This window comes from Rhinopithecus roxellana, chromosome 8, assembly GCF_007565055.1.
Source record: "Rhinopithecus roxellana isolate Shanxi Qingling chromosome 8, ASM756505v1, whole genome shotgun sequence".
Taxonomy (NCBI): Eukaryota; Metazoa; Chordata; class Mammalia; order Primates; family Cercopithecidae; genus Rhinopithecus; species Rhinopithecus roxellana.
This window is the reverse complement of record NC_044556.1, coordinates 18,691,834-18,974,728: the sequence shown is the minus strand read 5'-3', so window position 1 is coordinate 18,974,728 and position 282,895 is coordinate 18,691,834. Positions and strand designations below refer to the sequence as shown.

General features: G+C 51.3%; 6 protein-coding genes and 1 non-coding gene across 20 annotated transcripts in view; 3 read left to right on the top strand and 4 right to left on the bottom strand.

Moving 5' to 3' along the window:
• GATAD2A (GATA zinc finger domain containing 2A) overlaps positions 1 to 106,889 on the bottom strand; it is a 130,978-nt gene extending 24,089 nt beyond the window's left edge. The window contains exons 1-3 of one of the 10 annotated variants that reach the window (XM_030935482.1): positions 106,548 to 106,889; positions 54,014 to 54,102; positions 22,076 to 22,350 (exon numbers count right to left, since the gene is read on the bottom strand). In XM_030935482.1, coding sequence (XP_030791342.1) covers positions 22,076 to 22,344 — 269 coding nt within the window. In that variant the 5' untranslated portion in view covers positions 22,345 to 22,350; positions 54,014 to 54,102; positions 106,548 to 106,889. Of the gene's footprint in view, positions 1 to 22,075; positions 22,351 to 54,013; positions 54,103 to 86,014; positions 86,318 to 106,547 lie in introns of those variants that run through there. The other 9 variants (XM_030935476.1, XM_030935474.1, XM_030935475.1 and 6 more) reach the window with 9 other exon arrangements.
• Positions 106,890 to 134,164: 27,275 nt separating this feature from the next.
• Positions 134,165 to 171,280, bottom strand: MAU2 (MAU2 sister chromatid cohesion factor). 3 transcript variants are annotated; one of them, XM_010386712.2, is made up of 19 exons: positions 170,956 to 171,280; positions 155,966 to 155,983; positions 155,512 to 155,577; positions 154,471 to 154,566; positions 152,788 to 152,882; positions 152,050 to 152,077; positions 151,524 to 151,679; positions 150,224 to 150,370; positions 150,039 to 150,129; positions 148,984 to 149,087; positions 147,998 to 148,075; positions 147,553 to 147,618; positions 145,583 to 145,666; positions 143,458 to 143,507; positions 143,162 to 143,239; positions 142,958 to 143,069; positions 138,464 to 138,554; positions 137,550 to 137,677; positions 134,165 to 137,233 (listed from the first exon to the last, which is right to left on the bottom strand). In XM_010386712.2, exons 1-19 carry the CDS (start codon positions 171,229 to 171,231, stop codon positions 137,159 to 137,161), a joined length of 1,839 nt encoding a protein of 612 aa, XP_010385014.1. In that variant the 5' UTR covers positions 171,232 to 171,280; the 3' UTR covers positions 134,165 to 137,158. The 3 variants fall into 3 exon arrangements, with proteins under 3 accessions (XP_010385014.1, XP_010385013.1, XP_030790856.1); XM_010386711.2 differs by having other exon boundaries at positions 134,839 to 137,233; positions 145,580 to 145,666; XM_030934996.1 differs by lacking the exon at positions 170,956 to 171,280 and adding an exon at positions 157,858 to 158,266 and having other exon boundaries at positions 134,839 to 137,233; positions 145,580 to 145,666.
• Positions 171,281 to 171,556: 276 nt separating this feature from the next.
• SUGP1 (SURP and G-patch domain containing 1) lies at positions 171,557 to 216,580 on the top strand. The gene is made up of 14 exons (XM_010386710.2): positions 171,557 to 171,620; positions 176,038 to 176,209; positions 183,061 to 183,164; positions 186,577 to 186,804; positions 188,802 to 188,925; positions 189,201 to 189,301; positions 190,285 to 190,408; positions 195,898 to 196,253; positions 212,827 to 212,933; positions 213,725 to 213,902; positions 214,297 to 214,403; positions 215,214 to 215,359; positions 216,023 to 216,152; positions 216,417 to 216,580. Exons 1-14 carry the CDS (start codon positions 171,587 to 171,589, stop codon positions 216,441 to 216,443), a joined length of 1,938 nt encoding a protein of 645 aa, XP_010385012.1. The 5' UTR covers positions 171,557 to 171,586; the 3' UTR covers positions 216,444 to 216,580.
• A 3,269-nt stretch (positions 216,581 to 219,849) lies between these two features.
• On the top strand, positions 219,850 to 229,477 carry TM6SF2 (transmembrane 6 superfamily member 2). 3 transcript variants are annotated; one of them, XM_010386708.2, is made up of 10 exons: positions 219,850 to 220,032; positions 222,313 to 222,416; positions 222,995 to 223,062; positions 223,161 to 223,264; positions 223,669 to 223,751; positions 224,971 to 225,095; positions 225,676 to 225,777; positions 226,045 to 226,137; positions 227,239 to 227,358; positions 228,970 to 229,477. In XM_010386708.2, the coding sequence occupies exons 1-10, from the start codon at positions 219,938 to 219,940 to the stop codon at positions 229,177 to 229,179; spliced, it is 1,104 nt and encodes a 367-aa protein (XP_010385010.1). In that variant the 5' UTR covers positions 219,850 to 219,937; the 3' UTR covers positions 229,180 to 229,477. The 3 variants fall into 3 exon arrangements, with proteins under 3 accessions (XP_010385010.1, XP_010385009.1, XP_010385011.1); XM_010386707.2 differs by having other exon boundaries at positions 222,995 to 223,092; XM_010386709.2 differs by lacking the exon at positions 226,045 to 226,137 and having other exon boundaries at positions 222,995 to 223,092.
• Positions 229,478 to 232,138: 2,661 nt separating this feature from the next.
• Positions 232,139 to 236,091, top strand: HAPLN4 (hyaluronan and proteoglycan link protein 4). Its single transcript, XM_030936975.1, is given in 6 exon segments — positions 232,139 to 232,261; positions 232,381 to 232,498; positions 232,769 to 233,010; positions 233,012 to 233,132; positions 235,056 to 235,388; positions 235,700 to 236,091. Coding segments are annotated over 6 exon segments (1,329 nt in total).
• Positions 236,092 to 241,682: 5,591 nt separating this feature from the next.
• On the bottom strand, positions 241,683 to 282,671 carry NCAN (neurocan). The gene is made up of 15 exons (XM_010386705.2): positions 282,571 to 282,671; positions 277,936 to 278,015; positions 275,186 to 275,587; positions 270,671 to 270,845; positions 270,433 to 270,560; positions 269,599 to 269,892; positions 267,784 to 268,371; positions 266,221 to 267,576; positions 260,069 to 260,185; positions 258,880 to 258,993; positions 255,400 to 255,558; positions 253,139 to 253,221; positions 248,479 to 248,623; positions 245,053 to 245,235; positions 241,683 to 244,150 (listed from the first exon to the last, which is right to left on the bottom strand). The coding sequence occupies exons 2-15, from the start codon at positions 278,006 to 278,008 to the stop codon at positions 244,005 to 244,007; spliced, it is 3,963 nt and encodes a 1,320-aa protein (XP_010385007.1). The 5' UTR covers positions 278,009 to 278,015; positions 282,571 to 282,671; the 3' UTR covers positions 241,683 to 244,004.
• Positions 261,035 to 261,136, bottom strand: LOC115899377. Its single transcript, XR_004059100.1, has one exon. It is a non-coding gene; the product is annotated as a U6 spliceosomal RNA (small nuclear RNA).
• Positions 282,672 to 282,895: the final 224 nt, after the last annotated feature.

The following is a 282,895-nucleotide window of genomic DNA, read 5'->3' as shown; positions in this document are numbered from 1 at the left end:
GACCTGGGCTGGTTTTATGGCTCAATTCCCGAACTACAGAATGCAGAGGAAGTGACGTGGCAGCCTTTTGAGGTGAAGTCACAGAAGCCTTGCAGCTTCTGCCTGAGCCCTCGGAATGCTTGCTCTAGGAGAGCTGAGGTCTGACTGCCCCAAACCACCAGGGGGTCAGAGGCCCACGCTAGCCTCCGCTACATGGGGGAGATGGAGACAGGCAGAGACTGGTCCAGCCAGTCCCAGCTGTTTTGGCCATCACATGTGAGCGATGAAACCACTGGGGACACCCAGCCCAGCTGACGTGCAACTGCAAAGACCAGAGCGCCCCACTAGCAGTGCCCAGCTGGGCGGGACCAGCCAACCAGCAGAACCGACAGACTGAAAAACGTCAATACCTCGCTGCTTTAAACCACTAAGCTAATGGAGTCTATGGCCCAGCCTGGCCCCTGGGGAGCTAACCCATATCACTGTAACTCCACTTCCTCCCTCAGATGCTACCCTGGGACAAAGCAGGGAAAGAGAAGGGGTAAAGAAAGGGTCTACCCGGCCGGGCGCGGTGGCTCAAGCCTGTAATCCCAGCACTTTGGGAGGCCGAGAGAAGCGGATCACGAGGTCAGGAGATCGAGACCATCCTGGCTAACACGGTGAAACCCCGTCTCTACTAAAAAATACAAAAAAAAAACTAGCCGGGCGAGGTAGCGGGCGCCTGTAGTCTCAGCTACTCGGGAGGCTGAGGCAGGAGAATGGCGGGAACCCGGGAGGCGGAGCTTGCAGTGAGCTGAGATCCGGCCACTGCACTCCAGCCGGGGCGAAAGAGCGAGACTCCGTCTCCAAAAAAAAAAAAAAAAAGAAAGGGTTTACCCAAGTAACTACCCGCGGAGCCTTAAAGCTCCCCCTGACAGAGGGACCAGCAGCAGCTACACAGAGGCCCCCCGGACAGCTGCAGACTCAAGATGAGAACAGCTCTAGGAAGGTCAGGTGGGAGACCAGAGCTGCCCAACAATGAAAGCGCGTGTAGAGGGTCCCATGGAAAAGAAGGAGAAAGTCTGCAGGCCGAGAGGCACCTGAGCTTCAGGCTGCACCTGGAGTGAAGTGAGTTAAGCCAGAAAGCAATTCCTCATGCTTCATTCAGTCTCTCTACCTGCCTTCAAGAAACACTCCCAGAAAAATCCTATGACAGAGAATAAGGACAGTTATCATCAGTTCCCCAAGTTAGTTCTACCACTGAGCAACTTTTTTTTTTAGAGACAGGGTCTCACTCTGTCAGGCCGGAGTGCAGGGGTGCAACCATAGTTCACTGTTGCCTGGAACTCCTGGGCTCCAGTGATCCTCCCACCTCAGCCTCCCAAGCTGCCGGGACCATAGGCACGCACCACCACACCTGGCTAACTTTTTTCCATTTTCCATTTTTGGTATTGAGACAGGGACTCTCACTCTGTTGCCTAGGCTGGCGCACAGTGGCATGATCGTGGCTTGCTGCATTTTTAAAGTTTTTGTACATGTGGAATCTCGCTATGTTGCCCAGGCCAGTCCCGGCAATATCTTGTGTGGCAGGCCCCTGTGTAGTGGGTGTGCTGACATACAATTCTGGCAGCATTCACTGCAACCTGGGGGTGGGCGCTGCTCACTGGGACCCCACACAGTTCTCCTTCCTTTCCCAAGGGGTGGTGTTCACTCACTCAATTGATAGAAAGGGAACTCTGTTGTCCAGACACAGGCAGTGCCCCAAAACTGAAGAACTAGGCCAGGCGCGGTGGCTCACGCCTGTAATCCCAGCACTTTGGGAAGCCAAGACGGGCGGATCACGAGGTCAGGAGATCGAGACCATCCTGGCTAACACGGTGAAACTCTGTCTCTACTAAAAATACAAAAAAAAAAAAAAAAAAAAAATAGCTGGGCATGGTGGCGGGCACCTGCAGTCCCAGCTACTCGGGAGGCTGAGGCAGGAGAATGGCATGAACCTGGGAGGCGGAGCTTGCAGTGAGCTGAGATCACACCACTGCACTCCATGCTAGGCGACCTGGTGACCTAGCGAAACTCCTCCTAGCAACTCCTCCTAGAGAAACTCCTCCATCTCAAACAAACAAACAAATAAAAACAAACAAAAAAAAAAACTGAAGAACTCCTGGGGGTTGTCTGGTATCCTCCCAAGCCACCCCACCCCCACCCGCAGCCCCTCTGCGGATCCCTCAACTCCCTTCTTAGCATCCATCACACTCCTCCCGCCCCAGTAACTTGAGCTCCTCTTGGCTGGGATGTTAGAGAAAAGCCCGGAGCCTGCTTTGTGGGGCCCAGGAAGACAGAACACATTCTGCTTCTCTGCCACAGAGGCCGTGGAGGTGAGCGGCTAAGATGGGATTTTTGAAACCCAGCCATCATTCTTCCTGGAGACGTTAGGTTCAACGACCGCTCTGGGACTCCATTATGGTGAGCCCTGCCACAGCGCTGGCTAAAGAGCTCAGGAAAAAGAGAGAAAGAGTCTGTGTGGCTGGCCAAGACCTGTGAGCCCATCCCTGCCCACTCTCCTTTCCTCAGTACAGAAGGGAGCAGTCCCAGGTCCCCAGCCAGAGCAGAGGAGCCCCATGCAGTGCTCGCCCCCAGCATCAAGCACAGCCAGGAGGCGGCCAGCCCACGCTGCCAGAACGCCTTCTAGGAATGCAACAGCCCCTAAAGTCAAAGGGCCCAGCCAGGGAGGCCCAGAGGACCTCACTGTGACAGGGGCCAGTCTTGGGGGCATGCAGAATGGCTTGGCTGAGGGTGGTAGAGACAAGCCCAGGAGACCCTAATACCATGCTCATGTGGGCCAGCAGCCTCTACCCGCCCACGGAGGCCAATGCAGCCCGACCTTGCTAGCAGCTGACACCACGAGGGAGGCCACATCAAATTCAGCATGCTCTGCTTAGAAATACAGGAAGACACATGCACTGGAAATGACTACAATCGAAGAACTGAAAGGCTAACTTTTCAGGTTTGGAAAACCAAGCAAACACCTGCTGGGCCTTTATGATGGCCACTCCTAGGCCAACCACCAAAATTCGCCCTTCCACATAATCCTCTCCACAGCTCCATCATCACCCCCAGTTCCCAGTCCAGGGGACAATCTTAAGGGAGGGCCACATGACTTCCGAAGGTCACACAGCAGGACCTGCAGACAACCTGGGCTCCTACGGCACCTGAGCTCCTGTGTGGACCCCTCACTGTGCCAGGACCCTGGGGGAACCCAAAAGAGGAGATGTGGGGTTGGAGAGTATAGGCCCCATGTAACTGGCAGCTACTAATTCAGGTCATCAAATACCTTTATTTTGAGACAAGAGTCTCCCTCTATTGCCCAGGCTGGAGTGCAGTGACATGATCTTGGCTCACTGCAAACTCTGCCTCCCGGGTTCAAGTGATTCTCCTGCCTCAGCCTCCCAAGTAACTGGGACTACAGGTGCCTGCCACCACACCTGGCTAATTTTTCTATTTTTAGTAGAGACAGGGTTTCACCATGTTGGCCAGGCTGGTCTCAAACTACTGGGCTCAAGGGATCTGCCCATCTCGGCCTCCCAAAGTGCTGAGATACAGGCATGAGCCACCGCGCTCGGTCATATTTTATTTTTTTTGAGACAGGGTCTCACTCTATAACCCAGGCTGGAGTGCAGTGGTACAATCACGGCTCACTATAGCCTCGACCTCCTGGGCTCAAGTGATCCTCCCACCTCAGCCTCCTGAGTTGCTGGGACTATAGGCATGAACCCCCACACCAAGCGAATTAATCTGTTTATTTATTGGTAGACATGGGAACCACTACGTATTGCCCAGGCTTGGTCTTGAACTTTTGGGATCAGGTGATCCTTCCACCTCAGCCTCCCAAAGTGCTGTAACTACAGGCGTGAGCCACTGAGCCCCACTATGTCGTTTTTGGAATAGTGAACCCTTATTTATGGCTGAAGGATCCTGGACAGCCAGTAGCATCCACAAGCTAAGTTCCTGAGGTGCAAAGGAGGGGGCAGTGTGAGGACACAGATGTGGCCCTCAGACTCTATCAAGAAATGATAACTTACCCAAATCACAAGACGAGTCAGGGGATGGTCAGAAACAAAACATGGCCAGGTGCGATGGTTCATACCTGCAATCCCAGTGCTTTGGGAGGCTGAGTGAGAGGATGACCTGAGCCTTGGAATTCAAGAGCAGCCTGGGCAACACAGTGAGACCCTATCTCTGAAAAATAAAAAAGCTGGGCATGGTGGCAAGCACCTGTAGTCCCAGCTACTCAAGAGGCTGAGGCAGGAGGATCACTTGAGCCCAGGAGCCGGAGGCTACAGTGAGCTATGATTGTACCACTGCATTCCAGCCTGGGAGCCAGAGCAAGACCCCGTCTTTTAAAAAAGAAAAGAAACAAAACTCAGTGGTGGCAGACACTCACACTGTAAGTGGGCCAACGCCGGCTGGAAGGGGTGGGATGGGGTTGTGGTGCTCAGGAATTCAGGCTCCCTAGGGCCTGGTGTGGGGATAGTAAAGGACAAAGAGGAGGGGAAACCCTGGCCACTGACCGCAGCACCCCTCCTGACGCTGGTCCCTGCACCCATGCCAGGCCCACCTTCCTCCAGGGAGGAAACATGGTGAGAACTCCTCAAGCAGGGTGGAGGAAGGACTCCCTACAGCAAATGAACTGAAAGGCATCTCCTGGGAGAGATGCCAGCTTCCTCACCAATACACAGGGAGAGAGAAGTCACCTGTGTGCATGAAAGCCACAAAGATGAAACACACACTGCTTCTGAAACGACCACAAACTTTCTCAATGAATGGAAAGTGCTCGCTGTGTCTGGAAACCTCCTGCCCCTCTTTTAAACATCTGCATCACAAGTGGCTTGCTCACCATCACTTGCACCCATCCTCCTAGCCAGCTAGGTACACCTACACCCCAATCAGACCTGCTCCAGTTGCTCTGCGCAGAGTGGCCGCTGGTGACCCACGAGGACCACTGAGGGGCTGGGTGTACCTCTGCAGGTACTGGGGGGACTGGCCCATTCACCAAACCTCAATGAGGCCAAGTTTCTTCATCTGCAGAAGGGGACGCCACTCACCTCAGGGGGCAGTCATGAAATGTGATTAAACCTCACCTCTGACTAGTGCCTCTGTGGTATCCCATGACAAAGTACAACAGGATGAAGCCCTGCTGCTGCATACTCCAGTGGAATGGCACCATGAAGAGAAGCACACACCTGAGCGTTCATGCAAAGCCTGGTGCTTCAGGAAAAACACCCGAGGGTATCTGGTACCAGTGATAAAGTACGAGCTTCCAATAATCAAAACTCAGAACTTTGGAAAACCTGTATTTGCTACCTGCTGTGAGCTCAACAACTTCCCAACGGATAGGTGGTGACATTGACAAATCTGATTTTGTGACACTAAATGATGATACGTGTATCTGAAATGTCTCTATAACTCAGTAAACTACTATTTTCCAACGTTCAATGGTATTACAAACTCATAGGTGAGTAAAATGTCATTCAGGGAAAGAAAAGATAATACTGTCAGGCAGAAGAGTCCCAAATAACTTATGCAGACAGTTCACCTTTGAAGAGGTGAGCGTGAGTCCCCATCCCTCAAGAGTGGGCTGTGTGGCCAGGCATGGTGGCTCACACCTGGAATCCCAGCACTTTGGGAGCTGAGGCCGGTGGATCACGGGAGGCCAGGAGTTTGAGACCACAGTCTAGCCAACTTAGTGAACAACCCTGTCTCTAAAGTTCCTGTAGTCCCAGCCACTCACAAGGCTGAGGCAGGATAATCACTGGAACCCGGGAGGTAGAGGTTGCAGTGAGCTGAGATCATGCCATTGCACTCCAGCCTAGGTGACACAGTGACACTCCATCTCAAAAAAAAAAAAAAAAGAGTGGGCCACACATAGTAACTTCCTTCCAAAGAGGACAGTATGGAAAGGGTGGAGCTGGGGGAGGGCGGGGAGAGTAACTTTACAGTAGGAAAGCCTGACAAATGGCACCTCACCCAGATGATCGTTCAGTCAAGTCCAGCAGTACCTTTGATACGAAGTGACGAGAAGAGCACTTCACCCTCTGTGGTCTTCCTCCCCCAAATCAACCACCTGCCTGTGAGAAAAGCATCTGACAAATCCCAATGCAGGGACGTTCTACAGAACACTTGACCTCTGCTCCTCAAAACTGACAAGGTCACCCAAAACAAAGAAAGTCCGAGAAACTGTCATAGTCCAGGAATCTAAGGAGACGCAAGGACTAAATATAACCTAAGGGAAAAAGGACAACTGGAAAAAACTGAGGAAATCAGAATAAAGTATGAACTTGGTTAAAATAATATACAGACCCTGGCTCACTACTTGTGACACATGTTCTGTTGTCTGTTAACAATGTGGAGACCAGGGTGGGGTTTGCAGGACTGATCTTTGCAACTTTTCTGTGAATCTAAGACTATTCTAAAATTAAAAGCTAATTTTAAAAATAGGTTTTTCTATTAAAAGTGCAAGAGTCCCATGGATTTTAACGTAACCACGTACAAAAAGCTCAATGATGAGGTTTCAGAGTCTAAGGGCCAACTCACCGGTAGCGACTTGCCACTCTGGATTTTGGTTTCTCACTACAGGAGGAAATGCACAACGATCCGAAAAGCTTACGGAAACACCCCTCCACTCTCTAACCTCTTCTCCATGCTAGTTATATTTTCTTCACCATGTTTCAAACCCTCACAATGAATGCAAGAGGATGGACACAGACACAGCCATGGGAACCTAGCAGCTGCCTTCTTATTCTTAGTAAGCTGAGTGTTAAAGAGATTTGCAAAATAGATTTTTAATAAAAAGTTATTTATGTTAATATGTCACAAGTCTATTATAGTCATCTTTAAATGAGTTAATAAATAGGTTTTTTTCTTTTTTTTTTTTTGAGACAGGGTCTCAACTCAGGTTGTTCAGCCTGGAGTATAGTGGTGCCATCTCAGCTGACTGCAGCCTCTGCCTCCCAGGCCCAGGTGATTCTCCCACCTTAACCTCCCGAATAGCTGGGACTACAAGTGTGCACCACCACTCTCTGCAATTTTTTTGGATTTTTAGTAGAGACAGTTTTGCTATGTTGCCTAGGCTGAAATTTTTTTTCTTTATTCTGAGACAGAGTCTTGCTCTGTCGCCCAGGCTGGAGTGCAGTGGCACGATCTGGCGTGATCTCAGCTCACTGCAACTTCTGTCTCCTGGGTTCAAGTGATGCTTGTGCCTCAGCTTCCCGAGTAGCTGGGATTACAGAAGTGCGCCACCCCAGCCAGCTACTTTTTTTGTAGCAATGGGGTTTTGCCATTGTTGCTCAGGCTGGTCTCGAACTCCTGGCCTCATGTGATCTGCCCACCTTGGCCTCCTAAAGTGCTGGGATTATAGGTGTGAGTCACTGCACCTGGCCAAAATTTTCAAATTTTCTAACACAGTAAATGTCAACAGACATATCCCACAAAAACAACCGCTGTCTGGGGCCCAGAGATGGAAAACGGGAGGTGCCAGTGCTTCAGGAAAAGGATTTCCCTTCTCTGGCAGCCCCGACAGTAGTGCAGAGGCTGGGATCCTGGGTCCTGTCCTGCTGATATATCATGGCCCATGTAACTTTCTTTTTGCTGCCAAAGTTGTATTTTGGAAAGTGAGAAGTACTAAAAATTTAATAGGATTCACCCCACAGATATTTAATCATCAGCCAACAAAACTTGGTCACCTTAAGGTTCTCACGGCCTTATGTGGCAACTGTACAGCCTCTATGTTTACCTAAGTCACAGAAAGCATGCGTCGCCCTATGGCTATGGATCAAACACAGGAACATGGCTGGCCAGGTCACCCAGGACCTCAGTGTGAGGACACTATCCTGAATCTTGTGCCCCACTGCCCCTAGACTGCTGGTCTCCGGGACTAGGAATCTCCTTCCTTCTCTAGCAAGTGGGCCGCCTCTCTCCCGTCTGAGTGCCTGAGAGATCCTGGGCTCCACCCAGGCTCAGAGTATCAACTCTCCCTTCTCCAGAAGGGGGTCCCGAACCCAAGGCCCAGTCCCAACTCTATGTTCCACCCTTCCTGCACCCAACAATCTATCCCAGCCCACTTTTCCGGCCTCTGCTCCTACCACCGTGTACCTTCAGACTCTGACCCCTGTGCCCAGTGCACCGTGATTTCTGGGTCGCAGTCCCCTAGAGAGTGCCCTCAGACCATTCTTCCCATACTGCCTGCAGATACGCCAAGTCTCCTGGAGGCCTGGACTGATGGCTCTCTTTAGAATGCTCTTTGTATGAAAGCTATCAGGGCCCTGCCTTGAGGAATTCTGCATGGCATCAAGTCTCAGCCCCATGAACCCCCAAAGCTTTTCAATTTGATTACATCACAACAATTTTAAAGATATAAGCTCTAAAAATCTGCAGTCCTATGGCATGGGTCCCAAGCAAAGGGGGCACATGGCAACATCCGGTATGTCTCCCATCTTTCCACCCATCAGATGTCCCCTCCCTCGTCTCCCACCCTCCAGGGAAAACAGTGGCATGCGCCCGAGCCTCAGTCACAGGGAACTCAGCGTTTCCAAAGACAGCTGATTCAGCCTGGCTTCAGGCGTTACCCTGCCTTCCTCTCTTGAGGGTTCTTCCCATCAGCACTGTGACTTTACACTATGGTGGAGCCTCAATTCACAGAGGAGACAAGAGGCATTCACAAAGTGGGGGCAGACTGTCCCAGGCCACACAGAGATTCAGTACATGGACGATCCAAGCTGTCAGACACCCACGTTCTTTTTTTCTACCACCAGCTGCCCCCTCAGGCTCACAAATTATAATTCACATGCTCATCTTGAGAGAGAGAAGAAAAACCTCAGAAAGATCTCTCTAACCAGGTAGCCTTTTCTTTTCTTCCAGGGGCACATTATGCTAACTGGGAAAACACCAACCCCCGGGTGTGATGTCTGCCTGTCCCACCCGGGATCCCACATGCCCCTGCAGGTTCTCAGGTATCCACTCCTCTGTTTCTACTTGTTCTGCACAGAGACCACCAAGGCCCGGCGCCCACTGCCCTTCGCTCCACTCCTTCACCAGGTTAGGGGACCATGAGGAACAGGACTGGCTCTCGGCCTAAGGAGCACTCAGAAGCCGCCCCGTAGCCTCCAGGTTGGTTTCAGTGCAACAGCTCGCAGCATGGCAGGGAAACTGGCTGCAGGCTGAAAAGCAACAAAGCTAAACCCAGTTTCAGTGGGCACAGCGGAGTGCTGATCAGACACCCTCCCTGTCTTGTCCCTGTGGATGGGACATTCAAATAACCCGCTGCAGCAGCTGGGGCATCAGTTACAGAAGAGCAGCCTGTCAGTGAGTGACAAATAGGACAACAGCAGGAATACACGCTGGGAGGAGATATCAGAAGCCGCAGCACCAAAACAGAAAGCAAGTCATTTAAAAAGAAGGAAGAGGTCTGCTTAATCTGCAAATCTGCTCAACTTACAGATGTGTGAGAGGAGTTCAGACAGAGAAGGTCAAGCATTTACTGGTGATTACCTCGATGTCCATATAAAGTGTGGCCTCTGGTTTTCTGTCAGAACCACCAAAGGATAATATCCCCAGAGAGCCTGCACTGTCCAAAAGAGAAGCCCCATTTCAAAGTCAGGGATCCCGAGGTCCCCTCCATGACCAGAGGAGGGCGTCTAAAGGCAACAAAGAGCTGGCAACACCTTGGAGAAGCCGGAAGTTAAGGAGGACCAGGAGCGATGCTCTTTTACCTGGCACCAGGCTGGCTCGTGCTACGGCCCTCATGTGAGCTGAGGACTTGGGGAGTTAGAAACAGTGCAGTCTATTATCCTGGTGCCCCTAAATAATCTAACGATTCTTAGAAGTACAGGCGGACCCCTCACATTTCGGCATTTCTGGGATTAGATAGAGTCCCAAATAAAGGGAAATGGGACGAGGAACCTGCAGGAAAGGGGTGACACAGAGAACAAGGAGGAGACAGACGGTGGCCACTGAGGTTTGGAGGGGCAGCAGCTAAGGCAGGGAATGGAGCACACAAACAGATTCCCAAGGGAACATACCTCTCAGTTCCCAAGAGCAGCTAAGAAATGCCCGTAGGCTGTGGATTTCTAGTCGGAGCTGGTGAAGGCGCTCCCTGGGGCCACCCAGCCTCTCCTGGAAGTTGCCCAGCAGCAGACAGAGAATTAGCAAGTGAAAGGCAGCAGCCAGCCCTCAACAGGTGCTGGGGAGGGGCTGGAGCAGCGGAGGAGGGGGCTCCAGAGAGCCGCCCACAGAGTAACCCACCCTGGAGCCCCTTGTCTGGATCCTGACTCTGGGACGGGCCGGTGGTCACATGAAGCGAAAAAGCCTTCTTGTTGCGGGACTTCCAGAGCTCTGGCACCCCGATGAGGGATTTAGGGGTTCAATCCCTGACAAGAGGGCTGCAGGAGGCAGTCAGTGTGAGGCCCACAAACCATGGCCCTGGGCTGTGAGAACCCAGCCCTTTCCCAAGCCCTCATGTCGACAGCTGTGCCACATTAGTCCATCGTCCATCTCATTCAAGGAGTGCATTCCTGCAGACAGCCGGCCGGCGGGCCGGGCGCAGCTGTGGGGAGGCATAGTCCTGAGAGCAGGGGGTAGAAGCTCAGCTCTGCACATCGTTGTGAAGACACCCCCTCCACCCATACACAGGCAGCCAACACAATGATGATAGGGGTTCTGTGGCACCAATGACTGTCCAAGCATCTGCTATGTGACTGACTAGCACAAGGGGCAGTGGGATCTTCTGCCTGGCCTCGTGCTTCCCTCAGAGGGGCAAGGGTGATGGGCTTAAGACACAGCCACACATGTATGCCACAGTCTGGACCCCGACCTCTCTGTAGACCCAGTGGCTAAAACTATAAAGACTGAGAACAAGTGAAAATGGTGTGCTGGACTGCCACGCCTGTGAGTGTGAAGAGCACAGACCGTTTTGGGGGAAAAGCCTAGTCATTTCTTTAAAACGACTAACCACACACACAATTTGTAACCCTGTAGTTCAACCCAAGTGTTTACCAAGAGAAATGCTGACCCGTGCCTACAAAGAGACATCTGCAGGGACCTACATAGCAGTGGGTGCTCACACCAGCCCCAAACTGGAGGCTGCACAGATGTCTACTGACAGGTGAGAAGTGTCCTGTGCACACCACTCAGAGGCACACCAATACACATCAGAGGCAAATCCCAAAACACTCAGAAGAAAGCCGGACCCCAAAGAGCACTGACTCTGTGAGTGCATCCCCAGAAAACCGGAAAAGAGGCAAGATCAGTCTCATGAGGGGAAGCACCAAAACAGGAAGGGCTGGGGGTGCGTGAGGGTCCTTCTGGAGTGGGATGGTAAGGTTTCTGGGCAGTGATAAAGTTTGTGACCTAAATCAGGGTTTGACTCACAGGTGCATGCGTGAGTCAGAACTCATCGACTCGGGCATACCAGGGGAGCCCCATGCTCATGTGGCGGGGGAGGGGAAGCAATTCTGGTGTCGACTTCACCCTCCTCCCCCTTCCCTGTAAAAAGTATCTGCCCAAACAGCAAGGACTCTATCCACAATCCTCAGAGTCATCTTGGAAAAATTAGGCAACCAATGCACACTTTTGCAGCTGGCCCCATTTTGGCACAGAACAAAACAAAGCTGTCCACACTCCCACGTTCTGGACAACTGGGTGGCTGGATGTACAGGAGGAAGCAGTATCACATTACTTTCTGATTTGTTTTTTGTTTTTGCTTTTGGAAGGCTTGACAGTGTTAGTTTTTATGTTAGTTAGTTTGTTTGTTTGTTTGTTTGAGATGGAGTCTTGCTCTGTTGCCCAGGCTGGAGTGCAGTAGCAAGATTTGGGCTCACTGCAAGCTCCGCCTCCCGAGTTCTCGCCATTCTCCTGCCTCAGCCTCCCAAGTACCTGGGACTACAGGGGCTCGCCACTACGCCGGGTTAATTTTTGTGTGTGTGTTTTAAGTAGAGACTGGGTTTCACTGTGTTAGCCAGGATGGTCTCGATCTCCTGACCTCGTGATCTGCCCGCCTCAGCCTCCCAAAGTGCTGGGATTACAGGCGTGAGCCACCGCGCCCGGCCTAACATACATTTTAATGATGGGCACGCATGCTCACCGTGGTAGGCGGCCTGACCTGTCTTCACATCAAATGATCACCCAGTGCATTCTCTGGGCAGGGAAGTGACACCGATGCGCCACCCCACCGCCCGCTTGGTGACTGCCAAATTCTAAAAAGAAATACAACAGCAATGATTCTAATTGTCATCAAGGACACCAGTGTCAACAACTGTGACTGGCTTTGTAGGCCTAGTAAACAGACTGCATTTCCAGTGCGTTTTACGGTCACTGGCCACAAGTGCTTGACCAGGGAGCTGACGACCAAAAAGAACTAAAGCCAAGATCAGATCTAACAGCACAGATGCTACTTTGAGCCCCAAAGTGGCCAAGGAACACACATCCCAGCCTGCTCTGTCCACACCATGGGCCAGGCCTTTGGTCCATGTGCTGCTTCCCACAGCAGACAAGTCTCATGGTACAAGAGGAGGTGGGGAGCGAAGAGGAAGACACAAGAGCTGCCTGAACGCCACATGCCACTAACAGGAGGACACTTGCAGACATCCACCTAGGCTGTGTTGAAGTCTGCCCAATCCATGGACCACGGAAGCCACAGCCCAGTCTCCTCCCAGGTGAAATAAGGAAATGGAGACGGTGAGCCACACCGCCAATGGCAAGTCCTTCTTTCCAAGACCTCTGCACTTTCCTTCACGACATGGTCTTCCAAAAAATAGATGCATAAATCAGATCCTGTCTTGATTACCTCTCCACCACTCCAGCACAGTACCTGACACACAGCAGGTCTCATCCTGGACCACTGACAATCCAGAAAGAGTTGACACCTCAGAAAAGGCACACATAAACACATCCTCAGTGAGGTGTGGCCATTCACAGAGTTCTCATTCCCTCACCCCATGCAGGCCCGAGGTGACTGAGGGACCCTCAGTCCTTACCTTTCAGTTGCAGGACCCCTGGAGAAGAGCCGCACTTTTACTGAGCAACATGCTCTTCCATCCAAACAACAAAAAAAAATCAAGGCCAGGTGCAGTTGCTCACACCTGTAATCCCAGCACTTTGGGAGGTTGAGGCGGGCAGATCACCTGAGGTCAGGAGTTTAAGACCAGCCTGGCCTACATGGTGAAACCCTGTCTCTACTAAAAATACAAAAATTAGCCAGGCGTGGTGACAGGTGCCTGTAATCCCAGCCACTCGAGAGGCTGAGGCAGGAGAAACGCTTGAACCTGAGAGGCAGAGGTTGCAGTGAGGTGAGACCACGCCACTGCACTCCAGTCTGGGCAACAAGAATGAAACTCCATCTCAAAAAAAGAAAAAGAAAAGAAAACAAATCAAGCTATTTACGTCTGGGTGTGGCCAGTTACTTCTGAAGATCAATCATTTGACAGAAAGAGACTCTCCTCCATAGCAAAGTGCAGGACTGGATCTGCTACTTATCACAGAAACAAAACAGACAGAACCAGCCAGGTGCCGTGGCTCACCTATAATCCCAGCACTTTGGGGGGCTGAGGCAGGAGGATCACTTGAGATCAGGAGTTCAGGACCAGTCTGGGGAACATAATAAACCCCATCTCTACAGAAAAAAAAATTTTAAAAAGAACCAAAAAAAAACCTATCCAGGTGTGGTAGCATGCATCTATGGTCCCAGCTACTTGGGTGGCTTGAGCCAAGGAGTTCAAGGCTGCAGTGAGCTATGACCGCACCACTGCACTCCTGTCTGGCCAACGGTCCAAGACCAACTCCAAAAAAACAGAGAACCAAAAGCAGCTTCCTCTGCCTGCCAGCTCCAGACTCATCTGACAGTCCGGGCTCAGCATGGGGGCAGCACATGCCCATGACCTTTGGATTGGCCTCACAAAACCAACAGACTCACAACTTCTACCTCTGAGGGTTTTGTTTTTCTGTGTGCACATTTATGGATGCCAGAACAGAAACCAAACTGTTTTAACCTTCATTTAATTATTTATTTTTAACATCCATATTGAGGTATACTTTACATACCGCAAAATTCAGCCACCGTAAGAGTACAATTCAATGATTTCAGTAAATTCGTGCCATCATCGCCACAATACAATTTTAAAACATTTCCATCTTCCCAAAATGTGCCCATGTGCTGTTAATCACTGCTACCACCCACCCCCAGCCCTGTCCTAGTCAACCACTGGTCACTTTCCATCTCTCAAATAAATTTGTTTTTTGGGGGGACATGCCCTGTAAGTGAAATTATACAACGAGTAGTTCCTGGGTCTACTGTTTCCCCTTAGTGTGGTAAGTCTGAGATTCAGCCATGTTATGGCACACATGAGTAGTTTATTCCTTACAAAGCTGAACAGGAATCTGGCGTATAGAGGTAGCAGGTTTGTTTTATCCATGGGACACTGGGTTGCTTCCATGTTTTTTTGTTTTTTTGGGACGGAGTCTTGTTCTGTTGCCAGGCTGGAGTGCAGCGGCACAATCTGGGCACAATGCAAGCTCCGCCTCCCAGGTTCAAGCAATTCTCCTGCCTCAGCCTCCCATGTAGCTGGGACTACAGGTGCACACCACCACACCCGGCTAATTTCTGTATTTTTAGTAAAGACGGGGTTTCACCATGTTGGCCAGGCTGGTCTCAAACTCTTGACCTCAGGTGATCTGCCTGCCTCAGTCTCCCAACGTGCTGGGATTACAGGCGTGAGCCACTGCACCTGGCCCTGCTCCCACTTTTCGACCAGTATGAATCATGCTGCTGCAGATGTACCTGTCTGTGTGGGCACATTTTCATTTCTCTTGGATAAATTGCTAAATCATATGGTAAGTTTACATCTAACTCTGCAAGAAACTATCTGGGCTATTTTACATTCCTACCAGCAATGTATGAGGAATTCCAGTTTCTACACATCCTTGTCAACACTTGTTACTTCCTTTTTGTTTTTTTTTTAACAGCTATACTAGAGCCTTGTTTTATGGTCCAGTGTATGCTCAATGGAGAATGTTCACCTACACTTGAGAGGATGTATTCTGCATTCACCAGGTACTCTATATATGTCAGTCAGGCTAAGTAAGTTAATAATGTTCTTCAAGTCCTCCATACCTTGCCGATTTTGTCTAGATGTTCTACCAATTATCAAGAGTGGGATATTGAAATCTCTTAACTATAACTGATTAATTTCCATCAATCCTATCAAGTTTATGTTTCAGGTATTTTGGGGCTCTGCTGACTGTTAAGTCTTCCTGAAATATTATATGAAATGTCGCAGCTGGGCACAGTGGCTCATGCCTATAATCCCAGGAATTTGGGAGGCTGAGGCAGGCAGATCACGAGGTCAGGAGTTTGAGATCAGCCTGGCCAACATGGTGAAACCCTGTCTCTACTAAAAATACAAAAAATTAGCCAGGCGTGGTGGCGGGCACCTGTAGTCCCAGCTACTCGAGAGGCTGAGGCGGGAGAATCACTGAAACCCAGGAGGCAGAGGATGCAGTGAGCTGAGATCGTGCCACCGCACTCTAGCCTGGGTGACAGTGAGACTCTGTCTCAACAACAACAAAAAAAAGGTTGCAGTTTGGCTCTAGTAATATTTTTTGTCTTAAAGTGTCTTTAATCTCTTATTAATACAGTTACTCCAGCTCTCAAACTGTCACTTATGGTATCTCTTTTCCCATCCTTTTGCATTATTCCTTGAATCTAAGGGGTGTCACTCATAAACAACATATAATGAAGCTGAATCTTGTTTTTTTTGTTTTGTTTTGTTTTGTTTTGTTTTTGAGACAGAGTCTCACTCTGTCGCCCAGGCTGGAGTACAGTGGCATGATCTCAGTTCACTGCAACCTCCACTTCGCGGGTTCAAATGAGTCTCCTGCCTCATCCTCCCAACCAAATAGCTGGGACTACAAGTGCATACCACCATGCCCGGCTAATTTTTGTATTTTTAGCAGAGACAGGATTTCACCATGTTGGCCAGGCTACTATCAAACTCCTGACCTTGTGACCTGCCCACTTTGGCCTCCCAAAGTGCTGGCATTACAGGTGTGAGCCACTGTGCCTGGCCTTAATCTTGTTTCTTTACACTATCTGAGTCTTTGCCTTTTGATTGGGGTATTTAGGTCCTTTACAGTTACTGCATTGTTGACATGGCTGGATTGACATTTGCCATTTTGCTGTTTGTTTTCCACGTGTCCTCTTTTTTGTTTATTTCTCAGTGAATAAAGAAACTACCTTCTTTCATGTTAAATATTTCCTACTGTACAACTTTAATTCTTCTGATGATCTGTCTTTTTAAAAACTATATTTTAAAGATATTTTGTTCATAGCTGCTCTAGGCATTACAGTAAGCATCTTAACCACAATCTATGTGAGATTGATGCTAACTTGATTCCAGTAAGATACAGAAATTTTGCTCCAATACTGCTCCATTTCATTCCCCATCTTTTGTACTAATATCACATATATTTTATCTGTGGATATTATAAACCCAACAGATCATTCTAAGCCTTTGGTTGGCTTCCAGACTGCAGAACTAGTTAAGTCTTTCCAGTTAATCCATGCATTTACCATTTCCAGTGTCCTTTATTTCTTCTCATAGACTCAAGTTGCCAACGTGTCATTTCCTTTCACGCTGAAGGACTGGCAGGTCTACCAGCAATGGATTCCTTCCGTCTTGTTTACCTGACAATGTCTTTTTTGCTTTCATTTTTGAAGGACTGTTTTTACTGGCTATAGAATTTTGGGTTGGCAGTTTTCTTCTTTGGATACTTTTTTTTTTTTTTTTTTTGAGACGGAGTCTTGCTCTGTCGCCCAGGCTGGAGTGCAGTGGCCAGAACTCAGCTCACTGCAAGCTCCGCCTCCCGGGTTTACGCCATTCTCCTGCCTCAGCCTCCCGAGTAGCTGGGACTACAGGTGCCCGCCACCTCGCCCGGCTAGTTTTTTTTTTTTAGTAGAAACGGGGTTTCACCGTGTTAGCCAGGATGGTCTCGATCTCCTGACCTCGTGATCCGCCCGTCTCGGCCTCCCAAAGTGCTGGGATTACAGGCTTGAGCCACCGCGCCTGGCCTTTGGATACTTTTAATATTATTCAATTCCTTGTTTCCACTGTCTCAACTCAGAAGTCAGCTGTTCATCTTATTAATGCTCCCCAGACTTGTTGAGCTGTTTTTCTCGTTACTTTCAAGATTTTCTTTCTTTTTTTTTTTTTTTGGCTTTCTACAGTTTGACTATGATGCATCTAGGTCAAGATCTCTTTGTACTTACGCTATTGAGGGTTTGTTGGGCTTCCTGGATGAGGTTCTCCTCAAGTATGTTTTTGTCCATTATTTCTTCAAATAGTTTTTCTATCTTACCCCAGTCTTGGGCTAAAACAGAGCCGCTGTCCATCCTTACCTGCCTCTCTCCAAGACCACAGGCAGGGTTGTTACCACTCTAAACAGAGAAGCTGTTGGTCCTCACAGCTGACAGTGACTGGACAGAACCTCTTTACCAAACAGAAGGGAGAGGGCATGGGAATAGCTCCAGGACAAATGCCATAGTCTCACTGTTCTCACCTGAAGTTCAGCAGTTATAGGCACAAATACTTCTCAGATTGTTGTATGCCCCTGCTCAATTTTTCCAGAATGCTGATATTGCTTCATTTTGCTTTTGTCAATTCTGCCAATCTCTCAACACAACCAGAAGTTGCCCTCCACCCTCAATTTATGTGGAATATAAAACACCCACACAAGTTGGGAAACTAAGAAAAACTGCTGAGTTAAAGAGAGAGAGGGAGGGGAGTAAAAGAGGGAGGGAGAAAGCTGATTCTACCACTCTATCTGCCTCTGCATGCTCCAAATCATCCCACCATAGTAATATGTATACTACACACACACATGCACACATATATATTTTTTTATGATTCCAATTCACCAGCCACTAAAGAAAAAGGAAATTCTCTCTCCTATAAGCCATTAGAAACTGCCTGCAGCTTTCAATATGCCCAAATTGGGTCATAAGACGGTAATAAGATAGCATGAAAGAAAAAAATGGTAGTTTTGAAAAACACCCAAATAGAAACCCTATAAACAGAATACTATACAGCAGTGAAAATGGATTAACTACTGGTATGCTCAACAATATGGGTAAATCTCACAATGTTGAGTGAAAGCAGGAAGATAAAAGGTACACAATATATAATCCCACTTATTTAAAGTACCAAACAGGAAAATCTAATCGACATTGTCAAGAACGTGATTACCCTTGGAGGACAGTGACAGCAAGCGAGCATGAGGGGGCTTCAGAAGTGCTAATAACTTTTTTTTTTTTGAGACAGAGTCTCACTCTGTCCCCAGGCTGGAGTGCAGTGGCATGATCTCGGCTCACTGCAAGCTCCGCCTCCCAGGTTCACACCATTCTCCTGCCTCAGCCTCCCGAGTAATTGGGACTACAGGTACCCACCACCATGCCCGGCTAATTTTTTTGTATTTTTAGTAGAGACAGGGTTTCACCAAGTTAGCCAGGATGGTGTCGATCTCCTGACATTGTGATCTGCCTGCCTCGGCCTTCCAAAGTGCTGGGATTACAGGCATGGGCCACTGCACCCAGCCTCGTTTCTTTCTTTGTTTCTTTTTTTAAGTGAGAGGGAGTCTCACTCTGTCACCCAGGCTGGAGTGCAGTGGTGCAATCTTGGCTCACTGCAACCTCTGTCTCCCAGGTTCAAGCGATTCTCATGCCTCAGCTTCCCGAGTAGCTGGGATTACAAGGGCAGTCCCCTATGCCTAGCTAATTTTTGTATTTTTAGTACAGACGGCGTTTTGCTATTGCTATGTTGGCCAGGCTGGTCTCGAACTCCTGTCCTCAAGCAATCTGCCTACTTCAGCCTCCCAAAGGGCTGAGATTATAGGCATGAGCCACTGTGCCCGGTCTATAACATTTTGTTCCTTGATTAGGGTTATGAGGTTGTGTTCAGTTTGTCAAAGTGTATCTAGTGGCTCACATGTGCACTTTTCATTACATATGCTATACTTCAATTGAGAAGTTAAAGAACGAAAATTAAATTCTATTGGCATGACAGTTTAAAATCGGCATGTCAGTCTTATAAGACACTGAATCTGAAGCCAAAGAGCTTCAGCTAACTTAAACTGTGGATTGATACAGATGTGCCCTATGAAGGACTGAAAACCAACCTGGGAATTGAGAAAACCACCACACTGTGCACTAAAGGGAGGCTCCCAAGGGGTGCTCCAAGCTGGACACTCCCAGAAGAATCCAAAGACTTCTTTAATACCTTCATTTGAAGGTATTAGAAGAAATCAGAGCCATGTGCTCCACAATGGATTAGTTTTAGAATGGCTCTGGGCTGGACATGATGCTGTGATTCTGTCAAAACTCACATCTGTACTTTTCCAAAGAACGACACAAAACAGTGTGAGAATTTGGGGAGACACTAAGGCATACACGTGACATCTCTTTTTGAGTAAAGCTAAAGACTGAAGGGAAGTTGTCACCAACACAGTCAGTCACCTTCCTCACTAGACACCAAACATGGAGGCTGATTCTTGGTACACGTTACCTGGCATACAATCAACCTGCAAGGCAGAGATGATTGCTCATCTTACAAATGAAGAAACACAGGCTACGATCTCTGCTCAGGATCAGGCAGTGTGCGTGATGTGACCCCAACTCTGCCTGCTGGCCTGTGAGCTGGGTTCTTTGCTCGCTCTCACACTGCTTCACAAATGCCCTGGGTGTCTCAGTGCTCCAGGAGGGCCCTGACACCAGCACCACCAGCACTTGCGTTCATCTCTGTCCCCTGCTTCCTTCCTTTACTGTCATAAGGAAAGCAACACAATCGACTGCAGGAAACAATGCTGCATCTTCTCAGTTTGGAAGGCAATGACCCAGTGAGGAAAGACACCAAGAGGCCCAGTGTAGCCCCTGGCTTTGACAACAGAAAGTATTTGGGTTTGGGCCTGAACTCTGAGTTTCTTTTTTTTGAGACGGAGTCTCACTGTGTCGCCCAGGCTGGAGTGCAGTGGCGTGATCTCAGCTCACTGCAAGCTCTGCCTCCTGGGCTCATGCAGTTCTCTTGCCTCAGCCTCCCGAGTAGCTGGGACTACAAGTGTACAAGTGCCCGCCACCATGCCCGGCTAATTTCTTGTATTTTGTTTAGTAGAGACGGGGTTTCATCGTGTTAGCCAGGATGGTCTCTATCTTCTGACCTCGTGATCCACCCGCCTTGGCCCCACAAACTGCTGGGATTACAGGTGTGAGCCACCGCGCCCGGCCAACTCTGAGTTTCTTTCTTTCTTTTTTTTTTTTTTTTTTTTGAGACGGAGTCTTGTTCTGTCGCCTAGGCTGGAGTGCAGTGGCGCGATCTTGGCTCACTGCAAGCTCCGCCTCCCAGGTTCACGCCATTCTGCCTCAGTCTCCCGAGTAGCTGGGACTACAGGCGCCCGCCACCACCATGCCTGGCTAATTTTTTGTATTTTTAGTACAGACGAGGTTTCACCGTGTTAGCCAGGATGGTCTCAACCTCCTGACCTCGTGATCCACCCGCCTCAGCCTCCCAAAGTGCTGGGATTACAGGCGTGAGCCACCGTGCCCAGCCAACTCTGAGTTTCTTTAACACTTAACCCCTCCCTCACAATCCACTGGCCTACCCTGCAGGGGGGAACATGTTGATTACAGGAGAAAATGCATGCCAGGAGCCCAGGAATGCACGAGGGACCCCATGCACATGGACTGCACCATGAGCATGGACTCCTCCTCTTTCTGCCCTGACTCCACACCAGCCCCTCACTGCTCACCCCTGCTGAGCTGTCATGGACTGGTCTCCGGCTGAAAACATAGTCAGAGAAAGGGAAAGGAGACTTGGACCTATAGTTTTATTTCTGGAACTTCAGAAGAGGACCTTGGTTTTAGAATGGGGACTGCAAACAGCAGAGTCAGACAGAAAAGCCCTCTTTGGACAGCAGGACCACAAAGTGTGTTTCCTCACACTAGGAGGCTTTGTCAACAGGAGTGGGCTTGGGTTTTCCCATTTATCTTCCCATTTTAAATGCTATGAACATCGGATGATCTCTGAAGTTCTCAGGATCCCAACAGTTTGGGTTCCAAAAACGAATCTGACATAAGACTGGAGGCTGGGGTCACCCTGTGGGGTTAGTTGACACGGAAAGGTGAGGAGCCACCAGCTGTCACTTACGAACAGGCATAGAGAGACAGACCCTCCACAGGGAGAAGACTCCAGTGGGCGGTGAGAGAGAGAGAGCAATGGGCCACAGAGGAGTCTGTAACAGGGCCAGCCAGGGAGCTGTGGCCACACCACAGCCCTCAGTGGGTGTCTGGGCGTGAACATTCTGCAGAGCTCCAAGGAAGTTGATGTAAGAGCAGGTGCTGGGTCTGAATTTCTCTTTACAGAGAAAAACGAAGGTTTTGAAGTCAAGAAATGGGTGGTAGATTGGGTCTTATTTTTATTTCAAGCTTTTACCTTAAGAGACTCACAGAAGATGAATATGAGGAAAGTCACTCTTGAAGTAATCAGTGTTGACTAAGGACAAACCAACAGAGCAAGCTGAAGACCAGAACCAAGTGAACGTGGAGTCAAGTGAGTACCCCGTACCCGCTCTGAGGAGGGTACCCTGGGCTGGGCTCCCGACTCTATCCCTAGCCAAGTGACCAAGGCAGGTGTAGCATCCCTGGCCCTCTGATCCCCAGATCTGAAAAGCAGGGAAGCATAACCAAATGAAAACCTCAAGTGTCCTTACAAATCAAAAGCACCAAGTTAGACAGACAGCGGGCGCATGGGTGGCAAAGGCCTACTGATGGCAGGGGAGCTGATGGAATGTGCCACTCCTCCTCCTGTGAGACCCACACCCAGTGTTACTTGCAGCTGGGACCTGGGGCCCTGGAATGGCCACAACAGCACAGCTGCCGGGGGGGGGGTGATGCCCAAGCTGAGCCTACAGCCATCTCCACAACCCCACCAAGCTATTACCAACAGGCCTGGAGTGTGGCCGGCCCCAGTCTGGGCACACTGGGCCTGTCTCCAGGTTCCAGCCCCTCCCGCTGGCTCCTCCCACTCACCTGTGTGAGGTGCGCATGTCCACGGGTCCATCGCCCACCAGCCCTTCGCCTCTGCCCATGGCCACGGCCGTGACCTCTGTTGCCCTCAGCAATCCTTGGGCTGGACCCGCTCCCGGCTCAGGTGTCACCCTCATGTCTCCGTCAGTGTTTAAATCTGAAGCCAACAATCCTCTCTCCATTTTTATTTTCTTGCTCTCCACATCGTCCTCTGTTGGGTCCCGTTCAAGTGCTCGTTTCTGACTCCGTGTTCGGCATGCTTCTTCGGTCATTCTGAACTTGGGAGGGAGGAGAAGACACAACATTTTAACTGGGTGCTACGAAGGTGCCACCTTCTTGGAAACTTTTCACTGTTGCTTTCAGTGTTTTCCTCCCTATGGGAGGATGGCAAAAGAACGTACAACAAACGCAGGGCCCAGAAAAGCATCCCCAGTACATTTCATCACTGCCTTGAGGAAGGCGAGGCAGGATGGGGATGTCCCCAGCCTCCACCGTGTGGCTGAACATTGGTGGAGCCAAGCTACACCCTGCCCGGTTGGGGGCGAGAGGCAGCAGGGAGCTGGACAGGAGCAGTGGAAGGCAGCTGCTTATCAGCAAGGAAAGGCTCAACAGCAAACAGACGAAAAGTTGTTCTAGATCTGAACTACCTGCCTTTGGGATTTTGAGCACCTGCAATGTCTGGAATCCAGGAGGGCGGTGACTGTACTGTTCCAGGAACAGGGTCAGGGCCTGGGACTAGCCCTACACTGTGGTGACTCAAGTTAACCCCAGCTTCTCCCGTTCAGTGAAGGGAGGTCTCCTCACTCCCTGCTCACCTCTGGGAAGTGGGGACTGGGGGTCACATTTAACCCTTTGGTTGCCAGCAAGGTACACTTTGAGTAGGGTGAGGCCTGGCCCATCAACATGCCACCGCCCTGTACCTGCAGCACACACATATCTTGATTTAAAGAAAGAAAAAGAAGAAAAAAACAGCTGAGTCAGTTTTTGATCCCATGACATCACTGGGCTCCACATGACCCTTCCCAGGATTCAGTGGGAGAGACAAAGCACTTTCCAGAAAACCAGTCTGAACCGGTTCCAGACAACAGGCTGAAGTGTTGTTAACCCTCACGGAGACAGGACGACAGCACAGCGATGTCTGTCTGCAGGGAGGCAGCTGGCATTCCATAGCAGGGTCTGGGACACTGGCACTCTTAAAGGGGCCGCTCCAATCCCTGGCCTCGACGCCCCAACAGGACAGGTCACAGGAACTGAGACAGGGAGAGTCAGGTTCTTAAAAAAGCATCCCAATGTTTACCAGGGAACAAAAGAGAAATTTAGCAGCTGAGCTCTAGTAGAATTCCCGAAGTGTCACAGTTTTCCATGGGATGGTTGGCGCCCACTTGGGCCCCACAGAGAACCCTGATTCACACCTGTGGCATGCTTCATGCTGAGGCCCTCTGGTCCTATCTGTGTCCTCACAGGTAGGGTACTCATCTTGCCAGAGTCTTTGTTTCCTCACTGGCAAACACCCTAGGGAGGCATTCCCAGGTAGAGCCAGGCAGACCCAGTCTGGAGGCTGGGGACAGCACAAGGCAACACAGGGGTCCTGTCACCATCCATGGGACATGCTCCAGAGCTGACTCATGTGCAGCTTCCTTAAAGGAGCCGATTTCACAAATGAGCAATAGCACAAGGCCCTGCCCAAATGTGCCCCCTCATGCACTCAGACTGAAAGGAAAGAAAGAAACAGCTGCTTCATGCTCCTGGAGCCAGAGGGAAAGCAGGTCGTCCACACATGTGTCATGCCAGTGTGGTCCAGCCAGGGCACCTGGGCACTGGCTCAAAACACTGGGGTCTCCTCAAGGCCAGGAAACCACTGGTGTGCTTTGCACAAGCCCAGAGCAGCTCTGTGCTTCCTCCCTACCCCGTCTCTCTCTCACCACCACCCAGGTGCCATGGTTGACCCCTAACGACCAGGCTGAGGCAGGGAGATCCGAAATCTCAAGGGCACAGGCTTTCAGACTCGCCCCCACCTGTCTCCAGCCCCTCCGGCATCCCAGCCTGCACCTACCACCTATCCCACACCAACTGTGCAGCCTCTGCTGCCCCCCCGGCCAGCCTGTACACCCCCGCCCCCGCTCCTGCCCAGCTGCCCCTCAGCTCCTCCATGGAATGGAGCCCAGGAAGACTACGGTTGAATGTGGAGGTCAAGGCCTCACTTCTCTGGGGGAGGTGAGGAATGCTACGGTGTCCCTCTTAGCCCTCAAGTTCTATGGTCTCTGTCCTTCCTTCCTCCGATGTGCCTTGCCCACAAACCCCATCTGAACTGCTCACTCATTAACAGGTTGCCTGTCCCACCTCCTGTGAGACCACAGATAAGTCACTGCCCTCAGAGTGTGGGTCCCCTCCTCTCCTTTCATTTCCCTCACTGTGGGAGGGGTGGGACATTTCTCCTTCAAGCATTGCCTTAGACAGCAGGTATGTGCACTCCCAGGCCCAGGGCAGGGAGGAGCCTGTCTAGGTGAGAGATGAGGGGAGACCAGGACCTCAGACAAGAAGGGCCCCCACCCTATGGGTGAAGCTTCCCAGTCTGGCCTGATAACTACTGTTGGGGATGACGTCCCCGGGTGGACAGGGAAAATGCACTTCTACCTCCAGGACATAGCACCCTTCCCTGTGACTCAAAGACATCCACATGCTCCCCACTCTGTCCCTGTTCCAGCCAGGCAGGGCCCCTCCCAGCACAGCCTCCTGCCCTGTAAGCCCTGGGCTCAGTTCCATGAAGCCCATCTGAACCCAAGACCCTGAATGAGTTCTCACGGCTGCTCCGGCCCACATGGACAAGGTGGAACTGACAGCCATATCAGGGGGGCTGTGCCTGTATGGCCTCACTTTGTGGTCACTGGTATAGGACCAGAGGCCACCCAAAGGTTCTGAGAGATGCAGTGCAGAGCAGGGCCTCAGATGCCCAGCAGGGCTGCTCCCTCCAGTCCCAGAGACTTCTCCTCTTGGGCCCCCCATTGTGATAGCGGGTCAGAGTCCTCAGCATAGGGCTGGCCGGCATGTACTCAGGGTGCACAGCCGCTCACTATGAAGCCTAAGGCCTGGAACTCTGCCAATCCCAGGCCCAGCACTGACGGTTGGCCTCACAGTGCCCGCCTGCCCTGTGCCTGTGCCTCCCAGAGGCAGGCCACTGCGGGGCTGGGCCCTGCGGCACCCCTCCCCCACCTCAGGAAGGACAGGCACAGCTGGAGGGGGCGGGGCCAGCCCCGCGAGTGCAGGGGGCTCCTTTGGCAGGAGGCTCCTCCACTGCCAAGACCAATGACGCAGGGCCTGCTACTGGCCAATCCTTGGCCACCACAGGACACTTGCTTCTGGGGAGGGCAGGTGCCGGTAAGGAGTGGTTCCTCCCTCCTGGAAGCAAGTAAGACCAGTGCCCCCAGTACAACAGGGCTGGCAGCCACCACACAGACCCAGGAGCAAAGCTGTCAGGAAGAAGAAACGCGACAGACGACTCCTGCAAAGAGCAGTGGGGGGTGCATTAGAACACTTCCTAAAAGTAGGTGAAGAGGCTAGGTCACCCTGACTGGCAAATGAGGATTCATTTCAAAATTCCCAGTGAGAGGGGAGAGTGAGGGGAAGGCAGCTCCGGTGGCAGAAGTTCCAGGGCAGGCCTGTGCCGGAGCTGCCAGTGCACAGAGAGCATCCCCGTCCTGGAGGCCGAGATCCTCTGCCGGCTACTGCCCACACAGATGGATCCCAACAGCAGTGTGCCCATTTGAAAGAGGAGAGCACTGAGGCTGCCAGGGCTGCCTGAGACACAAGGTTGAAGGTCAGCCTCACCCTCCGCCTCATTCTCTCCAAACACCCCAGGCCGGGCTGCAGGCCAGCACAGATGAGCAGCACCAGCAAGGCTGAGTGGGCATCAGTCTCCTCATCCCCACACACTGGGCTGGCAGGTGGTGGGGGCGTAGCCCAGCTCCTCCTCAACTAGGGGCCAAAAAGGGCAGGTTTCAGCCACACTAGAGACCCCACACAGACACAGCGCAGCTCTGACAGGGAGCACCTCCATGGGCTTTAGGGCAGATACAAATGCTGCTTTATTTTCGTAAAATGCCACCATCCAACTGGCCTGAGAGCCTCAGGCAGAAAACATGTTCTAGAACAATTCCAAAAGGCTGACTGATGCTGTGGCAGGAACCGGAACTCTTAAAGAGGACTCGGGGAACAAAGAGAAGGCACCCAGCACACTTCTGGCACACCAGGCCAGTAAGCATCTCCTGATAATTAAAAGAGAAATTAAGTACATAGACACAAATCATAAAGCCAAACCCCTGAGGTCGCACTGCTAATACTAACTCTACCATAAAATGCCATCTATGGCACCCATCACTAACATACCCATAGTAACTCTTATTTCAGACAGGAAGAAAGTGAGGCTTCGCAGAGGATTAAAGCACTGGCGGGAGCGGCAGGGCTGATGCTCTGAACAGTGGATTTAAGGCGTCTTCCTGCCTCCTCACCCGACAGCAGCTCACCGAGCCTCCACTGTGGGCTGGGGACTCAGTGATGAACAAGACAGAGGGAACACCATCCGCCCCCCCCATGCTGGAAAAGGAGCGAAATGACAGAGGGTGTTGGTGACGGTGCTGTGGGGACACGAGGCAGAGCACGGGGCAGTCAGAGCACGCAGAGGGACGGGGGCTGGGCAAAACGGGCGGCTCCGGAAGTCAGCCCTGAAGAAGACAGGGCCGGAGCGGAGACATGAACTGGGGGAAGCGCTGGCCCAGACCGGAGGGGAGGAATCTGGCTTGCTCTAAAGGATCACCTGGCTGGAAGACCACAGGACAGGGGAGCGGTTCCTACGGTACAGCTACACTGGGGAAGGGGACAGAGCAGAGTTCCGGGAGACACGGGCTCGCCAGAGGGGGTTGCTTTCTTTCACTTGTTTTTGCCTGAGCAACTGGACCAGTGGGACTGGCTTTATCTGAGATGGGGAGGAGCAGATTTGAGGAAAGAAGGTTGGGCTAGAATTTGGATGTGCTGAGTGCAAGGCCCATGATGAGTCCCATGGAGATGTTGAGGAGCAGAGCCCTGAACCTGGGGGCAGCCACTGTCCTCAGGAGGCACAGGGCACCTTGGGGCACCTCCTACTATCAGGAAGAAGGGCCCATGAAGCAACCAGTGCTGAGTCAGACGACGATGACGGGGTCGAGGTGCTAGCCTCGCTAGCTGTGAGCTGCGCCCAACACTCAAGATACAAGGGCCCTACAGGCATGCAGCTGCAGCAAGCCTGCGCCCAGGTGCCCACCTCCAGAGCGCCCCTGTGGCCCTGCCCTTCACAGAGATAGATGCACAGCACAGATGGCCCTCTGGACCCAGAACTCCTGTCTACTCTCCTCCCGGCAACATAGCCTGAGGAAGCTCCCCAAGTCACATCCTGGATCTGCACCCCCTTCAGTGGCTCCCCCACTTCCTAAGAGTCAAACCAAGGTACCTCGCTGTGGCCCAGAAGGACCTGTGGAGGGGGTAAGGAGAGAACAGGTGGGCCAAGTTTTGGCATTGGCAGCGCCTGTCTGACAAGCTTACATCTTCCTATGCAGAACAGACACCTCCATCTGCTCAGAACTGTGGCCCGAGCCACTTCCTGACGCACATCTCTGAGTAACAGTGACTGGGACTCATTCCGGAAGGAAGACACACCAGAAACAGCAGCTCTGGACTTCTCAACATCAAACTTTGTTAAGGCCAAGCACAAAAGATACAACTTAACTTGGGAGACAGGTGTTCCAAGCAGTCAGCTTCTACAACTAGACACAGCAGGGAACAAAGACTTGGTCTCAGCTCCATCACACACCCGCTGGCTGGCGAGGGACCAGGGGAGAGGCCTGTCAATCAATCACAGGACCAAGGACACAAGATGGACACAGAAGCTTCAGTGGGCCGAGAGAGGACGCCACTGTCCCTTCTTCCACAGTATTTATCAAAGATGTCCATGCAGCTTAAATCATCTACCTTCTGTGCCACATGCTAGAGACTCTCAAATTCTAAATGGTCAACCCAAACTTTTTTCTTTAAGAAACAAGTTCTGAGTCTCAGTTTCCCCATCCCTACTTCACAGCCAAATACTATGTGAAGAAAAATGGAAAGAACTGTGAGAGAAAAGTTGCAGAATAGCATAGTACCATCTGCATGGTTTTTTTAAAAACAGGTGTATACAGGGGGAAAAAACTGAAAGCAACTTCACTAAGATCAAAACTGAACGGAACTGGACCAAAATCAGTAGTAGTAATCTCTGAAGAGTAGATTAAGAAACTTTCACTTACTATAGTAAACATTTCTGTATTGCTTGAATTCTTTCTGTTAACAGTGACTATGAATCAGTCCTGTACTCAAAGAAAGCAACGATTAAAAAAGAAAACCAGATAAAACAACAGCCCCATCTGCTAAGGATAAGAATCAAAAGCACGAGTGAGAAGCCAGGCAAAGTGGCACATGCCTGTAGTCCCCGCTACTCAGGAGACCAAGGCAGGAGCATCACTTGAGCCTAGGTGTATGAGTCCAGCCTGGGCAACACAGTGACGCCTTGTTTCTTCAAGAAAAAAGGAAAGAAAGAAACTAACAAAGAAGACAGTACCGCATCCAGGTGCGGAGGAAGGAGGCTCCCCAGGGTGAGAAGCTCTGAAGAGACGGGGGAGGCGGCCAGCTCCTCCAACACTCCAACACACAGGACCAAGGACACAAGATGGACACAGAAGCTTCAGTGGGCCGAGAGAGGGTACCATTGCCCCTTCTTCCACAGTGTTTATTGAAGATGTTCATGCAACTTAAATCATCTATCTTCTGTGCCACATGCTAGAGACTCTCAAAATCTAAACAGTCAACCTAAACCCCTCAGCTCATCCCCACAGCTCGCCTTCTATATGGGCCACAAGCCTCCCTGAGTGGCTACCACAGTGACCACCAGGCCACAGCGTACCTCACCAGGACTATGATGAGGGCCCTGGCAACAATCTCCGTGCCACTCAGGAGTTTCACTCTCTCCCCGCAACTCAATGTTAAGCTCTTCAATAGAATAAACTTTTTTTCCCCATTCATCTTCACTTTCAGTGTAGAGCAAACAGTATGGGCTTGGTATGCACTGCTGAGTTACGCCTACGTTTCTGTAAATTAGCCTCATGAAGCATGTGATTCCCGGGGTTGCCCTACAGGGCAAAGAGGAGCAAACAAGTAAAGTGTTTTCATTAAAAACTCCAAGAGCCAGGCTCAAGCCTGTAATCCCAGCACTTTGGGAGGCCGAGACGGGTGGATCACGAGGTCAGGAGATCGAGACCATCTTGGCTAACACGGTGAAATCCCGTCTCTACTAAAAAATAAAAAAACTAGCCGGGCGAGGTGGCGGGCGCCTGTAGTCCCAGCTACTCAGGAGGCTGAGGCAGGAGAATGGCGTGAACCCGGGAGGTGGAGCTTGCAGTGAGCTGAGATCCGGCCACTGCACTCCAGCCTGGGCGACAGAGCGAGACTCCGTCTCAAAAACAAACAAAAAACTCCAAGACATGGGGACTGAGATGGCATCTCCCAGACTGAGGCCAGGGGAGGAAAAGGAATCAGGTGAGACGTTCCAGGCAGGGGAACAGCATGCGCCAAGCAGCTGTGCCGGGACGGTCTCAAGCCAAGAAACGGAAGGCCGTGGTGAGTCCTGAACTAAAGGCTTTCTCAAAAGGAGAACAGACGTCTACTACTCACTGGCTGAAGCTGGGTTCATAACGCTTGGTGGCCTGAAAATAAAGACACACCAGAGATACAGGCATCTTCTCTCTCACATGTTATCAGGATGGACCCCAGCCCAGCCAGCTGGCTAGGAGCCCCCTGAGCCTTCAAAGACCCCAGACTAAGAGATCGTCTCCCTGCTGTGGTCCTAGGACAAGACCAGCAGTGGGGAGGTGCACGCTGGCTGGAGCCAAGTGCCTCTCACTGAAAGCCTGCATGAGTTGGAGACAGGCATGTGTCACCCCACAAGGTACAGGCAACTGAAGTCTGGCTGGGTGAAGGTCCAGGCTAGGTCTGAACTCAGGCTACCACACCTCTGTCTAGGTGGCCACTCTGATGAGCCTTCCACGGTATGCTACAAAGGGCCTTTTGTTATTATCTTTTTTTATTTTTTTGTGACAAGGAGTTTAGCTCTGTTGCCCAGGCTGAAGTGCAGTGGCATGATCTCGGCTCACTGCAAGCTCCGCCTCCCGGGTTCATGCCATTCTTCTGCCTCAGTCTCCCAGTAGCTGGGACTACAGGCTCCCGCCACCACGCCTGGTTAATTTTTTGTATTTTTTAGTAGACACAGGGTTTCACCATGTTAGCCAGGATGGTCTCAATCTCCTGACCTCGTGATCCACCCACCTCAGCCTCCCAAAGTGCTGGGATTACAGGCGTGAGCCACCACGCCTGCCCTTGTTAATCATGTTTAAACTGCATTCACCTGGAGTGACAGGCACAGGTGGGGCTCAAAGGAGAGCTGCATACATGTGAGGAGGAGGATGGAACAGCCATTCTCAGATGTCTCCAGGCAAGACTGAATCTAGAGTTGCCCTTCCTGGGGCAATGGAAGCGGCCCTGGGAGGCCCCTGGGAAGAACCCGCAGCCAGAAGGTATGAGCCCTCAGAATGTCCCAACCACTTACCAGATAACAGACTCTGTGACAGCAGGTACAACATCTTGTCCGTGTCCCTGGGGTGGCCCCACTTCTGGAAGAGGGTCAGTCACAGAGTAGGTGTGCTGTATATACCGGGTGCGTGAACAGAGGTGTCACAGATAGGAGTGCTCTGAGTTGGGGGACTGGATCGGACACTTCAAACTCACTTTCAGCACAAGGATCCTCAGGGTCTGATCCAAATCTATTGCTCCTTTGTAATTAATAGAAGCATAGGGATCTTCTAATTTTTAAAGGCAAATCACCTAACAATGATTGAGCATTTAACCCACAACCACCTGTAAGGTAAATACTCTCATCAGCCGCCTTTTTGCAGGTGGGGAAACCGAGGCACAAAAACATCCGGTCAGCCATCAGAAGGCCCCATCAACCACTCAAAGTCAGACCTGAAGACTCCAAAGGACAAGGGGAACACTGCACCTGTGGCAATTTGGGCTTGACCTTGCCCTGTCACACCAAGGGGTCCAGATGAGATATTAAATGATTACGACTTTATTGTCATGAATGACAGCAAACCTTCTGGTGTTTGCCTTTACCTTCAAAGTATGGTTAAGTTTTGCTGTAGCACAACAGAGGCAGCACTCCTAAAAACCACTGCAGGATGCAAACCCATGTGATAAAAACACAGGGCTTATGGACATAAGGGGGTTAGGGACACAGTACTTCAAAACTTCACCTTTGACATAAAAAAGGAGCCCAAGCAATGACACATGTGGATATATGGGCAGCACAGCTGCATACATGCTCAGTGGCTGAGAAATACACAAACGGTGCATGTCTGACCCTCACCTCGGGGAAGACCTGCTGCTTGCTGTGGGCATGGGTGGGTTGCCATTTCTGCTGGACGAAGGCTGTCTGACCCCAGAAAGGGATGGGGTGTGGCCCGTAAAGTGTGGGACCTCGTGGCGGCTTGGTGCATGTCTGAGGTGTGGGCAGTTTTATTTCATGTACTCACAGGTGCTCTATTAAACTGGGAACAGTTTTCTAGATTCACCTAATGCAAGAGTTGGCAAACTTTTTCTTAAAATACTACACAGTAAATAATTTTGGCTCTGCGGGCCATTTAGTCTCTGTCAGGAGTTCTCAGCTCTGTGGTTCTGACAGGATGGCTCTCCCTTGAGACCCTTGGAGGATTATTTCCAGGAACCCCTTGGATGCCAAAATTCCCAGATGCTCAATCCCAGATATACAATGGTGTAGTATTAGCATACAACCTGGCCGGGTGCGGTGGCTCAAGCCTGTAATCCCAGCACTTTGGGAGGCCGAGACAAGCGGATCACGAGGTCAGGAGATCGAGACCATCCTGGCTAACACGGTGAAACCCCCGTCTCTACTAAAAAATACAGAAAACTAGCCAGGAGAGGTGGCAGGCGCCTGTAGTCCCAGCTACTCGGGAGGCTGAGGCAGGAGAATGGCGTGAACCCGGGAGGCGGAGCTTGCAGTGAGCTGAGATCCGGCCACTGCACTCCAGCCTGGGCGACAGAGCGAAACTCCGTCTCAAAAAAAAAAGCATACAACCTATGTACATCCTTCCATATGCTTTAGTAAGTCACCTCTAGATTACTTATAATACTCCATAAAATGTAAATGCTATGTAAACAGCTGTTATACTATAGTTTTATTTGTATTATTTTATTTGTATTATTTTATGTTGTACTGTTTTTTCCATTTTTTTTCTTCCAAAAAAAAAAAATTTTTTTAAGAGCCAGAGTCTTGCTCTGTCACCCAGGCTGGAGTGGAGTGGCATGATCTCGGCTCACTGCAACCTCCGTCTCCCGGGTTCAAGCAATTCTCCTGCCTCAGCCTCCCGAGTAGCTGGGACTACAGGCACACGCCACCATGCCTGGCTAATTTTTTGTATTTTAGTAGAGACGGGGTTTCACTGTGTTGCCCAGGCTGGTCTCGAACTCCTTAACTCAGGCAATCCACCCGCCTCGGCCTCCCAAAATGCTAGGATTACAGGTGTGAGTCACCATGCCCGGCCCCCCAAAAAAATTTCTTCAAGAGATAGGGTCCCAATGCGTTTCCCAGGCTGGTCTCAAGCTCCTGGACTCAAGAGATCCCCCTGCCTCAGCCTCCCAAGTAGCTACAATTACAAGCACATACCACCATGCCTGGCTTACCCCAAATATTTTCAATCCACGGTTGGTAGAACTCAAAGACACAAAACACAAGGATATGGCGGCCCAACTGTACATACCTGAATGGGCGGGTCTGTGAATTAAACTTTATTTACCAAAACAGGCCACCACTTGGTGGGCCATAGTTTTCCAACCCCTAGCCTAGTGTTTCTTCTGAACAAAACCAGATGCAACCATTGCAACATTTGTGTTACACCTCAACGGTCCTCTTAACACATCAATCGTGTTGGAACAAATCTACTTTTCCAAAATCAGCCTTATAGCAGAATGGACTACAGAGAAAAGTAGGTTTCAAAACCAGAACTCTAAGGGGGTGGGGGGGCAGGTGCAGTAGCTCACACCTGTAATCCCAACTCTTTGGGAGGCCGAGGAGGGAGGATCACTAGAGCCTAGGAATTCAAGATAAGCCTGGGCAATAAAGAGAGACTTCGTCTCCAATAAATGTTTTTCCTTTTTTCTTTTTTTATTTTTTGAGACAGGGTCTCACTCTCACCCAGGATGGGGGCAATGTCTTGATCTCAGCTCACTGCAACCTCCGTCTCCCAGGTTCAAGCGATCTTCCCCTAGCTGGGACCAAAGGTGGGTGCCAACACACCCAGCTAATTTTCTGTATTTTTGGAACAGATGGGATTTAACCATGTTGCCCAGGCTAGTCTCAAACTCCTGAGCTCAGGTGATCCACCACCCACCTCAGCCTCCCAAAGTGCTGGGATTACAGGCGTGAGCCACTGCACCTGGCCTCCTGATAAAACTTTTTAAGCTGGGTGCAGTGGCTCATGCCTGTAATCCCAGCACTTTGGAAGGCTGAGGTGGGTGGATCACCTGAGGTTGGGAGTTCAAGACCAGCCTGACCAACATGGACAAACCCCATCTCTACTAAAAATACAAAGTTAGCCGGGCATGGTGGCGCATACCGGTACTCCCAGCTACTCCAGGGGCTGAGGCAGGAGAATCGCTTAACCCAGGAGGTGGAGGTTGCAGTGGGCCGAGATCACACCATTGCACTCCGGCCTGGGCAACAAGAACGAAACTTCGTCTCAAAAGCAAAACAAAAACAAAAAACAAACAAAAAAACAAAACATATGGCGGGCGCGGTGGCTCATGCCTGTAATCCCAGCACTTTGGGAGGCCAAGGCGGGCGGATCACAAGGTCAGGAGATCAAAACCATCCTGGCTAACACCGTGAAACCCCATCTCTCCTAAACAAAACACAAAGAATTAGCCAGGCGTGGTGGTGGCGGGCACCTGTAGTCCCAGCTACTTGGGAGGCTGAGCCAGGAGAATGGCGTGAACCCGGGAGGCGGTGCTTGCAGTGAGCCAAGATCACGCCACTGCATTCCAGCCTGGGTGACAGAGGAAGACTGTTTCAAAAAAAAAAAAAAAAAAAAAAAAAAAACACCACACACACACAAAATTTGACCAGGCGTGGTGATTCATGCCTGTAGTCCTAGCACTTTGGGAGGCCAAGGCAGGTGGATCACGAAGCCAGGAGTTTGAGACCAGCCTAGCCAAGATGGTGAAACCCCATCTCTACTAAAAACACAAAAATGAGCCAGTCGTGGTGGCAGGCACCTGTAATCCCAGCTACTCGGGAGGCTGAGGCAGAGAACTGCTTGAACCCAGGAGGCAGAGGTTGCAGTGAGCTGAGATCGCACCACTGCACTCCAGCCTGGGCGACAGAGCAAGACTCCATCTCAAAAAAAATAGCCAGTTGTGGTGGTGCATGCCTGTGGTCTCAGCTACGCAGGAGGCTGAGGTGGAAGGACTGCTTGAGTCCAGGAAGTCAAGGCTGCAGTGAGCTGTGACTGTGCCACTGCACTCCAGCCTGGGCAATGGAGCAAGACCTTGTATGTTGGGGGGACAGCAGACGGACTCGAATGTGTAAATTCAATCCAGGGCAAGGACTCAAGGTTAACTCTTTTGACAAGTCAGAAGGAAATTTAGTTTCAAAAAGTGCTATGTGCAGACAAGACAGCTTGCTACAGGGTCAATTTTATAGTGTCCTAAAAGCCCACACTTAGAACACTCAAGATAAATAGGTCCCCGGTAGAAGGAAATTATGTGCTATAAACTCAATTGCTGCAGTGGATGAAACTTTAACCCAGTTACAGAAACAAGCACTCCCTAAGCACAGGTGCCTGAGAATCACACCAAAGCCCTAAGGAAAAGCACGGAGCTGAGAATGACCTGAGGGGCACAAGCCCAGCCTGGGGGCCCAGGAGAAGCCTCAGTGAGGAGGGGAGGTTTCAGTCATAGTGCAAGCGCAAAGTGTGAACCAAACACATCACTGAGGCTGATTGCTGGAGGAATGGGGGCTCAGGGATGCCCAGTGGCAGGAAGGGAGTCACAGGGCATGGGCTTCCTGGGTAACAAGGATTGGCCATCACCTTTGAGGACTGAGGGAAAGCGAGGTCATTTGTGCCAGGGAAACCCTGAGGACGCATTACCTGGTTTTGGGGGGACGCACAGGAGGACAAGGTCCACACTCAGCTACTGTGATCTCTCCCAACTAATGCTCTGCCCTACACATGACAGTCCCACTCCGAGGCAGGATCTGGACAGGCAGGTAACCTACACCATGTCCTGTCCCACAGAATGAGTCAAGATCCCAAAACAAAGTTACTGTGGGTGGCTAAAGGCCTGCATGTGGTACATTTTGCCTGTGGCTTCAGCTCCTCAGCCCAGCCCCAGCCCAGGGGTTGAGTAGAACCACCAGGACCTGTCCTGCCCACTGCCACTCCCTGCCTTGATCCTTCAATTCTGCACGTCACTTCACCCCCCAACCTGGGGGCGATCTATGTCCTGTCCAGCTCACACTGGGGCTCCCTGGACTTGGGGGCTGACATGGATTCTCTAAATCTTCTGCCTGGTTGAGAGGCTGATGCAGTTCAACAGGTAGACAACCACTTTACAAAAACAGGAGATGGAGGAGCCAAGTCACTGTTGCAAAAGCTTCCCACAAGATGGGCATTCTCCCCGTCAGCCTCTGACAGCCACAGCAAGGCTCTCAGTGCCTGAGCAGGGACTCCTCGGCCCCACCGGGGATGTGGGCTCCAGGGAAGCCAAGGGCAACAAGACTGGGAAGGGGACAAGGAACACATGGTGCCCAAGAAGTAAGAGCATCTGACCCTGTAAGAAAGGCAGATGACAGGCCGGGCGCGGTGGCTCAAGCCTGTAATCCCAGCACTTTGGGAGGCCGAGACAAGCGGATCACGAGGTCAGGAGATCGAGACCATCCTGGCTAATACGGTGAAACCCCGTCTCTACTAAAAAATACAAAAAACCAGCCGGGCGACGAGGCGGGCGCCTGTAGTCCCAGCTACTCGGGAGGCTGAGACAGGAGAATGGCGTCAACCCGGGAGGCGGAGCTTGCAGTGAGCTGAGAGCCGGCCACTGCACTCCAGCCTGGGCAGCAGAGCAAGACTCCGTCTCAAAAAAAAAAAAAAAAAAAAAAAAAAAAAAAAAAAAAAAAGAAAGGCAGATGACAAACAAAGGAAACACTGGGACAGCAGACAGACACCTCCCTGCCCTGCAAAGCATACACTAGTTACACACAGAGCAATCTTGCACAACACACACGTGTATACTGACACTCATACGCATGCACGGTTTTTCATCCCCTCCTCCCACTTCTGAGTCTTGCTCAATTGTCTCAGAAAACATCTTTCTGGCCAGGAGCAATGGCTCATGCCTATAATCCCAGCACTTTGGGAGGCCAAGAAGGGAGGCTTGCTTGAGTCCAGGGGTTCAAGGCTGCAATGATCGCACCACTGCACTGCAGCCTGGGCAACAGAGCAAGACCCTGTCTCTAAAAAAAAGAAGAAAAAAAGTCTTTCTTCTGTGTTTAATTCTGAGCAAAAGAACAGTAGTTCTCAAGAGCAATCAGCATCCACACAGCTACGGATCTACTTGTCTTAAGAATATGGAAAACCACAAAGTACGGTTTTCAGACACAAGGGCCGGAATCACCAAGTTGTAGAGCATGTGAAGGAGCCCAGAGCCCTGCTGAGTCTCACACACATTCCCACCCGCCTTCTTCACTTCAACCCACACTACTTCGTTGGCGCCGCAATTTCTCATCAAGCTGGATAGAGCCACAGAATGTCCCCAACTCACTGGCACTACAACCTTGTTCATTGCTTCTACTTCATGCCAAAAACATGGTAATGTCAGCTTCCAGAGAAGCCACAAGAACTGACTTGTTGGCTGTTGCACATCTGGACGATGCATGAACTCAGAAGGAAACTTCTGCAGCATGAGGAGCCTGATGAGTGTCTGCGACACCCCTTCTAATTCACAGCCCACCTGGCCCCATGGGATAGGGACCAATGATGGGCTCCTCAACTCGACCATACCTGATGACAAAGATTCACCCTCCGCCAGACACTGACCTCCCTGAGGCACCTCCTCAGTGGAGGACAGGCAGAGGAGCAGCTCAGGTCTCAGCCCTCACAGGAACACAGACCCAGCAAGGCCTGGGAGATGTGTGCAAACCACTATTTTGTTACAAGGCAACACTGGAAAAGGTATCCAGCATGCTGGTCCAAAGGAAGAGAGAAAAATCTAGAAATGCTTCATTTGAGCTGGGCCCCAAAGTGTAGAGTCTAGATTTGTAGAGACAGAAGAAAGAGGAAACGGTAGCAGAAATGGTGACGTGACAGAAATATACAGCACTGTGAAAATTAGTCTCCAAGAAAAGCAGATGAAGCCAAAACAAAAGGAGATTCAAACTTTTTTGGTTTTATTTTCTTTTTTTCTTATACCCAGAAAAGGTAGAAGAGATTCAAACTTTTTTTCTTTTTGAGACGGAGTCTCGTTCTGTCGTCAGGCTGGAGTGCAGTGGCGTGATCTTGGCTCACTGCAATCTCCGCCTCCCTAGTTCAAGCAATTCCCCTGCCTCAGCCTCCCAAGTAGCTGTGATTACAGGCACGCACCACCACACACAGCTAATTTTATTTTTTTTGTATTTTAGTACAGACGGGGTTTCACCATGTTGGCCAGGATGGTCTCAATCTCCTGACCTCATGATCCAGCTGTAATCCCAAGGTGCTGAGATTACAGGAGTAAGCCACCACGCCCACCCCACTTTTTAAAAGTCTGAATCTCAGCCGGGTGTGGTGGCTCACTCCTGTAATATCAGCATTTTGGGAGGCTGAGGCAGTCGGATCACAAGGTCAGGAGTTCAAGACCAGCCTGGCCACCATGGTGAAACCCCATCTCTACTAAAAATACAAAAAATTAGCTGGGCATAGTGGTGGGCCCCTGTAATCCCAGCTGCTCGGGAGGCTGAGGCAGGGGAATTGTTTGAAACCAGGAGGCAGAGGCTGCAGTGAGCTGAGATCATGCCACTGTACTCCAGCCTGGGAGACAAGAGCGAAACTCCGTCTCAAACAAAACGAACAAAAAAAAGAATGTTTTTTTAAAAGTAACGAGGTTGCTTGGTGAAAGAAAGCAGCCCGGTACAGAGGCCATACTTGTATTCAGCTGAATACGATGAACAAAAAGCCCCCACATAACCCCCAGCACCTTTGTGGTGGGGGGATCTCGACCGCCCCCTAGCCTGTGAGAGGAGGCCTAAAATCTTTAACAGGTCCTGAAGAAGAGAAACCTGAAAGCTGTCAAAAGGCACAGAACACACTCCAAAAAGACAGGACCAGCACACATCCAATTCAAGTGAAGTATCTCCCCTCAGGCCACCAAATACATAAATCTGAGCACAAGCGTTCCCTGGAGGGGGTGAGCAACAGCCCCCACAGGTGTTCCCTACCCAGCACTTCCAGGAAGACGCTATTTACAAGTGCCATGCTCAGCTCTGACAGAGGGAGAGGGGCATCTACTGCCTCCTCCAAACAAGGCACATGTGACAACCGAGGTGTGCCCAGTGCTGTGCTGCTGAATGGCAGGGTCCCTTCCTAGCACTTCATCTGAAATGCTAAGACCCATGAATATAAGCTGGTTCCCATCACCAAACAGTGGGCAGAGTCTGAGGCAACAACCAGGACATCCATCCCATCATCTCTAGTCCTTGGTTCTAGAGCTACTCAGAAATGCAGGTAATTAAGAATGAAAGGGACCAGGTGCAGTGGATCATGCCTGTTAATCCCAGCACTTTGGAAGGTCAACGCAAGAGGATCCCTTGAGGACAGGAGCTCAAGATCAGCCTGGGCAACATAGCAAGACCCTGTCTCTACCAAAAAAAAAAAAAATTTTAATATAAGATAAATAAATAAAGAATGAAGGAAGTAAAAAGAAAAGGCACCTCCGGCTTTCCCACTTACAAATAAATGCACACTTAAAATCTCATGTGTTTCAGGTAGAGGACTTGTAAATAATGCCTCCAAAATATTTTTTAAAATCAATTTATTAAGTTTTTTAGACAGCAACTCGCTCTCTTGCTCAGGATGGAGTGCAGTGGCGTGACTACAGCTTACTGTAGCTTCAACCTCCCGGGCTGAAGCGATCCTCCCACCTTAGCCTCCTGAGATCACAGGTGGGCACCACCATACTGGGCTAATTTTTGTAGAGACAGAGTTTCAACCATGTTGCCCAGGCTGGATTTTTTTTTTTTTTTTTTTGGATACATTTAACAAAGCAAACCTGGAGAGCAAAACATCACGGAAACATACCCAGGTATATTATATATACACTCAAGTGACCATCTATGTTTTAAAAATAAAACCTTTCAGGTCTGGTTGCAGGTGTGCATGTAGTTCCAGCTACTATGGAGGCCAAAGCAGGTGGAATGCTTGAGCCTAGGAGTTTGAAACCGCCTGGACTCTGTCTCTAAAAATAAATAACATCTAGATGGTCTGCAAATTCCTAAATGTAACTCACACTAAGCCTGCACAGTGGAGAGCCACTCTGGTAGCCTCTCAATCCAGTACCCTGTGCAGAGCAAAGCTGTTTTGGGCATAAGTTGTCTCTAGAAAATAGATCACTGCTCCCCATAACCAACAGCCCTCCCATGGTGTGCCTCACCACTCAGACTCACCACAGAATTATGCAGGGCCAGCCTGGGATAGACAGGTCCCCAGACCCCAACCTCCCTCTCTGGTGTCATCTGGGGAAAAAAAAAACTGGAGAAGCATAGTTCTTAACCAGGGAAGATGGTGTAGAGATTATGCCATCTTCCAGAGACACAGATGATTGCCTGAAAACTCCCAAAACCAGGGACAATAGTGTCCACACACGGGCCACGAAAGAGCCCCACAAGGATCACAATTAGCTGCTTCTGTACATTGGCCCTGTGTCTCAGCTTGAGGGCCCTTCCGGGTAACATGAGATGAAAGCCTGTCTTCACCCCCAAGTTGTACCAGACAATAGGAAAAAGCATACCTAAACTGATCACAGGTTTTATGAGGAAAAAGAAAGGTAGCAAATAAGCGTCTTTAAAACTACTGCTAGGCCCCAGGAGTGGTGGCTCACGCTTATAATCCCAGCACTTTGGGAGGCTGAGGCTGGCGGATCATTTGAGATCAGGACTTCGAGACCAGCCTGGCTAACATGGTGAAAACCCATCTCTACAAAAATATTTAAAAATGAGCCAGCATGGTAGTGGGCGCCTTTAATCCCAGCTACCCAGAAAGCTGAAGCAGAATTGCTTGAACCCGGGAGGCGGAGGTTGCAGTGCGCCGAGATTGTGCCACTGCACTCCAGCCTGAGAGACAGAGACTCCGTCTCAAAAACACAACACAACACAACCATCAATAGCTTCCTGTGCTCACACTGAAGATTAGGACTTGGTTTCTGTGTGTGACATCTTAGAACTGCTCAGTGCCCAACACTGCCCTCACTTGAGGCCGTGCTTCAAGTGGACCCACACCTGCGCCGCTGTTGGCCAGGGCCTGTGCCCAAGCCCAACCCTGCGGCCCCAGAGAAACAGATGCTGCCCAAGGAACACACGACATACAAACAAGGTGCCACCTGTGATGGGGAATCCAAGCAGTCTTAAAAACCTCCACAGGTAAGCAGGGACCAGAGTCCCAGCTGTAGAATGTCACTGTGAGGGCTGGCCATGCTCCCCTTCTGTGGGAAGGGCCTAGCTCTCTGTCCCCTCCCAGATGCCTCCTGGGCTGTGAGCCTACGTGGCCTACGAAGGGTTACGCCTGCCATTTCCATGCCATCTGCTACGTGGCCATCGGGCGTCACATCACAAAATGGGAGGCCTTAACCCTTCCAGGGCTGCAGTCTCTCAGGGCTGAGCCAGGCCGAGCTGTGGCCCTGACCACCACCAGCTCAATCAAGGCCTGAGACTGGTAATGGCAGGGAGATCTGGCACAGAAAATTCCAAGGGCCAGAAAAGCCTTCTCAGTTCCTGGAAGGAAATGTCAAGTGGAAAGTGAGGGAACCAAAGATTCATCTCTTGCCATTTTCATCAGGGCACCCAGCAACGTGGTGACGCTGTGGGCTGGAGGCTCTGCCCACGCGCCCTTCCTCAAGCTCCTCCCTACAAGCATCCTGCAGCATCACAGAGCCACAGGGAGGATCACAGCCAGTGGGAAAACCTACTTCTACGATGAAACAAACTTTCTGCTCTCAAAGCAGCCCCATGGATCTACCCACAAACAATCCTTGCAGCACGTTCCTGCACAGCTATAAGGGCTGGGACAGAAATCCTACTTTGCAAATGGAACTCTACCTTGCAAATGGAACTCTTCCCCTCAGGGGTGGGAGGAGTCTGGGTATAGACACCTACACCAACCTCTGGGCAACAGCTAAGCCATGAAGTATGTACATGGTGGGGGAGTGGAGGGTCTGTCTGTATCAGTGCTTCTTTAGTAAAACATGATAATAACACAGAAGCAAAGCCCTGGCCAAAAGGTCCTGCTGGCCTCTCTGACCATATCCAGCCACCCCTGAGCCCGTCCCCCAAGTACAACCAACCCCTCTCCTGTTCTCTCAGCTGGAGTCACACTGACATCCTGACTCACTCCCACCTCAGGGCCTTTGCATCTCCACTCCCCCAGGTCTCAGCTGATAATGCAAAGTGAGAAATGCCTCCCCTCCACAGATGCTCCCCAGGGGGTCTCTATCCCCTTTCCTGCCTCATCACCACTTGACATGCTATTTACTCACCTCTCTGTTTGTGGGCTTCAACCCCCAGGATATCAAGGAACACCTATTTCTCTAGCACTACCATCCAAGGGCCCATGCAGGCACAATGCTTTGCACGGAAGAGGCAATGGATACACATTTATTAAACAGATTTGAAAAAGTACTTTCAGAACTCCCAACTACCACTGCCCTTCAACCTCCTTCCTGGTTAGTAAGCCAAAATGTCTTCATGCCGACAGAAAAGATAATGATCAAAACCAAACAAAACCTGGCCAGGCACCGTGCAGTGGCTCACGCCTGTAACCCCAACACTTTGGAAGGCTGAGGCAGGAGGATCGCTTAAGGCCAAGAGTTTGAGACCGGCCTGGGCAACATAGTGAGACTGTCTCTACAGAAAAAATAAAAACAAAACAAAATCTTTACCTCACCCCATATATGAAAATTAACTCAAAATGGATGAAAGATCCAAGTATTAGGAGCTAAATCTATAAAACTCTTAGAAGAAAACACAGGAGAAAAATGTCATGACTTTGTGTTTGGCAAACAGTCTTACATATGACACCAAAGCACAATATCAAAAAAAGAAAAAAGATAATTTGGACTGCATCAAAATTAAAATCTTTTATGCAAAGGGCATTATAGAGTGGGGAAACAAACAAACAAAAAAAACCCATAGAATGGGAAAAAATTATAGCAAATCATACACCTGATAAGGGTCTAGTGTCCAGAACATATGAAGGATCCTTACAACTCAGCAACAAAAAGACAAGCAATCCAATTAAAAAATGGTCAAAAGACTTGAACAGACATTTCTCCAAAAAAGAGAGACAAATCACTAAAAAGCATGTGAAAAAGGCTCTCAGTGTCATTAGTCGTAAGGGAAATGCAAATCAAAACCACCATGAGAAACCGCTTCACACCCACTAGGAGCTTCACACCCACTAGGACGGCTACAATCAAAAAAGCCAAATAAGTACTGGTAAGGATGTGGAGAAATTGGGACCCTCATACACGGCATGGTGGAAAGTAAAATGGTAGAGCGATGTGGAAAACAGTGGAAAGTAAAACAGTAGAGTGATGTGGAAAACAGTCTGCCAGTTCCTCAAAAAGTTAAATGCAGAGTTCCCACATAAGCCTGGGCAGGGCCTCCAGCCCACAGAGTCACCATGCTACTGGGTGTCCTGCAAGTCCACTTCTAGGTATACCCAAGACAGGTGAATATAGGTAGTCAAACAAAAATGTGCAGGTGAATGTTAAAAGCAACATTATCTACAACAGCCAAAAACTAGAAAACAACCCAAATGTCCATCAATGGATGAATGGATAAACAAAATGTGGTCCATCTATACAATGGAATATTATTTGGCCACAAAAAGGAATGAAGCGGCCAGGCGCGGTGGCTCAAGCCTGTAATCCCAGCACTTTGGGAGGCCGAGATGGGTGGATCACGAGGTCAGGAGATCGAGACCATCCTGGCAAACACGGTGAAACCCCGTCTCTACTAAAAAATACAAAAAACTAGCCGGGCGAGGTGGCGGGCGCCTGTAGTCCCAGCTACTCGGGAGGCTGAGGCGGGAGAATGGCGTAAACCCGGGAGGCAGAGCTTGCAGTGAGCTGATATCTGGCCACTGCACTCCAGCCTGGGCGACAGAGCGAGACTCCGTCCCAAAAAAAAGGGAATGAAGCTCTGATACAATGTGACTGAACATCATGCTAAGCGAAAAAAAGACAAAATGGTCACATATTGCATGATCCCATTTATATGAAATGCCAGAAGAGGCAAACGCAGAGACAAAAAGTAGAATCAGTGGCTGCCGGGAGGGTGGAGAGCAGAGTCAAGGAAAAGGGAGTGACTGCTAATGGGGGACAAGGTTTCTTTTCACAGGAGGGGGAAAGGTAATGAAAATGTTCTAGAATTACAGGTGATGGTTGCACGATATTGTGAATGGGTTAAATGCCACTAAACAGCACACTTTAAAATGTCAAAACTGGTGAATTTTCTACCATGTGAATTTTACATGCTTTCTTAAAGAGGTGAGAAAAGAAAATAAAAACAAAAATACTAATTTCAATAGCTATGAACCCCTCTAGAGCTACTAAAATACTAACAGGCAAAAGCAGGTTTGCTGTGACCCCAACAGCACAGAACTGGGCCCTCCAGTAAACACGCTCCTTTTGTACAAGAAGACCCCAAACAACCACACAGCCATCAGCCATCAGGGCAGGCAGCCTCTATGTCACCACCAACCATGAGCCCCACAGAAAAACTGCAGGAGGCTGCAGCAAGCCCACTGTACATATGGGAATTCAGGACCATCTCCCAGCGAAAGATCCAATGCCTGGGAGTATAAGAATGTGGGACACGTAAGGGAGAATTCACCAAGGAGGAGCCAAGGCAGAAAGAGGAAGTGGCCTCAGAGGGCTGGAATCACAAGAGCTACTACCAGCAGAGCCCCACCTCCGCCAGGCCTTATCACAGGCCCCACACTGCCTAAAATCCCAAAACAAAACCGCCGTGGTGGCTTGCTTTTTTTTTTTTTTTTTTTTTTTTTAAGGATGAGGTCTCACTCTGTTGTCCAGGCTGGAATGCAGAGTCATGATCATGGCTCACTGCAGCCTCGACCTCCAGGGCTCAAGCAATCCTCCCACCTCAACTTCCTGAGTAGCTGGGACTAAAGGCACGTACCACCACACCTGGCAAATTTTTGTACTTTTTTTTTTTTGAGACGGAGTCTCGCTCTGTCGCCCAGGCTGGAGTGCAGTGGCTGGATCTCAGCTCACTGCAAGCTCCGCCTCCCGGGTCCACGCCATTCTCCTGCCTCAGCCTCCCGAGTAGCTGGGACTACAGGCGCCGCCATCTCGCCCGGCTAATTTTTTGTATTTTTTAAGTGGAGACGGGGTTTCACTGTGTTAGCCAGGATGGTCTCGACCTCCTGACCTTGTGATCCGCCCGCCTCGGTCTCCCAAAGTGCTGGGATTACAGGCTTGAGCCACCGCGCCCGGCCAAACTTTTGTACTTTTTGTAGAGACTAGATCTCACCATGTTGCCCAGGGTGGTCTCAAACTCCTGGGCTCAAGAGATCCACCCGCCTTGACCTCCCAAAGCGCCAGGACCAACAGGCGTGACACAGTGGTTTCACACTAACACACTATTGGGGAAGTGCCACAGGCCTCAACGTCACAAAGCGTTTCACTCGTTTATTCGTCCCAACACCTGCTTAAGTTTCTACTTAGGGATCAGGAACACCCTTGGGGTGCCAACGATAGGCCTCCTACTGGGAGCTGCCTCAGGAGCCCCAAGGAGAACACTGGAGTGGGGGGCACAGCAAGCACAGCACAGACCTGACAGAGGCAGAGTTGAAGTCCCTCACACACTGTTCGCTGGATCCCTAGATCACAGCTCTAAGCACTACTGTTCATGAAACAGTCATGTGCAAGTCCAGCTAACCACCTACTTTGTTCACTCGTGACGGGCAACGACTGCTGTGGATGGACAATATCAATGGGGAGGGGAGAATGGTTTTTATCACAGAGTCAGGGTACCGGAGTGGTGGTCAGATGTGCCCCAGGTACTGAGCAGGAAGGGGACAGGAAGGAGGCCCAGAAGCTCATGGTGCGGAAGCTGCCCTCAGCTGTCAGTACAAAGCCAGAAAGCCTGATTCACCCCCAAGGGCCTCAGCTTCCTCACCTGTAAAATGGAAACAGTATCCACTTTATTGCTAACATTTCCTGAGGGCTCCAGGAAGGGTAGCAGTGAGTGCTGTTATTACTGAAAATAAAAGTGTGTAAGAGAGGCTGTCTGGTGGGCTGACAGGCCACAGTTCCTTCTGGCAATTCCAGTCTCTGCTCATGGTTTTCTGCTTGAATTTAAACTACCCCCAGGTGGCCTCCTAAACTACCCCCAACTGGCCTCCACCTCAGCTTTTATAAATGGCCATTTCCCCTCTTCTAGATGATCCAGTCATGAAGCTCCCTGAGGGAAGACCTGGGCCAAATCCAATTTTCACACTTTTCATTAAGGAAAATTTCAAATCCACCCACAGAGTAGAGAATGGTGTGATTAACTGCAGGTGCTTACCACCCAGATCCACGCCCACCGGGGACCACCCTCGTGTCTTCCACATGCCACTCCTTTCTCCCTCTCTCCCCTACTAGATTCCAGGAAGCAAATCCTATGAAACATGCATTTGTGCTAAAGGGTTCAGTATTTATCCTTACACAACAAGCACGACCACAACACTGTGATCCCACCTTTGAGAATTTCACAATCAACCTTCCGTCTTTCTCGGAGTCACATCTGGTTGAAATCCCTAGGTCCCCTTACTGACACAATCATATGTTCAGACAGTTAGGATGCTTGTTCTGTTTCCCACTGTTGGTTTGGCAAATGGCGTCCCTGTGGCATAAGTCCACATGCCCCCAATTTCTCGTAAACTAGATCTTGAGGCGTGGTGAGTGCACGTCCCTGTGGAAGCACAGGACACCCTCCTTGGGGGCCAGTGGCTAGGGAGAATCACTGTCTGGACCTCACAGTCTGGACCCCCCAATTCACTAGGTGCCTGCAATAAACTTAAAATTCTGTCATTTCATATTAATTTGCAAAAATACATCAATAGCTGTGCTGCCCATTAGCCATATGTGGCTATTTAAATAGACAAAATTAAACTCAGCGTCCTCAGTCATGCTATGTTAAGTGCCACGTAGGGCAGACGGTGTAGAGCATCCCTGTCACCCTAGGCAGTTCTGTGGGCCAGCACTGCCCTGCGAGGGAACCTTGCCCTCACCCACAGTCTCGTTCTTAAGAATGTGCAGCTTGGGAGGCCGAGACGGGAGGATCACGAGGTCAGGAGATCGAGATCATCCTGGCTAACATGGTGAAACCCTGTCTCTACTAAAAAATACAAAAAACTAGCCGGGCGAGGTGGCGGGCGCCTGTAGTCCCAGCTACTCGGGAGGCTGAGGCGGGAGAATGGCATATAAACCCGGGAGGCGGAGCTTGCGATGAGCTGAGATCCGGCCACACTGCACTCCAGCCCGGGCAACAGAGCGAGACTCCGTCTCCAAAAAAATAAAAATAAACAAAAATAAAAATAAAAATAAAATAAAATAAAAAAAAGAACGTGCAGCCCACAGAGAAGACGCAGGAAAAATGCCAGTTGCTTTCCTTCTACCGATTTTCAAAACGAGCTAGCTCCGTAACTCCTACCAAAGGAGACCAGTGAGTTTCTTCCTTGTCCGTTAAGCATCAAAAAGAAACTGTGGGTCTTTTTTTTTTTTTTTCTTTTTAAAGCTCAGGGGGTCCCACTACATTGCCCAGGCTAGACTCAAACTCCTGAGCTCAGGCGACCCTATGGCCTCGGCCTCCAGAACAGCTTGGATGGCAGCTGCGTATAAACACAGCCAGCTTAAAACACTTGGGTTCCTTTTTTTTTCTTTTTTTGAGACAGAGTCTTACTCTGTCACCCAGACTGGAGTGCAGTGGCGCAATCTCGGCTCACTGCAACCTCCACCTCCCAGGCCTCCCAGGCTCAAGCAATTCTCCTGCCTCAGCCTCTCGAAAAGCTGGCATTACTATCGCCCAGCTAATTTTTATATTTTCAGTAGAGACAGGGTTTCACCATATTGGCCAGGCTAGTCTTGAACTCCTGACCTCAAATGATCCACCTGCCTCAGCCTCCCAAAGTGCTAGGATTATAGGTGTGAGCCATGGCATCCAGCCAGCCTTGGATTTTTAACACATCTAACTCAAGGGCTCCTTGTTCTTGTTCACTCTCACTTGTCCCATCCGTGCCAGTGGGGGCTCTGTGGGTCCTTTCGATACAACCCCAGAAGTGTCTTACACAATTACCATGTTCCCCAGGCAGAATTAGAATTAAGCGTTTTATTTAAAGTACTTCAGGTCTTAGCCAGGTGCAGTGGTTCACACCTGTAATCCCAGCACTTTGGGAGGCTGAGGTGGGTGGATCACCTGAGGTCGGAGTTCGAGACCAGCTTGACCAACATGGAGAAACCCCGTCTCTACTAAAAATACAAAATTAGCCAGGCGTGGTGGTGCATGCCTGTAATCCCAGCTACTCAGGAGGCTGAGGCAGGAGAATCGCTTGAAACCAGGAGACGAAGGTTGCAGTGAGCCTGGATCGTGCCACTGCACTTCAGCACGGGCAACAAGAGTGAAACTCTGTCTCAAAAAACAAAAAACAAACAAACAAACAAAAAACCCCAAATTTAAAAATTAGCTGAACATGGTGGTGCACCTGTTGTCCCAGCCACTTGGGAGGCAGAGGTGGAAGGACTGCCAGAGGGCACAGTGAGTTATGATCACACCACTGCACTCCAGCCTAAGTGACAGAGCAAGACTCTGCCAAAAAAAAAAAAAAAGCTAGAGCTTTGGGTTTTATATTTGCATTTTTCTTTTGTGTGGTAAATTTTGGTTCTTAATGACATTAATTACCTGTTTTTTCCTACAATATATAACAGGAATAATGCTAAACCCTGAAACCAAAACCAGGATTCCAAAAACAGCTGAAGATTTTAAGAAAGTTGTGATGGTGGCAGGCGTCTGTGATCCAACTACTTGGGAGGCTGAGGCAAGAGAACCACTTGAAACCTGAAGGCAGAGGGTGCAGTGAGCCGAGATCGCACCACTGCACTCCAGCCTGGGTGACAGAGCGAGGGGAGGGAGGTGAGAGAAGGAAGAGAAGGAAGAGAAAGAAGGGAAGGAAGGGAAAGATGGGAAGGAAGGAAGGAAAGAAATTTGGCCGGGTGCAGTGGCTCACACCGTTAATCCCAGCACTTTGGGAGGCCGAGGTGGGCGGATCACGAGGTGAGGAGATTGAGACCATCCTGGCTAACACGGTGAAACCTCATCTCTACTAAAAATACAAAAAATTGGGCCGGGCGCGGTGGCTCAAGCCTGTAATCCCAGCACTTTGGGAGGCCGAGACGGGCGGATCACGAGGTCAGGAGTTCGAGACCATCCTGGCTAACATGGTGAAACCCCGTCTCTACTAAAAAATACAAAAAACTAGCCGGGCGAGGTGGCGGGCACCTGTAGTCCCAGCTACTCAGGAGGCTGAGGCAGGAGAATGGGTAAACCCGGGAGGCGGAGCTTGTAGTGAGCTGAGATCCGGCCACTGCACTCCAGCCTGGGCGACAGAGCGAGACTCCGTCTCAAAAAAAAAAATAAAATAAAATAAACAAAAATACAAAAAATTAGCCAGGCGTGGTGGCGGATGCCTGTAGTCCCAGCTACTCAGGAGGCTGAGGCAGGAGAATGGTGTGAACTCAGGAGGCAGAGCTTGCAGTGAGCCAAGACCGCACCACTGCACTCCAGCCTGGGTGACAGAGCGAGACTCTGTCTCAAAAAAAGAAAGAAAGAAAGAAATTTGTTTGCCCCTATTGGATATCTCACTAAAACATTTACAGTCAAACTACTATGTTTTAAAGTTATCAGAAATAAGTCCTGAGAGGTTAAGTCACCAATGTGTGTCACAACTGACATGCACCTAGATTCATTCATTTTTGTCTTTGGTTTTTTTTTTTTTTTTTTTTTTTCTGAGACGGAGTCTCGCTCTGTCGCCCAGGCTGGAGTGCAGTGGCCGGATCTCAGCTCACTGCAAGCTCCGCCTCCCGGGTTCACGCCATTCTCCTGCCTCAGCCTCCCGAGTAGCTGGGACTACAGGCGCCCGCCACCTCGCCCGGCTAATTTTTTGTATTTTTAGTAGAGATGGGGTTTCACCGTGTTAGCCAGGATGGTCTCGATCTCCTGACCTCATGATCCGCCCGTCTAGGCCTCCCAAAGTGCTGGGATTACAGGCTTGAGCCACCGCGCCTGGCCTGTCTTTGGTTCTTAAGGGATTGCTTCCCCCTCCACTGCCACCACTTGGCTTTTGTTTTATAATTGTGTAAAGCCTGTACATGATGCTACAAAGAGAGGACACGTGAAGAAGTCTCCCAGTGCTCCAGTGCCCTCTCCATCCCTTCTCCTGAAGGTGACCATGCGGTTTCTTTATGGTTTGTAAAAATAAAAGATAAGCAAATCCCCCTACCTTTCCTTAGGTAAGGGACAAGCACACTCCATCTCTTCTTCCTTTACATTGTTCTTTTTTCTGCTTGTCATTTCAACTAGATATCCTGTCACCACCACAAATGAAGACATCACCTACTCCTCCCTTCACTCAAGGGCTCAGGCACCACCCTGTAGGCAGAGCCAACACCACGAGTTGCCCAGTCCAGCCACTGACACATCTAAGTCATTCCCACAGCTTTGTTTGTTTCTGGAGTGTTGTAATGAACGCAATCCTTGTCACAATCCTTCCTTATTTCTAACCATGTTTGGGACACATTTCCAGAAGTGGATTTGCTGGAGCAAAGAGTAAACACATGCCTTTGTTTTTTTGTTTTTTTGAGATAGGATCTCACTTTGTCACCCATGCTGGAGTGCAGTGGCATGATCTAGGCTCACTGCAACCTCCGCCTCCCGGGCTCAAGGGATTCTCCTGCCTCAGACTTCCGGATAACTGGGATTACAAGTGTGCACCACCACACCCAGCTAATTTTGTACTTTTAGTAAAGATGGGGTTTCACCTAGTTGGCCAGGCTGGTCTCGAACTCCTAACCTCAAATGATCCACCTGCCTCAGCCTCCCAAAGTGCTGGGATTACAGGTGTGAGCCACGGTGCCTGGCCACTTGTCCTTGCGCTAGATGTTGCAAATACCCGAGAGGAGGTGTGAATTCCAGAAGCAACTACCATGGCACTACCTGACTCACACCACTAGAACAGTCTCCACTCCAGGTGCTTGCCAATTGAAAGGTCAGAAATGTCTTGATGGTGCTCCAACGTGCAGGATTCTTATATCAGAAAGACTGCGCATCATTCACATCTTGGTCAAGGCCCATGTGCATTACCTGTCCTGTGATGCAATCTGATTTTCCATGGTCACATCCATTTTTGATCCTTAACACCCAGCACTAGGCAGTGTGTGCCTGTTTAACAAAGAAGACCTGACAGGCCAAATTCAAGGGCAGACACCAAGTCCACGAGCAGGCAAGACTGCCCCTCTGCCCGCAAGAATAAATGTACACACAAGTGGGTGTTGTGTGTAGACTGTGTGCCTCAGGGACGGAAAGGAGCTGCTGGGCACACCGAGGGCCAGCCCTCCTCCAGCCCTGCTCCCTCCACCATGCCCACGTGGTCCTGGGTGACAGGAATGGGGACAGTCCAGCCGATCACAGTCCATAATTTCCAATGAAAGCAAGTGTGGGCTGGTGCTGAGTGAGACACACCCAAGAGTAGGTGAAACTTGCATTTTGTGGAGAAAACCTAAAATCAATCAATATGCTGGGCTGTCTTACACATCCACAACAAAAAGTGCATACAAGCTGACACATTTATAAATCCTGAAGAAATAATTACTCAAGGGTGGCTTCTGCCTGTTTGACCACTAGGCATTGTGTGCCACGACTGTTTATAGACTGTGCTTTTCTATCTTCTATCAAGTCCCTTCAAGCACAGGTCAAAGGAAAACCTGGGGCAACCTCTGGAAATTCCCTTGTGAACTCCCAAACTGACTGCCTGAATGCTACAGCTAGGTCTTCCCTGCTGGCTGGCAACAGAGAAGAAGGAGGTCTCCTCCATTCATTTATTCACTAAACAAGTACCTACTGCTCAGACCATGTGCTTCTGAGTTAAGAAAGGACCAGGCAGAGGGGTGGGTACCCCGCCTGGGGTCTGGGAGAAACCAAAGCCAGCCCTGCTGCCCTCAGACAATGCCCTGGGCTGCAGGACAAGAGGCAGTCGCTTGCTTCCCTGGGCTGGCTGTGGGTGCTTACCCCTCAACAAAGGAGATGAGCTCAAGCTGGGCACAGTGGCCCGCACCCAGTAGTCCCAGCTACTTGGGAGGCTGAGGTGGGAAGATCGCTTGAGCCCAGGATGTTGAGGCTTCAGTGAGCCATGAACACACCACTGCACTCCAGTCTGGGTGACACAGCAAGACCCTTTCTCCAAAAAGGAGGTGAGCAAACATGATGACAGCTATGTGGCTTTGCGACTCTGGGTCCCTAGTCCTCCTCTCTGTCTCCGTTAATGCCTGACATCTCCCAAATAGTAGTTACAGCATAACAGCACCAAGTAATAGGCTCTGACAAGTCTCAACTCTCTGTAGGAAATTGGCAAAGACTTAGAGTCCGAACTTGTCTCCAAAGAGCTTTGAGAGCCCTGTGTTAAGTGTGAGGGAACATAAAATAGTGCAGACACCATGGATAACAGTCTGGTAATTCCTGAAAAACAGAAAGTTATCATATGATACAGTAACTGCACCCTTAGGTATATACTAAGAAGAACGCAACACAGGTATTCAAACAAAAGCTTGTACACGAATGTTAAAAGTAGCACTATTCACAGTAACTAAAAAAGTAGAAACAACTCAAATGTCCATCAATGAATGAATGGATAAACAAAATGTGGTTCATCCATATAATGGAGTATCATTCAGCCATAAAAAAGAAGGAAGCACTGATTCATGCTTACAATGTGGATGAACCTCAAAAACATGCTGACTAACAGAAGGCAGACCCAAAAGGCCATTTACACAAGTGTAAGAGTCCACTTACAATAAATGTCCACAACAGGCAAATCAACAAAGACAGAAAGTGGATTAGAGGTCATCAGGAGAAAGGGGAGGGGGGAAGATGAGGAATGACCGCAAATGACCATGCTGTTTCCTTTTGAGGTAAAGAAAATGTTCTGGAATTAAATAAATGTGGTAGTTGTAGAACTCTTGAATATATTTAAAAAACTGAATTGCAAACTTTAAATGAGTGACTCGTATGGTATGCAAATTACACCCCCAAAAATTTGTATGCCCAATACTTTGGGAGGCCAAAGCGGGAGACTTGCTTGAGGCCAGGAGTTCAAGACCAGCTTGGGCAACACAGCAAACTCCGTCTCTACAAAAAATACAAAAATTAGCTGGTTGTGGTTGCACACGCCTGTATTCCCAGCTATTCAGGAGCCTGAGGCGGGGAGGATAGCTTGAGCCCAGGAGTTCGAGGCTGCAGTGAGCTATGATTATGCCATTATACTCCAGCCTGGGTGACAGAGTGAGACCCTGTCTCAAAACATAAAAAACAAAAATGTAGGCATCAGGAAAGTTTTGTTTTGTTTGGAGGACGTTCTGGAAATGTTTTCCTGACAATCGAATCACCTGCCCATGCCCAGATTTTCTTGCCATATGAAGAAAAGAGCTGAAACCTCACAAAACTGATTGCAACACTTGTTCTATGCCATGGTCAGCACAGCGGCCATATCTCACATTGCGTGGCCGGCAAGATCCTGTTCAATGGGGCATGAACCCCTAGGCAAGTCACCTGTCAACTCTGGCTCATGTGTGTCCCTGTCTATCAAATGGAGCAGCTGACCCAGGGACTGCCTCCAAGTTCTAAGACATCTTTCAGTTTTGCATTCTTCTCCAGGTAGGTAGCCCTGGGCCAAAATATCACTGACCAGGCTTGATGGTAACAGAGAAAATCCAAGGTACCCAGCAATGCCCTGGTAGGTCTGGACAGCTCTTGACAGTCTCCGTGTAAGAGCTCCACGCAGCAGGAAAAGCTCAGCTTTGCCATGAGGCATGAGGCAAGGTAAGCGCAACCAGCTCCAAGAACCAGTACGGGCCCCTGGGCTTCGCAGTGATGAAGGAAAAAATCTAACGGCATCTATCAGTGTTGGGAAATCATGGGAATGGCCAGAGGGCAAAGGCCACTGGCCAGGATTATCCTCTGCCCCTGCCCCTCAGAGAGGACAGGCTCATCTTATTTAGAGCTAGGGTTTTCAAATGAATGACCAATTAGAATGGTTTCTTTTTCCCTGAGACCTGAAGGGAAGGGCCAGGCAGCCCCATACAGATGGCGCAGTGTGCAATCCCAGAGGGCCTGCCTCCCTCCATCTTCTCCAGCAGGTGGCTGAAGCAGCACTCAGTTTAAAGTGTCCAAGAAGCTGACCGAAGCCTGCTAAATGCGTGGAACCTTCACTCCACAGACACTATACCCCAAGCACTCACCTGGCTTCGGGGTATGGGGTGCTGGTCCTACCAGTTGGCCATGGCCACAGCGACGTCAAAAGGCTACTTGAGACAACGTGCTGACCAACCTAAAGCGAAGGACAGAGAAAGAAACACTGTGTTTCCAAGGAAGGTTTCTGGAACATACTGGCATTTCTAAAATGTCTCTAACCGCTGGAATTACATAGCAAAATTTCAGATTTCCAGAGTTTTGCCTCAGCTACCTTCCACAACGGGGACAGGAGGAGACAAATTTCTGCTGATCTCTGAGGTATGAAACAATACAGTGCTAACCAATAAACACCAACATCCCAGACACTGTCTTCACCAATACAGATGGTGACATAAAAAGCAACTACATGATGAAATACAATTATTTTTGTCTTTCAACTACTGAATACAGATAAATGGCTCAAGTTTCCCGCCCCTGCCCCACCCAGATGGAGTTTCACTCTTATGCCCAGGCTTGAATGAAGTGGCACAATTTCGGCTCACTGCAACCTCTGCCCCCTACGTTCACACGCTTCTCCCGCCTCAGCCTCTAGAGTAGCTGGGTCTACAGGTGCCCACCACTATGCCCGGCTAATTTTTGTATTTTTAGTAGAGATGGGGTTTCACCATGTTGGCCAGGCTGGTCTCAAACCCCTGACCTCAGGCGATATATCCACCTCAGCCTCCCAAAGGGCTAGGATTACAGGCACGAACCACTGTGCCTGGCCCAAGGTTTTATTATAACAGTAATGACATTAAAAACAGAAATAGGCCAGGTACGGTGGCTCACGCCTGTAGTCCCAACACATTGAGAGGCCAAGGCATGATTGCTTGAGCCTAGCAGTTTGAGACCAGCCCAGGCAACACGGTGAAACTCTGTCTCTACAAAAAAATACAAAACTTAGCCAGGTGTGGTGGTGTGTGCCTATGGTCCCAGCTACTTGGGAGGCTGAGGTGGGAGAATCACCTAAGCCCGGGAGGTTGAGGCTGCAGTGAACCAAGATCCCACCACTGCACTCCAACCTGGACAACAAAGTGAGACCCTGTCTCAAAAAACAACCCAGAAACAGTAACACCTAACATTTAATAGGTACTTAGTTCCAGGTACTGTGCTCCCATAGCATCTCTGAATCTCCAAGGCAACCATAGAGGCAGGTTCCTGGATCATGCCCATTTTACAGATAAGGGATCTGATATGTTTGATCTTCAGGAACTTGCCCAGGGTCACAGAGCACACAGGCAGCACCCAGGGTTCACCCAGGTCTCATTCTCCAAATGTAACCTCCCCACCATCATGTTCTCTGTCATGGACCCCAGGGAAACCAGCCACCATTCCTGGTGGAGGCAGTACTACGTTTATCCTCAAGATGAGGGCATGATGTGCCTGGGAATGGGCAGACTTCACCCTCCAGACTGAGAGGGCTTCACCTCCAAAACCAAAGGTCATGGTCATCCCCATGGGATGCTGTCCAGAGAGGAAGAGGCTGCCTATCTTACAGACAGGAAAACTAAGGCTCAACAATGTTCAGGAACTTCTCTTCCAAGGTCATAGAGAGAATACCTCGGACTTCCACTTCCGTTTTGTGACGTCAGACGTCCAGGGCTGTGGGCCAGAGGCTGAACCTTAGGAACCAGCCAAATCCTAGACTCCCAAGCAGTTCTCCCAGTTGTACTTGCCAAATAGTGTCAACATCACTTCTGTTGTCATTCTTTGCACCCACATGACTACCAGGAGCTTGCTCTGATACGAAACCTTTATTTTTAAACTGGGTTCACAGCAATTCACAGCTGATGGATGGCGAGAAACACTCCCACAGGAGAACTTGCAAAAATGACGGGACAACACCGGTGAACTCCATGGAAAGACCTCTGGGCACCTCCTAAATGAGGCACAGGGCTAGCTCCTCAGGAAGAACCCTTTCTGCCACTCTTTTTAGCCCCACTCAGGCTGAGAAACCCAATGAGCAGCGTTAGTCCTAATTATTTTGTATCTGCCAATCCGAGGCCTCTCTGCCCCAAGGGTGGAAAGCCTCAGAAGCAGGTATCCTGTGCTGTTGGAGGATCTGTTGCAGGATCAAGGTCTATATATATAAAATCAGCTGTGTTTCTACACACAGGCACCAATCAATCAGAACTCAAAACCTGAAAAAAGTCATTTACACTAGCACAAAAAAGGTGAAATACTTAAGGATAAAGAACCTACAATGAAACAATGAGAAAAATGAAAGAAGGCCAGGCACAGGCCGGGCGCGGTGGCTCAAGCCTGTAATCCCAGCACTTTGGGAGGCTGAGACGGGCGGATCACAAGGTCAGGAGATCAAGACCATCCTGGCTAACATGGTGAAACCCCGTCTCTACTAAAAAATACAAAAAACTAGCCGGGCAAGGTGGCAGGTGCCTGTAGTCCCAGCTACTCGGGAGGCTGAGGCAGGAGAATGGCGTGAACCCGGGAGGCGGAGCTTGCAGTGAGCTGAGATCCGGCCACTGCACTCCAGCCTGGCGGACAGAGCGAGACTCCATCTCAAAAAAAAAAAAAAAGAAAGCAAGCCAGGCACAGTGGCTCACACCTGTAATTCCAGCACTTTGGGAGGTCAAGGCAGGCAGACCAATTGAGCTCAGGAGTTCAAGACCAGTCTGGCTAATATGGCAAAACCCCATCTCTACAAAAAAATTTTAAAAATTAGCTGGGTGTGGTGGCGTGCACCTGTGGTCCCAGCTACTTTCGAAGTTGAGGTGGGAGGATCACCTGAGCCCATATTGGCTCTGTTGTCCAGGCTAGAGTGTACTGGCGCGATCACAGTTCACTGCAACCTCTGCCTCCTGGGTTCAATCAATTCTCCTGCCTCAGCCTCCCAAGCAGCTGGGACTACAGGCACGTACCACCACACCCAGCTAATTTTTGTATTTTTAGTAGAGACAGGGTTTCACCATATTGGCCACACTGGTCTCAAACTCCTGACCGTGTGATCCACCCGCCTCAGCCTCCCAAAGTGCTGGGATTACAGGTGTGAGCCACCGCACCAGGCCACTTAATAAATATTTATTGAATGGACAAGCAGGGGTAGTTTAATCCTGAAGGAGAAGGGGCCGATCTGAGGAGCCCACTGCAGCAGCCCCGCAATACAATCAGTGCAAGATCCACAAAGGAGGAGACCAAGCAGAAGACCACTCAGCATGATCACAACTAGCGGCATTTCTTGAAAGTACACTGTAATCACCTTCCACTAATCTATCATTTGGACTGTTTTGCCATCCATCCTGCACTGGCTGGGTTCAGAGAGCTTTTACTGTTTTTATTTCCAACCCATACATTTAAAGCAGTATCAAGTAATCCTTAAGTGCACAATTACCAGTTCATAAGTGACTCTTCCACTCCCTTGATAAATCATTATGGTTTGGCTTTGACCTTGCACCTGGGTACTACACACACACACAACCCTACCCTACAACCCACCCAAAGGCAAGGACTTCTCAAACTGAGGGAAGATCAGCCTTGGTGAGAAGGTAGCTATGGCAATTTACATGAAATCAAGTCACTACACTTTGGGCAACAGAAGTCCTTTCTTGCCATTTTATCCTCTCAAGCTCAGGCAAGCGAGGTCCTTTTAATTTGAGGGAAGGACACATGGCCTGACACTGGCCACTACCTGGGGAACTCCGGTTCTACGGGGATGCTGGGGTTGTGGCACCCATGGCTGCTACAGTGATGATGTCTCTGTACCAGCCATAGGTACAGAGGTTGTCAGTACAGGGCTGTCAGCACCTGATCGGGAAGCCTAGGCTTTACCAGGTGCCCCCAGGAAGCCCCGTTGTCCCTTCCCTGGGCCCAGACCCACTGACCTATCACCATCTGTAGTCACCAAACACTTATGCTGTCTCTAGAATTTTTCAACTAGTTCTGCACCCAAAGACTTACAGCTTGGCTCCAGTCCAATCCTGGGAACATGACATGACCAACAACATCTAAGGTGAAACCCAACACCATCATTCACCTTCTCCCGCCCCCTCCTAAGTCCCACACAAACTGAATGCCCCCTTCACAGCGTCACCCAGACCCTTTCTGCTAATGGTCCCACCAAACTATCAATGTGGGGAAGTCCCCAGCTCAATCAGAAAAGAAAAAACTGAAGCAAGGCAACAGCAGATCATCCTGAGGAAGCCCAGAAATCAGGCTGTTATACTACGTGCTGGCTGGCTGGAGAAGAATTAGCAGGGGCCACAGATCCAGTTTTCCAGTCTGGGGTCAGCACACTACTGCCTGCCACCTGTCCTAGTAAATAAAGTATTTCTGGGAAACAGCCATGTCAGTACTTGAGAACACACTTGTCTATGGCTGTTTCCACCTACAACAACAGAGACAGTAAGGCCCAAATCCCAATACTGAGATCTGAAGGCAGATCAGGAGGAAACTGTGCCTGATGAGCTACTCAGTAAAAAGACAGAGGTAGCCCTGGCCACAGCAGCAAGCTGCCGCCAAGAAGTCAGGGGAGAGGTACACTGAAGTGTTCAGGTAGGTCCCTGAGCAGTCCCCGCTCTCCCCAAGGCACAGGGCCCCATCAACCCTCTGCGGGGAAGAGTATGGCTTGGCAGACTAGAGATGCGGAGAATCAGCCCCGGGAGAACCAAGAGCCAATCGTGAGGTTGGTCACACAAGCCCATCCCTGGCAACCAGAGCTGGCACTGGAGGCTGGAGTTCCCACCTCTGCTCTCAAATTGAGATTCCCATTAGGGTGACAGCCAGTACATGTTGTAGGCCCCTGGTCTGCCCCTGCCTGTCTCCTCCTTCAGCTACGGGAACCACAGCCTCCTCGAGGGAGGAGACAGGCAGGGGCAGGCCAGCAGCCTAAGGCATGTACTGGCTGTCTTCCACTTCCACCATCTTCTGCCCATAATGAACCAGCACAGCCCTTCTTAATTTTCCCAGGTCCCCCCAGCGTCACAGCATCTCACCACGTCCTTCAAGGCTCGGCGCACTTCAGCTGCGAATGAGCTACATGCACGTGAAGAAGAATACGCGTTCCATGCTCCCACTCCAACCACCTGGCCTACTTCTTGATTCCTCAGACCCAGCACGCCTGCCTACTCCCTGTGCCAGGTCTTTCCCACGGCCAGGAGAGCCCCTCCTAGCTCCCACCCATTCTTTGAGTTCAAACACCTGTTACTCAGGCAAGCTCTCCCCACCAGCCCCTCACCATGGACCACTATGCTGGAACTTTTTGCTGAAACTTGCTACTTGAAATCGAGCATGCCACTTCCCAAAGGCTCCACGCTCCATGGACACAGGGCGCTTGCGCATCACCGCATCCAACACCCAAATAGGTATGGAGGAGGAGACTACAAAATGGGGACCTCCGCAAGTTGTCAGGACCCAACAAAGAAGTTTCTACCACTGGCGAGAGGCAAAAAAAAAAGTACAAATGCTGTCTTTAACTAAAATAGTGAATCAGTGCCAGGAAGAAGCCACATGGAGATAGGCAAGACCACAGCCACGTGCACAGCCCCTGGGGTGAGTCCAGGGCTTCGGGGTGGGACCAATATCCCCTCCTGCCCCACCCCTGGCATGCTATTTGGGGAGCTTTGGGGACCCTGTGTCTGAAGGGCTTCCCTCGGGCCACCACTGAGAATTGAGAGCTGCCCCAGTGTCAGTGGCGCCCACACTCTGCACTCCCCATCTCCTTTCTTATGGCAGAGGCTGGGTCCCACCCTAAAACCCCCACTCACAGTTCTCATGCGGGTCCAGAGTCCTGCCCTCTGGAAAGTTCCGACTCCACCACCACACCTGCCTCCCTCCTTGGCACTCCAGGTCTCCCTCCAAACCATCCCAAATGCTCACGAGCTTCCTCCTAGCACATTCTGCCCAGTCTGGCTCTCCGGCAGTTCAACAGTGGGCCCAATGCCCTCCCAGGGAGCCTGCCTGGCTGCCTGGAACTCCCCTCAGGTCTCCAGACCATCCTGAGAACCCAGCGACAGGCCCTGGTACCAGGCAGCTTCTCAAACAGAAGCAACTACTTCTTTCTTTTATTACTATGATTAATGTCGTTCCTCAAAATATTCCCACCTCTATCTGGATGCTCCTCTTACTGTTTCCACCCAGGCTCCCAGCAGCCGCCTGCGCAGTGCACACAGCAGTCCTAAACTACCTATTGACCGTAGATCTTAAATGCCCAGACACTAAATGTCTACGTGTAGATGATGCTGAGGCCTTAGGAAGTGTTTGATACATTTAAGTGTTTAGTATTTCAGATGCCTGATGTGTTGCAGTATTAAAGGACACCAGAAGAAAACGTCACAAGAACAAAAGAGGAAATGATTTATCCGCTAATACTGAAGATCTAGAAACTGATCTCAAAATAAAAATAAAAATACCAACACACTACTGTATTAAAGGAAACTCACTGACAAACAGATACAGGAAAACAAGAAATACCTTCAAGGCTGGGCACAGTGGCTCACACCTGTAATCCCAGCACTTTGAGAGGCCGAGGTAGGTGGATCACGAAGTCAGGAGATCGAGTCCATCCTGGCCAACATGGTGAAACCCTAAAAATACTAAAAATACTAAAAATGTCTCTACAAAAATACAAAAATTAGCTGGGTGTTGTGACACATGCCTGTAGTCGCAGCTACTCAGTAGCCTGAGGCAAGAGAATCGCTTGAACCCGGGAGGCAAAGATTGCAGTGAGCCAAGATCACGCCACTGCACTCCAGCCTGGCCACAGAATGAGACTCCATCTCAAAAAAAGAAAAGAAAAGAAAAAGGAAAAGAAAAAGAAAAGAAAGACCTCAGATGTTCCTGGACACTGTTTCTCCCTAAATCCCCTAAAGATTTCAGGGGTCCTAGGATCACCCCACCTGTCCAGGGACTGAAGAAAACCTATAGAATATCCGCATTCCAACATTGTGATCCCAAATGATGTCATTAAGAGACTTCTAGAACCACGTGCAATTTTTTTTTTTTTTTTTTGAGACGGAGTCTCGCTCTTTCGCCCAGGCTGGAGTGCAGTGGCCGGATCTCAGCTCACTGCAAGCTCCGCCTCCCGGGTTTACGTCATTCTCCTGCCTCAGCCTCCCGAGTAGCTGGGACTACAGGCATCCGCCACCTCGCCCGGCTAGTTTTTTGTATTTTTTAGTAGAGACGGGGTTTCACCGTGTTAGCCAGGATGGTCTCGATCTCCTGACCTCGTGATCCACCCGTCTCGGCCTCCCAAAGTGCTGGGATTACAGGCTTGAGCCACCGCGCCCGGCCAACCACGTGCAATTCTTTAACCCCCCAGTACTTAGCACAATGTAGGCAATGAGTGTGGGTGCCTTTGTCCCTTTGTCCCCTTGTCCCCAAGCTAATTCTGAGAGAACAGAATACAATCTGTCATAAAGGTATAGAATATTTCTGAATTCAGAAAGGTTCAATTTTTTTTTTATTGTGGTAAAACGTACACAAAATTTACATCTAAACCATTTTAAGTGCACAGTTCAGTGGCATTAGGTGCAGTCATACTGTTGTGCAACCATCATCCTTCCATCTCCAGAACTTTTCCATCTTCCCCAGCTGAAACTCTATCCCCATTAAATACTCACTCTCATCTCCCTGTCCCCAACCCCTGGCAACCCCACTTCCTCCTTCTGTCTTTAAGAATTTGAGAGTCGGCCGGGCGCGGTGGCTCAAGCCTGTAATCCCAGCACTTTGGGAGGCCGAGACGGGCGGATCATGAGGTCAGGAGATCGAGACCATCCTGGCTAATATGGTGAAACCCCGTCTCTACTAAAAAATACAAAAAACTAGCCGGGCGACGAGGCGGGCACCTGTAGTCCCAGCTACTCGGGAGGCTGAGACAGGAGAATGGCGTGAACCCGGGAGGCGGAGCTTGCAGTGAGCTGAGATCCGGCCACTGCACTCCAGCCTGGGCGGCAGAGCAAGACTCCGTCTCAAAAAAAAAAAAAAAAAAAGAATTTGAGAGTCTAGTAACCTCATATATGTGCAATCATAAGTGTGTCTTTTTGAGCCTGACTTCTCTTACTCAGCATAATGTCCTCAAGGCAGAGCCACACACATCACTCACCCTTTGGGGCCAAAGCGTGTACAGAAAAAAAGCCTGGTATACCCATGGTGCCAAACAAAGCATGGTTCTGAAATTCTGCTCCCCAGCTCAGCCATGCCCCTGACGTGCTTCACTACCAACTAGTTCTTCCCTCAGCTTCCCAAAAAAGCTGCACAAAGAAAGCATTGGAGGCTGGCACAGTGGCTCACGCCTATAATCCCAGCACTTTGGGAGGCTGAGGCGGGTGGATCGCTTGAGGCCAGAAGTTCGAGACCTGCCTGTGCAACATAGTGAAAGCTCATCTCCATTAAAAATACAAAAAAAAAAAAAAATTTGCTGGGGGGGGTGGTGGTGCCTGTAGTCTTAGCTACTCGGGAGGCTGAGGCACAAGAATCACTGGAACCCAGGAGGTGGAGGTTGCAGTGAGCTGAGATTGCATCTCTGTATTCCAGCCTGGACAACAGAGCAAGATTCTGTCTCAAAAAAATAAAAAATAAAAAGCACTGGAAACACAAGGAATGGTTAGATAACAGCAGCATCCACACATTATACCACAGATGGACAAGTCTGCCAGCCTGATCCCAGCTCTTAGCTGCAGAAGAACTCTACCTCCTGGGGACTCTAGCCTTGTCTCACAGCCATAAGCCAAGGAATGCTTGTTGTGTGAATGGAGATGGACTAGCTCGAGGGCACAAACTTTTCCTCTAAGTTTGTGTAATAGAAGCCAGAGACATCCCAAATCCACTCCCTGGAGCACCCAAGCTAGACACAGGGAGCCTTATATGGACCCACAGCTGGGTATGAGCCCTGAGCTCCCATCACATCTAACTCTAGACAAGGGAGACTCCAGACAACCCACCCATAGTGCCCCTACTAATTAACGTCATTAAAAAGAAAACCACTATGTCTGCAGGGATCAGGTGTAGTGGCTCCTGCCTGTAATCCCAGCACTTTGGGAGAACAAGGTGGATGGATTGCTTGAGCTCACAAGTTTGAGACCAGCTTGGGCAACATAGCAAAACCCCATCCCTACAAAAAATACAAAAATTAGCCAGGCGTAGCAGAGCACCTGCAGTCCCAGCTACATTAGAGGCTGAGATGAGAAGATACCTTAAGCCCAGGAGATGAAGGATGCAGTGAGGAGACATTGAGCCACTGCAGTCCAGCCTGGGCGACAGAGCCAGACCTTGTCTCAGGAAAAAAAAAGAAAGAAAGAAAAAGAAAACCACTATGTCCCCCGTCAAGTTCTGAGCTCCAAGCCTGCCTACCCTGTAGACCGAGCCAGGTCCATGGGAGTTGCTGCACTGGGGAGCTGTCTGCCAGGCCGGTGTATGGCTGAGTCCACAGATGCTGGGTGAAAAACAAAATGCCCAGTGACCCTGCCTGAGGTACCCAACTGGAACAAGAGAGCAGGCATTTCTTTGCCAATCATTTCAGATTGGAAATGTGCAAAGCACGCTAATTATGGCTTGGTCAAGTGCTCCTGAATAGAGTAAGGGGAAAGGGGGTAAACAACAATCTAGGGCTCCCACCTCATTCATCTCTCAACAGGCCGTCTCCTTTGCATATGCACCTGTGTGACCTGTGACCACAAAGCAGAGTCCTCTTGGGATGACTCTAATAAAGGGGAGATGGGGGGAACAGCTGAATGACCAGGACCAGTCAAAACAGAAAAATTTGGGAAGATCCCAAAAGGCTCCATCTGGCAGAAGACACTGCCTCCATCGTAGGAGAATGCCCACAGAAGGTTCTGATGACAGCCAGCCTTATCCCCAACAAATTGCCACCCAAGTAGCCTCCCCACACTGCAATGTTTCAACCAATTGTATTAGTTTTACAGTCAGTGGCTGAGTTTTGTTCACTTCATGCCAAGAAATAAAACCTCCAGTTACTCTATTCTTATGGCAAGTTTTCTCAAATTTGGGTTTTTTTGTTTTGTTTTGTTTTTTTAATTGTTGCCCAGGATAGTCTCGAACTCCTGGCCTCAAGCAATCCTCCCACTTTGGCCTCCAAAAGGGATGGGATTATAGGTGTCATTGACTGCACCACACCTTTTTTATTTTTTGTAGAGATGGGATCTCACTATGTTGCCCAGGATGGTCTCAAACTCCTAGCTTCAAGTAATCCTCCTGCCTCAGCCTCCCAAAGTGCTGGGATTACAGGCACAAGCCACTACACCCAGCTCAAGTTTGGTTTTCAAGCAGGAACAACACCTAACCTGTCATATGGGCAACCTCCTGGAAAGGTGAGGATGCTTCCTTCACCAATGCACAGCACAGTCACTGCCTCTGAGGCCCCAAACTCCAACCACAGGTGTGTCACAGGGTCAAAAGTAAAGCCCCAGGCCAGGCATGATGGCCCATGCCTGTAATCCCAGCACTCTGGGAGGCCGAGGCAGGAGGATCACTTGAGGCCAGGAGTTTGACACCAGCCTGAGCAACATAGAGAGACCCCCATCTCTACAAAAAATTTAAAAACTCCGTGGAGGCCAGGGGCAGTGTCTCACACCTGTAATCCCAGCACTTTGAGAGACTGAGGGGGGGCGGCGGACCTCTTGATCTCAGGAGTTCAAGACCAGCCTGGGCAAAAGAGCAAAACTCAGTCTCTACAAAAAAATACAAAAATTAGCTGGGCAGGCTGGCTCATGCCTATGGTCATAGCTACTCAGGACGCTGAGGCGGGAGAATCACTTGAGCCTGGGAGGTGGAGGGTGCAGTGAGCCAAGATCACGCCACTGCACTCCAGCCTGGACCACAGAGCAAGACCCACTCCAGCCTGGATGACAGAGCAAGACCCTGTATCAAAAACAACAACAACAAAAACTTACGAAGCCATGTGCAGTGGCTCATGCCTGTAATCCCAGCCCTTTGGGAGGCTGAGGTGGGAGGATCACTTGAGCCCAAGAGTTTAAGACCAGCCCTAGCAAACTAGTGAGACCCTGTTTCTATAAAAAATTTAAAAACTAGCTGGCTGTGGTGGTACATGCCTGTAGTCCCAAGTTACTCGGGAGGCCGAGGTGGAAGGATCACTTGAGCCCTGGAGTTTAAGGTTACAGTGACCCATGATCATGCCACTACACTCTGGCCAGGATGACAGAGCGAGACACTGTTTCTTCAAAGAAAAGAAGATAAAGGTAGTTTCTAGGATACCATAGGGTCCACCTAGATCCAAATCCAGAGTGGCTGGGAACAACCGGCCAAGCAGCAAGGTCAGTGCTGTCCACCCACAACCCTCCAGACATCTCCAAGTCCAGTTTAGGGCAAGTGGGAGGGCCTGGCAGACCTCAAGCCCCCACATTTCGCATTCATTCTGCTCACGCCATCCCCCACCCCCTCTACAACACAGAATTCTAGAAATCCACCAAGCTTCCTTTGCTAAGAGACATAATTGAATTTCTCTGACCATCAGCTGCCAAATCAAACAGTCAATTCGGTAAATTCTCAGACTTGGCTGAAGCCATCCACCAACCATGCCATGGCACCAATGGCCCTGGCTAAGGCCACGTGGTCAGCACAGGGGGGCATTCAGCCCAGGACTCTCAGGGCCTTGCCCAAGGACCAGGCCAACAAGCTGGTTCTTAGTCCCAGAAGCTTCATCACTGCTGCAAACTGATGATGCACCACAGCCATCACAAAAATCATGTGATGACTGAAATGCTGCAAAGTATGAACAAAGAAACTATTAACAATGGCAACATCTATCAGCAAATCTCAGTTGCCACCGCATACGTCAATTAAGAGAGAAATGGGCCAAGTGTGGTGGCTCATGCCTGTAACCCCAGCACTTTGGGAGACAAAGACAGGAGGATGGCTTTGAGCCCAGGCGTTTGAGACCAGCCTAGGCAACACAGTGGGACCCTATCTCTACAAAATATTTTAAAATTAGTTGGGCGTGGTGGTGCGCACCTGCAATCCCAGCCACTCGGGAGGTTGAGGTTGGAAGATCATTTGAGCCCAGGAAGTCAAGGCTTCAGTGAGCTATTTTTGTGCCACTGCACGTCAGCCTGGGTGACAGCGAAATCCTTTCTCAAAAACAAACAAAAGTCCGGGCGCGGTGGCTCACGCCTGTAATCCCAACACTTTGGGAGGCCAAGGCGGACAGATCACGAGTTCAGGAGATCGAGACCATCCTGGCTAACACAGTGAAACCCATCTCTACTGAAAATACAAAAAATTAGCCAGGCATGGTGGTGGGTGCCTGTAGTCCCAGCTACTTGAGAGGCTGAGGCAGGAGAATGGCGTGAACCCGGGAGGCGGAGCTTGCAGTGAGCCGAGATCGTGCCACTGCACTCCAGCCTGGGTGATAGAGCCAGACTCCATCTCAAAAAAAAAAAAAAAAGGAATAGAAAAATGCAAGGCTGTACACATACTCCACATCTCCTTGACAATGCATAGTATCAGACAATAAAAGTGTGATTGGAAGATGCCAGAACAGCAAGGGCTCCTCAGAGTGTTTCACAGAACTGTCAACTGTCCTCACCACCACCCCCAGCACTTACAGGATAAACTGAGGCCAAGATGGAGGAAGCAACGCCTCCCTGAAGTCTTAGATGTCACAGAAGGGACACTGAGGCTTGGGGAAAGGAGGTGCCAGGTGGACATGGGGCCCTGCCAGCTAGGAGGAGTTCTGCTTGTGTGGCCCAACAGCCAGCTTCCAGGGAGCAAGCAGGGAGAAAAACTGTGCTGGTGGGGGCTGGCACCTGGGGAACCCTGCTCCAAGAGGAGTCAGATAGCAAAGGCCAAAACGCCTGCCTCCTGCGGTGGGAAGCAAGCAATCCCAGAGCCTTGAAATATGCTTGCTGTTTCTGCCTCAAGCTGCATTTTCCTTGCTGGAAAGAAGCTTTTGTATGAAAATACTGATGTGTTATAAGGAACAATGTAAATTTCACTACAATCGCTGCCTTAAAATAAGGTCTGGCTGGGTGCGGTGGCTCACGCCTGTAATCCCAGCACTTTGGGAGGCCAAGGCGGGCAGATCACCTGAAGTCAGGAGTTCAACACCAGCCGAGCCAGCATGGTGAAACCCCATCTGTACTAAAAATACAAAAATTAGCTGGGCATGATGGCGGGCACCTGTAATCCCAGCTACTCGGCAGGCTAGAGTGGAGAATTGCTTGAACCCAGGATGGGGAGGTTGCAGCGAGCTGAGATTGCACCACTGCATACTTCCCGCCTGGGCAATAGAGTGAGACTGTCTCAAAAAGAAAAAAAAAAAGAGAAGGTCTGAAGAATATGTCAGACCACGCAGCCTTAGGCTAGGTCCTCAGCAGACTTCGCCTGCGTCACTCCCAGAGTAAGACGGGACCCCACAAGAGGCTGAACTCTGCCACACAGAGCCCGTGTCCAACACAGACTAGGATGTCTTTCTTCCCTTGCACACAGTAGAGTGGCCGCACACACCAGGCTTCACGCCAGCGGGCAGGCCAGCAAACACAGGGCCAGCACACACTCCACCCTCCACAATTCTAAGCTGTTGGTCCTTGAGAACCCAGCCATACATCCCAGAGAAGCACACTGCTCTCAGTGTGGTCAGGGTCCCAAGTCAACCACAAAGTGTCACTGAAGCACAGCGCTGCCTAGACGACCCAACCTACATGCAAGACATCCCTTGGGAAACTCGTATGGACAGGCTAAGGGACAGTACAAGCCAGAAGGGGCGAGGAGGGTAGGGCCATAGGGGCAGGGATGTTAGTTCACTCATCCATTCAACTGGCTTTCACTGGGCCAGGCTTACGGAGGACCCTCCTTGCCTTCTCTTCCTCCAAGGAGGCCTGCTGTCCTCACCTCCCTGGCCCTCCCTTCCTCTATCTCAAGCCACCTCAAACAGATCCAGGCCCTACCTAACCCCTATGCCAGCACTAACATGCAGCCTGAGAGCCAGGCCCTGGATGTCTCTGTCCCCAGGATGGGGCTGCTCGTGCATCCTCACAGTCCAAGCATCCCCCAGTGTCCATCGGGCAGTGCTGGGGCAGGAAGGGGAGGGCCTGACCCTCAACTGAGAAAGTTACCGCCAGGCACCTGGATTCAAACTGCTAGAGGAGAGTGCACTTCTGAAAACTTTGGGGACACCAAGAGAATCATCTCTAATATGTTGACAAGAGGTTTTGTTAATGAAAGAGGAAACGGTGGCTAACAATTACTGAATTCTTTATTTGGTGCCAGGCGATGTGCCAACACGTTACATGCCTGATTTCATTTAATCCTCATAACCACAGAACGAGGTACTGTCATCACACCCACACTCACGAGGGACTGTCATCGTACCCACCCTTCACACGACGGAACCCACACCATTACCAGCACTTCACGCAAGGCACTACCGCAGATATCCACACCTGACAGAGGAGAAAACCAAGGTTAAAAAAAGTCAAGATGGGTCTGGGCACAGTGGCTCACGACTGTAATCCCAGCACTTTGGGAGGCCGAGGCGGGGGGGAATCATGAGGTCAGGAGATCGAGACCATCCTGGCTAACACAGTGAAACCCCGTCTCTACTAAAAACACCAAAAAATATATAAATATATTAACCAGGCAAGGTGGCGGGCACCTGTAGTCCCAGCTACTCGGGAGGCTGAGGCAGGAGAATGGCGGGAACCCGGGAGGCAGAGCTTGCAGTGAGCCAACATTGCGCCACTGCACTCCAGCCTGGGCGACAGAGCAAGACCCCATCTCAAAAAAAAAAAAAAAGTCAAGATGGGCTGGGCGCAACGGCTCACGCCTGTCATCCCAGCACTTTGGGAGGCCGAGGCAGTCAGATCACGTGAGGTCAGGAGTTCAAGACCAGCCTGGCCAACATGGTGAAACTCCGTCTCTACTTAAAAAAAAAAAAAAAAAAAAAAAACCTGCTGGGTGTGGTGGTGCACGCCTATAACCCCAGCTACTCAGGGGGCTGAGGCAGGAGAATCGCTTGAACCTGGGAAGCAGAGGTTGCAGTGAGCTGAGATTGCGCCACTGTACTCCAGCTTGGGTGACAGAGACTCCGTCTCAAAAAAAAAAGTCAAGATGGTTTCCCAAGGTCACACAGTTAATAAATCAGATGGGAATCTACACCTAGGTCAGCTACCTCCTAGGCTCAGGCTCAAACCTGAACCACTGTACCACTGAGAACAATCTGACTGAGACGGTCCTAGGATTAGATCCTTCCCAAGGCTCTGGGAAAACTTCCTCTACCAAAGATGTAGGTAGGCATCATCCGGGGCGGTGACTTACACCTGTCTCAGCACTTTGGGAGGCCAAGGAAGGCAGATCACTTGAGGTCAGGAATTCGAGACCAGCCTGGCCAACATGGCAAAACCCCATCTCTACTAAAATACAAAAAGTAGCTGGGCATGGTGGCTTGTGCCTGTAATCCCAGCTCTCCGGGCAGCTGAGGCACAAGAATCTGGGAGGCGGAGGTTGCAGAGAACTGAGATCGCACCACTGCACTCCAGCCTGGGTGACAGAACAAGACTCCATCTTAAAAAAAAAAAAAAAAAAAAAAGGCCGTGCGCGGTGGCTCAAGCCTGTAATCCCAGCACTTTGGGAGGCCGAGGCGGGCGGATCACGAGGTCAGGAGATCGAGACCATCCTGGCTAACACGGTGAAACCCCGTCTCTACTAAAAAAATACAAAAAACTAGCCGGGCGAGGTGGCGGGCGCCTGTAGTCCCAGCTACTCGGGAGGCTGAGGCAGGAGAATGGCGTAAACCCGGGAGGCGGAGTTTGCAGTGAGCTTGCAGTGAGCTGAGATCTGGCCACTGCACTCCAGCCTGGGTGACAGAGCGAGACTCCTTCTCAAAAAAAAAAAAAAAAAAAATACAAAAAACGGCCGGGCGCGGTGGCTTAAGCCTGTAATCCCAGCACTTTGGGAGGCCGAGACGGGCGGATCACGAGGTCAGGAGATCGAGACCATCCATCCTGGCTAACACGGTGAAACCCCGTCTCTACTGAAAATACAAAAACTAGCCGGGCGAGGTAGCGGGCGCCTGTAGTCCCAGCTACTGGGGAGGCTGAGGCAGGAGAATGGCGTAAACCCGGGAGGCGGAGCTTGCAGTGAGCTGAGATCCGGCCACTGCACTCCAGTCCGGGCGACAGAGTGAGACTCCGCCTCAAAAAAAAAAAAAAAAAAAAAAAAATACAAAAAACTAGCCAGGCATGGTGGCGGGCGCCTGTAGTCCCAGCGACTCCGAGGCTGAGGCGGGAGAATGGCGTGAACCCGGGAGGCGGAGCTTGCAGTGAGCCGAGATCGCGCCACTGCACTCCAGCCTGGACGACACAGAAAGACTCCTACTCAAAAAAAAAAAAAGATGTAGAGCATGTTAACTTAACCCTCTAGTGAATTGCTAGAAACTCCCCAGGACAGGCCGGGCGCGGTGGCTCAAGCCTGTAATCCCAGCACTTTGGGAGGCCGAGACGGGCGGATCACGAGGTCAGGAGATTGAGACCATCCTGGCTAACACAGTGAAACCCCATCTCTACTAAAAATACAAAAAAAAAAAACTAGCCAGGCGAGGTGGCGGGCACCTGTAGTCCCAGCTACTCGGGAGGCTGAGGCAGGAGAATGGCGTAAACCCGGGAGGCGGAGCTTGCAGTGAGCTGAGATCCGGCCACTGCACTCCAGCCTGGGCGACAGAGCAAGAGTCCGTCTCAAAAAAAAAAAAAAAAAAAAAAAAAGAAACTTCCCAAGACTAAGCCCGGATGTAAAGGCATGGAAACCCTAAGAGTTCCACGGGCATGAACAACCATCTGGCCTCTGAGTCCCTGCCTGCCAGTGGACAAGATGCAGGAAGGGGCTGGAAGGATAGACAAATACTACCCGGCCTGGATCATAAACCAGGACCAATTCACATCTTCATTTCCAGTGAGACACACGTGCGTGCCAACCACAAGCTTAGGGCACCACAGGAGCAAGCCAGGGTCCCTCGACAGGGAGTGTGTGCAGACATCCCTTCCTCCTTCCACTCAAACAGCACTGAGTGCTCACACATGTGAGGCAATGAGCAGAGCAGTCACAGACCAGAGGGAGGGGACAGGTTCCTGGCCACTGAATTCAAGGATGGTGGAGGGTACAGGCCTTGAGAAACAGCCCAGGCCCAGTTACGAGGCCTTCTGTAGTGGGCAGCCCACATCCCAGCCCACTCCCACCTAACTCATCTGATACCTCACTCCCACCCCAAAATGACCCTGTTGGGTCTTGGTGATCACTAGATAGATACCAAGTCATTTTTATCCAGTGGCAAATCCCCAAGGCTCTTTTCCTTCTAGCGACCACAACCCCTCCCCATTCTCAAAACCAGTGTCATGGCGGGACACCCACCTGTCTTCTCCCCCAAACTCTGCCAAAAGTGCTAGAATCTGAAAACATTTCAGCAATGCATGAAACAAGGAAACTTCCTAAAACCAGCAAGCAGCAGCTGTTAGAATAATTCATGTGGTTGTTTCAGAGATGTGTCTTAATCACTCTGGGTCTTTCTGGAAAGGCGTCCAAAACCTCAAGCTGGAAAATCCTCAGAATCTAGAAAATGTGGGTCCCCCACGAGCTCCCAGGGCTCTGGGTTCACACTGAGCCTCTTCCCGATACCTCCAACTGCTAGAAAGATCTCTCAGGCTAAGCCTGTGTTCCTCGAACTTCCATCCATCTGCTGCTATTTCATTCATAGGAACAGAGCAGAACAAACTTCTCCAACATATGGAGATGGTCCCTCGGATATTTCATTCTTTCAACTATTACTTGTCACACTTTCACCTAACACAAAGCACTACAGTTTGGAGAGGGGGACACACAAGGACGGATCAAATTCTACACCTGCCCCTGGAGCTGGCCAGTCAGATGGGGTCAGAGAGCCATGCTCCCTTCATTCATGAGGGTACTGATGGTCACATGGGGCCTCCACACCTTACTCACTGCATCCTCTGCCATGAAAGCGGACAATGACTGCCCAGGGCCAACACCATGCTGTCCCAGAGCATCCTCCAGGACCTAGCTCAGCACCCCTAAAACCAAAGACACACAATCTAAGGACCTATGTCACCCTCCAGTTCTCGTTCAGCTGCCACCGCTCCGACACTTCTCCTGCCCACCCTTTCTCTGAGTGCCCCAGAGGTTTGCATCATGACATCCTGCCCTGTTTCCCCCATGAGGCTCTAAGACCCCAGAGGGTAGGAATCTCCCTCACAACCAGACACCCCTGGGGCTCAGCACTGGTCAAGCAAGGAAGGCACTTCAACAGTTGTCAAACAGATGAACTGTCCTCAGCCCTTGGTATCCAGTTAATCCCCACCCAATCTTCTTGCAGTGTCTCTGGCACCTGTCCCTGCTTTTTATTCCGTCAGGCAAATCCAAGGCCATATTAGCTCATGCCTGCCTTTTATCAATGGCCTTTCTTCTGCCCAATTCAAGTCGAGATTGTCACGCTCAGAAACCCCTGAGGGCTCTCCACACTTTGAGAGTGAAGTATAAACAGTCTCCTGTTTAAGGACATCAACAATAATCACAACAACCTGCGCTTTCCACTTTAGTTCCCAGTATGACTTTCCATAAATCCTGAGGTCCAGGAGGGTGAATGGTCAACTCCACCCACCGTGCCCAACACTCCTCCAGTGCAGTGTGCAGAGGAACCCCTTCTCCACAGGAGTTGTGGATACCCTGAGGCTGAGAGAGCCAAGAAAAATCATCTCTCTTCTCAGAATAGTGGGTGGGAGGTAATCAGATGCCCCATCTTCTTCAGCTTCTGCCATGTAGTAAGAATTCTAAGTGTGGAGGGCACTGGAGTAAGATGAGGCTATTCTCAGCCTAAGGAGCTGGTCAAGGGCAGGGGCCACTTACCCACAAGGACGTTTGCACCCGTCACTCATCCCAGCCCACCAACTAAGAAGCTCTGCTTAGAGAATCCTACAGCCAACAACACATCTCCTGCACCAGTCACTTCACTGTGTGGCAATGCAAAGTCCAGCTGCATTTCACTCCACAGGGTACCTGCTGGAGCAGCTTAAGCTCTAAAATGTCAACGGATTGACTTTAAAGAAAAAGTTTCAGGCCGGCGTGGTGGCTCACACCTGTAATCCCAGCACTTTGGGAAGCCAAAGCAGGCAGATCACCCGAGGTCAGGAGTTCGAGGCCAGCCTAAGCCAATATGGCGAAACCCCATCTCTACTAAAAATACAAAAATTAGCCAGGCATGGTGGTGCATGACCGTAATCCCAGCTACTTGGGAGGCTGAGACAGAATAACTGCTTGAACCCTGGAGACAAGGTTGCAGTGAGCCGAGATCAAGTCATTGCACTATGGCTTGGGCAACAAGGGCAAAACTCTGCCTCAAAACAAACGTTTTTTTAAAAAAACAACCAAGAGTAGTTCACAAACTCAGAAGACTGGTTAAACAGCTCAAAACTACTCCAATTTTTCCAAGCAATTTAAGTATCCTTTTCCCTAATGCAAGAAATCAAGGCAACGGAGTAGAGAAGCTCCCCTCATCTTAAACTTCATAGAAGGGGGATGCAAGATTCTGAGCTGCTCACTCAATGCTGAGCTCCTTCCCCAGGTAGCCACTGTCCATTTCTGCTGTCTTTTGCAATAGCGTCACCTGATCTTATCTCTGGAAAGTAAGAGGAACCCCCTCTGTATTTCCCAAGGGGGTGAGCAAGTCTGCCAGACGGGTGCCAGCAACAGGAAAGGCCTTCAGTCCAGTCCTGAGCCAAGATCTTGAGGCCTTCTGGAATCTGCCACCACCCCTACCCCAAATCATCTCTCATCTGAACAAAACATGTTCAATTCCCTTAACCAGGTCACATCCAGCATCCCTGGCAGAGTGTTAAGGCCCTCGCTCTCACCTGGGACTAACACAGTCGACCATCGGAGCCCAGTGCAGGACCTAACATTTAGTCGGCTCCTCCCATTTCCATAGGCTCCTTTTTCATATCTTCAAATGGTCACCCATATATCAATTAAAGGATGTCTACAAATTAAGAGTGATTACATTTTATAATAGATGGGACCTGTAATCCCAGTGCTTTGGGAGACTAAGGTAGGAGGATGGCTTAAGTCCAGGAGGTCGAGGCTATAGTGATTGTGATCATGAGCCTCTGCACTCTAGCCTGGGTGACAGAGCAAGACCATGTCTCTTCGAGGAAAAAAAAAAAAAATACAAGGAAAAGTAGTTTTATGCTCTTAAAATCTAAAGTCAGCCGGGCATGGTGGCTCACACCTGTCATCTCAACACTTTGAGAAGTCGAGGCAGGTGGATCACGAGGTCAAGAGATCAAGACCATCCTGGCCAACATGGTGAAACCCCGTCTCTACCAAAAATACAAAAACCAGTTGGGCGTGGTGGCGTATGACTGCAGTCCCAGCTACCTGGGAGGCTGAGGCAGGAGAATTGCTTGAACCGGGGAGGCAGAGGCTGCAGTGAGTCAAGAACATGCCACTGCACTCCAGTCTGGCGAAAGAGCAAGACTCTGTCTCAAAAAAAAAAAAAAAAAAAAAAAAATTCCCAGCTGGGCATGGTGGTGCATGCCTGTAATCACAGCTACTTGGGAGACTGCGGCAGAATCATTTGAACCTAGGAGGAGGAGGTTACAATGAGCCAAGATTGTGCCACTGCACTAGAGTCTGGGCAACAGAGTGAGACTTCATCTCCAAAAAAAAAAAAAACCAAAAGGCCAGGCGTGGTGGCCCACACCTGTAATCCCAGCACTTTGGGAGGCCGAGGCAGGCAGATCACCTGAAGTCGGGAGCTCGAGACCAGCCTGACCAACATAGAGAAACTCTGTCTCTACTAAAAACACAAAATTAGCCAGGTATGGTGGCAAAGGCCTGTAATCCCAGCTACTCCGGAGGCTGAGGCAGAAGAATTCGTTTGAACTCAGGAGGCGGAGGTTGCAGTAAGTTGAGATTGCGCCATTGCACTCTAGCCTGGGCAACAAGAGCAAAACTCCATCTCTTTTTCTTTTTTTTTTATACTTTAATATCTGCCGGGCGCGGTGGCTCAAGCCTGTAATCCTAGCACTTTGGGAGGCCGAGACGGGCAGCTCACAAGGTCAGGAGATCAAGACCACCCTGGCTAATACGGTGAAACCCCGTCTCTACTAAAAAATACAAAAAACGGTTGGGCGCGGTGGCTCAAGCCTGTAATCCCAGCACTTTGGGAGGCCGAGACGGGCGGATCACGAGGTCAGGAGATCGAGACCATCCTGGCTAACATGGTGAAACCCCGTCTCTACTAAAAAAATACAAAAAACTAGCCGGGCGAGGTGGCGGGCGCCCGTAGTCCCAGCTACTCCGGAGGCTGAGGCAGGAGAATGGCGTAAACCCGGGAGGCGGAGTTTGCAGTGAGCTGAGATCTGGCCACTGCACTCCAGCCTGGGTGACAGAGCGAGACTCCTTCTCAAAAAAAAAAAAAAAAAAAAAGGCCGGGCGCGGTGGCTCAAGCCTGTAATCCCAGCACTTTGGGAGGCCGAGACGGGTGGATCACGAGGTCAGGAGATCGAGACCATCCTGGCTAATACGGTGAAACCCCGTCTCTACTAAAAAATACAAAAAACTAGCCGGGCAAGGTGGCGGGTGCCTGTAGTCCCAGCTACTCGGGAGGCTGAGGCAGGAGAACGGCGTAAACCCGGGAGGCGGAGCTTGCAGTGAGCTGAGATCCGGCCACTGCACTCCAGCCTGGGCAACAGAGCGAAACTCCATCTCAAAAAAAAAAAAAAAAAAAAAAAAATACAAAAAACTAGCTGGGCGAGGTGGCGGGCGCCTGTAGTCCCAGCTACTCGGGAGGCTGAGGCAGGAGAATGGCGAAAGCCTAGGAGGCGGAGCTTGCAGTGAGCTGAGATCCGGCCACTGCACTCCAGCCTGGGCGACAGAGCCAGACTCCGTCTCAAAAAAAGAAAAAAAAAAAGAAAAACTAGCCGGGTGATGAGGCGGGCGCCTGTAGTCCCAGCTACTTGGGAGGCGGAGGCAGGAGAATGGCGTAAACCTGGGAGGCGGAGCTTGCAGTGAGCTGAGATCCGGCCACCGCACTCCAGCCTGGGCGACAGAGCCAGACTCCGTCTCAAAAAAAAAAAAAAAAAAAAGATCTAGGGTACATGTGCACAATGTGCAGGTTACATATGTATACATGTGCCATGTTAGTGTGCTGCACCCATTAACTCGTCATTTACATTAGGTATATCTCCTAATGCTATCCCTCCCCCCTCCCCACAATAGGACCCAGTGTGTGACGTTCCCCTTCCTGTGTCCAAGTGAAAAACTCCATCTTAAAAAAAAAAAAGATAAAGCCATCACCTACTCAACACTACTACAGTTTTTTAGGTTTGTTTTGTTGGGTTTTTTTTGGGGTTTTTTTTTGGGTTTTTTTTGGTGGGAGGGGCTCGCTATGTTGTCCAAGCCAATCTCAAACTCCTGGCCTCAAGCAATCCTCCCACTTCAGCCTCCCAAAGAGCTAAGGTTACCTGAGCCACTGCACTTGGCCACTACAGTTTTTTTTAACGCAGTCCTGAGAAACCAGAGGCAGCCCTAAGTTTTCCCTCCTCATGTCCTGTCCCATCCTCATCCTACAGACACCCAAAATGACCCCAGGGCTCAAAAAAAGGCAGGCCGTGGTGGCTCACACCTGTAATCCTAGCACTTTGGGAGGCCAAGGTGGACAGATCACTTGAGACCAGGAGTTCAAGACCAGCTTGGCCAACATGGTAAACCCAACATGGTAAAACCCTATCTCTACAAAAAAATACATAAATGAGCTGGGCGTGGTGGCATGGGCCTGTAATCCCAGCTACTTGGGAGGCTGAGGCACGAGAATCCTTGAACCCTGATGCAGAGGTTGCAGTGAGCTGAGACTACACCACTGCACTCCAGACTGGACAACAGAGCGAGACTCTGTTTCAAGAAAAAAAAAAAACCAAGGCCCTGAGGAAGGAAACTGGCCAATGGACCTACATAAATAAAGTAAGAAGGAAGTTAAAACAAAATTCACCAAGCCACAAAGACATCAGTACGAACAACAGAGATCAGAAAGTCTAATTCCAGGAGAAAACAGGGATATATCCTCATTCCTTCTGCAAGTCAACCTTGGGCAGGCCACTCCTCCTCCGCTTGAGCCTCAGTTTCCTGTTCGTGCCCAGTGTTGGGTTCGGTAGAACACAAGACACAGAAGAAAGTCCCAAGTAGAATTCTAAGTTTGTCTGCTACCCAACTACCAAAAACAGTTACATTTCTAATCCTATAACCTGACAGATACAAACTGACAGTAAGACTGCAATTACATTTCAACCCACACTCAGTATATGTTAATATACTTGCCCAAGAAAACTTCAAAAGCAGGCCAGGCAACTCCTACCACCGACATCTGAGGCTCCCACCCTCTCCCCAGACTTCAGCATCAGGAAATGTTGCTTGTACAGTCAGAAGAGAGACAACAAAAAGACTCAACACTAAAAACTTGACCAAAAGTTTGGGGAAGGGAGGCAGGAGACAGATGACCCACATACCAACTACCGAGAAGGTCAGTTCATCAAACAAATGTGTTAACAAAAAACACCAAACACAGCCAGCATGGTGGCTCACACTTGTAATCCTAATACTTTGGGAGGCTGAGGTGGGTGGACCATCTGAGATCAGGAGTTCGAGACCAGCCTGACCAACATGATAAAACCCCGTCTCCACTAAAAATACAAAAATTAGCTAGGCATGGTGGTGGGCGCCTGTAATCCCAACTACTCGGGAGGCTGAGGCAGGAGAATCGCTTGAACCCAGGAGGCGGAGGTTGCAGTGAGCTGAGATCGCGCCACTGCACTCCAGCCTGGGCGACAGAGTGAGACTCCATCTCAAAAAAACAAAAACACCAAACACACCAGCAAACTCTCCCTGGGTTAGAGTAGCTCTAAGAGAATCCTAGGAAAGGAGCTGACTATAGAATCCTCTGAAAGAACCACCACTGAAGGGGGAGGGCATGAACACTCGGCAAACCCAGGGACACTACATGAGACGACCGAAAATGAAGTTTAGGTGTTCCATCAATGATAAGCAAGTCCTGAGAACAGCACAGTTTTCATGAATGATTGAACCAATTCAATCGACGCCTTCAAACCAAGAATTCAGTTCACCACTCTCCTACTTTCGCCAGCCACACTGAGCAACAGGGAAAAAGGTTCCTCTGCGGATGTAAACAAAGGTGGCAGTAGCCGTTTTCAAAACTTGCTGGCAGAGTGAATCTGTGCTAAACACACAACAGAACTAAAAATCTGCTGTCACTACCACCAAAATCCACCAACTTGAAACCCCAGCAACAAGAAGACAGATGCTCCTCGATTTATGACGGGTTTATTAGAATGTAGCTCCACTGGGAGTAGAAAATATCAAATACATTTAACACAGCCACTGGTCCCACTTTACAACGATTTGACTTACAATTTCTCAACTTTACCATGGTACAGAAGGGATCCGCATTCAGGAGAAACTGTTACAAATCAAAGGGAGCTCCTCGACTTACAATGGGGTTACCTCTGATAAACCCAACATAAAGTTGAAAATTTTTAAGTCAAACCATCGTAAATTGGAGGCCTACTTTACTGGCCTAAAATCTGCCCACCTCTAAGGTCAGGGCAAGCAGTGGTCTCTAAGATAAGGATGTGTTGAGTATAGATTCACAGCCACTGACTCAAAGGTTAACTGCACAGAATGGCTGTGACTGGAGAAAATGTTAAGTTGGTATTAATTGCAGAATTAGGGCCATAGGGTTTTTCACATCCCTTCCAGATAATCTGATCAGACCTTTTTTATCCGCCCAAAGACAAGAGTCTCACTCTGTCGCACAGCCTGGAGTGCAACGGCATGATCTCCCTTCACTGCAGCTTCAACCTCCTGGGCTCAGGCGATCCTCCCACCTCAGCCTCACGAGTAGCAGGGCCTACAGGTGCGTGCCACCACACCTGGCTAATTTTTTTTTTTTTTTTTTAAGAGATGGGGGATTGCTATGTTGCCTGGGCTGGTCTCGAACTCCTGGACTCAAGGAATCAGCCTGCCTTAGGCTCCCAAAGTGCTAGGATCACAGACGTGAGCTGCCACGCCCAGCTTTGATCTGACTCTTAGACCTCCAAATTGTTAGCTTGCAGCGAGATTCTATTATAAGAAAACCAAGCTCCTCAATCTGAGTGTTACATTATAAATGGTAACTGAGATGTGAGGTGTTCAAGAATCACTGTGTAGTTGACATCTGGCGGTGGAGAAAGCTTTTTGGCTCTGAGGTAAATGGACAGGCAAAGGCTGGAATACCCCTGACTGTAGACACTTTCCACTTGTCCTCACAACGTCCTGTTAGGTCAAAGATGCTGTCTCGGCCAACAGAAGAGAAAGCTGAGGCCAGCTGATCAGGTGACCCACCCAAGGCTGAAGAGTGGTAAATTGCATGTCGTCAGTGACAAAGCCAGGTCTGACCAACGCCAAGCTGGTTGGAGAGCAGTCAGTCTGGAAGGCAAGTCCAGGAGGATGAGATTTACCCTGGCGCTCCCAGACGCCACTGCAAGTACTATCAAACCACCTACTTCCAGCCCCAGCCCTGAGTCCACTCAGTGACAGGGACCCCTCTCAGTTCTCTAAGGTAGGTTCCCATGACAGATCTGCCTGGCCAACAGCTTCCCATCTCACAGATGGAAGTCAGGATGCTGGCTTCTGCAAGCCCTGGACCAGGAAAGAGGCTGCCTCCTGGCTTGGGGCACAACCAACCCAGGCATTTAGTATCGTCAAGAAGGCCCCAAGGCTGTGGAAAAATCAGAAATCAGAAAGGCTGAGGTGGGTCCCAGCCGCAGAATAATGAGCAAGGTGACTGGCAAGTATCACCCACTGTAGGGGACTTTGCCTTCTTCTCAGGAACATGGAGAGAGGAGAATAAGCTGGGGCACAAAGCTGAGGCATGCACCCCAGTGTGGCTCCAAAGGGTGCATGCAGACAGTGACAGTTTGCCATGAGCGTGGTGTTGTCCCCCACAGAAGAGGTGGGGCAGCTAATGCTTGTTAACTCTGGCTCACCTGTTACAGTCCTAACAGTACTCACTGAACTCCAATGTGTGGAACACACGGGCACTGGGGTCAGCCATTTGCACTCGCCATCTCACTCCTAGCACAGCTTCCATGAGACATAGCAAGCACCCCCCTGAGATAGCAAACACATCCCTGACAGAAATGGGAAACCGGTGAAGTTCAACAAGGTCCTTTGCTAGGAAGTGGCCAGGCAGAGCTCACACCAGGCTGTCAGAGGCAAAGCCAGGGCTGTCCTGGATGCCACTAGAGACAGGCTGCTCGGCAACAGGCACATGGTCATACTTGGCAAAAAGCAGGCGCCCCCTAGACTCAAAGTGGCCTCCTTGGCACAGGAGGAGCTGCTGTGCCACCATAATACAGCAGTATTTTTAAAGTGTGTGCTCGAAGGCACCACCTTATTTAGGCTACGTTTCAAGGTTCAAACCAGAATATCTAACCAGCAAGGCAGGCCAGGCAGCGCCAGATCCTGAGACGGAACTGTAGGAAGAATAGCTGAGGGATTCTTCAACAAATCCTTCAAACAAGTGGAATTTCTCCCCAATCCTGTACCACACGGCCACACCCCTCCCCACAGGCACAGCTACTATCTTTGAGGCCAAGCGGCAGGAAAGCCCTGAAGCCTCAACCACCCCACCCACCACTCCCCATCCCCCACCCCCTGCCCCAAAAACGCCCACTTTGACTTGCTGGGAGCCCCCCTTTAAAGTACTGCTCGGCCGGCCGGGCGCGGTGGCTCAAGCCTGTAATCCCAGCACTTGGGGAGGCCGAGACGGGCGGATCACGAGGTCAGGAGATCGAGACCATCCTGGCTAATACGGTGAAACCCCGTCTCTACTAAAGAATACAAAAAACTAGCCGGGCGTAGTGGCGGGTGCCTGTAATCCCAGCTACTCGGGAGGCTGAGGCAGGAGAATGGCGTAAACCCAGGAGGCGGAGCTTGCAGTGAGCTGAGATCTGGCCACTGCACTCCAGCCTGGGCGGCAGAGCGAGACTCCGTCTCAAAAAAAAAATAAAAATAAAAATAAAGTACTGCTCATCTCCTGCCAGCAAATCCTATCTCAGAAGCCAGCCTCCAGCATCCTCAGAAATTGCAGGTCTTCAGTCCTTGCATATAAGGAACCCTAAAATCAGGAATCAGGCAGAAAGGCAAGTTCCCTGACAAACTCACCTGTGAAACACGGGGTGCCTCTGGAGGCTCAGGAGAGACAAAGGGGGTACAGTGTACAGAGGAGCTGCAAGGTGCCCTGGCAACTGTGCAAACCAGTGCAAACGTGCAACATTCTGACTGAGGGCCCCTCTCTCCCACACCTAGAGGGTTTCGTGGATTCCCAATCACTTCCTGAGGCTACCTGAAGATATTCTATTAGGGTAAATTCCTTTGTCTTCTAAAAGACTAACCTACATTTCCATCAGAGAAAAAGAGGTCACAAATATAGTCTGGAAAGCACAGGTGGGGGAAGGGCGAGAGGCCCATGGTCCGACACTCTCTTGACAAAAAAGTCCCAGAACCTGTTTGAGGGGATGCTGGGGAACCCATGCTCAAGTGGGATCTGTCCTCAGTAGTCCCTTTGTTTCTGACAGCACGGGTCTCACTACTTCCACCTCCCTGCAACCACCAACCACTTCAAGATCTGTCTTTTTTTATCTCAACCTTCTTAATACACTGCCTTCCTAATTCCATTCAAAGACATACCTTTGCACAGTTAGCACTTAAGTCCTGTTAACCTGAAAGACCCACAGTCTGAGGCCAGAATGTGGAAAGTCACCTCCCAAAGCAGCTCAGATAACTCAAAAGCATCCATTCTAACAAACGACCACACTTAGCAGGCAGCATAGTTCTGTAAGCCTCAAACTATAACACTGCCAACTCGTTCTTCTGGTTCTGCCGCACTTCCCAACCAGACAAGGGTTAGGAGGAAATCCCAGGGATGCACTATTACCCCAGGACAGCTGCTCGGGAAGACTTCACCCACTCACCTATTTCATAATCTTCCTAGTTTTCTACAAGCAGCATAAATTAACTCAATTATGGGGGGGAAAGGTCTAGAGAAAAGAGCCCTGCCTGTTCCATTTGATGGCACAGAAACACCCTGAGTCCAAGCAGACAGTTCTTCAGACAAGCATCTGAGCTGCCCAGGCTTTGAGGTGTCAGTACATGCTAATGATGGTCCTTAACAAAATTCGTGGTAAAGGGCCATTACATTTTTGTCTCTGTTGGGAATTGACATATCCAAGACTCTGCTAGTCATTCTTAATTTTCTCCCAAGAGAACAAACACCAAAAAAGCCGCCAACATTTCAAGAATGGCTTTACAACTTTCCCAGCCACATTCTTCAGAGGCATCCTTTAGTCATCTGCTGTCTTAAGACCCAAAGAGGTTCCAGCTGTGAGCCTCACTGCACCAGCCCTTGCCTTATCCCCTTCAAGAGGGTCCCCCTACTTGTTCTCTGACCCAAGTAGGAGAAAGGCCCTTTCCGGCTCACCAGGTCACAGTGTCCTTCTCTCCTTGATCCCGGTAAGTTTCCCCACGTTTCTGAGATTAATTACGACTCCTGGCCCACTAATCTCACTATAAACTCCACTGAGCAGGGATTCCTAGCAGTGTCAGAGGCACAGTATGCACTCTGATATTTGTTGAATAAATCAATCTAGAAATTACTACTTGCAATGCCAGAAATTCAGAGAATAAATGATGCAAAACAAGTCAGAGGAGCTACTGAAGAGCTGAAAATTAAGAGTATTTAAAACACGTTTCCTCATTAAAAACATACACACACGCAAAATACAGAGACACTAAAAAGTTTTCTAAAAAAAAAAAACTATTGCTAATCCTAATGTGTAGACCTTTATTGACATTTTGGTACAAATCCTTCCAGGATTTTTTTCTACTGAAAGTAGCATTATATTTCTCCCTCACTATCAAAATATAAGATTATAGGATTTGCCAAATGATACTGCATTAATAGAGATGACTTGACATTTTAAAAAATGATGTCATCTGAGTGGAAACAACACAGCATCCGCCAGGTGCGGTGGCTCACTTCTGTAATCCCATCACTTTGGGAGGATGAGGTGGGTGGATTACGAGGTCAGGAGTTCGAGATCAGCCTGGCCAGCATGGTGAAATCCCATCTCTACTAAAAATACAAAAATTAGCAGGGCATGGTGGCGCACACCGGTAGTCCCAACTACTCGGGAAGCTTGAGGCAGGAGAATTGCTTGAACCCGAGAGGTGGAAGTTGCAGTGAGCCGAGATCATGCCTCTCCAGACTGGGTGACAGAGCGAGACTCCGTCTCAAACAAACAAACAAAAAACACACTGCATCTAAATCACTAAAACACAAGTCTTCCCATTCTCTACAGCCCTTCCAAGAAGCAATCTTCATAAAAACCGGCTTCAGAATTTTAGGAGACAAATTAGAAATGAAAGATGAAGGAGGAGAGAGAGTAAGTGAAGACAGAGGATATAGAAAATTCCTTGCAGGCCGGGCGCGGTGGCTCAAGCCTGTAATCCCAGCACTTTGGGAGGCCGAGACGGGCGGATCACGAGGTCAGGAGATCGAGACCATCCTGGCTAATACGGTGAAACCCTGTCTCTACTTAAAAATACAAAAAACTAGCCGGGCGACAAGGCGGGCGCCTGTAGTCCCAGCTACTCGGGAGGCTGAGGCAGGAGAATGGCGTGAACCCGGGAGGCGGAGCTTGCAGTGAGCTGAGATCCGGCCACTGCACTCCAGCCTGGGTGGCAGAGCAAGACTCCGTCTCAAAAAAAAAAAAAAAAAAAAAAAAAAAAAAAAAAAAAAAAACTCCCTTGCAAATTTCCCACACTCTATAAACTGTTTCCTCTAGAAAAGGGCCAACTTAGGCCGGGCACAGTGGCTCATGCCTGTAATCCCAGCACTTTGGGAGGCCGAGACGGGTGGATCACGAGGTCAGGAGATCGAGACCGTCCTGACTAACACGGTGAAATCCTATCTCTACTAAAAATACAAAAATTAGCCGGGTGCGGTGGGGGGCGCCTGTAGTCCCAGCTACTCGGGAGGCTGAGGCAGGAGAATGGCGTGAACCTGGGAGGCGGAGCTTGCAGTGTGTGGAGATCGCGCCACTGTACTCCAGCCTGGGCGACAGAGCGAGACTCTGTCTCAAAAAAAAAAAAAAAAGAAAAAAAGAAAAGGGCCAACTTTTCTGAGTCCAAAGCTGAAGAAGAGAATGCAAAATAACAACAAACTCTGTGGTTCAGCTCCTTAAAATCCAGTTGGTAACACTGCTCCACTAGAACAAAGCAGGGCTAGCATGGTGTCCCCATGTCACCAGATTATCCCCTACCTCCACGAACAGAGGTGCCCTGGAGCCTGGACAAGAAAATGGCCTTGTGTTTTAGAAGCACCAGAGAAATGCTCAGTGGGGTTCGAAAACTGCAGCATTTGTGGGCTCCAGAACACCAAGTACAGGCTGCCTGGCTCGGCCTCTCTACTAAGAGGCCTTGAGCAAACCAAGCTGCCTGGCCTCCAGGAGCCCCAAATTCCTCACCTGTAAAGCGCAGATAATACTTCCCTACTCCCCAAGGGATTGTTATGAGCACTGAATATGTCTGTGCAGGGGAGCTTACCACACAGTAGGCACTCAAACCCGAGGGCTAGTATGAGCTATCAGCCCTCCACAGCTTGTGGTCAGGTCTGACAAACTTCTGCTTAGCATATGTTAACAAACTAGTGCCAGCAAACATTATTTCATGTAAACTAGTTTAAAAGAAAACTTGTAAAGATTACCAGAAAAGTAAGTAAGACAACAGGACTACAGTCCAAGACTGTAGTCCAACCCGCACAGAGGGCTGTCTGTCTCTCAGTTTCTGTGCTGCCACAGCCAGGAGGTGTCACTGTGTGAATGGGCACACAGAACCAGAGATGTTACCAGCACTATGTACTCCAAGAAAACTGAAAGAAGTAAACCGGTAGGAAGAGAGAAAATTAAAGGCTCAAGTGACTCACTCGGACTTTGATCTAAAGAATCCAAAGCTCTTAAGATAAGGATGAACTATACACGTAAAGACGTGAAGTCAGACCTACAAAATTTTGCCCTGTGCAAAATTCTCAGAGCAAAAACACGCACCTAAGGGTTGTCAATCACTTCCTAAGGGAGGGGTCACCATTCATTTCTGGGTCCCAGTGTGCGCACACTCCAAGTGTCCGTCAGGCTCTCAGCCTGGGCCCTGCCCATAAGCCTTTCCTTGTTGAAGTGATCAATTCCGATTCTTGGCAATAATCCTTTTAAAAGGCCAGCTGCCGCTGTCTAGTCACTGATGCCGACCCACTCCAGGTGAGAAAAAAGAAATCAATGGAGCCACCGCCCAGATGGGGAGGCAAATTTAAAGTGTCGGGCCTTGAGAAAGGCCGGAGAACAGAGAGGGGGAAGGGTCCCGCGGATCCCGGGGGTCAGGCAGGAAGGGCGCGAGCTGGGGGAGGGCCGGCCCTCCAGGCGTGGGCGCGCGAGGACTCTTATTCTGACACGGGATCGGCCGCCGCCGCCGCCGCCGCGGGGTTCAGCGTCGCTGCCCAGCCAGCCCCGGGACCCCCGCCCTTGAGCGGGACCCCCGCCCCGCGCGCCCACGTGCCGTCTTCCCGCCGCCTCCACCCGTCCCGACCGCTCCGAAGAGGCACCTCGCGGCCCAGCCCTTCCCCCGACCCCGCAGGAAGCGCAGGACGGAAACGGGGCGACGCCGCGACTTTCCGGGACCCCCGCCCCGCCCGGCCCCCACGTGCCCAGGCCGCCTCGGGGCGAGGAACTTTCCAGGGCAGCGCAAGAAGACACTCCCAGAATACAAGGAGTAGAACTAGGCTAGCTCTCACTTTTCCACGCTCATGCGGGAGTCCCTCACAGCCCCCCGAGGCCCCGACCCTGCGCCGCCCGCGCCGCTCGTCTCAGCCGCGCGTCCCCGGCCCCCGCCCCCGCCAAGTTTGGTCCAGAACTTACCGGGCCGCGGGTCGGCCGGGCCCTAGGGCAGCGCGCAGGTTAGTGGGGCTGCGGGTCCGGGGTCGCCCGCGGGGCCGGGCGGCGGAGGGGCCGGGGGCGCCGGACCGCGCGCGCTCGTTCCGCCTGTGGGGCCGCCCGGGCCCGCGGCGCTCGCTCCGCCGGTCCGCCCGCCCGCCCGCGCCGCCGGCCAGATAATGCGCCCCTCGGCCGCACACATGGAGCCCGGCGCCGGCGTCACCGCCCGGGACATGCGCACCAGGTCAGCGCGCCCGGCCCGCGGCCCCCAAAACACCGGGGAGCTCTTAAAGGCGACGCCGCCCGCCCGCGCCCGGCTGGGCGGGGCCCGGCGACCGAGGGGCGGGGCCTGACGAGAAGGGAGGAGCTCGGAGGCGGGGCTCCGGGCGTAGAAGGCGGGCCCCTGAGTTGAGGGGGCGGGGCCTGCCGGTACCGCCCCGGAAGCACCGCCCCTCTCCTGCGCGCTCCCACGCGACACCTCGCTGGGCGTGCTGGTTTCCCACGCGGGCTCCGGCTGACTCCCTCCCCGCCGAGTCCCAGCGCCCTCCGCAGGCTGAGGGGTCGTGGCCAACTCACCGGCGGCAGAGCCGGGCGGGCCGCACCCAAGGCTGACTCACGACGCGCTCACCGCTGACCTCGCGCCAGCTGAGCTGGGCGACCTCAAGCAACTCAGGGTTGCCTCTGAAACGCCGGTTAGAATGTCACCCCCGCGGGGTCGTCACGCGGAAGCTCTTTGGGAACTTCGGCCCCAGTGTCTGTGGGGAGGGCGGGTGTGGGTCGGCTGAACGATCACTTCTCCAGCGCAGTGAACAGAGTTCTACAAAGAAAGCTCCAGACCCACCCACCTCAAGACACTTGGGGACGACTGCTCTCCCTCTCTAGTTACCTCCCAATCTGCCCTCGTACCTCTGGGAGAAGGTGAAACCCTCTCAAGAAAGCAAATCTGCACCCTTCCCTTTCCAGTGACGAGGAGGAAACACAGGAGACAGAATGAAAGCCTGAAAGAGAATGGACTTTGGAGATGTTAAACTACATAAAGCGAAATACAATTTCAATAGGGAAAATATCAAGTTCATGGAAAATCTACTACCACAAGAAGGCTCTCAATGCCAAAATCAGGTTCTGAGGAATCCCCAAAACCGCCTCTTTTCACAGTGTTTTAAAACAATTCCTGATGAGACACCTAGACTCCTGAAGAGTGGTGGTGACATGTTTTATCGCATACCCTAATACATCTATATGTACAACTGAAACAAAAGTTTCACCAAACATAAATTTACCACATGCAATGTACTGTTTTCTTTTTTTTTTTTTTTTTTTGAGACGGAGTCTTGCTCTGTCGCCAGGCTGCAGTAGTGCAGTGGCACTATCTCGGCTCACTGCAACCTCCACCTCCCAGGTTCAAGGATTCCCCTGCCTCAGCCTCCCTAGTAGCTGGGATTTACAGGTGCGTTCCATCACACCCGGCAAATTTTTTCTTTTTTTTTTTTTTTTTTGAGACAGAGTCTTGCTCTGTTGCCCAGGCTGGAGTGCAGTGGCTGGATCTCAGCTCACTGCAAGCTCCGCCTCCCGGGTTTATGCCATTCTCCCGCCTCAGCCTCCTGAGTAGCTGGGACTACAGGCGCCCGCCACCTCACTAGACTAGTTTTTTGTATTTTTAGTAGAGACGGGGTTTCACTGTGTTAGCCAGGATGGTCTCGATCTCCTGACCTCGTGACCCACCTGTCTCCGCCTCCCAAAGTGCTGGGATTACAGGCTTGAGCCACCGCGCCTGGCCTGTACAACATGTTATTTTCTATTCTACTTCATTTGAAAAGAAAATCAATGTAATGCCCAACAATGACCGGGTCTCAACTACAAACCTGAAAAACACTTCATGTAACAAGTTTTATAAAATTGTTTTTCTAAAAAGAAAAAAAAATTGTTTTTCTCCTGTGTGTCCCCTTAAACAGAGAGTCAAAAAAGCTCCTTTCTAATCCTATGTTCAGTTCTACATACAATTGTCAACTTTTTGTAGTTGATTCCACCCGGCCACCTCCCACCCCTACACACACACACCGCCCCGCCCCCCAAAATCTTCCCACTGCTTAATGCAACATCTGGCACAACCTCCCCTAGGCCAAAAGAGAATTTAACCTAAAAATGATACAAAATACAAACTGTTGACTCCCAATCACTTTCCCTGACCCAGTTATGTCACTAATTTGCTTTGCTTTGCTACAAAGAAATTCAAATGTTCAAATTCAGAAACCAAACAGTCTTATTCTCAAACAGGTGACTCGGTATAGGAATTCAGAGAGCTCCCTGATCCCAAGTGCAAGGACAGTTTAGGGCAAATATCCAGGTTTTTCACCCTAACATGGTGGCTGTATATTTTGAAAACTCCTTCATGCTACGATGATTAATCAGATGATATTAAAGCAATACAAGCAAACTATTACCTCACTGCCCCTCACCTGGGTCTTGATTAATGTCAATTTAATTAACTACAAACAGAGCAAAGTGTGGTCAGGTGGGAGACCTGAGACTTGAGACAGATACACAGATTCCAGAGTTTGAGCTGGCAAGCCCTGTGTCACCAAGGTGACAACCACCTTTTTTTTTTTTTTTTTTAGAGAGGCATTAACTGCAACATATTAACGACACACCCCTGTGGACTGAAGGGTGCACTGGTGACAGGGCCTGCTCTAGAGGGCAGTGCCAACTTCTCAGCCAGGAAAGTCAGACGGGGGGTATGAGGAGTGTGGGGTATGTAGGTGGGGTGAAATAGCTACAGGGCTACAGCGTTTATTTCTGTCATAGGAAGAGAGGGCCGGGCGGGTAGATGGTAAGTGACAGTGAATCCAGATCTGCTTGGGGTCCCATAGGCTCAGGTTGGGTGAATGCTGAGGCTGTTTGGATTAAAGACCTTTTAGCCTCAGTGCCCAGTGCTGGACTAAACAGCAAATAGTTCAGCCGGGTGATTATGAAATATGATGCAATCGCCTTCGGATGCCATACTAAAGCTGAAGAAACTCTAATTAAGAAACAACTAGGGCTAGAACCATGTTTTCTAAAAGTTTTCTCCTTGCTCTGAAAACAAGATAGTCAATACTTAGTGCTGGCAGGACACAGTGGCTCACATCTGTAATCCCAGAACTTTGGGAGGCCGAGGCATGTGGATCACCTGAGGTCAGGAGTTCGAGACCAGCCTGGGCAACACGGTGAAATCCTGTCTCTACTAAAAATACAAAAATTAGCCAGACGTGGTGATGTGCGTCTGTAATCCCAGCTACTCAGAAGACTGAGGCAGGAGAATCACTGAACCCAAGAGGCAGAGGTTGCAGTGAGCCAAGATCGCACTACTGCACTCCAACCTGGGTGACAGAGCCAGACTCCGTCTCAAAAAAAAAAAAAAACCTTAGTGATAGCAGTTGTTAATACTGTACTTTCTTTTTTTTTTCTTTTTTTAAATGAGACAGAGTCTCGCTCTGTCACCAGGCTGGAGTGCAGTGGCACGATCTTGGCTCACTGCAACCTCCACCTCCCAGGTTCAAGAGATTCTCCTGCCTCAGCCTCCCGAGTAGCTGGGACTACAGGCATGCGCCACCATGCCCAGCTAATTTTTTTGTATTTTTAGTAGAGATAGGGTTTCACCATGGTGAATGGTGATGGTCAGGATGGTCTCGATCTCCTGACCTCATGATCCATCTGCCTCAGCCTCCCAAAGTGCTGGGATTACAGGCGTGAGCTACCGCGCCCGGCCCAATACTGCACTTTCAAAACACCTGTTATTTAGTTAAAATTTTCTTCCAGGCCAGGTACAGTGGCTCACACCTGTAATCCCAGCACTTTTGCGAAGCCAAGGTGAGAGGATTGCTTGAAGCCAGGAGTTTGAAACCAGCTGGGTCGACATGGTGAGACCCCATCTCCATAAAAAAGAAAAAATTAGCCCAGCATGGTGGCACATGCCTGTAGCCCCTGATACTCAGGAGGCTGGGGCAGAAGGATCACTCAAGTCCAGGAGTTTTAGCCTGCAGTGAGCCATGATTGTGCCACTGTACTCTAGGCTAGGTGACAGAGTGAGACCCTATCTCAAAACAAAAAAAAAAAATTACAAATTCATTTTAAACTTTATTGTCTTTCATAGACCAAACCCCACTAATAATAGCTAGGCCGCCTTCTACCTTAACTACAACAAAAATAGACTAATGATCTTTCAAGTGTACTCTTAAACTTCTAAACACCACCTGAGCCTGTCTCTATACAACTGAGGGACTGAGGAAAAGAAATTGGGGCCAAATTCCATGTTCACGTCTGCTTTTATGGCAGAAATTGGCCAAAGGCTCCAAACTAGTATGAAACTACCGAAAAAGAGTACCATCACCTACTGAATGTTCAAGGTACTGTACTTTTTTTTTTTTTTTTTTTTTTTTTTTTTTGAGACGGAGTCTTGCTCTGCCACCCAGGCTGGAGTGCAGTGGCCGGCTCTCAGCTCACTGCAAGCTCCGCCTCCCGGGTTCACGCCATTCTCCTGTCTCAGCCTCCCGAGTAGCTGGGACTACAGGCGCCCGCCTCGTCGCCCGGCTAGTTTTTTGTATTTTTTAGTAGAGACGGGGTTTCACCGTATTAGCCAGGATGGTCTCGATCTCCTGACCTCGTGATCCGCCCGTCTCGGCCTCCCAAAGTGCTGGGATTACAGGCTTGAGCCACCGCGCCCGGCCTGTACTTTTTTTTTTTTTGTACTTTTCCAATCAGAAAATTTATTCGAAGTTCTTGGTGGACAACATACAAGATGAATTATGTGATAAATGCTGATCGACAACTGAGAGACCACTCCTCCCAAGGGTTTTGCAGCCCAAGACGCCAGAAGCTGACAGGCTGGTGCCAATGAAAGACACAAAATGATTTCAATGCAGAAAATGTATTCATAAGAAAGACTGAAGAATCAGCCAAGCACGGTGGCTCACACCTGTAATCCCAGCACTTTGGGAGGCCAAGGAGGGTGGATCACGAGGTCAGGAGATCGAGACCATCCTGGCTAACATGGTGAAATGCTGTCTCTACTAAAAATACAAAAAATTAGCTGTGCATGGTGGCACGCGCCTGTAATCCCAGCTACTCAGGAGGCTGAGGCAGGATAATCGCTTAAACCCGGGAGGCAGAGGTTGCAGTGAGCCAAGAACATGCCACTGTACTCCAGCCTGTGCAACAGAGGGAGACTCTGTCTCAAAAAAAAAAAAAAACACGCCAAGTTTTTTTCTTTTAATCACCTTTATGAAAACTGAGCAATGGCCGGGCGCGGTGTCTCAAGCCTGTAATCCCAGCACTTTGGGAGCCCGAGACGGGTGGATCACGAGGTCAGGAGATCGAGACCATCCTGGCCTACACGGTGAAACCCCGTCTCTACTAAAAAATACAAAAAAAAAAAAAAAAAAAAAAAAACTAGCCGGGCGAGATGGCAGGCGCCTGTAGTCCCAGCTACTCGGGAGGCTGAGGCAGGAGAATGGCGTGAACCCGGGAGGCGGAGCTTGCAGTGAGCTGAGATCCGGCCACTGCACTCCAGCCTGGGCGACAGAGCGAGACTCCGTCTCAAAAAAAAAAAAAAAGAAAAAAGAAAAATGAGCACTGACTACTTTTTTTTTTTTTTTTTGAGACAGAGTCTCGCTCTGTTGCCCCAGGCTGGAGTGCAATGGCGTCATCTTGGCTCACTCCAACCTCCACCTCCTGGCGTCAAGCGATTCTTGTGCCGCAGCCTCTGGACTAGCTGACATGACAGGTGTGTGCTACCACACCAGCTAATTTTTGTATTTTTAGAAGAGACAGGGTTTCATCATGTTGGCCAGGCTGGTCTTGAACTCCCAGCCTCAAGCAATCCTCTGCCTCCCAAAGTGCTGGGATTATAGGCAGAAGCCACCACACCCAGCCCTGCTTTCTGTACTTTGCATTCTTAGTACTCTAAAGTTCAAAACTATAAGTTTAGGGACAATATAACAACAATCTCTAAGGGAGGATCATTTTAAAGTTTCTTATTTCACCCCAAATTCATGTTTACATGGTGAGATTACAATGAAATTGACTGGGAAAGGAAAGGAAAAGAAAATATTAATTATTAAGTGATTTTGATTCCCTTAATACTTTGATACTCTTGATTCTTCAGGGAGGGACCAGAAAATAGGTATAGGGACTCTTACAGTGATGCTTTATGAAAAACAATACTTCCAATGCATCATCACTGCTAGGGCTACAAGAGTCATCTTTGCATTCACAACATTCTCACACTAGATCAGGAGTTCGTGGGACATGGGTCAGCAGCCCCCATTGTCCCTATCACCATCGCTGAAAAGCTCCCTGAAACCCAGCTCTCTAGGGATGGTCCACTTTGTCAACCTGTGTTTGTTTTGAATGTCGTCTCTAACCACAATTCGTTACGCTCAGTGTTTCTGCAGCGCAGGGTTCAGGCTCCATCTGCAGTTAGGCAGGCTCTGTCCAGAGGGAGTCTCTGTGTGGCCCTGGCAGTGTCCTGCTCCAGGGTTCTGAGCACAAATGCTCCCGTAAAGGGTTAAGCACAAACTGCTCAGAAGTGCTGTCGTGAACCGGAAGTGTATCTCCCACTCTGTCTTCATCTGCCATGTGTCACTAGTTGGCAAGGAATATCTCTTTTGTGTCTACATATGGTTTAAAAAAATTCCCACCTAATTTGGATCAATTTTAAGGCTTGAATAATCAGGAAGTAAACTGTTTTCTATGAATTAAAGATGAAAACAAAAAATTCAGAAAACTACCAGGAAAAACAAAATGGCTATATGACAGCCTTGAGTCCAGAGATCAGCCTATTCAAACCCCCCAAGCAGGGAAAGAGTATTGTTAGTCACATGATCAGTCTAATAAATATCCTTAGTTGGACATGCAGAAAAACGTATTTTTAAAACTTGGCATCTATTTCACACCCTACTCCCCATTTGTTAATTGGCAGATCTGCCAACTTAGGAAAACATTCCTCCCCAATGTTTTCCTAACAGGATGCATATACCCCAAACCCCCCATTTATAGTGAAATGCCCATAATTTATTTTTTAAAAAAACACAGGTGGAGTGCCTTTCTACTTTGTTTTCTCTTTCACAGCTTGATAATAACAACCATGCCCTCTTACATGCCAACGTAATCAGGTCTCTATCTAACCAACTCCTGTTTTGGGAAGACTAAGATACTTATTTCAAATTTAGGTCAAAAAGTTAACCTTGAATAGAGACAATTTGAGAAGTTAAATATAAAGACTAAAGTTTGAAAATGCAGTGAAAGTTTAGAAATTGGCTGGACGAGGTAGCTCACACCTGTAATCTCAACACTTTGGGAGACCCAGGCGGGCGGATCACTTGAGCCCAGGAGTTCCAGACCAGCCTGGGCAACATGGCAAAACCCCATCCCTGCAAAAACGAATACAAAAATTAGCAGGCTTGAGCTTGGGAGGTCGAGGCTGTAGTGAGCTGTGTCACTACCGCTGCTGCACTCTAACGTGGGTGACCAAATGAGACCCTGTCTCAAAAAAAAAGTAGGTTTTTGTTTGTTTTTTTGAGATGGAGCTCGCTCTGTCATCCAGGCTGGAATGCAGTGGCATGATCTCAGCTCACTGCAACCTCCACCTTCCAGGTTCAAGCAATTCTTATGCCTGAGCCTCCCAAGTAGCTGGGATTACAGGCATCAGGCATGCACCACCATGCCTGGCTAATTTTTGCTTTTCTTTTTTTGAAACGGAGTCTCACTCTGTTGCCCAGGCTGGAGGGCAGTGGCGTGATCTCAGCTCATTGCAACCCCTGACGCACAGGTTCAAGCGATTCTCCTGCCTCAGCCTCCCAAGTAGCTGGGATTACAGGCACCCGCCATCGCGCCCAGCTAATTTTTGTAGTTTTAGGAGAGACAGGGTTTCACCATCTTGGCCAGGCTGGTCTTAAACTCCTGACCTCGTTATCCACCTGCCTCGGCCTCCCAAAGTGCTGGGATTACAGGCGTGAGCCACCACGCCCGGCCTAATTTTTGTATTTTAGTAGAGACGGGGTTTCACCATGTTGGTGAACTCCTGACCTCAGGTCACCTGCCCACCTCGACCTCCCAAAATGTTGGGATTACAGGCGTAAACCGCCACACCCAGCCGAAAGTTAGTTTAAATTGTTCTAGGCTGGGCACAGTGTCTCATGCCTGTAATCCCAGCACTTAGGGAGGCCAAGGTGGGAGGAGTCCTTGAGCCCAGAAGTTCGAGACCAGCCTGGGCAGCACAGTGAGACACTGTCTCTAAGACAAAGTGAAAAAATAAAATTAGCTGGCCAGGAGTGGTAGCTCACGCCTGTAATCCCAGCACTTTGGGAGGCCGAGGCTGGCGGATCACCTGAGGTCAGGAGTTGGAGACCAGTCTGGCCAATATGAAACCCCATCTCTACTAAAAATGCAAAAATTAGCTGGGCGTGGTAACACATGCCTGTAATCCCAGCTACTCAGGAGACTGAGGCAGAGGAATCGCTTGAATCCAGGAAGTGGAGGTTGCGGTGACCCGAGATCGCACTCCCACTCTCGCCTGGGCAGTTGCCCACTGCACTCCAACCTGGGCAACAAAAGAGAGACTCCATCTCAAATAAATAAATAAATAAGGCAGGGTGTGGTGGGTCACGCCTGTAATCCCTGCAGTTTGGGAGGCATGAGGCCGCAGTTTGGGAGGCATGAGGCAGGCAGATCACCTGAGGTCGGGAGTTCGAGACCAGCCTGACCAACATGGAAAAACCCATCTCCACTAAAAATACAAAATTAGCCAGGCATGGTGGTGCATGCTTGTAATCCCAGCTACTCAGGAGGCTGAGGCAGAAGAATCACTTGAACCCGGGAGGCAGAGGTTGTGGTGAGCCAAGATCGCGCCATCGCACTCCAGCCTGGGCAACAAGAGCAAAACTCTGCTTAACTAACTAACTAAATAAATAAAATTAGCCTGGCACGATAGCATGTGCCTGTAGTCCTAGTTATCTGGGTGCTGAGGCAAGGGGATGGCTTGGGCCTAAGAGTTCAAAGCTGCAGTGATCATGCCAGTGTACTCCAGCCTGGGCAACAGAGCAAGACTCTGTCTCAAAAAAAAACAAAAAACTGTTTTGAAGTATTAAGAATTATAGATCAGCTTATTTTTTTTTTTTTTTTTTGAGACGGAGTCTCACTCTGTCGCCCGGGCTGGAGTGCAGTGGCCGGATCTCAGCTCACTGCAAGCTCCACCTCCCGGGTTCACGCCATTCTCCTGCCTCAGCCTCCGGAGTAGCTGGGACTACAGGCGCCCGCCACCTCGCCCGGCTTGTTTTTTGTATTTTTTAGCAGAGACGGGGTTTCACAGTGTTAGCCAGGATGGTCTCGATCTCCTGACCTCGTGATCCACCCGTCTCGGCCTCCCAAAGTGCTGGGATTACAGGCTTGAGCCACCGCGCCCAGCCCTGAAGTCTGTTTTCTTGAAGCTTCTTTGGAGGTTAAAGTCTACATATACAGTATACCATTACAGAGTCTAGATGGCTGATTTCACTGGCCATCATTGCTTCCTGATTGAAAACATTTACTGAAAGCTCAATTTAAAGCCCAGCGCAGAGGCTCACACCTGTAATCCCAACACTTTGGGAGGCTAAGGCAGGTGGATCGCCTGAGGTCGGGAGTTCGAGACTAGCCTGACCAACATGGAGACACCCCATCTCTACTAAAAATACAAAATTAGCCTCATTACACATTACTCATTCTCCTGCTGAGGCAGGAGAATCGCCTGAACCCAGAAGGTGGAGGTTGCAGTGAGCTGAGATCGCACCATTGCACTCCAGCCTGGGCAACAAGAATGAAACTCCGTCTCCAAAAAAAAAAAAAAGGCTCAATTTAAATACTATTTTGAGTTTAATCTTGGATCCTACTATAGCACATTTTAACTTTCTACCTTTGGAAGCAATTTTGGACTTTTCTTGCCAAACTGATCAGTTCAAACTCTGACTTTTAGAACAGCATAACCTCCTCAGGTCAAGGGAACTCACTTGGCTGTTTTCACCTCCAGGTCCCTGCCTGTGCCCATGCTATGCCTCTTCTCAGAACGTCTAGTGACTTAAGAAAGCTAACGGCCAGGGGCAGTGACTCACGCCTGTAATCCCACACTTTGGGAAGCTGAGGCGGGTGGATTATGAGGTCAGGAATTCGAGACCAGCCTGGCCAACGTGGTAAAACCTCGTCTCTCCCAAAAATACAAAAATCAGCCCTGCATGGTGGCCTGTAATCCCAGCTACTCGGGAGACTGACGCAGAAGAATGGCTTGAACCCATGAGGCGGAGGTTGTAGTGAGCTGAGACCACGCCACTGCACTCCAGCCTGGGTGACAGAGCGAGACTATCAAAAAAAAGAAGAAAGAAAGAAAAAAAGAAAGGAAGGAAAGAAAAGAAAGAAACCTAACAAATAGGTTGCGCACAGTGGCTCATGCCTGAAATCCCAGCACTTTGAGAGGCAGAGGAAGGCGGATCGCCTGAGCTCAAGGTCTGAGCCTTTTTCCCAATTACCCCATCACATTTCCTGAGGCACTGCAAGTCCATATGGAGAGTACAGTAAGGTGAGGCTGTGGGGGTTAAAGCTACAATGAACTAAGGGATCTCACTGGGAAAAATCAACCAATCTAGGAACTTCCTGATCACTGGCCTTCAGACATGCCCAACCTATTGGCCCAGTGTCAACTGGTTTGTTCTTGGGCAGTATTAACACCCACAGATTGTTGTCCAAACTCAGGTGCCAACCTCAAGAGAAACAGTCAGTCTAAATATGATTCTTTTTTTTTCTTTTCAGACAGTTTCGCTTTTGTTGCCCAGGCTGGAGTGCAGTGGCACGATCTCAGCTCACTGCAACCTCTGCCTCCCGGGTTCAAGCGATTCTCCTGCCTCGGCCTCCCTAGTAACTGGGATTACAGGCGCCCACCACCACGCCCAGCTAATTTTTTGTACTTTTAGTAGAGACAGGGTTTCACTATGTTGGCCAGGCTGATCTCAAACTCCTGACCTCAGGTGATCCACCCGCTTCAGCCTCCCAAACTGCTGGGTTTACAGGCATGAGCCACCATGCCTGGCTCCTAAATATGATTCTTTAACAACTACCCTTACTAGGCATCTACAACAGTCTGGCCGTTTGCTGTATGCTTACAAACAAACCAGCCCACAAATGAGGATTTGAGTTTAATTTTGAGGAAACTGAGGCTCAGAAAGAGTAGGCCACTTGAAGTTAGGCTATTTTTCTAAGGTCACATGCCAGCAAGTGGTAGAATCAGGATCAAGCCCAAAGTTTTTTGGCTATAAAGTTTCTATGGCAGAGGGCCTCCCACAGTACTTTTATAAAGCAAAAAGCTGTAAGTAACTGTAAACCATTCTTGCAAAGCACACTCTTCCTGAAGGACCTAGCCACTGTCAGCTTCTTTAAGTTCCATACACATCTCCAGGCAGCTCTTGGTGCAGAAGAGTTCCCGAGGGGAACTCTGTGATAATATAACAAGAAACCATCTTTTTCGCTACCCTGCCAGATAAACCTCTGAGTCTGTGGGTGTATTAGTTGAGACCCCAAAACTGGCAAGTACAGGTCCACTGGTGGCTCCCAGCTCTGACAAAACGGCTTACTAAGGAAAAAGGGGGAACTTGAACCTGTTTTCTTTTTTTTTTTTTTTTGAGACGGAATCTCGCTCTGTTGCTCAGGCTGGAGTGCAGTGGAATGATCTCAGCTCACTGCAAACTCCGCCTCCTGGGTTCAAGTGATTCTCCTGCCTCAGCCTCCAGAGTACCTGGGATTACAGGCGCATATCACCACACCCAGGTAGTTTTTACATTTTTAGTAGAGACGGGGTTTTGCCATGTTAGCCAGGCAGGTCTCAAACTCCTGGGCTCAAATGATCCGCCTGCCTTGGCCTCCCAAAGTGCTAGAATTACAGGTGTGAGCCACCACGCCTAGCCTTGAACATATTTTCTGTGCTCAACTTGGAGCCCAAGAACTCTGCCTGTAAGAAGGGAGAACAGGAAGTCAGGAGGGAGCAAGCATCCACTTCCCAAGGGCAGCAGAGCCCAGAGGTGGGAGCCTGGTCACATGCACAGTTGCATTACTTTTCCACGCCCACTTCCGGCCTAGGCCTGCCTCTCCACCTCCGGAGTCAGAAATTGGGTGGAAGGAAAAAAAAGACAACCAGAAACTCTCCTTCTAACAGCCTCCCTCTTTCCCTCAAGGCTGTGCCAAAATGAATATCCCGCCTTGCTCTCCGGTCCCACCTCTCGCAGATACACTTAGTTAAGAAAAGCACCTGTCAAATCTAAGACTTCCAGCTTTGCCCAACATAAAAAAGTGTAAACAGCATCTTCCCAGTCCCAGTGTAAGAGGAAAGCCTAGGCCGGGAGCGGTGGCTCACGCCTGTAATCCCAGCACTTTGGGAGACCGAGGCAGGTGAATTGCCTTAGCTCAGGAGTTCGAGACCAGCCTGGGCAACATGGTGAAACCCCATCTCTACTAAAATACAAAACATTAGCCAGGCATGGCAGTGTGCCACCTGTAATACCAGCTACTCGGAAGGCTGAGACAGGAGAATCGCTTGAACCTGGGAGGCAGAGGTTTTAGTGGGCCAAGATCACACCACTGCACTCCAGCCTGGGCAACAGAGCGAGACTCCACCTCAAAAAAAAAAAAAGAGGAAAGCCTAAGCAGAGGGAAATCCATGCACCAAGAGTCTACCAATACACAACAAAGCAGTCATCTACTGGAAATCTCATCATTCCTAAACCACCACCAACACCCAGGCAGCCCCAGCTTATCTGAATGTTTTTAAGATTTCAACAAGGGAAGAGCTTTCAGAACGGTTTATCACTTTGTGTAATATGCATTGCCATGAAGAAATGCCCCAGGATTCCAAAAACACACCACGACTGACATCAAGAAAGGCAAACTCAGCCAGGCATGGTGGCTCCCGCCTGTAATCCCAGCACTTTGGGAGGCCAAGGCGGGAGGATTGCTGGAGCTCAGGAGTTCCAGACCACCCTGGGCAACATGGTGAAACACTCATCTCTACTAAAATACAAAAAATTAGCCAGCCGTGGTGGCAGTTGCCTGTAATCCCAGCTACCAGGGAGGCTAAAGTAGGAGAATCACTTGAACCCAGGAGGTGGAGGTTGCAGTGAGCCGAGATCGAGTCACTGCATTCCAGCCTGGGCGACAGAGGAAGACTCTGTCTCCAAAAAAAAAAAAAAAAAAAAGAAAGAAAGACAAACCTGAAAATACCCCCTACCGTGACCATTCTAGTTTCTCTCTGTTTCCCCAAGATTACAATCACAGTGGTCATGAATCAACTATCACCAACAATCAAGTAGGAAAATGCCATAATTTCTGTCTCCTTTTAGAAATAGGAAACAGGAGCCCAGTGAGGAAATTAAAGAGGTAGTGAGGTTTCACTTCTACACCTCCAAGGAACTCCACCTGAAGCTCCCAATGAGGGTAGCTGCAGCACTTAGGGATATTCTCAAGAAACCTCACAATATTCTTTCATTCATTTGCTTGTTTATTTGTCTGCAACTAAGATGTATGCTCCTGGAAGGCCAACTGTGTCAGTCCTGCTTACTGCCAGAATCCCCTCACCAAGCATGAAAACGTTATCTTAGGCATGAAAATGTTTACTCCTGAATTATTTGTTGGCGTAGGAAGTTATATGGGCCAAAAAATTTAACACTTTCTAATTTTTAATGTAATGTAAATTGCACTAGAAAACACACACACACCATACCTTATGGCCACACAAGTAAAGCTCTTATTTGAGTGTTCACTTGTCCCTTATAAGTCAAAAAAAAAAATTTTTTTTTTTTTCCCAAGTGCTGTAATCCCAAGTGCTGGGATTACAGGCGTGCGCCATCACGCCCAGCTAATTTTTGGATTTTTAGTAGACAGGCTTTCGCCATTTTGGCCAGGCTGGTCTCAAACTCCTGACCTCAAGTGATCCCCTGCCTCAGCCTCCCAAAGTGCTAGGGTTACAGGTGTGAGCCACTGCGCCTGGCCCCTTATAAGCCAATTTAAAAGAATAAACTTGGCCAGGCGCAGTGGCTCACGCCTGTAATCCCAGCACTTTGGGAGGCTGAGGCAGGCAGCTCATGAGGTCAGGAGTTCAAGACCAGCCTGGCCAACATGGTGAAACCCTGTCTCTACTAAAAACACAAAAAGTAGCTGAGCACGGTGGTGCACGCTTGTAATCCCAGCTACTGGGGAGGCTGAGGCAGGAGAATGGCTTGAACCCAGGAGGCAGAGGTTGCAGTGAGCCAAGATCGTGCCACTGCACTCCAGCCTGGATGACAGAGCAAGATTCTGTCTCAATAAAAATATAAATAAATAAATAAATAAATAAATAAATAAATAAATAAAACTTAGCCAGGAGCAGTGGCTCACGCCTGTAATCCCAGCACTTTGGGAGGCTGAGGCAGGTGGATCACAAGGTCAGGAGTTCGAGACCAGCCTGGCCAAGATGGTGAAACCCCGTCTCTACTAAAAATACAGAAGTTAGCCAGGCATGGTGGTGGGTGCCTGTAATGCCAGCTACTTGGGTGGCTGAGACAGAGAATTGCTTGAAGCCAGGAGGCAGAGGTTGCAGTGAGCCAAGATTGCACCACTGCACTCGAGCCTGTGTGACAGAGCGAGACTCCGTCTGAAAAAAAAAACACACAATAAACTTGGGCTGGGCACTGTGGCTCACACCTATAATCCCAACACTTTGGGAGGCCAAAGTGAGAGAATCACTCAAACCCAGGAAGGAGTTCAAGACCAGCCTGGGAAACATAGTGAGACCCAGTCTCTACAAAAAATACAAAATTAGCCGGGCATGGTGGTACGTGCCTGTAGTCCCAACTACTCAAGAGGCTGAGGTGGAAGGATCACTTGAGCCCGGAAGTCAAGGCTGCAGTGAGCTGTGATTGTACCACTGCACTCCAGCCTGGGTGACAGAGCACAAGACTCTGTCTCAAAAAAAAAAAAAAGAAAAGAAAAAGAAAGAAAAGGAAAAACTCTTATTCAAAAGACACAACAGTATAAACAAAGGCAGTCAAGTTGCAGAGAGGATGAAGTCAAACTTAATACTAGAAATCAAAAATAACACCATCCATTCATTTGGATGGAATCACTTGACACAGAAGTTATTTCCCAATTCCAAAAGAGGTCAGTTTATTTCTTATCATCAAGATCCCACAGGGATTTAATGCCCCCAGTGCTGTCTCCAACAGGAAGGAAACCCTGACTTCCCTAGCTATTTCAGTTCCATAAATCAACAGTTTTTACCGTCCAGAGTTAGAAGCTGGGCAGTGTTTGGACCCACATGCCTTTTAGACCTGCCCACCAACAGATAACCACATTACATTACATCTAATAAATGTACCTAGATCAATATCATTTCTAACTATCCAAGGTTTTTTATTGCTGTAAGGATCCTTCAAGTAAAAAAAAATAAGTTTAAAAAACTTCCTGTTAGATAGAGACGTGGTGGTGGCGCCACCATCCACCAGAGTGAAGTCTGTGGCACATAAGAGACATAGCATAATTTTAAAGGGGAGAGTGATCCCTTTGAAGTTGTTTACCTTAGTTCTTATATTTTAAATATTATAAATTTTGCTCCTTTCCCATGTAATGGAATAACTGTCCTTAAAAGAACTGAAAGAAATTTAAGATTGATGGATATTTATTTGCTTCAATACCAAAGTCAGTGTATGTCTGTATATGTGTGTATGAAAGAGAGAAAGAAAGAAGGAGAGAAGGAGGAAGAGAGAGGGTTTATTTCCAGGAAGAAAACAAACAAACAAAAAAAACCCAGAATCCTTTCTTCAAACGTAGGAGCAGCCCACCAGGGGCCTAGCTCAGACTTTCACCCATTATTTCCTCCTGGGTTTTAGCCGTCAGGGGCAGAATGCCATCTGTCCCCATACTAGTAAGTGAAGAAGGCTGGGCCTAATTTACCAGACATGATTCTACGGCTTTCATTAATTGTTAAGAAAAAAATCCTCTAAAAAAAAATTTTTTTTTAATGTCCTGTCCACTCCCCTCTACTCCACTGCCCCCCGACCCCTGCCCCAGCCTCTAAGCTGAGTTAGCATCTCCACAGCCCTCTGGGCCTTGGGAGCTTGAGGTGAATTCTGATCTCCTCGTGGGCACTAAGCCACACACTGGCCCTCTCAAAGTACTATTATTGTGTGGCGTCAAATGCCTTTGTACATCACTTTCCCAGTCTTTTGTCCCCAAATCTGATCTATTACAATGAAAGAACGGCTCTTCTTTCAAGGTTCTAAAGTGTAAGAACAGATCACTCACCAGGTAACTGCTGGACTCACTCACTCAAGCAGTCTCATAATATGCATATGATCCCTTAGGCATACATAGTTCATCTATTTTTTTCTTCCCACAATTCTTCAAGTTCATTATAATCTTCTATCTTGCCTGTGGTCTAATTAGAGTAATACATCTCCCTACTTGCCCGTAATTCACGAATTACCCCATTTTACAGGGGGAGACGCCAAGGCCAAGAGAAACACAAACGCCCTGCCACACAGCAAATCCATCTCACATCTGGTATCAGAACACAGAAAACTCTTGCTAAGAGACTCAGTGGGGGAATGGGTTTTCCAAGAGACATACCAAGTTTCTTTCTCTTCGGGCATTTTTAGCCTTGGCAGAATATCAAGCGCTTTCTGGTCTGGGAGTCCAGGCCAGGACCCTAATCTCATGAGCACAATAAGCAGCCTTTACCGCACACCAACCGTGTGCCAGGAGCTGTGCTGTCCGCCTCCAGTTTATTACCTCAAATTCATTAATTCATCCATCTAGGAAGCACCTCCCATCATCAATAAGCACCTTGACACACATTCACAGCAATGTGTTCCCTCAAATATTTAATAACATGCCAATTTTGTGCCATCACTTGTCCAGGGTCACATAACTAAAAAGGGCAGCACCAGAATCTGAACTAGGTCCTTCTGACTGTATTCAAAGTTGTCCATTCCCTTTTTAACATCTGATCTGCTGGTCCTGTAGGTTTTATTAAAAATAATAGGTCAGTCGCAGTGGCTCACGCCTATAATCCCAACACCTTGGGAGGCTGAGGCGGGTGGATCACTTGAGCTCAGGAGTTCAAGAGTAGCCTGGGCAACATGGTGAGACCCCTTCTCTACCAAAAATACAAAAATACAGCCGGGCGTGATGGCATGCGCCTGTGGTCCCAGCTACTTCAGAGGCTGAGGTGGGAGGATCACGTGAGCCAGTGGGGCAGAGGTTGCAGTAAGCCGAGATCGCACCACTGCACTCCAACCTGAGTAACAAAATGAGACCCTGTCTCAAAAAAATAAAATAAAATAGTAAATACGTGCAGGCACTTCCCTACCCTCAGGCACTTCTCTACCCTCATCTCAGTCCCAAGCTCCCCACCATCTTTCCCTTCCCCTGAGGGCAGTGCCTACAGCTGACCAGGAAGAGGCAGGAGAAGAGCAACTAAGTCTGCAGCAGCCTCCTGCCTGGACTTGACTTAGCCCAGCAGCAGAGGGCCCAGGAAAGTCTCCAAGCACTTCTCCCCAGAAGAAAATAGCTCGAGTTGAAACTTGTGTCCACATGGTCCACCGACAGATTTAGAACTCAAATTATAGCCTCGGCAGGAGTCTTCACAAAGGACTCAAATTAAGCAAGACCCAGATGGAAACGAACAGGAGAGAGACTACCCTCAGTCAAACTGTAAAGTGAACTGCAGTTCCAGTGGAGTCAGAGGGAAGAACTTGTTGAAATGCTAAAGCAAACACTAGTGCAGACCATACTTCAGAACTCCATTTCAGTCAAATGCTCCCCACGTTTTTAGCTTGAGACTTGTGCGTGGACACGAAGTGGTTACAAGTTACTCAGGTTTCAAACTGAGTTCATTCCTGTCCTTTGGACCATCTCTCAATGCCAGCATTCATCTACTTGGGCTCCACAGAGCTCTGCGTTTGGCAAAGCAGATAAAATTAGCTACTGAACTTGGAATCCAGGGTGGGCCATTAAAAAAAGTACATGAGATGTGTAAACGCCACGTAAAAAGTTCCTTGTGGGCCAGGCCAAAATCACCTAAAACTTACAGAAATCCTGTCCCTTGCCTCCCTTCCCCTGTTTCTGGATCTAAGGTGACCCATTTCCTGCTTCTTGTTCTGTCTTTCCAACCAAAGTGGCCTATGAACTAGGGATCCTATTTGATCAAGGGTTGAATCAGGGGATCTCGGGAGAGAAAATGCAACAGGAAGAGATAAAGGAGAGTTTTCTTCTCCTTTTCATTTTGATGTTTTTCAGCAGGGGGAGGGAAAGTTAAGTTATAGTATGCAGAGGGAGGACTGAGGGATGGGACAGGAAGTGGGTCACTCCCACAGCTTGACAGTGTGATAATGGGGATACAATGTTTCTCCCTTGTCCCATTTGTCCTCACAAAGGCGTGACAACACTGTGATGTCCCCACAACTGGAAAATTGAGTAACTAAGGTGGTCATCTAGTAGCAGCTCACGCTCCCCTAAATCTAGCAGATCTTAGAGGGACATGAGGAAATCATGCTTTTTGCCTCTCTGTCGCCGACTTTCCCCTCCAGCCACAAAATCCTCCAGGCCCCTGGAAACCGAAATAAAAGTCCAGAGAATACCCCTAGAGTAGCAACAAAGACTGAAGGAGGGGTACATTTCTGCTCTCTTCCTCCACAGCTGGGGGAAGTGGGTGCCACAGACAGAAAGAGGAGAAGCTTCATATGAGTGCTCCAAGGATAAATAAAGAGTTTCTCCCTTAGAAAATCAGGAGGAAAGCCTCTAGTAAGAGGGAATACTCTCAGGCAAGTGGGAGGGAACCCCATGGAATTCAGACAGACCCCTCAGAGAAGTGAAGAGATCCAGTGTCTCCCATCAGGAGAAGGGATATCTTGGAAAAGGGGAGACATACTTCAGAGACGTGAGGAGCCTACAGGAGTGGGATATCTCAAGTTAAGGGGAGATACCAGGGACCCCTCAGAAAACTGCAGTATCCATAGAGTATAGAAGAAATAGAAAAGTAGGATACTGGTAAAGTAGGGGTATACCTCAGATAACTAATGATCCGGTCAGATGGGCATTTCAAAGAAGTGGGGGACTCCCTCAGGAAAGTGAAGGCACTCATCAAAAAGTAGGGGGGCCAGGCATGGTGGCTCACACCTGTAATCCCAACACTTTGAGAGGCTGAGGTGGGTGGATCACCTGAGGTCAGGAGTTTGAGACCAACCTGGCCAACATGATGGAATCCCCTCTCTACAAAAATACAAAAATTAGCCAGGCATGGTGGTAGGTGCCTATAGTCCCAGCTACTCGGGAGGCTGAGGCAGGAGAGTCGCTTGAACCCAGGAGGCAGAGGTTGCAGTAAGCCCAGGTCGTACTACTGCACTGCAGCCTGGGCGACCGAGTGAGATTTTCTGTCTCCAAAAAAAATAAAATAAAGGGGGACAAGTCAGAAAAGTAGGACCACAGCTCAGAGAAGCAGGGGTGGGGAGGTTCCTACAGAGAGGTAGGGCTTCCTCTGAGAAGCTGGAATGTCTTCTTAAAAGAGGGTTCCCCCAGGGAAGAAGGGATTCCCCAGGAATCCACAAAAGGTGGGGGATCCCTCAGAGAAAGTATAGCCTAATAGAAGCAGGGGTCTCCTTAGAGGAGTGAGGATAGAGTCTTAGAGAGGCCAGGGCCCCTCAGAGAAAGGGGGGGACCCTCAGAGAGGTAGAGGGTCGCTCAGATGGGGATTCCCCTCAAAGAGGCAGGGGTCCCTCAGAGAATGGGACTCCCCTCAGAGGCAGGGGTCCTCAGATAGGTAGGGGTCCCTCAAAGGGGTGGGTTCCTGAGAAAAGTAGAGGGACCCTCAGAGAAGAAGGGAGTCCCCTCAGCTAAGCGGGAATCCTCAAAGAGTTGGGGATCCCCAAAGAAGGGAGTTAGTTCCTCTCAAAGGCAGGATTCCTCAGAGAGGTGGGGGTTCCCTCCGGCAGGGGTCCTCAGAGAGGCGGGGGAGCCCCTGATAAGGGGGACTCCCTTAGAGAAGCAGGGTCGCCTAGAGAGACAGGGCTCCCCTCGGAGAGACGGGGGTTCCCTAGAGACGAGGTCCCCTAGAGAGGCGGTGATCCTCTAGAGAGGCGGGGGTCCCCTAGAGAGACGGGGTCCCCTAGAGAGGTGGGGATCCTCTAGAGAGGTGGGGTCCTCTAGAAAGGCAGGGAGCCTCTAGAGAGGCAGGGTTCCCCTAGAGAAGCGGGGTCCCCTGCCTGGAGAGATGGGGGTCCCCAAGAGAGGCGAGGGTCCCCTAAAGAGAAGGGGTCTCCTAGAGAGGAGGGGGGGTCTCCTAGAGAGGAAGGGGGCCCCAGAGCAGGAGGCTCCCTTGAGAGGGAGGTCCTGTGGAGAAGGGAGTCCGCTCGGCGAAGGTAGTGCGGGAGAAGCGGAAGCCCCAGAGAGCCCGGGGCACCGGAAGCCGGGGACCCGCCAGCGGCGCCTGCCCCTTACTCACCGAAGTTGCTCCGCGCCCTCGCCGACGGCGGCCGGGACACGGGACGACCTCGGGCGGCGCAGTCCGGTCAGGTCCTGTGGCGTCCCGCGGAGGCGACTCCCTCAGGTGGCGCCGGCGGCGGCCGCGGCGGCGGCGGCGGCGACAGGACAGACGACCGACCCACCGACTGCGCGGGCGGCGCGGGACGCGCTCGAGCGGCGGGGGTGCGCGTGCGCGCGCCGGGGCGCTGACCCCGGGCGGGAGGAGCCGCCGCGCCGCGCTCAGAGCCGCCGCTCGGTCTCGCGGCTCAGACTCACACTGAAATTGCCCGCTTCACAGCCCGGCTTCCCCGGTTGCTAGGCAGATTTCGCCTCGCATACTTCCGGGTTGAGGCGCGTCTCTCCGAGTGAAGGCGCCACAAGCCAATGAGGTGCAGACAGGACTCTCAGGACCCGCACCCCATAGAAGGTGTGGCCAGCCTCATGACAGACAGCGCATGACGACCAATGAGTGCGCGGGCCGGCTGGTTCTCGGGATCGCGCCGCCGGCCGGGGTGGGTCCGAAAGGCGGGACGGAACGACTGACAGGCATTCTACCAATGGTAGATGGGAGCGGGCCGCAGAGCCACTGAAGGCCATGCAAGGGCGGGACTTAAACTTCGGGGCGGGAACCCCGCAAGGGGCGGGGCCTAGGGGGACGCGTCAATTCGTGGCCGGCTCGCTGGGACCCCGGAGGGCGGATCGCCTGGGCCACCCGGCGGACGGCAACTGGCTGGGCAGGGGGTTCCCCGCAGTGCTCTGCAGGGGCGCCCCACCCATAATGCACCGGAGGCAGCCTGGGCCTGGCGGGCGTGGGGCGGCTACGCAGGGCTGCGGGCGGCGCCTCTGAGGAGCCCGGGCGCGTCGTGGCCTGCCAATGTTTCTAAGGGGCTCCGGTGGCCCCGCGCTCTTTCTGCCTCCTCTTGTGGCTTCGACCCTCTCTATTCTGGAGAATCTTGGAGATTCTGAGAAGACTCTGCTTCGGGATTCTTTTCCCTGGCCCCCGTTCTGAGGAGGATCTTCGGGAATCTGCCCCGCCCCCTCTTCTGAGAGAGTTTGGGGGTTCCTTGCCCTGCCCGCTTTTCTGAGGACAATTGCCGGGATCACGATTATGTTGCAGATTCGGGCCCCCAGCTCTGTTCCCTAAGAAAACATGGGAGTTCGGGATCCCTTAGGAGCATTTGGGGAATCCTCGGTCCACCGCCTTTTCCGAGGAGTATTTGGGGCACATCCACTCCTTTTCTAAGTACTCTTGGGGGTCGCTCTCCCTGTTCCTCCTTTATCCGAGGAAACTGGGGACTGGGCGCCCCCCTCCACCTTCGTTTCTGAAGATAACCTGGGGATTTTCTGCCTCCCCTGTCCTCTCACTCCACGAGGAATTTGAGACTTCAAGCACCCCGCCTCTCTCCAGAGAAGGATTGCAGCAGATGGGCGCCCCTCACCCCTTTACTAAGGAAATAAGGCCGGGCCCCGTGGCTCACGCCTGGAATCCCAGCACTTTGGAAGGTCAAGGCTGGAGGATCGATTGAGCCCAGGAGTTTTAGACCAGCCTGGGCAACGTGGCAAAACCCCGTCTCTACAAAAATTAAAATCAAAATTAAAAAATTAGCAGGGGTGGTGGCGCACACCTGTAGTCCCAGCTACTCCGGAGGCTGAGGTGGGAGGATTGCTTGAGCCGGGAGGTCGAGGCTGGGCGACAGAGCGAGACCCTGTCTCAAAAAAAAGAAAAAGGAAAGAAAGTTACCGGGCACGGTGGCTGACGCTTGTATCCCAGCACTTTGAGAAGCCAAGGTGGGCGGATCACCTGAGGTCAGGAGTTCGAGACCAGCCTGGCCAAGATGGTGAAACCCTGGCTCTACTAAAAATACAAAAATTAGCCGAGCGTGGTAGTGGGTGCCTATAGTCACAGCTATTCGGGAGGCTGAGGTAGGAGAATCCCTTGAACCTGGGAGACAGAGATTGCAGTGAGCCAAGATCCGCCACTGCACTCCAGCCTGGGTGACAGTAAGACTCCGTCTCAAAAAGAAAGAAAAAAAAAAGAAAAGAAATGCCAGGGAGTTGTGCTCCATGTGCTTTTCTAAGCAGAATCTGAGTGTGGAAAGAAAGGTTCCCCTTTTCCCGAAACTTCGACTTTCTGACGCCTCCGCCCTAGGACATTGCAGGGAGTCCAACCTTTTTAGAAAAGCAACCCAGGATGGGCGCGGTGGCTCACGCCTGTAATCCCAGCACTTTGGGAGGCTGAGTCAGGCGGATCATGAGGCCAAGAGATCGAGACCATCCTGGCTAACACAGTGAAACCCCATATCTACTAAAAATACAAAAAAAATAGCCGGGGGTGGTGGCAGGCGCCTGTAGTCCGAGCTCCTGGAAAGGCTGAGACAGGAGAATGGCTGAACTCAGGAGGCGGAGCTTGCAGTGAGCCGAGATGGCGCCACTGCACTCCAGCCTGGACGACAGAGCGAGACTCCCTTTCAAAAGCAAAAAGAAAGAAAAGCAACCCATTTTGCCCCCCTTTCCGTTTTTTTTTCTTTTTTTTTTTTTTTTTTTTTGTTGACACGGAGTCTCACTCTGTTGTGCAGTGGCACTATCTTGCAATCTCCACCTCCCAGATTCAAGCCATTCTCCTGCCTCAGCCTCCAGAGTAGCTGGGATTACAGGCATGCGCCACCACACCCACCTAATTTTTGTATTTTTAGTAGAGACAGGGTTTCACCATGTTGGCCAGGCTGGTCTCGAACTCCTGACCTCAAGTGATCCACCCGCCTCAGCCTCTCAAAGTGCTGAGATTACAGGTGTGAGCCACCACACCTGGCCTCCCCTTCTTTTTGAGGAGAATTTTTCCATGCAGCTCTCCACTCTTTCCCAAGGAACACATTTGTGGCCCTTCCCAAATCTGGCCTGTTTGCCTCTTCAGCCCTGCAGTTTCCTTCTCTGCTAGGTAAGATCCTTCTAATAAGCATTCCTGCTTCACAATCACCCCCAGATAAAATCAGTCAACCCAAACTCTTTTTTTTTTTGAGACGGAGTCTCGCTCTGTCGCCCAGGCTGGAGTGCAGTGGCCGGATCTCAGCTCACTGCAAGCTCCGCCTCCCGGGTTTTCGCCATTCTCCTGCCTCTGCCTCCCGAGTAGCTGGGACTACAGGCGCCCGCCACCTTGCCTGGCTAGTTTTTTTTTTTTTGTATTTTTAGTAGAGACGGGGTTTCACTGTGTTAGCCAGGATGGTCTCGATCTCCTGACCTCGTGATCCGCCCATCTCAGCCTCCCAAAGTGCTGGGATTACAGGCTTGAGCCACCGCGCCCGGCAACCCAAACTCTTGAAGAATCACCTCAGCCTGGGAGGTCAAGGCTGCAGTGAGCCATGATGGCACCACTGCACTCCAGCCTAGGTGACACAGAGACCCTGTCTTTAAAAAAACAAAAAGTCACCTCAAACTCTGAGAAGCAAGAGTGTTGTATTTTTTTTTTCTTTTTGTTTGTTTGTTTTTTGAGACAAGATTTTGCCCAGGCTGCAGTATAGTGGCAAGATCATGATGGAACCTCCACTCCTTGGGCTTAGGTGATCCTCCTGACTCAGCCCCTGAGTAGCTGGTACCAAAAGTGCACACCACAAGACCAAAGTTTTGTTTTGTTTTGTTTTGTTTTGTTTTGTTTTTGTGAGATGGAGTCTTGCTCTGTCCTCCAGGCTGGAGTGCAGTGGGGTGATCTTGGCTTACTGCAACCTCCGCCTCCCAGGTTCAAGTGATTCTCCTGCTTCAGCCTCCTGAGTAGCTGGGATTACAGGCCCGCACCACCACGTGCGGGTAAATTTTGTATTTTCAGTAGAGATGGGGTTCCGCCATGTTGGCCAGGCTGGTCTCAAACTCCTGACCTCGTGATCTGCCCGCCTCAGCCTCCTAAAGTGCTGGAATTACAGGTGTGAGCCACCGTACCTGGCAACCTAAGTTTTTACAGTTTTAAAAAATTTTAAGGCCGGGCGCGGTGGCTCAAGCCTGTAATCCCAGCACTTTGGGAGGCCGAGACGGGCAGATCACGAGGTCAGGAGATTGAGACCATCCTGGCTAACATGATGAAACCTCATCTCTACTAAAAAAATACAAAAAATTAGCCGGGCGAGGTGGCGGGCGCCTGTAGTCCCAACTACTCGGGAGGCTGAGGCAGGAGAATGGCGTTAACCCGGGAGGCGGAGCTTGCAGTGAGCTGAGATCCAGCCACTGCACTCCAGCCTGGGTGACAGAGCGAGACTCCGTCTCAAAAAAAAAAAAAAAAAAAAAAAAAAAAAAAATTTAAAACAGAAGGTCTCCTTCTGTTGCCCAGGCAGGTCTCAAACTGCTGACCTCAAGCAGTTCTCCTGCCTTGTCCTCCCAATGTGGCAGAATTACCTTCCAATGTGCTAGAATTACAGGTGTGAGTCACCGTGCCCAGCCCCAACAGTGTTTGCACCTCTGCTGAAGCATGAAGCATGTACTGTGGCCTACCGGGGTCAGGGCCTTCACTTCTGTCTTCCCCCACTTGATTCTGAACTTCTTGCCTCATTTCCCCTCCAAAGAACCCAGCTTTGTCCTTAGTAGGCAATCCCATTGAATGAAAGGAGTGAAGAAGGCTGTAATGAATGAGAAAGACCTGCAACACTGATGATTCAATATGGCAAACTTTTTTTTAAGAGACAGGGTCTTGCTGTGTTGCCCAGGCTGGACTCAAACTCCTGAGCTCAAGCAATCCTCCTGCCTCAACCTCCCAAGTAGCTGGTACTGTGGTCGAAGGCTACTGTGACTGGCATGTCAAACTTTTATTGCCCTTACTTTGTACACAGAAGTGTCCAAGGTGCAAAGACTTCTGAATTATACGCTGGAACTTGTGAGTAAAAATAAATGCAATAAAGGGAAATAGGCTTGTTATACCAAGCAGAATGTTATACCGAAGAGGTACCAAGAAACTGTTGTAGGAATGCAGAGGAGGAAGTGATTAAATGAGATAATGGATGTGAAAGTGCTTTGTAAACCATGAAACAGTATACCCAGTAGAAAAGATGATTATTATTGTTACAAGTGCGCTGATGTTCCTGGAAGAAAAGTAAAGAATAAATTCAGTCACAATGATGGGAGGTTGGCAGGGAGCCCTGTGGGGCCTGACTCCCTGAGCAAGCTCAACCTGTCCCCAAGTGGCAAGGCTGATAGAGTCCTTGGCTAGGGAAAGAAGCCATTGTAAACATGAAGACAAGCTGTTCCCAGAACACCTTCTGTGCACCTCTGTCATAGTATTTACCACATCCTGCAAGTATCTGAGGCAGTCCAGGTGGACAACAAACACTTGGACTTTGGTGGTTGGCCCAGCTGGGGTCAAACCTATACCTGCCAATCCCTACAAAGGCCAGTTACTTTTTTTTTTTTTTTTTTTTTTTTTTTTTTGAGACGGAGTCTTGCTCTGTCACCCAGGCTGGAGTGCAGTGGCCGGATCTCAGCTCACTGCAAGCTCCGCCTCCCGGGTTCCCGCCATTCTCCTGCCTCAGCCTCCCGAGTAGCTGGGACTACAGGCGCCACCACCTCGCCCGGCTATTTTTTTGTATTTTTTAGTAGAGACGGGGTTTCACCGTGTTAGCCAGGATGGTCTCGATCTCCTGACCTCATGATCCGCCCGTCTCGGCCTCCCAAAGTGCTGGGATTACAGGCTTGAGCCACCGCACCCGGCCGAAGCCAGTTACTTTCTTCACCATATAAGAAATCAGGGCAAGGCCGAGCGCGGTGGCTCACGCCTGTAATCCTAGCACTTTGGGAGGCTGAGACGGGCATATCATGAGGTCAGGAGATCGAGACCATCCTGGCTAACATGGTGAAACCCCATCTCTACCAAAAACACAAAAAATTAGCCGGGCATTGTGGCAGGTGCCTGTAGTCCCAGCTACTCAGCAGGAGAATAGAGTGAACCCGGGAGGCGGAGGTTGCAGTGAGTCGAGATCGCACCGCTGTACTCCAGTGTGGGTGACAGAGCGAGACTCCATCTCAAAAAAAAAAAAAAAAAAAAAAACAGAAATCAGGCCGGGCGCGGTGGCTCAAGCCTGTAATCCCAGCACTTTGGGAGGCCGAGACGGGTGGATCACGAGGTCAGGAGATCGAGACCATCCTGGTCTACACGGTGAAACCCCATCTCTACTAAAAAATACAAAAATCTAGCCGGGCGAGATGGCGGGCGCCTGTAGTCCCAGCTACTCAGGAGGCTGAGGCAGGAGAATGGCGTAAACCCGGGAGGCGGAGCTTGCAGTGAGCTGAGATCGCGCCACTGCACTCCAGCCTGGGCTACAGAGCGAGACTCCGTCTCAAAAAAAAAAAAAAAAAAAAAAAAAAAAAAACAGAAATCAGGGCTCATACTTGCAATTGTACCACTTTGGGAGGCCAGGGTGGAAGAATTGAGCACAGGAATTTGAGACTCACCCGGGCAACATATCAAGACCCCTTCTCTAAAAAAAAAAAAAAAAAAAAAAAAAATTAGCCACGAGGCACGGTGGTTCACACCTGTAATCCTGACACTTTGGAGGCAGAGGTGGGTGGATCACCTGAGGTCAGGAGATCGAGACCAGCCTGACCAACAAGGTGAAACCCCCATCTCTATTAAAAATACAAAAATTAGCCGGGGATGGCTATAATCCCAGCTACGCAGGAGGAGGCAGGCAGCATCACCTGAGGTTGGGAATTCGAGACCAGGCTGACTAATAGGGAGAAACCCCATCTCTGCTAAAAATACAAAATTAGCTGAGTGTGGTGGCATATGCCTGTAATCCCAGCTACTCGGGAGGTTGAGAATCCCAGCTACCCTGGAGGTTTTAGTGAGCCGAGATCATGCCATTGCACTCCAGCATGGGCAACAAGACTGAAACTCCATCTCAAAAATAAAAAAAAGATCCAGCTATAAAATACAAGTGGGATGGCCGGGCATGGTAGCTCACGTCTGTAGTCCCAGCACTTTGGGAAGCTGAGGCGGGCGGATCACGAGGTCAGTAAATCAAGACCATCCTGGTTAACATGGTGAAACCCTGTCTCTACTAAAAATACAAAAAATTTAGCCAGGTGTCCTGGCACGTGCCTGTAGTCCCAGCTACTCGGGAGGCTGAGGCAGCAGAATGGCTTGAACCTGGGAGGCGGAGCTTGCAGTGAGCCGAGACCACGCCCCTGCACTCCAGCCTGGGTGAGAGAGACTCCATCTCAAAAAAAAAAAAAAAAAAAAAAAAAAAAAAAGGCCGGGCGCGGTGGCTCACGCCTGTAATCCCAGCACTTTGGGAGGCCGCCGGATCACGAGATCAGGAGATCGAGACCACAGTGAAACCCCGTCTCTACTAAAAATAAAAAAATTAGCCGGGCGTGGTGGCGGGCGTCTGTAGCCCCAGCTACTCGGGAGGCTGCGCCAGGAGAATGGCGCAAACCCGGGAGGTGGAGCTTGCAGTGAGCCGAGATCGCGCCACTGCACTCCAGCCTGGGCGACAGAGCGATATTCCATCTCAAAAAAAAAAAAAAAAACGGCCGGGCGCGGTGGCTCAAGCCTGTAATCCCAGCACTTTGGGAGGCCGAGACGGGCGGATCACGAGGTCAGGAGATCGAGACCATCCTGGCTAACACGGTAAAACCCCGTCTCTACTAAAAAATACGAAAAGCTAGCCGGGCGAGGTGGCTGGCGCCTGTAGTCCCAGCTACTCGGGAGGCTGAGGCAGGAGAATGGCGTAAACCCGGGAGGCGGAGCTTGCAGTGAGCTGAGATCTGGCCACTGCACTCCAGCTCGGGCGACAGAGCGAGACTCCGTCTCAAAAAAAAAAAAAAAAAAAAAACAAGTGGGATGTGGATGAGTTACAGTTGCCCTCTGTGTTGCTCAGTTTCTCATGTATAAAATGAAGAGGCTGGACAATGAGCTGTTCTTTGATCCCGGTTCAATTCAACAACTATAAAGAAGTCATGTGCAGAGCACTGAGGGATTACTTAAATGAATAAGATTAAATTCCTGCTCTCAGAAAGAATCCCAGAGACTGGAATGAAACTGAAATTTTCTGTGTTTTACAGTGTACCAGGCACTGTGGACACTTTGAGCTCACAACTCTCAGTGCAATCCTTAGAGACCGATGTTCTGATTTTTTCGTTTGTTTTGCTTTGTTTTTTGGGAAACAGAGTCTCACTCTGTTGCCCAGGCTGGAGTGCAGTGTCATGTCTCAGCTCACTGCGTTCTCTGTCTCCCAGGTTCAGGCAATTCTCAGGCCTCAGCCTCTCAAGCAGCTGGGACTTACAGGCACATGCCACCACGCCCGGCTGATTTTTTTTTTTTTTTTTTTTTTTTTTTTTTTTTTGAGACGGAGTCTTGCTCTGTCGCCCGGGCTGGAGTGCAGTGGCCGGATCTCAGCTCACTGCAAGCTCCGCCTCCTGGGTTTACGCCATTCTCCTGCCTCAGCCTCCCGAGTAACTGGGACTACAGGCACCTGCCACCTCGCCCGGCTAGTTTTTTGTATTTTTTAGTAGAGACGGGGTTTCACCATGTTAGCCAGGATGGTCTCGATCTCCTGACCTCGTGATCCGCCCGTCTCGGCCTCCCAAAGTGCTGGGATTACAGGCTTGAGCCACTGCGCCAGGCAGTTTTTTTTTTTTTTTTTTTTGAGACGGAGTCTTGCTCTGTCTGTCGCCCAGGCTGGAGTGCAATGCACTGCAAGCTCCGCCTCCCCGGTTCAAGTGATTCTCCTGCCTCAGCCTCCCGAGTAGCTGGGACTACAGGCGCCCGCCACCTCACCCAGCAAATATTTTGTATTTTTTAGTAGAGATGGGGTTTTACCATGTTAGCCAGGATGGTCTCGATCTCCTGACCTCGTGATCCGCCCGCCTCGGTCTCCCAAAGTGCTGGGATTACAGGCGTGAGCCACCATCCCCTGCCTTTTTTTTTTTTTGAGACGTAGTCTCCACTTTATTGCCCAGGCTGGAGTGCAATGGTGCGATCTCGGCTCACTGTAGCCTCTGCCTCCCAGGTTAAAGCGATTCTTGTGCCTCAGCCTCCCTAGTAGCTGGGATTACAGGCATGAGCCACCACACCCGGCTAATTTTTGTATTTTTAGTAGAGATGGGGTTTCACAATGTTGGCCAAGCTAGTCTTGAAGTCGTGACCTTGTGATCTGCCTGCCTTGGCCTCCCAAAGTGCTGGAATTACAGACATAGGCCACCACGCCCATATTAACATATTAAGTTTTAGGTTCTTTTTTTTTGAGACGGAGTCTGGCTCTGTAGCCCGGGCTGGAGTGCAGTGGCCGGATCTCAGCTCACTGCAAGCTCCGCCTCCCAGGTTTACGCCATTCTCCTGCCTCAGCCTCCCGAGTAAATGGGACTACAGGCCCCCGCCACATCGCCCGGCTAGTTTTTTTGTATTTTTTTAGTAGAGACGGGGTTTCACCGTGTTAACCAGGGTGGTCTCGATCTCCTGACCTCGTGATCCACCCGTCTCGGCCTCCCAAAGTGCTGGGATTACAGGCTTGAGCCACCGCGCCCGGCCAAGTTTTAGGTTCTTAATATGGTTCCGCTTTGCACAAGGACTCAACAGGGCATAGGCCTCTTCCCCCTTCATGTCACCATTCCTGCACATGGGCCCAATTTTAGATTCAGACAATGCAAGTTTAGGATTTGGCTGTAAGCGGCCAGGCACAGTAGCTCATGCCTGTAATCCCAGCACTTTGAGAGGCTGAGGTGGATAGATCACCTGAGGTCAGGAGTTCAAGACCAGCCTGGCCAACATGACGAAACCCCCGTCTCTACTAAAAATACACATATTAGCTGGGCATGGTGGTGGGCACCTATAATCCCAGCTACTTGGGAAGTTGAGGCAGGAGACTCACTAGAACCTGGGACAAGGAGGTTGCAGTGAGCCGAGATCATGCCATTGCACTCCAGCCTGGGCAACAAGCGCAAAACTCCATCTCAAAAACAACCAACCAACCAACCAACAACAACAAAAAAAAAAAAAAAGAAAAAAGAAAAAAAAAAAGAAAGAGACCCCATGTAACAGAATCACCAAGGATGTGCCTTCCTTTCCTTGGTGGTAGCCACAATTGCATCTCTGCACCAAGGCGTTTCCCTTCCTGGCTCTGGGAAATCATGTGGGCAAACTGGCTAAGTGACATTCACATCCAAATAGGGAAATGGGAATGGAGCCAGGCCACTCCCCAAGCGACAAGGGAGGCGGGGCCTCAGTGGTAGCTAGAAAAGAGAGGGTTCCCTGGTGCTACCCTGTGAGACCTCCTGTTGATGCTGTACCCTTGGACAAAGGAAGTAGTGCTCACTGGCAATGAGGAATGACGGCTAATTAATACCAATGGAAAGGGTGATAACCAGAAGAGCTAAAGCACTCTAGTGTCAATGACAGTGGCGGTTCAGGTGCACACAGCAAGGTGCCCTCCATTATTGCCCCCTAAGATTATTCATTGGGGTTGGGGTGCAGTGGCTCACACCTGTAATCCTAGCACTTTTAAATTGCTTGAGCCCGGGAGTTCGAGACCAGCCTGGGCAACATAGTGAGACTTTGTCTCTACAAAAAATAAAAAATTTGGCTGGGCTAGGTGGTGCATGCCTGTAGTCTCAGCTACTCAGGATGCTGAGGCAGGAAGATCACTTGAGTCCAGGAATTTGAGGCTGCAGTGAGCTATGATAGTGCCACTACACTCCAGCCTGGGCCAGAGTGAGACCCTGTCCCTCCATACCCCAAAAAAGAAAACATAATTACTTATTTGGATTTGCCAAAGCACTTTCAGGTTCACATATGTGAACTGTTAATCCATTACAACCTGCATCCTTTGGGAAGCCCATCAGAATTGATGGGCTTGGTTCTTCCAGGGAAAAGGTGTTGAAAAAGTCAGTGTCTAGGCAGGACATGGTGGCTCACGCCTGTAATCCCAGCACTTTGGGAAGCTGAGGTGGGCGGATCACGAGCTCAGGAGATCAAGACCATCCTGGCTAACACCGTGAAACCCCGTCTCCACTAAAAGTACAAAAAATTAGCTGGGCGTGGTGGCAGACGCCTGTAGTCCCAGCTGCTTGGGAGGCTGAGGCAGGAGAATGGTGTGAACCCGGGAGGTGGAGCTTGCAGTGAGCTGAGATCGCGCCACTGCACTCCAGCCTGGGTGACAAGAACAAAACTCCATCTTAAAAAAAAAATCTTATTTTATATACTTCTCTCAGTATAATTTTTTCATGACATTTCAGCGTGTTGATAATATGTTACGTGTGCATCTATTTCAGTTCCTTACAGTACTTTGAAACAAATCTTTTGATAACAGTTAAAGAACTGTTAAGAATGAAATACTGGCTGGGTGCGGTGGCTCACGCCTGTAATCCCAGCACTTTGGGAGGCTGAGGCAGGCGGATCACCTGAGGTTGGGAATTCGAGACTTTCCTGACCAATATGGAGAAACCATGTCTCTACTAAAAATACAAAATTAGCCGGGCATGGTGGCACATGCCTGTAATCCGAGCTACTTGGGAGGCTGAGGCAGGAGAATCCCTTGAGTCCAGGAGGTGGAGGTTGCAGTAAGCCAAGATTGCACCATTGCAGTCCAGCATGGGCAACAAGAGTGAAACTGCATCTCAAAAAAAAAGACAATAATAATAAAATATTCATTAAAAGGATCTGTGAAATCATTTACACTTATTACATGCAAATACATTTGTCATTTTATTTTATTTTATTTCATTTATTTATTTATTTATTTTGAGACGGAGTTTCTCTCTTTGTTACCCAGGCTGGAGTGCAGTGGCATGATATCAGCTCACTGCAACCTCTGCCTCCCAGATTCAAGTGATTCTCCTGTCTCAGCCTCCCAAGTAGCTGGGATTACAGGTGCCTACCACCACACCCGGCTAATTGTTGTATTTTTAGTAGAGACAGGTTTCACCATGTTGGCCAGGCTGGTCTCAAACTTGTGACCTCAGGTGATCCACCTACCTCGGCCTCCCAAAGTGCTGGGATTACAGGTGTGGGCTACCACGCCTGGCCCCATTTGTTATTTTATTTGGCAAAGTCATTCACTTTGATAATCAACAAACATTTATTAGGTGCCTTTGATTTAACTAACATTACTTTCATTTAATACTCAGAAACATAAAGATGTAATTTTTTTTTTTTTTTTTTTTTTTTTTTGAGACGGAGTGTCAGTCTGTCATCCAGGCTGGAGTGCAGTGGCATGATCTCGGCTCACTGCAAGCTCCACCTCCCAGGTTCAAGCCATTCTCCTGTCTCAGCCTCCCGAGTAGCTGGGACTACAGGCACCTGCCACCACACCTGGCTAATTTTTTTTTTTTTTTGTATTTTTAGTAGAGACAGGGTTTCACCGTGTTAGCTAGGATGGTCTCGATCTCCTGATTTCATGATCCGCCCGCCTCAGCCTCTCAAAATGCTAGGATTACAGACATAAGCCACCACGCCTGGCCAAGATGTAATAATTTTTAACACTAAAAAAAAAAAAAAGTCAATGTCGGGCAGGTGTAGTGGCTCACGCCAGTAATCCCTCTACTTTGGGAGGCCAAAGCGGGTGGATCACCTAAGGTCAGGATTTTGAGACCAGCCCCTGGCCAACACAGCAAAACCCTGTCTCTACTAAAAATACAAACATTAGACAGGTGCGGTGGCAGGTGACTGTAATCCCAGCTATTCAGGAGGTTGAGGCAGGAGAATCACTTGAACCCGGGAGGTGGAGGTTGTAGTGAGCCAAGATTGTGCATTACACTCCAGCCTGGGCGATAGAGTGAGGCTCTGTCTCAAAAAAAAAAAAGAAAAAAGAAAGAAAAAAATGTATATTTCCAGAGAGAAACAGACATAGCCAAACCAACAGGTTGACCTAAATACTCCTGCTGCTTCACCAGAGAAAGTCAGGTAGCACCTGAATTATACAGGGGTGGGGAGCAGAGTATAGCTTTATTAGTGTTGGTTGGCTAGAAAATCTGGAATTAAGTCCAGATGGAGCTCAGGAACTCTTTCAGCCAGGCCTTTTTAGATCTCTAGGTCAAAAACCTAATAGCAAATCTTCCCGTAATTAAGTGGGATTAGACCCTTTTCTGAGGCAAAAGGTATTAGGTAGACACTAGACGCCTAAAGTATGGAAGACTTCTAAGTCAAAACAGTGACTTCCCTAACCAGGAAGGAATGCATTTCTGAACTGGAGGGAGTTCATTTTGGACACCTGTGGCCACTTTGCATAAAGAAGGGAGGAGCCCAACCCAGTGTTAGATGGGAAAAAGATGCCTTATGCTATCCAGGGAGAAGAATTATCTTGAGATTCTGTAGGATCTGAGCTCTTTTACATTCCAGACACACAGTTACATCTGAGTATAACTGAACCTAAAATACAGGTCAGGGCTTTCATCCGGATGCATTTCAAACCTTTCTCTTGGCTTTTTTCCCTGTCTTTTTGCCTTTTCTTCCTTTCTTTCTGATTTTAGAGACAGGGTCTTGCTCTGCTGCCCAGGCTGGAGTGCAGTGGCGTGATCACAGCTCACTGCAGCCTCAATCTCCCCAGCTTAAGCGATCCTCCCACCTCAGCCTCCCGAATACCTGGGACTGCAGGTGCAGGCCACCATGCCCAGCTAGAGATGGGAGTCTTATGTTGGCCAGGCTGCTCTTAAACTCCTGGGCCCAAGCGATCCTCCCACCTTGTCTTCCCAAAATGTTGGGATTACAGGCGTGAGCCACAACAGCCGGCCAACTTTGTTATTATTATTTTTTAAATAGATGAGTTCTCATTATGTTGCTAGGCTTGCTTTGAACTCCTGGGCTTAAGCGAGCCTCCCATATCAGTCTCCCAAGTCACTGGGACTACAGGTGTGTGACTACACCCAGCTGAGCCCTTTTTAATATTCAGGTCTCAGACCAGACCAGGAGTGGTGGCCTGTAATCCCAGCACTTTGGGAGGCTGAGGTGGGCAGATCATGAGGTCAGGAGTTCAAGACCACCCTGGCCAACATAGTGAAACCCTGTCTCTACTAAAAATACAAAAATTAGTGGCGGGCACCTGTAGTCCCAGCTACTTGGGAGGCTGAGGCAGGAGAATCGCTTGAACCTGGGAAGCAGAGGCTGCAGTGAGCCAAGATTGCGCCACTGCATTCCAGCCTGCATGACACAGCAAGACTGTCTCAAAAAAAAAAAAAAAAAAAATTCCAGGTCTCAGTGCCAGGCACGTTGGTGGCACACGCCTATATTCCTAACTACTTGGGAGGCTGAGACAGAAGGATCACCTGAGCCCAGGAGTTTTGAGGCTGCAGTGAGCCATGATTATGCCACTGCACTCCAGCCTGGGTGACAGAGCAAGACCTTGTGTCTCAAAAGAAAGGGGGTGGCCAGCTGCGGTGGCTCACGCCTGTAATTCCAGCACTTTGGGAGACCAAGGCAGATGGATTACGAGGTCAGGAGTTTGAGACCAGCCTCACCAACATGGTGAAAACCCTGTCTCTACTAAAAACACAAAAATTAGCCGGGCGTGGTGGCACATGCCTGTAATCCCAGCTACTTGGGAGGCTGAGGCAGGAGAATGTCTTGAACCTGGGAGGCGGAGGTTGCAGTGAGCCGAGATCACGCCACTGTACTCTAGCCTGGGCAAAAAGACCCAGACTCCATTTCAAAGAAAAAAATAAAGGAGGTGGGGTGGGGTCGGGCCTCAGCTTGTGGACAGGCATTATGGTCACAGGAGCTACTCTTGTCCTTCCTGAGGTGGGACTGAGCACAGTGGCCCAGTCAGCTGGTAGGAGGGAGTGGCTGATCACTTGGGCCTGGGAGGAGTCAAGAGTTTATTCTGACCGGAAGAGGAAATGACTGTATTGCAAAGTGCAGTGAGCTTTGAGTTTTTTTTTACCTCACTGGTAAAATTATTTGAACTTCATCAGCTTCCTTTATTCAAGGATGTCATTGAGCATCTAGGGTGGCCATATTTAGCAAGTGAAAATATAGGATGCCCCATTAGATTTGGATTTTAGATCAATCATGAATTAATACCCTTTTAGTATAAGTATATCCCAAAGTATCTTCCACGTGCCAGGAGTCAGTCTGGGTTTGGATAATCCACTTAATACACAGCCTAGTGCCTTCCAAGAAACTGGTCAAACATGAAGGTCAGAGTCTTTTGTGGCTTTTGTGGCTTGGGAGACACAAACAGGCTTCAAAATCCACTTACAGGTCAGGCACAGTAGCTCATGCCTGTAACCCCACAACAATTTGGGAGGCTGAGGCAGGAGGATCGCTTGAGGCCAGGAGTTTGAGACCAGCCTGGGCAACAAAGCAAGACTCCATCTGTACAAAAAATAATTTAAAAATTGGCTGGACGTGGTGGCTCACCCCTATAATCCCAGCCCTTTGGGAGGCTGAGGCGGGTGGATCGTATGAGGCCAGGAGTTCAAGACCAACCTGGCCAACATGGCAAAACTGCATTTGTACTAAAAATATTAATACAAAAATTAGCCAGGTGTGGTGGCATGTGTCTGCAGTCCCAGATACTCTGGAGGCTGAGGCAGGAGAATCACTTGAATCTGGGATGGGGAGTTGCAATGAGCAGAAATCGCACCACTACACTTCAGCCTGGGTGACGGAGTGAGACTCTGTCTCAAAATAAATAAATTAATTAATTAGTAATAAATTTAAAACTGGCCAAATGTGGTGGTGTTCATTTGCAGTCCTAACTACTCTGGAGGCTGAGACAGGAGGATCCCTTGGGCCCAGAAAGCCGAGGCTGCAGTAGGCTATGATTGCGCCACTGAACTCCAGCCTGGGTGACAGAGCAAAACCCTTTCTCTAAGGAAAAGAATAAAAATGTTGCTGGGCACAGTGACTCATGCCTGTAATCCCAGCCTTTTGAGAGGCTGAGGTGGGAGGATTGCTTGAGCCCAAGAGTTTGAGACCTGCCTGGGCAACATAATGAGACCTTATTGCTACCAAAAAAAAGAAAACCTAATTTGACCCCAAATTGTGACCCGCGTGGGTGCCCCCAATTCTAGTTGGATGCCCATGTTGTATTGGTCAAAATGCCATTGCCGGACAGGCACAGTGGCTCACGCCTGTAATCCCAGCGTTTTGGGAGGCCAAAGCAGGAGGATCACTTGAAGTCAGGAGTTCGAGGCCAGCCTGGCCAACATGGTGAAATCCTGTCTCTACCAAAAATGCAAAAATTAGCTGAGTATGGTGCTGGACGCCTGTAGTCCCAGCTACTTGGGAGGCTGAGGCAGGAGAATCACTTCAGCCCAGGAGGCGGAGGTTGCAGTGAGCCAAGATCGCACCTCTGCACTCCAGCATGGGCAACAGCGCAACAGTGCGAGACTCCATTTCCAAAAATAATAATGATAATGATAATAATAATAATAATAACAATAATGCCATTGCTATATCCTGCATCACAGATTATACAGCAAATGTCACCTGGGAAAGTGAAGCTAGATGCTTGGTTTCTTTGGCGGCCAGACACCAGTTCTAATCCTTTACACAGGAGTTAAGAGAAAGTGGCCAGTCACGGTGGCTCATGCCTGTAATCCCAGCACTTTGGGAGGCCGAGGCAGGCGGATCACGAGGTCAGGAGATCGAGACCATCCTGGCTAACACAGTGAAACCCCATCTCTACTAAAAATACAAAAAATTAGCCGGGCGTGGTGGCACCTGTAGTCCCAGCTACTCGGGAGGCTGGGGCAGGAGAATGGCGTGAACCCAGGAGGCGGAGCTTGCAGTGAGCCAAGATTGCGCCACTGCACTCCAGCCTGGGCAACAGAGCGAGACTCTGTCTCAAAAAAAAAAAAAAAAAAGAGAAAATGTCCTTTTCTGAGGTTAGGGATCGGGGCATGTTCAGCACTCGCTGGCCCCAGGGGCCTTGAGTACTGAGGTAAGTTTCTTGAAAAAGTTTCTAGCAAGAGATGCTGTGGCCTTGGGCTACAGTTCCTGTCACAGGACTGAGTGTATACAGTCACGGGATCTGTCTACATGCAAAGCCCACCCTGGTCTCCTACCCAGCAGACAATGAACGTGGGTGTCCCCACAGCCAGACCAGGCCTGGGTGTGGCCAGCGGACATTCCAGGACACACCCAGGGAAGGAGTGTGTCACAAAGAATGCCTGGAAAAAGAATCCCCTTGTCTTCAGTGAGGAACAGTGGCTCAGTCCTGGAATCCCAGCACTTTGGGAGGCTGAGGCAGGAGGATTGCTTGAAGCCAGGAGCTCAGGACCAGCGTGGGTAACATAGTGAGACCCTGTCTCTACAAAAAAATTAAAACAAGATTGGGCGCGGCGGCTCACACCTGTAATCTCAGTACTTTGGGAGGCTGAGGCGGGCAGATCATGAGATCAAGAGTTCTAGACCATCCTAGCCAACATGGTGAAACTCCGTCTTTTAGTATTTTTAGTAGTAAAAATACAAAAAAAATTAGCCGAGTGTGGCGGTGCATGCCTGTAGTCCCGTGCACTCCTGTAGTCCCAGCTACTTGGGAGGCTAAGTCAGGAGAATCACTTGAACCTGGGAGGCAGAGGTTGCAGTGAGCCGAGATTGCACCGCTGCCCTCCAGCCTGGGTGACTGAGACTCCATCTCAAAACAAACTAACAACAACAACAAAAATAAATAAATTAATTAAAAAATTAGCCGGGAGTAATGGCACCCACCTATGGTCCCAGCTATTTGGGAGGCTGAGGAGGGAGGATTGCTTGGGCCTAGGAGTTTGAGGCTCCAGTTCAAGGCTACATCATGCCACTGCACTTCAGCCTGGGAAATAGAGTAAGACTCTGTCTCCACACACACAAAAGAATATTTTATTTTATTATTATTTATTTATTTTGAGACAGAGTCTTACCCTGTCACTCAGGCTGGAGTGCAGTGGCACAATCTCGGCTCACTGCAACCTCCACCTTCCAGGTTCAAGAGATTCTTGTGTCTCAGCCTCCTGAGTACCTGGTACTACAGGTGCCCGCCACCACACCTGAATGACTTTTGCATTTTTAGTAGAGATGGGGTTTTGCCATGTTGACCAGGCTGGTCTCGAACTCCTAACCTCAAGTGAGCCACCTGCCTCAGCCTCCCACAGTGATGGAATTACAGATGTGAGCCACCGTACCCGGCCACCAATTTTTTTTTTTTCAATTTGAATTTAGATTGGAGTGGCCACAGAGGAGGGGACCAGGCCTAATTGCACCTGGCAAATTTTTAAATTTCATGTAGAGACAGGGTCCCATCATGTTGCCAGGCTGGTCTGAAACTCCTGGGCTCAAGTGATCATCCTGCCTTGGCCTACCCAAAGTGGTGGGATTTACAGGTATGAGCTACTGATGCCGGCCAAAAAATTTTGTTTTTGTTTTTGACAGAGTTTCACTCTTGTTGCCCAGGCTGGAGTGCAATGGAGTGATCTTGGCTCACCGCAACCTTCACCTCCCGGGTTCAAGCAATTCTCCTGCCTCAGTCTTCCGAGTAGCTGGAATTACAGGCACCTACCATCATGCCTGGCTAATTTTTTGTATTTTTAGTAGAGACGGGCTTTCACCATGTTGGCCAGGCTGGTGTCAAACTCCTGTCCCCATGTGATCCAAACTGCCTCAGCCTCCGAAAGGGCTGGGATTACAGGTGTGAGCCACTGTGCCTGCCACCTCCTTTTTTTTTTTTTTTTTAGACAGAATTTCTTTCTGTTGCCTAGGCTGGAGTGCAGTGGCATGATCCTAGCTCACTGCAACCTCTGCCTCCCAGGTGCAAGCTATTTTCATGCCTCAGCCTCCCGAGTAGCTGGGATTACAGGTGCCTGCCATCACGTCCAGCTAATTTTTGTATTTTTAGTAGAGACGGGAGTTTCACCATGCTGGCCAGGCTGGTCTGGAACTCCTGACCTCAAGTGATCCACCCACTTGGCCTCCCAAAGTACTGGGATTACAGGCATGAGCCACCGCACCTGACCAAATAATTTTTTTTTTTTTTTTTGAGACAGATTCTCACTCTGTTGCCTAGGCTGGAGTGCAGTGGTACAATCTTGGCTCACTGCAACCTCCGCCTTCCAGGTTTAAGTGATTCTCCAGTCTCAGTCTCCCAGGTAGCTGGGACTACAGGCACAAACCACCAATGCCCGGCTAATTTTTGTATTTTTTGTAGAGATGGTGTTTCACCATGTTGTCCAGGCTGGTCTGGAACTCCTGACCTCAGGTGATCCGCCCGTCTCGGCCTCGCAAATTGCTGGGATTATAGGTGTGAGCCACCGTGCTCAGTTAATTTTTGTATTTTTAGTAGAGACAGAGTTTCACCATGTTGGCTATGCTGGTCTCAAACTCCTGACTTCAGGTGATCCGCCTGCCTTGGCCTCCCAAAAGTACTGGGATTACAGACTCCTGAAGTGCTGGGAGTTTTTGCCACACCCGGCAAAAAAAGTTGTTTTTAATAAAAAGGATCCTCTTGTCTTATCGATTTTGGGTATAAGGAGAACTAGTTGCCAAAAAAAAAAAAAAAATCCTGTGAGTGGAGGAGCTGAGTGGGATCCAGGGGTCACTTCCTTTGGTGGGTACCACAGGATGCTCCAGAGAAGAATACCCTGGAGTGATTAGGTCACTTTTCCTGGGAAGTGGGTGGCTCAGGAAGCAGCATGGTGGCCGGTGGCCGAAGTATTAGGAGCGTTTGGATCCAGGACCTGGCTCCGAAACACTTGCTTGGGTTCCTTTAGGGTTAGGCCTGAGTCAAGCCAGGGCCTGGGCCAGTATCCGGAGTGCCCTGGACCCCTGGGCACGAGCTGTTGGGTTACACATTATACAAGAGAGTCAGGGACTGACCCTGGCCTGCAGGCACTGTCATCAGCTGACCCATCTGCCATGTATTCTGCCCTGGATGTACCACTGTCACCCACGAGTGCAGTTCTGGGCATGTGAGTCTCAGTCCAGTGGAGGCAGAAGGACGATGGCTCTGGTCTAGGGCCTCAGAGATTTGATTCCTCCCCTGAACACAGGGGCCCAGGCACTTTCTGAGCCCTCAGTGTCCTCCTGGATGTGCTTCCAGATGTCAGTTGAGTGCAAGGTGGTGGTGGACTGGCCCTCCATGAGTGCGACAGGCAGCCTGGCAGCCCCAATACCCTCCCAGTGTCCTTTGAGGAGTGGCCAGACAGGAGGGGACCAGGGCCAGAGCCTGCAGTCCCCACCCGAGTCACTCAACTGTGCCAGTAGGGGACACAATTCCCCAGACGCCTGGGTCTTGGTGGCCACATCGCCAAAGCTGGAATGTTGTCCAGCTCTGATTAGCTGGCCCAAGGGCGGGGGGGCTCCTTTTTTTTTTGAGATGGAATTTTGCTCTTGTTACCCAGGCTGGTGTGCAATGGCGTGACCTTGGCTCACTGCAACTTCCACTTCCCAGGTTCAAGCAATTCTCCTGCCCCAGCCTCCTGAGTAGCTGGGATTACAGGCGCCCACCACCACGCATAGCTAATGTTTTGTATTTTTAGTAGACATGGGGTTTCTTTTATTTTCTTTTATTTATTTTTATTTTTAATTGGCAAATACTTTTTTTTTTTTTTTTTTTTTGAGATGGAGTCTCGCTCTGTTGCCCAGGCTGGAGTGCAGTGGCACAATCTCGGCTCACTGCAAGTTCTGCCTCCCGGGTTCACGCTACTCTCCTGCCTCAGCCTCCTGAGTAGCTGGGACTACAGGTGCCCGCCACCATGCTCAGCTATTTTTTTTGTATTTTTAGCAGAGACGTGGTTTCAGTGTGTTAGCCAGGATGGTCTTGATCTCCTGACCTCGTGATCCACCCGCCTCAGCCTTCCAAAGTTCTAGATTACAGGTGTGAGCCACCGCGCCCAGTCAACATGGGGTTTCACCATGTTGGACAGGCTGGTCTCAAACTCCTGACATGAGGTGATCCACTCGCCTCAGCCTCCCAAAGTGCTGGAATTACAGGTGTGAATCATTGCTCCCAGCCCTCCTTTTGGTCTTGTCACAGTGTCCCCCACCTACTGTGGGACACTCCCTTCTCACAGATGGTCAACACTCCCTCCTTTCTGAGACGCGTCATCGGGGGAACTATGTCCACCCTCTGAGGGCGTCAGACATTGTCTGATGTGATCTTTGCTGTGTTCCCAGTGTTCAGCACACAGTAGGTGCTTAATACATGTTTGGCAAGTAAAGGAGGGAATGGTGTCACCCTGACACCCGGAGAACCCTGGCCATTGTCTTCTCCAACTTGCCAGTTACAGGAGTGGTGTGAAGGTCACCCCACATCCCTGCAGATGAGCACAAAGCCTGGCCAGACTGGGGTCTGGCGATATCCAGCCCAACCATCCTAGTCTGATTGGAGGTTCCCACCCGCCCTACCTGGTGGGGACACTGCCTGGGCAGCCCTTCCTGCTTCTGGGCTGCCATGCCCCCTGGTGGCCAAGGCGGGAGTGGGCCGGGGCCGCCAGTAGCAACTGGGGACACATGCAGATGAAGACAGAGTGGGAGATACACTTCCGGTTCACGACAGCACTTCTGAGCAGTTTGTGCTTAACCCTTTAGGGGAGTATTTGTGCTCAGAACCCTGGAATAGCAAGCAGGACAGTGCCAGGGCCACACAGAGACTCCCTCTGGACAGAGCGTGCCTAACTACAGATGGAGCCTGAACCCTGCGCTGCAGAAACACTGAATGTAAGGAACTGTGGTTAGAGACGACATTCACAACAAACACACACTGACAAAGTGGACCATCACTTACCGGGCACATGGCTCACACCTGTAATCACAGCACTTTGGGAGGCTGAGGCAGGCAGATCACCTGAGGTCAGGAGTTTCAGAGCAGCCTGGCCAACATGGTGAAACCCTATCTCCACTAAAAGTACAAAATAATTAGCCGGGCATGGTGGAGCCCCTGTAATCCCAGCTACTTGGGAGGCTGAGGCAGGAGAATCGCTTGAACTTGGGAAGTGGAGGTTGCAGTGAGCCGAGATCAAGCCATTGCACTCCTAGCCTGGACCACCAGTGAAACTCCATCTCAAAAAAAAAAAAAAAAAAATTAGAGTACTAAGAAAATAAAATTCATGTGGAAATTAACCTTTTCCTTTCCTTTCCCAGCCCATTTCATTGTAATCTCACCATGTGAGCATAAATTTGGGAAGAAATAAGAAACTTCAACTTTTTATTTATTTATTTATTTATTTATTTATTTATTTATTTATTTATTTTGAGGTAGAGTTTCTCTCTTGTCGCCCAGGTTGGAGTGCAATGGTGAGATCTGGGCTCAGGCTCTGTTGCCCAGGCTGGAGTGCAGTGGTGTGATCTCAGCTCACTGCAACCTCCGCCTGCCAGGTTCAAGCGATTCTCCTGCCTCAGCCTTCCGAGTAGCGAGGATTACAGTCATGCCACCAAACCTGGATGATTTTTGTGTTTTTATTTAATTTTAATTTTTGTTTTTGAGACAGAGTCCTGCTCTGTTGCCCAGGATGAAGTACAGTGGTGTGATCTTGGCTCACTGCAGCCTCTACCTCACAGGTTCCAGTAATTCTCCTGCCTCAGCCCCCCGAGTTGCTGGGATTGCAGGCTCCTGTCACCACGCCTGGCTAATTTTTTTTTTTTTTTTTTTTTTTTTTTTTTGAGACAGAGTCTTGCTCTGTTGCCGAGGCTGGAGTGCAGTGGCGCGATCTCGGCTCACTGCAAGCTCCGCCTCCCGGGTTCACGCCATTTTCCTGCCTCAGCCTCCCGAGTAGCTGGGACTACAGGCGCCCGCCACTACGCCCGGCTAGTTTTTTTGTATTTTTAGTAGAGACGGGGTTTCACCGTGTTAGCCAGGATGGTCTTGATCTCCTGACCTTGTGATCCGCCCGTCTCGGCCTCCCAAAGTGCTGGGATTACAGGCATGAGTCACCGCGCCCGGCCGCGTCTGGCTGATTTTAATTTTTTTTTTTTTTTGAGACGGAGTCTCGCTCTGTCGCCCGGGCTGGAGTGCAGTGGCGCAATCTCGGCTCACTGCAAGCTCCGCCTCCCGGGTTCACGCCATTTTCCTGCCTCAGCCTCCCGAGTAGCTGGGACTACAGGCGCCCGCCACTATGCCCGGCTAGTTTTTTTGTATTTTTAGTAGAGACGGGGTTTAATTGTGTTAGCCAGGATCTCAATCTTCTGACCTCGTGGTCCACCCGCTTCGGCCTCCCAAAGTGCTGGGATTACAGGCGTGAGCCACCACGCCTGGCCTTAAATTTTTTATAGAGACAAGGTCTTGCTACGTTGCCCAGGTTGGTCTCGAATTCCTAACCTCAAGCGATACACCTGCCTCAGCCTCCCAAAGTACTGGGATTACAGGCAGATGTTTTATTTTTTATAGAGACGGGGGTCTTGCCACGTTACCCAGGCTAGTCTCGAACTTTTGGACCTGAGCCATCGTCCCATCTCAGCCTCCTAAGGAGCTGGGACTACAGGTATGCTCCACCATGCCTGGCTCCTGTCATTTGTTTTTTTTTTTTTTTGATTTTTGTTTTTTTTTTTTGAGACGGAGTCTCGCTCTGTCACCCAGGCTGGAGTGCTGTGGCCGGATCTCAGCTCACTGCAAGCTCCGCCTCCCGGGTTCACGCCATTCTCCTGTCTCAGCCTCCCGGGTAGCTGGGACTACAGGCGCCGCCACCTCGCCCGGCTAGTTTTTGTAGTTTTTAGTAGAGACAGGGTTTCACCATGTTAGCCAGGATGGTCTCGATCTCCTGACCTCGTGATCTGCCCGTCTCGGCCTCCCAAAGTGCTGGGATTACAGGCTTGAGCCACCGCACCCGGCCCTTTTGTTGTGTTTTGTTTAGAGACAGGGTCTCACTCTGTCACCCTGGCTGGAGTGCAATGGCATGCTCATAGCTTGCTGCAGCCTCAACCTCCTGGGCTCAAGCGATCCTCCTGCCTCAGCCTCCCTCCTGCCTCATCCTCTAAGTGGATGAGGGATGAGATGGATGAGGACATGGCTTGTGGGAAAAGGAAGGTCACTCACTTCCTGAGTCAGGGTCCCATGGATGCTGCACAGGGCATAGCCTACTCGGAAATGACTCAACAGGAGGAGCTGTGTGACCCTGGTCTGCCGGGAGCCCAGGCCAAGGTGACTGCCTGGGTGTAGGCTCTGTGTGAAACATTGGTCAACCCAGGATAGGCCTGCTGTCCACACGCAGGTTCACACCTCCCAGCTGGGGGCTGCATACCTGCTGGAAAGGTGGCTGGTCCCATGGCAGGCTCGTCACGCTGTGCTCTGGTCCAGCTCAGGTTCAAGATGCGAATCCCATGCAGGGACTGGTGAGGTGTGAGGTGGGCCAGATAGGCCCCTGCCTGTCTGTCTGGAGGAGATGATGTCCGAGCTGATGATGAAGAATAAGCAGTCTACCTTGAGTGAAAAGGCTGCCTGGTGCTGAACTGGTGGGGAGGGGCAGAGGGGATGGGGTGCTGTGATCACCGTGTTGGGACTCAAACACTTGCACAGGGTCAGTGTGGTGTCTCAAGCCCGTAATCCCAGCACTTTGGGAGTCCAAGGTGGGAGGATTGCTTGAGCTCAGGAATTGGAGACCAGCCTGGCCAACAGGGTGAAACCCCATCTCTACTAAAAAAAATGCAAAAAAATTAGCTGGGCATGGAGGCAGGTGCCTGTAATCCCAGCTACTCGGGAGGCTGAGGCAGGAGAATCTCTTGAATCTGGGAGGCAGAGGTTGCAGTGAGCCGAGATCACGCCACTGCACTCCAGCCTGGGCAACAGTGCGAGACTCCATCTCCAAAAAAAAAAAAAAAAAATTAACTGGGTGTGGTGGCACATACCTATAGTCCCAGCTACTCGGAGGATGAGGCAGGAGGGTCGCTTGGGCCAGGGTGTTTGAGGCTGCAGTGAGGCTCAAGTGATTGCACCACTGCACTCCTGCCTGGGCAACAGAGTAAGACTGTTTCTAAACAGCACATAGCAAAACAAAATACAAAACCGTTGCACATCCAGCAGAGCCCCTTGGGGCTCGAGGCTAAGATGGCTTGTGTCTCTCTCATGGAGAACTAACCTGAGAGTGACAAGAGGGTCTTCAACCGTGTGTGTGTGTGTGTGCTGAGCGGCCCCTTCTGTCCACAGTAAAGACACAGGGAAAGCCCAGGCAAACTGAAAACACGTGCTCCAGACAAAACACAGAGCAGCACTATTCACAGGCCACAAGGGGGAAGCAACCTGAATGTCCATAAAAGGATGGATAAGGCCGGGCACCGTGGTTCACGCTGGTAATCCCAGCACTTTGGGAGGCCAAGGCAGGCAGATCGCTTGAGTCCAGGAGTTCAAGACCAGCCTGGGCAACAAGGTGAAACCCCATGTCTAAAATAATATAGAAAAATTAGACTGGCCTGGTGGTGCGTGCCTGTCATTCCAGCTACTTGAGGGGCTGAGGTGGGAGGATCCCTTGAGCCTGGGAGGTGGAAGTTGCAGTGAGCTGAGATCATATCACTGCACTGGGCTATACAGTGAGATCCTGTCTCAAGAAAAAAAAAAAAAAAAAGCCAGGCATGGTGGCTTACGACTGTAATCTCAGCATTTTGGGAGGCCAAGGCAGGTGGATCACAAGGTCAGGAGTTTGAGACCAGCCTGGCCAATATGGTGAAACCTCGTCTCTACTAAAAATACAAAAATTATCTGGGCATGGTGGTGTGCGCCTGTAGTCCCAGCGATTCAGGAGACTGAGGCAGGAGAATCGCTTGAACCCAGGAAGCAGAGGTTGCAGTGAACTGAGATCAAGCCGCTGCACTCCAGCCTGGGTGACAGAGCACGGCTCCGTCTCAAAAAAAAAAAAAAAAAAAAAAAAAAAGATTAAAAAAAAAAAACAGAGTTTGGTCCATCCATATAATCGGATATTATTCAGTCATAAAAGGAATGAAGCAATGATCCATGCTACAGTGCAGATGAACCTCAAAAACATGGTGCTGAGTGAGAGACCCCAGACTACAAGAGGTCACAGGGTATGATATTTCATTGATATAAAATGTCCAGAACAGGCAAATCCACAGACAGGAAGCAGATTAGTGGTTGCCAGGGGCTTGGGGAGGGAGGAGGAATGAGGAGGGACTGCTGATGGAGATTAATCTCCTTTTGGGAAAATGAAAATGTTCTGGAACCAGATAGAGATGATGATTGTGCAACACCGTGAATGTACTGAATACCACTGAGCAGTCCACTTTATATACAGTAATATTATATATATATATAAAATAGAGGAAGACTCTGTCTCTACTATATCCTCCCGGGTTCAAGCAATCCTCCTGTCTCAGCCTCCTGAATAGCTGGGGCTACAGGAACACACTACCATGCCTGGCTAATATTTTTTTTTTTTTTTTTGAGATAAAGAGTCTCACTCTGTCGCTCAGGCTGGAGTACAGTGGTGTGATCTTGGTTCATTGTAACTTCTGCCTCCAGGTTTAAGCAATTCTCTTGCTTCAGCCTCCCAAGTAGCTGGGATTATAGGTGTACACCACCACACTGGCTGATTTTTGTCTTTTGTATTTATATTTATTTATTTTTTGAGAGAGTCTCACTCTGTCACCCAGGCTGGAGCACAGTATTGGGATCTTGGGTCACTGAAACCTCCATCCCCTGGTGCAAGCGATTCTCCTGCCTCAGCCTTCCAAGTAGCCGGGACTACAAGTGCACACCACCACACCCAGCTAGCTTTTCTACTTTTTAGTAGACAGGGTTTCACTATGTTGGCCAGGCTGGTCTCAACTCTTGGCCTTAAGTGATCCGCCCACCTCGGCCTCCCAAAATGCTGGGATTACTGGCTTCAGCCACTGCACCTGGTTGCCTGGCTAATTTTAATGTTTTTTGTAGAGACTGGGTCTCACTATATAGCCCAGGCTGTTCTTGAACTCATGGGCTCAAGGCATTCTCCTGCCTTGTGCCGTAAGCCAGCACAACCTGCAAAAACAGTTAAATGTTAAGTGAATTTCACCTCAAAACAAAAAAATCTGGGCAAATAACTCCCCTCACTCCCAGGAGCATGGAGGCTGGTCCCCTCTAAGAACGCAGAGACCAGCTGGGTGCGGTGACTTAGGCCTGTAATCCCAGCACTTTGGGAGGCCGAGGTGGGTGGATCACAAGGTCAGGAGTTCAAGACCAGCCTGGCTAACACAGTGAAACCCTGTCTCTACTAAAAATACAAAAAATTAGCTGGGCTCGGTGGTGGGCGCCTGTAATCCCAGCTACTTGGGAGGCTGAGGCAGAAGAATCGCTTGAACCTGGGAGGTGGAGGTTGCAGTGAGCAGAGATTGCACCACTGCACTCCAGCCTGGGCGAAAGTGCAAGACTCCGTCTCAAAAAAAAAAAAAAAAAAAAAAAAAAAAAGAACACAGGGACCAGGACACCTGAGTGCGTGGGGGAGTCTGCCCCTGGGAGGGCTGGGAGGATTCAAGGAGCAGGCTGCTGAAGGCCTCATATGCTGATGGAGCATGCGGTTCCTTCCTCTCTAGGCAAGGCCAGGCTGGAGGAAAATGATCAGTGGAGGGGATGGGGACTCAGGCTTCCATCACGTCATCTGGCTCAGCATTTGGGGACTGCATCCTCATGCTGAAGACCCTGTCACAGAGGGGGCCCCTGTGGGCATGGCAGGGAGGGTGGCAGCCATCTTTGGGATGGCTCACAAAGGGGACAGAGGAAACAACAAAGACACAGCACGTGGCTCCTGTAAGTCATTTTACTTTGAATATATAGGAAACGAAATCCACAAACAGGAAGCTACGTTCTATGGTTACGTCTTTTAAACAATGTTCTGTATTTACAAATTGTCTTTTTTTCCCTAAGTAAAAGCACCAGCTGAAAAGTTATAGGCTGCTAAAACCATTACGATATTACAAACCCATTAAAAGACATTATGCCAAACGTACTTATTAAAAACCTTAACAAAGTAAGACAACTGACAACGCAACCAACAAATTGAGCCACCATGCTGGTTGGGTGGCAGTTTCAATTTCCCTGCCTGCTTCTGATAAACGGGGCTGGGAGTGCTTCTCCCAGGGAGAGGACCCTCGCCCACCGGCAGGCAACTACAGGGACAGAGCTGGGGAAAGACAGCTGTCTGAAGGAAACACGGCAGCCTCACTTCCTGCTGTAGGTGGCTTCCTCGTCAGACCTCCTCAACCCACAGGCCACAGGACAAGGGCGGAGGCATACAGGAGGGTCTGGCCAGCTTTCAGCTGTTCATCTGTCAACAGAATGCCTTTCGGCGACCTCCTTGTCCTCATCCACTCAAGGGTCTGGAGTTTTTATTTCTTCCTAGACACTTAGCTATAGGAGACTGTGTGATGTATCCTCAGGGACTTGCTGTCTGCCTTCGTTTTATTTATTTATTTATTTTGACACAAAGTCTCACCATCACCCAGGCTGGAGTGCAGTGGTGCGAACATGCTCACTGCAGCCTCAATCTCCTGGGCTCAAGTGATCCTCCTGCCTCAGCCTCCCAGTCAGCTGGGACTGCAGGCATGCGCCCCCATGTCTGGCCTCTATTCTTGCAATTGAATGAGATACTATGAGGCGCTGAGTGACTCACAGGAAGGTACTTGTCAAAAGCTTTGTGTCATCAGAAGATGCGGCCGTGGAAGGAGGTTCAAAGCTTGCACACACGCGTGCGCGCACACACACACACACACACACACGATTTGGCTTCCATAAAGCTCGAGTAGAATATTAAATATCGAGTACTGAGTTTTTAATTGTAAACTTAAGATCTCATCCTTAACTTTACATATACATAGATAACGGGGTGGTCATGAAAAGCACTTTAACATCAGGACAGATGTTAAGTTCTGAGGTTCTGTTTTCAACTGCTCTACATACAAAATGCCCTACAAGCAAAGAAAGGCTTAAATAAATAGATGGGGATGAACATGATGCACGCCGTGATGACATGAGTATGGTGTGCAGGGGTCAGACAGTGCGGGACCGAGGTGGGCAGGAGCACATTGTGGAGACACAAGTGGTGGCATCTCAGTGATGCAGGGGAGGATCTGAGGGGCTCCTTCAAGGTGGAGCTAGCAGAGGCCATGGCTCAGGAGGAAGACGGGACAGGGAGAGCTTGTGGGTCAGTGCCACACGCTCTCCTATTGGCCTCAAGGGCCTGGGGGCAGCCCCGGGTAGCACAGGACAGGGCCAGGCTCTCCCCCTGGAGACCCAGAGATGGTGGTGGTCCTTTTAGGACAAACCCTCACCAGCCCTGCCCTCTGACCAGCCTGTCACTGGTGCTGATGTCAGGTAGTGGCCAGTGAGGAAGGGGGTTATTGGCAGCCCTGCCTGTGGCTAAGGCACACCTAGCCTGGGAGCCCTAAGCAGCTGACCTGAGCAATCCAGCATCCCCTCAGTCACAGACGCTGAAGCTCCCAGAGGCAGCTCCACCAAGTGAGGGTGACAAGACCTGAAACCACCACCTACCCCGCTGAGCAGGACCCCCACTCCCTGCAGCAGGGAGAGGCTCCTGGGCCCCAGAAGCTGGAGGGGATGGTGTCTTGAGTCCTGATACCTGCTGCTGATATCCTGACCCCTGACCCAACTCACAATGCCACACTGTGACCACTGGGGCACCTCCTGATTATCAAGAAAAGTGGATACAACCAAATGCTGCTGTCTGGGCCCAGCGGAGACTCCCTGGGGCCTCGCTAGGGTGGGAATTTCACACTATGCCCCAGAGACCCAGCAGGGAAAGCGAGGCGGCAGGGTGGCGGACCAAGAGGCTGAGCCTATAGACGTCCTTTGCAGGGAAGGCCACAGATCTGCCAGGAAGAAAGTCCCTGGGCTCCAGATCTGGAGGGCAGGGGGCCCGTGCCATGCACTCTAAGCTAGCTGAGGAGGTGATCTTAAATTTGGGAGAGAAGCCCACTCCCCCGCTTCCTGCCCCTCAGCAGCCACAAGATGGGGGAAGGTGGCTGGTGCAACAGGAGCCTCAGCTCCCAGCTCCAGCTCCACAGATCTTCACCGCACACCCGTGTGCACGCACATGCACACCCGTGTTTACCATCACCTGCACCCCCACGGCGGGATGGCGAATCCGGTCAAGGTGCAGATGTTTGGAAGCTGAGTTCCTGGGTCCCTGAGGGTTCCTGACCAGAGGCCCCGGCTGCTGCAGGGACCGACGCTGGAGAGAAAGCTGGGAAAAGTGCTGGGATCTGTGCTTTGTCCCACACGTGGGCCATTACTTCTTTCCTCCAAATTCAGGCCAGAAACGGGTGTCTGGGCTCTGGAAATTGCTTTGAGCAGAGGAAACACTCTACTCCTGCTCGGCATCAAGGCCTGGGCGATGGAGAGTCTGGCACGGTGCCCCTGGGGCACCGCCTGCCCTGGCACATAGGATTAGGACCTGCTGGAGGCCTGTACCCTACTCCTGGCCGACGTGACCCAGATGCAGAGGCACGACTGGCACTGAGGTCCACTCTGAAGGATGCCTCTGGAGAGACAGCGCCTGTATGCCACCTGTGAGCCTCTGCAGTGGGGGTCCTGGTGCGAGGTGGGAACGGCTGCCACCCCTCCCGGGAGGGCAGGGACTGGCCCTGCACATTCCCAGAACTTGGAAGCTCTAGAGATAGTCAGGAAGGAAGCACGCCTCGGGGGCAGGCTTGAGTGCCGTCTGGGTGGAAGCCGGACACGCGCAGGCCCTGTGGAGCTGGACAGCCCCATCAAGGCCTCACAGGAGGCTGGCCAGGCTGGTGTTGGGTCCATTCTGAGCTTGGAACTGCACAGGGGGTGGACCGTCTGTCCACTGTGGGAAAGACAGGACATGCGAGTCAGGCACTGTGGGCCATTCCCAGGGAAAGAGACGTGGGAATGTTGCCCTCCTTGGGCTGCTAACCCAACTGGGACTCTGTTCTCCACGCCCCAGTCCAATGGGCCCCGAGGAGGCACCTGTGTCCCTTGCTAGGGTGGGGGTGCCCGTAGCCATCTCTCCCATCAGAGGGCACTCCCGAGGCTGAGTTAGGGTTTGTTGTACAAAGAGAAATACAGCCAAGGTGCCCCCTTCCTCTTGCAGGTGGGGAACCCGCTGGTCCCCGATCCCATCCTCACACCCACACCCGTACCGTGATGAGGTTGTGTTCGGGGAGGCTGCAGGCCTCAATGTGGTCCTGGAGCAGCTGCTGCGAGAAGTTCTGGTGCATCTGGGCGGCTTCATGGGCATCCATGGCGTTCCCACAGGCTTTATTCAGGTCTGAGAGTGAGACATGAACATGGGGACCCACCTTGACCTTTCACTGCCCAGGCCCTCCCACTTGGTGCAGATGGAGCCCCAAGGTCAAGTCTCAGCTGAACCGGTGGATCTCTGGGTGCCTGGCACGTCACTGGCCCTGAGCCCTGTCTTGGGATCACAAAGACCATGCGCCAGTTGCTCTCACAGGGCAGAACAGGGCTGGCTGGGCAGTGAAAGCCCAATGCCAGGCTTCTCGCCAGCACTCCAGGGAGCCTATGGCCAGCCCTCAGGCAAACAGACGTCTGACGCCCATCCTGAGGCAGCAGCCCCAGGCAGCCCACTGCACATGGAGCACCCCGTCTCCTGTCACCTCCCCAGGGCCCTGGGGGAGTCTCTGGACCTCAGTTTCGTAATCTGGAAATGGGGGAGCTGCGGTAACAGCACTGATACTCGCTGAGTGCCCGCACTGCTCCCAGAGCAAGCTGGCCAGCCCTGCCCAATAGGCATGGCTGCTGTCTGCCTTCCTGGGAAGAAGCGAGGCTCACAGCCCAAGTCTACCAGATACCAAGTCTCACCCTCTGGGTCCTGTAGAGACTGAACCAGACCCCGAGTCAAGTGGATGCCACAAATGCACCCACTGCCCTCAACCACGGTCTTCTGAGGAGCACCCCCTACCCATGCTAGAACTGGGGCTGTGGCCCACGGAGGCCTAGTCCGAGCTAAGGCTGAGCAGGACGTGCCCAGCAGCCTTGATCTCTCGGGAGGGCCAGGCTGGGGCCGGGGAAGAGGGGTGGCCATTGCACTCACCTCGCAGCAGTGCTGACGACCACAGCTGTACTGACATGTCCGGGATCTTGCTGGCGAGCTGCATGGCAGGTACCACCATGTTGTTACTCTCCTGTCAATCAAGAGCAGCAAGGGGGAGTGAGGAGCCCGGACCCCACTTGCCGAACCCAGCCCAGGCTGGGGTGGGGATAACCTACTGAACCCAGCCCAGGCTGTGACATCCTTCTGCATCTGGTGAACTCCTATGCTTACCTCAGAGCCCATCTCAAATGGCCCTCTCTGAAGTATCACTGAAAAACAAACTGCCCTCACTTCTGGCTCTGCAGGTACCTACTCACAGGAGCATGGCCAATGGACAACTCTGGGGGCTTCTACCTTTTCAAGTGGAGAAAAAGCACTGATGGCAGTTAGCCCTGGACCCACAATGGGGGCTGATCAGAAATGAAGATTCGTTTAGGGTTCTGGGTTCCAGGTTCGGAGAGGGGCAGCAGCCTCTCCGGTTTGTCTTCCACAATTGAGTTGCCTCTCGTGGGAGGCCCCGGCAGACACGTAGGGGCTTTGGGGGCACCAGCATGCAGGAATCCTCCAATCCTGAATCCCCGCTTGGTGACTGCACAAGGCCACCCCAGTTGCAGCCCTAGCATCCTCAGGATGTGGCAGGAAGAGCTCAGTAAGAGCCATCAGGGCCCATAAATGCCCATCCCTGTCACTACGGCAAGGGCCTGGAGCCGGTGGACAGGAGCCTGTGCTACACAGCCTACATGGCGACCAGCAGTGCTGGGCTGACCCTGTCTGGGTCGAGGACTCAAAGCCCTGTCAGCCTGGATGTGGGGTTCAGGTAAGGCCTGGAGAATTCCCTAGATGGTAGCTCCTGGCAGCCCAGGGAGCACTTGGGAAGTCAAGATGGACACATCCCCAAAACCGACTCCTGAGAACTGGCTTTGATGCCACCAAATACTTCTCCAGAGTGCAGAGATGCTCCTCCTGAGACGCAAAGCCCAACAGCTCTATGCTGCCCTGTAGCTGCACCTTGCAAGTGGGCTCCAAGTGGGTCTTGGAGCTTTTTAAAATTCACCAAGCCCTTCTGACACCTCACAGCAAGAAAAACTGCTCTCTTCCACTACGCCTGGCTTATTGTGAGCCGGGATGGCCTCTCTGCAGAAAGCCAAGGGCCTCTGTCTGAAAGCAGCCTGGGGAAGGAGAGTCCTCCTTCAGTGCTCCTGGGTAGGTTCTCCCAATGCCAGCTTGGGGTACCCCACAAAATCTGGTTTTGAAGACTTGAGTGATCCTGGGGGGTGTCCCGCTCGTGTGGACACTCTAGCCTAACAGGCTTAGGACAGGGCATCCTAAGCTCTTCTTGGCCCCTGGACCCTCACCTGAGCCCATCTGACATACCCCGAGGCCACCTGCACTGTCCAATGGGGAAATACAGCCCTCACTGTGCTCAGAGGCTGAGGGCAGGGTGGCAGCACATTCTAGAAGGAGCCAGCTACAGGTTTTGACGGGGTGGTGGCATCCCCAGTACTGAGGCCAAGGCCCACCAGGGCCTGAGCCGCAGGGCCCATTCGTTGGCCTCTGCAAAGGCTTACCACACAGTTGTGTGTGTGTGTTGCGGTGGGCAGGGGCAGGCACCAGGTTTGTTAACAGCATCCACACTGAGGGAGCCCTCAGATCCCGTGAAACTTTACAAGCCAAGACACACATCCTGCATTATCTATCCTGTGGAAATGGCTACAGTGAGAATGGTTAAACTACAGAGTAGATGGTGCTTCAAAACACTCACTGCCATTAAGGAAAAAAAAAAAAAAGCTTCCAATACAGTGGTGTGGAGAAAAGCAAATATAAAATTACCTGGTGGCTCACGCCTATAATCCCAGCACTTTGGAAGGCCAAGGTGGGCAGATCACCTGAGGTCAGGAGTTTGAGACAAGCCTGGCCAGCATGGTGAAACCCCATCTCTTCTAAAAATACAAAAATTAGCCAGGTGTGGTGGCGTGTGACTATAATCCCAGCTACTTGGGAGGCTGAGGCAGAAGAATCCATGGAACCTGGGAGGTAGAGGTTGCAGTGAGCCGAGATTATACCACTATACTCCAGCCTGGGCAACAGAGCAAAACTCCATCTCAAAAAAAAAAAAAAAAAAAATTACCAAACAGGCTGACAAGCAAAACCTCCAGGTGGAAGGGGTGGGCAGCGGGAAGGGATGGATGACACAGACATGCTATTTTTTTGTTTTGCTTCTCAACCTTTTAATTATGAACATGTTATATTTTATAATCTAGAAAAATAACAACTTCTTTTTTTTTTTGAGACAGGATCCCACTGTGTTGTCCAGGCTGGAGTGCAGTAACATGATCACAGTTCACTGCAGCCTCAACCTCCTGGACTCAAGTGATCCTCCCACCTCAGCCTCCCAATTAGCTGGGACCATAGGCATGAGTTCCCACACTGGCTAATTTTTTTGTTTGGTTTTTGTAAAGATGGGATCTCACTATGTTGGTCAGGCTGATATTGAACTCCTGAGTTCAAATGATCCTTCCACCTCTGCCTCCCAAAGTGTTGGGATTACAGGCCGCTCGAGTCACTGTGCCTGGCTGGAAAATATCTTATTATTATTTTTTTAAGAGATAGCATCTCTAGGGCCAGGCACAGTGGGTCATGCTGTAATCTAGCATTTTGGGAGGCTTAAGTGGGTGGATCACTTGAGCTCAGGAGTTCAAGACCAGTCTGGGTAACATGGAGACCTGGTCTCTACCTAAATGGCTAAGCGTGGTGGCACACACCTGTGGCTCCAGCTACTTGGGAGGCTGAGATGGGAGGATCACTTGAGCCTGCAAGGGGCGAAGGTTGCCATAAGCTGAGCTGAGATCGTGCCACTGCACTCCAAATTGGGTGACAGAGTGAGACTCAGCCTCAAAAAAAAGAGGGTCTCGCTAGGTTACCCAGGCTGGTGGTCTTGAACTCCTGGGATCAAGGGATTCTCCCCCATCCGCCTCCCAAAGTGATACAGGCAATGAGCCACTGTGCCTGGCCAAAATTTTTTTTTTTTTGAGATGGAGTCTTGCTCTCACCTAGGCGGATGGAGTACAATGACACGACCTCAGCTCATTGCAACCTCTCCACCTCCTGAGTTCAAGCAATTCTCCTGTCTCAGCCTCTGGAATAGCTGAGAGTACAGATGTGCACCGACAGGCCTGGCTAATTTTTGTATTTTTAGTAGAAATGGGGTTTCACCATGTTGGCCAAGCTGGTGTTGAATTCTTGACCTCAGATGATCTACCTGTCTCGGCCTCCCAAAGTGCTGGGATTACAGGCATGAGCCACCATGCCTGGCACAAAAGTATCTTTTTTTTTTTTTTCTGAGACAGAGTCTCACTCTGTTGCCCAGGCTGGAGTGCAGTGGCATGATCTCGGTTCAATGCAACCTCTGCCTCCTGGGTTCAAGTGATTCTCATGCCTCAGCCTCCCGAGTAGCTTGGATTACAGGCTCCCACCCTAATTTTTGTATTTTTAGTAAGAGATGGGGTTTCACTACATTGGCTAAACTGGTCTTGAAACTCCTGACCTCAAGTGATCTGCCCACCTTGGCCTCCCAAAATGCTGGAATTACAAGCGTGAGCCACTGTGCCTGCCCAAAATATCTTCTTAAAAAAAAAAAAAAAAAAAAAAAACAGGCTGGGCGCGGTGGCTAAGGCCTGTAATCCCAGCACTTTGGGAGGCCGAGGCAGGTGGATCACGAGGTCAGGAGTTCGAGGCCATCCTGGCTAACACAGTGAAACCCCGTCTCTCTACTAAAAATATAAAAACATTAGCTGGGCGTGGTGGCAGGTGCCTGTAGTCCCAGCTACTTGGGAGGCTGAGGCAGGAGAATGGCGTGAACCCGGGAGGTGGGGCTTGCTGTTAGCCAGGATTGCACCACTGCACTCCAGCCTGGGCAACAGAGCGAGACTCCGTCTGAAAAAAAAAAAAAAACTTCAAGACCTCGTGAGATCAGGAGGGTGAGAGTAGGCAAGGAATTGACAAGAAGGACTGAGGTGGCCAGTCCCACCAGACACCAGCTGACCTTGGGTGGGGACCAACTCCAAGGGCCACTTGTACACTGAGAGGACACTGTGCACGCTGGGCAAGAATGAAATGTTTGGGAGTCTGACTGAGAGGAGGCACCTCTCTGCCCCACGGGTGTCAACACATAGGATGGGGTGCCTGCGTCATCCCCACTAGCTCAGGGTAGCTGCTTTGGTTCTGGCTTCAGCTCCCCGAGCCCAGGGGCTCTGCCTGCCTGATGTCTGAGGCCACACCCATCAGGCCTCCTGCCTGCCCCCACACCCTCTGTGGGTGCCCAGCTCCCCTGGCCCTGCCCGCCCAGGCTGTGGGAGTCAGGGTGTCCACCTAGACGTGCTCTTCGAGGGGCACAGGATGAACAGTGCCATGCCACCCCTAAACTGCTGGCCAGCTCCTGTCCCTCAGCCAAGCCCCACAGGCACCCAAGCGAGCGGCCCAGCCCAGGGTACTCACCCTGTGGTTTCCTAGCACATAGAAGATGTGGCCCAGGAGCACAAGGGAGCAGGCTGTGAGCCGGTTCAGGTCCTCGGCATTGGACATCTTCAGAGTTTCCCGCAGAAATCGCCTGACAAGGAGAATGAGGGCGCTGACGCCTGCAGGATGGGGCCTGGGCTACCCTGAGCACGGCCCACACGCTACCCCCTGCCCCACACTCACTTGGCCTCATTGTAGCGTCCCTGGAAGAAGGAGAAGAGCCCACGCACGTAGAAGGCGGCCGCTCGGAGGCAGTGTGAGCTGCAGGGAGAGTGCAGTGTCACGTGGGGTGGGGATTTTGAGAAAGAACGTTTACAAAACAGCGGTGGGCAGCTGGAGGGGATTTCTGAGAGCCCCCTGCTGCAGACTATCTGCGAGGAGGGGTATGGGGTGTCAGGGCGCAAGGGGCAGTTGGGGGCCCCATCCCAAGAGCATGGGGAGCCTAGGCCATGCGTGGAGTGGTGCCCGGAGTGGCTCACCTGACAGGGAAGCTGTGGTCTGGGTTGATCCTCTCCAGCAGACTGTAGAGCTGAGTGGGGGAGGAGGCGGAGAAGAGCCAGTCAGCACCATTCTGCATCTTCACAGGAGAAAGGTCCCCAAGATGCACTGCAGTGCATGGGGATTTCTCTACACCCCCATAGGGACTGTGGCCCCCAGGTTGAGCCTGGTGACTGCCCAGCAAGAGCGGCCTCTGGTGAGAAGGGCCAGGGGCAAGACTCTCACGCCCTCAGCCAGCCCTGCCTGTGCCACCCTGTCCTGTGGTAGATGACAGGGGCCTGGGCGTCCAGAAGGCCTTTATATGGTCAGAGTGGCGCTGAGGGGCTGGCCTGGCAGTGCGTAGATTGGCAGGCTGGGGCCCGTGAGCCCTGTGGGCTGCGGGGGGTGAGTGGGTGGGATTTCTCTGGAGGTGCAGGGACCCTAGGAGGCTTGGATGGGGGCGTGACCTGATAATTTAGATGCCCTCTGGCTGCAGAGGCACAGGGGAGCCAAACTCCTCAACACTGCGAGCCCACATCTGGCATCAGATGACCCAGCCAGGGCTGGGCTTTCTTTTTCTTTTGAGACAGGTTCTTGCTCTGTTGCCCAGGCTGGAGTGCAGTGGCCCGATCATGGCTCACTGCAGCCTCAATCTCCCTAGCTCAAGCAATCCTCCTGCCTCAGCCTCCCGAGTAGTTGGGACCAAAGGCCGGCAACCCCACACCAGGTTTTTAAAAAACTTTTTGTAGAAATGGGGGTCTCCCTATGTTGCCCAAGATGGTCTTGAACTCCTGACCTCAAGTTATCCTCCTGCCTTGGCTTCCCAAAGTGTTGGGATTACAGGCGTGAGCCACAGCACCTGGCCTGAGACACTTAGGAGGCAGACCCCCAGCGGTGAAAGAGATACTAGAACTGAGGGATATCCTAGGGCTGAGTGGGATTCCGGGGCTGAGTGGGCATCCCAGGGCTGAGGAGGGAATCCCAGAGCTGAGGGAGATCCCAGGGCTGAGGAGGGAATCCCGGGGCTGACAGAAGATCCCAGGGCTGAGGGAATCCTGGGGCTGACAGAAGATCCCAGGACTGATGGAAGATCTTAGGGCTGAGGAGGGGATCCCAGGGCTGAGGAGGGGATCCCAGGGCTGAGGAGGGGATACCGGGGCTGAGGAGGGGATCCCGGGGCTGAGGAGGCGATCCCGGGGCTGAGGAGGGGATCCTGGGGCTGAGGAGGGAATCCTGGGGCTGACGGAAGATCCTAGGGCTGAGGGAGATCCCAGGGCTGAGTGGGGATCCCAGGGCTGAGAGGGACTGCAGAGGGAATCTGACTCTTATGCAAACATTGGCTCAGAAGCCCATGAGAGCAACCTGGGCGTCCCCACCCAACACTGCAGCCAGTGAGTGACCCTGACCCTGCAGTGGCATCAGTACAACCTGGGGACAACGTGCCCTGGCTGCTGCACCTTAGGACTGAGTCTCAAGGCCTGGCCGACATCCTAGAGCAGAAAGCTTGGGCTACAAGACTTTGTTTGAGGGATTCATACAGCTTGGTTTGTGATGGAGAAGAGTGTTTTGTGGCTACAGGAATTTTTTTTTTTTTTTTTTTTTTTTTTTTTTTTTTTGAGAAGGAGTCTTGTGCTCTGTTGCCCAGGCTGGAGTGCAGTGGTGTGATTCTGGCTCCCAGCAAGCTCCACCTCCTGGGTTCACACCATTCTCCTGCCTCGGCCTCTTGAGTAGCTGGGACTACAGGTGCCCACCACCATGCCTGGCTAATTTTTTTGTATTTTTAGTAGAGATGGGGTTTCACCGTGTTAGCCAGGACGGTCTCGATCTCCTGACCTTGTGATCCGCCCGCCTCAGCCTCCCAAAGTGCTGGGATTACAGGTGTGAGCCACTGCGCCTGGCCTAGCTATGAGAATGTTTTTGTCTCAGACCTGGCCTCTCCCGGCCATAGCCCCTGATTCACCTCTGGGATGCCCTGTGTGCCTCTGTGTCGGGTGCTGCCCATCCCTCAAAAGGTTGAACACCCTGGGGTCTGCTGAGATGTGCTGGTACCCAGGACAACCCCCTGGTTCCCCAAAAAGAAGAGAACAGAGAGAAAGGATACCGAACATGAAGCATGTCACCTACTACCTCTTGGTGTCTATTTCCTTCCCGTATATACACACTCGCCAGGTTGGTGACGATGAAGGCCCACAGCTCCTGGTGGTTGGTGAGCTGGAATGGGAGGCAGGGACATTAGGGGGCTGAGTCGGGCGCTGTGACCCATGTGGCAGTGTGAGAGCCACCCACAATCTCCACGGAGACTACTTTGGAAAAGACTTGTTTTTTTCATTTCAAACACACTTGCCTTGCCTCCTAAACTCAAGGGTAACACAGCTATTAATTCTTCTCATGATAAAATCATTGTCTGTGGCAGTTAGAGAACAGAGAAGAGGAAAACCAGCCACCCCGATCCCACCCTCAGAACATGTTGAGTTTTGGCCCATTTTTTGCTGTCTGTCAGGACTGAGACCTGGTGGACCCTTCCTCCAGGCCACAGCCAGCAACCTGGGGGACCCAGGTGTCCACTGCTATCAGGGCACATGCTGGTCCTGGGCGGGGGTCACTCTTCATGGGGGGAAGTGGGGAAGAGGGGAGCTGTTGTCCCAGAGGGGGCCAGCACAGGCCCCGCTCCAGAGGTAGGTGACGCTGTCAGAGGCCAGAAATGCTGCTGATGACAGGTGGTGGATGGGTCATGGTCCCTGGCTCTTCTTGGGAAAGGAGATCGTCAAGAGAGGAACCAATCTATGTGGCTCAAGCCCTGCCTAGACCCTGGTTCCCAGTGGGGCTGGGCAAGAGGTGGAGTGAGCCAGGGAAGCACAGACCCCACCTGCACAGATGCCCTCCTGGCACACACCCAGGAGACCCAGAGGATCTTCTGAATCAAGCAAGCACAGATGCTCTGAGACTCAGCAAGGTGGGGGATGTTTGTTGAGGGGCCACAGGAGGCACGTGTGTTTGGGGTTAGTGGGGCTGGGGCTGCATCCTGGCTCCATCACTCCTGGGTGGGCCATGAAAAAGAGGCTCTCTTTTGGCCCCGGGGTGAGGACTCCTTAGTGTATGTGGCCTTGGGAACTTTGACGTGGAACCAAACCAGCAACAGCAACCACTTGTGGGGAGTGAGACGGAGACGGAGATGGCAGGATGGCAGGGCCACAAGGAGGGTCCTGGCCCTGCTGTAGTCAGAGTGAGCCAGAGTCCGGAGAGTGAGGCAAGGAAGCGGAGGAGTGGATGCCGAGTCGGCCCTTCCCTCCCAAGCATGCTGTCTGCACGTCAGGGCTCCTGTGCACCTCTGAGGCCAGTGGTGGGGGTGGCAGCACCCACAGGCCTGTGGGGTGCCGTGGAGGGGAACTCTGTCCAACGGTCAGGGTGCACGCAGGACTCCCTGGTGACCTTGCCCGAGTGGCAGACAGAGCAGCCCCTGCTCCCTGACACCTCTCCTCAGGGCCCTTCCTAGAACCATCGGGAAAAAAGCGTCCACAGCCTCCATTTTCTGTGAGGAGATTGAGGCTGAGGTGGGGACATGATGGTCCAGTCCTGGGCTGGGGCGCTCCGTGAGGATGTGGCACTAGCCTTCTTCCCCATCTGCAGCCAGGAGTCTGGGGAGCTGCTTCACCCTCCCTGGATCAGCAGGACCAGGAGTCCTCCACTGCCCAAAAAGCACCTGTGAGATGGCCCAGCTCCACCACTCCCCATGGGAGCCCTGAACCCAGGGTGGCTCTAAGTCGTCAGCTGACACTTGAGCCAATCCAGCCTTAGGGGTGGCTGCCACAAAAGCTCCTACTCAGGCCTGGAAGTGGTGTCCACGGACACGTCGCACCTCTCCCTCACGTCTGCCCTGGGGTCAACTCAGGAAGACCCTGGCCCCATAGCTGTCCCTTATCCAGATAAACAGTGCATCACTGCCAAGGCTGGCACGGGCTGACTACTGTGCATTGCCTCTGGGGCTGCGGCTTTGCATAGCTGACCTAGTGCGACTGCTGTCCTCATCACAGACCACGCCCGACTCCTTACTCAGAAGTGTGGCCCGCCCCGAGCAGCAAGGAGGGCCGGCACCTTACCCGCAGGGCTGTGGTGAACTGGGCTTCCGCGTTGTCCATGCAGTTGACAGAGACACAGTACAGGCCCTGGAAGAAGATGTGTTGTCATCAGGGCCGGCCCCTGGGAAGGGGGCTCAGATCAGAGACACATGCAGTGCGAACGAGGCCTACATGGCTGCCCTGGAGGAGTATGAAAATGGCTCACTGTCGAGCCAGCTGCGATGCAGGTAATATGCTCACTATCCCCCGCTTTCAGACCCAAGCCAGTGTGGGGTGTGACAAGATGCTCACTGGAAACATTCTGGATCCGCCTGGGGAGGTTATATGATTACCTATGGGAACATTCTGGATTCTGATTAGGGTGCTGTCAGGGGGTTCTTCACTGGGAATGTTCTGGATCCGGTTAGGTACTTACTTACTGGGAACATTCTGGATTCTCCTGGGGTGCTGTCACGGGGTTACTCACCAGAAGTGTGTGCAGCTGTGCTGCATGGTTGGAGAAGAGCCGGGGGGACTGCTGGCACAGCTGGCAGACCTGGGAGATCTGCCGGGAGAGAGTGTACCGCCATCACAGGACTGCAACCTGGGACCTGGCGTCTGAGCAGCAATGGAGAGACCCCATAGCTGGTGGGTGAGCCCATGTCCCGTCTGCCCAAGCTGGGGTACAAAGCCCCAGCAGACACGTCCACCATGAGGGTAAAGAGCAGCCCGGATCAAATTGTGGACAGGGACCCTTGTCTGTTACTCGCCTTTTCCACCCTGTCCAACAGGTGTCTGGGCTGTAAAGGACCTCCAGCCTACTGAAGGCCCCCATGCCCTCTCAGGAGGGTGGGCACTGGGGGTAGAGAGTGTTCCGAACGGCAGGGTGGTGTAGAAGAATCACTGTCAAGGGATCCCCAAATCCCCAGAGACCATGTGTGCTATCCCCTCAGTGTGCAAGCTTTTGGGCCATGGTCCGTTGTTTTTGTTGTTTTTATTTTGAGATGGAGTCCCGCTCTGTTGCCCAGGTTGGAGTGCAGTGGTGCGATCTTGGCTCACTGTAAACTCCACCTGCCGGGTTCAAGTGATTTTCCTGCCTCAGCCTCTCAAGTAACTGGGATTACAGGTGCCTGCCACCACAACTGGCTAAGTTTTGTATTTTCAGTAGAGACGGGGTTTTGCCATGTTGGTCAGGCTGGCCTCAAACTCTAAGCCTCAAGTGATCCACCCCCCTCAGCCTCCCAAAGTGCTGGGATGACAGGCGTGAGCCACTATGCCCAGCCTCCACTGGTTTTTGTATGAGATTCTCTTATCAGTGGTGCCCATGCGGGGCTGTAAAATGCTGACTGACAGCAAGACAGCAGGATGGGCTGGCCTGCCAGTACTGCACTTGGTGAATTCAGTCTCTTGTCTGACACTGCTGAGACCCAACAAACTCCTGGGCCTTCCCACCCCTCCTGCGTCCAGCCTTACCTCCTGCAGCGCCGTGGCCTTGTGACCTGTGACGAGGCGGCACATGATGATGTGCTCCAGCAGGATCACTTGGAAGGATGACAGGATGGGGCTGCAGTCCAGCACTATGGGCGAGAGTCAGGGGTGAGCATGCAGGGGAGACCAGAGGAGGCGCCATCCCCACCTCATTCCTGTCTCCAGTCACACTGGCCAGGCACCCACCCCGTCATCTCCCCTAGTCCCCACTGCGCCCTCCGAGTGAGGGAGTGTGTCTTGCTGTCCAGGTGGAGAGACGGAGCTAGAGCCAGAGGTTGGTTCCCACAGTGCTCCAAGAGGGGTCGGCTCTGACCCTCACCCTCACCCTACGTGCTCAAGAGCCTGTGGACATGGCAGGTTCTAGAAATGTGGAAATGTGGAAACCACCCTGGATCATGAGACCATGCAGCAGAGCCTCAGGCAGTGGGGTAGCGGGACCTGGGCCGGGCCCCACCTCCTGACAGCCCCAAGCAGCCATCCTCACATGGGAAAAAGAGAAGCACAGGCCTCTCGGGCTTTGGGCTGCCTTGGCTCTGATGCCTTCTCCCCCAGCAGCACTCATGAGGGAGCAGACAGACAGACTAATGGGCACACTGCACCAGCCAGAGACATCTGCTGTGGGTTTGTGCTAGTCAAAGGTCCCTAGATGGATTAGACAGTTGAGCATCTGGAAAGAACTCATGACCTCCAAAGGACATGCTGGTGGTCAGTGAGGGCTGAGTTCTGACCCTGGTGTCATCCCGAGTGTCCCCATCACAACACTGATAATAATTGGGAGAGGCAGCCACCACCTGTTTCAACTGAGCACCATTGGGCACAACGGTCCTGACCAGTCAGGGAGGTACCCCCGACCCCAGTCCTGTCTGCTCTGATCTGACGTGGGTCACCAGCATTTACCAACTAGGGGTGACGAGACCCACTAGGCAGGGCAGCTGGGTGCTGCGGTCACACGGTCACTGTGCCCTGGAACAGCCAGTGACTGGCCAGGCCGTCCACCAGGGGGCACTGTGGCCACGTGGCCAGTCGAGCACCTGACTTACTCTTGAGCTTCTCCAGCTGCATGAGGGCCTTGTCCGTGTACTTCTGCGCCTTCTCCAGGTAGCCAGCCTGCATGGAGTGCATCACAGTCACCTGTCAACAAGACCAGATAGGAGGGGTTACCAGGGCCCTCTCCCTCTCCCTGCCTCCGCCCCCAGCCCTGGCTCAGGCCTTGGTGGGGACGCACCAGGTAGACAAGCACACACATGTGCTCCTTGGGCAGCCAGTGGAAGAGGTCAGCGGGGTTGCTGGGCAGGATCTCATCATCGTGCAGCGTGGAGATGGTCTGGATGCACTGCTGCAGCTGCTTCAGACACGGCTTCACGCTCTTCACCTGTGCAGCACCCACACCCGAGCACCCACCTGAGCCTGGCCTCTCAGGAAGCCAGGCCCAGCCCAACCACCCTTACCCCTTCCTTCAGGGAGCACCTGCCTTCCCCTTCTGCCAGGGCCACCTCCTGCAAGAGGGACCCGCCCCTGCCGCACTCCCATGAATCAGCCAGGCTTTCAGGGCACGGGGCACAGCCAGGCGGGCAGCTGTGGGACTGAGACTTGTCCACTGCCCAGTGTTGGGTCCAACACCAAGGCCCAGGAGAGGCCTGTCCAGACCCTGCTGGAGCTGCACTTGGTCTTCTTGCAGCCAGACCTGAGACAGCAAGGGGAGGCTGTGCTCCGCAGGGGTGGGAGGTGGCTTCCTGGCCCAGGAGTTGGGCAAGCGCTGTGGTCCATCTCGCCCTGAGGCCCCGAGGGATGTCTCTGTGGCCCTAGCACCCCGAGGGAAGCGTGGCTGCAGTCTGCTCTGTGTCCCTATGCGCCGAGTGCAGTGCTTCACCCAATGGGCAACGATGGGTATGGATGGAGAAACTGGACAACCCCCTTACCAAGCCCTGTGGAGAGACTCGCCTGTGGCCCACCACGACGGGTGGGTCTGAGGGGCACAGGGCAGCCCCCAGCCCCTGAAGGGCCGAGACGGTCACACAAGCACAGACAAGGAGCTCAAACACAGCTGTTTCCCACCCACGGCGGTGTCATGGAGTCCAGTCTCGGACACAGCTGGGCACATCAGTCCCTACTCAATCCCACAGCAGGGGGGCCAGACAGACACCAGTTGGGCATCTGCTGTGTGCAGGCACCACCCCAGCACCTCTGTGTTTATTCTCATGATTCCCTGAACTGTTGTTGCAATCTCTGAGCATCCACACACTGAGCGAGTGTATACAATGTCACACATAGTACTCCCAAAGGGAGGCAGGGTGGCCAGGACAGACCCTGCTCCCAGGCACCAGCACACCAGGCAGGCACGATGGTGCCAGCACTCGCGGCAGAGCAGGACAGAAGTGTGTGTGTCTGGGGCTGGAAAGACAGCCCTGCTGTGTGGCAAGGTAAGGCAACGACACAGTTGACCTCACAGCCCAAGACCCATTGGCCTGGGTGCCAACCACACCCACTGGTCACAACCAGCAGCCCGCCCAAGAGGCGCCACACACCTGTCCGGCATCCAAATAGTGGGTGACCTGGAGCACCAGGAAGAAGACACGCAGCGACTCCTTCTGGATGGGGTTCCCCTGCCAGTTCTCCACAATCTGCCCACAGAGGGTCAGCAGCGGGTGCACCTCCTGCAGCTTGCGCTCCATCAGCAGCAGCTGGGGAGGGAGAGGCGCAGGTGTAGGGTACAGGGCTTGCAGGGGCCCTCCTGGGACCGGGAGCACAGGCTCACCTGCCCACCTGCCTTGGGACTACTGCCACCAACCCAGAGGGCAAGGCCAGCCTGAAATCCCGGCCCAGGCAGCTCCTAACCAGGGTCCTGCCTCAGCATGAATCCCATAGGCAGGAGCCTGAGTTTCCCTCCTGAACCCAGCAGGGCCCAGGCCTCACACTCCAGGCTGCTCACTACGCCTAAGCGTCTGGGCACGTGAGGGGCCATGCCATGGAGAGCAGACAGGGTCTGAGCAGGGAGTCCTGCCTCACCTCCACAACACCGGCTGCATCCAGCCATGCCCAGCCTCAACTTACCATCCCCTTGCTGAGGAGGAACAGTGCCCTGCAAAACAAGAGGCAGGGGTCAGGTCCCAGAAGGCCCAGGAGCCTCCTGAGATGACTGTGACTACCCCAAGGCTCACAGGACCTAATATGCCACCTTGGGGGACAGTTCAGTGGACAACAGTGAACAGTCCCCGTACAAGACTGCTCTGTTTTATCCTATTGTGCCTGTGTTTATTTTTATTTATTTTTATTTTTTTTTCTTAGAGTCTCGCTCTGCCGCCAGGCTAGAGTACGGTGGCACGATCTTGGCTCACTGCAACCTCTGCTTTCCGGGTTCAAGCGATTCTCCTGCCTCAGCCTCCTGAGCAGCTGGGACTACAGGCACCCGCCACCATGCCTGGTTAATTTTTGTATTTTTAGTAGAGATGGGGTTTCACCATGTTGACCAGGATGGTCTCAATCTCTTGACCTCATGATCCTCCCACCTCAGCCTCTCAAAAAGTGCTGGGATTACAGGCATGAGCCACCAAGCCTGGCCCCAACTTTTGTACTTTTTGTGGAGATGGAGTTTCACTATGTTCCTCAGGTTGCTCTTGAACTCCTGGGATCAAGTGATCCTCCCACCTTGGCCTCCCAAAGTGCTGGTAATATACTGTGAGCCACTGTGCTTGGCCTGAAATGCCATTTCTGTTCTTTGTCCTGGACCAAGGTGGCCAAGCCCCTTCTATGTTAAGAGAGTGGGAGGGAAGGAGGGGAGTGGGTGCCTACCGTGTGTACTCAGATCCCACCACCCGGGCGTACTCGGCCCCCACACCCAGGAGGTCACAGGCCGACACCAGGTCCTTCTCAAGCGTGTGCAGTTGCTAAAAAGGAGAGAGAGAGCAGTGACCTTTGCTGCCAAACCCATCAGTTTTACGGTACCTGGCCTTTGCGCTTTGTTAACAACCAAACCTCCCCACGTCAATGAAACTGCCTGTGTCAGTTTTGAGCTAAATTAACCAAATTATCTCATCAACGCTAATTGCTTTGGGCACAGAGCTCCAGTTGGCCTGTGGTATATATGTCATCTAACTGAATGGTGCCTGCAGTAGACACCGTCTAAACTTAATGGAGCATAGAACCAGCAGCCAAGGATCATGGCACAGCCCCCAAGGCTGTGAGAGCACCTAGGGCTGTTCTGAGTGCTTCGTGGGTGCCTGTGGGGTCTGTCTTTAGTGGGGTGTCCCCAGTGTGTTCCACGGACGACAAGGAGGGACTCCCTCAGAGGCAAGTGTCAAAGCCTGAACAGGCTGAAAGGGAGGCACATGCCTGGCTTGACCCTGCAAGGCGACACCTGCGGGGCCATGGTGGAGAGCTCGGCCCTTGGGTGTGCGTGCACACGGGCCTGCCAACTCTGTGGCCTGGGGGTGGTGACTCACAGCCTGGCCTGCTCCTTTGTCTGCTAATGTGCACAAGTGTGCGTGGGGAGATGGAAGGAGACTGTGTGTGCATTCGGCTTCTCATCAGGCCTGGGGGAGGAGGGCCTTAGGAACTCCTGGCTGCTGGGTGAGCTCTTCCCCGTGGGTACTTTTCTCAGCCAGACCCTCCTGGAGTGAGGGACTCAGCTGGAGGAAGTCCCAACCCAGGGTCAACACACTGCGTGCCTAGGTGGGTGTCATGGGAAGTGGCTAAGTGGTGGCCCAGAGGGCAGGCTGGGTCATGGAAGAGAGAGGCTGGGGGCTGGGCACCCGCCTGAGGGTCCCCAGTGCAGAAGTGTAGGTGGAGCCCAGGACAGGAGTGGTGCCCCACACGGTGGAGCCTGCCGGCCCCTCCACTCTAGCTGGGAAGGCCGAATTCAGAGTTCCCCAACAACCAAGCACTGTGGAGCTCAGAGACCAGGGCACCACCTGTATCTGGGGGGCCGAAGGGAGCATGAGGAGGAACTGTGTGGATCCCAGAATGAGGGTGTGCCCCAGCAGCCCCCAAAAGTGAGGGGTCCATGTGGGAAACAACGCTTGACGTGGACATTTGTGGCCTGACAGGCAGCCCCCTGGTCTCAGCCTAGCTCCTAAAAAAACCCCACAGGGGGTCTCTGGCAGGAAATGTTCTTGGGATTTCAATGAGCGCAGGCCAAAGATGAGATAAGAATGGCTGGGAGGGACAGAAACCTAAAGACACCGAACAAGCAGCAGGCCCCCTGTCAGTGTCAGCTCCGGGGAAGCCCCGCACTCCCACCACTCACTCCTGGGCGTTGCTGAGAGCCAGGCTCAAGCCGGGGATGCTGTCAAGGATGGAGGCTGGAGGGGGCTTGTGAGCAGGTTAAGGAAATGTTCCCATGTCCCCACCCACTCCATGTGCCAGCCCGAGGGGGTCTGCGCATCGTGGACTCTGCTGTTCTTTGCACATGGGGCAGGTGTGCCCCAGGGTCATGGTCCCTGCCAGGCACCCTCGTGCCTGGGCCGCAGTACTCACAGCGAGCTGGAAGAGCAGGCGGCAGTGCCAATACGGGGTCTGCTGTGAGATCTGTATCGCCTTCCGCAGCAGCGGCTTTGCTGCATCGACGGAATTCTGAAAGGAAATAGTTACGTTTGGGAATGTAAGAAGGCGGCAATCAAGCTGGATTCCTTAGCAGCAGCTGTGGTGCCAGAAGGCAGTTCCTGTTCATGCTTACCAAAGGATTTTTTGGGTTTGCCAATTTACTTTATTAAAAGCAAAAAAAGATATTTTATTGGACTCACTGGCTGGGAAGTTTCTGCATCACTCTTAAAATAACGTCTCATTCAACTGGACTGAAAGTACTTTCAGTTCAAAATTCTAAACTGTCAAATCAGATGCCAGTTCCCATCTTTTATGTTCTCAGACCAGAGAGAGGCATCGGGGTGTGAAGTACACACATTCCCTGCCGCCAAAGCCACCTTAATCGTCATCCTTCTGAGGTGGGAGGAAGGCAAATTTCAGCTACAATTGAAATTAGGAACCAGATTAAGAAGGGAAACTGTACAGACTTGTCAGGTGAGGAACAGGCTGATCTCTCCAACAGTAACATGTAGAAAAGGAAGCTGCCGGACCTCCTTAGCAGGTGGCTACCCACCAAAGCCCTGGGGCTTGGGCATAAGAGGCAGGAAAGTAATCTGATTGTTAAATGCCACCGGGCTGGGCACGGTGGTTCCTGTGTATAATTTTGGCACTTTGGGAAGTCGAGGCAGGATTGCTTGAGGCCAGGAGCTTGAGCCCAGCCTGGGCAAGACCATCTCTACAACAAATAAAAAAATTAGCCAGGCATGGGTGGTGCACGCCTACAGTCCCAGCTACTTGGGAGGCTGAGGTGGGAGGATCACTTGAGCTCAGGAGTTCAAGGCTGCAATGAGCTGTGATTGTGTCATGCACTCCAGCCTGAAAAAAAAAAAAACCCGGAGGGATTCCAACTCCTGGAGCCCCAATTTACCAATGTGCTGTCATGTCTTAGCAACAGGGAGAGACATTTTGCTTTCAGAAACCTTAATATGTCCTTACCTCTTGACAGTACAATTCAGACAACAGACTTGCTGCTTCAAATTTAACATCTTCGAACTGCGGGATCTAGTGACGTCCAGTTAAGGAAGTAGGACACTGCAAAAAAGGTCGGTTTGAAAGGGCCACAGCTTGGGGCTCCTACCCTGCTGAGGTCTGCCGGGCACGCACATCTCTGCCTGCCCTGAAATTCCAAGTTTTCCTGTTCCCCCAGTGAATAATCTTGAGCTTGCTGCAGGGCAGGGCTTGGAGCTGGATGCGAGGTGCGAAGAGAAGCACAAAGAGGAGCACAGCGCCCAGGCGCAGCCAAGGGCCAGGTGGGGGATGCTCCAGGTGCTCTGTGGGCAGAGCCTCAACTCGCAGGGCATGTCGGGAGATGGGATTCAAGCTTTGATACGTTCTTTTTATTTAAGTGGAGAATTCCTTAAAAGGAACCATACCAACACGGAAAGGATACTTGCTGTGATATCAACCACTGAAAGAGAAAGAAAAGAAAGATTAATTCTCAGGCAAAAACCTGGCACCTGGTTACTGGCTCACTTTGGGGTTTCCACAGGTTGTCCTGAGAACAGAGGCTGCCAGGTATCCAGGTAACAAGAAGGTGGCCTGCTTGGCCTGAGAGGGTGGGCTTACTCCCCTCCAATCCAGCCAGGGGAATGGAAGCTATAGAGCCCCAGAGGGTGCCTGGGAAGGAGGGGACATGCCCTTCTGACATCAGAGGAGCGGCTGGCACTTGGAGTCAGACCCCACAGGCTCTTGGGTGGGAGCTGTTTCAGAAAGGAACAGAGCTCAGAGGTGACCTGGCCCCATTAAGGACCCCACGTGTCACACGGAAGTAGGGCTAGCAGTCAGAAACCAGGCAGAGAGGAAGGATGTTCAGCAAAGCATAACACGAGAAGTCAGCTTCAACTGGAGAATGGGTCTTGGGGGGCAATGTCAGTCCTTCTGAGCAAGAGGCATTTGAAAGATGCTTGGCTGGGAGCGAAGTCAGCCTCTCGGGGGGGTGGGGGGGCTCCAGGAAGGACTGACACAGGCAGAACTATAGGATAGCACTGAAGACACACACCAGGAATGTAGTTCAGACAACAGGCTCCAACTCAGGGACCGCTGTGCCCTAAAGTTCCATGTTCCAACAGGTTCCCGGGCTAGTCCAGGCCACTGACCACAGCCCATCAGATCACCCAGGCTCCTAAGCACAAGAGCCTAACGCCGTGCCCGGTGACCCGCATGTGCCACACACATTCAGAGCAACCTGCGCCTGACAAGAGCCTTGGTGTTGCTGGAAGGTGGATCTGGAGCAGAGTAGAAGACCCTAACTCATCACGCTCTGTGGGAGGACCACACGGGGCAGGGCAGCATGTGTGGCAAAGTATGGGAAGTGAGGGGCCAGTTCTCTAGGCAAAGGGGGAGCAAGAGGTGCTCCAGGCACTGAAGAGAGCATGAAAAAGGCAGAAGGCCAGGAGGGTGAGGCTGAAGCCCGAAGGTCTCTGCCACTCATGAGGCAACAGCGGCCACACCTGGCTGAGGGTCAGAATGCCCTGGTGTCGCCCCTGGAGGCTGACTCAGTCAGGGCTGGGAAATGAAAGCACCTGACCAGATGGGAGTTTCAGACCATTCTGGATGCAGCAGAAAATTCACGAAGGGAGCGCGGAGGAGCCAGTGAGGCCCGGAGATCCACAGCCTTGGGGCTGGAGATCTCTAGGGCGAGGATGAGCAGCAGCTGGGAATGTCACAGGCACTGGGAAAGCACAGAGCTGCATCGAGAGCAGCTACTGCCAAGACACAGTGGGGCCAGGAGGACAGCTGTGGGAGAGAGCCCAAGCCCCGGGCTCCTGACACACACGCACCCACATGCAGGAGCCCAGATCACAGGCCCTCTGCCAGCCCAAGCACCTGCCTCCTGTGGTCCCCTCTTGTGGCAGAGACAGGAGGGGCTTGGGGTCCTCAGAGTGGTGGGGCCAGCACCTGCCATCAGAAGTGCGGCCCCAGAGGCGAGGTGCCTCAGCCAGAGGCTGTGTGTGGGGACAGTGGGAACGTGTGTGATGTGAGAGAGGAGCAGAAGTTGGGGGCTTTTTTCCACAGAAGCTGCTGAGAAGCCGGGTCAACACGAGAAGCTCTGGAAGGCCACCAACTGGAAGGGATGGGCAATCACACAGGAGAGAGGGGGCCGTGACAAAGGAGCTGTACTAGAGCCGGGCTGAGGTCTCCCTGAACCCTGAGATTTGGTGGTTCTGTGATTCGGGCACCATGGGGCTAGCAAAGGGAAGCTCTTCAGACACAGTTCAGGGAGGACAGAGAGCACTGCCACGCACAAACAGCAGCCCCAGCCTGGGTAAGTAAGGTGCAAACCTGGCATCCACAGCTGAGCCTGGCACCTGTGACAAAGCTGGCCTCATTTCTGTGTGTCACTGCATCCCAGCAGAGGTAAGCAAGATGACCAGTCAACAGGTGAATTCCCTCACCCTCCTTTGGGCGGACAAGCTTTCCTTTCCAGTCTGTGGCCATGGGATGCTCTCCCCAGAGCTGACGACAGCCCACACAGGCACGTCCGTGGCGGGTAGACTTCAAGAGGATATGTCCAGTCACTTCATGCCTCAGAACACTGCACCCCCTTCTACAAAGCTTTGGCCTATGTCACCGAGCTCAGGCCTGTGTGGGTCCAACAATGTCTCCTCATAGCAACAGCTTTTCTTTTTTTTTGGACACAGTCTCACTGTGTTGTCCAGGTTGGAGTGCAGCAGCATGATCATAGTTCACTGCAGCCTTGACCTCCTGGGCTCAAGTGATTCTCCCACCTCAGCCTCCTGAGTAGCTGGGACTACTGGTGCGCACCAACATGTCTGGCTAATTTTTAAAATTTTTTGTAGAGATGGGGTCTGGCTATGCTGCCCAGGCTGGTCTCGATTTCCTAGGCTTGAGTGATTCTCCTGTCTTGGCCTTCAAAGGTGCTAGGATTACAGGCGTTGGACACCGTGCTTGGCCAGCAACAGCTTTGTGTCCCTTCCCCGTTTGGGGCCATTATATGGCTAACATCAATCTATTCAGCACACAGTTGGACTGGACCTCATTTCTCCTGACCCCATGGACATCTCCTCTTCTTTTTTTTTTTTTGAGATAGAGTTTCGCTCTTGTTGCCCACGCTGGAGTGCAATGGGATGATCTCGGCTCATCGCAACCTCCGCTTCCCAGGTTCAAGTGATTCTCCTGCCTCAGCCTCCCAAGTAGCTGGGATTACAGGCATGTGCCACCATGCCCAGCTAATTTTTGTATTTTCAGTAGAGACGGGGTTTCTCTATGTTGGTCAGGCTGGTCTCAAACTCCCGACCTCAGGTGATCCGCTCACCTTGGCCTCCCAAAGTACTGGGATTACAGGCGTGAGCCACTGTGGCTGGCCGAGACATCTCTTCTTTGCAAGCCAGATATGCCTGCTGCTAACGGGCTCGCCTCTCTGCCAGCTCCGTCCGTCCACACGAGGGCTAGACAGAGAGGATCCCATTTCCCCTGAGGAAGGTGAGGCTCTCAGCAAACACTGGTGAACTGGGAAGTAACATGCCCAAAGGCTCTAAACACAAGCCTTCTCTTGTGGAAGGCCTTGTCCACTAGCATCAGTGGGTGTCAGGAGTGCTGACTGGGAGCCAGAGGACTGGGTTCAAGGTGTGGATCCACTGTGAGTTAGCAATGCTCTAAGGCACTTGAGAAATTACATCTTAGGGTTTTTAACATCCGTTTCCCAGGTATCTTTATTGCCCACTTTAAATACATACAGACGACATTAGATAAAGCCCCTCTTTTTGTGACCAGCCTGGGCAACATAGCAAGATCCTGTCTTTCTCTTTAAAAAAAAAAAAAAATCAGCCAGGCTTGGTGATGCATGCTGTAGTGCCAGTTACTTGGGAGGCTGAGGTGGGAGGATCACTTGAGCCCAGGAGGTTGGGGCTGCAGTGAGCTATGATCGCACTGCTACACTCCAGCCTGGGCAACAAGGCAAGAACCTGACTCTTAGGAAAAAAAGTCCCATGATGATTGACCTTAAAGTTGTGGCCGCAATGCTTGCAGCAGGCTGACATCCAGTAGGTGCTCGGGAAACATCTGCTGAACGAACAATGGCTTTATCCACTTGGATAATGAGCAGAGTTCATTAGAGGAAAGTGAGGGCTTCTGTGTAGTGCAAATGGCCACAGAACGGTATGCCTTTCAGACACAAAGCCCTAAATGGCATGGGATTTCTCTCCTGTCTTTAAATGCCACTACTTCTTCATTGCGACATCAGTGACACCTGGATCTCTCTGCATGAGGACATACACTCCTGAGGGGCAGGATGGGCCTGGTGTCAGGGCGAGCCTGTCACTTCCCCAGGGCCATTAATCTGACACCTACTAAATGACTTCACTTTTGTATCTTTGTTAGACTTTTTTTTTTTTTTTTTGTAGAGACAGGGAAGGTCTTGCTATGATGCACAGGCTGCTCTTGAACTTCTGGATTCAAGTGATCCTCCCATCTCCCATCTCAGCTTTCCAAAGCACTGGGATTACTGTTGTGAGCCACCTCAACCAGCCCTCTGTATGACTTTTAGCATATATTTGGAAATCGGAAAAATATATCCAACTCACAAATTAAGGATGTAGAATGCCTTACCCAAGGTTGCTACCTCATCTACGTGATTTTTTTTTTTTTTTTTTGAGACGGCTGGAGTGCTGTGGCTGGATCTCAGCTCACTGCAAGCTCCGCCCCCTGGGTTCACGCTATTCTCCTGCCTCAGCCTCCTGAGTAGCTGGGACTACAGGCGCCTGCCACCTCGCCCGGCTAATTTTTTGTATTTTTTAGTAGAGACGGGGTTTCACTGTGTTAGCCAGGATGGTCTCGATCTCTTGACCTCGTGATCCGCCCATCTCGGCCTCCCAAAGTGCTGGGATTACAGGCTTGAGCCACCGCGCCCGGCCTGTGATTTTTTTTTCTTTGAGACAGAGCCGTGCTCTGTCGCCCACGCTGGAGTGCAGTGGCACAATCTCGGCTCACTGCAAGCTTCACCTCTCAGGTTCACGCCATTCTCCTGCCTCAGCCTCCCAAGTAGCTGGGACTACAGGCGCCTGCCACCACGTCCGGCTAATGTTTTGTATTTTTTAGTAGAGATGGGGTTTCACCGTGTTAGCCAGGATGGTCTCGATCTCCTGACCTGTGATCCACCCACCTCGGCCTCCCAAAGTGCTGGGATTACAGGCATGACCACCGTGCCCAGACAGTATTTTTTTTTTTTTTTAACTTTGTAATGCTAAAAAGCAGCTTTTATGTTTCCTTCCTTGAGGGCAAAGCAGCCAAAGTGAGAGGCTGCAGGGAGAAGGGCAAGGAGGTGAATGTCTCCACCAGCAGCCCCTGGGGTCACCTTAGGGTTCTCAGGGAAAGCAAGAGAGGGTTGCTACAGGGCCAACAGGTTTCAAGTGGGGTGGAAGGGCCCAGACCAGCACAGCTCTGGTGCCTGGAGGATTCAGTTCGGGGCTGAGTGTTTCAAGGCTTCTTATTCCTTAAAACCAAATTAACTTTTTTTAAAAAAAGGGTTTTTGGTTGTAGTTTTTAGATATGGTCTCCCTCTGTCACCGAGGAGGAGTGCGGTGGTCCTCACTGCAACCTCAAACTCCTGGGCTCAAGAGATCCTCCTGGTTCGGTCTCTCAAGTAGCTGGGACTACAGGTGCATGTCACCAGGTCCTACTATTTTTTTTTTTTTCTTTTTGAGATGGAGTCTAGCTCTGTTGCCCAGGCTGGAGTGCAGTGGCACAATCTCGGCTCACTGCAAGCTCCGCCTCCCGGGTTCACGTCATTCTCCTGCCTCAGCCTCCCGAGTAACTGGGACTACAGGCGTCTGCCATCATGTCCATCTAATGTTTTTGTATTTTTAGTAGAGACAGGGTTTCACCGTGTTAGCCAGGATAGTCTCGATATCCTGACCTCGTGATCCGCTGGCCTCAGCCTTGGCCTCCCAAAGTGCTGGAATTACAGGCGTGAGCCACCACGACTGGCCTCTATTTTTTTTTTTTTTTTTTGAGACAGAGTTTCGCTCTTATTGCCCAGGCTGGAGTGCAATGGTGCAATCTTGGCTCACAGCAACCTCCAGCTCCTGGTTTAAGAGATTCTCCTGCCTCAGCCTCCCGAGTAGCTGGGATTACAGGGCATGCGCCACCACGCCCGGCTAATTTTGTATTTTCGGTACAGACGGGGTTTCTCTATGTTGGTCAAGCTGGTCTCGAACTCCTGACCTCTGGTGATGCACCCGCCTTGGCTTCCCAAAGTGCTGGGATCACAGGCATGAGCCACGGCGCCTGGCAGGCCCAACCAATTTTTTTACTTTTTTGTAGAAATGGGGGTCTCGCTATCTCCACAAAATCTAAATGAGATTTAGAAATCTAAATGAGTTTGAGACCAGCATGGTCTCAAACCATGCTGGTCTCAAACTCCTGGGCTCAGGAGATACTACCGCCTCAGCCTCCCAAAGTGCTAGGATTACAGGCATGAGCCACTATGCCTGGCCTGTTGTTGTTTTGTTTTTATAAGAGGGCTGGCTGGGAGCAGTGGCTCACGCCTGTAATCCCAGCAATTCGGGAGGCCAAGACAGGTGGACTGCTTGAGCTCAGAAGTTTGAGACCAACCTGGGCAACATGGCAAAACCCCATCTCCACAAAATATGCAAAAATTAGCTGGGCATGGTGGTGTGTGCCTGTCATATCAGCTACTCCAGAGGCTGAGGCAAAAGAACCACATAAGCCCAGGAAGCAGAGGTTGCAGGGAGCTGACGTCGTGCCACTGCACTCCAGCCTGGGTGACAGAGTGAGACTTTATCTCAAAAAATAAAAAAATTAAAAATAAAAAAACTAAAAAGACAGGGTTTTTGTCACCCAGGCTGGAATGTGGTGGTGCAATCATGGGTCACTGTAACCTTGAACTCCTAGGCTCAAGCGCTCCTCCTGTTTCAGCCTCCCAAGTAGCTGGGACTATAGGTATGTGTGGCTAATTTTTTTTTTTTTTTTGTAGAGACAGGGTCTTACTATGCTGCCCAGGCTGGTCTCAAACTCCTGGGATCAAGTGATTCTCCCGCCTTCGCCTCCCGAAGTGCTGGGATAAGAGGCATGAGCCACCATGCCTGGCTCAAATTCAGTTTTTTTTTTTTTTTAACTATCCTGTTGCTTGCAACTCCTCTGGGATGGAAGCACAGCATTTAGCAACTTCTCTGGCCTCTTGCTGCTGTGTGACTGTGCCTAAGCACATTTTCCTGCAGTGGCTGGGTGTCACCACAGGTGAGTCTGAGGTGGGCCTTACCCTGTTAATTTGTTGAGGATCCAGGGAGACCTTGCTCTGTGAAGCACCAATGCAGGGCCTGGCATGTAGAAGGTGCCAATGATACTACAGTAACTGGCAATCAGTAAGTAGAAGAACTGGGGTGGGAGAGGAAGGGACCAGCTGGTAGAACCATGAGGTGATGGTTCCTAAACAGATTTCACATCCTGAAGTCAGAGGTGACTCAGAATGACAGGGAAGGAAATAGAAACAAAAACAGGAGGAAGCACAGATCACTTCATGAAACTGTTTTAACGGCCAGCTCTGTACAAGTCTCTGCTCCCTGCAGACGGGATATAGCATTTAGCGGACACAGTTGTGATCCTGAAGAATGAAAGAACTGCTCACGCTGGGCCTGATGAGGACAGGCTCAGACCAAGCCCTACTGGGTCTTAAAACAAAAGGAAGCATTTAATCACTTGCTGAGAAGGTGAACCATAGATGCTCAGGCTAAACCTGGATGCAGAATTAAGTATCTGACCAGCACAGTTTGGAGCTGCTTTCTAAATCAGATGAGCAAAACCACCATTAAAAAGCAGCCCTGGTCCAACCACAGATAAAGCATGCATGGCACTGACACAGAGAAAGCACGCATGGCATACGCAGTCAGAAAACACCACTGTTCAAAGAATGACTGCCTGAATTACAGAAAATAGTAAGTTCTTCCAGACAGGCGGCATTTAGTCCTGGGTGGCTTTCAAATCAGGAAAACCTAAGAATGATGATGCACTTCCCAGACCAAGGGATAAAGGGGACTGAGATCAAAAGTAAGAAAGTTAAGGGGGAAAGGGATATGCAGGTACATTCTCTTGATTCAACAGCAGACGTCCAAATGATCAAGAGGGATCTGTCTGCTTAAAAGACAGGCGGGAAAATAAGACAAAAGCCATAAGACCTGGAAGAGAGGAGAAGACTGAAAACTCACAGGGATGGGTGTACAGCAAGAAGAGAGAGAAGAAGAGGAAAGCAAAATACAGAAGAACACAAACCGGCAGAATCTGTGCAAATGGCATTGCAAAAATCTTTTTTTTTTTTTTTTTGAGACAGGGTCTCTCTCTGTCACCCAGACTGGACTGCAGTGGCAGGAACACGGCTCACTGATGCCTCAACCTTCTGGGCTCAAGTCATCCTCACGCCTCAGCTTCCCAAGTAGCTAGGACTACAGGTGTGAGCCACCACAGGCCCACTAATTTTCAAATTTTTTGTAGAGGCAGGGTAGTGCCCAGGATGGTCACTGTGAATTCTCTAGCCAAGAAATTTCTAAGTAAAGGGACAACGCTTATAGTCATCAACCATTTACTTAGGGGAGTCCCAGAGTAGCCAAAACACACCACGTCACTGCCAAAACCATACTCAGAGAAGGAAGGCTTTCAGGTAAAGTGTCCTGCCATGCACTGTAACAGCTCCAGGATCTGCTGAGCAGACCCAGGGAACAAGGTGGCCGGCAGGTGTTCTGAGGCCCTACAGAGGCAAGAGTCACTGAGACACCAACTACTATGACCCCCAAAACGCTGCTGAGGAGTTCGAGACCAGCGTGGCCAACATGGTGAAAACCCATCTCTAATAAAAGTAGAAAAAATTAGCCTGGCATGGTGGTGGGCACCTGTAATCCCAGTTGCTTCGGAGGCTGAGGCAGAAGAATAGCCTGAACCTGAGAGGCGGAGGTTTTAATGAGCTGAGACTGCGCCACTGCACTCCAGCCTAGGCAACAGAGTGAGAGTCCATCTAAAAAAAAAAAAAGGCGCAGTGGCTCACGCCTGTAATTCCAACACTTTGGGAAGCTGAGGCGGGCAGATCACGAGGTCAGGAGATGGAGACCATCCTGACTAACACAGTAAAACCCCATCTCTACTAAAAACACAAAAAATTAGCTGGGCGCGGTAGCGGGTGCCTGCAGTCCCAGCTACTAGGGAGGCTGAGGCAGAAAAACAGTGTGAACCCGGGAGGCGGAGCTTGCAGTGAGCTGAGATAGTGCCACTGCAGTACGGCCTGGGCCAAAGAGCAAGACACCGTCTCAAAAAAAAAAAGTTGCTGGGAAGGCTGTGTGTGGTGGCTCACACCTGTAATTCTAGCACTTCAGGAGGCCGAGGCAGGTAACTGCTTGAGGCCCAGAGTTTAAGACCAGCCTGGGCAACATAGTGAGACCCTAGCTCTATAGAAAATATAAAAATAAATACAATTAAATTTTTAAAAAGCTGCTGAGGAAAGGAAGACACACCCTCCTTGACTCTGATGGGGATTTTTTTTTTAAAGTTTTGAGACAGGGTCTTGGTCTGTTGTCCAGGGTGGAATGCAGTGGCACAATCACAGCTCACTGTAGCCTCAACTTCCTGGGATCAAGTAATGATCAAGTAATCGTCTTGCCTTAGTCTCCTCAGTAGCTGGGACCACAGTCATGTGCCACCAGGCCTGGTTAATTTGTGTGTGTGTGTGTGTGTGTGTGTGTATATATAATAGGGTTTTGCTATGTTGCCCAGGCTGGTCTTGAACTCCTGGGCTTAAGCAATCTGCCCACTTTGGCCTCACAAAGTCGGGATTGCAGGTGTGAGCCACCACACTAGGCCTGATGGGGACATTTAATGGATGATTCTTTCAAAGTTAGTTGACTTGATGAAACAGACGAGTAAGTATATTATATGTCTTTCTAGATGACTTAAATGCAGTTGAGGGCCAGGTGTGGTGACACACACCTATAGTCCCAGCTACTCAGGAGGCTGAGGTGGGAGGATCATTTGAACCCAGAGGGCGGAGGTTACAAAAATTCGAGATCGTGCCATTGCACTCCAGCCTGGGCAACAGAGTGAGACTCTGTCTCAAAAAAAAAAAAAAAGAAAAAAGAAAAAAAAAAAAACACAGTTCAGGAGACCATTAGAAATTGACAGAAGCAGATACAAGAAAAATAACCTTAAATAAAAATGCGATGACCAAGGAAGCTGGGGTCTCTGAGAGAAAGCAAAAGATGGTGAAAACAATAGGAAAGCTAGATGTAGCACTGAGTTCAGTGGTCAATGATAAGTTTTTTTTTTTTTTTTTTTTTTTTTGGGGGGGACAGAGTCTTGCTCTGTTGCCAGGCTGGAGTGCAGTGGCGTGATCTCAGCTCACTGCAACCCCCACCTCCCGGGTTCAAGGAATTCCCCTGCCTCAGCCTCCCAAGTGGCTGGGATTACAGGCGTGCACCACCACACCTGGCTAATTTTTTGTATTTTAGTAGAGACGGGGTTTCTCCACGTTGGCCAGGATGGTTTTGATCTCCTGACCTTGTGATCTGCCTGCCTCGGCCTCCCAAAGTGCTGGGATTACAGGCCTGAGCCACTGCACCCGACCCAATAATAGGTTTTACCTAAGCACTTATGTTAGAGAAAATTAGTTCAGTAAAGAAGAGCAGAGAGATGCCGGGTGTGGCGGCATGCCTGTAATCCCAGCACTTTCGGAGGCCAAGGCGGGTGGATCACTTCAGGTCACTTTGAGACCAGCCTGGCCAACGTGGTGAAACCCTGTCTCTACCAAAAATACAAAAATTAGCTGGGCATGGTTGGTGGCTCATGCCTGTAATCCCAGCTACTCATGAGGCTGAGGCACAAGAATCACTTGAACCTGGGAGGTAGAGGTTACAGTGAGCTGAGGCTGTACCAACTGCACTCTAGCCTGGGCGACAGAGCGAGACTCTGTCTCAAAAAAATAAAAATAAGGCTGGGCGCAGTGGCTCAAGCCTGTAATCCCAGCACTTTGGGAGGCTGAGGTGGGCAGATCACCTGAGGTCAGGATTTCGAGACCAGCCTGAGCAACATGATGAAACCTCATCTCTACTAAAAATACAAAATTAGCCGGGCATGGTGGCACATGCCTGTAATCCTAGCTACTCAAGAGGCTGTGGTAGGAGAATCGTTTGAACCCAGGAGGTGGAGTTTGCAGTGAGCCGAAATCACGCCACTGTACTCCAGCCTGGGTAATAGGAGCAAAACTCATTCTCAAAAAAATAAAAAATAAAACAGCCTGGGCGTGGTGGCTCACGCCTGTAATCCCAGCACTTTGGGAGGCCAAGGCAGGTGGATCACCTGACATAGGAGTTCGAGGCCAGCCTGACCAACATGGTGAAACCCCATCTTTACTAAAAATACAAAAATTAGCTGGGCGTGGTGGTGGGCGCCTGTAATCCCGGTTGCTCGGAAGGCTGAGGCAGGAGACTCGCTTGAACCCAGGAGGTGGAGGTTACAGTGAGCCAAGACTGCGCCATTGCACTCCAGAGCCTGGGTGACAGAGCTGGACTCCATCTCAAAAAATAAATAAATAAAATAAAAGTAACAATAAAAATGAAAAGAACAGCAGAAAGAATGAGCAAGGAGAAAAGTCATAAAATACTACAAAATACTATTACACTGGGTTGTCTCTCCGAGAAGATACTGGAATCTCTTCAGCCATTTGCTTTTCAGAAGTAGAAACCAGCAAACCACTTCTTTTTTCGTGTGTGTGGAGTCTCGCTCTGCTGCCCAGGCTGGAGTGCAGTGGCACGATCTCGGCTCACTGCAAGCTCTGCCTCCCGGGTTCACACCATTCTCCTGCCTCAGCCTCCCTAGCAGCTGGGACTACAGGTGCCCACCACCACACCCGGCTAATTTTTTGCATTTTTAGTAGAGATGGGGTTTCACCATGTGAGTCAGGATGGTCTCGATCTCCTGACCTCGTGATCCGCCTGCCTCAGCCTCCCAAAGTGCTGGGATTACAGGCGTGAGCCACCGCGCCCGGCCCAGCAAACCACTTCGAAGAAGATAACATATCATGATTCTTTATTAAGTAGCTCAGGGGAAGGAAAGAATAAAAGTTGATAGCTCCCTGATTGGGAAAAAATGAGCAATTAATAAAGAATGAAGATGAAAGAAAGCACACTTAAGTTGTAATACAAAAAGAATTCGCAAATGTTGGTGGAAGGAAAACAGTATAGAAAATATCACTTTAACTAAAAGCTGGAAAAATTCTCAGTTGGGATGTAACTGACAAAAAGAACGGGATTCCCAGGCATAAAGTTGGTGTGAGCTACAGAGGGCACCATGTGGCTCAGCGGAAGACACTTCAAGATTCAAAGTTCCATTAAACAGAGCAAAGGCACTTCACAAGAAGGGTTTAAATTATGGGTCCAAAACCCAAGTGGTAAAGCGAGCAATTTGCAGCATGACTGCTTCTCCTAGACAGGGCTGAGTGGCGAAATACGACGGTACACACAGTGACTATTAGCCACTGCCAGAAACAGGCTGAACAGCCCCGGGAGACAAGGTAAGGCGGGCGGTGGGAGTTGTTCATGGAGAGAAAGGAGAGTTTCAGAACCAAATATCCACTGGAGATGCTGGGCCACCAGACCCCCTCCCAGTCAATAAAGCCTGGTGCCTCATTTGATCTCAGCCTCATCATGACCCTGGAGAGACCCTGATACCATCTGCCAGTCCCTGACAGCTTGGGCACTCCTTGAAATCAACCTGATCTCCTGAGTGGTTCTCCAGGCTCCCTGCCCCACCCATTCAGGCCTCTGCTCAAATGTCACTCCCACAAATAGAGACTCTCTCACTACCTCTGCCAAAAATAGCTCCACGTCAACTCCATCCCTTCTCCCTGGTCCACTTCTCATGGTTCTTCCATCACTGCCTCATTTCTTACTATATGCTTATCATTTGTCTTCCTCACAAAAACCTAGGCTTACGTGAGCAGAAACTATTACAGCCATTGCTGATCCCCCAGCACCAAAAATAGGGCTTGGCAGCCTGCATGAGCTGAACAAATATCTGTTGAATGAATCAAAGAAAAAAAACTTCACCAAAACAATAATGATCTTGGCATGTAACCTGGTTATCACTGAGCTGGAGTTTGGGCTCAGTTTTGTCAATAACTTGTTGTGCAGCCTTGGGCAAATCACTTTATCTCTCTGGGCGTATAATGCCTCCCTTCTGAAACAAGGCAGTTGATCAAGTGAGGACTAAAGTCACCTTCCAGGCTGGGCACAATGGCTCAAGCCTGTGGTTCCAGCACTTTGGGAGGCTGAAGCAGGTGGATGGCTTGAGCTCAGGAGTTCAAGACCTTGTCTTTACAAAAAACACAAAAATTAGCTGGGTGTGGTAGTGCATACCTGTGGTCCCAGCTACTCAGGAGGCTGAGATGGGAGGACTGCTTGAGCCTAGGAGGTCAAGGCTGCAGTGAGCTGAGATCACGCCAGTGCACACCAGCCTGGGTGACAGAGTGAGACCCTGTCTCAAAACAAACAAACAAACAAACAAACCTGGCCAGATGTGGTGGCTTACACCTGTAATCCTAGCAATTTGGGAGGACAAGATGGGCGGATCACTTGAGGTCAGGAGTTCAAAACCAGCCTGACTAAATGGTGAAACCCCATCTCTACTAAAAATACAAAAATTAGTCAGATGAGGTGGCATATGCCTGTAATCCCAGCTACTTGGGAGGCTGAGGCAGCAGAATCGCTTGAACCCGTAAGAAGTTGCAGTGAGCCAAGACTGCGCCACCACACTCCAGCCTGGTGACAGAGCGAGACTCCGTCTCAAAAAAAAAAAAGAAAAGAAAAAAAATCATCTAGGGCTGGGCGCGATGGCTCATGTCTGCCATCTCAGCACTTTGGGAGGCCAAGGCAAGTGGATCACAAGGTCAGGAGTTCAAGACCAGCCTGGCCAATATTGTGAAACCCTGTCTCTACTAAAAATACAAAAATTAGCCAGGCGTGGTGGCGCACACCTGTAGTCCCAGCTACTTGGGAGGCTGAGGCAGAAGAGTCACTCGAACCCAGGAGGCAGAGGTTGCAGCGGGCCGAGGTCACGCCACTGCACTTCAGCCTGGGTGACAGAGCAAGACTCCGTCTCAAAAAAAAAAAAAAAAAAAAAAATTAGCTGGACGTGGTGGCGGGAGCCTGTAATCTCAGCTATTCTGGAGCCTGAAGCAGGAGAATCACTTGAACCCGGGAGATGGAGATTGCAGTGAGCTGAGATCCTGCCATTGCGCTACAGCCTGGGCAACAAGAGCGAAATTCCCTCTCAAAATAAACGAATAAATAAAATAAAATCTCCTTCCAACTTTTCAGTCTGCTAAACAAAGATTTGATCTGTTCCTCAAGGCAACTTGTTACTAGCTGAGGGTGAGTCCCAGTTACTCTGGAGGCTGAGGCAGGAGAATGGCGTGAATTTGGGACGCGGAGGTTGCAGTGAGCCGAGACCGTGCCACAGCACTCCAGCCTGAGTGACAGAGTGAGACTCCGTCTCAAAAAAAAAAAAAAAAAAGGAAAGAAAGCTTACCAAAGGGCAGAATGACAGCCACTCTCCCGCATTCTTTGAGGCACCAAGATGACACAAGTCAGATTGGGTCAGGGGAGGGACTCACTCAGAAGAGGGTGGACTAGTAGATGGTAGAACCCAGTGGATACAGAAAAAGTAGGAGCTGCGAAATCCCCTAATACTGAAACTGAAAAGCGGGTCCTGGAATCCAGAACCCCTGTTTCTCCTCCTCATAGACCTCAAATGACCAACTCCAGACTCTGGGTCACAGCTTCCCTCGTTTGACACCAGGCATTATTGATGGGTGCACGAGACCCTCCAGAAACCACGAGTACCAAACTTCCACGTCCAAGGAGGAGGATGCCCTGCCAGGTTCCTGAGACCAGACTTCTGATTCCCGGGGGAATGCCAGGAGTCTCGCCTTCGCCAACCCCTACCCCAAGTCACTTTAGGTGGAAGCGTTTGGGGCTGATGCTCCCGAAGCTGAATCAGGAGGAGCTAGTAACTTCAGGACCCTGTGATGTCCCCATCGCCACCAACAGGTGGGATCCTCCTGAAAACCAGACGATTTGCGGATCCTGTTGCTCCCAAGAACAGGCAACTTTCAGACTAAAGTGACGGGGCTCCTGGAGCCCTGTCATCAGAGACGGGAAATAAGGCGTGGGGGGCGAGGCCTTCGTGTCCCCTGAGAGGCTGGTAGCTTTGGGGTCCGGCAGAGGCGGGCGGGGGTCCTGTGGCTTTGACGGAGGTCGCGCCCCCAGGTCGCCGAGGAGCGGCCCCCGCCCGTCGCGGTCGCGACCCGTCAGCCCAGGTCTTGCAAGGAGCCCGCGACTCCTCCCTCGCGGCCCGGCCCGCGCTCACCGCCTTCTCCAGGTGGCTGCGCGCCTGCTCGCTGTTCTTGGTGTGGTGATAGAGAACGGAGCCCAGTTGCAGGTGTGTACGGGCCTCGATGCGCTGGGGCGGCTTGAAGGGGAACACGGCCTGCAGGCAGTGCACGCACAGGCGGATTTTGGGCGGGCTGGAAGTGCGGAAGTGCTCAGCGAAGCCCAGAAGCGCCAGGTACCAAGAGTCGGCCGCCTCGGCCTGCGCAGCCTGGGCCGCCGCCGCCTGGGCCGCCGCCGCCGCCTGAGCCGCCATTTTGGCCTCCACAACAACAAGCCGCCGCCACAGGGAGGCGGAAGCAGGCGCACGAGGCGGGGCCGGGCTCTCTCGCGGCTTCCGCGAGATCTGCCGCCCAAAGCATCCTGGAACATGTAGTTTGTATTTGAGATGACCGCCGCTCCGGGAAGGTGTGAAAAGGGCGACGCCGTCTGGTTATCATGACTGGGACTTAGGCATCACCGATAGGATGAGGCTTTCGTTTCTGGAGGTAAAAAACCCAGTCGTCCACGCAGTGGTAGGGGGAGTCTGACCGAGGCGGACTACATCTCCCATCAGGCGATGCACACTATAACAGGGCCACTTAAGTGGTGCCGGAGCATTGTGGGATTGGATGAGTCTCAAGATGGACAACCGGGATGTTGCAGGTAACAGCCCCCGCCTCCCCTCAGGCGCCGTGCCTGGGTCCCTGGGGCTAGGTGTCTCCCCTTACTCCTCGGGTCGTCTTGCTGCGACCCGTGGAGCCCTCGCTTCAGCCCGGGGCAGCCCAAAGCTTCGGCTTCTGCACCTCTTGGTTTCTCGAGACCCCAGACCCGGGTTGCTGGCCGCCCCCGCCTGGTTTGCTGAGGACGCACGGATCTCCGTAAAGGCCGCCACCCGGCTCAGCCCTGCCTCCCGTTTCCGAAACAACCGCCTTCAGGGCTGCTCCAACCTCCGTTTCCCAATACAGCGGCAACCTTGGGCTGTCCCTGCACCCCTCTTTTCGTAGCAGCTGCTCTCTGGCCTGTGTCCCGCTTTCTGAAAAAGCTGCTTTTCCGAAGTGCTTTGAGGCTCCCTTGACACACTTTCCCGCGTCTTTTGACCCTCACTTTGCTGCAAACCTTGGCCTTTCTACTTTCCCAGAATAGAATGCATTTATCCATCAGCATATACTTAGGGCGTGCTCACTGTGTGCCAGGTACTGTGCTAGGCGCTACGCCTGCAGCGGTGACCGAAACAGGGCCCTACTTTCCTGGAGGTTGCTTTCTACTGGGGAGTCAGTGCATTAATGAGAAAATATTTACGAAGACCACGTATGATGTGAGGTGGAGACTGGAGGCTACTGATACAGGGTAGTCAGGAAAGACCTTTCTTTCTTTCTTTCTTTCTTTCTTTCTTTCTTTCTTTCTTTCTTTCTTTCTTTCTTTCTTTCTTTCTTTCTTTCTTTCTTTCTTTCTTTCTTTCCTCAGGAAAGACCTTTCTTTCTTTCTTTCTTTCTTTCTTTCTTTCTTTCTTTCCTTTTCTTTTCCTTTCTTTCCTTTCTTTCCTTTCTTTTCTTTCCTTTCTTTCCTTTCCTCTTTTCTTTCCTTCCTTTCTTTCCTTCCTTTCTTTCCTTCCTTTCTTTCTTTTTCTTTCTTTCTTTTTCTTTCTTTCTTTTTCTTTCTTTCTTTCTTTCTTTCTTTTTCTTTCTTTCTTTTTTTTTTTTTTTGACAGGGTCTCACTTTGTTGCCCAGGCTGTAGCTCAGTAGCACAATCACGGCTCACTGTGGCTCCCTGGGTTCAGGTGATCCTCCCACCTCAGCCTCCCAAGTAGCTGGGACCACAGGTGCTTGCCACCACACACAGCGAATTTGTGTATTTTTTTGTGTTGCCACGTTTCCCATGCAGGTCTGGAACTCCTAGGCTCAAGCGATCCTCCCACCTCAGCCTCTTAAAGTGCTGGGATTACGTCAAGGTGTGAGCCACCACACCTGGCCCAAGGAAGGGCGCTTTTAAGTAGAAGACATTTCAGTTGAGACAGTGAATGCCAGCTCTGGGAATCCCTGGAGGGTGGAGCCTTCCACACAGAGGGGGCCCAGTAAATGCAGAGGCCCTGGTAGGATGGGCTTGTCCTTTTGAAGAATGTCAAGGATGAAGCAGAAGGGAGGGGAACCATCTGGCAGGGCCTTGAAAATGGCCTTTTAGAATTCTTTTTTTCTTTTTTTCTTTTTTTCTGAAGCGGAGTTTCGTTCTGTCTCCCAGGCTGAAGTGCGGTGGCACAATGTCGGCTCACTGCAACTTCTGCCTCCCGGATTCAAGCCATTCTCCTGCCTCAGCCTCCTGAGTAGCTGGGATTATAGGTGCCCGCCACCGCACCTGGCCAATTTTTTTTTTTTTTGTATTTTTAGTAGAGACGGGGTTTCACCCTGTTGGCTAGGCTGGTCTCAAACTCCTGACTTCAAGTGATTTCCCTGCTTCAGCCTCCCAAAGTGCTGGGATTACAGGTGTGAGTCACCGTGCCCAGCTCAGACTTCTAAAATTTGGATTTTATTCTGAGTCCCATGGGGAACCTCTGAGGTGTCTTCCCTGTCTCAATGCTATCACCCTTGTCTGAAGACATCATTGTCTGTTGCTTGGAGCCAGTTAGCCTCCCTGGTCTTGTTGCCTATGGATTCTCTGGCCGGAATGATTACCTAGTAGCCAGGATGAAAATAAAAAGACCCTGTGGATATTGGCCAGGTGTGGTGAGCCACACCTAAAATCTCAGCACTTTGGGAGGCTTAAATGGGAGGCTCCCTTGAGGACAGGAGTTCAAGACTAGCCTGGGCAACATAGCAAGAACCTGTCTCTACAAAAAATAAAATAAATAGCTAGGCCTGGTGGAGTGTCCCAGGTGCTGAGGTGGGAGAATATCTAGAGCCTGGGAGTTTGAGGATGCAGTGAGCTGTGATCATGCAACTGCAGTCTGGCCTGGGCAACTCAGTGAGACCCTGTCTCAAAAAAAAAAAAAAGGGTGACCGGGTGCTGTGGCTCATGCCTGTAATCCCAGCACTTTGGGAGGCCGAGGCAGGTGGATCACTTGAGGTCAGAAGTTTGAGACCAGCCTGGCCAACACGGTGAAATCCCATCTCTGCTAAAAATACAAAAAAATTAGACAAGCATGGTGGCAGATGCCTGTAATCCCAGCTACTCGGGAGGCTGAGGCAGGAGAATCGCTGGAACTCGAGAGGTGGAGGTTGCAGTGAGCCGAGATTGTGCCATGGCACTCTAGCCTGGGGGAAAAGAGCAAGAGTTCATCTCAAAAAAAAAAAAAAGAAGTCTGGGTTCGGTGGGTCATGCCTGTAATCCCAGCACTTTGAGAGACTTAAATGGGAGGCTCCTTTGAGGACAGTAGTGCGAGACCAGCCTGGACAACATGGAGAAACCCTAACTCTACTGAAAATATAAAAATTTGCCAGGCGTGGTGGTGAGCGCCTGTAATCCCAGCTACTCAGGAGGCTGAGGCAGGAGAATCGCTTGAACCTGGGAGGTGGAGGTTGCAGTGAGCCACGATGGAGCCACTGCACTCCATATTGGCTGACAGAGTAAGACTCTACCTCAAAAAAAAAAAAGCCACTGGTGCACAGTGGCTCATGCCTGTAAATCCCTTCACTTTGGGAGGCCAAGGTGGAAAGAATGTTTGAGACCAGCCTGGGCACTATAGCAAGACCTCATCTCTATGAAAAAATTTAAAAATTAGCCAAGTGAGGTGGTGCATGCCTGTAATCCCAGCTATTCAGGAGGTTGAGGTGGGAGGATTGCTTGAACCGGGGAGGCGGAGGCTGCAGTGAGCCGAGATCACACCACTGCACTCCAGCCTGGGAAACAGAGCCGGACTCTGTTTCAAAAAAAGACCCAATTAATCTTGTCATTCTTCATCTTGTGCTTCTCCATCACTCCCCAAAGCCCTTATAATAAAGCACAGGGCCAGGCGCAATGGCTCACGCCTGTAATCCCAACACTTTGGGAGGCCGAGGTGGGCAGATCACGAGATCAGGAGATCGAGACAATCCTGGCTAACATGGTGAAACTCCATCTCTACTAAAAAAAAAAAAAAAAAAAAATACAAAAAATTAGCCGGACACGGTGGCGGGCGCCTGTAGTCCCAGCTACTCGGGAGGCTGAGTCAGGAGAATGGCGTGAACCCCGGAGGCAGAGCTTGCAGTGAGCAGAGATCACGCAACTGCACTCCAGCCTGGGCAACAGAGCGAGACTCCATCTCAAAAAAAAAATTAAAATTAAAATTAAAATCACCGATGCTCTGACATACCCTACCTGTCTCTGTCCTTGGAGCAGGCTCCTCTGACCATGCTGCTCCTTGGATGTACCAGGCTTCTTCCTGCCCTGAGCTTTCGCATATGCTCCTCGTGCCCAGATCATCTCCCTTTTGGCTTTTCACGATGCTGGCTTCTTACTTGTTTTTTTCTGGTTTAAATGTCTCTTCCTCTAGTATTTATTTTCTGGTTGCCCTACCTGCATATGTACTCTCCTGTTACTATCTTTCACCATTTTTTGGTTTCCAGCAGAGCTCTTACAATATTGTGCAGTTACTTTCTTTTTTTTGAGATGGGGTCTTGCTCTGTTGCCAGGCTAGAGTGCAGTGGCACCATCTCAGCTCACTGCAACCTTTGTCTCCCTGGTTCAAGCAATTCTCCTGCCTCAGCCTCCCTAGTAGCTGGGGTTACGGGCACAGGTCACCATGCCCAGCTAATTTTTGTATTTTTAGTAGAGACAGGGTTTCACCATGTTGGCCAGGCTGGTCTCGATCTCCTGACCTCAGGTGATCCACCTGCCCTTGCCTCCCAAAGTGCTGGGATTGCAGGCGTGAGCCTCCAGGCTGGCCTGAAAGTTTACTTTTCTGTTATGGGTCTATTGTCTTCCCAGCCCAAAGCGAGTCTCACGTGGGCAGAGACCTGCTCTCTCTCTCTCTCTGTAAGTGTTTGCTGAATAAATGAACCAATAAATGTATAAATTAATCTGAACATCAGTTGCTCTCTGGCCTGTCACAGCTTCTTGGGGTGTTATGGAGTGAAGGTGATTTCTGACGTACTCCTTTTCCCTTCCCAGGAAAGGCTAACCGGTGGTTTGGGGTTGCTCCCCCTAAATCTGGAAAAATGAACATGAACATCCTTCACCAGGAAGAGCTCATCGCTCAGAAGAAACGGGAAATTGAAGCCAAAATGGAACAGAAAGCCAAGCAGAATCAGGTGGCCAGCCCTCAGCCCCCACATCCTGGCGAGTAAGTGCCTCTTGGGGCCTGGATGGGGCCTGGATGGGAATCTTTGAGGGTCACCAGCACAGGGTTTGGCTTGTGAGGGCAGTCAGCGTGTGCTTGCACCCAGCCATAGCCTGATGATCCAAGGAATGACCCAGATGCCCTTGGGAGGCTCACTGTGGCAAGAGAGAAATGAGGAATATGTGGGAGCCCAGAGGACAGCCTGCCAGCTCTTCCACTCAGCAGTTACTTACTGTCAGCCAGCTGTGGTGCAGAGGGCAGGGGTATAACAGAGTAAAGATCTCTGCCTTGAGTCCAGATGTGCTGCCTCACACCTGTAATCCTAGCACTTGGGTAGGCTGAGGCAGAGGATCACTAGAGGCCAGGAGTTTGAGACCAGATGTGCCAACATAGTGAAACCCCACCTCTACTAAAAAATACAAAAAATTAGCTGGGCATTGTGGTACTTGCCTGTGGTCCCAGCTGCTCAGGAGGCTGAGGCACAAGAATCTCTGAGATCTGGGAGGCAGAAGTTACAGTGAGTTGAAATCGTGCCACTTGCACACCACCCTGGGCCACAGAGTGAGACTGTCTCAAAAAAAAAAAAAAAAGCTCTGCCCTTATGGAGTTACAAACTACTAGCAAAGGGATGCGGGTGCCACCCCAGAGCTCCTGGAAGATAACACGAGGCAGTGTGTTCCCAGGCCCCGTGGCCACAGTAAGGCCACAGAGAAGCTTTGCATCCTGAAAGCCCAGGTGGAGCCGGACACTGAGGAAGCAGAGAAAGGCTTGCCCAGCAGAGAGCAGAAAAGGGAGAGAGCCCATATGTGAAGGGCCAGCCTGAGCTGCTGTACCAAAGGGCCTGTCCCTTAGTGGATGGTAGCTCAGCAACGGTTTCCTCTTGCCTGTCCTAAGAAACACTGATGGCACCAAGGGTTTTGATCAAGGGTTGGTGTTGTGATGAGGATGACCAGATCCAAGATTTTCAGGCTGGAGGTTGATAATCTGAGATGCAGGCCCCTTCCTCTGTGGTCTGGAATATAGTGTGTGTCAACCTTCCCCAAGGCCTTGTCCCAGTTCTAGCCTTTCCTTTTCTTTTTTTTTTCTTTGAGACGGGGTTTTGTTCTGTCACCCAGACTGGAGTGCAGTGGTGGGATCATGGCTCACTGAAGCCTTGAACTTTTGGGCTTTAGCAGTTCTCCTGCCTCAGCCTCCCAAGTAGCTGGGACCACAGGCACGTGCCACCATGCCTGGCTAATTTTTTTCTATTTTTTGTAGAGATGAGGTCTTGTTATGTTGCCCAGGTTGGTCCCGATCTCTTAGACTCAAGTGATCCTCCCACCTTGGCCTCCCAAAGGGATTACAGGTGTGAGCCACTGCACCCAGCAGCTCTTGCGTTTTCTTTTTTCTTTTCTTTTTGTTGCCCAGGCTGGAGTGCAGTGGCGCAATCTCAGCTCACCACAACCTCTTCCTCCCAGGTTCAAGTGATTCTCCTGCCTCAGCCTCCCAGGTAGCTGGGATTACAGGCATGCGCTGCCGCGCCTGGCTAATTTAGTCTTTTTAGTAGAGACTGGGTTTCTCCATGTTGGTCAGGCTGGTCTCAAACTCCCGACCTCAGGTGATCCGCCCGTCTTGGCCTCCCAAAGTGCTGGGATTACAGGCGTGAGCCACTGTGCCTGGCCAAGAACCAGCATTTTTATCTCCCAGTATTTGTTACCAGTGGTTTTCAGGTAGGAGCCTTTCGCTGTACTCTGCAGCCTGAATGTGATTTCTTGTCTTTCCTTGTCTCCATCTCTTCCTGGTCCCTCCTGAGTGAAGTTCTCAGGGTGTCAGTATGGGGGCAGGCCCGGGAACTGAGGGGTGCCCAGAATGTCCTGGTTGTTTAGTGTCAACATTGAACCTCCTCTTTCATATAAAATTACTTCTACTCTTTTTTTAATTATTTTTTATTTTTTATTTTTTATTTTTTTTATTTTTATTTTTTTTTGAGACGGAGTCTTGCTCTGTCGCCCAGGCTGGAGTGCAGTGGCCGGATCTCAGCTCACTGCAAGCTCCGCCTCCCGGGTTCACGCCATTCTCCTGCCTCAGCCTCCCGAGTAGCTGGGACTACAGGCGCCCGCCAGGTCGCCCGGCTAGTTTTTTTTTTTTTTGAGACGGAGTCTCGCTCTGTCACCCAGGCTGGAGTGCAGTGGCCGGATCTCAGCTCACTGCAAGCTCCGCCTCCTGGGTTTATGCCATTCTCCTGCCTCAACCTCCCGAGTAGCTGGGACTACAGGCGCCCGCCACCTCGCCCGGCTAGTTTTTTGTATTTTTTAGTAGAGACGGGGTTTCACCGTGTTAGCCAGGATGGTCTCGATCTCCTGACCTCGTGATCCGCCCGTCTCGGCCTCCCAAAGTGCTGGGATTACAGGCTTGAGCCACCGCGCCCGGCCCCTAGTTTTTTGTATTTTTAGTAGAGACGGGGTTTCACCATGTTAGCCAGGATGGTCTTGATCTCCTGACCTCATGATCCGCCCGTCTCGGCCTCCCAAAGTGCTGGGATTACAGGCTTGAGCCACCGCACCCGGCCCTACTCTTTTTTTTAAACTTTAAAGGTAACTCATGTACATGGTAGGAAATCCAGGAAGTAGAGGACAGGTAAACAAAAAACCAAAGTCACTTGTAACTCTGCAACCCAGAGATAAGCACTGGTTGAGTGTATTTTATTTATTTATTTATTTTTGAGATGAGTCTTGCTCTGTCACAAAGACTGGAGTGTAGTGGTGCCATCTCAGCTCACTACAATCTCCATCTGTTGGGTTCAAGTGATTCTCCTGCTCAACCGCTCGAGTAGCTGGGATTACCAGTGTGCGCCACCATGCCCGGCTATTTTTTTTTTTGTTTGTTTTGAGACAGAGTCTCACTTAGCTGCCCAGGCTTGAGTGCAGTGCTGTGATCTCGGCTCACTGCGACCTCCGCCTCTTGGGCTCAAGCGATTCTCCTGCTTAGCCTCCCAAGTAGCTGGGATTACAGGAACCCACCATCATGCCCGGCTATTTTTTGTATTTTAGTAGAGTTGGGGTTTCACCATGTTGGCCAGGCTGGTCTTGAACTCCTGGCCTCAGGTTGATCCTCCCACCTCGGCCTCGCAGAGTGCTAGGATTACAGGTATAAGCCACTGAACCTGGCCATTTTTTTGTATTTTAATAGAGGCGGGGTTTCACCATGTTGACCAGGCTGGTCTTGGACTCCTGGCCTCAGGTGATCTATGCGCCTCTGCCTCCCAAAGTGCTGGGATTACAACCATGAGCCACCGCACTGGGCCTGTTTTATTTCAGAGGCAGGATCTCACTCTGTCACCCAGGCTGCAGTGCGGTGGCACCATCATAGCTCACTGCAGCCTTGAATTCCTGGACTCAAGCTATCCTCCCACCTCAGCCCCTTGAGTAACTGGGACTACAGATGTCCACTGCCATGCCCAGCTAATTTTTCAATTTTGTATAGAGATGGGGTCTCACTATGTTGCCCAGGCTGGTTTCAAACTTCTGAGTGCAAGTGATCCTCCTACCTTGGCCTCCCAAAGCATTAGGATTACAGGTGTGAGCTACTGCTCCTGGCCCGATGTGTTTGTCTAACAATTTTTTTTTTATTATTTGAGATGAAGTCTAACTCTATCGTCCAGGCTGGAGTGCAGTAGCACGATCTTGGCCCACTGCAACATTCGCTTCCTGGGTTCAAGTGATTCTCCTGTCTCAGCCTCCCAAGGGACTGGGATTACAGGGGCCTGCTACCATGCCTGGCTAATTTTTTGTATTTTTAGTAGAGACGGGTTTTCATCATGTTGGCCAGGCTGGTCTTGAACTCCTGACCACAGGTGATCCGCCTGCCTTGGCCTCCCGAAGTGCTGGGATTACAGGTGTGAGGTACCGCACCCAGCCTTTCTAACAATTTTTAATTCAAATGTTATTTCGATGTAAGTAGAACCACACTGTAGATACAGTTTTATATCTTGCCCTTTTGTTTTTCCTTTAACATTGTATGTGATTGCTTGTCTAATATTTCAACTTTTCAGGGCTGCCACATCTTCCCTGTGGATGGCCTGTCATTTATTTAACCATTGCCCCTTGTTGATTTATTTAGGTTATTTTAGTTCTAATGAACTAAACATTATTCCTTTTTCCTTTTTTTTTTTTTTTTTTTTTTGAGACGGAGTCTTGCTCTGTCACCCGGGCTGGAGTGCAGTGGCCGGATCTCAGCTCACTGCAAGCTCCGCCTCCCGGGTTCACGCCATTCTCCTGCCTCAGCCTCCGGAGTAGCTGGGACTACAGGCGCCTGCCACCACGCCCAGCTGATTTTTTGTATTTTTAGTAGTGATGGGGTTTCACCGGGTTAGCCAGGATGGTCTTGATCTCCTGACCTCGTGATCCGCCCGTCTCGGCCTCCCAAAGTGCTGGGATTACAGGCTTGAGCCACCGCGCCCAGCCTCCTTTTTCCTTTTTAAAGGAAAAAGGCTAGCCCTGTGGACTCCATGAGCTTTTAGCACCATTGGTACATCCATATGGTGGAACGTCATGTGGATTTAAAAAGCAGCGTATGTGAGGAATTTGAGATTGGAGCAGGATGGTGTGCTATAGTAGGAAATGGAAGAAGTAGAGTGTGTGCTGTGATCACAGCCTTATTTCCTCTGACTTCTAATTTAGAGAGCAAAATAAAGATATATAGCAGTGTTGATGGTGGCTGTTGCAAAGTAGGTAGACTTTGTTGGGTTTTCCCATTCCTTTCTATGTTTCAGTTTTTCCTTTCTTTTTAGTTTTTTTGAAATGGTCTTACTTCGTCACCCAGGCTGGAGTGCAGTGGCATGATTGCGGCCCACTTCAGCCTTGACCTCCTGGGTTCTGGTGATCCTCTGGAGTGCTGGGACTATAGGCACATGCCACCACACCCAGCTAATTTTTTGTATTGTTCGTAGAGATGGGGTTTTCTCCATGTTGCCCAGACTTATTTCAGTTTTTCTACATTTCCATTTTTTCCATAATGAGCCTCTATTACTTTTTTTTTTTTTTTTTTTTTTTTTTTTTTAAGAAACATGATCTCACTCTGTTGCCCAGGCTGAAGTGCAGTGGCATGATCATATGTCATGGCAGCCTCAAACTCCTGTGCTCAAATGATTCTCCTGCCTCAGTCTCCTGAGTAGCTGGGATTATAGGGATGGGCCACTGTGCTTAGCCAAAGCCTGTGTTTCTTTACCCACGTGGGCCTGCAGCTCAGAGCTGGGGTCTGCAAGCATTTCTTCGGGCAATACACATTTCTTTTTTTTTTTTTTTGAGATGGAGTCTCGCTCTGTCGCCCAGGCTGGAGTGCTGTGGCCGAATCTCAGCTCACTGCAAGCTCTGCCTCCTGGGTTCACGCCATTCTCCTGCCTCAGCCTCCTGGGTAGCTGGGACTACAGGCGCCCGCCACCTCGCCCGGCTAGTTTTTTTTTTGTAGTTTTTAGTAGAGACGGGGTTTCACCGTGTTAGCCAGGATGGTCTTGATCTCCTGACCTCGTGATCTGCCCGTCTCGGCCTCCCAAAGTGCTAGGATTACAGGCTTGAGCCACCGCGCCCAGCCTGCAACACACATTTCTAAGAAAATAGCCAAAACAATCTTGCTAGAAGAATCACAGGGCATTTTATATTTTATCTTCACCCTCTCCCTCTTTTTTTTTTTTTTTTTTTTTTGCAAAGTATACGTTTTACTTTTTAAAAAATCTGTTTTTAACAAGTTAACACAAAGGCAAACCCAGGGGGCTAAATATATTTAAATCAAATATATTTAATTTGATTAAATATTAATCAAAGCTGGGCACAGCTGATACACTGTTGTCAGAGCTGCCCTTCATGCCTGTGAAAAAAGGGCATTGGCTAGGAACAGTGTCACATGCCTTTAGTCCTAGCGACTTGGGAGGCTGAGGTGAGGACCATTGCTTGAGGCCAGGAGTTCAAGACCAGCCTGGGCAACATAGCAAGATCTTACCTCTGCCAAAAAAAAAATTAAAAAAATTAGCCAAGCATGGTGGCACAAGCTTGTAGTCCCTGTTATCACAGCATTACACTCTGCACTTTAGCCAGGGCAACAGAGCAAGACCTTGTCTCTTAAAAATAAATAGGTCGGGTGCAGTGGCTCACACTTGTAATCCCAACACTTTGGGAGGATGAGGTGGGAGGATCGCTTGAGGTTGGAAGTTTGAGACCAGCCCGGCCAACATAGCGAAACCCCATCTCTACTAAAAATATAAAAATTAGCCAGGTGTGGTGGCACATGCTTGTAATCCCAGCTGCTTGGGAGGCTGAGGCATGACAATCTCTTGAGCCTGGGTGGAGGAGGTTGCAGTGAGCCAAGATTGCGCCACTGCATTCCAGCCTGGATGACAGAATGAAACTCCATTTCAGATAGATAGATAGATAGATAGATAGATAGATAGATAGATAGATGGATGGAGACGTGTAGGCCCTGCCTTAGAGAACTCTAAGGTCTAGCAGGAGGACAGATGTGAGTCAGTAACAACCCAGATAATTAACTAGCAAGGGAGAACAGGTGCTGTGCGGAGAGAGCAGGAACCATCTTGTTGGAGGGCCATTTGAACCTGGAGGGTTAATATTCAGGCAAAGATAATACATGGAGTATTGCTCTTATCAGAACAAGATTGTTCCCAGCTTACCATACCGAAGCCTGCTGAGCACACTTCGCAGTAGTCTCCTGAAATCTCTGGGGGCTAGTTTGGGGTCCCTGTAGGTGAGAGTGCTGGGGTGTGTTAGGGACCGTGATGGGCGAGGTGATGGCCTCATCCTCGTCCTCTGGTGCCCTCACTACTTCTCTAGCCAGCTCACCCTCTCTGTCCTCTGTCTTGGTTCTAGAATCACAAATGCACACAACTCTTCCTGCGTTTCCAACAAGTTTGCCAACGATGGTAGCTTCTTGCAGCAGTTTCTGAAGTTGCAGAAGGCACAGACCAGCACAGGTGAGTGTAGGCCTCCCCTTTCCTGGTGCTGTCCTTGCATCTCCCCCTGGGGTTGCTGGGCACATGGGAAGTGACGGGTCCCACCTCAGACTCCTTCTGCTCACCCCTAATCATAGATCGCCCTCATTCCACACATGCGTGCACCAAAGGCATAAATAAATAAATAATACATAAATTTTTCTTTTTTTTTTTTTTTGAGATGGAGTCTTGCTCTGTCGCTCAGGCTGGAGTGCGGTGGCGCCATCTCAGCTTATTGCAAGCTCCGCCTCCCGGTTTCACGCCATTCTCCTGCCTCAGCCTCTGAGTAGCTGGAACTAGGGGCGCCTGCCACCACGCCCAGCTAATTAATTAGTTTTAGTAGAGACAGGGTTTCACCGTGTTAGCCAGGATAGTCTCCATCTTCTGACCTCGTGATCCACCCACCTCGGCCTCCCAGAGTGCTGGGATTACAGGCGTGAGCCACCCTGCGCAGCCAATAATTTTTGTTTTTTTGAGACAGGGCCTCACTCTTGCTCAGGTTAGAACGCAGTAGTGCAATCATAGTGCACTGCAGCCTCAACCTCTGGGGCTCAAGCAAACCTTCCACCTCAGCCTCCCTGCAGCTGGGGCTACAGGGGCATGCCACCACACCTGGCTAATTTTTGTATTTTTTGTAGAGTTGGGATTTCGCCATGTTGCTCACGCTGGTCTTGGACTCATAAGCTCGAGCAATCCACCTGCCTCAGCCTCCCAAAGTGTTGAGATTACAGGCTGGAGCCACTGTACCCGGACCAAGTAATAAATACATAAATTAATACCGAAAAGGGTAGGCTGGGTGCAGTGGCTCACGTCTGTAATCCCAGCACTTTGCGAAGTGAGATGGGTGGATCACCTGAGGATAGGAGTTCGAGACCAGCCTGGCCAACCTGGTGAAACCTTGTCTCCACAAAAATTAGCCGGGCGTGGTGGCAGGCGCCTGTAATCCCAGCTACTCAGGAGGCTGAGGCAGGAGAATCGCTTGAACCCAGGAGTTGGAGGTTGCGGTGAGCCGAGATGGCGCCATTGCACTCCAGCCTGGTGGACAAGAGCGATACTTTGTCTCAAAAAAAAAAAAAAAATTACCAAGGTGGCAAATATGGACCCTGCCCTCAGTGTGCTTACCCTGTAGGAGCAGAGACAGGTAAGTCAGATTTCAGTCTGGGGCAGGTGGAGCTATGATGAAGTCCTCCCCACACTTGAGGGACCATTTTGGGAGTTGGAGGCATCCCCAGGCTGGGTCAGCTTGAACCCACTAGCAGGGGTGAGCAGGTCTTCTGCAGATAGGCTTTGCAGGGACACTGGGCTGACCTGAGACACCTGAGCTACATCAGAGAACAGGTTCTGGGGACTGCTACTGCTGAGGTTCCGGGTGGGCAGGCAGCTGGGGGCATCCAACAGTGACCACTGGGGCACTAGTGTTCGTTGGGTACCACCCCGTGTGCCAGGGAATGTGGACTTAGTGCCTGCCATGTCCCTTGCTCCGTACAAGCAGACGCCGCCTGTGCTCTCAATCCTCTGGAGGGACACCTCTTTCTACCTCTGTTTCCCTTTGGTAGACATCTGATAACACATGTCGTGTTTTCTTCTCTCAGAACTCATAGATGTCAGCTGGGTGCGGTGGCTCATGCCTGTAATCCTAGCACTTTGGGAGGCTGAAGGGGACAGGATCGCTTGAGCTTGGGAATTCAAGACCAGCCTGGGCAACATGGCTAAATCTCTCTACAAAAAAAAATACAATTAGCCAGGCATGGCGGTGCATGCTTTTAGCCCCAAGTACTTGGGAGGCTGAGATGGGTGGATAGCTTTTGGGCCTGGGAGGCGGAGGTGGCTCAAACCTGTAATCCCAGTCCTTTGGGTGGCCGAGACGAGCGGATCACGAGGTCAGGAGATCGAGACCATCCTGGCTAACACGGTGAAACCCCGTCTCTACTAAACAATACAAAAAACTAGCCTGGCGAGGTGGCGGGCGCCTGTAGTCACAGCTACTCTGGAGGCTGAGGCAGGAGAATGGCGTAAACCCGGGAGGCGGAGCTTGCAGTGAGCTGAGATCCAGCCACTGCACTCCAGCCTGGGCGACAGAGCAAGACTCTGTCTCAAAAAAAAAAAAAAAAAAAGATGAAGCCCCTGCCAGGCTTGGTGGCTCTTGCCTGTAATCCCTTTGGGAGGCTGAGGTGGGAGGATAGCTTGAATCCAAGAGTGTGAGACCAGCCTGGACCACCTAGCAAGAACCCATCTCTGCAAAAAAATAAAAATAAAATTAACCAGTCATGGTGGTGGGCACCTGTAGCCCCAGCTACTCTGGAGGCTGAGTCAGGAGGATTGCTTGAGCCCAGGAGTTCAGGAGGTCGAGGCTGCAGTGAACCATGATTGAACCACTGCACTTCAGCCTGGGTGACAGAGCGAGACCCTGTCACTAAAAAAAAGATGAGGCCCGCAAGTGCAGAGCCAGCCTCTATCTAATGATCCGGGGGCCCTAGTCCTGTTCTCAGGGTGGTGAGCTGGCCAATTTCATGATGCTGCTCCCCACCGGACTCAGGGCTCTTCCTGAAGCTGTCACACACCAGCCCTGCCCCATCCCCTGCTTTGCTGTGGGTGCTTCTGCACTGTGGGTCCTCTAGACAGCAAGGTGTGGGCTAGAATGGCTGATCTCCAGGTCTGCACCTGGACCCCTTGTCAGTGCCCCAGGGGATTCCCAGCCTTCCCCAGAGGTAGCAATGCCTGTGCAAAGAATGGGACCCCTGTCTATAGGTTGGTTGCCTACAGGTGTGCAGTGTGACAGGCCAGGTGGATAAATTGTCACCCACGGAGCTTCTGCCCATGTCTCTTGATTTTGGGATTTAGTGACCAGAGCCCATTGTTACTGGTGAGACAGCTGGTCCTCGACCTTTGTCAGGTTTCCTAGGGAACAGCTAAGAAATGTTAACCCAAGGCCAAATTCATCCTAGAATGAGGAAGGCTGGTTTGAGTCCCTTCCCCATCAGGTCTCAGGGTGAGAACACCCAGTAGTCCGGCCCCGGCCAGTCAGCCTGGCCACAGACCTCCAAGGGAATGGTTGTAAACTAGGATTCAGGGACTCGGGTCTTACCCGGCAGAACTGATGTTCTGTCCCCAGAACTGTCCCAGCCTGTGGGTGCAGCACAATTGAGATGCCTCCAGCCAGAGTGGCTCCCTGCAGAGCGCCAGGCTTCTTTTCTTCTGGCTGGGGAACTACAATGAGTCCTTTCGCTCTCTGCCTCACTGTCCCCATCTGTAAAATCAGGGTGGCCTCCTCTGAGCCCCTGAGTTCTGGAAGTCAAGGACCCAGCTTCCCCGGGGCCCACAGCACTTGGGTTAGGTCGGAAGCCGGGAGAGGTACCCTGCACCCTGAGTGCGCATATCCTTCCTTCTATACCAGATGCCCCGCCCAGTGCTCCCAGCGCCCCTCCCAGCACACCCACCCCCAGTGCTGGGAAGAGGTCCCTGCTCATCAGCAGGCGAACAGGCCTGGGGCTGACCAGCCTGCCAGGCCCCATGAAGAGCTACTCCCACGCCAAGCAGCTGCCCGTGGCACACCGCCCAAGTGTCTTCCAGTCCCCCGATGAGGACGAGGAGGAGGACTATGAGCAGTGGCTGGAGATCAAAGGTAAGTTGTGGGAGCTGCTGCTCCCCCACCACCAGTGCCTGTGCTCTAGCAGGTGGGATCTGTGGTGGGCAGGGCAAATGCTGCCAGGGGCGTGGATGCTTTGGGCTGAGTTGCAGCCACCAGGTCTCCGAGCTGAGCCTTGGGCCCTCTGGGGTGAGGAGAGCAAAGGAGGGTGAGGGGCAGGGCTGGGGTGTTGCTGGGCATCAGCACGTGGGCTTCATCTTGGGAGCAGTGGGATCCATCTTCCACTCACACAGCGGCTCACCCAGCCAGGGCAGGGGCGTATGCCCTTCTCGCATATGCTCCAAAAGGGCATCCTCACATCCCTTCTTGGAGGAGCTTCTAAGGCTCTTCAGCTGAGCCCTGGAGGCCCCGAAGCACTGCCCCAACCATGGGTTACCTGTCCCCCGAGTTTAGGCCAGAGGTATGAGCCGCAGGTTGGAGAGTGCTCTCTCCTATTCCTGGGAAAGGATGGTCACTGGTCATGGGTGAGCTTGTCCAGATCCCCCACCGTAGGAGGGCAAAGGGGGTGGCTGTGGTGACAGCATTGCTAGCAAGTCTAGCCCCGTCCACATTCAGAATGAGGCCCCGTGACACCTGAACTGCGTGGAGGGCTGGCTGGTGAGGTCACGTCACCCTGACAGCACAGACTGAAGCGACCGTGGAGTTGTGCCATGACAGCTTTGAGACCCCTTGCTTCTGGCTGTGTGTCCGAGCGGGTCAGAGGCCAGCCTGGCCCCCGGGCCATTAGTCAGAATGGAGCTGGTGTGTGTCCTTTCCTTAGAGAGGTTACCCGGCAGCTCCAAGGGTACCCTGTTGGGAACTGCTGCAGTACAAGGGGTATCGGGCGTTTTGAGGCCCTTGAATTGAAGCTGCTTATGGCCCCCTGTCTGCGTGGCCTCAGATACCCACCTGTTCCTGTAAACAGCGACCAGGTCAGGATAGTTGCTGGGCCCGTGGCAGGAGGGCGACCTAGGGTGAAAGATGGTCATGGAATGCCCTTGGGACCTCACAGCAGCCCTCGCTGGGCCACACACTCCCCACCTCTCCCCGATTCCCAGCAGTCCAAGCAACAAGGGGAATAAGATTAGCCGCAGGTTTGGCATGTTGCCCAGTTGCCAGGTACTTGCTGGCAGTGAGAAATTTATTCTGTGCATCTCCTACAAGGGCTGCAATCTGTGTAGTAGCTGACAAACTCAGCCTCGGAAACAGGCCAGGGAAAAAATGCAAAAGCAAGTTCCACATGGCTCAGTGGGGAGGCTAATCCATATATAAAAATATATCTTTATAGCTCTGTTCACTGAAAAGGCCCCGAGATAATGATTAAGCCCGTGGCATTGAGCATCCCTAGCGCCCAGATGCTGGTCTGGAGACACAGTTTCTCATGGAAACCGACTTCTTGGAGAAGTGGCTGGCTCTGGGTCTGGGCAGGAAGTGTATGAGATGATCTTTGATCTTGGAGCGCCCTGTCCCGGCAGATGGCAAGGAGGCCATCAGAGACTCCTGGGGCCATGTCCAGAGCCCTCAGGAGCCAGCTTGAAGAGGCTCCACCGGCTGCAGAGCTTCTATGACACTAATTGCCATGGATCGAAACCCACCCAGTGTGTTTAAATCAGAGCTCATAATGGTATTTTTAAAAAAAGAATGTGTCATCTTTGAAGGATGAAAGGGAACCGATGTGTTATGCTGAAAACTGGTAAAGAAAAGAATTAAGCATTTCCCCCCCAACAACCAGGATATATTTTCTGCTAGCTTCCAGCCTGGAGCTCACCACAGCCTCACACACTTCTCTCCCACCCACTGTGTCTCACCAAGACAGTGAGACCAACTCCCCCCTCATCATGGTGTTTTATGCCTGGACTCGGGACGCCCGACAGCCTCCTGCATCTCACACTCTTCTCCCCCCACCCCCTCTGTCGTTGTGGTCCATAGAGAGAGTGTGCCTATTGACTGTGGGGTGTGTGAGTTGAACCCCAGTACTGACAGCCTCCTTAAAGTTTCACCCCCAGAGGGAGCCGAGACTCGGAAAGTGATAGAGAAATTGGCCCGCTTTGTGGCAGAAGGAGGCCCCGAGTTAGAAAAAGTAGCTATGGAGGACTACAAGGATAACCCAGCATTTGCGTGAGTATCTCCGGGGAAGGGAAGGCCGTGCTGTTGAATGAATTTGCTGCACAGTCGCACGTGCGGGGCTGGTTGCTTGCTAGCGCGGGCCGGATGCTGTTCCGAGCGTTTTCTGATTCTCACTAGAAGTGATGAGTGGCTCCCATGTAGCACGGAGACTTGCTTTTGGGTCGCTGCTCGCCAGCCTGCCTTTTTTTGTGCAATAGAAGCTGCAGGGATACGCCTGTCACAGATACTCATTTTCCCCCCTCTTCTGCAAACTTCCTCCTCTCCAGATTTTTGCACGATAAGAATAGCAGGGAATTCCTCTACTACAGGAAGAAGGTGGCTGAGATAAGAAAGGAAGCACAGAAGTCGCAGGCAGCCTCTCAGAAAGGTAGGTGGACAGAGTGGGCGGGAGGTTCTGGGGAGGCCTGTGGACATACCGTGCCCCAGTGTGGAATCAGGGTTCCTGGAGGTGCTGGAGTGGCACTGTGTGGCACTGGTGGTTGAGGTCTGTATTCTCCCAGGCATCTGGGGTCACTCTGGGAATGGGTCTGACACCACCTTCCCCCTCAGTGCTCCAAGGACCTGGTGAAGCCTGAATGTCAAGCCACATGTGTGGGGTACATGGGTGCTCTTGGAGATCGAGGTCACTCCTGGGAGATCAGTTCAGGGCAGTACCCTGGGTAGAGGGGGCTTTTGCTTGTTGGTTCTTTGTTACGTTAACAAGTGTTAATGAGCCCCAGCTTCCTCCTGGGCACTGAGGACAGGGCAAGGCAAGTGTAGTGTACGGCTGAGGACTTGTGGGACAGACACTGTCAGGTGGTGCAATTCGGATGGGATGAATTTCAGGGGAAGGGGACATACTGGCTGGTCTTCGACTGCGATGACATAAAATCCCAGCCAAGTGTTAGTGGGTGGGGGGGATTGATGTTCAGCCCAAGCACAGGCTGCAGAGGTTTGTTCCTTGTGTTCCCTGTGGCCCTGTGCCCTGAGCCTCTCCCCAGGAGAGGAGGCCCAACAGCACCCCCCAGCCATATGACCTGGGGTGCTCCCATCTCCCCTCCTGCCCCACCCATACCTGCTGTCACATTTGGATCCTTTGTCCCGGCTCGTGTCCCAGGCCCTCTTGACCTCCCTTGTTGGACGGGGGGGGGGGGGGGGGGCGGGGGGGGGGGGGGGGGGGCAGGGGGCGGGGGCTGGAGGTGTGTTATGAACTCTGGCGTCTGGTCCCAGTGCAGTAATCTGATTCCCATTTGCCTGTTTCTCTTTGCATCATTCCTAAAACAAACCCCACTTGTTGCCCTTGGGGTTCTTAGCAGAAATTAGGCTGTTGGGTGTGGTGAGTTGAGCCCAGTACTGACAGCCTGCTTAAAGTTTCACCCCCAGAGGACGAAGAGGTCAAGAACCTTGCAGAAAAGTTGGCCAGGTTCATAGCAGATGGGGGTCCCGAGGTGGAAACCATTGCCCTCCAGAACAACCGTGAGAACCAGGCATTCAGGTAAGGGGGGCCCTGCCAGGGAGGTGACCGTCACCTTGGCCACAGCCCCCCTGCAGGGGAGGACACTGGATCAGCAGAGTCCAGCCACTTGCTGGGGTCCCACTGTGAGACGCTGGCAGGTCTAAGAGTCTCTGACCCCAGAGCCTGGCTCTGCCTCCCCATAGGCATGTCCCACACGCACACCAGCACCCCTGGGTGGTCTCTGAGGCAGGTACACGGGGCCTTTGGGGCCTTTGTGTCTTTTAGGTACCTCATGGAGAAAGTCTCTACCACTTGCCCAGTTGCCTTTGGGACACACAGCAGCCCTTGACCGGGGGCAGGTCAGGCTCTCAAGTGGAATTTCACAGTAGTGTTTAGTTTATGTTGTGTACGTTCTCAGGGTCTCCTCTTTATGACGAGGGAAGTGGCAGGGAATGGGGAACTTTAGAATCTATAGAGAGGGAACACCCAGCCTATATGTGAGTTCCACAGAAGGGTGGGTGCATGACAAGCAGCCTAGCCTCCCTGCCATCCCCCGCCATGCGGTCGCACCCTAGCCCCAGTGGCTGGGTCTGTGTTCACTGGCGCATCAATTCATTGGGTGGGTTTGGCACTTGCTCTGTGCCCGGGGAGGCGGGTGGGTGCCTGGGGGATGTGGGGGTGACGTGCCCATGAGATTACACAAGCCCCGACTCAGTCATTGAGGAGGTGTGACAGCACATGACAAAGTCCTGGAGCAGCAGCTCTCTGGGCTGGTTGATTCAGCAGACTTCATCGCAGATGGGGCAACTGTGCTTTTTGTGGTCACTCGAAGGTCGTGGAGGGTGGGCAGACATGGCCAGGCCAGGTCCAGGCAGACGAGGGCAGTGGGCCACCCTTAGGAGGTGGGACTGAGGGAACATGGAGGCTGGGAACAGGGAGGGTCAAGGCTCAGCTGACCCAGTGGATAGGGACAGGGAGAGGGGCTGCTGGGAATTCAGGTGTGCCCCAGTCTGGTACCTCTGTGTCCGGGAGCCTGTGTTGGGGTCGTGGATTGTTTGGTCCTGGAGTTCAGGAGAGGGATCTGCCTGGGACCGGAGCTCCCCCCAGGTGTCCTGAATCTGGGACTTGCCCTGGGGACCATTGAGTTGTTGGCCACACCTCAAGGTTAGGTCACTAGTCTCCTCCAAGTCATTGTGTCTTTCCTTCATTTGCCTGGTTAAGGCTATGTAAATAAGAAACCTAGTTTGCTGTCATTGTAGTTAGACACTGACTGTGAAACCTTTTCAAAGGAGAAGCAGGCAAGGATATGGAATTCTGTTCAAGGCCCAGAGCCTGGTGGCTCTGCCCGGTCAGAGGGGTCTAGGGTCCAGTCGCTGCAGCCTAGCCTCTCCCCAGATGTCAGAACTGAGAGATGCTATTGGTGCAGGTGGCCCCGGCCATCCTGTGTGTCCTTTCTGTTCCAGGGTATTGCTGACAGGCGCCCAGCTTGTCAGGTGTGGCTGTGGGGGAGGCCAGACTGGTTGAGGTCGCCTGGGGTGGGTACCCTGGGCAGCCAGAGGAGTTGAGGCTGAAGGGAACTTGTCCCCACACTCACTGCAGAACTATAGCCAGACCAGGAAAGAACTGGGCGGGTCAGGGGGGACGACCAGGTATTCAGGCCCCTGCAGGGCATGCAGGTTTGCGCCTATGTTTAATCTCCATGCAGGGTCAGATATGAGGCAGCCCCAAAGCACAGAAATGCTGGTTCGACCCACGTGGTTGGCAGACCTCCCCTCACCCCCAAATCTAACAGCCACCTCATGTGGCCACTCCTGGCCCTTCCCTGTCACGCCTGTGGGCCAGGCACACCCCAGCCACTTTGGGAAACAATTCTTTTTTTTTTTTTTTTTTTTTTTGAGGCGGAGTCTCGCTCTGTCGCCCGGACTGGAGTGCAGTGGCCAGATCTCAGCTCACTGCAAGCTCCGCCTCCCGGGTTTACGCCATTCTCCTGCCTCAGCCTCCCGAGTAGCTGGGACTACAGGCGCCCGCCACCTCGCCCGGCTAGTTTTTGTATTTTTAGTAGAGACGGGGTTTCACTGTGTTAGCCAGGATGGTCTCAATCTCCTGACCTCGTGATCCGCCCGTCTCGGCCTCCCAAAGTGCTGGGATTACAGGCTTGAGCCACCGCGCCCGGCGGGAAACAATTCTTAACCAACTGCATGGCTATAAAGAAGCTGGAGGCCTGGTGTGGTGGCTCACTCCTATAATCCCAGCACTTTGGGAGGCCGAGGCAGGTGGATCACCTGATGTCAGGAGTTCGAGAACAGCCTGGCCAACATGGCGAAACCCCATCTCTACTAAAAATATAAAAATTTATTGGGCATGGTGGCGTGCGCCTATAATCCCAGCTACTTGGGAGTCTGAGGCAGGAAAATCGCTTGAACCCAGGAGGCAGAGGCAGCCGAGATCGTGCCATTGCACTCCAGCCTGGGTGACGGAGCAAGACTCCATCTCAAAAAATAAAAAATGAGGCCGGGCGTGGTGGTTCACACATGTAATCCCAGCACTTTGGGAGGCCGAGGCAGGTGGATCACCTGAGGTCGAGAGTTCAAGACCAGCCTCACCAACGTGGAGAAACCCCATCTCTACTAAAAATACAAAATTAGCCAGGTGTGGTGGCACATGCCTGTAATCCCAGCTACTCAGGAGGCTGAGGCAGGAGAATGGCTTGAACCCGGGAGGTGGAGGTTGCGGTGAGCCGAGATCGCGCCACTGCACTCCAGCCTGGGCAACAAAAGCAAGACTCCGTCTTGAAAAACAGACAAGCAAATAAAAATGAAAAGCTGGAAACACCCATCCCTTGGACTAGTCATTCTCCCATTTCTGAGATACATCCTGGAAATCATGTCACTAGAGCATCAGTTATAGTAATGAAAAGTCAGTAGGCTGGGCGTGGTGGCTCACGCCTGTAATCCCAGCACTTTGGGAGGCTGAGGCAGGCAGATCACGAGGTCAGGAGATCAAGACCATCCTGGCTAACATATGGTGAAACCCCATCTCTACTAAAAAATACAAAAAAAAAAAAAAAAAAAAAGCCAGGTGTGGGTGGTGGGCGCCTGTAGTCCCAGCTAGTCGGGAGGTTGAGGCAGGAGAATGGTCTGAATCCGGGAGGCAGAGCTTGCAGTGAGCCGAGATCGCGCCACTGCACACCAGCCTGGGCAACAGCGAGACTCCATCTTAAAAAAAAAACGAAAAGAAAAGTCAGTGACACAGTGTCCAGCCTCTGTGGGCTAAATCAGCGCATCTCCCCAGTGGAGTACGCCGCCTTCAGAAGGCGCCCGTGTGAGCCGGCAGCCCAGCGTGAGGAAACTGAGGCAAGGCCAGTCAATGAACATGCTTCCACCGTTCTAACAGGAAAGGCTTATGTCATCAGCTTCAGGCAGAAATTTTTTTTAAAACTGGGATATGTAAAATAGGATCACAGCTCTGTTAAGGTAAATCTTTGTTGAAACTGACGGGAAACACCTTAACAGTGGTTATCACTGGGCTCAGGGTGGGATTAGTTCCACCAGAGGGGAGCCTTGGTGGTGCACCCAGCCCTGTTCTAGATGGGGTGGGGGGGGCTCCACTTTCTTCCTCTCATGGGGGTCCACCATTGGGTGCCATTGTAACCTCCTCCCCAAGACGGGCAGACCCTCCAGGGGACTGTGATGCATCCTTGGGCCATCCTGGAGGACATTCAGGGTGAAGCACCAGCTGAGGCCAGGAAGGTGCCCCCACACCCCCATGCCCGCTTAGCCTTGGCAAGTGAGCCTCCCCAGCTTGTCCTCAAATCTGTGTCTGAACTCACCCGGCTGTCAAGTGTCTTTTCCAAATCTGACCAACTGTTCCCTTCCCTCCTGAACAGTTGTGGCTTTTACCTCTTAATTTGTACAAATGTCCCTCACTGAGTCACACTTGTACCATGACCCAGGATTACAGAGAAGATGCTGCCGTCTCCTGTCCTTCTGTCTCACCCTCCTGAGGTACCGGATGTTAGCAGGGCCGTAGACACACAGGCTCACGTAGAAATTGTCTAAGGGGTCTCTTGCTGCTCGTTCACTATTTATTTATCTTATTTTTTTGAGATGGAGTCTCACTCTTGTCGTCCAGGCTGGAGTGCAGTGACCCAGTCTTGGCTCACTGCAACCTCCACCTCCCAGGTTCGAGCGATTCTCCTGCCTCAGCCTCCCGAGCAGTTGGGACTACAGGCGCGTGCCACCAGGCCCAGCTGATTTTTGTATTTTTAGTACAAATGGGGTTTCATCATGTTGGCCAGGCTGGTCACGAACTCCTGACCTCAGGTGATCTGCCCACCTCGGCCTCCCAAAGAGCTAGGATTACAGGCGTGAGCCACTGCGCCTGGTCTCTTACACAAAAGGACTTCACAGCATGCTTGACCCTTTAGTTCATATTAGTAGCATGCCTTGGTGCAGTGACCATCCCTCCAGATTCACAAGTGCAGGTCCAGCCCCATGTTGTTCAGCACCGTAACATGCGTTCAGGGCTGTACACGTGTTCGGTTCTCTCCCAGTGTTCTGCCATGTGGAACTTGGCCATGACTCTTCCTTTTAGCATAGACCTCAAAGACAGTCCTGTGGCTGGGCGTGGTGGCTCACGCCTGTAATCCTAGCACTTTGGGAGGCCGAGGCGGGTGAATCACGACGTCAGGAGATCGAAACCATCCTGGCTAACACGGTGAAACCTCGTCTCTACTAAAAATACAAAAAATTAGCCGGGCATGGTGGCGGGCGCCTGTAGTCCCAGCTACTCGGGAGGCTGAGGCAGGAGAATGGCGTGAACCCAGGAGGCAGAGCTTGCAGTGAGCCGAGATCACGCGACTGCACTCCAGCCTGGGCAACAGAGCGACACTGTCTTAAAAAAAAAGAAAAAAAAAGTCCTGTGGACTGGGGATGTGTACAGTCTGAGAGGCGCCAGTAGGTGCGGAAGCCAGCTGTGAACCAGCGCCACCTGCTCTGTTCCTCAGGCTGGGTAGGTACTGAGAAGACCTGTGCTCCTGGCCTTACTGGAAGCCACACTGCCCTGAGGCTGCCTGCCCCCATAGAAAGTGAAAATCAGCTACTTGTTATGTTCTGATATTCAGTGTCTCAAAGATGCATTTGAGAGGCCATTGGGATCAAGACAAGTCCCTCTGCCCTGTCTCATGTCTGGTGTCTCCCCACAGTCTGAGATTTCTTGGTGTGAATGTCTCGCCTTTCCCAGGCCCTGGGGAATGGTGTGAGGGTCCCTGCCCTTTCCCTTTGTAGCAGGGTAAACAATGACAGTGTGGTGGGTGCCTGATAAATACAGGATTGGAGTGACCCACAGTTCAAAGGAAGGACATCAGGCCACCAGAACCAGAAGCCACTGCCAGGAGGCTGTGGTGGAGACCGTGATCATGACATGACCCTGGCCAACGTGGGCACTCAAGGCCAGAACTGCTCCTGCCCAGAATCAGGTACAGGGCCTCGGGCCCAGCTGACAGTGCACCCCCCAACTCTCCTTTGCAGCTTTCTGTACGAGCCCAACAGCCAAGGGTACAAGTACTACCGACAGAAGCTGGAGGAGTTCCGGAAAGCCAAGGCCAGCTCCACAGGCAGCCTCACAGCACCCGACCCCGGCCTGAAGCGCAAGTCCCCTCCTGAAGCCCTGTCAGGGTCCTTACCCCCAGCCACCACCTGCCCCGCCTCGTCCACGCCTGTGCCCAGCGTCATCCCTGCTCCAGCTGCCCCTGGGAAGCCACCCTCCGCAGCTACCGTGAAGAGGAAGCGGAAGAGCCGGTGGGGGCCTGAAGAGGATAAGGTAGAGCTCCCACCTGCTGAGCTGGTGCAGAGGGATGTGGACGCCTCTCCCTCACCTCTGTCAGGTGGGCAGACCCCCTCCCCCTCCCTCTGTTGGAAGGCTCTGGTTTCTTCACTGAGCATGATGTCTTCAAGGTTCATCCACATTGTAGATTGTATCAGAATTTCTTTCCTCCTTTGGCCACATCTTCCACTGTGTGTACATACCACATTTGGTTTATCCACTCATCTGTGAATGAACTCTTAGGTTGTTCACACCGCTTGGCTATTGTGAATAATACTGCTGTGAATCCATTTTCAGTTCTCTTATCAGTATACCTAGGTGTGGAATTGCTGGGCCTATTGCACTTCTGCCTTTTTTTTTTTTTTTTTTGACATGGAGTCTTGCTCTGTTGCCCAGGCTAGAGTGCAGTGGTGCAATCTCGGCTCACTGCAAGCTCCGCCTCTGGGGTTCACGCCATTCTCCTGCCTCAGCCTCCCGAGTAGCTGGGACTACAGGTGCCCGCCTAACTTTTGTATTTTTTAGTAGAGACAGGGTTTCACCATGTTAGCCAGGATGGTCTCGATCTCCTGACCTTGTGATCCGCCTGCCTCGGCCTCCGAAAGTGCTGGGATTACAGGTGTGAGCCACTGCTCCCAGCCCACCTTCCGGGTTCAAGTGATTCTCCTACTTCAGCCTCTGGAGTAGCTGGGACTACAGGCGCACACCATTATGCTCAGCTAATTTTTGTATCTTTTTTTTAGTAGAGGCAGGATTTCACCATGTTGACCAGGCTGGTCTTGAACTCCTGACCTGAAGTGGGCCACCAGGCCTGGCCTTGCCCAGTTATTATAGAAACAAGGTCTCATAGTCTGTTACCCAGGCTGGTCTTGAACTCCTGGGCTCAAGCCATCTTCCTGCCTCAGCCTCACAGAGTCCTGAGTTTCTAGGCATGAGCCATTGCAACCAACCTCCTTTGCCCATTTTAAAGTTGGGTTGTTTGTGTTGTTGAGTTGTACGAGTTATTTTATAGATTCTGGATATTAACCCCCCTCATTGGCTATATGATTTGCAAATACTTTCTCTCATTTTATGGATTGTCTTTTCACTTTAGTAATTAGTGTCTTTTGATGCATACAATTTTAAAATTTTCTTTCTTTTTTTAATGTGGCCAGAAAGATCTTTTTTTTTTTTTGAACTGAAGGCAGACCTTTCAGGGGGCAGCAGTGCCAGGGAGGGGGCAAGTGATTATGTAGTCTCCCAGTACCTGCTATAATCCAGCCCTCCCTAGAAATGGAATTTTAATGAAGTCAAATTTATCTATTTTTTCTTCTGTGGTTTATGCTTTTGGTATCATTTTTAAGGAACCATTGCCAAATCCGTGCATGAAAATTTGCCCCTGTGTTTCCTACCGAGAGTTTCGTACCTTTAGCTCGTAAATTTAGGTCTTTAGCCTATTGGTTTTTTGTCTTTTTTTTTTGAGACAGGGTCTCACTCTGTCACCCAGGCTGGAGTTTAATGGCTACTTATTGCAGCCTCGACCTCCCCAAGCTCAAGTGATCTTCCCACCTCAGCTTCCCAAGTAGGTGGGACTACAAATGCATGCCAGCACACCTGGCTAATTTTTGTACTTTTTGTAGAGATGGAATTTCACCATGTTGCCCAGGCTGGTCTTGAACTCGTGAGTTCAAGCAGTCCTCCTGCCTTGTCCTCCCAAAGTGTTAGAATTATAGGCATGAGCCACTGCACCCAGGGTCTTTGGTCCATTTTGAGTTAATTTTTCCAATTTTATTCTTTTTTTTTCTTTTTTGAGACAGGGTCTCTGACACACAGGCTGGAGTGCAGTGGCATGATCACAGCTTACTGCAGCCTTGACCTCCCGGGCTCAGTTGATTCTCCTGCCCCAGTCTCCCAAGTAGCTGGGACAACAGACGTGCTCTTCCATGTCTGGCTAATTTCTGCATTTTTTGTGTCGATACAGGGTTCCACTAAGTTGCCCAGGCTGGTCTCAAACTCCTCGCCTCAATCTTGCCACCTTGGCCTCCCAAAGTGCTGGGATTACAGGCATGAGCTACTGCACGCGATCTGTTTGGATTCTTTAGGGTTTTCTATATTTAAGTTTGTGTTATCTGCAAACAGAAATAGTCTTACGGGTGTTTTTCCAACTTGGATACTTCTTATTTCTTTTTCTGTCTAATTCCTCTGGCTAGGACTTCTAGTACTGTATTGAATGGAAATGGTCGAAGTGTGCATCCTTGTCTTGTTCCTGATCTTAGGGGGAAAGCTTTCAGCCTTTTACCAGTCTGTGAAATGTATGATGTGTGGGTGTATGATGTTAGCTGTGTGTTTTTTATATATGGACTTTATTGTGTTGAGGAACTTCACTTCTTTTTGGTCTTTTTTTTTTTTTTTTTTTTTTTTTTGAAACAGAGTCTTTCTGTGATGCCCAGGCTGGAGTGATGTGATCTCAGCTCACTGCAACCTCTGCCTCCTGGGTTCAAGCAATTCTCCTGCCTCAGCCTCCCTAGTACCTGGGACTACAGGTGCCCGCCACCACGACTAGCCAATTTTTGTGTTTTTGGTACAGACAGGGTTTCACCATATTGGCCAGGCTGATCTCGAACTCCTGACCTCAGGTGATCTGCCTGCCTTGGCCTCCCAAAGTGCTGGGATTATGGCGTTAGCCAGCAGACCTGGCTGGAAGTTCACTTCTGTTCCTAGTTTATCGAGTGTTTTTATCATGAAAATGTTTTAGTTTTTGTCAGATGCTTTTTCTACATCAATTAAAATAGGCCAGGCACGGTGGCTCACACCTGTGATCCCAGCACTTTGGGAGACTGAGGTGGGCAGATCACTTGAGACCAGGAGTTCAAGACCAGCCTGGCCAACATGGTGAAACCCCATCTCTCCCAAAAAAAAAAAATTAGTCGGGTGTGGTGGCACACGCCTGTAATCCCAGTTACTTAGGAGGCTGAGGCAGGAGAATCTCTTGAACCTGGGAGGCAGAGGTTGCAGTGAGCCGAGATTGCGCAACTGCACTCCAGCCTGGGTGACAGAGTGAGACTGAATCTCCAAAAAAAAGTAAATAAATACATAAAATCATCATGTGATTACTTTCCTTCATTCTATTAATTTGGCGTATTACATGGATTGATTTTCAAATGTTGAGCCATCCTTGCATTATGGGGATAAATCCCACTTGGTCATGGTGTATAATCCTTTCATATGCTGCTCAATTTGGTTTCCTAGTATTTTATTGAGGATTTCTGCATCTGTTTTCATAGGAATATTCGGCCGGGCGCGGTGGCTCAAGCCTGTAATCCCAGCACTTTGGGAGGCCGAGACGGGCGGATCACGAGGTCAGGAGATCGAGACCATCCTGGCTAACACGGTGAAACCCCGTCTCTACTAAAAATACAAAAAACTAGCCGGGCGTGGTGGCGGGCGCCTGTAGTCCCAGCTACTCGGGAGGCTGAGGCAGGAGAATGGCGGGAACCCGGGAGATGGAGCTTGCAGTGAGCCGAGATTGCGCCACTGCACTCCAGCCTGGGCAACAGAGCGAGACTCCGTCTCAAAAAAAAAAAAAAAAGGAATATTCAATTGTATTTTTTCTTTCTTTTTTGAGATGGAGTTTTCCTCTTTGTTGCCCAGGCTGGAGTGCAGTAGCGAGATCTCAGCTCACTGCAACCTCTACCTCCTGGGTTCAAGCGATTCTCCTGTCTCAGCCTCCTGAGTAGCTGGGATTACAGGCGCCCACCACCACACCCGGCTAATTTTTGTAATTTTTGTAGAGACAGGGTTTCACCATGCTGACCAGGCTGGTCTCAGACTCCACGTTGGCCTCCCAAAGTGCTGGGATTACAGGCGTGAGCCACCACGCCCGGTCTGTTTTTCTTTCTTTGTAGTATCTTTGTCTGCCTCGGGTATCAGGCTAATCCTAGCCCCATAGAGTAAGTTTGGAAATGTTCTCTCTTTTGTTTTTTTTGGAAGAGTTTGAGGAGAATTGGTATTATTTGTTTTTTTTTTTTTTTTTTTTTTTTTTGAAACAGGAGTCTTACTCTGTCACCCTGGCTGGAGTGCAGTGGTGCAATGTCAGCTCCCTGCAACCTCCACCTCCCAGGTTCAAGCAATTCTCCTGCCTCAGCCTCCTGAGTAGCTGGGATTACAGGCACCTGCCACCATACCAGGCTAATTTTTGTATTAGTAGTAGAGATGGGGTTTTGCCATGCTGGCCAGGCTGGTCTTGAACGCTTGACCTCAAGTGATCCGCCCACCTCAGCCTCCCAAAGTGCTGGGATTACAGGCATGAACCACTACACCTGGCTTATTTCTTCTTTTAAATTTTTGCTTTACCAGTGAAGCTGTCTGATTCTTGGCCTTTTTTTGTTGGAAGGTTTTTTCAAATCCTGATTTGATCTCCTTACTTGTCTATTCAGATTTTCTATTTCTTCTTGTGTTTGATGGTTTGTGTTTCTAGGAATTTGTTCACTTCATCTAAATTATCTAATTTGTTAGGGCACAGTTTATTGTATTTTCTTATGGTCCTTTTAACTTATGTCTTATTTTTAGTCATTAGTTATAGCCTCTCCTTCATTTCTGGTTTTAGTAATTGAGTCTTCTCTCATTTTTTTTGTAGTTTAACTAAAAGATTTGTCACTTTTGTTGATCTTCTTTTTTTTTTTTGAGACGGAGTCCTGCTTTGTCGCCCAGGCTGGAGTGCAGTGGTGGTGCGATCTCGGCTTACTGCAAGCTCTGCCTCCCGGGTTCACGCCATTCTCCTGCCTCAGCCTCCTGAGTAGCTGGGACTATAGGCGCCCGCCACTGCACCCGGCTATTTTTTTGTATTTTTGGTAGAGACAGGGTTATCACTGTGTTAGCCAGAATGGTCTCGATCTCCTGACCTCGTGATCCGCCAGTCTCAGCCTCCCAAAGTGCTGGGATTACAGGCGTGAGCCATCGAGCCCGGCCCTTGTTGATCTTTTCAGAGAACCAACTTTTGGTTTCATAGATTTTTTTCCATTGTATTTTTAGTCCTCATTTTCTTATCCTCACTCTAAACTTTACTATTTTCTTCTTTCTGTTAGCTTTGGATTTAGTTTGATCTTTTTCTAGCTCACTAAGCTGTACACTTAGGTTATTGGTTTTAGATCTTCTTGGCTCACTGCAACCTCCACTTCGTGGGTTCAAGCGATTCTCCTGCCCCAGCCTCCCGAGTAGCTGGGATTACAGGTGGGCGCCCCCACGCCCGGCTAATTTTTCTATTTTTAGTAGAGACAGGGTTTCACCATGTTGGTCAGGCTGGTCTTGAGCTCCTGACCTTGTGATCTGCCCGCCTCGGCCTCCTAAAGTGCTGGGATTACAGGCATGAGCCACCAGGCCTGGCCTTTTTCTTTCTTTAAAAAAAAAAAAAAATGATTGTTATATATATTAACTGATAGATTGACTTTGTCAGTAACCTATAATAAACTTCTCTTCAAATGCTACTTTCAGAAATACAGTTTCCTTAAAAATAAAAGTAACAAAAGTATGTATAGCAAATAGTTTTTTTGGTTTTTGTTTTTTGCCTTTGAGACAGAGTCTTGCTCTTTTGTCCAGGCTGGAGTGCAGTGGCACAATCTTGGCTTACTGCAACCTCCGCCTACCAGGTTCAAGCGATTTTCCTGCTCAGCCTCCAAGTAGCTGGGATTATAGGTGTCCACCACCATGCCCGGCTAATTTTTATATTTTTAGTGGAGATGGGGTTTCGCCATGTTGGCCAGGCTGGTCTTGCACTCCTGGCCTCAAATGATCCTCTTGCTTCTGCCTCCCAAAGTGCTGGGATTACAGGTATGAGCCACCGTGGTCGACTTAGCAAGAATGTACATTGATTATCTAAACATTAAAAATAATAATGCAAGCACACCCAGTTCTCCTTGTATAGATTTATGTACTATCACCAGTTTCTGCTCCTTCCCTCTCTTCTCGCCCACAAGAACTTTTAGCCTTTCTCCATCACTTAGGAGTCACAGGAAACTGAAGGGTAATTTCCTAGGGGTCTCCAACATATCTCAGTGTGCTACCATCTCTTCCATTCTTCTTGTGTGATGGCAGGTCACATCTGCCAGTCTACCACCTTCTTAAAATTCTAGAAGAGAAGCAGAGCAGAAGTTCGTGCTACTCTTAGATCTCCAGATGTAAAGTTCCTATCACCCACACCCACCGAGAGTAGAGGTTGGGGGTCGAGTACATGGCCCTTATATTTTTCCTAACTCCTCTCAGTTCCTTGTATTCTTCTTGACTTGAAGGATTTTTTCATATGAAGAGTCGAATAGGGCGAGGTATGGGGGAAGGGGCGCGGAGCTTCCATGCCCTCCCTGGGCATGCCACCCTCCAGGAACCTCCATGAGTTCCGCTGTCTGGAACCTCCTTTTTTTTTTTTTTTTTTTTTTTGAGGCAGAGTCTCCCTCTGTCTCCCAGGGTGGAGTACTGTGGCACTATTTCGGCTCATTGCAACCTCCACTTCCTGGGTTCAAGCGATTCTCCTGCCTCAGTCTCCCGAGTAGCTGGGACTACAGGCGCCCACCACCACGCCCAGCTAATTTTTGTAGTTTTAGTGGAGAATGAGGTTTCACCAAGTTGGCCAGGCTGTTCTTGAACTCCAGACCTCAGATGATCCGCCTGCCTCAGCCTCCCAAAGTGCTAGGATTATAGGCATGAGCCACCATGCCCAGATAATTTTTGTATTTTTAGTGGAGACGGGATTTCACAATGCTAGCTAGGCTGGTCTCAAAGTCCTGACCTCAAGTAATCTCCCCGCCTCGGCCTCCCAAAGTGCTGGGATTACAGGTGTGAGCCACCACGCCCGGCCCTGTATGACAACATTTTGGTCAGTGCTGGACTGCATTTATGACAGTGGTCATTTTTAAAATTGTTATAAGATTATAGTACAGTATTTTTACTGTACCTTTTTTATATTTAGATACATAAATACTGTGTTACTTTACAGGTTTGTAGTTTGGGAGCAACAGGCTATACAGTTGTCCCTTGAACAACATGGGGGTTGGGACCCCAAGCCCTGTGCGGTTGAAAATCTGAATATAGGCTGGGTAGGGTGGCTCATGCCTGTAATCCCAGCACTTTGGGAGGCCGAGGTGGGCAGATCAAAAGGTCAGGAGTCCGGTACCAGCCTTACCAACATGGCGAAACCCTGTCTTTACTAAAAATACAAAAATTAGGCCGGGCACAGTGGCTCATGGCTGTAATCCCAGCGCTTTGGGAGGCCGAGGCGGGCAGACCATGAGGTCAGGAGGTGGAGACCATCCTGGCTAACACGGTGAAACTCCGTCACTACTAAAAATACAAAAAGAAATTAGCCGGGCTTGGTGGTGGGCACCTGTAGTCCCAGCTACTCAGGAGGCTGAGGCAGGAGAATGGTACGAACCCGGGAGGCGGAGCTTGCAATGAGCCGAGATCGCACCACTGCACTCCAGCCTGGGTGACAGAGCGAGACTCTGTCTCAAAAAAAAAAAAAAAAAAAAAAAAAAACGACCAAAACAAAATAGCCAGGCTTGGTGGCACACGCCTGTAATCCCAGCTACTCAGGAGGCTGAGGCAGGAGAATGGCTTGAACCCGGGAGGTGGAGGTTGCAGTGAGCCAAGATTGCGCCATTGCACTCCAGCCTGGGTAACAGAGCGAGACTCCATCTCAAAAAAAAAAAAAAAAAAGAAAATCTGAATATAAACTTGTTTATTTTGAGGCAGGGTCTCACTCTGTTTCCCAGGCTGGAGTGCAGTGGTATAATCACAGCTCACTGCAGCCTCAACCTCTTGAGCTCAAGCTTATCTTTTCACCTTAGCCTCCCAAGTAGCTGAGACTATAGCCCCGTACCAGCATGCCTGGCTAATTCTTTAATTTTTTGTAGAGACAGGGTTTCACCACATTGCCCAGGTTTGTTTCAAAACTCCTGAACTCAAGTAGTCTGCCCACCTTCAGCCTCTGCATGTAACTTTTGACTCCTCAAAAACTTAACTACTAATAGCCTACTGTTTTTTTTTTTTTTTTTTTTTTTGAGACGGAGTCTCGCTCTGTCACCCAGGCTGGGGTGCAGTGGTCGGATCTCAGCTCACTGCAAGCTCCGCTTCCCGGGTTTACGGCATTCTCCTGCCTCAGCCTCCCGAGTAGCTGGGACTACAGGTGCCTGCCACCTCGCCCGGCTAGTTTTTTTGTATTTTTTAGTAGAGATGGGGTTTCACCGTGTTAGCCAGGATGGTCTTGATCTCCTGACCTTGTGATCCGCCCGTCTCGGCCTCCCAAAGTGCTGGGATTACAGGCTTGAGCCACCGCGCCCGGCCAACCTACTGTTGACCAGAAGCCTTGTTGGTAACATAAACAGTTGATTAACATGCTTTTTATATGTTATATGTATTATGTACTGTATTCTTAAAGTAAGCTAGAAGAAAGAAAATATTACTAAGAAAATCATAGGAAAAATTAGCCAGGCTGGGTGGTGTGCACCTATAGCTCTAGATACTCAGGAGGCTGAGGCAGGAGGAACACTTGAGTCCAGGAATTTAAATCTGCATTGAGTTATGATAGTGCCATTGCACTCCAGCCTGGATGACAGAGGGTCCAAACAGAGCATCCAGACAGACCCTGCCTCTTTATTTGTTTATTTATTTATTTATTTATTTTTGAGACAGAGTTTCACTCTATTGCCCAGGCTATAGTGCAATGGCATGATCTCGGCTCACTGTAACCTTCGCTTCCCGAGACCCTGACTCTTTTAAAAGAAGAAAAGGAAGAGAAAATATATTGACTATTTATGAAGTGGACATGGATCACCACAAAAGTCATCTTCGTCAACGTCATATTGAACAGCTAAGGAGGAGGAAGAGTAGGGGTTGGTCTTGCTGCCTCAGGTGGAAGAGGTGGAAGGAGAGACAGGCAGTCTGTGTAACTTTATGGGAATATCTCACGATTTCTGCCTGACTTTCTTTTTCATTTCCCTAAAAATGTTTATATACAGTATTGTTCCTTTTCTACCATTTACACTTAGTTTCAGTGCCCATGTCTTGGGTCTGTGTCATAAAAGAAGTCAAAAACAGTCTCGAATAATGATAATCCTCCTACCAGATTGTCATTTTCTTTTCTGGTACTGCTGCTGCTTCTCTGGCTTCTTCCTCATCTGGCACTCGTTCAGAAGCACTCCTTTCCATCAGCTGTCTTCTGTTAATTTCTTCAGTGTGGTATATGTTAGCTTTTTTTTTTTTTTTTTTTGAGACGGAGTCTCGCTCTGTCACCCGCGCTGGAGTGCAGTGGCCGGATCTCAGCTCACTGCAAGCTCCGCCTCCCAGGTTCACGCCATTCTCCTGCCTCAGCCTCCCGGGTAGCTGGGACTACAGGCGCCGCTACCTCGCCCGGCTAGTTTTTTGTAGTTTTTAGTAGAGACGGGGTTTCACCGTGTTAGCCAGGATGGTCTCGATCTCCTGACCTCGTGATCCGCCTGTCTCGGCCTCCCAAAGTGCTGGGATTACAGGCTTGAGCCACCGCGCCTGGCCCAGCTTTTCTATTTTTAATTAATTATTTTTTGATTTGGAGTCTTACTCTGTTGCCCAGGCTGGAGTGCAGTGGCGCGATCTCAGCTTACTGCAGCCTCTGCCCATCTGTTTCAAATGATTCTCATGCCTCAGCCTCCTGAGTAGCTGGGATTACAGGCATGCACCACCATGCCTGGCTAAGTTGTTGTGCTTTTTGTAGAGATGGGGTTTCACCATGTTGCCCAGGCTGATCTCGATCTCCTGACTTCAAGTGATCCGCCCACCTCAGCTTCCCAACGTGCTAGGATTACAGGTGTGAGCCGCCTCGCCTCGCCTGTGTTTTGAGACCGGTATCACTCTGTCACCCTGGCTGGAGTGAAGTGGCACAATCTCGGCTTACTGCAGCCTCCACGCTCCCATCTCAGTCTCCCAAGCAGCTTGGATTACAAGTGTGTGCCATCATGCTGGGCTAATTTTTGTATTTAGTAGAAACAGGATTTCACCATGTTGCCCAGGCTGGTCTCTTACTCCTGACCTCAAATGATCCACCTGCCTCAGCCTTCCAAAGTGCTGGGATTACAGGTGTGAGCCACTTCGCCCGGCCTATTTTTGTTGTTTTTTTTTTTTTTGGCTTTTTTTTTTTTTTTTGGAGATGGAGTCTTGCACTGTCGCCCAGGCATGTGCCACCACAGCCAGCTAGTTTTGTATTTTTAGTGGACATGCGGTTTCGCCATGTTAGCCAGGCTGCTCTCGAACTCCTGACCTCAGGTGATCCACCTGCCTTGGGCTTCCAAAGTGCTGAGATTATAGGCGTGACCCACTGTGTCCAGCCAGACCTACTTTTTAAGATTTTTATTTTTATTTTTTTATAGAGACAGTCTTGCTATGTTGCCCAGGCTGGACTCAAACTCCTGGGTTCGAGTGATCTTCCCGCCTCAGCCTCCCAAGCATTTGGGACCACAGACATGAGCCACCCACTTCCAGATTGTTAGTTCTTAAATTTCTCCAAGATCTATCTCTTGAAATCCCTCACCCTCTACCCTTTTTTGCTGTCTCTACAATCTCTTTCGTGATTTCCTTCATGGGCTCTGTTATAAATCCCATGAAGTCATGCACATCTGAAGACAGTTTTCTCCAGCAGGAATTTATTGTTTCAGGCTTGATGGCCTCTTCAGTGGTGTAACCCTTCCAGACTTTAGTAATGTTCGCTCTGCTGAAGTTCTCTTCTGTAGCTTTAATAATTCTTTTTCATAGAGTACGTGTGTAATGAGCCTTGAGGGTTTTTACGACCCCCCAATCTAGAGGCTGAAGTAGAGACCTTGTTTGGAGGCAATAGATCACTTTGATGCCTTCAGTGTTAAACTCATGAAGTTCTGGGTGGCCAGGGGCATTGTCCAATATCAAAAGAACTTTAACAAGCAGTCACTAGCAAGGTACTTCCTGATTTCAGGGGCAAACCAATCTAGAAAAATAATTTTTGTTGTCCAGGCCTTTTTACCTCCTGCCTTGGCCTCTCAAAGTGTTGGATTATAGGTGTGAGCCACCATGGCTGTCCTGCCCTGGCTTTCTTGTATAACCAGAAGACTGGCAGCTGGTGTTTATCTTTTCCCTTCAAGGCTCAGGGGTTAGCAGCTTCATAGGTAAAGGCAGCCCTGATCATAAACCCAACTGCAATTGCACAAAACAGTAGTATTGTCCTGCCTTAAGTTCTGGTGCTTGGCCAGGCATGGTGGTTCATGCCTGTAATCCCAGCACTTTGGGAGGCCGACGCGGGCAGATCGCTTGAGGCAGGAATTGAGATCAGCCTGGGCAACATGAGAAAACCCCGTCTCTACAGAAAAACACAAAAATTAGCTAGGTATGTGGTGGTGTGCACTTGTAGTCGCAACTATTCGGAAGGCTGAGGCGAGAGGTTTGCTTGAGCCTGGAAGATTGAAGCTGCAGTGAGCCATGTTCACGCCATTGCACTCCAACCTGGACAACAAATTCCGATGTTTGCTCCTCTTCCTTACTAATAAATGTCTTTTTTGGCTCCCCCACCCCAAATAGGGCACTTATGTCTGCATTAAAGAACGTGTTTGAGGCTGGGCACAGTGGCTCATGCCTGTGATCCTAGCACTTTGGGAGGCCAATGTAGGTGGATAACTTGAGGTGAGGAGTTTGAAACCAGCCTGGCCAACATGGTGAAACCTCATCTCTACTAAAAATACAAAAAATTAGCTGTGTGTAGTGGCAGGCTCCTATAATCCCAGATACTCGGGGGCTGAGGCAGGAGAATCGCTTGAACCCAGGAGGCAGAGGTTGCAGCGAGCCAGGATCACTCCACTGCACTCCAGCCTGGGTGGGTGAGACTCCATCTCAAAGAAAAACCTGTTTGAGCATGTACATATCTTTCCTTCTCAATGATTTTCTTAATGGCATCTGGGAACTCATCTGCCACCTCTAGGTGGGCAGAAGCTGTTGCTCCTGTTATCTTGACATCTTTTTAAAGCCAAACCTCTTTCTAAACTTACCAAACCATCCATTACTGCCATTACATTCTCCAACTTTCAATCCTTTGCCTTCCTTTTGTTCTGAATTGTCATAGTGACTTTACTTTTTTCTTAAATCGTATGACACACCCTGTAGGTGTGTCATTCTGTAGGTGTGTCTTTCTGATATCAGTCCTATACACATAAAAACTGCATTTTCTTTTTTTTTTTTTTTTGAGACGGAGTCTCGCTCTGTCACCCGGGCTGGAGTGCTGTGGCCGGATCTCGGCTCACTGCAAGCTCCGCCTCCCGGGTTCACGCCATTCTCCTGCCTCAGCCTCCCGGGTAGCTGGGACTACAGGTGCCCGCCACCTCGCCCGGCTAGTTTTTTGTAGTTTTTAGTAGAGATGGGTTTTCACCGTGTTGGCCAGGATGGTCTCAATCTCCTGACCTCGTGATCCGCCCGTCTCGGCCTCCCAAAGTGCTGGGATTACAGGCTTGAGCCACCGCGCCCGGCCTAAAAACTGCATTTTCAAAATGAAATAAAAAGTTACTTTACAGAAAGTACAAGGTTGACATAGCTACAACAGCTTCACCAATTTCCTTTTCTGTTTTTTGTTTTGTTTTGTTTTGTTTTTTACAATGGTCCTTATGCTGGATTCATTTATCTTGAAATGGTGGGCAACTGCAGTTGCAGACCTCAATCTATGACACATATCAAACAATTCAACTGTTTCTGGTAATGTTTTGAGTTTTCTCTGCTTCTTGGGAGCACTTCCGCCATCACTAGTGGCACTTTTTTTGAGATGGAGTCTTGCTCTGTCACCCAGGCTGGAGTGCAATGGCACACTCTAGGCTCACTGCAACCTCCTCCTGGGTTCAAGCAATTCTCCATCAGCCTCCTGAGTAGCTGGGACTACAGGTGTTTGACGAGTGGCACTTTTTATGGGACCCATGATATTATTCAAGGTTTACTATATTGCACTAAACCCAAAAAATGCTTGAGAACCCTGAGAGATGTCTCTACTGCAATATGCAATTTACTAAAGGGACAAACAGCTCACGCAGAGATGATTAGCATCACGTGGTGTTTTAAGCAGCTATTCTCAACACTTGAGCTCATTACAATAGCAACAGGAGGTTACAAAATGATTACAGTAGTACAGTGTGCACTACAGCTAATGTTATGCAGTTAAGATTTAATCTGCTGGGTGCGGTGGCTTACGCCTGTAATCCCAGCACTTTGGGAGGCTGAGGCGGGCAGATCATAAGGTTGGAGTTCGAGACCAGCCTGGCCAATATGGTGAAACCCCATCTGTACTAAAAATACAAAAATCAGCTGGGTGTGGTGGTGTGCGCCTATAGTCCCAGCTACTCGACTGGCTGAGGCAGGAGAATCTCTTGAACCCAGGAGGTGGAGGTTGCAGTGAGCCGAGATTGCACCACTGCACTCCAGCCTGGATGACCGAGCAAGACTCCCATCTCAAAAAAAAAAAAAAAAAAAAAAAAAAAACTAGCTGGGCGTGGTGGCAGGCGCCTATAGTCCCAGCTACTTGGTAGGCTGAGGCAGGAGAATTGCTTGAACCTGGGAGGTGGAGGTTGCAGTGAGCCAAGATGGTGCCACTACACTCCAGCCTGGGCGACAGAGCAAGACTCTGTCTCAGAAAAAAAAAAAAAAAAAAAAAAGATTTAAACTGCTATCTTTACGTTTGTTTACATTTCTCTGGACTGCAAAATACACTATGTACAGTCTGTGTCATAAGTTTTGACAAAGTTTAAGTTTCTGCAATGTGTATATGTTTTATGGTACTAAGTGATAAAACAGACTAGCGTCTACATATATCTTATACGTTCATGATACACCTAACTTTTTCTTGATTTTTTTTCAGTATTTCTAGGCTACGTGGTTCATCTGATTTTTTTCGAATTGTTGCAAATCTCCAAAAATTTCTTCAATATATTCATTGAAGGCCGGGCGCGGTGGCTCAAGCCTGTAATCCCAGCACTTTGGGAGGCCGAGACGGGCGGATCACAAGGTCAGGAGATCGAGACCACCCTGGCTAATACGGTGAAACCCCGTCTCTACTAGAGAATACAAAAAACTAGCCGGGCGACGAGGCGGGCACCTGTAGTCCCAGCTACTTGGGAGGCGGAGGCAGGAGAATGGCGTAAACCCGCGAGGCGGAGCTTGCAGTGAGCTGAGATCCGGCCACTGCACTCCAGCCTGGGCGACAGAGCCAGACTCCGTCTCAAAAAAAAAAAAAATATATATATATATATATATTCATTGAAAAATATCAGCATATTAAGTGGACCTGTGTAGTTCAAACCCATATAATTCAAGGTCAACTGTAATATCTAGTGTAGGTGTGCAGTAGGCGGTAGCATCTAGGTTTGTGGAGGTACAATCTATGATGCTCACACGTTGGCAACAGTGCCTAATGATGCATTTCCAGAATGGTCCCCTCCATGAAGTGATTCCTGACTGAATTTGTGTTTTTGGGTCTGAAGTGAGCCTTTTTTTTTTTTTTTTTTTTTAATACATAAATAGAGATGGTCTTGCTATGTTGCCTAGGCTGGTCTCGAACTCCTGGGTTCAAGCCATCCTCCCACTTCAGTCTCCAAAAGTGCTGGGATTACAGGCATGAGTCACCACTCCCAGCCAGTACTTGGATTCTTTCTTGTCATAGAAAGTTCAGGAGGCCAGATATGGTGGCTCACGCCGGTAATCCCAGGACTTTGGGAGGCCAAGGCGGGCGGATCACCTGAGGTCAGGAGTTCGAGACCAGCCTGACTAATATTGTGAAACTCCATCTCTACTAAAAATACAAAAATTAGCCGGGTGTGGTGCCGCATGCCTGTAGTCCCAGCTACTCAGGAGGCTGAGGCAGGAGAATTGCTTGTTCCTGGGAGGCGGAGGTTACAGTGAGCCAAGATCACGCCACTGCACTCTAGCCTGGGCAACAGAGCAAGACTCCATCTCGAGGGGAAAAAGAAAAGTTCAAGAGATGCATAATGATAAGCACAATAATTACCACAGTTTTGCACAATCACCTTTTCACCTCTCCCTTCTTAGCAGCAATTTCATAATTTCAGGGAGGGCCAGCGTATGGCCTGGTCTCATTTTCTTACCAAACCTACAGGGATTGGGGGGTGGTCTCTTGTCATTGCATTCTGCAGATGACAGTGACTGACAGCCACTATCTCATGTCGTGTGGCGCCCCACTGTGCAGCTATGCAGCCTGCACTGTGAGCAGAAACATCACCCCCTCACTCCAGCTGCACCAGCGCTCGACACACAGGTGCATGGAGGAGTCTGACGTGCCCTGTTGTGTGGCACCATCACCTGTGTTTGCAAGATGAGGACAGGACCCCAAGAGGGAAGGCAGCCTTCCCAGGTCAGGTGGCAAGCCTCTTGGACCTGCTTGTCCAACTCAGGGATGGTTGCTTGCTCAGTGCCTCCCTGGCCCCAAGGGCCTCAGAGATTCTAGGTCAAGGAGAAAAGCTACTGAATGAAGATTCTTATGCTTACCAGGGCTATAGCCAGCAACTCTAGCCAGGGTAGAGGGTACCTAGAATTGGTTTGTCACTCAAGTGCCAAACCCTAGTGCTTAGATTCAGGTGCTTCTTCAACATGCACACACCCCAGCTCTGAGACACCCGGCGGGTGAAGAAGCTGCCCTGTGGCCTAGCTAGACAGAACAGGCCCCAAAATCTGAGGCCCAGGTTCAAGTCCCACTGATCTCCTCAGGGAGCATGGTAGACCTCACCCACCCACTCATGTGGTAGAGTGGGCCTGGGGGAAAGGGACTTTGGGCCTGCTCTAAGGCACTCAACCAGATGCTCAGACTTCAGCTCCTGCATCTCCCCCACTGGGCTCCCCCATATCCCTCAGTGCCTCGTAAACCGAGGAAGGACTAAGAGTGCAAATGTGGGCTATTCTTAGTGACAAAGCCCGAGTGTTGATGAGCTGGAAGGACCCAAGTCTTTTCCCTTCCCAGAGGACCCGCTGCACCCCTCTGCTCACCTTCTCCCCCCGGAAGCACCGTACCGCCCGAGGGATGGTGGTTTCTGTCGCCTGGATGGGGCCGTTGCAGCATCTTTCTATGTGTCAGTGTTACTGGTGCCTGCCAGGTTCCACAGCTAATGCCAAATTAAATGTCAGCTGCTCTGAGGATGGTTGGCTGCCTCCCCTGCAGGAGCGAAGGGAATCGCACAGCTGAGTCTTACGCCAGACTCTGAATCTGTGCGCGCTTACACCTGGGGTCTGTTAGCAACGTGCCTTCTGAGAGCCAGCTTGTGAGTGTGTCCATGCATGCTGCCCACACTCCGTCTCAGCTCTCTTGTCTCCAGCTCTGCAAATTCCTGCCCTGTCACTCATTAGCTGTGTGAGTCCCCGAACCTCTGATTCCTGGTGTCCACATCTGTAATGCGGTGATGCGTAGAGCCTGGCTGGAGAGGTCACAAGGACATAAGATGCGGGGGTGCACATGGCAGCACACAGCATGGCCCCAAGGCTCTCACGTACCGTGTGGCACTGACAGTCGTGATGTGAGGTCCCTGTGTGCCTGGAGTGTCCTGAAGGCATGAGACTCACAGCACACTCCAGTGTGAGAGCGAGATCAGGGTGCACCTGTCAGGCACTGACTGCCCTGTGTCTTTGGTTTCCAGTTCAGGACCTCAAGGGGCTTGGCTATGAGAAGGGGAAGCCTGTGGGTCTAGTGGGCGTCACAGAGCTGTCGGACGCCCAGAAGAAGCAGCTGAAGGAGCAGCAGGAGGTAAGACTGTGGGGACAAGGGGACCGGCATGGTCAGTCCCCAAAGAGTGTCATCCTCTACCCTCGGGTGCAGTGATCACAGGGGTTCATGTGCTCGCCAAGCTCCTGCATTCAGGTGGAACCCATGGCCAGTGGGGAGGCTGCCAGGCAGGCACGTCCCCCTGCCCCAGTAGGTGGCATGCCACCCCCACTGCATTTGAATGGCCTCTCAGGCTGCCTGGGAGACCATTGACCCTTGGGGCAGCCCCGGTTGTCTGTGATCCCTGGCCTCAGCTTTGTGGCTGCTTCTCGCTGTGCTCCAGGGCTGGTCCCTATGGGATAGTCTCTATTGATGTTCTCTGTCCACAGTCCTCTTGTGTCTAGCGCAAGACTGTCCTGGTCAGCACAGGGCACCCTGAGGGACTTGAGGCCGCCCGGTTGGAGTTGGGCAGTGTCGGTGTTGGCTCTCCTGAGGAGCTGCAGGCACCTGCCTGTCAGTCCCTGGGGTCAGCTCACTCTGACCCCTCCTCCAGGCCCACAGCCCCGTCACATCACCCTTGACTCTTCCTGGGGTCAGGGCCCTGGGTCACCCTCATTCAGTGGCCAAGAGGTCCTCCGTGCTCCACACCGGGATTTAGAGAACCCAGGGTGGTACTCAGTACTTGCCTGAATCCTTGCTCTAGCCCTGCCCGGGGGGTCCATATGAGCCAGGTTCCGGTGGGGGCACACTCTGCACTGGAGGTGGGGAGTAGGGGCGGGGCTCTGGCAGGCCACTGCGCAGTGCCCTGGCTCACTGGTGAGTGTGCCCTGCAGATGCAGCAGATGTACGACATGATCATGCAGCACAAGCGGGCCATGCAGGACATGCAGCTGCTGTGGGAAAAGGCAGTGCAGCAGCACCAGCACGGCTACGACAGCGATGAGGAGGTAGACAGCGAGCTGGGCACCTGGGAGCACCAACTGCGGCGCATGGAGATGGACAAGACCAGGGGTGTGTGACGCAGCGGGGCGGGCTGGGCTGGGTGTGGCCCCCCTCACCTGCCCTGGAAGGTTACCTGGAGGTGTCCCACGTGGTCTTGAGCTGCCGTCCTGGTTCAGCCCCCAGCCTGCCCCCTGTGGCTGTGAGACCTGGAGTGAGAGGCTCAGTCTTTCTGGGTCCTAGTTTTCTCTGTGGTGAAAGGAGCGGTCCTGTCATCGTTAGGGTGGAGAGCCGCACAGGGTTCACTGAATGCTGGGCTGCCTGGCCGAGGCTCGGGCTGGGGTCATGGCCCAGCCACCTCCTTCCCCGGCTCCCACTGAGTCTCATACCTTTGCCTGGGAGCCACCAGGCCCACTCCCCTCCTTCCTGCTTCTCCCTCTTCTCACCTTTTTGCTTCTCTGAGCAGAATGGGCTGAGCAACTGACAAAGATGGGCCGGGGCAAGCACTTCATCGGAGACTTCCTGCCTCCAGATGAGTTGGAGAAGTTTATGGAGACCTTCAAGGCCCTGAAGGTGAGCCAGGAGGGGCCCCCAGCTCCAGCCTCTGCTATGTGCCAGTCCCTCCTATAGCCGCCTCACCCTGCAGGCACCCAGAGTAGCCTAGCTACCCTGGATCACAGCGGGAGCCAGGCTCTCTCGCTGCGGGAGGCATCTGTTAATGACAGGCGCCGTCTGTGTAGGGAATTAGCAAACAGCAGCTCAGCTGCCGCCTCAGAAACATTTGCTGGGGCTGTGGGGTAAATTCTGCTTCCAGTGGAGCCAATTAAGTGCAGTTTACAGGCAAAGTGTTTCTCCGGCAGAAGTCCCCACGGACTGGCCTCTCCAGAACCAGAGCTTAACATTCTGCCTCTGCTGCTGTTGGACTCCTGAGGGGAGAGGGCTGACACGGCACGTCCCCCATTATCTTTTTGAGGTTTTTTATGAAACTGTTCAGGGCCTGATAGCCTCATCAGCAAGGTGGTAACCTCGCTGTCCATCTTTTGTTAGGATCTTGTACAACAAATTGCTCTCAGGACATGAACACAGGGCTTCTCTTTGCCAATGAACCATTGCTCTATCTCAGGTGGATAAGGCCTGTGTAACTCTTGCTCTTGCCCTTTTGACTTGGCCACCAGGGAGCTTGGTGCACAGTGTGGCACTAAGGCCCAGGGGACCCTGAGAAGCAGGAGGAGCTTGGTCTGTTATCAACGAGTCTGATCTGGTGAGAGGGAGGCAGATGGGCCACTGGTCCCAGCACTGATTGAAACCAAAGGCAGAAGGTTGGATTTGGGGGCCATCACAGCCCCAGCCCTGTTAGGTGACAGCTGCCTCTTCACCTTGTAGGAGGGCCGCGAGCCTGACTACTCGGAGTACAAGGAGTTCAAGCTGACTGTGGAGAACATTGGCTACCAGATGCTGATGAAGATGGGCTGGAAAGAGGGCGAGGGGCTGGGTTCGGAGGGCCAGGGCATCAAGAACCCGGTGAACAAGTGAGTGTGGCCCTGTTGAAGGGCATGGCCATGAACTCGGGGTCCGTGGCTCCCCCACCACCTCCCCATTCCTACCCCTTTATGTCATCGCTTTTCCCTTGTGGCAAAATGATCATAGCACCCCACTGCACACCCCTTGTCAGGCACAAACCTGCAGTGCAGGAGGCTGTGTGGGCCGGGTCCTCCCCAGTCCCAGGGCCTCCTTCTGTCCCCTCATGAGTATCTCCAGGCCAGGTGGGGTGGGTGTGGGTACAGATGGGTGAGGCCCTGTCTGCCTTGTGAAGGGCCTCATTTGAATTCCCCGAGTGCGAAACCAGTCCCAGTGATGGGCAGCTCTCCTCAGGTGTGAGTCTGGCCCCGAGTGCCCCCTTCGAGGCTGTCCTTGAGTAACCATCCTGATATCCCAAGAGCTACGACAGCCTTCACTGTGGGCACCTCCTTCCTGTGTGGGACCCTGGGGCCTGGACCCCCCCGGGGTCTCCCCTTCCTTCACCATTCAGGTTCAGGCTTCTCTCTGTGCAGATGCGTCCCAGCCCAGCCCTGCGCCCCAGGAGGCTGCCAAGAGCCCAGCTGTGCTCGGCCCCCCTGCCCAGAGTTCCCGCCCTAGGCCCCTTCTAACTGACACTGGCCCAGCCCCCTGCTCACATCATCTCCTCCCTGTAGGGGCACCACCACAGTGGATGGTGCCGGCTTCGGCATTGACCGCCCGGCCGAGCTCTCCAAGGAGGACGACGAGTACGAGGCCTTCCGCAAGAGGATGATGCTGGCCTACCGCTTCCGGCCCAACCCCCTGGTGCGCATGCCTGGCTGGGCTGCCTTTGCTCAGTTGACAGGAGAGGGTGGTGGTAGGAACAGAAGGTTCCCTTCCTTCCCCAGTCCAGCCAGTCTGGGTCTCACTAGCAAGCCCCCTACCAACCCCTGCATTCAAGCCCCCACCCGTCCCCCAGGCCTGCCCTGTCACCTCAAGGGTGCGAGCTCAGCTGCCCCCTGAAGGTTCCGGACAGGAGGAACTGCTGTCTTTAGCGCTAATCCCCTCCTCCTGTTTTGCCTTCCGCAGAACAACCCTAGACGGCCTTACTACTGAGTGTTCTGGAAATACATACTTTCTGAATGACCAACCGTCCCTGGACTGTGGAATGTTCCGGCCTGCATTTCTGCCCACCCCTCCCGTTGTCACGAGTGCCGTGCCGTGTAATAAAGTCCCAGTGCTCATCCACCACAGATGCCTGGTCCTGTTGCAGGAAGCCCCTCCTGTTAGCAGCAGGACCAGGCTGGGCACAGAGTACAAGATGCTGCCTCGGGGCTCTCCTTCTTGTCCTGTGGAGTCTCCATCCCTGCTTAGCTTGGTTTGCACTGGAGGGGAGGAAGGAAGAAAGCTGTTCTCAGCATAATAAAGCTGGAAGGCCAGGTGCGGTATCACGCCTGTAATCCCAGCACTTTGGGAGGCCAAGGCGGGCAGATCACCAGAGGTCAGGAGTTCGAGACCCACTTGGTCAACATGGTGAAACCCTGTCTCTACTAAAAATACAAAATTAGCTGGGCATGGTGGTGCACACCTGTAGTCTCAGCTACTCGGGAGGCTGAGGCAGGAGAATTGCTTGAACCTGGGAGGCAGTTGCAGTGAGCCGAGATTGCACCACTGTACTCCGGCCTGGGCGAGAGAGCGAGACTCTTGTCTCAATAATAATAATAATAATAATAATAATAATAATAAAGCTGGAGTAATAATAATAATAATAATAATAATAATAAAGCTGGAGACCTGGCCACTCCTGGGCTAAAGGAATGTCAGGAACCTCCCAGCCTAGCACTGTGCTGCAGGGGGAGGTTGGGGAGGGGTCTCCAGGCAGGGCCCCACCTTCCCTCATACCTGCAGGGTCAGGTGGCTTCTGGGCCCATATGTGTGCTCTCCTGGCAGATGGTGCTGGCAGGGCCCAGCACACAGGTGATGGCAGTGGCCCTTCTGGTCCCACCAGTGTTGTAGGCACACAAGTCCCTGGGGCTTGTGTCATTAGAGGATAGCCGTGTGGATGGATGAGCCACGCCAACATGTCGGACAGCTCCTGAAAGGAAGGGCCTCAGAGCCAGAGTTTTGGAGGCAGGAGGGTAGCCCCTTGGGCCACAGTGTGTGCCAAGACCCCCACATCTGCCCCAGGGCCAGAGCCCCACATTGGTGCCTGAGTCACCCTGGGATCTTGTTAAGCTGCAGCTGCTGAGTCAGCTGGTTGGGCAGGGCCCTGAGAATCTGCATTTCCATCTGCCTCCCCCCCACCCCCCACACATACCCAGTGGGTGCTGCCCAGCCCCTGCAGGCACCAGGGGCTCCCTATTCACATGCTTGGTGTGGAGTCGGGCTCCTGGGCCAGCCTGTGTTCACACAGCCATTCAGCAAACACTGGGTTTTTGCTGTGTTTGTGTGGGGACCAGGTGGACAAGATCTGCTCCAGTCAGCCAGGCTGCTGGGGACGAGGTCTGAGGCTGCTACTGAGAGGAACCAGGGAGCCGTGGTGGGGCGGCCTGCAGAGTGTCTCAGTGGGGTCTGAGACCAGGGAGGTGCCAGAGGCAGTGGCAGAGCCAAGGCTGGGGTGACATGCCACCCTTTTTCCCCTCCTGACGCTGTGGCTGAGGCAGAGCAAGGAGTAACATTGGTGGGCTTGGCCTGGGTGCCCATACATGGGGGCTGCCCAGAAGGCAGTGGGCCAGGACCCTGAGCACAGCAGGGTAGCTCTCTGCAGCCAGTGGTTCAGGATACGGGGAATCCTGGGGCTTGGTCCCAGGCATTCAGCCGTCCAAGTTACTTCTCAGTTCTCAGCGACATGGAGGCTCACCAGGCTCAGGACATGGACTTTACCCCTTGGCAGGGGATGAGGCCTCCAAATGCTATGTGTGTGTGCAGGTGCATCCTGTACATGGGACAAGGCCAGGCCCCTAGGCTGAGCCAGGCACAGACACCCTGGCCCTGTGTGGAGAAGATGGGGTGGGGGTGGCAGGCAGGGCTGCCTGGAGGAGGGGATGCTGGGACACGCTTACAAGAAGGCTCATTTTGCAGACAGAAAGCAGGCCTGGGGGGTGTTGACTCTGCTAAAGTTAGGGAAAGTCCAGGGGAACCTGAACTTCACTCATGGGCAGTGGGCACCTGGGGAAGGTGGCTGAGTCAGACTTGTGGCCAGAAGACTCTCCTGTGGTGGCCCAGTTGAGAAAGACCTGTGACCCAGTTGGCATCACGCTAAGGGGCTGCGTGCAGAAGGAGCCTGAGGTAGGGGCAGGGGTTAGAATTTGTGCCAGCGGCAGACTGGGCTCCCGTGGGGCAGGTGTCAGGTGGGCATGGTTCACCTTGCTGTCTGCAGCATCCACAAGTACTCCACATGGGCCAGAGGGTGGTTGGAGGGGTGACAAAGACAGATGGTCTCCTCATTCTCCCCAACAACACTGCGGCCCCCTCCCAGCTGTTCAAAACCTCCCACAGCCTCTCACAGCTGTCTCACTTCTCATCACACCCCAGCAGAACCGACCTCCTTTCCGCTGCTCATTTCCAAGCCTAAGCCATTTTCCTCCCTGCCAGGAACACCCTTCCCAAACTCTTCACCAAACTGGCTCCATCCCGATATTCTAACTTCAGCCCCCACCCCCTAGAATCCCTTCCTTCTACCCTCTCCCTCACATGAAGAACCCTCAACCACGACTAGCCTGCAAAGGTACAGCCCCGGAGTACACTTAAAGACCCCTCGCGGTGGCTCACGCCTATAATCGCAGCTCTTTGGGAGGCTGAGGTGGGAGGATCTCTTGAGCACAGGAGTTTGAAACCAGCCTAGGCAACAAAGCCAGACGCCTGTCTTCACAAAAAAATAATTAGCTGCACATGGTGGTGCATACCTGTAGTCCCAGCTACTTGGGAAGCTGAGGTGGGAGGATCGCTTGAGGCTGGGAGTTCAAGGCGGGCCACTGCACTCCAGTCTGGGTGACAGAGTGAGACCTCCTCTCAAAAAAAAAAAAAAAAAAAAAACCACACACCTGCCTGGAAACACGTTTACATTTGTGGTGGCCACTGTGTGAAAACTCAAATCTAAGCCCACTGAAAGGCATTTTGCGCCCAAGAGCTGGAAGTCGCTCCATCAGCGCGCACAGGCAATGCCCACTTGATCTTTGGGTGGGGAATGCAGGGGTTTAGAAGGGCACAGTCCAGGAGAACGAATTTCCTTAGAACGAAGTTGTGGGGCAGGGGAAAGAGCGGGCATGCCAGAACCTCCAGGGTGTACCCTTTGGCCTAAGAGCAGAAACATCCCGAGGTGTTGTGTCCCAGCCTTTGACAGAGAGGGAAACTGAGGCTGGGCAGCCGGTGGGGTGTCCATGGTGAGGGGCGAAGGGGCGGGGCAGCTGCCAGGGGGAGGACCGGGGAGGGGCCTTGGAGGCTCCCCGGGAACACGCAGGGCGGGTCACGGCCGCCTGCCCAGTGCGCAGCAGGGGGCGACCTTTGTGCGGGGCGGGTCCCTGGCAGCCCCGGCCTGGACGCGCCGCCAACGAGGAGCCGAGCGCCCTGGAGAACGTCTGGGGCTGAGCTGGGGTCCAGCCGCTGCCGCTATGGACATCCCGCCGCTGGCCGGCAAGATCGCGGCGCTGTCGCTGAGCGCCCTCCCGGTGTCCTACGCGCTCAACCACGTCTCCGCGCTCTCGCAGTGCGTGCCGGGAGGGGCTGGGGCAGCCTTCGGGGACAATGAGGGCGGGCGGGGGCTGGGAGGACCGGAGGTGGGCTGGAGGGAGGATGCGCGGTCCGCGGACCTGGCTCCCGCGAGCCCTGCGCCCCAGCTCAGCTCCGACCCGGCAGGAATGGGCCTGGGCCAGAAGAACGCCCCCGTCTAACCGGAAGTCCCCTTTCCGCGGTGCTGGAGGCTGGGATGTGGCCGCTCCTGGGATGTTTGGGGCCTGGGGAGAAGGAATGATGAGGAGAGTCCCCACAAGCCAGAGCTTTGGAGGGTTTCTGGGGTTTTCCCAGGGATGCGCCCTGCGCAGGCTCCAAAGTCCCCAAGGGTAAAAGTATTGTCCCGGATAAGGCCCCAGGTACCTGGCTCCTGCTGACACACACACACACACACACACACACACACACACCCTGCTACGTTGCCTGTCTCAGGCCTGTGACTTTCCTCTTGTTCAGGACTGGCTAACCCTGTGCCTAGACTCAGTTTCCCCCACTGGTTCCTGTTCCTGGTCCCTGTATTCTAACCCTAGATCCTAGCCCTGTGGGTCCAGCCACCGGATAGCGGGCATCTGCAAGCCCCTCGCACTTCTAAACCCAGCTCAAACCAAGCCATAGGGTGGAGAGAGTCTTAACCATGGGCCTGCTCCCTGGGTGGGAATACCCATCTCCATCTCCTGGGATCCTGGGTAAGCCTCAGTTCCCTGATTAGTGTCATGGGCACAATCCTAGATCTCATCTCATAGTTACGGTTAAGGATTACAAACTGTGTACAAAGATTTGTCCTGGTCTCATCTGAGTACTATAATGTCATCGTTAGATGGGGTCAGGATGGAGACCTTGGGTTCCGAGGGGATCATGAGAAAACAGGGGCCTGGAGAGTGATGGACAGAGTCTTGCTGTGTGACCCTGGACAACTGGACAGTAATCCCATCCTCTCTAGGCCTGGATTTGCCCACCTGGGTTGAGGGCTGCCCAGAGACCTGGCTTCTGTTATTTATGCAACTGGTTGACCTGTCTTATCAGGTTGGGGGCGCAGATCAGGGCAGGGGTAAGGTGGAGTTAATAGAGGCATTTGGACTTTAGCCGGGAGGAGCTGGGAGTGTCAGACAGTGAAGTCTACAGAACTGAGCACTCGAGACCCTGTGGCTTGGGAGCTGGGCCTGGCCACAGAGGGACTTGATGTTGCCGAATGACTGAACAGACTGAGTTAAACACATAACAAATGGGATAAATGGCAAAGTCAGAAGGGGCAGACCAGGCGTGGTGGCTTATGCCTGTAATCCTAGCATTTTGGGAGGCCAAGATGGGCAAATCACCTGAGGTCAGGAGTTCGAGACCAGCCTGGCCAACATGGTAAAACCCCGTCTCTACTAAAAATACAAAAATTAGGCCGGGCGCGGTGGCTCAAGCCTGTAATCCCAGCACTTTGGGAGGCCGAGACGGGCGGATCACGAGGTCAGGAGATCGAGACCATCCTGGCTAACACGGTGAAACCCCGTCTCTACTAAAAAAAATACAAAAAATTAGCCGGGCGAGATGGCGGGCGCCTGTAGTCCCAGCTACTCGGGAGGCTGAGGCGAGAGAATGGCGTAAACCCGGGAGGCGGAGCTTGCAGTGAGCTGAGATCCGGCCACTGCACTCCAGCCTGGGCGACAGAGCGAGACTCCGTCTCAAAAAAAAAAAAAAAAAAAAAAAAAAAAAAAAAAATACAAAAATTAGCCGGGCGTGGTGGTGGACACCAGTAATCCCAGCTACTTGGGAGGCTGAGGCAGGAGAATTGCTTGAACCCAGGAGGCAGAGGTTGCAGTGAGCTGAGATCACACCACTTCACTCCAGCCTGCATGTCAGAGCTCCATCTCAAAAAAATAAAAGAAAGAAAGAAAGAAAAGAAGGGGCTGAGGAATGTCCCCTCTGTAGCTGGCTCAAGTTAAACAGTGATCCTTTCTGGGGAGTCAGGGAGGGCTTCATGGGGGAAGAACAAATGGGGGAAGAACAATGTGGATGGGCCATGAAGGATGAGTAGGAGTTTGCCAAGTGGAAAAGGCTTCTGGAAGCAGTTTCCAGAAGGAAGAAACAGCCTGGGCAAGGGCCTGGCACAGGGTGAGAGCAGTTTCAGGGAACAGCATTGATGGATGAACAGACACTTTAGTCTCTTCCCCTGGGGCTTCCAGGAGTCTGCCCCTTCCCCCACCAGGGAGAGTGGGTCAATGCCTCAGCACTAGGCCTGGCCTTCCTGACTTGGTTTCCCTCTCCACAGTCCCCTGTGGGTGGCATTGATGAGCGCCCTAATCCTGGGTCTGCTCTTCGTGGCAGTCTACAGCTTGTCCCATGGCGAAATCTCCTATGACCCACTCTATGCTGGTGAGTCAGTGGGAAGCTGTGGGGAAGAAGACTGTCCAAGCAAGGGCCTCCACCCTCAGACTTAGGGGCCATCGAAGGTCCTCCTCCATCAGACTGGGGGCCCTTTAAGAGCTCCCATCAGACTGGAGACCTCAAAGAGATTTGAACACTCCCATTAAACTGGGGAACTTCAAAGAGCCTCCCCCTTGAGACCTGGGGCCCCTGAGAATAGGGACTGCATCTCCCCCATCAGATTGGAAGCTCCTGAAAAAGAGTGTACTGCCTCATCACTTTGAGATCTCCTGAGGGCAGGGACGGTTCCTCTCCCATGAGACTGGCGACTCCCAAAGGCAGGCACTGGTCCTCCCAATCAAACCAGGGACTTCTGAGGGCCAGGCTGTGTCTCGTCCATCAGACATGCAGAATGAGGCGGGACAGTGGTCATGCAACCTTTGGGGTTGGGGTAGGGACTGGGCCTGGAGTCCTTGCCTGAAATAATCTCATCCCTGAACTTAACTTCAAGCCCTGCCCACACTGAGCCCTAGCCCCACCCATGTGTGTCCCCTCCCACACCTGACCCGGCCGCCTCCTCACTGCAGTTTTTGCTGTCTTCGCCTTCACCTCGGTTGTGGACCTCATCATCGCTCTTCAGGAAGACGGCTATGTGGTGGGCTTCATGGATTTCTACACCAAGGAGGTACTTGGGGGACGGCCAGGGATCCCCCTGCCCCACTGCCCGTCTGAGCCTCCCTCCTGACCCCACAGGGAGAGCCATACCTGCGCACAGCACACGGAGTCTTCATTTGCTACTGGGATGGCACCGTTCACTACCTCCTCTACCTGGCCATGGCCGGCGCCATCTGCAGAAGGTGCAGGAGCCAGGGAGAGGGTGGCCCCTGACCCTGGGAGAGAAGTTTCATCCTCAGATGAGGCCCCAGGGCAGGGTGGAGCCAGAAGTGTCTGTAGGAGAAATCAGGATGCCCCTCTAGGGCTCCAGCCGAGGGTGTCCGGGAGAAGGTTCCAGGAAACGTTTCAGGTGTAGATGGTGGTGTGGCATTGCTTATATCCACCCTGTGTCTGGGCAGTCACTTCTTTTCTTGGACAGAGGGTCTCACTGTTCATTCCCCTGTTCAACTCCATTTTGTCCCTTCCATCCTGGGCAAAACTGAAAGGCACCCAGAGCTGGGAAGCCCACGGTGGTCTCTGGGCCCTGGTTGGGGCTCTGAGATTACGGAGTGATTACCTGCTGGTCACCCCTCCATCCCCTGCCCAGGAAGAGATACCGGAACTTTGGACTGTACTGGCTGGGTTCCTTCGGCATGAGCATCCTGGTGTTCCTTACAGGAAACATTCTTGGTAAGGACAAGGCTTCGGGAAATCTGGTCTCTCTTGGGCTAGGTCACTGCCCTGCACCTAGAAGCACCCCCATTGGATCCTCCACCCCTTCCCTGATGTCTGCAGAGGCCCCACCTCCCTCTTTGTGTGTCCACAGCCTCAGTCAGCAGCCCACCCCTTTCTGGTCCCCATTTCCTCTTGAAAGGTGGGGGAATCCAAACTCTACTTCCTCCCCAGGCAATGGTTCCCAGCCCCAAGGGTTTGACCCAGAATGCTCTTGACACGGGAAGGGAATTTTAGGATGAGTCCTGGGGACAGGGTGAAAGCTTCAGGAGTAGGGCTTGGGAGGTAGAGCAGTGAAAGCAATCCAGGAGGCTGGTATGGCAAAACCTCAGCAGAGGGAACACCCAAGGTGTATTCATAGGAAGCAAAGAACCCACTGGAAGGTAGGATCCATATTCAGAAGGTAAATTGAGGCAGGCTAGGCTGAGAAGCATGGACATCATCCTGTGGGCACTAGGGAGCCATGGAGGGTAGTGAAGCTTGACTGAGGATGGTATTTCTTTTTTTTTTTTTTGAGACGGAGTCTCACTCAGTCACCCAGGCTGGAGTGCATTGGCGCGATCTTGGCTCACTGCAAGCTCCGCCTCCCGGGTTCACGCCATTCTCCTCACCCGGCTAATTTTTGTTTTGCATTTTTAGTAGAGACGGGGTTTCACTGTGTTAGCCAGGATAGTCTCGATCTCCTGACCTCATGATCCGCCCGCCTTGGCCTCCCAAAGTGCTGGGATTACAGGCGTGAGCCACCGCGCCCAGCTGAGGATGGTATTTCTGAATCAAGATGTCCAGCTAGAGAGACCGGGTGCGCTGGCTCACACCTGTAATCCTTATGTTGCTCAGGCTGGTCTCGAACTCCTTGGCTCAAGCAATCTGGCTGCCTCATTAATCACTTAAGCCGAGGAGATCAAGACCAGCCTGGGCAGCATGGTGAAACCCTGCCTATACTAAAAATACAAAAATTAGCCAGGCATAATGGCATGTGCCTGTAATCCCAGCTACTTAGGAGGCTGAGACAGGAGAATTGCTTGAACCTGGGAGGCGGAGGTTGCAATGAGCCAAGATTGCGCCACTGCACTCCAGCCTGGGTGACAGAGCAAGACTCTGTCTTAGAACAAACAAACAAACAGACATCCATCAGGGTTCTGGCATGGCTGACGCCCTCTCTCCTGCACCATGGCAGGCAAATACAGCTCCGAGATCAGGCCTGCCTTCTTCCTCACCATCCCCTACCTGCTGGTGCCATGCTGGGCTGGTGTGAGGGTCTTCAGCCAGCCCCGGGCGCCAACCTACTGCACTGCCAACACGGTGAGTGCCTTGCCCCTCTTAGGCTTTGTCCCAGCGTGCCTGAACTTTCCCTGTGTGAGTTGCTTTTGGTCAAAGACTTAGTTTCCGTGGAAGGATCTCCTTTGTCATAAGGAAGAAGCAAGGGCTGGGTGCGATGGCTCATGCCTGTAATCCCGACATTTTGGGAGGCCAAGGCTTGAGGATCGCTTGAGCCCAGGAGTTGGAGACCAGCCTGGGCAACACAGCCAGACCCTGACTCTACAAAAAGTTAAAAAATTAGCCAGATGTGGTGGTGCATGCCTGTGGTCCCAGCTACTCGGGAGGCTGAGGTAGAAGGATCACTTGAGCCCAGGAGATTGAGGCTGCAGTGAGCTGAGATTGTGCCACTTCACTCAAGCCTGGGCAACAGAAAGAGACCCTGTCTCGGGAAAAAAAAAAAAAAAAAGGAAGGAAGGAAGGAAGGAAAAAAAGAAAATAAAAGAAAGAAAGGAAGAAAAGAAAGAGAGGAGCCTTAGGAGCCTTTATATACCTTTTGAATACCTACTGAATACCTCTCATTGACTACCTCTCATGCTGTCTCTGTTTCTCTCCCCTGGGGCAGGTGCAGGAGGAACAAAGAAAGGGACTCCTACAGCGTCCGGCTGACCTGGCCCTTGTTGTATACCTCATCCTTGCTGGCTTCTTCACTCTGTTCCGGGGCCTGGTGAGTCCGCACTAGTCAGTCTCTCCATCCCCTGCCTCCGGTCTCCCTTCCCTGACCCACCTCTCCCACGCTGCCCTTCTTCCTGTTTGATCACCCAAGGAAGTTCTTCATCAAGTCTAATCTGAGTGTTCCATGACAAAGCCCCATTTTTCCCAGCCCAATTTGAGCTGGGCTGGGAGAGGCCAGAGCAAGGGGTGTGGACCTGGAAGGGTGGGGGAGGTTTCCTGTGGGAGGGATGTCTGAGGGTTCTTGGTATGTCTACTCCAGGTGGTGCTTGATTGCCCCACAGATTCCTGCTTTGTCTATATCTACCAGTATGAGCCATACCTGAGGGACCCTGTGGCCTATCCTAAGGTGCAGGTGAGAGGGGAGTGGGGAGAAGACCACACCCCTGCCTTGGGTAGGGGTCCTCTGGGCCTCTTTGAAACAGGTGCCAGAAGCACAACTCAAGCAGGCAGAAGGCCATATGGAATTTACTGTCCTACCAAAAAAAGGACAGATGTGGTCTTCAGGTATGGCTGGATCCAGGTGTTCAAGGTGCAGACTCTGGGCTCTTCTTTTCTTTTCTTTTCTTTTCTTTCTTCTTTTCTTTTCCTTTCTTTCCTTTGTTTTTTTTTTTTTTTTTTTTTTTTTTGTGTGTGTGTGTGTGTGTGTGTGTTTTGTTTTGTTTTTGTTTGTGTTGTTTTGTTTTGTTTTGTTTTTGAGACAGAGTTTTGCTCTTGTCGCCCAGGCTGGATTGCAATGGCGTGATCTTGGATCACTGCAACCTCCACCTCCTGGGCTCAAGTGATTCTCCTGCCTCAGCCTCCCAAGTAGCTGGGATTACAGGCGTGCGCCACTACACTTGGTTAATTTTGTATTTTTAGTAGATACAGGGTTTCACCATGTTGGTCAGGCTGGTCTTGAACTCCTGACCTCAAGTGATCCACCCACCTTGGCCTCCCAAAGTGCTGGGATTACAGGCGTGAGCCACCGTGCCCGGCCTCTGGGCTCTGCTTTCTTTGCATGGCTCTGCTCTCAGGCAGTCCCTTTATGGGGTAGCAGAGACAGCCTGTGGCAGCTCCAGGCTTCCATGCACCCCACTCAGCCACCCCAGAGCATTGTGAGCCCTTATTACCCCCGAGTTTAAGCACAAGTCTTAGGCAGGCTCAGATTGATCCAGCCTGAATCACTTGCCCATCCCTTACTGAGCGTCATGGAGAGGGGGCTGGAATGCTCCGACTGGCTAGGCCAGAGTCTCATGCCACTTCCAGAGAAAGGTTGGTAGGTTTGGTGTATGTGTTCGGCGGGTGGGGGCAAGGATCTGCAAGGGAAATAGGGGAGCACTTTGCAGAGAGCCTGGGTGGGGTCTGAGGCCATCCAGATCCTTCCTCAGGGCCTCCACCTCGGGGGTCTCAGGAGGCCCACCTGGGGTAGCTGCTCATCTCACAGACTGGTGCCCCTGTCCTCCCACCCCTGCAGATGCTGATGTACATGTTTTATGTCCTGCCTTTCTGCGGCCTGGCTGCCTATGCTCTCACCTTCCCTGGTTGTTCCTGGCTGCCAGACTGGGCCTTGGTGTTTGCTGGAGCCATCGGCCAGGTGAGGTGACGGGTGGGTGGTTGAGCAGACATGTGGGAGGGAATTTCTGTCTACTCATCAACAACTTTGGTGTCCTCCCTGGGCACTGTAATGATGGGTCCCCAAGAGACCCCAGCCCCAGGCCCGGTATCCCAGGATTCCCTAGTCTAGGAGAGACAAAGCCAGATACAGACACTCCAAGCCCCATGAAAACAGGTACAGGGACTGTGAAGGATTCCAGAAGGGAAAGATTTCCTAGAAGCAGGGGCATAGGAGCTGGGCTTTGATGTACGGGGATGAGTTCTCTAGGCAGGGAAGGGCATTCCAGGAATGGGAACAGCATAAGGAGAAGCACAGAGGGAGAGAGTGATTTAGCAAGGCGATAACATGGGTAAAGGCAGAGAGAAGAGAAATTGGCAGCTAGATGCTGAAGGCTTTGAACTCTGGGACTGGGGGCTTGTACTGAGGGTGATGGAGAGTTTGAGGAGGTGTTTGAGCAGTGGGGGCCCAGTCAGAGCTAGGAGCCTTTTTCTGGGTTCCTGATGAAAAGTGCTAAAGCCTGGGCCCTGGCCAGGGAAGTAGGGACCAGGAAAACGTCTAGAATCCACAGGATTTGTGCCAAGACCTCTGGGATGGGGAAGACTAGGAGGAAGATCTGGAGCCAGGTCAGAGAGAGATGGGGTGCAGGGCCCAGGAGATGAGGTTAGACAAGTGGGGAGGGACTCACAGACAAGTGGACGAGCATGGGGGACGGGGGGACAGACAGGACACATAAGGGTAGGAATCTTTACAGACAGAAGGCCGGGCGAGGTGACTCACACCTGTAATCCCAGCACTTTGGGAGGCTGAGGTGGGAGGACTACTTGAGCCCAGGAATCTGAGACCAGCCTAGGCAACATGGCAAAACCTGTCTCTACAAAAAGTACAAAAATTAGCTGGGCATGGTAGCATGTGCCTGCTGTCTTAGCTACTCGGGAGGCTGGGATGGGAGGACTGCTTGAGCCCAGGAGTTTGAGGCTGCAGTCATGGTCGTGCCACTGCACTCCAGCCTGGCCAACAGAGCAAGACCCTATCTCTAAATAGATAGATAGATAGATAGATAGATAGATAGATAGATAGATAGATAGACAGATTAGATAGAAATTTTAAAAATAAGCCAGGCATGGTGGTTCACGCCTGTAATCCTAGCTGGCACTTTGGGAGGCCAAGGTGGATGGATTGCCTGACCTCACGAGTTCGAGACCAGCCTGGGCAACATGGCGAAACCCCATCTCTATTAAAAAATACAAAAAATTAACTAGGCGTAGAGGTGCGCGCCTGTAGTACCAGCTACTCAGAGGAGGCTGAAGCATGAGAATCGCTTGAACCCAGGAGGCAGCAGAGGTTGCAGTGAACGGAGATTGCACCACTGCACTCCAGCATGGGCAAGAGAGTGAGACTCTGTCTCCAAAAAAAAATAGAGAGAGACAGACAGATGGACTGGAGATGGGAAACAGGTAGATGAGCAGAGCCCAAGAGGTGAGGATGGGCATCCCCTGGGTTCTGCCTGACCTACCTGGTGGGCCGTCGGTGATGCTGGGATTTCGGTTCCTTCCTGGCCCCTGACATCCATCTTTCCTGTTCGGCTACCAGGCACAGTTCTCACACATGGGGGCTTCCATGCACCTGCGCACACCCTTCACCTACCGTGTGCCTGAGGACACCTGGGGCTGCTTCTTCGTGTGCAATCTGCTGTATGCACTGGGCCCCCACCTGCTGGCCTACCGTTGCCTTCAGTGGCCTGCATTCTTCCACCAGCCACCACCCTCCGGCCCCATAGCCCTCCACAAGAAGCAGCATTGAGAGGGCTATGGACTTAGGACCCAGGACTCTGTTTACGCACCCAGCCAGCCCTACCTGGGGAAGTGGGGGTCGGGTGTTTTAGAGACAGGAGGGACATCTCCAGGTGTCGTTAGTCCTGGCTATGGTGGTTTCAGTCCAGTGGGTGGGATGGAGACCAACGACCAAGTGTTCCTGCAAGGAGAGCCTCTCACAGCTGTCACCATGCTTCAACCCCCACATAGACGCTTCCACCCCTTCCAGAATTTACCCATCATCCCCCCATAGATCCTTTTAGTAAAAACCCTTTCAATTTCCAAAATATCACTGCCTAAGTGTTTCAGGGTGCAGGGGCGAGGGACCCTCTTCTTGGCCCCCATGAGGGCCCATCCATCACTGCCATCGTCGTTGCCAGGAGCAAGAGGTTCTGGGATAGCAGAAGGTGGCCTCTGGTTGGTATGCATGGCTCCATCTTCCAGATGGGAAAACTGAGGGTCAGTATGGACAAGAGACCTGCCCAAGGTCACAGCCAGAGAGAAAAGTTCCTGCTCTACCAATAAATCATAACCAATAGCATGATACATTTATTAAGCACCTACTGTATACCTTGACTGCTACATGCTGGATCTCACTCCTTATTCCAGCTGGGGAAACCAAGGCTGCAGGTGAAGGTCCTGGTCTGAGATCATTCCCCTCCTCAGTCCCCGAGGCATGGTTGAGCTGAGACGGAGCCCCAGTGTGTTGGACCACAGAAACCTCAACCCTGCCTCTGCTATCTGGTCGAGTTGGGCTCATTTTAGGGGAAACTGAGTCCTGGAAGGAAGCCAAGGTGTTGGGAGAAAGACTCACTGTTTCCTAGTGTTTGATTTTTGAAGTTGGGTGAAAGGCCATGTTTAGGGGTGACTTGGGCCTGGAGTAAATCAGGGACTTGACCAGATGTCCCATTTTCTTTTCTTTCTTTCTTTCCTTTCTTTCCTTCCTTCCTTCCTTCCTTCCTTCCTTCCTTCCTTCCTTCCTTCCTTCCTTCCTTCCTTCCTTCCTTCCTTCCTTCCTTTCTTTCTTTCTTTCTTTTTTTTTTTGAGTTGGAGTTTTCGCTCTTGTTACCCAGGCTGATATGCAATGGCACCATCTTGGCTCACTGCAACCTCCGCCTCCCAGGTTCAAGCAATTCTCCTGCCTCAGCCCCCTGAGTAGCTGGGATTACAGGCATGTGTCACCACACCTGGCTAATTTTATATTTTTAGTAGAGACATAGTTTCTCCATGTTGGTCTGGTTGGCCTCGAACTCCTGACCTCAGGTAATCCTCCTGCCTTGACCTCCCAAAGTGCTGGGATTACAGGCGTGAGCCACCGTGCCCGGCCTAGATGTCCCTTTTTCTTGCCCCTCCCAACCCCTACCGGAGATCTACTGTATGTCTGGCTATTGGATCTTCACCAAAGAGTCGGCAACAGGCTCAGAGAGGCCAAATGTCTCCATCAAGGTCCCACAGCCAGTGAGGGGCAGACTTGGATTGGGGCCTGTGGCTCCAGGTCACAGCAGAGTGTGATTATCGTGAGGCCCCCACCCTGCACAGTGAGCACCTTTGGGGTGCTGGAGACCAGGACTCCACTATGACTACCCAATGGACAGATGGGTAAACTGAGGGCTGCAGGTCAAGTAATCTCTTTCACCAGATCCCCCAGGTCCCCTGCCAAAGCACAGTAACCATGACAGAAGACTCAGGCCCCTCCTTCATTTCAAAGATGGTTAAACTGAGGCTCAGAGAGATTCTTCCCTGGCCTAAGTTCAGCTAGCAGGGCGAGGGAACTAGCTCTGCACTCCAAGCCCAGAGCGCTTCTTTCTCCGCCCACGCTCCAGCCACCTCTCCAGGGGAGCGTGGGCCGCCGTGGCTCCTTTAACACACCCCGCCTTGCTCGCCTTCCTCCTCCCCTTGCAGGCAGACGCCGGGATTGCGCCGCCTGCAGGGACCTGCCCAGTCCTAACCGGGTGTGCAGGGAGCGCAGTCCGGGTGCGTAGGGGCAGCTCGGCGGGGGCCGCGCGGGCAAGATGGTAAGTGGGGCTGCGGGCGCGGATGGTGCGTGCCCCGTCTCCCCAATCTGGGATTCTGTATCTCTCTGTCTCTGAATCTATATCCCTCTGAGTTTCTTCTGTCTCTTCCTTTTCTCTGTCTCTCACCCTCTTTGATCTCTCTTTTTGGCACTCTCGGTTCTCTCGCTCTCCATCTCTCCCTGCTTCTCTCCATCTCTGTCACCCTCTCTGCCTTTTTCCTCTCCTCTCCGTTTCTCTCTTTACCTGCCCCTATCTCTTCCTCCTCTTCTCTGAGTCTCTCGGTCTCTGGCACTCTCCTGTCTCTCCCTCTCCCTCTGCCTCTCTGTCTCTCCCTCTGCCTCTCTGTCTCTCCCTCTCCGTCTCTCCCTCTGCCTCTCTGTCTCTCCCTCTGCCTCTCCCTTCTCCCTCTCCCTGTCTCTCTCTCTCCCTTTCTGTCTCTCCCTCTCCATCTCTGTCCCTCTCCTGTCTCTTCCTCTGCCTCTCTCCCTCTGCTTCTCTGTCTCTCCCTTTCCATCTCTGTCTTTCCCTCTCCATCTCTGTCTCTTCCCCTGCCCCTCTGTCTCTCCCTCTGCCTGTCTGTCTCTCCCTCTCCATCTCTGTCTCTCCCTCTACATCTGTCTCTTCCTTTCCATCTGTCTCTCCCTCTCCATCTCTGCCTCTCCGTCTTCCCTTACCCTTTTTCTGTGTCGCGCACTCTCTTCTCTGCCTCTCCCTGCCTTTCTCTCTGTCCCTGTTCTCTCCCCGCGTCTCTCCCTGTGTCTCTCCAGCTCTCCCCCTCCCTGCCCGCCCCGGCCCGGTTTGCTGCAGTCTCCTGGCGCACGGATAACCTTGCTGCCGCCGCTCCTCCAGCTCTTCCCCACCCCCCCATCCCTGGCCCGGGCCAGGGCCAGAAGGGGGCGGGGGCAGCGAGCCACGGGTTTTGGGGTGAGGGGGATGAGGCGGGATCTGGGGATCTGGGGCCAAGGGAGGGGGGAGTCTCGGGGCGTGGGTTATTGCAGGAGCGAGGATGTGAGGTCCCAGGAGGAGGAGGGGGAGTTATGCGGGACCCCGGAAAGGGTGGGGGCATGGGAGTGTGCGAGGTCCTCCCTGTGGGGAAGGCAGGCCCGGGAGGGAGCCAGGCCTCCGAAAGGCCAAGGCTGGGAGGCTGGACTGAGCGCCCTGTGCCCGCCCCGCAGGTGTGCGCTCGGGCGGCCCTCGGTCTCGGCGCGCTCTGGGCAGCGGCCTGGGGCGTCCTGCTGCTCACAGCCCCCGCCGGGGCGCAGCGTGGCCGGAAGAAGGTCGTGCACGTGCTGGGTGAGTCCGGGCCGCTAAAAGTGGTCTTCTCCGCGAAAAGCAGAAGAGGCCAAGTGCGGAGAGGTGTAGGGGGTAGGGCGTTCCTGACGTCCACGGTTCCCCCAACCACTCCCCATCTAAGACCCTAGCCCTCTCCCTGAGCCCCTGGACCCTTCTAATTTCCCGACCCCCACCCGAGTCTTCCCACCTTCCCCTACCCAGAGACCCCTTCCCCGGGGCCCCCCTTCTGCCCCTAGGCCCCTTCTCTGAACCCTGCTTGGTTGTCCACAGAGGGTGAGTCGGGCTCGGTAGTGGTACAGACAGCGCCCGGGCAGGTGGTAAGCCACCGGGGTGGCACCATCGTCTTGCCCTGCCGCTACCACTATGAGGCAGCCGCCCATGGTCACGACGGCGTCCGGCTCAAGTGGACAAAGGTAGTGGACCCGCTGGCCTTCACCGACGTCTTCGTGGCACTAGGCCCCCAGCACCGGGCATTCGGCAGCTACCGTGGGCGGGCTGAGCTGCAGGGCGACGGGGCCTGGGGATGCCTCCCTGGTCCTCCGCAATGTCACGCTGCAAGACTACGGGCGCTATGAGTGCGAAGTCACCAATGAGCTGGAAGACGACGCTGGCATGGTCAAGCTGGACCTAGAAGGTGATCAGCCGGTGGGGAGGATAAACCTTGCTTCTGAGGAAGGAGGGGGGCAGGGATGGCAAGGGACATAAACCAAATCAAGTTGGCCTGCAGGCATTTAGAGGGTTGGTGGGGTAGAACCCCCATATCTGATTCTGGGTGATTTTCCTCCCCATGGACATTGGCGATGTCTGGAGATAGTTTAGGTTGCCACATCTGGAGAAGTCAGTTGCTACTGGCCTCTAGTGGGTAGAGGCCAGGGATGCAGTTAAACATCCTACCAGGCACAGGATACTCCCCCACAAAGAGTGATCCAGGCTGGGCATGGTGACTCACGACTGTAAACCCAGCACTTTGGGAGGCTGAGGCAGGCGGATCACCTGAGGTCAGGAATTCAAGACCAGCCTGGCCAACATGCTGAAACCCCATCTCTAGTAAAAATACAAAAATTAGCCAGGCATGATGGTGCATGCCTGTAATTCCACCTACTTGGGAGGCTGAGGCAGGAAAATCTCTTGAACCCCGGAGGCGGAGGTTGCAGTGAGCTGAGATCGTGCCACTGCACTCCAGCCTGGGCAACAGAGCCAGACTCCATCTCAAAAAAAAAAAAAAGGGGGGGGTGGGATCCAGTCCAAAATGTCCACAATGAGGACACTGAGAAGTCCTGGGATAGGATTCAGGCACAGTGAGATCCAGGTACTCACACCATGTCAGGAACCATCCTTCTGCTCTGCTTCCCAGGTAGGCTTTCTTCTGACAGGTTTCTCTTTCTGGAACCAGATCACAGTGCCTAGGCATAGCGACTGATTTCCTAGGAGCAGCAGATAGAGTCCCAGAGTTGTCCCTCACTGGCTCAGCTTGAGTCATGTGCCCAACTGTGAGCCAATCACTGTAGCCTGGAAGGTGGGATGCTCTGATTGGCTGACCCTGGAGCTGGGAGGTGGGGTTTCTATTTGAAGAATTCCCTCCCATTTGGTTGGCCTTTTTCAGTTCACTTTAGAAGATTCTAGGTGAGATTTCAGGGCCCTTGCTTGCTGACCTCCCTAACAATAACAAATAACAATAATAGCAGCAGCTCTCCTTTACTGGACATTTCCTATGTGACAGGTGCTTAGCTGAAGAGTTCTCAGAAGTCTCTAATTTAATTTCCTAAAAACCCCAAGAGAGACGGCTATTACCAGCAGACGGACAACAGGCTCAGAGAGGTTACAGCCTTGCCCACGACAGTGCTAGTTAGTGGCAGAGCCAGGATTCAATCCCCAGTCTGTCAGCTCCAGATTTTCTCCCTGGCCCCTGTCTGCCTCTTTCCTGGGTGCCCTACTCACCCCCAACTCCCGTCCCTCAAACACAGACGCATAAAATACTTGAGCTGAACGGACTGTGAGTCCAATGAGGGACAAGTTCCAAAGTCATCAGAACTGAAGGTAAAAGGGTAGTAGTGGGTACTGCCTTGGACAATGCTGGGGGAATCAAATGGGTCTTCACCTAAGGCCAATCTTCCAGGGGGTCCTAGTCTAGGAAAGTCAGCACTGAACGCAGGCTCCGTGGGCTCAGGGCTGGACCACAGGGAGGGACCCAGTACTGGGGGAATGTCAGAGGCACACAGTATTGAATGGAAGAGGGTTTGGGAGTTGGGTTTTGAAGGATGAATAGGAGTCCAACAGGTAGAATAAAGTGGAAAGAGCATGAGCAAAGGCCTCCAGCGGTAGAAGGGGATGGACACAATTAGTATGTTAAGGGGGAGGGTCAAGTGAATCCCAAGCTTAAAGTGAAGAGAGCCAGCTATGTGGGGTGTGAGCTGGGGAGGGTCATGGTCAGGTCTGAGGCCAGAGTGAGGAGGAGTGGACTGGAAGGTCCCGGTTGAAGAGTCATATAGCACCCCAGACGTCAGGTGCATGAGGGTGGGCTGAGGTGAACCGGCTGATCCCGTGCGCCCCCTGCCAGGCGTGGTCTTTCCCTACCATCCCCGTGGAGGCCGATACAAGCTGACCTTCGCGGAGGCGCAGCGCGCATGCGCCGAGCAGGACGGTATCCTAGCATCTGCAGAACAGCTGCACGCGGCCTGGCGCGACGGCCTCGACTGGTGCAATGCAGGCTGGTTGCGCGACGGCTCAGTGCAATACCCGGTGAACCGACCCCGGGAGCCCTGCGGCGGCCTAGGAGGGACCGGGAGCGCAGGGGACGGCGGTGATGCCAACGGGGGCGTGCGAAACTACGGGTATCGCCATAACGCCGAGGAACGCTATGACGCCTTCTGCTTCACGTCCAACCTGCCGGGTGCGTAGGCCTCATCCCCAGACGGGCCTCTGCCACAACACTACTCCGACCCTGGGGCCTTCTTCCCCACCCAGCTCTTAGCGATCAGAAACAGGAGACCCCTCTCCCAAGAGTGCCTAGGTGAAGCACACACCGCCTGGCACCAACACTGTTTGGGCCTAGGCTGGGGTCCCAGGCTGCAAAGGAGAAACTGTTCCTGGATCCTGGAGCCGAGGCCAGAGTCCTGGGCTGCATGCGGGGGGCAGTCCTGAATCCCAAGGCCGGGTCCCAGGAGCCGCACTAATAACCCACCCCCCACCCCACCCCCGCAGGGCGCGTGTTCTTCCTGAAGCCGCTGCGGCCTGTACCCTTCTCTGGAGCTGCCCGCGCGTGTGCTGCCCGTGGCGCGGCCGTGGCCAAGGTGGGGCAGCTGTTCGCCGCGTGGAAGCTGCAGCTGCTGGACCGCTGCACCGCGGGTTGGCTGGCCGATGGCAGCGCGCGCTACCCCATTGTGAACCCGCGGAAGCGCTGCGGAGGCCGCCGGCCTGGTGTGCGCAGCCTCGGCTTCCCGGACGCCACCCGACGGCTCTTTGGCGTCTACTGCTACCGCGCTCCAGGAGCACCGGACCCGGCACCCGGCGGCTGGGGCTGGGGCTGGGCGGGCGGCGGCGGCTGGGCAGGGGGCGCGCGCGATCCTGCTGCCTGGACCCCGCTGCGCGTCTAGGCTGGCAGCAGGCGGACAGCCAGGGCGCTTGACCACTGGTCTAGAGCCCTACGGTCCCCTGGAGGCTGGCCACACCTCTGAAGCCCTGGACACTGGCCACATTCCCTGTGCCCTTACAAACTAACTGTGCCCCTGGGGTCCCTGAAGATTGGCTAGTCCTGGCAGAACAGTACTTTGGAGTTCCCGGAGCCTGGCCAGCCGTCACCTCTTCTGGACAGAGGATTCCCCCAACTCCCCAACTTTCTCCATGAAGGCCACGCCCCCTGAGGACCTCAGGAGGCCAGCAGACCCAGCAGGCTCCTGAAGACTGGCCACGCCTCCTGAGACCGCTTGGAAACAGACCAACCGCCACCGTGGTCGCCTGGTGGCTGGACCCCCGGGATTGACTAGAGACTGGCCGTACATCTTCTGCATCTCACTGGAGACTGAACACTAGTCCCTTGCGGTCCCGTGGACACTGGGCCTCCTCCTCTTCCTCCTCCTTCTCCTCGCCTGGAGAGACTACAGGAACTTCAGGGTCACTCCCCATGGTCACATGGAGGTTGTGGGCCGAGGAGCTTGTTTTCCTTTATGGTGACCTGAGCACTGGAGACTCCCGTTCTCCCCCTCTCCCTGAGAGTCCCCTGAAGTTTCTGGGTAAAAGGGCCCACCCCTCTAGTTTCACAGGCGAGCACCTCTATCTGCCACCTCAGACTGACACACAGCCAGCTGGCTCACTTATTGGGGGCCACGTCCCAACCCTCAGATATTTCTTTGAAGGGAGAGCAAACCCACGCTGTCCTCTGACATCCTTTTCCCAACTGTCACCAAAGAGACCATCTTCCCAGGCCTGGGGACCCATAAGATCCATGTCACTCATTATGGAGAGCAGCTGCCCTGGGTCCCACGGTCACCAAGGCAACCAGTCCTGCTGCTACCTGTCACCTAGAGTCACACACCCCTTCCCTCATCAGGCGCACCCATGAAGAGGGTGCCTCCCTCCTCCAGCTGTAACCACGGATACCACATATTTCTCATCTCACTGGCCCCCACCCCAGAGACCTCCACCTCAACTTCTGACTGTCCCTACCCTGACCCACCACTGCCATGGAGATCACCCTCCCAGAAGCTGTCCCCGGGGTGACACAACATCCAGTTCTCTGGCTCTCACCATGGAAACAAACTGTCCCTGTCCCCAGGCCCACTCCAGTTCCAGGCCACCCTCCAAGTTCCACCCCCAGGCGGTTTGGACCCCACCACCGTTGCCGTGGTGATCAAACTCTGGTGTCCAAGGTAACAGAACACCTGTCCCCGTAGGCTTTTCCTTGTGGGACAATGGGGCCCTGTTCACCAAGCTGTCGCCATAGAGACTGTCAACGTCCTCGTGACAACCAAACTTCCAGCTCTCAGGAACTTCTCATTGCGGGCCAGAAGTCCTGAGTGCCTCCTACTGGGACTACCTTACTGCACTCCATCAGGGGCCTGATGGCTGCCCCTTCCCCAGACAGGGCTGGACTTCTGGAGCTGCTAAGCCACCCTCCGTTTGCACGTTAACTCTATGCTGGATAGCAGCTGTGCACGAGACAATCTTGCAACACCTGGGCATGTTTGTCATCGTCCTACAAATGAGGAAAACGAGGCTATGGCGTGCCCTGGCCTTTTTAGATATGCGAGCACTGAGTTCCTCTTTTGTCCTCTGAGACCCCCCCATCTCCATTCTCACTGAGTTGCCCTCTCCTTCCCTGACCTCCACCCACATTTCCCTCCTTAGAGATCCAGGAGAGATGGAATGTTTTTAAACTTCAGCACCCACCGGGCTCTAAGTGGTCCAGCCAAAGTCCTCGGCGTTGACAGGCAGCTGGGGGGACATGATCCATGGACAAGGCCATCCCGGCCATGGGAGACCCCAGTCCTGAGGTCTTGCCTACAGGAGTACTGGGGTCCCCCCTGGGGCCTTCTTTACTGTCACGTCATCTCTAGGAAACCTATCTCTGAGTTTTGGGACCAGGTTGGTTTGGGTTTGAATCCTGCCTCTTCTTGCTCACTGTGTGATCAAGTGACAAAATCCTTCTGAACCTGTGTTCTCCCGCTGTACCAGGGCTGTTTGGTCCCCGTGAGTGCCAAGCATACAGGAGGGGCTCAATAAATCCTTGTTTCTTTTGATGAATGAAAAATGAGGCAGCCAGTGGGTAATTCCTTTATAAATGCACTTTAGTAGATAAGATGTTACAAGCTTGGGGGGTTTGGGTTTTTTCTTTTTCATTTTGTTTTTTTGAGACGGACTCCCATTCTGTCGCCCAGGCTGGAGTGCAATGGTGCACTTTCGACTCACTGCAACCTCCACCTCCCAGGTTCAAGTGATTCTCCTGCCTCAGCCTCCCGAGTAGCTGGGATTACAGGTGCCTGCCACCACACCTAGCTAATTTTTGTATTTTTAGTAGAGAGAGGGTTTCACCATGTTGGCCAGGCTGGTCTTGAACGCCTGACCTCAGGTGATCCACCCACCTCAGCCTCCCAAAGTGTTGGGATTACAGGCGCCTGGCCGGGCTTGGTTTTTATTCCCTTGAGAATTGGTGTCCTTTATTCCTTCCCCACCTCCCCAATCTCTCACTCCTCTTTCTTCCTCCATCCTGTGTCCACTGTCTCCCTTGAGCCACCTACCATGGGTCTGCTCCTTGTCAACTCTGTCCTGACTGGGCCATTGACAAGATCCAGGGCATGAAATTCGGGAAACTGGATGGGGAGTTCCTGTATCAGGAAGGGAGAGATGTTGCATACTTTCCCTGACATAAATATGTGGGCTCAGGGCGGGGACTGAGGAAGCACTGGAAGTTTCTAGGATACAAACAAAGCATGAAGAGAAAAAATAGTGTAAGGTCCTGACCGTGCACGGGGGCTCATGCCTATAATCCCAGCACTTTAAGAGACTGAGGTGGGAGGATTGCTTGAGCCCAGGAGGTCGAAGCTGCAGTGAGCCATGATTGCACCACTGCACTCCAACTTGGGCAACAGAGTGAGACTCTGTCTCAAGAAATAAAAATAAGCAAATCTCCCCTTCCCCATTCTTTTGACAGTCTGAAGAGGATCGATGGTTTGGATTGAATGCACCATAATTTTGTAGTCAGGTTCCTAATGGTGGACATTTATATTGTTTTCAATATTTTTCTGTTTGAAGTTAAGTATCCACATCATCACTCACAAGTTCAAGTATAACTGGAGGGTGATATCAGAAGTTGTTTGTTCAAAGGTTCAAAACTCCCCATTTACTTTCTTTTTTTTAAAAATAGAGTTTTGCTCTTGTTGCCCAGGCTGTAGTACAATGGCACAGTCTCGGCTCACCTCAACCTCTGCTTCCCAGGTTCGAGCGATTCTCCTGCCTCAGCCTCCGAAGTAGCTGGGATTACAGGCACCTGCCACTACGCCCAACTAATCTTTGTATTTTTAGTAGAGATGGGGTTTTACCATGTTGGTCAGGTTGGTCTCGAACTCCTGACCTCAGGTGATCCACGTGCCTCGGCCTCCTACAGTGCTGGTATTACAGGCATGAGCCACTGCGCCCAGCCTAAAACTTGCCATTTTCATAGTGATTTCCACGTTTTCTTAGAGATGGGGCAATTTATACTTCACAAGTAATAGATATACTCACTTGGCTGGGCATGGTGGCTCACGGCTGTAATCCCAACACTTTGGGAGGCCGAGACAGGTGGATCACCTGAGGTCAGGAGTTCAAGACTAGCCTGGCCAACATGGTAAAACCCCATCTCTACCAAAAATACAAAAATTAGCCTAGCATGGTGGCAGGCACCTGTAATCCTGACTACTTGGGAGATTGAGGCAGGAGAATCACTTGAACCAAGGAGGTGGAGGTTACAGTGAGCTGAGATCACGCCACTGTACTCCAGCCTGGGCGACAGAGTGAGACTCCTTCTCAAAAAAAAAAAAAAAAAAAAAGGTACTCACCTGTTCCACACATCCTCATCAGCCTCATGTCTTGTCACTTTTTATTTTTGTCAGTCGGATAGGTGAAAAATGTATCTCACTGTGACTGTTGCTTGCGATTCTATTTGTGAGGTTGAACATCTCCAACCATCACCACCAACTTTGACCTTAGGTGCAGGTGGTCGAGCAAATTGTAAATCATTCATAGTTCAAGCACATTATCATCTTTGATGTATGCAAGGATCTCTCTCTCTCTTTTTTTTTTTAAGATGGAGATCAGTCCATCACCCAGGTTGGAGTGCAATGGCGTGACCTTGGCTCACTGCAACCTCCACCTCCTGGGTTCAAGTGATTCTCCTGCATTAGCCTCCTGAGTAGCTGGGATTACAGGTGTGCATCACCACGCATGGCTAATTTTTGTATGTTTAGTACAGACAGGGTTTCACCATGTTGGCCAGGCTGGTCTTGAACTCCTGGCCCCGTGTGATCTGCTCACCTTAGCCTCCCAAATTGCTGGGATTACAGGGGTGAGCCACCAGGCCCAACCATCTTTTGTTACATTTGTTTATTCTCGTATATTTTTATGCCCTTCCTTGTGAATCTAGATGTTCTTGCAAAATGTGTATTATTTTATTGAGTCTATGTTGTAGTTTTAGAGCTGCTATTTCCTTTTTGTAAACATTTTCTTTATATCTTTTGCCTGCCTGGCTACTGGATTTGTCTTTTTCCTATTGATTTGTGTGAGCCCTTCATTTTTTTCTTTTTCTTTTCTTTTTTTTTTTTTTTGAGACAAAGTCTCTGTTGCCAGGCTAGAGTACAGTGGCATGATCTCAGCTCACTGCAACTTCTGCCTCCTTGGTTCAAGTGATTCTCCTGCCTCAGCCTCCTGAGTAGCTAGGGCTACAGACGCATGCCACCATGGCCAGCTAATTTTTGGGTTTTTTTGTTTTTTGTTTTTTTTTTTTTTGAGACAGAGTCTTGCTCTGTCGCCCAGGCTGGAGTGCAGCAGCGCGATCTTGGCTCACTGCAAGCTCCGCCTCCCGGGCTCACGCCATTCTCCTGCCTCAGCCTCCCGAGTTGCTGGGACCACAAGCGCCCGCCACTATGCCCGGCTAATTTTTTGTATTTTTAGCAGAGATGGGGTTTCACCGTGTTAGCCAGGATGGTCTCGATCTCCTGACCTCGTGATCCGCCCGCCTCGGCCTCCCAAAGTGCTGGGATTACAGGCATGAGCCACCACACCCGGCTTAATTTTTGTATTTTTAATAGAGATGAGGTTTCACCATGTTAGCCAAGATGGTCTGGATCTCTTGACCCTGTGATCCGCCCAGCTTGGCCTCCCAAGGTGCTGGGCGCATGAGCCACCGCGCCTGCTCCCTTCTGCGAGAGGACTTTTGCTTTTGCTCTTTCCTCTGAGTGGAATGCCTTTCCTTTCTTTCCCTCCTCATCTACTTAATGTGACTTCTCGTTTATATTCTATTCCTCTCCTCTGGGAAGCCTTCTCTGACCACCCACTAAAGACCAAATATTCTCTGTTCACCACTATCTCCCCAGCACCCAGTACAGTGCCTGGATCACAATAGCTTCTCGGTAAATACTTGCTGAATCAATGAATGAATGAATGAATGAATGAATGAATGAATGAATGAAAGTATCAGGTGGTGACAGGCAGGTTGAACTGTTAAAAAATTTATTAAAATGTCCAAGAAGTACATTAATATCCACAGTGTCAGATACCACAGACCCACAGAACACTGCAGCTCACAGCAAAACCAGCAGGACCCAAAGCCGTACACACGCACACACACTCATGTGTGCCACGCACATGGCACACGCAGACACACACGCACATCCCAAAGGGAAAGATCAAAAGACAAACCACCCACTTTAGAAAAGACCAGAGCCCCCTCCCACCGTGGAGCCGAGGTGGGGGCAGGGCAAATGGCTGAGGGGCGCAAGGGCAGGCAGCATAAACCAGGACCCCCCAAAAAACATTGCATTCCCAGACCCCTGCATCCCCAGCCCCCCACAAACAAAGGAAAATTTTTGTGTGACATGGATGACCAAAGATGTGTTATTATTATTATTTTAAACTAAGAAGAGTTATCAAAGTAAGAAGACAAACCTGTATCCCTGGGTTTTCTGAATAATAACCATAATAAGATAGATGTCTACAGGGAGGAAGATTGAAGACAAAGATAAGGGTTCAGTTTACACTTCTTAACCATTTCCTAAATGTGTATGAGGGTGCAATTATGTTTCAGTCTCCTCTCCAGAGTCCAGAGCAGGATTTGGGTCAGAGCCAAGACAGGAGTTGGCTCTGACTTCTGGATTTGGAGTAAGGATTTGGTGATGGAGATAAAGTATAAGGAGAGCCAGAGTAAGGATTTGGTCCAGGAAACAGGACCAAATCCTTACTCCTGTCGTGGTTGTGACTTCAAGCCAGTACCTTTCCTTTATATCTGAGCCTCAGTTTCACTGTGTGTAAAATGGTAAAGTAACAGTTTCTAAGTCAATGGGCTATTGAGAAAATTCAAGGAGATTATATGTAAATCCTTAGCGTGGTGTCTACTTCTTAGTTGTCAATGGTCATTATTACTTCCCAGAAGGGATTCAGGCTCAATTAACACATTTCTTTCTTTCCTGAACCCCTAGGAGGTCCATGCATTTTCTTATTTTTCTTTCCTGAAGAGGGCCATTCTCCACGGTGTTTTTAACCCTAATCCACAGATTTTACCCAGACTGCTGAAAGTGGGTAACAGACATGGAGGAAAAGCTGTGGATCTTTCCTGCCAGAGATGAGGGAACTGGATCCTGGCCTCTGGTGTGGAGAGACCTTCCACAGGTTGCACATTTGGGGGAGGAAGACAAGGTGAGTTCTTTGCCACTTAAAAAATTAAAATCTACAAGAGAAAAATGTGTATGTGTGTGTGTGTGTGTGTGTTTCAGTTTTAACACTGAGCATCTCTCTACAATATGACCACAGGTAGGTGTCACTACTTCAAGTTTTAAGTGTTTCTAGACCACCAGGCAATGGCCAGGGAAAAAGGTGGGGTGGGGCAGGGGTGGGACCCAGGGCAGGGGCACTACCAATGTCTGCTTGAGGACTGGGTATGGGCACTGGGCTAGAAAACTTGGCAGCACCTCCTTGGTCCAGGAAGGAGGTTCTTTGTCTCCCTGAGAGATGGAGGGGGAAGAAATCTGGGCTCATCTAGCCCTAAATATCCTCTCGTCTATTTGTGTGAAAGAGATTAATCACACATGCAGAACCACCAAATCTCGGCACTGGACTAGACCTGGAAGGGTTAGCAATATACTCTCCCTCCATCACCTACATATTGCTTTGCTTATTCTCACTCCTAACTCTGAAGGCATGGAGGGAGGTTGTCCTAAAAAGATCCCTAAAACGCAGTACATCGGATTTCCACACTATATGTGTTTATCCACCAAGACCAAAGACGGAACTTGGGCTGAAGCCCAGGGTAAAGGGAGAGCTGTTGTCAAGTTCAAAAACAGTGTGCTTCTGTGTAGCCTTCTATTCCCAAAGCTAATGACCCTACGTCCAGGTTTCTTCCTGGATTTAGGAATTCAGCCAACATTGACTAAGTCTGAATTTCTGGTGTGAAAAGCAATTCCTTCATGTGAATGCAAACATACACTCATGCACCCTCATCAAGGCCTGCTTCAATCAGCCTGGCAAACAAGAGACCAGACCGATGAGCTTTGCTACTTGTGCTTCCCTCAGCTGGGAGACGCTCCCAGAGTTCAGCCAGACAAGAATGGACTTTTCAGACACCTGGCTCCACCTGCCAAGAGGATCTTGCGTACGTAAAAAAAAGGGAAGAGGAGCTTTGTACAAAGGATAATGTGTGGGGGGATGTGGTTTGGGGTTCGGGGACTTCTGGACTCTCTTGTTTCTCTGGGTTCTGTCTCCCCAGGGGAAGGCTCCAGAGGAGGTGTGGGAAAGGTGTTGTGCTTTCTTTTTTTCTGGTTCTTCAGCAGAAATTTCCTTCATCCTTCTCCCAGTCCTCCGTCGGGTGTTTCTTGTGTTTTCTGCGTTCCTTGCGGGATTTGTGGTGGTGATGCTGGTGGTGGTGTTGGTGGTGGTGGTGGTGTCGCCGCATCCGATGTGAACGTCTGGCTGCAGGGAAGTGAGGGAGGACAGGGAAGGGACAAAAGGTGGTGAGAAGCAGGTGGCCTGATGCAGTGGGTCTCCTCAGGAGAGAAACTAGAGGAAAGCGGCCAGACATGCGGGCTCATCTCTGTCATCCCAGCACTTTGGGAGGCCAAAGTGGAAGGATCTCTTGAAGCCAGGAGTTTGAGACCAGCCTGGGCAACATAGCAAGACCCTGTCTCTACCAAAATCAAAAAATTAGCCAGGCATGGTGGCACATGCCTGTAGTCCCAGCTATTTGGGAGGCTGAGTTGGGAGGATCCCTTGAGCCTGGGAGGATAAGGCTACAGTGAGCTGTGATTGAGCCTTGCACTCTGGCCTGGGCAACAGAGTGAGACTCTGTTCCAAAAAAAAACAAAAAAAAAAAAAACCAGGCCGGGTGTGATAGCTCACGCCTGTAATCCCAGCACTTTGGGAGGCTGAGGCGGGCAGATCACCTGAAGTTAGGAGTCCGAGACCAGCCTGGCCAACATAGCGAAACCCTGTCTCTACTAAAAATACGAAAATTAGATGGGCATGGCAGTGAACACCTGTGATCCCAGCTACTCAGGAGGCTGAAACACAAGGATTGCTTGAATCCGGGAGGTTTCAGTGAGCTGAGATTGTGCCACTGCACTCCAGCCTGGGCAACAGAGCAAGACTCCATCTCAAACACACACACGCGCGCACACACACACACACACACACACGCACACACACACACACAAATGAAGGAAACATCAGACAGGCTGGTAAGTTCTCACTTATCTGCAAGGCTGTATTATCAGGCAGACATTAAGCCAGATCAATGTGTGGAGTAATAGGATGTCTTAATTGGAAACTAGAAATACCAAAATCCTATGCTGAGGTCTCTGGGAGAAGCTACTTACGTTTGGTGCAGACAATTTGGGGCCTGTCCCACTTGCCATTGCTCCGGCATCGAATGGTGGCCACATGGTGCTGGGCAAATCCTTCATTGCACTGGTACCTTACAGTGGCATGGACATTGTACTTGGCCTTGCGGGTACCGATGAGTGAGGCATTCTCCACTGCTGGAGGGGGACCACAGAGCACTGGGACAGAGGAATCTCCGGTGAGAGAGGTGCTCACATCTGGGCTAAGTTGTTGTATGAGACAGAGTTTTGTTCTGTCACCTAGGCTGGAGTGCAGTGACGCACTCTTGCCTCACTGCAACCTCCGCCTCTCTGATTCAAGCAATTCTCCTGCCTCAGCCTTCCAAGTAGCTGGGATTACAGGCACTGGCCTGTAATCCACACCTGGCTAATTTTTGTATATATTTTTTCTTGTTTTCAGACAGAGTCTCACTCTGTCTCCCAGACTGGAGTGCAGTGGCGTGATCTCAGCTCACTGCAATCCCTGCCTCCCAGTACTCAAGTGATTCTCCTGCCTCAACCTCCCGAGGAGCTGGGATTACAGACATGCACCACCATGCCTGGTTAATTTTTGTATTTTTAGTAGAGACTCGGTTTCATCATGTTGGCCAGGCTGGTCTTGAACTCCTGACCTCAGATGATCTGCCCAGCTTGGCCTCCCAAAGTGCTGGGATAACAGGCGTGAGGCACTGTGCCTGGTTCTTGTTGTTTTTAAAAGACGGTCTTCCTCTGTCGCCCAGGCTGGAGTGCAGTGGCACAATCACAGCTCACTGCAGCCTCAACCTCCCAGGCTCAAGGGATCCTCCCAACTCAGCCTCTCAAGTAGTTGAGACTACAGGTGCACACCACCAAACCTAGTTAATTTTTTGATTTTTTGTAAAGATGGGGTCCCACTATGTTGCCCAGGCTGGTTTTGAACCCATGGGCTCAAGCAATCCTCCCTCCTCAGCCTCCCAGAGTGCTGGGATGACAGGCATGAGCCACCATGCCTGGTGGCCGTAAACTTGTTTTGAGTTTTATTGGAAATGACACCCGCCTCAGCACGTCAACAGGTCTTTGCCCAGTTCTGATCTCATAGGACTGGAAGTGACTGTGTCTGTCTATCTCCTCTACCCAAATCAGCAGCTCCTTAGGGACAGCAACCTCCTGGCACACCTCACTATCTAATTCTTAGATAGTGCACAATGGGAGTGAAGGAGACAGAAGGCAAGAATAATTATCTGAGCAAATAAAAGGCTGGGTGCGGCAGCTCACACCTGTAATGCCAGCACTTTGGGAGGCTGAGGCGGAAGGATTGCTTCAGTCTGGGAGTTTGAGACCAGCCTGGGCAACACAGCAAGACCCTGTCTCTACAAAAAAATTTAAAACTAAGGTCTGGGAGTGGTGGCTCACACTTGTAATCCCAGCACTTTGGAAGGCCGAGGTGGGCGGATCACAAGGTCAGGAGATCGAGACCATCCTGGCTAATACGGTGAAACCCCAAAATACAAAAAATTAGCCAGGCGTGGTGGCGGGCGCCTGTAGTCTCAACTGCTGGGAGGCTAAGGCAGGAGAATGGCATGAACCTGGGAGGCAGAGCTTGTAGTGAGCCAAGATCGCGCCACTGCACTCCAGCCTGGGTGACAGAGCAAGACTCCGTCTCATAAATAAATAAATAAATAAGCCAGGCATGGTGGTGTGCACTCGTAGTCCCAGCTACTGGTAAGACTGAGGTAGGAGGATTACTTGAGCCCTGGAGTTCAAGTGATCTGCAGTGAGCCGTGATAATGCCACTGTACTCCAGCCTGGGCAAGATCGCAAGACCCTGTTACAAAACTAAATACATGAATAAATGGGGAGGGGGGAGGATGTGAAAACTGACAAAGAAATGGAAGCAAACACGAACAAAAGTATAAGAGAAAGGTGGACATACAAATGTATACAAATGATTTCTTTCATATATAAAGATCTCTTAAAAATCAGCAAGATCATCAAGTCAGTTCATAGGGAAAGAAATACATACCAACAGCCTGTCAACATATAAACAACTGGTTAGGTCAGGCATGGTGGCTCACACCTGTAACCCCAGAACTTTGGGAGGCTGAGGCGGGCAGACTACTTAAGGTCAGAAGTTTGAGACCAGCCTGGTCAACATGGTGAAACCCCATCTCCACTAAAAATTAAAAAAAAAAAATTAGCCAGGTATGGTGTATGCCCGTAATCCCAGCTACTCGGGAGGCTGAGGCAGGAGAATCGCTTGAACCTGGGAGGCGGAGGTTGCAGTGAGCTGAGACTGTAACACTGCACTCCAGCTTGGATGACAGAGTGAGACTCCACCTCAAACAAACAAACAAAAAACAATTGGTTATTCTCATCCTTAAAGGCATGCAAACTAAGATAACAATGAGATACTATTTTTCCTCACTTAGATGAACAAAGAACAAAAGTTTGAGAATGTGCAGAGTTGGCAAGGGTGGGAGGAAACAAGCACTCTCACACGCTGATGGAAAGTGAGAACTGGCTGGGCTGACATTTACCAACTTAAAAAGATGAAAGCCAGGTGTGGTGGCTCATGCTTGTAATCCCTGCCCTTTGGGAGGCCGAGGTGGGTGGATCACCTGAGGTCAGGAGTTCGAGACCACCCTGCCCAACATGGCAAAACCCCCGTCTCTACTAATAATATAAAAATCAGCTGGGCGTGGTGGCATACACCTGTAATACCAGCTTCTTGGGAGGCTGAGGCAGGAGAATCACTTGAACCTGGGAGGTGGAGGTTGAAGTGAGCCAAGATCACGCCACTGCACTCTAGCCTGGGCAACAAGAGTAAAACTGTCTCCAAAAACATAAATAAATAAATAAAAATAAAATAAGAATAAATTAAAAAATATATATATATAATGCTATCCACCTCGGCCTCCCAAAGTGTTGGGATTATAGGTGTTAGCCACCCCGCATGGCCTATTTCCAGAACTTTTTCATCACGACACACCAAAATTCTGCATCCATTGAGCACTAGTGACTCCCTCTTCTCCCGACCCCTATGCCCTGGCAAACACTAATCTACTTCCTCTATCTAAATTTGCCTACTCTGAATGCTTCATGAAAAAAAAAAAAATGAATCAAGCCTGGGCACAATGGCTTATGGATATGATCTCAGCACTTTGAGAGGCTGAGGCAGGCAGATTACTTGAGCCCAGGAGTTTAAGACCAGCCTGGGCAACATGGCAAAACCCCATCTCTACAAAAAAATACAAAAATTATCTGGGCATGTTGGTGCATGCCTATAGTCCCAGCTACACGGGAGGCTGAGGCAGGAGGATCGCTTGAGCCCAGGAGGTGGAGGCTGTGATGAGCCATGATTATGCCACTGCATTCCAGCCTGGGCAACAGAGAACCAGTGTGCAAAAGTGACAGAGAGGAAAAGGAGCAGGGGGCACCGCATACCTGTGCCCTTCTTGCAGACATAGGGTAGATTGTAGTTGCAGGGGACATCGTTCCAGCGCCCGCTTTCATGTGCCACCATCACCACACAGTCCTCGCCACCCGCAAAGAAATTGTCCGGCTGGTTCTCTCGCCAGTTCTCGAATTGCTGCAGGAATAGGGGGCAGGGAGTTGTTCAGGGGACCTCTGTTCCAGCCCAGGTTCTGGCACTTCCTGCTGTGGGATTCCCCTGGCCAGACCCCTCAAACTCACAGGGATTCAGTGTTCCCATCTCTACAATGGCCACTGTCCTGCCCATCCTGAGGGGGGCCACCACTGTCATCCAAGCCACCATTCCTGTGGCTCGGAGGCTGCATCATCCCTCTCCCTGGTCCTCCTGCCTCCCTGGGTGCCTGGCCGCACCCAGTGCATTTTCAACATGAATCAGTGTTAGATAAATGGTGGGCCAAGGCCTGGCCTGGTGGCTCACGCCTGTAATCCCAGCACTTTGGGAGGCCACGGTGGGCAGATCACCTGAGGTCAGGAGTTCGAGACCTGCCTGGTTAATATGGTGAAACACTGTTGCCACTAAAAATAAAAAAAAAATTAGCCAGGTGTGGTGATGTGCGCCTGTAATCCCAGCAGGACAATTTCTTGAACCCAAGAGGCAGAAGTTGCAGTGAGCCAAGATTGCGCTATGGCACTCCAGCCTGGGCGACAAGACCGAGACTCCGTCTCAAAAAAAAAAAAAAAAAAAAAAGATAGAAAAGATAAATGGTGGGACAAATGGTGATCTCAGCCCGAAGTCCAGGAGGACTTCCCTAAGGAGGCAATGTGAGAGTTAAAGAATCAAAGACGGTAAGGATTCAAGGCCGGGCACGGTGGCTCACGTCTGTAATCCCAGCACTTTGAGAGGCCAAGAGGGGCAGATCACTTGAGGTCAGGAGTTCAGGACCACCTTGGACAACAAGGTGAAACCTTGTATCTAATAAAATACAAAAATTAGTCAGGCATGATGGTGCACGCCTGTAGTCCCAAGCTACTCAGGAGGCTGAAGCAGGAGAATCGCTTGAGCCTGGGAGGCAGAGGTTGCAGTGAGCTGGGTTGCACCACTGAACTCCAGCCTGGATGACAGAGTGAGACTCTGTCTCAAAAAAAAAAAAAAAAAAAAAAGTAGTAAGGGTTCGGACAGGGAACAGTATTCCTAGCAAAGGGAACCACCAGTGTGAAGGCTCAGAGGCAGGACTGAACTTGAACTTGTTCTGCTTGAGGAACAGACAAAGCCTAGTGAGGCTGGAGCTGTGTGATGGGGTTGGGATATGCTCAGAGAGTGGAGAGGGACCAGATCTTGCATTAGAGGAAAGGAGGTGAATTTTTAGAAACTGTGGCAAAATATATATAGCACAAAATTCCTAAAAAACCATTTTTGTTTTGTTTTGTTTTGTTTTGAGACAGAGCCCAGGCGGGAGCGCAGTGGTGCGATCTTGCTCACTGCTACCTCCACCTCCCGGGTCCTGGTTCAAGTAATTCTCCTGCCTCAGCCTCCTGAGTAGCTGGGATTACAGGCATGCGCCACCATGCCCAGCTAATTTTTGTATTTTTAGTAGAGACGGGGTTTCACCATGTTGGCCAGGCTGGTCTTGAACTCCTGACCTTGCAATCCACCCACCTTGGCCTCCCAAACTGCCGAAATTACAGGCTTGAGCCACCGCACCCAGCCAATTTTAACCATTTTTACATGTGCAGTTTATTTTTATTTTTATTTTTTTGAGACAGAGTCTGTATTACTCAGGCTGGAGTGCAGTGGTGCGACCTTGGCTCACTGCAATTTCTGCCTCCCAGGTTCAAGAGGTGGTGTGCAGTTTAATACATTAATTACATTCACAATGTTGCATAACCATCACCATTATTTCCAGAACTTTTTTTTGAGATGGAGTCTCTCTCTGTCGCCCAGGCTGGAGTGCAGTGGTGTGATCTTGGCTCACTGCAACCTCCAGTTTCCGGGTTCAAGCAATTCTCCTGCCCCAGCCTCTGAGTAGCTGGGATTACATGTGCGCTCCACCACGCCCAGCTAATTTTTGTAATTTTAGTAGACACAGGGTTGCACCTGACCAATAGGTCAGGCTGGTCTTGAACTCCTGACCTTGTGATCCACCTACCTCGGCCTCCCAAAGTGTTGGGATTACAGGCGTGTGCCACCCCGCGTGGCCTATTTCCAGAACTTTTTCATCACGACACAACAAAATTCTGTCCCCATTGAGCACTAGTGACTACCCCTTCTCCTGACCCCTAGCCCCTGGCAAACACTAATCTACTTCCTGTCTCTAAATTTGCCTACTCTGAATGCTTCATGAAAAAAAAAAAAAAATCATAGAACAGCTGGTCTTTTATGCTTGGCTCATTCCATGTTTTGTTTATTATTTTATTTTATTTTATTTTGGAGCCCGAGTCTCGCTCTGTCTCAATTTTTGAATTTTTTGTAGAGATGGAGTTTCGCCATGTAGCCCAGGCTGGTCTCGAACTCCCAACTTTAGGTGATCCACTCGCCTTGGCCTCCCAAAGTGCTGGGATTACAGGCATGAGCCACCCACCGCACCCAGCCTGTTTTGTTTTGTTTTGTTTGAGACAGCATCTTGCTCTGTCACCCAGGCTGGAGTGCAGTGGTGCAATCTTAGCTCACTGGAGCCTCGAACTCCTGGGCTCCAGCGATCCTCCTACTTTGGCCTCCCCAAAGTGCTAGGACTACAGGTGTGAGCCACCACACCCAGCCTCTTTTTCTTTCTTAGTATAAAATTTTTTTGTTTTGTTTTGTTTTGTTTTTTAGAGATGGAGTCCTGCTCTGTTGCCCAGGCTGGAGTGCAGTGATGTGATCTCGTCTCACTGCAACCTCTGCCTCCCGGGTTCAAGTGATTCTCCTGCCTCAGACTCCCAAGTAGCTGAGATTACAGGTGGGCACCACCATGCCCAGCTAATTTTTGTATTTTTAGTAGAGATGGGGTTTTACCACGTTGGCCAGGCTGTTCTGGAACTCCTGACCTCAAGTGATGTGCCTGCCTCAGCCTTCCAAAGTGCTGGGATTACAGGCGTGAGCCACTGTGCCCGGCCTGTTTGTATAAATTTAAAGGGTACAAGCGCAATTTTATTACACGCATATGCATATAATAAAATATATATTGTCTACTGGCAAAGTCTTGGCTTTTAGTGTATCCATGACCTGAATAATGTACATTTTTGTACCAGTTTGAATCTCTGTTTTCAATTCTTCTGAGTATGTACCTAGGAGTAGAATTGCTGGGTCATATGGTAACTCTTATGTTTAACTTTTTATTTTTATTTTTATATTTTTAGAGACGGGGGTCTCACTGTGTTGCCCAGGCTGGATTCCAATTCCTAGGCTTAAGTGATCATCCCGCCTCAGCTTCCCGAGTAGCTGAGACTACAGGCGTGTACCACTGTACCCAGTTTCTATGTTTAACTGTGTGAGGAACAGCCAGATTTTTACACAGTGGGAGAAGGGGAATTTTTATCTTGAGAACAATGGAGAGTCTGGAAGGGCTTGAAGCAGGGAGGATGCTGAGCTAATATGTTTTTAGAGACAGGGTCTTGCTGTGTCACCTAGGCTGGAGTGCAGTGATGTGATCACACGTCACTGCAGCCTTGAACTCCTGGACTCAAGTGATCCTCCTCAGTCTCCCAAAGTGCTTGGGATTACAAGCATGGGCCACCAGCCTGGCCTAGAAATTATATATATATACACATATATATATATATATAATTTTTTTATTTTATTTTATTTTTTTTTGAGACGGAGTCTTGCTCTGTCGTCCAAGCTGGAGTGCAGTGGTGCGATCTCAGCTCACTGCAAGCTCCGCCTCCCGGGTTCATGCCATTCTCCTGCCTCAGCCTCCCGAGCAGCTGGGACTGCAGGCGCCCGCCACCACGCCTGGCTATTTTTTTGTATTTTGTAGTAGAGATGGGGTTTCACCATGTTAACCAGGATGGTCTCAATCTCCTGACCTCGTGATCTGCCCACCTTGGCCTCCCAAAGTGCTGGGATTACAGGCATGAGCCATCACGCCCGGCATATATATATATATATATATTGTTTTTTGAGACAGAATCTCGTTCTATCATCACCTAGGCTGAAGTGCAGTGACGTGATTTCGGCTCACTTCAACCTCCACCCCACAAGTTCAAGCAATTCTCGCACCTCAGCCTCCCGAGTAGCTGGGATTAGAGGCATATGCTGCCACGCCCAGCTAATTTTTATATTTTTAGTAGAGACAGGGTTTCACCATGTTGGCCAGGCTGGTCTCAAGTGATTACCTCACCTTGGCCTCCCAAAGTGCTGGGATTACAGGTGTGAGCCTCCATGCCCAGCCTAGAAATGAGAATATTTGAGAGACTATGGCTGGGGGACCAGGCAAAGTGAGTAGGGGAGGCGTCAGACCCTAGTCTCAGGTTTGTAACCTCTGCAGCTGGGTGGGCGTGGTCTGTTTACCTGAGCTGGGGAAGTCAGGGGAGAAGGCCTTTACTTGAAGCTCCTTTGCCAACTCCAGCATCTTAGAGCCACTAGAGACCTTTGACACCCAATTGCGACAACTTTGCACAAAAGGGCAAACTGAGGCCAGATGTCAGGCCTGATGCAGCTCAGCAGCCTAGGCCTGCAGCCCCCACCACTCACCAGCCCGGTGTTGTCCGTCCATTGGAAATCCCTCTCCACGATCCTGTCGTTCAGGCCGATCCACGTGTTTTCGTGCCCAAAGCCTGCAGGGTCGGGGGTTGTGGGTCTGGGTGTTCACCCATGCCTCTTCCAGCCCAGGGCAGAGGCACAGGTGAGGTGGGGTAGGGTGTGGGAGGAAAGAATTCCTCACCTTCCCCAGTCTGGAGGTGGGCTGGGTGGGGGGAAAGATCTAGAAGGTGGAAATCAAGGGGGAAGAGGAGGGTACAGGGATGGAGGAGGATCCAGAGCCCCTTCCTCAGCCTCTCTATGGGCTGGGGGCCGGGTGAGGTATGTGTGGGAGGGGAAGACCCAGTCCATTCCTCAGCCTGGAGGTGGGCTGGAGGTTGAGGTGGAGAGTGAGGGAGATAGAAGTGAAGTTTACAGACGTTAGAGGACACAGGTGCCCTCCCCCAGTCTCTGTAAGAGCTGGAGAAGGGAAGTGGGGGGAGGGAGAAGGAGAGAGAAGAGGGGGAGGAGGGAGAGGAGAAAGGAGGAGGAGTGAAAGGGAGGAGGGGCAGGAGTAGGAAGAAGGATGGGGAGGAAGGAGGAGGAATGGAAGGGAGGAGGAGCAGGAGGGAGGAGGGGGAGGAATAAGAGGAGGAGGGGGAGGAGAAAGAAGGAGAAAGATCAGTGGAAGAGGGAGGGGGAGGAGTGAGAGGAAGGATGGGGAAGAGAAAGGAGGAGGAAGATGAGTGGAAAGAGGAGGCAGAGGAATGGGAGGGAGGAGGGAGAGAAGAGGAAGGAGAAAGGAGGAGAAAGATGAATGGAAGGAGGAGGGGAGGAGTTGGAGGGAGGAGGGAGAGGAATGGGAGGGAGGATGGGGAGGAGAAAGGAGGAGGAGTGGAAGGGAAGAGGAAGAGCAAGAGGGAAGGGGGAGGAAAGGGAAGGAGGCGGAGTAGAAGGGAGGAGGCCTGGGGAGGAGCATAAGGGAGGAGGAGACGAATGGGAGGAGGAGGAGGCAGGATGAGGAGGAGAAAGAAGGAAGAAGATGAGTGGAAGGAGGAGGGGAGGGAAGGGGAAGGAAAAGAGAGAGGAGGATGAGGAATGGGAGGAGGAGAGGGAGGAGGGTAGGGAGGATGAAGAGGAGAAAGGAGGTGGAAGATGAGTGGAAGGAGGAGGAGGGGGAGGGAGAAGGGGAGGACTAGGAGGAGGAGAAAGAATGGGAGGAGGAGGGAGGAAGAGGAGTGGAAGGAGGAGGGGAAGAAGTGGGAGGGAAGATGGGGAGGTAGGAGGGAGAGCAAGGAGGAGGAGGGTCAGGGGACAGGCATGAACCCCTCTCCCAGCTTCAGTGTAGGCTGCAGGTGCGTCCTCACCCCACCCTCCGAAAGCAAGGACTCTGGCTACCCTCTTTTAGGGGGGTGAGGCATGGGAAGAACTGGAATTAGGCCCAGGCTATGCCAGGGTTTGTGGCTAGAAGAAGCAGGAATAAACCCAGGCACTGTCACATCTTTGCAGAAATGAGAAGTAGGGGACAGGAGACACCAGTGGGCGCTGGACGGGCAGACAGGTGAGAAGGCGCGAGCCAGTCGCTCAGGAGGGAGTGGCCTGGTGGGATACGTCAAGGAAAAAGAAACAAGCGAACCAGGGAAGGAAGAAACGGAGTCAATGAGGGATGGGATGGCGGCAAACGGAATAAACAGAATAAATGGATGGATGAGCAAAAGGCAGAGGGATAATGAATAAATCAATAAGTCCCAGATTACATGAATGCAACACTTGTCTCTCTCCTAGGTCTTTGCAAGGCTCATTCCTTATTTCATCCAACACATCACAGGTACTTCCCCCATCACCCTCCATCTCCTGGCCCTGTTTTGTTATCAGCACACATAGGATCCGTTGAATTACAGTATAGACTTATTCACTTAGATATTTACTTGTTTGTCTATATCCTCCCCAAGAAACGGTCACTCCCTGAGGACAGAGCAAAGTCAGCTTTGATCACTGCTGTGCTGTGTCAGTGTTCTTGGAATGGTGCCTGGCACACAGCAGGTACTCAGTAAATATTTGGTGAATGAATGAATGAATGAATGAAGTGAATGTATGAATTAACAAGTGAATTGACAGATTTCATGCATTAAGAAGTAGTCAGGGCTTGCGTTAATGAACACAGCTTTGGAAAGGTGACGTCTTGAAAACCAGGGAAGGGATGCCCTGGCAAAGGGCTACAAGTGCCACCCCTGCCCACCCTCCAGGCAGGTGGCCCCCTCCCCCAGAGCCCCTACTATTAATGAAGTTGTGCTCCTCTGGTGAGTGGACGCTGGTCAGGTGGCCGGAGCGGCGGCGGCAGTCCCTCTCGGCATCTTCCCATGCCCTCCGGTGGGCAAAATAGCGGTAACAGTGGCCCTGGAACTTGTGCCAGCCGCGGTCACAGCCCTCAGTGTCTGGGAGATGGGATAGGAGCGTGAGGGGGGTCTGGCCTTGGCCCAAGGCCTACCAGCGTGAGCACAGCTAGCCCACCAGAGAGAGGGCCCAATCCAAGGTCACTGCGAGGCGAGATCACCCCTCTCCCCATGCCTGGCCCCTCCTCCTGAGGCTCTGCTCTCCCGACCCTTTCACCTCCCATATTGACTTTTGTTTTTTTGGACAGGGTCTCACTCTATTGCCCAGGCTGGAGTGCAATGGCACAATCTCGGCTCACTGCTACCTCCGCCTACCACACTCAAGCAATCCTCCCACCTCAGCCTCCAGAGTAGCTGGGATTACAGGCATGTGCCATCATGTTCAGCTAATTTTTGTATTTTTAATAGAGATGGGGTTTCACCATGTTGGTCAGGTTGATCTCAAACTCCTGGCCTCAAGTGATCTGCCCACCTCAGCCTCCTAAAATGTTGGGATTACAACCGTGAGCCACCACACTGGCCAAATCTTAACGTCTTTTCTTTGTTTCTGGAAGAGATTTAAGTGGGAGATCAGTCCCTGACACCCCCTCTCATTCCAATGCTGAAGTCTCCTTCTCTGATGTCAGGGCTACATCCTTTGTATGGACATGGGAGCTCAGACATTTCTCCACAGAAGTCATACAAATGACCAACAAGCACATGAAAAGATGCTCATTGTCAATGTCGAAACCACCATGAGATACTTCACACCCACTAGGATGGAGATATATACATATATATATTTGGGATGGAGTCTCCCTCTGTCGCCCAGGCTGGAGTGCAATGTCTCGATCTTGGCTCACTGCAGGCTCCACCTCCCAGGTTCAAGCAATTCTTCTGCCTCAGCCTCCCGAGTAGCTGGGATTACAGGCGCGTGTCACCACGCCTGGCTAATTTTTGTAATTTTAGTAGAGACAGGGTTTCTCCATGTTGGCCAGGATGGTCTTGATCTCCTGACCTCAGATCTGCCCGCCTTGGCCTCCCAAAGTGCTGGGATTACATATAATTTTTTTAAAGGAAAAGTAGGCTAAGGATGGTGGCTCAGGCCTGTAATCTCAGCATTTTGGGAGGTCGAGGCTGGTGGATCACTTGAGGCCAGGAGTTCAAGACCAGCTTAGCCCCATCTCTACTAAAAATTCAAAAAAAAAAAAAAAATTGAGTCAGGTGTGGTGGTGGATGCCTATAGTCCCAGATACTGGGGAGGTTGAGGCATGAGAATCACTTGCACCGGGAGGTGGAGGTTGTAGTGAGCTGAGATCACACCACTGCACTCCAGCCTGGGTGACAGAGTGAGACTCTGTCTCAAAAAATAAAAATAAAAATAAATTAAAAAAATAAAAATTAGCCAGGCATGGTGGCACGAACCTGCAGTTCCAGCTACTGGGTAGGCTGAAGCAAGAGGACTGTTTGAGCCTGGGGGTTCAAGATGACAGTGAGCTATGATTGTACCACTGTACTTTCCAGCCTGAACACAGCGTGAGAAACTGTTTCAAAAAAAAAAAAAAAAAGACCAAGCACGGTGGCTCATGTTTGTAAGCCCAACACTTTGGGAGGCTGAGGCAGAAGGATTACATGAACCCAGTAGTTTGAGAGCAGCCTGGGCAACATGGCAAAACCCCATCTTTAAAAAAATAAAAAATAAATAAAAATAAATTAAACCTAGAGTTACCATATGACCCAGCAATTCCACGCATCCATCAAAACACGAATAGAGGCCGGGCGCGGTGGCTCAAGCCTGTAATCCCAGCACTTTGGGAGGCCGAGACGGGCGGATCACGAGGTCAGGAGATCAGCCTTGTCCAGGTGAAACCCGTCCTACAACAAAAAAATAGCGGCGAATGCGGCGCCTGTAGCCCACTACAGCTGAGGGGGAGAGATGCGTAAACCAGGAAATTTGACTGAGATCCGGCCACTGCACTCCAGCCCGGGCAACAGAGCGAGACTCCGTCTCAAAAAAAAAAAAAAAAAAAAAAAAAAAAAAAAAAAAACACGAATAGATAAACAAAATGTGATATAGCCATACAACGGAATATTACTCAGCCATGAAAAGGAATGAAACACTGATTCATGTTACAACACAGATGAACCTTGAAAACATGCCAGGTGAAAGAAGCCAGACACAAAAGACACATATTTTGAGATTCCACTCATATGAAACGTCTATAACAGGCAAATCCACAGAGACAGAAAGCAGATTAGCGGTTGCCAGGGTCTGGGGAATGGGAATAGGGAGTGACCGCCTAGTGGGCACAGAGTTTCTTTCTGGGGTGCTGAAAAAGTTCTGGAACTAGAGAGAGGTGATGGCTATACAACATTGTGATTGTACAGAATGCCACTGAAATGTACACTTTAAAATGGTTAATTTGGCTGGGCTCAGTGGCTGTAATCCCAGTAGATTGGGAAGCTGATGTGGACAGATTGCTTGAGCTCAGGAGTTCAAGACCAGTCTGGGCAACATGGTGAAACCTTGTCTCTACAAAATATACAAAAATTAGCCAGGCATGGTGGCATGTGTCTGTAGTCCCAGCCTACTGGGGAGGCTGAGGTGGGAGGATCACTTGAGCCTGGGAGGTCAAAACTACAATGAGCCAAGATCACACCACTGTACTCCAGCCGGGGTGCCAGGGTGAGACCCTGTCTCAAAAAATAAAATAAATTTAGCAAGGCGTGGTGGTGCGTGCCTGTAATCCCAGCTACTCGGGAGGCTGAGGGAGGAGAATCTCTTGAACCAGGGAGGGGGAGGTCGCAGTGAGCTGAGATCATGCCACTGCACTCCAGCCTGGTGACAGAACGAGACTCTATCTCAAAAAAATAAAGTAAAATAAAATAAAATAAAATAAAATAAAATAGGGCAGGCGCAGGGGCACATGCCTGTAAATCCAGCACTTTGGGAGGCCAAGGTGGGTGGATCACCTGAGGTCAGGAGTTCAAGACCAGCCTGGCCAACATGGCAAAACCCCGTCTCTACTAAAAAATACAAAAATTAGCCAGGCATGGTGGTGGGCGTCTGTAATCCCAGCTACTTGGGAGGCTGAGGCAGGGAGAATTGCTTGAATCTGGGAAGTGGGGGTTGCAGTGAGCCAGGACGACGTCATTGCACTCCATCCTGGGTGGCAGAGTGAAATTCCATCTCAAAAAAATAATAAAATAAAATAAAATGGTTAATTCTATGTTACGCACTATTTGTCTAAAACAATAATTTATCTTGTGTCAGGCTCACAGCCATGGAACTGGAGGCAGGGACCTGGAGTATATGGGGAAGCCTGTGGCTGGGCACCCAACCCCACTCTTGGAACTGTTTCTGGGGTTGCAACAGAAACTCACCTTTCTCGCAAAGGCTGCCCCCATAGCTGGGGAGGCAAAGGCAGACAAAGCCGTTGACCTCATCGATACAGGTGCCTCCATTCTCACAGGGGCTGCAGAGGCAGTCATCAATGTCTGGCAGAGAGGAGAAGAGACTGAGTCAGAGGTCAGCTTCCCCTTGGCTCTGAGCCCCCACAGGAAACTAAGCAGAAGATGGGGTCATAGTCCTACCATCCATCCTGGACCTGAGTGCAGCAGTCGCAGTCTGCACAGATGGCCCAGTGACTCTGCAGGCAAGGGGGTAGAACCTCATACAATTAACATAAATTAGCATTAATGAGAGCAGATGCCATTGGGGCAGCTGAGAGCCAGGATGTGCAGACTGTTCTCCCTGACTCTAGAGAAGTGAAGATTATACTCTCAAAAACAGGCTCATAGAAAACTGAAGTTGGAGTCTCTTTTAGGCATTTGCAAAGACTTGCACAGAGTCACAAAGCTGTTTGTGGGTAAAGCTAGATATTCACTGAGTTCTTCTTCTACCGGTCCATGTGTAGACAGTGCTTGAGGCACATACGGCACTGGGCAAGTCACTTTCCCTCCTTGAAACTCAGCTTATTTTTTTGAAAATGGTAATAATAATGGGCTCCTACTCAAGGGTGATTGTGAGTAGGGAAGCAATAGAAGAGCTCAATAAATTATATCATTTATATTTATTGTTATAATTCTGTAATCAGTCTTGTGATTGTGAAGGTTGTGAAGTCAAGATGATGCATAGAGCTCAAGAAATTATGTCACTTATATTTGTTGTTGTAATTTCATAATTGGTAGTATTTCTTGTGTTGGGCTTTGAAGCTAGCACCCAGCAGTTCTGGTGGCAGTGCTTATACCTCCCACCCACCCAGGAAAGGGCAAGATCCCCACAGGGACTTTGCAGGGAGGAGTCTTGGACATATCATTCCTTTGTCTTTCTCTTCCCACTCTGACTGGTAGTAATGGGAGACAGCACACCAGAGATGAAAGCTCAGCTGTTTGATTCTGGATCTACTAACTGGGCTGATTTAGCTGGATGTAAGGACTGGGATTTGGGAATGGAGCATCTGAAACCAGCTTTTTGTGATCTCTGAATTCTGAGGGCATGGCTGCTGGAGTACAACCCAAGGCTCTGGAGTCAAATAAATTTAGATTCAGATCCTGAGTCTGGGGTACTCACCAATCTCACAGTTCTCCCCGGCGAAGCCCTGATCACAGCTACAGCCATACATGGTACCATTGGCATTACATGTCCCTCCATGAAGACAAGGGTTGTTCTCACAGGGATCTGAGTGCGCTGAAGGATGGATGGGTAGTATGGGGAAGAGTCAAACTACAGATCTTTTGCCTTCCTGGAATCAAGACCCCAGGCCCCCAAACTGCTCTAATCAAACCCTCCCTATGGAGTCCTCTTTATAACTTCCCCAACCAGTGGTCACCAACTCCCTCTCATATGCCCCCTGTTACGAGGAGTTTACTCCTTTCAGAAACTGCCCCAAAGCATCTGTGGACTTCCCTGCCTATAGCAAAGTCCTTCCTCAGCCTGAACTGGAATGGGGCTCCCAGAGACCAGGGCTGCCTGAAGGACCTCGCAGAATGTTTCTCCCAGAACACAGGCTTCTGTGTCCTCCCTGACTTAAGCGTCCTTCCCCTCCTTTGGGCACACCCTGCTCATCACTGTGCTTCTCACAAATTGGGACACAGGAGTGGACATAGGTTCTAGCCTGGGCGACATAGTGAAAAAAAAAAAAATCCTCATCCTGCCCCAGCCAACACAGATCCTGTCAGGGCAGCATCTGACCATTCCACTGCACAGTGGAATTAAATTTTTAAAAAATTAAATTAAAAAACAAAAAAGAGGCCAGGCACCATGGCTCATGCCTGTAATCGTAGTACTTTGGGAGGCCAAGGCAGGTGGATCACCTGAGGTCAGGAGTTCGAGACCAGCCTGGCCAACATGGTGAAACCCTGTCTCTACTAAAAATACAAAAAATTAGCTGGGCGTGGTGGCAGGAGCCTGTAATCCCAGCTACTCGGGAGGCTGATGCAGGAGAATCCTTTGAACGCCAAAGGCGGAGGTTGCAGTGAGCTGAGATCACGCCACTGCACTCCAGCCTGGGTGACAGAGTGAGACTCCATCTCAAAAAAAAAAAAAGAAAGAATGAAATGCTTCATTTTTTGCACAGGGGCCATGCTAATCTTCTCTGTATTGTTCTAATTTTAGCATATGTGCTGCTGAAGCGAGCATTACTTTACTTTTTTTTATTAGAACAATCGTTTCTTGTCTGTATCTCTCCCTAGAGCACTGGTGTTCCATATGGCAGCCACATATAGATATTCACGCTTAAATCAATTAAAGTGAAATAAAAGTAAAAACGTCATCCCTCAGTTGTCCTAGCCACTTTTCAAGTTAGCGTCGATAGAGAACATTTCCATCCCTGGGAAAGTTCTAGACTGTTGCTCTAGGACATCAGTTTTCAGAGGACAGGGGATTTGGTTTGAACACAGGGTCCGGGACAAAGCAGGCACTCAGTAATTGCTTGCTAAGGGAATGAAGGTGGCAGCTGGCCCTCCTGAGGTAGCTGAGGCCTGTCCCTGGGGTGACCCCATGGATGGCAAAGGGGCTTGTGGATGGCAGGGCCTGTGGCTGGACGATGGCCCTGCACGTGTGTGCACACGCACAGAGCTGCCAGGCAGCGGGACGCATGAGCCCCGCCAGGTGCCCTGCGCTGCTGACACCTGCCCACGGACTGGCGGTGACTCAGTCACTTGCTGGTACTGCATTTATTTTTGGCTTCATTAGCATTTCTTCTGCAAGCGGCGGGTGGGTAGGCGCCTGGGTCTCCCCAGCACTGCCCGCCAATCTCTGTCCTGTTGCCGCTGGCTTCATTGTGGACCCCAGGATCCAGAAAAGTATAAGATAGACCCAGCCTCAGCCCAGGTGCAGCTCCAACCCCTGTTTACTTAGTGTTCCTATGTGGTCGCCCTCCCACCTCTCTGACTGCCCCTTCTCTATTTCTTTGGGCATTGAACTTCTTCCCTTCCGATCATCTTTCCAGGGTTGATCCCTACATAGCCCCTCTCTTCTCTCACCACCACCCTAAGATTATTACTATTTTTTTTTTTTGAGACGGAGTCTTGCTGTGTCCCCCAGGCTGGAGTGCAGTTGCATGATCATAGCTTACTGCAGCCGCAACCTCCCAGGGTCAAGCGGTTCTCCCACCTCAGCACCCCTGAGTAGCTGGGACCACAGGTACGCACCATGCTAATTTTAAAATTTGTTTTGTAGAGACGGGGTCTCACTACGTTGCCGAGGCTGGTCTCCAACTCAGAGCCCTGCCGAGGGCTCAAGTGATCCTCCCGCCTCAGCCTCCCAAAGTGCTGGAATTACAGGCATGAGCCATCACACCCAGCCTCATGTACTTTTTTATGCCAATGAACTAAGCATTTCACAACCTAGTGACTGAGACAGAAGCCCTGTTTTCCAGCCAGGTGGGGTGGCTCTCGCCTATAATCCCAGCACTTAGGGAGGCTGAGGCGGGTGGGTCACTTGAGTCAGGAGCTCAAGACCAATCTGGTCAACATGGTGAAACCCCATCTCTACTAAAAGTACAAAAATTAGCCAGGGGGCCAGGCGTGGTTGCTCACGCCTGTAATCCCAGCACTTTGGGAGGCGGAGGTGGGCGGATCACAAGATCAGGAGATTGAGACCACGGTGAAACTCCGTCTCTACTAAAAACACCAAAAAAAAAAATTAGCCGGGTGCGGTGGCGGGCGCCTGTAGTCCCAAGCTACTCGGGAGGCTGAGGCAGGAGAATGGCGTGAATCCGGGAGGCAGAGCTTGCAGTGAGCCGAGATCTCACCACTGCACTCCAGCCTGGGTGACAGAGCAAGACTCTGTCTCAAATAAATAAATAAATTAAATAACAAAAAATAAAAATACAGAAAATTAGCTGAGTGTGGTGGCAGGCAGGCACCTGTAGTCCCAGCTACTCAGGAAGCTGAGGCAGGAGAATCGCATGAACTGGGGAAGCGGAGCTTGCAGTGAGCCAAGATCGCGCCACTGCACTCCAGCCTGGGTGACACAGCGAGACTCCGTTTCAAAAAAAAGAAAAAAGAAAGAAAAAAAATTAGACAGGCATGGTGATGCATGCCTACAATCCCAGCATCCCAGCTACTCAGGAGGCTGAGGCATGAAAATCACTGGAACCTGGGAGGCGGAGGTTGCAGTGACCCCAGATCACTACTGTACTCTAGCCTGGGCGACAGAGCAAGACACTGTCTCAAAATAAAAAAAAAAAAAGAAGCCCTGTGTTCAGACAACCTGGATCCAAACCCCAGCCTTGACACTCCCTTAGTTGCATGGCTGCACAAGGCACTTGACCTCTCTGTGTCTGTCTCCCTATCTGCAAAGTGAGGATCACACTGGAGCTTTTCCCATAAGGACATTAAAAGGATTAACCAAGATAACTCCAGTAAAGTGCTTTGAATAAGCCAAGCACGCTGGCAGTAACCCATAAATGTCAGCCTTTATGGATACAAGCGGCCCTGCCCCTGGGTCGGCCTGCCTCCAGGACATCTAAGAAAAGAAGATCTGCCAGGCGCTATGGCTCACGTCTGTAATCCCAACACTTTGGGAGGCCAAGGCGAGAGGATTGCTTGAGCCCAGGAGTTTGAGACCAGCCTGGATAACATAGGGAGACCCCCATCTCTTCATACACAACCACACACACACACACACACACACACACACAGAGCTGGGTGTGGTGGTTGCATGCCTGTAGTCCAAGCTACTGGGGAGGCTGATGTGGGAGGATCACTTGAGCCTGGGTGCAGTGAGCTATGGTTGCCCCACTGCACTCCAGCCTGAGCAACAGACCAAGACCCTGTCTGGAAAAAATAAAAAGGAAAAAAAAAACAAAATAAAATAGATCCCACCCCAACACAGCCCAGAGGTGACAGGCTGGATGATGAAACCTGCATCAGCTATTTCCATCATCATGACACTTTGCCTTCAAAAAAAGGGGCACCACGGCCGGGCGCGGTGGCTCAAGCCTGTAATCCCAGCACTTTGGGAGTCCGAGACGAGCGGATCACGAGGTCAGGAAATCGAGACCATCCTGGCTAATACGGTGAAACCCCGTCTCTACTAAAAAAATACAAAAAACTAGCCGGGCGAGGTGGCAGGCGCCTGTAGTCCCAGCTACTCCGGAGGCTAAGGCAGGAGAATGGTGGGAATCCGGGAGGCGGAGCTTGCAGTGAGCTGAGATCCGGTCACTGCACTCCAGCCTGGGCGACAGAGCGAGACTCTGTCTCAAAAAAAAAAAAAAAAAAAAAAAAAAGGGGGCATCAACTAGGGCAACATGGCAAAACTCTGTCTCTACAAAAAATACAAAAATTGGCCAGGCCTGGTGGTGCACACCTGGTCCCAGCTACTTGGGAGCCTGAGGCAGGAAGATCACCTGAGCCTAGGGAGGTCAAGGCTGCCCTGAGCCATGATCCTGCCATTGCACTCAAGCCTAGGTGACAGAGTGAGACCCTTTCAAAAAAAAAGGCGGGGGCAGGGGGTTGCGGTAGTTAAACGCCAATGGTGTTAATAAAAGTGCACAACTCGACCGGGTACCATGGCTCAAGCCTGTAATCCCAGCACTTTGGGAGGCCGAGGTGGGTGGATCACCTGAGGTCAGGAGTTTGAGACCAGCCTGGCCAACATGGTGAAACCCCCCCCATCTCTATTAAAAATACAAAAATTAGCCAGGCATGGTGGTGGGAGCCTGTAATACCATCTAATCAGAAGGCTGAGGCAGGAGAATCACTTGAACCTGGGAGGTGGAGGTTGCAGTGCGCCGAGATCACACCACTGCACTCCAGGCTGGATGACAGAGTGAGACTTGGTCTGAAAAAACAAACAAAAAAAAATTGTGCAACTCAGAAAAAAAGACTTATTAATTAGCTGCTTGTTTTGTTTTGTTAGTTTGATTTGAGGCAGGGTCTCGTGGTGGAGCTATCATAGCTCACTGCAGCTTGGCTAATTTCTTTTTATTTTTAGTAGAGATGGTATCTTGCTGTGTTGTCCAGCCTGGTCTTAAACTCTTGAGCTCAAGTGATTCTCCCACCTCAGCCTCCCAAAGGGCTAGGATGACAGGCATGAGCCATTGCATGCAGCCACTTTTTCGTTTGTTTCTTTTTAAATTTCATTTGGCCAAAAAACTCAGCTTAATTTGGCAGGACCTAAGAATGGCTGGAATTTGCAGACTGAGCTGAGGCCGACCTGGCCCCAGGGAGAACAGGGCAGCTGATTTCTCTGGAGGCTGCTGGCCACAGAGTAGTTAAGACTCCGGCTGACTTGGGCTCCAGTTGAGGTTTGACCACTGATTAGCCAAGTGGAGTTGTACCTCCCTGAGCCTCGGTTTGCTATCTGTAGAATGGGGGTGATCCTCGCCCCTTGTGTGCCTTCCCAGCACCCACTTTCCCTGTGGCTTGAGACCCCTCATGAGTCAAATCACTGAATTCCAGCTCCCATTCACATTTGTCCAGGAAACCCTCCCTGCCACGCCTCCTCCCTCTGGCCTCGCCTGGGAGGCGTCTGTCTTGCTCTGTCTTCCCCAGACTCGGGGAATCCTGGAAAGCCAGTCCCTGGGCGTCACACCACTGTCCAGTACAAAGCAGATGTAGACATGGCTTGTAACTGAACTCATTCCCTAAATCAGACTCTACTCAATGCCTCGCCACTCCCCCATTTTGGTTTTGTTTTTGTTTTGTTTGAGATGGAGTCTCACTCTGTCACCCAGGCTAGAGTGCAGTGGTGCGATCTGGGCTCACTGCAACCTCCGCCTCCTGGGTTCAAGCGATTCTCATGCCTCAGCTTCCCCAGTAGCTGGGATTACAGGTGTGTGCCACCACACCCGGCTAATTTTTATATTTTTAGTAGAGACAGAGTTTCGCCATGTTGGCCAGGCTAGTCTTGAACTCTTGACCTCAAGTGATCTGCCCATCTCGGCTTCCCAAAGTGCTGGGATTACAGGTGTGAGGCACCGCACCTGGCCACTCACCACTCTCAAATTTTGCTCATTGGGATGTATGCTCTGTGTCCAAAATTGTTCAAGTGCTACTTCATCTCCTGGCCTTTGCCAGTACTCGTTCCTCTGCCAGCAATGTCATTTCTGAAATTCAACTCCACCTGATAGGCTCCTACTTCCAGCGTCATGCCCCACTAGAAAGCTTCCAGATCCTCAGGGACAACCATTCCTCTCAGCTCTGGGCTCCCCCAGCCCCTGCCCCCCAAGCCCTGACCATGGATAGCTGGACAGAGTCCTGGGACTTTGTACTCACCCTCCTCTGCACCCTCATTCGTAGGGGTCCCTGACAGGGCTGGCTCCTCTCCACTTGCCACCTCCTCCCAGAAGCTCTCTACGCCTGGACTCCCTGCCAGGACCTCCAGTTTGAAGTCCTCTATGCCCAGGGTGATAGGCAGCAGGGTGCTGGAGGGGTCCCACGGTACCGTAGGCTCCCCTGAGGAAACTAAGGCAGACTCGCCCACACTGGCTGCAGTCGGTGTCCCAGGAGGAACAGCCGGTTTCCCCAGGGGGCTGCTCTGATGAGGAGGTGCTGAAGTTCCTGATGTTCCCAGGGTCTCCACCTGATCCTCTGGCTCTGGGTGGGGTTGGAAGCTTGAGGAGGCCAGTGTAGACACGGCTGGAACTCCAACCTTGTCCCCCTGCTCGGTCGTTAGGGATGTCACAATGCTTGTATCCAGGGCTACCTGAGGGCTCAAGGTGGTGCTTTCAGCTTCTTCAAACAACTGGGATCCAGGTTCCCAAATTCCACTAGCATCACTGGGGTCTGGCGTGACTGTGGAATCCGTGGGATTCACAGTGGGTCCTTCATCTTTAGCAACCCGAGGCTCCAAACTCGGGGTGACTTTGGGTACTAAGAAGACTCCAGGGCTTCCCGAGGGGGCAGATGGGGAGCTTGCATCCAGCCCTTTGCTGTACACTGAGGGCCAGGGGTCCTGTACCTCATCTACAGTGGCCTGCAAGCCAGAAGTGGGGCTTTCTGCTGTGTCGAAGACCCCAGACTCAGACCCTGAGATGCCCCTGAGGCCCGTTAGCTCAGTGGCAGTCTCAGTGGGGACAAAACCTACAGCCACATTCTTGTTTACAGAAGGCCATGGGCTGGAGCTGGGGTGTTCAGCTTTGTTGACCTGAGCAAGGCTGGTCTCCCCAATTTCTCTGAAGTCTGCCCTGGGGGACTCAGGTGTTGTGGGCATGGCCTCTCCACCCTGTCCTGTCGGGGTCAAAAAGGGAGGCAGGGAATACACCTTGGTCTCTGCAGCAGGGGAAGGTGGAGCCGTGGCCATGGCCTCACCATGTCCCTCAACTCTACTGGCCTCTGTGGAGACGGAGGTGGGGTGTGGCAGCATCCACTGTTTGGGACCACGCAGCATGGCCATCATAGGGAGATCTGGGGAGGTGGCCAAGGGGGACGCCTCCCAGGGGGCAGGGCTGGGAGCTGAGACAGTGGCCTCCAAGGGGGACCAAAACAGGTCTGGGGTGGCTGGCCTGGCACTGGGGCCCTCGGCTTTCTCTAACTCCGGGACAGTGGCCCTACTGTGGCCTGAGATGCTGGGTGGGACCACGGTCGGGGGCCACAGCCAGGGCTCTGGGGAGCTCTTGCCACCAGCAGAACCTGCAACAACATCAAGGCAGTCATTACAATGATCTCTCAGCAGCCCCTTTGGTTGGACTCCAGGCCCAACGGAGAGGGGGCTTCTGAGGCCAGAGTACCCAGCTGGGATTCAGAGCTTCCTCCCTCATCCTGAGTGTAGCCATGGCTACTTCTCCACCCTCACCTCCAGATCCCCAGGTAGGTCCCGCCTCCCCCAGAGCAACTCACCAGCTCCAGGCATATCCACCTCATTGGTCAGATCAGCCCAGGGGCTCCGGCTGTGGCCACTGCCCAACATCTCTGTGACTGCCATGGCCAGCGGAGGCTCCACTTGGTTCCCCACAGCCTCTGAGGTTGGGGCCTGGACGCTGGCCTCCATCCCCTCTTGCAGCCCCGGCTCCGGTTCCTGCTGCTGAAAGTAGCGCCCATTCAACCCTTTGAAGCGCCCCCTCCTCCTAGCCGTAGGGTCAGTTGGGGCCACTTCCGTGTGTGAACTTGCTGTAGTGCCTGCCCCTGTGTCACTAGGGCTGGGGGCCACCGTGCTTAGCCACACTTCCCCAGTGGGCCATGAGACCAGCATGGGGTCCCCAGGGGTAGGGCTGAGTGTCTGTTGAGACTCCTGCTTCTCTGCCAAGATCAGGGGTTCTTCTTCCCCACTGGACACCAGAGGTTCCTGGAAGTCAGGGGTGACCACCTCTTCCTCCTCCAGGGTAGGCTCCAGTTCTCTAACTGGGGGCCCCTCTGCTGACAGAATCTCCCCCTCATCCCCAGAGGATGGGGTCTCTAGGTCTCCATGTTGTGATGTGGGGTGATGAGCTGTGGGAGAAAGCAGAAGAGGTTGTGTTAGGCCCAGGGGTGGCCTGGGAAGTTCTGCTTGAAGTCTACCCACTTTCCAGCATGCTGCAGCACAAGCCTCCTGTGCACCTCTGTCTCTCCTAAGTGGTTTCTGAGATTCTCCCAGCCTGAGAGAGGGAAGTATAAAGCTTTCACCTCCACCGTTGAGGCTGGGGACCACCTGAGCCACTGTCAGGGTCAGAGTCAACTGGCTGCAGTGAGGGCTATAAGAATTTGGGCCAGGTGCGGTGGCTCACGTCTGTAATCCCAGCACTTAGGGAGGCCAAGGCGGGTGGATAACTTGAGGTCAGGAGTTCAAGACCAGCCTGGCCAACATGGTGAAACCCCGTCTCTACTAAAAATACAAAAATTAGTTTGGCGTGGTGGCGCATTCCTGTCCCAACTACTCGGGAGGTAGAGGCAGGAGAATCGCTTGAACACGGGAGGCGGAGGTTGCAGTCAGCCAAGATCGCACCACTGCACTCCAGCCTGGGTGACAGAGGGAGCCTCCATCTCAAAAGAAGAAAAAAAACCCCAACAATTTGGCTCATGGGCAAAGCTCAGGCAGCGTCCAACTCTCATGAACTTGGGTCAGCCTGTTGAGAGGTTCAACTCAACCTTGGTGACGGATCCTCTCCTGGTACAGGTGGTGCCCAGTGGGCATGGTATGCCCGTGCCAGGATTGGGGCAGCTTCCTTAGAGGACTTGACCCCTTTGGGGTGATGCTTGCACCTTCCAAGGCTGTCCCCACTGTCCCCCAACAAGGGCAAGTGTCATCCCTGCTCCCACCCCCGGTGTGGAGCCCAGAGGTGGCCAATTGAGGCGTAATCTCTTCCACGGGGGTATGTGTATGGGCGTGTCTCTAGGTAGAATATGCCCCACCCAAGGGCTTGTCTTTCACGTTTATGGGGCCTCCAGACCTCAGGTGATACAGCCCACCCAGCAAAGATGACACCCCAGCAGAGTAGCCTCCTCTGGAGCCCTGTTCTTTCCCTAGGACCGGGATCCTAGGGAAAGATTTGTCGTAAGGGGTATGGCCTTCGCCCGGGGGCGTGGCCCTCACCCAGGGACGTGGCCCTCACCCAGGGACGTGGCTTATCACAAAGCGAGCTTCCACGTGTCTCTCCCTTGGCTTGGCGAGGCTTTCAGGGGCGTGGCCTTCGCCAAAGTGAAAGCCCTGGGGGCGCGGCCACCAGGGGACGCACGCACCTCGGAAGCAGTAGGCGTCGAAGCGCGCGGCGGGCGAAGGGAAGCCAGTCCGGTTAGCGAAGCGGTAGACGGTGCGCACGCCCGGGGCTGGGCCCCCGCAGCGCCGGCGCGGCGTCTGGATCGGGTAGCGCACGCTGCCGTCTGCCAGCCAGCCCGGGTCGCACTGGTCCAGGCCCTCATGCCAGGCCAGGTGCAGCTGTCCCACCGAGGCCAGCGCGGCACCCTGGCGGCGGCACTGTGCACGCGCGCCAGCCAGTGTCAGGCGGCGGGCCGGGCCCACGTAGAAGACCTCTCCTGCGGGAGGGGCGGGTGGAGGTCAGGGGGGCTGGGGAACCCTCCCCTGGAGCCCAGGAAGTGGGTCCAACTCCAAATAGTCCCCACCTGGACGTTAGGGTGGTGTTTAAAAGAGGCAGTGACAACTGCAGCTCTGCGTCCAGCTCCGGGACCATCGTTGTCCTTACCTCTCATGCAGAGCTAAGTCTCTTTTTACAAATGGAGTAACTCAGGCACATAGGCAAGTCGGGCTTCAGGAGAGGGAGGGGCTCGGTGAAGGGGGCTCACAGAGGAGGAAGCAGGTAGGGACAGGGAGGCAGGCAGGGGACAGGAGATCAGAGAGGGAAAGAGGATCAGAGAGAGGAAGGGGGCAAAGGGACGGAGGGGGACTCAGGGAAGCATGGAAAGCTCAGAAAATGGGTGAGATCATGTCTTGGTTGCAGGTTTAGAGAGGTTTAAGACAGGAGACTTGCATAAGGACCCGGGAGGATGCCAATTGGGGAGAATGATAGAGGCTCAAAGAGAGGCGGAGGGGCCGTGTCCTGCCAGTTCCAGACTTACCCCCCAGCTCCCGGGCAAAGCAATACACATCGTAGAGTTCCTGTGGGTTGCGCCTCCCATAGCTCCGAACCCCTGGAAGGCTGCTACGGTCACCATAGCAACCAGGACGGGACTGGGTGATAGGATACCTGATAACACAAGGGGAGGGTCCCTCTCAGATGTGTACTCCTGGAGCCCCCAAGGAACCTCCTTCCCCATCGGCTAGTCTTCATCTCCCTGCCCTGTGTATCCCCCTCACCGAACAGTGCGGTCAGAGAGCCAGCCAGCATCACAGTTGTCAAAGCCATCCTCGAAGGCAGCCTGTAGATGCCGAGGGGCTGCAATGATGGCTGAGCTGAGATGGCAGGCCTCCTGGGCCTCAGCGAAGGTCAGTGCATAGCGGTCCTGGGCTGCCCGGTAGTGGAACACAACACCTGTGGGGGAACATCCAGGATCGGGGGGCGGTCGACTTATGCTGGAATCTTCAAGAACAGACCTACCTCTTGCAGAATGACTCCCCACCCCTGTCTGATAATAATAGACCCACACACAGTGTGGGTCGAGGGTGGGAAGCAAGATCCATATGCCCCCATTTTACAGATGACGAAACTGATAACAATGGCCATAAAGGGTTACAAGTTAGCAAATATTTACAATGTGAAAAGCATTTATGGCCGGGTGTGGTGGCTCACTTCTGTAATCCCAGCACTTTGGGAGGCCAAGGTGGGCGGATCACTTCAGGTCAGGAGTTCGAGACTAGCCTGGCTAACATGGTGAAACCCTGTCTCTACTGAAAATACAAAAAATAGCTGGGCGTGGTGGCACACGCCTGTAATCTCAGCTACTCAGGAGGCTGAGGCAGGAGAACCGCTTGAACCCAGGAGGCGGACGTTGTGGTGAGCCGGGATTGAGCCACTGCACTCCAGCCTGGGAGACAGAACAAGACTTCATCTCAAATAAATAAATAAATAAAACATTTTAAAAAAGAAAAGCATTTGTAAGCATTATCTTATTTGAACTCTTACAACAAATCTGATTGCTTCCAGAGGAGGAAACTAAGGGTCAGAAAGGTTGAGGGACAGGTCCAGGGCCACACAGCAAATAAGAAGCAGAACCAGAATTCAAATTCAGAGAGATCTGACTCCAAAGATAGCACTCTTCATGCCCAGGGTTAGGCCCTGGAGGTGGCAGGAGGTGTGGAGAAGCCTGACAGAGAGATTCTGCCTTTTAGGAATTAAGTGCATGCACTGATAGGGAAGTGTAGGCAGCAATGGAAGAGATCAAATGTGGTTCTTGCCTGGCCTGGAAATGTGGTCCTGGAAGGCTTCCTGGAGGAGGTGACATGTAAGCCAGGATGTGAAGCACCAGTAACAGGCTCACTGTGATTCAAATTCTGATTTAGGGATGAAAGAAATGGCTGAACAAGACAAAGAAATGAAACACCTTGCTCCGTCTTATCCTACTGAGAGCCCTTGTGTCCTCAGCATGAGACCAGTACAGAATAGGTGCTCAGTAAATGTTTGGCTGAATGTCCGGGCACAGCAGCTCACGCCTGTAATCCCAGCACTTTGGAAGACCGAGGCTGGCAGATCACTTGAGGCTAGGAGTTGGAGACCAGCCTGGCCAACGTGGTGAAACCCTGTCTCTACTAAAAATACAAAAATTAGCCAGGTGTGGTTGTGTGCACCTGTAATCCCAGCTACTCCAGAGCCTGAAGCAGGAGAATCACTTGAACCCACGAGGCAGAGGTTGCAGTGAGCCAAGATCGCATCACTGAACTCCAGTCTGGGTGACAGAGTGAGAATCTTTCTCAAACAACAACAAAAAGAATTTGGCTGAATGAATGAAATGGAAGTGACCTAGATGTGGAATTCACTTGCCTCACCCCCAATCAGTTTGTTGTTGTTGTTGTTAGCTTTTGTCAATTTTCAGAAATAAGGCCTTTGAAAGGGGATGATTTGTTGGCCCCATAAACTGTATGGTGAGACACTGTGTCCCCAGTTCACAGTTTGGGGGTATGCAGGTTAAGCCCCAAGACAGGAATCAGGGACTTGCCCAAGGTCAATGTAAGTTAAGGGAAACAGATTTCCCAGCAGGAGTCCACAGGATGTTTGCTGTACAACAATCCATTCACTGAATCATTTATTGAGCATCTACTGTGTGCCAAACCCTGCTCTTTATTTTTAGTTTTTGACTATTCATTTATTTGAGTCAGGGTCTCCCTCTGTCACCTAGGCTGAAGTGCAGTGGTGTGATCTCGCTCACTGCAGCCTCCAACCTTCCAGGCTCAAGCGATCCTCCCACCTCAGCCTCCTGATGAGCTGGGACTACAGGTGCACACTAGCATGCCCTGCTAATTTTTTTTTTTTTTTTTTTTTTTTTTTTTTTTTTGAGACGGAGTCTCGCTCTGTCGCCCAGGCTGGAGTGCAGTGGCGCAATCTCGGCGCACTGCAAGGTCTGTCTCCCGGGTTCACGCCATTCTCCTGCCACAGCCCCCTGAGTAGCTGGGACTACAGGCGCCTGCCACCATGCCGGGCTAATTTTTTTGTATTTTTTAGTAGAGATGGGGTTTCACTGTGTTAGCCAGGATGGTCTTGATCTCCTGACCTCGTGATCCGCCCACCTCAGCCTCCCAAAGTGCTGGGATTATAGGTGTGATCCAGCCATGCCCTGCTAATTAAAAAAAAATTTTTTGTAGAGATGGGGTCTCACCATCTTTCTCAGGCTGGTCTTGAACTCCTGGGCTCAAGCAATCCTCCTGCCTTAGTCTTTCAAAATGCTGAGATTAGAGGTGTGAGCCACCACATCTGGCTTATTTAGTTGTATTATTATTATTATTATTTTTAAGACGGAGTTTCGCTCTTGTTGCCCAGACTGGAGTGCAATGGCACGATCTCGGCTCACTGCAACCTCCACCTCCTGGGTTCAAGCGATTCTCCCGCCTCACCTCCCAAGTAGCTGGGGTTATAGGCATGTGCCACCATGCCTGGCTAATTTTTGTATTTTTAGTAGAGAAGAGGTTTCACCATCTTGGCCAGGCTGGTCTTGAACTCCTGACTTCATGATCCGCCCGCCTTGACTTCCCAAAATGCTGGGATTACAGGCTTGAGCCACTGCGCCTGGCCATATTATTATTATTTTTGAGACAGGGTCTTGCTCTGTTTCCCAGACTGGAGTGCAGTGGCATGATCAGGGCTCGCTGCAGCTTTGATCTCTTGGGACTCAAGCAATCCTCCCACCTCAGCCTCCTGAGTAGCTAAGACTACAGGCACATACCACCATGCCTGGCTAATGTTTTGGAATTTGGAATTTTGTAGAGACAAGGTCTCACTATGTTGCCCAGGCTGGTCTCGAACTCCTGAGCTTAAGTGATCTTCCTGCCTTGGTCTCCCAAAGTGCTGGGATTACAGGTATGAGCCACTGGGCCCCCATCCCTGTTTTTTTGTTTTGTTTTGTTTTTAATAGAGACAGGGTCTTGCTATGTTGTCCAGGCTGGTCTTGAATTCCTGGGCTCAAGCAACACTTCCTCCTCAGCCTCCCAAAGTGCTGAAATTACAGGTGTGCACTACCACACGCAGCTCAACAAGAATTTAATAAAGGAATTGGTTAAATAGGTATTTGAGAATTGTTCTTGCTTAATATTTAATATACATTTTTAATTAACTTACTTTTAAAAAATTGCCTCACTTAGAAAAAAACTTGTTTGTTTTACAAGGAATTTTTTATTTCTATTTTAAATAGAAAGCCAAAATAGAAAGCCAGTATCCTTTGTCTTACATAAAATCAGATAACCATAAAATTGATTCCAAGCAAAATCCTGCCTAGACAGAGGATGCAGTGAGCTTAGATAGCACCACTGCACTCCAGCCTGGGCAACAAGAGCAAGACTCCATCTCAAAACGAAACAAAAAAAATCCTGCCTAGATATTGTGGCCCCCAGAAGTCTGATCTGGAGACTTCTCCCTCATAGCTAAAAAAGAGAGGTGTTAAAGATGACATAGTACCCATACCCATAAAGACTTCATTTTTTTTTTTCTTTTGAGGCAGTCTCACTGTGTTGCCCAGGCTGGAGTGCAGTGGCTCGATCTCAGCTCACTGCAACCTCCGCCTCCTGGGTTCAAGCAGTTATCCTGCCTCAGCCTCCCTAGTAGCTGGGATCACAGGCATGCATCACCATGCCTGGCTAATTTTTTTTTTTTTTTTAAAGACGGGGTTTCACCATATTGGCCAGGCAGGTCTCAAACTCATGACCTCAACTGATCCATGCACTTCGGCCTCCCAAAGTGCTGGGATTACAGGCACCATAAAGACTTTATGACTTTATCAGAAGAACTGAAGGGGAATCCCTGTTCAGAGGGTGATTTCTTTCTTTCCTTTTTTTTTCTTTTTTCTTTTCTTTTCTTTTTTTTTTTTTTTTTTGAGACAGAGTCTCCCTCTGTCATCGAGGCTGGAGTGGAGTAGCCTCAACCTCCCGGGCTCAAACGATCCTCCCACCTCAGCCTCCCGAGTAGCTGGACTACAGGCATGTGCCACCATACCCGGCTAATTTTTGTATTTTCTGTGGAGACAAGGTTTCACCATGTTACCCAGGCTGGTCTCAAACTCCTGTGCTTAAGCGATCCACTCACCTTGGCCTCCCAAAGTGCTGGGATTACAGGTGTGAGACACCACGCCAGGTCTCAGGGAGCAATTTCTAAGGTGACATTCGGTGGGTAGGCTCCAGGCTCATCCCTCCCTCTCCCAGCCCCCCGCCCCTCCTTTGCCCCCAGCTGACCTGTCACCTCCAAGGGCACCAGGTCTTGCTCATCCTCGATGCCCCTCACCACCTGGCAGCGGTAGAGCCCAGAATCGCTGGCCCTCAGTGGCCCCAGGAGTAGCGTGGCGTTGACTCGGCGCCGGGGGTAGGCAGGCAGCGACACTCGTCCCTGCCAGCTTTTGGCCACCCTCACGACGTTGTCCTTGGCCACCAGGATGGGCAAATCCTGTCGCTGGCCCGATGCAGTCCGCACCTTGGTCCACTTTATCCGAGGGGCATCTCGGGCTGCGCTTGGCCGTGGCTGCAGGGTAAAGAGACAGGGCAGGGCCACCAGCTCCGCCAGCGCAGCCCGCACGGACCCAGACCCCAGCTTCTGCATGTGGAGCCCCCTTTCGCTGGCATCGGCGATATCCTGTGTGCCTGGGTTGGAGAAGGTGGAGAGAGGGCGTGACTCAGAGGCAAGAATCAAGCAGGAACTGCTATTTCCCTCTTTTAAAAATCTTTTTTAAAAGGGCTGAGCCAGGCCGGGCGCGGTGGCTCAAGCCTGTAATCCCAGCACTTTGGGAGGCCGAGACGGGCGGATCACGAAGTCAGGAGATCGAGACCATCCTAGCTAACACAGTGAAACCCCGTCTCTACCAAAAAAAATACAGAAAACTAGCCGCGCGAGGTGGCGGGTGCCTGTAGTCCCAGTTACTCGGGAGGCTGAGGTAGGAGAATGGCGTAAACCCGGGAGGCGGAGCTTGCAGTGAGCCGAGATCTGGCCACTGCACTCCAGCCTGGGCGACACAGCGAGACTCCGTCTCAAAAAAAAAAAAAAAAAAAAAAAAAAAGGGGCTGAGCCAGAATTCAAACCTAGGGCCACTTGACCTCAGAATCCAAGCAGTGGCTGGACGCAATGGCTCATGCCTATAATCCCAGCACTTTGGGAGACCAAGGCGGGCAGATCACCTGAGGTTTGGAGTTTGAAACCAGCCTGACCAACATGGAGAAACTCTGTCTTTACTAAAAATACAAAATTAGCTGGGTGTGGTGGCGCATGCCTGTAATTCCAGCTACTCGGGAGGCTGAAGCAGGAGAATTGCTTGAACCTGGGAGGCGGAGGTTGCAGTGAGCCAAGATCGCGCCATTGCACTCCAGCCTGGGCAACAAGAGCGAAACTCCGTCTCAAAAAAAAAAAAAAAATTATTTTTAGAGATGGAGTCTCTAAAACCCAGGCTGAAATGCAGTGACATGATCACAATTCATTGCAGCTTCAAGCTCCTAGGCTCAAGCAGTCCTCCCATCTCAGCCTCCCAAAAGTGCTGGGATTATAGGTATGAGCCACTGTGCCCAGCCCCTTATTATTATTATTATTATTATTAGTTTATTTATTTATACTTTTGAGATGGAGTCTCGCTCTGTCTCCCAGGCTGTAGTGCAGTGTCATGATCTCAGCTCACTGCAACCTCTGCCTCCTGAGTCCAATCAACACCTCAGCCTCCCAAGTAGGTGGGATTACAGGTGCGTGCCATAACGCCTGGCTAAGTTTTGCATTTTTAGTAGACGAGTTTCATCATGTTGGCCAGGCTGGTCTCCAATTCCTGACTTCAACTGATCCGCCTACCTTGGCCTCCCACAGTTTTGAGATTATAGGCGTGAGCCACCACACCCAGCCTTATTATTATCTTTTTGGGTCTGACTCTGTCGCCCAGGCTGGAGTGCAGTGGCATGAGCTCGGCTCACTGCAACCTTCGCCTCCCAGGTTCAAGCGATTCTCATGCCTCAGCCTCCCGAGTAGATGGGATTACAGGCATGTGCCACCACACCTGGCTGATTTTTGTATTTTCTGTAGAGATGGACTTTCATCATGTTGGGCAGGCTAGCCTGGAACTCCTGACCTCAAGTGATCTGTCTGCCTCTGCCTCCCAAAGTGCTAGAATTATAGGCATAAACCACTGTGCCTCGCCCCTAACTTTGTTTTTATAAGGACAGGGATTTTCTCCAGTGCCACTGACTCACTGTATGGCCCCGGGAGAGGCATTTTCCTTCCCTGAGCCCCAGTTTTTCTGAAAGGTAAAGCAAGAGACAGCTAATGAAAAGGAAATGGTATTTGCGGAGTACTGTCTTTATAACAGGCACTTTATAGCAATCAGCTCATTTGATTTTCATAACCATCTGCAGAGTAGCAATGTCTTATTCTCTTTGGGGGAAGTTGAGGAAACTGAAGTTCAGAGAGATCATTATGCTTGCCTAAGGTCACAGACCAAATATGTGAGGGATTTCTAAAACCTGGGATCTTGACCACCAGCAGAGGCACCCAGACCTTTATTTCCATCGCTCCACCCTTGGCAGACATCACGAATCAACCTCTGCACTATTCTCATTTCTTTCTTTCCTTCTTTCTTTCTTTCTTTCTTTCTTTCTTTCTTTCTTTCTTTCTTTCTTTCTTTCTTTCTTTCTTTCTCTTTCTCTCTCTCTCTCTCTCTCTCTCTCTCTCTCTCTCTCTCTCTCCCCCCCCCCCCCCCCCTCTCTCTCTCTCTCTCTCCAGTTCATCTGAGCAAAACGATGAGAGGCGGGAATCTCCAGCTTCTGCTGACAATGACTAAAAATAACCTCTTAGGTATCTTGTTCGCTTTTGACTGTTCAAAGACCTTTTAAAATCTATTCTCATCTTATTCTCTATCCCATGCCAGGAGACCAGCAGGAGAAGGCTCTGGAATTCAAAAGCTGCCCCATATTGTCCATCCCCCAGACCCCAATCTCTCCCTCCCCACAAACCAACTCACTCTGTTCCCCAGCCACAAAGAGCAGCATCTGCAGCATCAAAAGGCCCAAGGCCCAGACAAACGTGGCCCCCATCCTGGATCTGGAACAAAATGGAAAGGGAGGGAGGAGTGAGCCATAACCCAACCCTCCCAGATATTCAGCATGGCAGGACCAAACTCCCCCACTCTACAGATCAGGAAACCAGGGCTCAGAGAGACCAGCGTGTTATTCTAGGTCACAGAAGGAGCCGGCAAAGGGCTGAGCCAGAATTCAAACTCAGGGCCACTTGACCTCAGAATCCAAGCAGTGGCTGGACGTGGTGGCTCATGCCTATAGTCCCAGCACTTTGGGAGGTTAAGGCAGGAAGATTGCTTGAGGCCAGGAGCTTAAGACCAGCCTAGGCAACATAGTGAGATCTCATCTCTATTAAAAAATTAGCTGGGCCTGGTGGTGCACACTTTTGGTCCCAGCTACTCAGGAGGCTGAGGTGGGAGGATTCCTTGAGCCCAGGAGTTCAAGGCTGCAGTGAGCTATGATCGCACCACCACACTCCAGCCTGGGTGACAGCACAAAACTGTCTGAAAAGAAAACAAAACAAAACAACAAAAAACAATCTAAGCAATGAAGTCTGTGGTCAGAAGCCTGGGTGCTATTGTGAATCAAATCTGGAATTGATTTGATTCCAGATCAATTGACTGTTCCTTGTGTGTGATCTTGGACAAGTTGCTTACCTTCTCTGTGCCTTACTTTCTCTGTGGATCAGATGGGGATAACATCAGGTGGTTGACAGGAATGGATGAGTCAATATATATAAAATGCTTAGAACTACCTCATGCAGTAAGGGGTACATTTTAGCTGCTGCTATTATTATTACTGACCTTAACACAGCCAAGACTGAAATACCATTTTTCAAGTCAGCCTCCTCCATCAGACTGGTGGCTCCTAGAGGGCAGCAGTCCGTCCCAGTCCTCCCAGCATCCCCAGTCCAGGCAGCAGGCTGGCCTCTAAGCCATCCTTTAATCTGGGTTTGCTGGCTGACACGATTCGCAGCTTCAATTCCAGGATTTGGTTGTCACCAAGATTCTATTCTTGGTTTCTGGGATTTTGGAGGAGCCGCCAACTCCTAGCTGGAGGAAGGGGCTCACCCCTGCCCACCCATCCTCCTCCTGACTTCACACAGCCCAACAAAGATGCTTCTTAGGCCCACAGAGAAACTTCAATTGTGGGTCCAGTTCCCTATAGGGGCTAGGACCCATAGGGATAAAGTGGACAATTATTAAGTGCCTACTGTGAGCAAAGCCAGTCGTTGGGACACAGCAGTGCATTTCCTGACTTCACATTCTTCCAGAGACTAGGAATCCTGGGGAGGTGGTCCCTCCCCGAAACCTCCCACCCCTGCCAATCCCCCTCACCAGGGCTCAGGAGGTGGGCGCAGATGGAAAATTAGAACATCATTTGCAAACCCAACCCTTGCTCCCCGCCCCCATAAGAAATTATCCTTGAGGAAGGGGTGTGAACAGAGTCCAGAAGGGGAGGTTGTAGGGGACAGCTGTCCCCTTTCCCAGTTCTCCTTCCCAGCTGCCAGAGTTCTGGGCTGGGAGGCCGGCCTGGGACCTGTCCGTGGTGCTGAACTCTGAGGCGGCAACGCAGCGGCAAAGCCCACCTGGTCCACCCCTGCCTCCTGCCTGCCAACAGGATGCCTCAGGGACCAGAGATGGCTAGAGGTTTGCCTCAGGCTGCACAGCAGGGTAGAGGTCAAGGCCAGACCCTGGACCGGTGCTCCCAACTACCAACTTGTAAACCTCAGTAACCTCTGCCTTCATCTCAGGCTGTTCTCATTTCTTCCCCCTTGGAACTCCAAGCAAGTGTGCGGTCCCCTCATAGCTGTTCTAGGCCTGGCCAGGTATTAGAGAGAGACAGGACTCCAGGTTGCACCTGCCCCCAGCAGGGCCTTAGGAATGGACAAGGCCAGAGAATTCTCTCTTTCTCTCTCTCTCTCTCTGTCACACACACATGCGCGCACACACACACACACACCCCGTTAAGAGGTCAGACTACATCCAGATAGCCCTGCTTCTAATCCAGGACTAGCTGCTTCCATCTCTCTATGCCTCAGTTTCCCCACCTGTAAAATGGAGATTATCCAGCAAGTACTGCCTACAGCTACTGTGAGGATGAAATGACCTAAGACTTGCAAAGTCCTAGAAATGTTAAATTTAAAAACAGCTCTTTAGACACAAAGCCTCATGTATACACTAAAAATATACTGAGGTTGCCCAACATGGTGACAGACACAGTTTCAGGTGCACACTCCCCACATACACCCTCCCACTCCCTTCCACTCGCACCCTCACACACCCACACCCTTCTCTTAAAATACCTCCTCCCCAGGGCGGCCAGAGATGAGCATTTACACAGCTGTCTGGGGCCCGTGCCCTCATGAATAATGTACGAGCCTCATGCATATGCAAGCAGGGGCCTGCGGGGTGCTGGAGGAGGGGCAGCTCAGATCCATGTGAATGTGTGTGTGTGTGAGTATGTGTATGTGTGTGTCCCCTCCTTCACCCCCATCCCAAGTCTCGGTTAGCACTGAGTGAGGGTGAGTTTGCCAATGGGCATTTGTGAGTGTGAATGGGTGTGTGTCCGGAGTGTTGTGTCCTGGCAAGGGTGTGCAGGCGGTTGTGCCATGTGGTGTGTGCATGTTGTGTGTGGGGGCCTGCAGCAGCTCCGTGCACCGGGTGGAGCACATGGGACCTAGTGTGATCTGTGGTTGTGTGTGCGTCCGAGTGACCCTCGGCAGGGGGCTGTGTGCACATGTGTGTGTTTCTGACCTGAGAGTCAGTGTGTATTAGTGTGCATGGGTGTGAATGTGGAACTCCGTGGAGGAGAAAGGGATATTGGTTCAGTCATGATCCCAGGCTGCCCCTTGGGGACTTCAACCGCTACTCAAGCTTTCCCTGTTAGTGCCCCAACTGTGAACACAGACCGCATTCCACACCCCCATGCCCAGGGTGCACACTGCCAATCGCATGGAAAGAACCCTTGGCCCCTCCAGATACACAAGCGGGACACACACAGCCACACACCCCAGACACAGACCCGGGGGAAACACACACTCACACAGATTCACAGTGACATTAACAAAGAGAGACAATATGGGCACTTACAAGACAGGCGGCGTGTCTTCTGCACAAAGACACACACCCACAGTCTCGGCCCCCCCCCCACATAAACCCCTTGATGAACGGAACAGCCTCAGACATAGCTCCTCACTCACTCACACGGCGATGCCAGCCCCTGGCACAAACCGAGATGGATAAATGTGGCCTCGGTGACCGATTGGCACCCATCATTTTGCCACATGGTGATGTGGCCCTCGGCACAAGTTTTCTGACAAAGACACAACCACAGTCACATCAGACTCACAGGGGACCCTAGAACCCCTGGGCATGCTCCCCCTCCCCGCCTGTCCAGGGCGGACACACACACAAAACCCCCATATCCTTGGGGAACTTTGATTTCAGAATGTCCATCAGCCATAGTCCCCCAGAGGGGTCCCACAGTGCACCCACCCCTCCCTGCCCGCCCCGCCCCCACGTCCCCCGCTGGGGCCCAGAGCCAACCCTCTCCCTGGCCTGGCTGTTTCTCATTGATGCTGCCTGAGAGGAACAAAGCCCCGCGCATAGGGATGGGGGTCGCTCCTGCCCAGACAGGGCCTGGGGTCCCAGCCCCTTACTTCCCAGCGCCTGTGCCCCCAAACCAAGCCAGGGCTTCCACACGTGTCCATATGGACAGGTGGAACCAAAGGGGATGGGGGTAGGGGTCTGTGTCATGCTGTAAAGAGGTGGAAGGCTGTGAAGGTGCTGGGGGACAGCCCCCGCTCTGAGCTGGTATCCCTCACAGGTCCTGGGGATCCATAGCTGGGCAGTCTAGGGGACCCCCACCCAACATTCACGTGGGACACCCAGTGTGTTCCCTGGGATAAGAGACAACACCTCAACCCAAGGTCTAAAGGAATAACGGAGAACCACGTTGGGATGGGGCCCCCCCAGGACCTCCTCCCTGAGTCAGAACGGACCTGACCCAAAAGGACAGGGAGACAGCAGGGCGCCCCTTCCCCATGGCCGTTCCTCTCAGCGTAGATACCTTTCCATTGGGCACAGGGTGATCTGGGGGGCCCCCTCCCCACTGCAGTCCGGCCCGGAATCCTCCATTCATCCGCAAACTGGGAATCCCCACTTAAAATCCTGGGGTGTCTCGGCTGATACGGGGGTGCCCTGTTCCAGAGTCCCCAGTTCGGTATCTGGGTTTCCTCTTCTTCTCTCCAAACTCGGGGGTCCCCTCCCCTAGCCCTGTTTCCCATTGCTCCCTCCCCAACCCTGAGACCCACCCCCAGCCCGGCCCCCTCCCCACCGGGGGGTTGTCTCCGGATTCCGCGGACAACCTTCCTTCCCAAATGTGTGTCCACCTGACATTCCCAAGCCCCCTCCCAGTTTGCGCTCCCTCCTCCACCCGGGGTTCCCCTCCCCCGCTTCAGCCCCCCTCCCCATTCTGGGGGCTTCTCCCTGGTCTCATGTCCTCTCCCTAATCCCAAGCTCTGTCTCTAATCCCGAAGTCTTCTCCCCGCCAACACGGTCCCCTCACGGACCCCCCACCTGGCTCCTAGCTCGGACGCATCCCGGGGCGGTCGCCCGGCACAAAGGACGCTGCGCTCCGGCTCAGCCAGCTCCGCGCCGGGTCCAGCCCCTGCGCCCTGCGCTCCGCTCGCCCCAGCGCCGTCTCAGTGCTTATAAAGGGGCCGCGATGCCGCTCTGCGCATGCGCCCCCGCCAGCCCGAGGCCTCTGGCTGCGCGAGGGAGGGGGGCTCACCTGTCTAAAATCCCCACCCCGCCCATTTTTTGGACACCCACCGCATCCAGGAGAAGACGGCACTGACTCTCCTCCCATCCTCTTTGCCCCAGGAACCGCGTTAAACGTCCC

Bases quoted from the DNA above. Each gene is read 5' to 3' on its own strand.
- TM6SF2 (XM_010386707.2), top strand. From the start codon at position 219,938: ATGGACATCCCGCCGCTGGCCGGCAAGATCGCGGCGCTGTCGCTGAGC. The intron at 225,096-225,675 runs GTGAGTGCCTTG...CCCCTGGGGCAG, and splicing joins CCTACTGCACTGCCAACACG to GTGCAGGAGGAACAAAGAAA. The intron at 226,138-227,238 runs GTGAGAGGGGAG...CCACCCCTGCAG, and splicing joins TGGCCTATCCTAAGGTGCAG to ATGCTGATGTACATGTTTTA.
- NCAN (XM_010386705.2), bottom strand. From the start codon at position 278,008: ATGGGGGCCACGTTTGTCTGGGCCTTGGGCCTTTTGATGCTGCAGATG. The intron at 270,561-270,670 runs GTGAGGGGGATA...TTGTGTTATCAG, and splicing joins CTCTCTGACCGCACTGTTCG to GTATCCTATCACCCAGTCCC. The intron at 260,186-266,220 runs GTGAGTACAAAG...TCCATCCTTCAG, and splicing joins GAATGAGGGTGCAGAGGAGG to CGCACTCAGATCCCTGTGAG.
- MAU2 (XM_010386711.2), bottom strand. From the start codon at position 171,231: ATGGCGGCTCAGGCGGCGGCGGCGGCCCAGGCGGCGGCGGCCCAGGCT. The intron at 148,076-148,983 runs GTAAGGCTGGAC...CTCTCCCGGCAG, and splicing joins AGGCCACGGCGCTGCAGGAG to ATCTCCCAGGTCTGCCAGCT. The intron at 147,619-147,997 runs GTGAGTAACCCC...ATCTTCTTCCAG, and splicing joins CACAGCTGCACACACTTCTG to GGCCTGTACTGTGTCTCTGT.
- SUGP1 (XM_010386710.2), top strand. From the start codon at position 171,587: ATGAGTCTCAAGATGGACAACCGGGATGTTGCAG. The intron at 188,926-189,200 runs GTGAGTATCTCC...CCTCCTCTCCAG, and splicing joins AAGGATAACCCAGCATTTGC to ATTTTTGCACGATAAGAATA. The intron at 212,934-213,724 runs GTAAGACTGTGG...TGTGCCCTGCAG, and splicing joins AGCTGAAGGAGCAGCAGGAG to ATGCAGCAGATGTACGACAT.